Source organism: Lampris incognitus, chromosome 5, assembly GCF_029633865.1.
Source record: "Lampris incognitus isolate fLamInc1 chromosome 5, fLamInc1.hap2, whole genome shotgun sequence".
Classification (NCBI taxonomy): domain Eukaryota; kingdom Metazoa; phylum Chordata; class Actinopteri; order Lampriformes; family Lampridae; genus Lampris; species Lampris incognitus.
Window position 1 is genome coordinate 29,762,883 of NC_079215.1, and position 209,912 is coordinate 29,972,794.

The following is a 209,912-nucleotide window of genomic DNA, read 5'->3' on the forward strand; positions in this document are numbered from 1 at the left end:
GAAAAGAAACTCGTCTCCATAACGCACAGATTCTTGTTTTAGGTTTCACGTCATAGTATCAACATTTTGGGAAACTAACAGGCGGGAAAATAGACGTACCTCATTACGTCATTAATTATTAAACAATGAAAATATTCCATTGGCTGAGCTGTTGTGACGGGGGTTCCCCGACCCAGATGCAGGGGTAAAACAATAAATTGAATCTATCGCTTTAAATCTCCGATCTCTGATATAGCAGAGATCAGATAGGGAAACGAAAGAAATTCGAAATTTACCACTGGGATATAGTCGATTTCAGTGCACTCGGTTGTTGGTCACGTTCATATTCGTAGTTATTTCGTTCAAGAAAATCTGTCTACTAAGATAGGTCTTTCATAAGGTAAGTCACTATTTTATTAGCTAGTTCGCTGATGGATTACAAGCTAATTTAATGAAATGCTACCTGCTAAAGTTAGCAATTAGCTCAACAAGCACTAGCTGTTTTGTTTAATAAATATGTGTAGATGGACAGTTAAAACCTCTCTTGATTTTCAGACGTGAAGACATCTAACATCTTCCCTGAATCGTGCTGCATATCTATGAAAGACTTAATCATGAATATCGACTAAACCATGACATCCTAATGGATTTCTTTGTTTCATTTGAGATAGCCTAGCCTGCGAACATGATGTTTTCAGTGCTAGTTAACATGATTTCAGTGCTAGCTGTTAACAGTGGGTTTGAAGATGAATTCACCTCCAGATCGGTTTGATGGCTTTCGTGAATGTTAGTGGCTCTTTTGATATTTCAGGAACCATCGCTTGATTCAGTCTTGGTCTGTATGTCAGGGCCTTTCTAACGTAGGTTAACACAATGATGCGCCGCAATTAGCAGCGCTGAACTCGTGTCGGCCTGCTGTAATCTGAGTGAAAACGTGCCATGTTTGTCAAAAAACCCGCTTAAGTGAGGTCTCTTTAGGATCTTGCTAACGTAGCGAAAATGTCCATGGTGTGTGATACAGTCGATTTATGTTTAGGACATATTCGTTGTGAGTAATTTTAAATGTCAAACTGACCCATTGACTGAAAAACAACGACGCCACAAATCCGCTAAAGCTAACCAAATCGTCTGCGCTCAAACAAGCTACTCTGCCGGTGCTCCACTCGCTTTCAGTGTCGCTTGCCATCACGGCTCTGCCCCTCCAACAGTAATGCTAGCTTTAGCATTTTAATGTTAGTAAAAGGGCTGGCAAGCTAACATTCATCATGAAATACTCGCGGCTGAGTATTTCAGATATCGTGAGCTGCCAGTGTTGCACTTAAGCATTGGGTGTGAATTAGTGACATGTCCTGTCATAATGAACGTGTTCATTGCTAATCAGGCCCTGGGAGGCCTGGTAGATTTACATCACCAAACAGTAGGCCCAGTAATCCATTAATGCGTTGGGCAAACGCATGCAATATATGCAACGCTTTACATTGTTTATATATTACAGTTATAATCGTATTCAAGTCCGTTTCACTCCTGTTTATTGACGCTTCCTGTTTTTCTCGTTTCCCTTGCATCTTCCGCCAGTCCTTATCATATGTGGTTAAACGTGATGGCGCAGTTGAACCGTAGCTAGCGTTAGCTTTGCTAGCTGCTAGACTATCAGCTGTCGATTTTGTACTGACTGATGTGGAGCAGAGGAAGAGACAAAGCAGGGATCGGACATTTAAAAAGAGAACCACCTCACGTTGAATTGTAGCTTTATTTTTCCTTTACCTAAAAAACAACAACAACAAAAAACAGCTTAATAATCCACTAATGGGGCCTAATTTACGTTTATTTCAGTGTATCCTGTGACTACAACAGACCCAGAGATCAAATGCAATTTTAACTGCTTCCTTTTTGTTTGAACAAGTCCTAATATTGTGTATTTCATAGATATTATTGTTCACGCAGTCTAACTTGCCACCAGTCTGATATGATTGTTGTAACACTGGAACCAAGTCATATCTCATCAGAAAGGTGAAATCACCTCCTTTATTTTATGAGTACAAGCTTGTTCCCCTGACTGTTATTGCTGTTTATTTTGTTTCAGCACTCAATATTGTTAACCAAAGAAATGGTGATGGAGAAGCCAAGTCCCCTGCTTGTAGGGCGGGAGTTCGTGAGGCAGTATTACACACTCTTAAACAAGGCACCAGACTTTCTGCACAGGTTATAAACCAAATGCTTTTAGTAAAAAATATCACCTTACTCTCTAAAGCTATTTATTGGCTATATTTTTCACTGTTGCTGTGATGTATTTCATTAGGTTTTATGGCCGTAACTCTTCATATGTCCATGGAGGACTTGACCCCAATGGGAAACTGGCAGAAGCAGTGTATGGTCAAGCGGTAGGTGTTCTTTAGAATGTATTTAGACATACTTCTCATTGTATTTATGAATGTTTGAAAATAATGGCTGTTATTTATAAAGGGGCCTGAGCCAAATCATACCTTCTGTGTCAAAACAGTTGTTTCTTTTAGTGGCTACACTCCAAAAAAATAGATTTAATTTTGGGAAAAAAAATTTGTTCAAAAGTAAATCTTGATCTATAGTGTTAGAGCTTTTGAAAATTTGCCTGAAATGTGTACATTTACATCACACAGAAAAGGCCACTTTGTTGATTGTAACACACTAGTTTTCTCTACTTAAAATGCCCCTAATTGGACCGAGCCTCCAAGGTAGGCATTCAGTCCAAACCAGAACTACACTTTGGTCTTTGTTACTTGTTTTAAATTGATAATTGCTTTTGGTTCTCTGATTGAATAAACTGATTAGTTTGTCTCCTCTACCCCTCTGTATTTCTCCAATAGGAAATCCACAAGAAAGTCATGTCTTTGCAGTTCAGTGAATGTCACACGAAGATCAGGCATGTGGATGCCCACGCAACACTGAGTGACGGGGTGGTGGTTCAAGTCCTTGGAGAGTTGTCTAACAATGGCCAACCCATGAGAAAATTCATGCAGACATTTGTGCTTGCTCCAGAGGTGAGAACGACTACCTGTCTACCCCGTTGATTTGCAGTGGTTTTACTTGTCAATAAATTTTGGTTAATGCAACAATCTTAAGCTGTTCCCTGGAGCGAAGTGCCCCTAAGAAGTAATTTTAGACCCCATATGTCACAGGTAGAGGGGAAGTGCTGGAGGGAATCTTGCTTAGAAATTATAAATGTGTGTTCCATAGGGCTCTGTGGCAAACAAGTTCTACGTCCACAATGACATCTTTCGTTATGAGGATGAAGTTTTCGGTGACTCTGAAGCTGAGCTTGACGAGGGTAAGGGCATGTGCATACTGCATAAATGCTTTGCTATTGGTTCTTGTGTGTGAAAGCTCTTGTTTTAGGTTTTGTTTGATTTGATAATTCTTTTTCTCCCCAAGAATCTGAAGAGGAAGTTGAAGAAGAACCAGAGGAAAGGCAGCAGTCCCCTGAACCCCTACAAGAAAGCCCAAACAGCAGCACCTACTATGAGCAACATCCTGTCACGTATGTCAAAAATTATGTGAATTATAAGCGTAGTTAGTATTCCCCCCCCCCCACACACACACACACATTGCACTATAAGGATTTTGCATTGTGGACTTCGTTTGCTCAAATATTTGCTTTTTTTTGTTTGTTTGTTTGTTTTTCTTTAAGCTTATCAGTTGATCGTGTTGATTTCTTCTCTGCAGCAATGGTGTAGAGGAGCCCATGGAGGAGCCGGCTCCAGAGCCAGAACCAGAGCCTGAACCAGAAGCCAAGGTAGAGGAGATCAAGCCCGAGGTAGACGAGAAGGTTTTGGAGGAGCTGGAGGAAAAGGCCCCCTCTCCAGTCCCTGTGGAGTCCCCACCCAACACCCAGGAACCTCCCAAGGTGAGATCAGTGTCCAGTGTGGTCTGCCTCTCAATGGTTCTTACAAGTTCTATCGGGTCATATTACTCGGAACACTGTTCAATACTTTAAGTGCACTTGGTACCTTTTTGTGGACCTTTTCTTTCCCCAGTCATTCATTTCCACTTTGAGAAGTATATTTGTGGAAGTATATTTGTACTGATGGTACAATGCTTCTCTCACAGACTTTCTCCTGGGCCTCAGTGACCAGTAAAAATCTGCCTCCTAGCGGCACTGTCCCCTCCTCTGGAATCTCACCTCATGTTGTTAAAGCTCCAAACACGCAGGTAACTGTCCTTGGTCACTTTCTTTCAGTGGCATGAACAAGTGTCAAGTAAGGTTTACCATGGCCAGTAAACAAGCACTACTTAGGAAAATACTGACTGAATTTGACCAAGGCTGATCAGCATATTTAACCCTGAAGTGGAAACCAGAATGTTTATCCTTTTAAAAAAGGGTTTTCTAATCTGTTTTCACATTGTGCCTTGGCATGTTAGCTTGGAACAGAGCTGGTTTTTAAACCACTGATACTACTGATTCAAGGTGGCCCCTAACGGGAGCAGCAAACGGTAGTGGTGGATTGATTCAGATACTGAGATGAAAACAGCAATTCTTTTAAAGAGCGCCAGTATTTTGTCAGTGATATTACTGATTCTTTAATTTCTGTGAATCATTTTTTAGCCCTGTTAGTGAGAGCGCAGGGCTCTAAGGGTTGCAATGTCGTTTAGTCAAGTCTGTCTGTTGGCCAGTCTGTTCACCACTTTGGTCACATAGGGTGTAGAGAGCTGTACACCTTTTAACTGCCGCTAGCGGCCTGAGTTGGGCTTTGCACTCACTCCAGTGCAGACTGTCCACAAATGAGGATTGGGCCTTTCTGTAAAATACCAAAGTGAAACTCATGACAAGAGTTGTGGTTGGCGATCCATGCCTGTAAACAAGAAAAAAAAGATAAAGGGGCACCCCGGTGGCTCACCTGGTAGAGCGCGTACCACATAAAGCTGAGTCCTTACCGCAGCGGCCTGGGTTCAAATCTGGCTCAGGCCCTTTGCTGCATGTCATCCCCTCTCTCTCCCCTGCCTTTCCTCTCTACTATTGCTATCAAATAAAGGCGGAAAAAATGCAACAACAAAAAAATCTTAAAAAAAATAAATAAAAAGATATATCTGTGTGTGCGTGTGAGATATATGTACGTATCAAAAAAATGTATTTCCAGTTCAAATCCCCGTGTTACCGCCAGCTTGGTCGGCGTCGCTACAGACACAATTGGCCGTGTCTGTGGGTGGGAAGCCGGATGTGGGTATGTGTCCAGGTCACTGCACTAGCGCCTCTGATCGGTCGGGGAACCTGTTCCGGGGGAAGTGGGGGGAATAGTGTGCTCCTCACAAGCGCTACATCCCCCTGGCGAAACTCCTCATTGGTGAAAAGCAGGTGGTGACTCCACATGTATCGGAGGAGGCATGTGGTAGTCTGCAGCCCTCCCTGGATCAGCAGAGGGGGTGGAGCAGCAACCAGGACAGCTCAGAAGCCCGGGGTAATTGGCCAAGTACAATTGGGGAGAAAAGGAAAAAAAAAAAGCATTTATTTTTAAGTGAATCTCTTTTTGCCATTATTGTGCTGCCAACAAGGAGTCGTGCACACAGTTATTTGTGTTTCCATTGGTGTTGGAGCTGAAATGAGGAAAACCACAATAACTTCAACAAATGATGCCTTGTAATGGTGTACATTTATGTAATGCACATGCAACACTGGTGTTGATTGACCGCAGCATGATTCAGAGATCCGCCCCCACCTCCCGATCGAAAAAGTCATGCCTGCTTGTTGCGATTTCAGTACATGGTGGAGGACCAATACAGGATATGGTGTTTAAGGTTTTTAACACCATAATTAAGGATGCTAACACCATACCAGATATGGCGTGACTGGATGTGACATAAATGTAAAGCCAATCATTGAATACCAACGTCACTAAGCCCTCCCACTGGCAAAATCTGGCAGCGTGGCGCAGTTATCAAATGATGCTAAACATCCGGAAATGAGCACGGTTTAGAATGCAAACCATGTGCATTATAATGGTATGCCATTGGATGTTTTTGGTTTTGGTTTTTTACCTGCACAGAAACTTTTTCATGGAAAAGTGCCGTTAGTTACAGCAAAGTTGTTCTTGTAAAACAGTTTTGTACTTGGATGACATCGTTATACAGTTTGTCATTTCCAATTCACTGCCATCTTGTAGATTTCAAATGGCAATGGGTGTTAAATGTGTTGTGGTTGATAACTGATGCATGGGGGCAAAAGATATTTTTTGCTCCTAACAAATTCTATTGTTTATATGCTGGGACATTGCTGACGAAGTGGGGAGTAGGCAGACTGTGGGGCTGTTTGACTCATACTCTTGTTTAACCTAAATACAGAGAGATTTAGGTCAGTCTTATCTTTCAAGTAGAACTCCATAATAAAACCACGGTGGATGACATGTGGAATCATCTCTTTCCTTTCTGTGTGACAGCCCAGAGTGGAGACCAAGCCCGAGACTCAGACGACACCTCTCCGGCCACGGGATCAACGCACGCGTGACAGACCTGCCTTTACACCACGAGGACCCAGGCCTGGTAATTCTAGTCCTAAGTATGCAGTGTTTCATGGGCTCTGCGATTTCAGCAAGTCCCACTGATAAAATTCTGTTCAATAAAGAGCAAATCTCTCATATCTCAAAATGTTTAGTTCCTTTCTGTGACTGTTTATGAGCTGCATGTCTCTGTCGCTTTCAGATGGTGTTCCTCCTTCAGAATCACAAACGGGCAAGCCACACTTTGGTTTTGTCAACAAAGGTAATGTTCAATTGTGTATTTGAAGTTTTAGGTTTAGGTTGAAATATTCCATTTCTCCCAGTTTATTTTTCCTATTATGTAATAAGACTAACTTCATAGTACACTCTCCTGAGTTCTGATGCTGATGATGCGTTCAGCCTGATGCCATTTGTAATGCTTGCTCTGTTGTTTTTTCGGACCCACAGGAAGGGCAGATTCCGACACAAATGAAATGGACAATAGGCGAGTTATCCGGTATCCAGACAGCCACCAGCTTTTTGTTGGCAACCTCCCACATGACATCGATGAGAACGAGCTCAAGGATTTCTTTATGAGTATGTCCACTCAGAACGCAATGGTTACCCTACACATTTTGCACTTTAATTACTAATTGTAGCTTACTGGATTTTACAGTTGGTTATTTCCACATTGAATAACTTGTCTTGCAGCATATGGGAATGTTGTGGAGCTGAGGATCAACACCAAGGGCGTGGGGGGGAAGCTTCCCAACTTTGGATTTGTGGTGTTTGACGATGCCGACCCAGTGCAGAGAATCCTGGGAGCCAAGGTGGAAGGGGCATGTATTGACATTTCATTATCCATTCTCATTCACTCTGGTGATGGTTTGGTGGCAAACATTAAGGCATAGCCTGGTGCTTAAAGTTTCATTGGGATGAACTGCTTTGGGACATGATGCTTATAGCTGGTGACCTAGTTTCCTCGCTGTCCAGACTGGGTAGCTTAATGTGCAAAAGTTTCATTTGTTGTAGTTGGTACACAACAGCATTGAATAAGGTGTGATTCTTTAAGAATGGAACCGGGTGATTTTTGATACGTTATCTTTGCTAAAGATTGCCAAAGTTCATCAATTGCTATTCACTGAGACCAAAAACATTCTGCATAGAATGATGGGAAACGCGGCTTATTTATTCCATCAACTGTCCTGCTTATGCCATTATTCTATTTGTCCCTCTAATTTATGAGTGTACCAGGTAAATCGTGTGTGAAGGCTTATTTCAATTTAGTATCACCATTTTTATTTAAAATTTCCAACAACGGAATCCCTGTTCTCCACAGAATTCTAGCAGGAAAATAATTTCGTCTGAGACAAATGGCAGCCATAACGAAACTTTGTGCAGACCAGTGAATGTGGTGGATTATGAAAGTGGCTGGGCTGGGACAATGCATTGATTCTGGTTAACCTGTGAGCATGTACTGACCACGTCTTCCTCCCGACAGCCCATCATGTTCCGTGGCGAAGTGCGTTTGAATGTGGAGGAAAAGAAAACGAGGGCAGCACGCGAACGTGAGACTCGTGGCGGAGGGGATGACCGACGGGATGTGAGGCGCAGTGATCGAGGCCCTGGAGGTCCACGAGGCATTATGGGGAGTGGCATGATTCGTGATCGTGAAGGAAGGGGCCCACCGTCCCGGGGTGGCATGGCCCCCAAGCCTGGCATAGGTTCTGGGAGAGGAGCTGGTGGCCAGGGAGAAGGCCGTTTCACAGCCCAGCGTCGCTGAAGAGCACCACCTGAAGTTTGGAAGTAGTACCATGTTCTTCATCTTCAACCATTTTCGTTAATGAAAAAAAATCTACATGTATAAACGTATATATTTGTTTTTTTTTTGTTATGTTTTTTTTTTTTAATTTTATTTTGGCTTTGGAATGTGACACAGCCTGTCAGCCATTTCTTTGTGAAACAGACAAAAAAAATAAGCAAACACTTATTTTGCTTACTAGCTGTGAGCTGAGCATCCTTTTTCAGTATCTCAAGAATTCACAAACATTAATTTGTAAATGTGTGGAAAAAAGGCAAACCAACCAGGAGCGATCTGCCACATTAAGAGGGGCTGATAGACTTTTACCTTCGACAAAAGGGCCCATCATTTGGAAGAGATTATACGACTTGACTTGTTAGGGCACTGTGTCACGAAAATCCCTCTATTGCACATTTTCTATGGTAGATCTCTGCCCGTTACTGTCGGAAAAAGTTTTGAGGTGCAAATTTCGTGCAGTTTGAGGGGGGGGGGAAAGCTTGCCTTTTTTCCTCCCCTTTCTTCAAAGAACACCGCTTCAAAGTTGCATAATGCACTCATCAGTATGCACTAATGGGTACTTTTTGTCAGGTTACATTGACATCTATCTCGGAGTGCAGCTGGAAAGACATCCTGTTAGTCTCAAAGCGATACGACTCAACGGAACGGGTTTCGCTCGCTGCTGTGACCAATGTACTCACACCTTTTACCCAAAACTATGCTTCAATTACTGCTGGATGAACAAGCAAATCTACAGATTCTATTTTTCCTCATTTATAAGTCAAATTAAAGCTCAAATCCTGGACTTTTTCACCAAACAAGTGGGGGGGGGGGCATAAACACAAGTTGAACAATATAGTGGTGGTAATGTTGACGGTTCGCTTTGTTTTCATTTGATTCAGTTTTTTGTAAGTTTTTTTTTGTTGTTTCGTTTTTTGTTTTTTTTTCTCCTACCAGCTAGACAGTGAAGCTGGGATCGGCGACATCTGTTCCTCTCACTCCCTGTCCAAGTGTGGAGAAACAATAAATGTACAGCAAAATTCATAGTTTACTGTATCTCATTGTTTTGTGTATACTTTGTTTTTCTTCCACTAGATAAAAGCATGATGGTGCCTTCAATTTTTCATCTTTCTACATTCTTACTAGTAAGTTAACGTGTGGTGTTCGCTGCCTCCTAGTCTAGAGCTTCTCAATTTGAATTGTCTACTGGGAGCACAGAAACTTGCAGTATTTTTCATTATTTAAGTTTTTCAGGTGCACATTTCATCCTTCCATACTGTTCTACTACCTAAGATGATCTGCTGTGAGCTTTTTGTACATTTGTTTATACTATAGTATCTGCTCTGGGTTTTGCAGAAACAAAGGTGCCTCGAGTTCTGTTGGATGTTAAATTGCAAAGAGGTGCTTTTTGAGGAAACTACTCATGGAAAAAGGTACATTAAACATGGTGGTGGTCCGAAATGGCCTTGTCCTTGCTCTGTCAAAAGTAAGCTTTCCACAGAAACAGGTTTATTGTAAAGCCTAAAAGTTTTGCATTGTTTAATAAAATGGTTATGATCAACATCGAAATGGCACACACCTAATCGCACTTTGTTATGCGGACATGAACGACATATCTTAGTCATTTTACAGTGAGTCTGGCCATTGTCTGTGCAGCTCATGTTGATGCATTGATTAGTTTTCTGGGCTCACGTCAGACTCGATCAATTCTGGGAAGCAATTTGTAATGTTGTGTGTGGGTGAGTTGGCTATAGTCCCAATTACAAATGACAATTTTTCTATCCATGGTGCGCCCCCCCCCCCACACACACACACAATTTATACCAATTTATATTTTTCAGTTTGGGGCATGTCTAATTTGAGAAATTGGACTATCATTGTCCATTTGTTGGATTAGATTTTTTTTTAAACCCTTATTACAGGGGAGGGAAGCTTTGGTGTCGGTTGGAAAGGAAAAAAAATGTGAGAAGCGTTAAGATTTTGTCTTGAATGTGACATCTAATGTAGCAGCTTGATGAACACAGTAATGAGGTCTCCCTTGTCTGCTTGGTGTTGCACTATTTCTAAAGTCCATGGGGACAATCTGCCAGGTTTTGAACACTCGTCCAAAATTAATACCTGTCAGTGAATATTAAGCAAGGACTCATCTTGACAACAGCCTGTACACAATGTTCTATTCCTTTCTCTTGCAACTGAAGTTTACAGACATGGCCTAAGTGCCAGTTTACCATAATAATATTGGACGCCATTGTCCCTTGTAGTTATAAAATCATTCCAGATGGGCAGGATTTATATGAGAAAATGGGAAAAAAACTTTTTGTACCATCTGCCTTCGGTACCGTCTGCAGTCGATTTAATATGGTAACTGCAGAACTAAAGCCCTTGCAGTGGTGTTGACAGTTGTCACCGATGGCTGCGATCCCCAGTGTTGAATTTTATTTTATTTTATTTTTTGTTGGTGCTCTACAAGGGCACTTAACTGCCATCACCCCTGTGTAATGTTGGTCAAGAGAGGGGCAACTGGAGCAAAGGAGAGCTGTCGAGTTGTCTGGTTAGTAATTGCTTTAACTATTGAAGGCATTAAATGTTTATGAGCATATGAATTTTGTTTTCAGTGTTATTCCTCAGAGGTTTTCAGTGACCTGCGCCTACCCAAACTAAAAAGGATTGCTAAAGCAAAGGTTGTAAACGTCTTTTTCCTTTGGTTGAGAGTGCGGTAGAGTGGATCCTCATCGTGACTCGTCTCAGTTTTCATTAGAAATAAAAACTGCCCTCTTGGCTTTAGCAGTTCTGGGCTGCTGCCATCTTAATTTACTCTGTTTATCTTCTACTTGTTGCTAGCAGAAAACTTGCAGGTGGAGAATTTTTTTTCCCTTCATTTTGAATGTGTTGGACTTAACATACAATAAACTACTGATATCAGCACTGCTCTTTTGTCCTGTTTTCAGGGTCTCCATAAGTGGTTTCACAGACCATGTAAATAAAGCCTGCATAAATGAAGAAAAATAAGATAATTGACAAAATAAAGAAAAACTTGAGCTTCATCTGTTGATATCACTGGATTTTCCTGGGCTTGAGTTTTGTAGACAGACAAACGGTGTCTCTATTGTGTTTTTCTCACTCCAAAGAGTGAGAATAGACAAGTTGCCACTTTATTAGATATACCCCCACTGTCACACAAATAGTAAATTCTAACGTTATACGTCATATGACTGAGGTGTTTGGTATAAACTTGGTAGACCAGTGTTTCCAGCATCATTCAATGTTCAAAACGAGTGACTTGGTGACTGAACGTGGCATATTTGGCGCTGGTTCTAGCATCTAAATGGCTGTTATGCTGCACTTTTCGCAGCTGTTTCAAGGGTTTACTGAGAATGGTATGAAAAACAAAAACCTACCTGCAATCGGCAATCCTGTTGACAAACCTTTTTGCGGATCAGAAGAGTCAAAGAAGAAAAGCGAGAATCGTGCAAGTGACCAGATGGGCCACAAACGGGTAGTTCACATCTGAATTCAACATTGTTGTGCAGAATGTAATCTCAGAACATACCACTTATGGATTTGGACTTTGTCTCGAACACTTAAGACCACTTCAGGTGCTGATGTCAACTAATAATAAGAAGTGGTGTCTTCAGTGGGCACAGGAGCATCAAAAAAAAAAGTTGGCTGGTTGTATGAATCCAGGTTCCTTTTTGCGTCATTCTGATGGAAGGATCAGAATTTGGTGCAAGCAACATGAATCCATGGAGCCATACTCTTTGGTGTCGACAGTGCAGGCTGGTGGTGGCAGTATAATGGTGTGAGGAATGTTTTCCTGGCACATCCGCCTGCTGCCCAATGACTGCTGGGATAGGCTCTAGTATCCTGTGACCCCGATTGGGATAAGTGGCTTGGATAATGGATGGATGGACAGACAGAAGAAAGAAGAAGGGGACGCCCTGGTGGCTCACCTGGTAGAGTGGATACCACATAAGGCTGAGTCCTTACCACAGCGGCCTGGGTTTGAATCCAGCCCGGGCCCTTTGCTCCGTGTCCCTTCTCTCTCCTCTGCCTTTCCTGTCTCTCTCTCTTGAGTATCACTATCAAATAAAGGCAGAAAATGCCCCCCCCAAAAAACAACAACAACAACACAAAAAAAAACCTTTTAAGAAAGAAGAAGAAAGCCACTTTATTCTTTTATTGTACAGGTTACAATGAAATTTGTTCTCTGCATTTAACCCATCCTGTTATATAGGAGCAGTGGGCAACTGCAGCGCCCGGGGACCAATTCTACTTCTTCTAACATGCATGTCTTTTGATGGCGGGAGGAAACCAGAGCACCCGGAGGAAACCCACGCAGACACAGGGAGAACATGCAAACTCCACACAGAAAGGGACTTGGATGGCCTGGGGTTCGAACCCAGGACCTTCTTGCTGTGAAGCAACAGTACTAGCCACTGGGCCACCATGCCACCCCTAACACCCATTGAAGAATGTCTTAACACATCATGTCTGAACATCATTGTTAACCATGCATCCCTTCATGGCGACAGTTTATCCTCACTCAGATGGAGGCATCCAGCAAGATAATGCACTGTCACAAGGCACGTATTGTCTCTGAATGGTTCCAGGAACAAGACAATGAGTTTTCATTGCTCCAGAGACCTGCAAAGTCCCCAGATCTCAGCCCTCTCGACCATTTTTGGGATGAGGTGGAAGGAGCTGCTCACAGCAAGACTGTGTTACCATCCAATCTGAACAAACTGCGCAACAGAATCATAGCCACATGGTACAATATTCCTGCAAAACACACCCATTATTTGTAGAATCCAGGCCCAGATGAACTCGTACTATTCTGAAGGCCAAAGTAGGCACACTATGCTACTAGATACGTGTACCTAATAGACTGGCAACTCAGTACAAGTTAAGTGGCAACATAATGAATTACTGCAAATCAATCATTTGTCAGATCTCAATAAATATTTTCACTTCTCTGGAAAAATGTACCGTCCGCAGATCGATGATACATTTTGTGGTTATATCATCAGCTCTGCGGCCGTATGTTTTGGACACTCGGGTGAAGAGAGGAGCAGAGCTGTCAACTGATCACCACCTGGTGGTGAGTTGGATCAGATGGCGGGGAAGGCTGCCGCACAGACCTGGCAAACTCAAACATGTAGTGAGGGTGAACTGGGAATGTCTGGCGGAGGCCCCTGTCCATGAGGTCTTCAACTCCCACCTACAGAAGAAGTTCTCGTGTATCCCGAGGGAGGCTGGGGGCATGGAGTCTGAGAGGGCCATGTTCAAAGCCTCTATTGCAGATACGGCAGGCAGGAGCTGTGGTCATAAGGTCATTGGTGCCTGTTGAGGTGGCAACCTAAGAACCCGCTGCTGGACACCGGCGGTGAGGGAAGCCGTCAGGCTGAAGAAGGAGACCTTTTGAGATTGGTTGGCCCAGGGGTCTCCTGAAGCAGCAGACGGGTACCGGGAAGCCAGGAGGGCTGTGGCTTTGGTGATTGCAGAAGCAAAAACTCAGGTGTGGGAGGAGTTCAGCGAGGCTATGGAGGAGGACTTTCAGTTGGCCTCAAGGAAGTTCTGGCAAACCATCTGGCGACTCAGGAAGGGGAAGCAGGGCTTGACTCAGGCTGTGTTCCGCCGGGAAGGGGAACTGTTGACCCGGACTGGGGATGTTGTCGAGCGGTGGAAAGAACACTTTGAGGAGCTCCTGTACCCGGCTAACACATCCCCAGTGGAGGAGGTAGAGTCTGAAGACTCAGGGGAAGCCCCACCCGTATCCCTGGCAGAGGTCTCTGAGGCAGTTAAGAAGCTCCTCGGTGGCAAGGTGCTGGGTGTGGATGAGATTCGCCCTGAGCTGAAGGCTCTAGACATTGTTGGGCTGTTTTGGCTGACACGCCTCTTGACTGTCACGTTGAGGTCGGGGACAGTACCTGTGGAGTGGCAGACTGGGGTGGTGATTCTCATATTTAAAAAGGGGGACCGGTGTGCTCCGATTATTGGGGCATCACGTTGCTCAGCCTCCCTGGGAAAGTCTACACTAGGGGTGCTGGAAAGGAGGCGCCGACCGATTGTCGAACCTCGGATCCAGGAGTAACAATGTGGATTCTGCCTTCCCCTTGGAACAACGGACAAGTCTTTATCCTTGTGGAAGTGCTGAGGGGGGTATGGAAGTTTGACCAGCTAGTCTAAATGTGTTTCGTGGACATGGAGAAGGTTTACGACCTTGTACCTTGGGCACTCTGTGGGGGGTATTGCGGGAGTATGGTGTATCGGGGCAGTTGCTATAAGCCATCCGGTTCTTGTATAACCAAAGTGAGAGCTGTGTCCGCATTCTCCAGACCTTGTCTCCGATTCTGTTTGTGACATTCATGGACAGGATCTCAAGGCCCAGCCAAGGTGAGGAGTGTGTCCGTTTGGGAACCTCATATTTGCTCCTCTGCTCTTTGCAGATGGTGTGGTTTTGTTGGCTTCATCAGAACGCGACCTCCAGCGCGCACTGGGGTGGTTTGCAGCTGAGTGTGAAATGGCTGGGATGACAGTCAGCACCTCCAAGTCTGAGACCATGGCTCTCTACTGGAAAATGGTAGATTGCTCCCTCTGGGTTGGGGATGAGTTGTTGCCTCAAGTGAAGCAGTTCAAGTATCTCGGGGTCTTGTTCACGAGTGAGGGTAGGATGGAGCGGAAGATTGACAGGCGGACTGGTGCCGCACCAGCAGTAATGCAAACGCTGTACCAGACCGTTGTGGTGAAGAGGGAGCTGAGCCAGAAGGCAAAGCTCTCAATTTACCAGTCAATCTTCGTGCCAACCCTCACCTATTGTCATGAGCTTTGGGTAGTGACTGAAAGGGTGAGATCGCGGATACAAGTGGCTGAAAGGAGTTTCCTCCGTAGGGTGTCTGGGCTCAGCCTTAGAGATAGGGTGAGGAGCTCGGACATCCAGAGGGAGCTCGGAGTAGAGCCGCTGCGCCTTCATGTCGAAAGGAGCCAGTTGAGGTGGTTCGGGCATCTGATTAGGATGCCTCCTTGGCGCCTTCCTTTGGAGGTTTACCGGGCATGGCCAACTGGGAGGAGACCCCGGGGTGGACCCAGAACTCGCTGGAGGGACTACATGTCCAATCTGGCCTGGGAACGCCTTGGGATCCCCCAGGAGGAGCTGGAGGGCGTTGCTGGGGAGACGGACGTCTGGGGTGTCCTACTTAGCAGGCTGCCATTGCAACCTGACCCCGAAAAGCGGCTGAAAATGAATGAATGAACAGAAAAATGTTGCTTGCAGGCTATGATTGGTATTTTGCAAGCATTATTTTTGTCTTAATGAGGTTTGAAAGTCAGCCTCCAAACTGGAAATATATGTTTGGAACCATTTGATTGTAGAAGTGGGTTTTTGTTTGTATTTTACAATTTTATAATTCCTAAAATGAGATGGTATCCATGCATGTTCAACAGATACAAGTAAAGTATACGTAAATCTGGCACCAATGATGCTACGCCGAAACCACTCCTCCTTTGGGGGTGTTATCAGTATTATAGAAAACTTGTTTGCTAGGAGAAGATGTTGTGGACTTGGACTTCCATTTCCTCCCACGGGGTTGTGCAAAATACCAACAAAAAAAAAGGCCGCTCTGATGGCCGAGCGGAATAAACCGCCGTTCTTGCAATTCACTCGTCATGTGGCTTGGAGGTTCGTATCTCAGACTCGCCGTAACCGGTCACGGCCAGAGCGTCCACATTCATTGGGCCATCCTTACCTGAAGGATAGTGGGTGTAGATCGGTGTAGTATTCGGGGACTCGTTGTTTTCCAGCGACCCCTCTGGCCCATCCGGGCGCCTGCAGCCAAGCGACCGAGAGCATTCTCCCTACGTCTCCTTCGCGGCCTGAAGGTAATGCAATCCATGCGAGGTTTCAGCGTGTAAAATAGCGAGAGCAGCCGACACGAGATTGAAGGAAGCTGGTGTTATGACTATCTCCTTACTGTGGAAACGTGAGCCAGGGGAGTTATTCGACAAGAGTTCTGGCCATATGCCATTGGGTTAATCGGGGGGGGGGGGGATTGCACCAACAATAGCAATAGAAATTATCCGCACACTGGAAGTGAAGCTGCCTTGTTATCAGTAAGCAATGTTATAATCACAGTGGTGATTGTCGGATAAGTGTACAGATAATTTCACATTTTCTTATCTTCGTTGTGGGAACCTAGCTCCCATCCTTTGGTAGCACCATGAACGAAAGCATGGTAGAGCTAAAATCAGTTGCACCTAAACGAACCCCCCTTATGGCACAAACCCAGCTCTATCAACACTTCAGATATGGCCTTGCAGTTGGAGGATTACATGTGAAAACAACCCTGTTGTAAGACAGTCAAGGCATAAACAAACAGCCTGGTCTGTTGTGTGTCTGGTCATTGGCAGGTGGTTTTGTCTGAGGTCGTTTTTTATTCTTGGTATATGGTCAACAGTAGCAGAGACATTTTTCCTCTTTCCTTGAGGTCAGCAATATCCCTCCTTCTCCTGGACTGCCACCTTGCCGTGGTAGAGAATTTTGCATGTACCAGTGATCTCAAGAGCTATGCCAGCCGGAGCTTGGCTCCTGGGTCACCCAAGGCGGACAGCTCAAGGGGGAGGTTTCAGACAAAGCGAGATCCAACAAAAATTTAACAAAGATCTCAACGGCAGGACTGGTGGAAGATATCGCCAAGCCATGATGGCAGTGAAGGCGGATGAAGGCTGCAACAGAGGGCGGTCCTCAATCATCTTGGTTCTCCATGCCATTGAACTCTGGCCACCCCCTGCCAAGGACCATGTGGTAGCTGCAGGTGCATCAGCCACTCCACGTAAAAAGCTGTCATGTGCAGGGATCCTCCCATTAATGTGGCTATAGGGTCGGCCTCTACGCCCACCTGAGGACCCAGAGGGAGGCTGTCCTCCCTCTGGTTGATTCTACTTCCGGTGTGGGAGGATGGCTGCGCGAATTCGCATTTGCAGCAGCCTCACCCAGTGCCGGTGTCAGAAGATGGCGGGCTGAATTCACATTTGCGGCGGCCTCACCCAGCACCGTCCATGCAGTGTCTTTGTCCACGTATGTGTCTAAGTTTTGTCTTCGTTTGATGGGTGGGAGAGCTGGCGTTGGATCAGCTGGCAGAGCGGGGCAGGCTAAGTTAACTGCTAGCCCATGCAGATCGGCAGTTCCGATAACACTGAGGGCGGTCTGGTGACGGCCTCACCCAGTGTTGACTGTAGTGTTTTGATGTCGTCGTGAGGAGTGTGGGCAGGTGTGTCGAGGGTGTCTGGCTGGGAAATCTGGTGCTGGATCGGCTTGGAGAGCTTGATCTGCTTTTTCCAGTGGGCCCGGGGACCACGGCCCCTGCCTGGAGCTGCGCCTGAGGAGGAAAGGCCGAGGGTCATCTGATAGGACACAGAAGGAGGGCGGGCTAAGTTAACTGCTAGCCCATGCAGACCGGCGGTTCTGACATTCATCCTGGCTGGCATTTGTTCCCTTGGACAGTAATGTTTTGTTTAGTTTTGATATGTGTTAGTTTGGATATGTGTTCTTGTAGTTTTTGGATGTGTTTTTGTGTTGTACTGCTGTGGGCTGGGGGAAATGGCATTTCGTTTCATTTCATGTAGCCAAGTGCATGAAGTGAAATGACAAATAAAGTGTTCCTGATCCCTGACCCCGAGTAACCGCTGATGATGATGATGAATATCCCTCACATTGGCAAAGAAATCATGGAAAGATTTCACCCATACAAATGTGCATGAGACATAACATTTTGTGTCACTCACTGGAGTTTGATAATGTTTGCCATCCCTTGGAAGTCCTGTAGCGGACTCCAGCCAGACAATGGTGAAGCACCCTGGTAATGAGACTCAGAATTTATCCTAAGAATTTATCCTCTTGGATGAGAGGCGAAATGTCTTCACGGATATACTATACCAAGTCCAGTTGCACTTGATTCAACTCCTTTGGATAACCATGACCTGGATGAATGAGAACATTCACAGACATGTCGCAAGAAAGAGATTTTTTTTAAATGTGTGAATACACTTAAGTGCCAAGAACAAGTAACAGGGTAGTAGTTCTTGAAGAGGTAAGTTTTCAACCTGCGCCGAAAGATAAGCAGCGACTCCGCTGTCCTGACATCAGTGGGGAGTTCATTCCACCACTGTGGGGCCAGGATAGAAAAGAGCTGTGACCGGGTCAATTGGCAGCAGGGGCCTGTCAGTGACGGGGCAACCAGGCGTCCCGAGGCAGAAGAGCGAAGTGGTCGGGTGTGGGTGTAGGGCTTGACGATGGCCTGGAGATAGGAAGGAGCTGTTCCTTTGGAATCATTTACAAGTCCTTGTTAAGGTTTTCCGATGTCAGCCTTGATGGCAACTGTGGGATTATCATTTATGGTTGATGTATTGTGAAGGGCATAATTCCATTGTTGTACTTTGTTACGTCATTAGGCCTATTTATCAAGATTACTAAGTAATAGTAAATGTAAAAAATATCTTTCTTCTGTACATATGGTATTCTAAAGATATTGTGTTAGAAACTATAATTTGATATACATAGCCTGTATTGTGTATACATGTGGAAAAAGGAGACCAAGAAGAAGGGACGCAACCATTCGGTCGGTCCCTGACCTCTGGATCTCTGTTGATTTTTGCTCTGTCGTTGTCTCTATTGTTCCTTTAGCTGCTGACAATTTCAGAAACGTTTGCTTGTTTTTATTTTGTTTTTGTTTTTATCTGACAATCCTGTGTGTTTTGGGCTACCAATTGTTTTATACCTGGCTGCTGGTTTCCTCGCCTCCCGTTGTTCTACTCCGGAGCCTACGTTTGGTACAACACCGGCAATAATGTGGATCAATGGACTGTTTTTAAGTATTATGTTCGCCTGGATTACCTTATCTTTGGTACTCTATCCAGTAACACCGCTACTTCAATACACAACAGTGGAACTTTTTCGACTACGACCCCACCTTTCTGAGTAGGGTTGCCAACCGTTTCTTAAAATAAAGAATCGTTCCTTATTATATCTTTCCTTATTTTTTTCTTCTCCCTGCTCCTTTTCAATCATGGAATGTGTAAATTGATTTGTGTTTGATTATGAATTGCTTGTTTCTGTCTGGAGCTGTGCATTACCATGAGTGGAATAAATCATGAAAAAAAAAGATGTGTGTGTGTATATATATATATATATAGCGCCCCCCCCCCAAACCGTCAATGGTGTTGTGAGTGCTCAACTAATAAGGAGTGGAATGTCAACATGGATATAGGAAAAAAGATTTTAATAAATTGCGGTTCAGGCCTGTTTCATGCATCTCACCCTCATCAGCTGCTCATGTGTTTCTCGGGAACCGCCGCAGCCGGGACGCGAACGCAGTTCTCCCGCACCACGGGAGACTACGTTAACCAGTCGACTAAAGGCTCCGACCGGTTAACCAAGGGCTACCGAGCCTATCTATCCGTGATCGTTACAATACATTCCTTCCTTACCTCTGGCCTTGTTCCGTCATCTCTCAAAACAGCTGCAATATCTCCAATACTCGTGAAACCTGGTGCAGACCCCAACAATTTGAATAATTTTCGCCCAATCTCAAATTTACCATTTCTGTCTGAAACACTTAAAAGAACAGTCACATCTCAGGTATATGCTCACTTGATGCACAACAATCTGTTTGAACAATTTCAGTCTGGTTTTCGCTCCATGCACAGTACCGAGACAGTCTTGGTGAAAATCACTAATGATCTGTTGATGGCAGCCAACTCTGGGCTCTTAACCATACTTGTCCTTCTCAACCTGAGTGCAGCCTTTGATACCCTCTCACATAACATCCTCCTAGAGAGATTAGCTTCCACTGGAATAACTGGCACCCCCCTTGACTGGTTTAGATCATATCTCTCTGGCCACGCTCAGTTTGTCCAACTTAAAAATTTGAGATCACAGTACTTTCCTGTTACTACAGTTGTTTCCCAGGGCTCTGTATTGGGACTCCTCCTATTTATTATTTACTTACTACCTCTTGGCCACATTTTCAGGAAATTTGGCATTCAGTTTCACTGCTACGTGGATGACAACCAGCTTTATGTATCCAGCAAGCCTACCTCCACTCTTCCACCCACTTCCCTTTCTGACTTACTAGAAATTAAATCCTGGTTTTCATACCACTTCCTCAAACTTAGTGATAAAACCGAGGTCCTCCTAGTAGGTACTAAATCTACTTTGGCTAAACCTGATAGTTTTTCCTCTATTTACAATTCTATAGTTCCTCCATCGCCTCAGGTTAAGTGTCTGGGTGTCATCTTGGAAAGCACATTCTTGTTTGAAGCTCACATCAACAATGTTACTCGGTCTGCATACTTCCACCTAACAGCACCGCCATACTCATTCACACCCTGGTTACACCCCGTACTGACTACTGCAATTCTATCCTCTTTCGTCTTCCCCTCAAGTGTCTTCATAAACTTCAATTGACCTTTCGCAAAGTACCGCCCCAGACCGGTGCTTGTCCAATCCTACCTTAGCAACGGTCCATCAAGCTTTCAAACACACAACAAAATGCTGAAACGGTGTGCCTATGGGATCTGCAAATTGGATACTAGCTATCTGAAAGGTTTGGAGGGGGTGTCATTTTCTTTCCCTTCCCGAAACCCAGAATGCAAGAAGCGCAATGTCAGCAATAGATTTCGCAGTATAGCAGACCCATGGCCAGCTTAATCCATCCAAAATCAACACAAATACCTGTCTGCTCCAAGCTAAGCTTGCTACTAGCTATTATTGATAGCTAATACAGCTAACGTATTATTACTGTTACTTTTACCCACACAATGCGCTGATTTCTTCCTTCATGTTTTGGTGTTTTCCGGCTACTTCCTGGATAGTTCTAAAATGCTTGACGGGCAGTAACTAAGGGGGTGGGACTTTGTGAAGGGTCAGTTGGTCCAGAATTCCACTGCCCGTATCATTACCAGAACTCCTTCCATAGATCATAACACTCCTGTTCTTCAGCAACTCAATTGGCTCCCTGTTAAATACCGTATTGACTTCAAGATCCTGCTTCTCACCTTTGAGGACCTTAATAACCCAGTTCCTTCATATCTTTCTGAACTCCTTCATATCCACACACCCTCCCACACTCTCAGATCCTCCTCTGCTCCCCAACTCACTACACCATTGGCCCGCTTGACTACCATGGGGTCTAGAGCCTTCAGTATAACGCAGTGTATTTGGACCCAATTGCAGAGAAGAGGCAGAGGCCGTTGGTAAAGTACCAAGTCTCTTTACTGGACTTCAGCAAAACACAAAATAACAAAAAAGACTACTGCCAAATGGGGCAGGCAATAATGCAAACTTGAATACTAAACTAAACTAAACAAACACTCTCTCATGCAGAGGAGGCAGATGAGGGTTCAGGATCCAAGCGCTTCCACGGACAAACGTGAAGCCTCTCCAAGACTCGACAGAGAATATCTGCAGAACAACCCGTTAAATAGTCCCCAACACAGGTGCACATAATCACCAGCTATCAATACGCAGGCGTGTATACCTACCTATGTATCTATATAACTATCTATCTATCTAATCATTCTGCCGCCACCTATGGAACTCTCTCCCACAAGACATTCACAACATTGACTCTTTCAACCTTTAAATCCCATCTCAAAACATCCCTTTTCAAACTGGCATATTCTGTCTGATCCACGTTTCATTGAGTTTTGTGCTGATGATGATTTTATACTTATCTGTTGTATTGACTTTTTATTGTCTACCCTGCTTTGTTTTGATTTTATGCTGTCTGATACAGTAATGCTTGTATTTTTTAACTGTGTTCTGTAAGGTGTCCTTGAGTGCTCTGAAAGGTCACCCTCAAATAAAGTGTATTGTTATTATTATCATTATTATTATTATTATTATTATTATTAATTTGAAGGGCTATTGTTAAAAGAATGTGTTAGGCCTTTTAAAATGAGAAGTGGATCGATCTCAATAAGTCACCTATTGCAATGTTGCTGAAAATATTGAACAGTTCCTTGTTTTTCTGACTTATGGCTTGTTTCAGTAACCATAAATTAATCTATGTAATTGTCATTTAAAAGAAATAAGGAGGACTATCCCCCCACACTACATGGAACCATCAACTGGCGACCTAAATGGGTTTTACTGCAGGTTTGAAAAGCAAACTTTCATACCCCTCACCCTCTCCAGCCACAACACACAACCAACTGCACTCCCAGCCAACCAGCCACTCCCCCCTCCCCACCGAACTCCCACCTGCCCTAAGGATCTGTGTTGAGGACGTGCACCAGTTCTTCCAGAGACAGAAGATCAGGATGGCACCTGGCCCGGATGGCGTGTCACCCTCCTGTCTTAAAGTCTGTGCTGACCAGCTGTCCCCCATTTTCAGACTGATCTTCAACAGATCACTGGAGCTGTGTGAAGTCGACTTCACATCCCGGTCCACAAGAAACCCTGTATCGCAGGATTAAATTACTACAGGCCCATTGCCCTAATATTTGTGGTCATGAAATCCTTTGAGAGACTGGTGTTGGCCCTCCTGAAGGAAATCCCAGGCCCCCTGCTCGACACCCTGCAGTTTGCCTACCAAGCAAACAGGTCAGTGGAGGATGCAGTCAACATGGAATTGCACTATATCTTCCAACACCTCGACTCCCCAGGGACATACGCAAGGGTCCTGTTTGTGGACTTCAGCTCAGCATTCAACACCATTGCCCCAGATATTCTCCACTCCAAACTCACCTGGCTCACTGTACCAGCCCCCATTTGTCAGCGGATTAAAAACTTCCTGACAGACAGGAGGCAGCTGGTGAGGCTGGGCACAATCACATCCAGCACCCAGACAATCAGCACTGGCACCCCCCAGGGATGTGTGCTCTCCCCTCTACTCTTCTCCCTCTACACAAATGACTGCGCCTCAGGTGATCTGTCTGTTAAATACCTGAAATTTGAGGACGACACAACCATCATTGGCTTTATCCGGGATGGTGACAAGTCTGCACATAGACAGGAGGTTGATCAGCTGGCCCTCTGGTGTGGCCATAACAACCTGGAGCTGAACATGGTCAAAACAGTGGAGATGACAGTGGGCTTCAGGAAAATCCCCCAACACTGCCTCCTCCCCACCATATTCAACAGCACGGTGTCTACGGTGAAAACCTACAGATTTCTGGGTTCCATAATATCCCAGGAACTAAGGTGGGTATCCAGCATAGACACAATCATCAAAAAGGCCCAGTAGAGGATGTGCTTTCTCCACCCACTGAAGAAATTCAACCTGCCTCAGGACCTGCTTAGTCAGTTCTACACTGCAATAATCCAGTCTGTCCTCTGCACATCCATCACTTTGGTTTAGATCGGCCACCACACAGGACAGGGAGTCAGGGACAGACTACGACATTACATTACATTACAGTCATTTAGCCGATGCTTTTATCCAAAGTGAATTACAATAAGTGCATTTAACGTAGGAAATCAGGAGAACTACTAGTCATCAGAAGTCATAAGTGTATCTTCTCTCTAAACAAGCATCTAAGAGCAAAACCAGTGCTAAAGTAAAAGCACAAGAAAGAGATTTTTTTTAAATGATTGAATACAAAAAGTGCTAAGAGCAAGTAACAGGGTAGTAGTTCTTGAAGAGGTGATTTTTCAACCTGCGCCGAAAGATAAGCAGCGACTCCGCTGTCCTGACATCAGTGGGGAGTTCATTCCACCACTGTGGGGCCAGGATAGAAAAGAGCTGTGACCGGGTCAATTGGCAGCAGGGGCCTGTCAGTGACGGGGCAACCAGGCGTCCCGAGGCAGAAGAGCGAAGTGGTCGGGTGTGGGTGTAGGGCTTGACAATGGCCTGGAGATAGGAAGGAGCTGTTCCTTTCACTGCCCTGTAGGCTAGCACCAGAGTCTTAAACTGGATGCAAACAGCTACTGGGAGCCAGTGTAGGGACATGAGAAGGGGAATTGTGTGGGAGAACTTAGGGCGGTTGAACACCAGATGAGCTGCAGCTTTCTGAATGAACTCCAGAGGTCTGATGGCCAACGCTGGGGTGCCAGCAAGGTGGGAGTTGCCGTAGTCCAGCCGGGAGATGACCAGAGCCTGGATGAGCACCTGTGGCGTCTCGTCGGTGAAGAATGGGTGACTCCTCCTGATGTTATAGAGGAGAAATCTGCAGGAGCGAGCAACCGATGCAACGTTTGCAGCAAATGACAGTTGGTCGTCCAGGATCACACCCAGATTCCTCACAGTCCGAGTTGGCATCACCACGGTGTTGTTAATGGTGATGGCCAGGTCTCGGTTTGGACAACCTTTCCCCGGGAGAAACATCAGCTCTGTCTTGTCCAGATTGAGCTTCAGGTGGTGTGTTGCCATCCACTCCCAAGAAATCAGTCACGCACGCAGCAATGCGTGTCTCTACTTATGTGTCAGAGGGAGGAAAGGACAAGATCAGCTGGGTGTCATCAGCATAACAATGGTAAGAGAAGTCATGCAAGCGAATAATAGAACCCAGGGATGTCGTGTACAGGGAGAAAAGGAGAGGACCCAGAACCGAACCCTGTGGAACGCCTGTAGTTAGTCTAGAAGGGGGGTGACTCTAGCAGTCTTGAAGGCAGATGGAAAGCATCCTGCCTGGAGGGAGGTGTTGATGAGGTGGGTCAGAAAGGGAAGGGGTTCAGGTGCTATAGACTGAAGAAGAGGGGAGGAGACCGGGTCAAGGGAGCATGTAGTGGGGCGACTGGATGTGATGAGGTTGAGGACCTTGTCGGGGGAGAGGGGAGCGAGGTGGGATAGGGTGGGACGTGGAGAGGTGAGGGAGGGTGCAGAGGGTGGGCTAGTGCAAGGAGCACTAACCGGGTGGTGAGAAAAGGAGGATCTGATGTTGTTTACCTTCTTGTCAAAGAAGTTAATGAAGTCATCAGGGAGAAGGGAGGAAGTAGAAGGAGGAGGTGGGGGTGGGGGTTGAAGAATTGTAGCGAAGGTTTTAAAGAGTTTCTTAGGATTAGAGGCAGAGGATGGCATTTTAGAGTGATAGAAAGCAGCTTTAGCAGCAGAATGGGAAGTGAAGAAAGTGGAAAGAAGAGACTGGAAGTTGAGAAGGTCCTCTGGGAGTTTGCCTTTTCTCCATTTGCACTCTGCCACTCTTAGGCTCCGTCTGTCAGTACGTACTGAGTCGGACAGCCAAGGGGCAGGTGGAGTTGGGCGTGCAGGCCTGGAGGTGAGTAGACGGAGATTGTCCAGAGAAGAGGACAGGGTAGAGAGAAGAAGATCAGTAGCAGTTTCAGAGAGTAGGAGAGAGAACGATTCAGGTGTAGGGATGATAGAGGTAACAGAGGAAGAAAGATCAGTGGCGGACAGCTAAGTCTGCAGAGAAAATCCTTTGTGCCAATCTGCCCTCCATTCAGGACTTATACACCTCCAAAGTCAGGAAGCGGGCAGCCAACATCACTGCAGACCCACCACACCCTGATCACAACCTGTTCCAACTCCTCCCCTCTGGTAGGCGCTATAGAGTACTGTACCCCAAAACAACCAGATATAAAAACAGTTTCTTTCCGCGGGCTGTCATTCAAATGAATGCTTAACACTCAAATAAATCCAACCATTTTGTATATACCGTAGCGAATTGGGGGGGGGGGGGCAGCCCGGGAACCGCCGCAGCCGGGACGAGAACCCGTGTCTTCCGCACCGCGGGCGACAACGTTAACCAGTCGAACAGAATACACGAGTTCGCGTCCCGGCTGTGGTGGTTCCCGAGTGCCCCCCGAATTCGCTGCATTGGTGTCAGAAGTGGGATAGGGCATCCCCGGCCGGACCGTCACAGCCGGGGATCCCACTTCTGACACCAATGCAGCGAATTCGGGGGCTGCCTGGCCGGACCGTCACAGCTGGGACGCAAACTCGTGTATTCTGCACCGCGGACGACAACGTTAACCAGTCGACTAAAGGGTCCGACCCCTTAGCCAAGGGCTAACAAGCCTATTTATCCGTGATCGTTACATTGCCCCCTTCCTTCGAGAAGGGCGTCCCTGGCTGGACCATCACAGCCGGGGCGCGAACTCGGATTTCCCACACTGCGGGCGACAGCGTTAACCAGTCGACTAAAGGGTCCGACCCGTTAGCCAAGGGCTAACATGTCTACTTATTTGTGTACGTTACACTACCCCCCTCCTTCGGGATAGGGCGTCCCCAGCCCGACCGTCAGAGCTGGGGATCCCACTTCTGACACAAATGTAGCGAATTCGGGGGACAGCCCGGCCGGACCGTCACAGCTGTTTCCTTGACAGCAATGCACCTGATCCTTGCTGACGCAAGGATCAGGTGCTTTCCTGGCATGTGGATCAGCTCAGTCATATCTCTGCACTTTCATCATGAGCCGTTGAATTCTTGGTGACATCTCATTGAGGTTCTTTTTGATGATGGCAACTAGTGGACGGTGGTGTGTCCCTACAGTGAAGGTGGGTAGGCCATATATGTAGCCGTGGAACCTCTCTAGGACAAACACTAACCCCAGGCATTCTTTTTCTATCTGAACATATCGACACTCAGTCTCTGTCATGGACCCGGATGCATAGGCCACTGGTTTCCAATGCTCACCTTCAGCCTGTAAGAGTACTGCACCAATTCCATCCTTAGAGGCATCAGTCAATACTGTCACCCTCTTCGTCGGGTCAAAGAATGTCAGCACAGGTGCAGTTGTGAGTGTGTCTTTGAGCTTCTACCACTCATGCTCATGTTTGGCTGTCCATCTGAACTCAGTGCCTTTGTGCGGGAGCTCACGGATGCAGGATGTTTTTGCAGAGAGATTAGGAATGAATTTACCTATAAAGTTAACCATCCCCATGATGCGTAGCACACCTGTCTTGTCTATGGGGCTTGGCATATCCTGTATGGCATTGATTTTTCTTGGTCAGTTTGGACACCTCGTACAGAGAGCTTGTTTCAGGGGAAAACAATTTCTTGGCTCCAAATTTGCATTTGCTCTTGTTGAGTTTCAATCCATATTTTAGTACCCGCTCCAGCACTTTTTTCAGTCTTTCGTTGTGTTCATGAAGTGTGGAGCCCCAGACAATGATGTCGTCCACACAGACTCTGACACCTTCCAGCCCTTCAATGATGTGCTCCATTGCGCTGTGAAATATTTCTGATGCTGAAATTATTCCAAAAGGCAGCCTGAGGAAACAATATCTGCCAAAAGGTGTATTAGAAGTACACTATTTGGTGCTGCTTTCATTCAATTTCAACTGCCAGAAGCCTTATAACGTGTCGAGCTTTGAGAAGAATCTGGCACCTGCCATCTCATTGGTGATTTCTTCATGCTTGGGTATCTGGTAGTGTTCACGCTTGATGTTTTAATTTAGATCTTTCGGGTCCATACATATTCTGAGGTCACCATTCTTTTTCTTTGTGCACACCATGGAGTTGACCCAATCTGTCTGTTTCGCAACCTTCTTTTCACACCAAGCATTGTCATCCTGTCCAGCTCTTTTTTTAGGCAGTCTCTCAGTGGTGTTGGAACTCTTCAAGCAGTATGCACGACTGGCTGTGCATTTTCTTTCAGCTGGATTTTGTATGTGAATGGCAATACACCAAAACCTTTGAAAACATCTGCAAAGTTCTGTATAATGGAGTCAACAGAGTTACTTGGTGTGCTCACTCATGGCTGTGTTGATGCAGTACACTCTTTTCACCAGCCCCAAATCTTCACAGGCTTTATCACCCAGTAGTGACTCAAGTCCTTCAGCAACAACAGAGAAGAATAGGTGATGTGTTTTATTTTTCACCATTACTTTCAGCTTGCATGTGCCTAAACACTCGGTTCTCTGTCCATTGTAGTCTTTCAATTTATGTGTTTTTCTCTATTTTGGGCCTATCTTTTATGTCAGATATGCTGATCAGGTTTGCTTTTGCACCAGTGTCCAGTTTCATTGTGACTAAAGTCCCGTTTATTTGCAGATGTGCTATCCATTTATCCTCTCTCACAGGATTAATTTCTTTCTCTGGCTCATTTTCACAGTTCACTATGCCAACAAAAAATGCCTCACCTAGACCAGTGTCAGCCACAATGTTTACAGAGTTTTCTTTATTCCCCTCTTTTCTTTTTGAGAAGCACTGTTTAGCAAAATGATTATTTCCCTGGAAATAAGAGCATTGCTTACCAAAGGCTGGACACTGTCTTGGCTTGTGCTGTAAACCGCAGCGTTTGCCGCTGAACATCCCATCTGTGCAGGTCGGGTCTGTGTGCGTTTTCTTCCTTGGCTTGAGGCCGCACCAACAGCCGCGCAGTCACTCACGGTCACTGTGCCCGCCGCCATCTCGCTGAACTTCCTCACATGCATTTGGGACAGCTCACTCGCCTGGCAGATCTTAATAGCTCCTTCTAGCATTAGCTCCACTTCCCTCAGTAGCTTTTCTCTGACCTTTTTATCCTCCACTCCAAAAACTCTCTGGTCCTGGATCATGGAGTCTTTTAGTGTAGCAAAGTTGCACAACTGTGCCTTTAGCTTCAGGTCAGTCAGAAAGCTATCAAAAGGCTCACGTTGTTGCTCCGCACGTGAACGAAATACACACCTCTCGTATGTTTCTTTATTCTCTGGACAGCAATGAGCATCAAATTTATCAAACACTTTATCGAGTTTCTTTTTGTCATCTTCATTGTCATACACGAAAGTATTGTACACATCAATGGCGCGTGGGCCTGCTGTTGTTAGCAGTAACGCTACCTTCCTAGCATCTCGCTTTGTTTCCAGTCCCATGGCCGCGATGTACGGTTGAAACTGATGATTGAAGGTCCGCCAGTTGCTGTCGACATGCCCGGTAAGTTTCCAACTCTCCGATGGTTTTAAGGAATCCATGTCGCTCGTCACAATTTACACCTCACTGTAGTTTTACTCCTGGTACCATGGTTTGTTGGTTGTTTTAGAATGAATGGACCGAGACCTTTTCCAAATTCACACCGAAGCTTTTATCTCGCATGCCAGATTGCGTGTTCGCATCTCCCGACCTCTGACCCGAGCACGTCACTAGCCTGCAACATAACATCTAGGATTCTGGGTGACGCAGTTCCTAACAAAGGCATAAAACAACACAAGGGTGTCACCTGATGACCCCGGGTTCATTACTGACGATGTGCCCAGGTTGCACCACATGGTGTATCAAAGAACTTGCACAGTCCTAATGTTAAGCTGAAAGCTAATGCGAGTACAAGCACAGTACAGTTCAAATAGTTAATTTTCTAAATGCTGCACCTTATTGGATTTTTATTTGAGAGAATGTTTATTATGATTTACTTTTAAGTAAAGTTGTGGAGTTAGAAAACAACGAGACACGAGACGTGAGAGTAGACGTAGTCGAGGTAGTTTACTAGCTCCAACTTTGCATGTCATACGTTAGACGACACTGAACTGACTGTGAACCGGAAGCGGAAGTGCATTATCTGACCCCTCGCCTCTTCCCTTAAAGGTACACCGTCCTCTTAGGTGAATGTCTCTCGATATATAGATGTGGGTCACCACAAAGTTGACCTTTTTTACACGTTAGCCCCTAGCTAACGGGTCTGACCCTTTAGCCGAGCGGTTCGTGATGTCGCCTTGTGGTGCAGTACACCCCGTATCGAATCCCGCACCGGGCAAGAAAATAACCGGTTGCAGCAGTATTGGCAATTGTTTTATTTAAGAAAGACAGCGCTGGGGCGTCCGGGTAGCACAGCGGTCTGTTCCGTTGCTTATCAACACGGGGATCGCCAGTTCGAATACCCGCGTTACCTCCGGCTTGGTTGGACGTCCCTACAAACACAGCTGGCTGTGTCTGCTGGTGGGAAGCCGGATGTGGGTATGTGTCCTGGTCGCTGCACTAGCGCCTTCTCTGGTCGGTCGGGGCACCTGTTCGGGGGGAGGGGGAATAGCGTGATCCTCCCACGCGCTGCGTCCCCCTGGCGGGAGTCCTCGTCAGGTGAAAAGAAACGGTTGGTGACTCCACATGTATCGGACGAGGAACGTCTGCAGCCCTCCCCGGATCGGCAGAGGGGGTGGAGCAGTGACCGGGTCGCTCGGCTCGGAAGAATGGGGTGATTGGCCAAGTACAATTGGGGAGAGGGGGGAGACAGCGCTATACCATAGTTTGTTCAGTAAACCAATGGTTGATTAAAAAAATAGAAGAAGCCGTTTTATGTTTTGAACCGCGACTTCAAAACCGAGGTACGTACCGAACCGTGATTTTTGTGTATCGTTACACCCCTGGTAGAGACCATAAATCCTAGTCCGTAATAAATAGTACCACACTATAAGTAGCTTCAACGTTGAAAGCATTTGTTTGGGTTTGGAGCACGTGTTAGGTAAACCAATACTTAATAGGGTAGACTTACACGGTTGCAATAGGAGCCGCTCTTGTGTATAAGCATGAAAACGCAACTGCTTTTTGAAGAACAAATCTTTCATTATATTCGCGATTGTTCTATTTTTGACAAAATGACATTTCAAGCAATGAAAACACTCTTAAAATCCATTATCCATAATTCTGAAGCACAAATTAGATTTTGGTCCGGATTAATTGACCGGTCCCTTTAAAAAAGTGAGAAGGTTGTCTTTAATAGGCCACGTATCGCCACGTCTGCGCGCAGGCGCAGTGGCAGCGGCCCTATGTGTGTCAAGTTCCGGGGTCGGTGGAAGAGGTAGTGTGAAGTGGGAAAAGTCAATATTTCTTTATTATTGCGTTTACCAAAAGAATAAACAGAGGCGTACAGTTTCATTAGGACAAGAAAAGTTTCGACCCCAGCCCTAAACGGACGTCTGAAACAATGAACTTCTTCAGAGGAGTGATGGGTGGGCAACCAGCGGGGCCACAGCCCTCTGGGGCTGAAACGGTAAGACACTGAGTTAACGTCAAGCTAGCTCCCTCTCTGCCTGTGTCACACAAATGCCATAACCAACCACATATTCAGCACTGTTATGTTCACACCTTCATTTCTCACATCAAGAGTGTATATGTACAACATAACTATATTAACTAAAACCGACACAGTGTAATATGGGATATCGCTAGCTATCAACCTTAACCTAATGCGTGCAATGCTACCAGCTAAGTATAAACATGGCCAACGCAGCAAATCCTGTCAATAGACCGAGGTGATGTCTATCCATTGTGATAACTCACTGGCGCTGCGCCTCTGTCATTGTATTGACCGTTGCTTTACGTTATCCAATCAAAGTTTTGGAACAAACGGAATCAAAATCTTACGTCCTTACTGCCTGACGGTAAATTCAGGGACCACCAACAATAGATCAGCTAGGCAACTGTCAGTCCTTTTGACAATTCCTGCATATTTGGCCGATACGAATTTTAGGAATGCCGTATGATTAAAACACAGTGGGTAACTTTCCATGAGTTATAACATGGTAACAGTCATAATATTATATAATACGATCATATAATACCAGCTCCTTGTACATGAGTGTCACTTGCTCTGACAGATCTAAGTGGTGTTGATGTTTTTGTTTTTTCCCTGCTGGTTTGACCATGACAGGGTCATGCTCTTCTATCTGCCCTGTAGAGTACACAAATATAAACAGATGTAAGGATAAATCCTAATAGTTTGTGTCCCACAAAGTTCAGCTGCAAATTCTAGAGGGTGTTACAAACACTTGTATATCATTCTATTATGCTAAAGTAGTAGTAGATGTTAATATGAAAAACCAAACTGAGGTGACAAATCCTTTTGCTGCGCATGGAATACATTTCAGCAAGTGGCCTGTTGTTCATTTGTAGTCGTGAATTGTACAACGATTTTCATTAACCTGCCTTTGCTGTCATTCTGCATTGTGTTCTGCCTAAATAGATCTGTTTTAGGCAGAAATGCTCAATAACAAAGAAAATAATCAGTTAATCTCATCAACAGATCCAGAAATTATGTGACCGTGTAGCTTCCTCTACACTCCTAGAGGACCGCAGGGATGCTGTCCGTGCTCTGAAGTCCCTCTCTAAGGTAAGGTATTGTAAGGAAGAAGATGCATTTGGAATCAGTAAAGAGGAATCTGACTCGACCACTCTATTGATGCCTCCACAACTATTTTAATGATGTCAGCTATCAGTGGTTGTAGAGTTAGATTTGTAACGTCTTTAATACAGTCTTAAACACAGCATCAACAAAAGCTGTAAAGAATTGTTAGCAAAGCCTTACCATATTCGTTCCCATTACCTTAGTAAAGGGAACACGTGTGCTGATGGCATTGAAGCCATTGACATTGTTACTGTGATAACGTGTTACCTACTTACCCCATTGCAACAGACGTGGGATGCTGAGGGATAGAGTTTTGTCTCTGGCTGCTCCATCAACCATAAGTGATGAGTTTATCAGGCATGAATAAAGGGTTTAGGAGACATGGGCTTGAAAATTTAAACTCCAGTACAGTGGTGTCCAATCATGTGTTATGGAGAGCCATGTGTATGCAGATTTTCTTTCCAACCCAACACTAAACCACTTGATTTCACTGGTTAGTGCACCTTCAACCAGACATGGGAGGACTAATTGGGGAAATCAATTGGTGTACTGTTGGGTTGGAAAGAAAACCCACACACACATGGCCCTCCCTCCATTGCACATGATTGGGGACCACTGCATCATGGAGAGAGTGGTGACTTTTCTCTGAATGAGTATTGGACTGTTAAGAAACAACACCACACATATATGTATATATAATATGCATAATATGTACATTATTTAGCCTGAATAATGAAATTATTGAATTGAAAGTAAAACTGAAATCTATGTTGACATCTTTGCCTCAATGGGAGTTTAGTAGAAACCTATTAATAGTAGTTAGTAGAACCCTACTAATATAGTAAAGTAAGTAAATAAGGCCCATGGCCACTGATTCTTTTTCAGTTTAAGCCATAAGACAAGCATTGTTTTTACTGTAAGTATTTCTATTTAATATAGTTTCATTATAGCAACTCCAAAAACTTGTCAGCGTTTTTTTTCTTTTTCTTTTCTCATTTTGTATAGAAATATCGCATGGAAGTTGGCACCCAGGCAATGGATCATTTGGTTCACATCCTCCAGACCGACAGGTAAGGAGATCGGCTGTTTGACTTTGCTTTTGTGTATTTGTGTTTTGGCGATGCTGTTTGTTATTCAGTAAAGCACTCCCTGCTTATCACAATGCCCTATGCCCCTTGTGAAATTGACACGGAGCGTTTATGGTCAGTGTTAATGCTACAGCCATGAAGATTGGCGTGTATTGATACTTGTAACTATAGTGTCATTGGATCATTCTAAATTTCAGAAATCCATTTGAAATAAAACAGTCAACAGTGCTGTTGTCAGCACCTTCCCCACTGCTATACAAATAAAATATAGTTGACGCTTTAGTTGTTGAGATTTTAGCACTTGTTGGTAAAGGTCTTCCGACATTTTGTTGTGCCATATTTGCTTTGTTAACCACAACAAATGGACTTTTTCTTCAAACTCACTGCTACTTGCCTCCTTCTTCTTTATTTGGCTGCTATGATGAAGACACAAAATGTTGTGCATCATATAATTTTTTTCCTGGGAAAGTCCAATAATGTAGTAGCTATTAAAATGAGCAACGACAAATGCGTTCATGATTTGGATATTTGAGAATTAGCTATTGTCTTAAATTTGCCAGTGAAAGAAAGTATCAAAAAGTACATATATTTGCATTTAAATATCTAGGATTGTAACTTTAAAAAGTGGCCAATTTTTTTCAAAGATACATATATCTTGAACCCCAGCAAACAATGCAACTGATGTCTCCCATTTTAACAGGTCTGACTCAGAAATCCTAGGCTATGCTTTGGACACACTGTACAATATCATCTGCAATGATGATGAGGAAGAACAAGGTAATTGCCACCTTTGATAGACCATCGCAGAAAAATAAGAACTGGATAGCTTCTTCCCAGAGTACACATTATCAATCCTTTATTTTCTAATTCCCTGGAAAATGATTCTTGTGTGAGAGTTGCCCTGGGGGTTAAATCTTCTTTCTGAATAAACAAGTCAAAGTCAGAGTTTGTTTTGTGCAGCATGTATAATTGAGTTGAGCTAATGTTAATTGGTGAGGGATCAATTTGGACCACCCTACCTGTATACACTGATAATCACTGCTATATAAAGGTTTTCGTCTCTCTTCTCTTCCATGTTTTACCCCTACAGATGAATCAGAAGGTAAAACTCTTCTTGTGCATGCTGCCACCTCCCTAACCACTAGCAGCACTTACAAAATTTAGGGTTTTCCTGGGATAAGGGAATGGAGCACATTATTAAAACTTATATAGACATTATCACACATTATTCTTAAAATCCAGTCAGTGCCCAAATTTGAAATTGGTAAGGGTGGTGCAGCAGAGTATTTCATTAGCATCCCAGCACTGAGGTTCACAGTTCAAATACTGGTTGCCTCTGGCTTGGCACTTCTGAGTGGGGGGCCAGCAGGAGTAATGTGTCCTGGACATTGCAGCTGGTGACTCACTCCTACAGGTGTTGGGGCACCTGTTCTGCTGCTGGGGGATTCGAGGGAAATAGTGAGGACATCAACATATATTGCATCCCCCCTGGAGAAACCTGCAGCTGGCAGGTGAAAAGTAACTGTCTGCAAGTCCATGTGACAAAACTACACCCTCCCCTGTAAGAAGTCGTGCAATGGGGGGACCACAGGAGAACAAGGGAATTGTACATCTCAAATTCAGTTGAAGAGGGAAGAAATTAATTTTAAAAAAAGATCACAAATATGCTGGTTACAGCACTGAGGTTCTTGGTTGGAACATCAATGTTGCCTCCGACTTGACCGAGTGTCACAGGGAACACAGTTGTCAGTGTTCTTTGGTGGGGAGCTAGTTGAGGTAATATGTCCCAACAGCCCACCGACAGGAGTTGGGGCATGTAAAAGTGAGGCTGTAGGAGAACAGGAAATTGGACATGTCAAAATGGAATGAAAATGGAGAAAATCCAGTGAAAGTGTTCATTATTAAAAGTTTATAACTCAAGTTTATCACAAGGTCATGTTTACCATAAGGTCATGTTTAATATGTGTTGGCATGGCATGTGTTAGCTAGAGTCATTCTGCTGATTCTGCAAGATCTTCCTCTAAGGTTTCTGCAATAGTTGGAATGAATGCCAGCTTTGGGTGAAGCTTTACATTTTTTATTCCCCCACCCTTACAGACGCTGTTACACCTGTCCCTCTCTCATTGAAGCATAAGAATGTGTCCATGCCTGGTCAGTACTGAGGGCTAGCCATTTAGATTGCACCAATGGTAGCACTAGCAAACTAACTTCGCTAAAATGACTTGGTCTTGGAAAAGTGGTCTAAAGTGTTTGGGTGGTAACCAAGTATACTTTACTAATACCATCACATACCTCTGCATCTGTCCCTCCCCAAGTAATCTCTCTTCATTCATCTGGTCCTTCTACTCTGTTCTACCTTTTATGGTTGCATTGTTGTAGTGAAGTTATTGAGATAAAGGGTTTTTGCTTTTCATGTGATTTTGTAAGTGTGTTTTACTTTTTCCTTTATCGTCATTTGAGTTAGTGTGGGGGGGGGGGGGACCTAAAACCGTAATTCCAAAACAAAGAAAAATCTAGGACAAATGCAAGGATTAGTCATGTTGCCAAAAACTTGATTATAGACATGATTGAAACATTGCACCAGTTATCAGTTTTCTTCTATTCTGTGTTCCCTTACTAAAGTAGCTGAGTTCTGTTTCCCCCCTATCCAAGTACCTCCCCTCATCTCTCTTTTGCTTTCAGTTTCCTACAGTCCTGAGTGTCACAGTGAGCAAGAAAGAATTCATCGCACATATTAAAAAAAAATTTCCATTAAATAGTTGCATACACAGATTTTACACAAGATTTTGACAGTTTGTAGGCCTACTGAACTATGCTATTCGGGCTAATTCCTATGAACAAACCTACTGGTTCATTAATTAGCTTAAGGGTCATTGCTATATTAGCTTATGCAAGGGTTTCTGATCTCAGTTGTCCTTTACCCTTCCCAGATGAGAATGCCCAGAAGCAAGCAGATGACCTTGGAGTCCAGTTCACAGATAAATTCATCCAGGATTCTGAGAACGTGACTCTGCTGCTTAGTTTATTAGAGGTAGTCTACTGTTCCACATTAAGAGGCACACAATCAGTCGCACTGCATTGTCTAAAGAATTAGCTAGCGAAGGTGTGTGTGTGTGTGTGTGTGTGTGTGTGTGTGTGTGTGTGTGTGTGTGTGAAATTACAGGAGTTTGACTTCCATGTGCGCTGGCCTGGTGTAAAGTTGTTGACTGCACTTCTGAAGAACCAGTGTGCACAGGTCCAGGGGGTCATACTGGTCAGCCCTATGGGTGAGTGTTCTGCCTCAGCTACATTTTATCATTACAGTCCGCATTAAATTGAATCAATTTAATATCAGCAAGCTGTTATTCAGAACATAAGTACTCTCAGTTTTGTGTCGTCATTTAAACATCCATATTATTGGGCAATAGCCATTTCCCAGTTTTAAACTAAGCCTTTTTTTTACATGGTCTACCAGCCTAGTCAACATCTTCAGAACACCAAGTGCTTTCTCACTATTTCCTGGGAGCAGAATGGCCCACATTCTTAACTGGACTAGTAACGTTTTCTGTTTCTGTTTTGCCTCGACTCTGTTTACAATAGTCTGTTGTTGCAACAGCCAGGCTTGAGCAGTTTATAAAAAAGATATTGATGAAAACACTTAACAATCTCAGGTACAACATAACGTTGAACAGTTTGGTGCTCAGCCCTGTGCGACTTCCCATCAGATGGATCACACCATTTTCCCTCTTACCAAAAGCTCTTTGCAGCTCTTTTTAGTGAAATGTGCCCTTACAAGCCTATGGAGCAAATGTAGAAAATGAACTTGTGTTCTCTAGTGACTTTCCTCAAAGAAACATTTTTGTGTTAGGTGTTGCTGCCAGAGGTGAGCACTTGGATAGCACTGGTTGAAAAGCAGTTGCTGAGTGTAGGGTGGAGGTGCTGAGTAGTTGTTGTAATGCAACAGATGCAATTAAGATAATTTTCACAACAGAAAAAATATTGCTCCTTTCTCATTGTTCACATTGTGATAATAAGCATATAAAATGTATATTTAACTTGTTACCAACACTGTACGGATTCCTTTTCATTCGTTTGCGTTTCTCTTCCCTGCTTGGAAAGAGTAGAGCTAGCTTTTGTCTTCCTCTGGTCCTGCTCCTGTTTCATCTCTATTGTTTGGTGGAACTAGAGGTAGCACTGAGCTGTGTGCATCAGCAGAAATTAAAATTGATTCATCTTTAGGAAGAGGAGGCTCTAAAAAGTGATCAGGTTCTCACATTGAGTCTTGAGCACTCAAAGTGGGACCCTTCCATGGAAAACAACACAAAATTATTGGAATCACTTTTTGATATATGGCCTAAATCTACTGAACACAAATTCACCAAGTCCTTGCTTTCTTGGACTCAATAACAGTAATGCTTCACATCTCAGACACTTTGTTCCTCCTGCAGGTGTCTCAAGACTGATGGACCTATTAGCAGATTCGAGAGAGGTCATCCGCAATGATGTAAGCGTCATCTCTAATGTTTAGGTTTCTCTCTTATACTAAATCACCAAACTAGGATCAACAAAAGGGAGTCTCGCTTATTTGAAGGGATTCAGTAAAAGCTAAAGCTAATGATGATAGCCGGCCTTTATTTTCACTGTCCTGTGTCTCAAGATAAAGCTCTGTATCATCTCTTTGTCATTTCAGGGCTTGCTGTTGCTTCAGCAGCTAACCAAAGGCAATGGTGCCATTCAAAAGATTGTAGCATTTGAAAATGCTTTTGAGCGTCTTCTCGACATCATTACAGAGGAGGGAAGCAGTGATGGAGGTATAATTTATAATAAATTGTCCCAGCTTGGTCAGCTTGCCGAGTTTTATTGCAAGAAGTAATTTGTGATACCATTTCTGTGAATTGAAATGATGGTATTTTTTTCTTTAATATATGTGCTGTCATTCAATCTCTTTCTTGTGTGCAGGGATTGTGGTGGAGGATTGTCTACTGCTTCTGCTGAACCTTCTGAAGAACAACAGCTCCAACCAGAATTTCTTCAAGGAGGGCTCCTACATTCAGAGGATGAAGCCCTGGTTTGAGGTTGGTGACGATAACTCTGGCTGGTCTGCGCAGAAGGTCACCAATCTCCACCTCATGCTGCAGGTAATCAATTGGCTATCACTGTACTGATCCTCCATGGTGCAGTGACCTGTAATTCTTCAGATGCAAAGTAAATCTTTATTACTTCTATTATAGTTTATTTCTTGGCTGCCCTCTTTTCTGTTTACAGTTGGTGCGAGTCATGGTGTCTCCAGTGAACTCCCCAGGGGCCACTGCCAGCTGTCAGAAGTCTATGTACCAGTGTGGTCTGCTGCAACAGTTATGTACCATCCTCATGGCCACTGGTGTACCTGCTGATATCCTCACTGAGGTGATGATAGTAAAACCTCAATATGATTGCATGGCCTTTTCAGTGTATGGAAATGAATATAAAGTGCCTTCGGAAAATATTCAGCCCCCCTGAACCTGTTCACATTTTGTTCGTGTTACCCCTCCAGATTTTAATGAATTGAAATGTCTTTTCTCCCATCACTGACATGATAAACTCAACACATTTATGAATCTTTTTTTTTTAAATGAAAATTTATATTTCTCGTATACAGGAAGTATTCACCAAATCAATACTTTGTAGATAGGCCTTTTAGCAGCAATTAAATGTTGATTCTTTTTGAGTATGTCTACATGAACTTTGCATAGTTAGATTTTGGAATCTTTGCCCATTAATCCATGCATATTTGTTGCAACTCTTCCAGTTTAGGTAGAGAGCATCAGAGGATAGTAATTTTAATTCATACTACAGATTTTTAATGAGATTTAACTCTGGGCTTTGGCTGGGCCATTCCAGAATATCAATCATCATTTGTTAAATCAATTCTTAGTTTGTTTGTGTGTGTATTAGTAGTTTGTGTGTGTGTGTTTATTAGTACATTATGAAGAGACATTAGAGGACTTGGTTACATTTAGAAAGTCTTGTGTTTAAGTTTCTGATCTCACTTCCTCCTTTCAGACCATCAACACTGTATCAGAGGTTATTCGTGGTTCACAGATCAACCAAGACTATTTTGCCTCTGTCAATGCCCCTTCAAACCCCCCACGGTAAGACACACTCTGTAATAAGTGCATTATGGGGCATCCGGGTAGTGTAGCAGTCTATTCCGTTGCCTACCAACACAGGGATCTCCGGTTCAAATCTCCGTGTTACCTCTGGCTTGGTTGGGCGTCCCTACAGACACAATTGGCCATGTCTGTGGTGGCAAGCCGGATGGGGGTATGTGTCCTGGTTGCTGCGCTAGTGACCTAGTGCCTCCTCTGATTGGTTGGGGCACTTGTTCGGGGGGGAACTAGGGGGAATAGCTTGATCCTCCCACGAGCTACGTCCCCCTGGCAAAACTCCTCACAGTCAGGTGAAAAGAAGCGGCTGGTGACTCCACATGTATCAGAGGAAGTATGTGGTAGTCTGCAGCCTTCCCTGGATTGGCAGAGGGGGTGGAGCAGCGACCAGGACAGCTCAGAGAGTGAGGTGATTGGCCAGGTACAATTGGGGAGAAAAAGGGGCAAACATTTTTTTTAATAAAATAAACAAGTGCATTACCATGTATTACACCAAAAAAGACAAAAGTAATGATGTTCTGTCATCCCATATTCAACTGGTTTTAGTGGAATCTCAATCTGATCTAAGGCCCGTTGATGATGTGATTCCCTGTCTGATACGCCTCCTCATCTGTCCTCAGACCAGCGATCGTGGTACTGCTAATGTCCATGGTCAATGAGAGACAGCCATTTGTGCTGCGCTGTGCTGTTCTCTACTGTTTCCAGTGTTTCCTCTACAAGAATCAGAAAGGCCAGGGAGAGATAGTGGCCACACTGTTGCCCTCCACCATAGACGGTCAGTGACTCCAACTCCGAAAAGCACAGCTATAAGTTACTACTTGGCAAGGATCTCCAAGCATTTTTAAATTGTGTATCCCTAAAAAATTAATTAGTTTTCTCTTACAAACCATTATCCAGCATGTCGGGTCTATTGTCCATACACATCATCTAACAGTGAACCTAGGTTTCCTATGACAGAATGCCAAGGATGGCATATGAAATTAATGAAATTAACATGCACAGACCGCAGTTGCAATAACCTTAATTTCTCCTGTTTTATCCTGTTTTATATGTCCAGCCAATACCATCTCTGCGGGCCAACTGCTGTGTGGGGGCCTGTTCTCAGCTGACTCCCTGTCCAACTGGTGTGCTGCTGTGGCCTTGGCACATGCCTTGCAAGACAACCTCACCCAGAAGGAGCAGCTGCTTAGGGTGCAGCTGGCCACTAGCCTGGGCAAGCCCCCTGTATCCCTACTGCAACAGTGCACCAACATCCTCTCCCAGGTAGAGTCTGACTAAGCCACTTCAGTGATCCTAAAAGGGCTGTGTTTCCATGTGAGACTGCCACTAAAACATACAGGTGTAGTGATGACTCAAAGGGCTGCATAAGAGCATAACCAAGATTTTTGATTACCTAGTTTAAGTTATTGAATTTCAAATGAACAAAACTCAATATTAACAAAGTGTTAGAACAGTGGCACATGGCACCTGGGGCATTTTTTGGTGTTTTTTTTTTAAACTAAATGAAATCTGTAAGTGTAGGTTAAATTTTTCATTTAGGCTATGGTCACACATGCACAAATGCAGGCGAATGACCATCGCCTGCCAAGGCAAAATTCGTATTTTGTCTTGCTGAATGTGGGCAGTGCAGGATGTGACAACATGGAATTCAGTTTGCTGGTTTGTAGTCCATTTGAGTGGTTGTGGTTGTCGGTCACACATGAGCAGTTGTTGGTTTTGCGACAGGAAAATTAACACTGAAATCCAGAGAAAGATAAAGAAAAGCAACTTTGAGTATTAGAAAAGCGCTATATAAGTTTAATTTATTAATATTATTATTATTAAAAGTTTTCACTTAATTGTCTCAATTTTACATGTTATCATAGTTTTATGGACAAATACGGAGGAAGATCATTGGTGTACAAGTAGTGTTTGTATACCGCGAAATATGAACTGATGTTATTAATAAATGTTCAATTTTTTTTACGTTCAATGCCTGTCTCCCGACTCACTGCCAGACAGGCAGCATCTCTTTTGTGGGGCGGTTTGTAGTTTTCACGGGGAATGTCGTACAATACCGGCTGGTTAGACACAGCAACAATCAAAGTCTCCTCCATCCTGGCTCACTAATAAGAAAACTACAGCCAATTACAGCCAAGTGGGGTCAGCCACACACACTTCTTTGCTATTGGTTGAGGCTGCGGATTCGCTGGTCACCAAAGTTGAACTCCATGCGAAGTGAAGATGCAAATTTCTTTCGCCACCGGAAGTAAATGTTTTATTTGCCCCTTCGCTCGCATAGAATGGAAGTGAACAAGAGGTGAATATTCGCCAATGTTAATTTCGCATATGTGTGACCGTCGCCTTAGGCTTAAATTATTTTTAAGTCATACATTAGTAGTCTGGTCGGGCAGTGGCGGTCTTGTCTCCTTGTGTGTGAAAGTGGAATTGAACTGTTGTCACATTATTTTGGTTTTGCAGGGTGATAAGATCAACCGACGGGTGAGTATTGTGTGTGTGTGTGTGTGTGTCTGTTTGGGCAACACCTCTGGTTATTTTGGCTTGGCGTCAGTAGTTAGCGGGGTTTTATATTATGTGTTTGGAGATCTGGCTGTGTGGTTTTTGTACAGTCTGCCCTTTGCCTGTCCTAATGATCACCTCTGGCTATGACCCAGTCTTCTAGTTGTGGTCCTTGAGTACACTCATCCCCACACACACATCAGAAAGCTTTTAATTGGTGTTAGTCTCTTGCAGAAATCCATGACACAGCTTTCATTAGTCTGTAATGTTGGTAAGTACACATGTAGAGACATATACAGTGGAGGTATTCAGAGAAGGGAGCAGGCAACATTAGTCACAAGCAGACCTTTTGCAGCTCTCAACCCATGACCTCTCAGGGTGTCTTGTGAATCGTTACCTTACTGTTTTAGAGGGAACTTCAACAGTAAACTTGAGAAACTTCTGTCATCCCCAAAGAGACGTGTTCTCTCTTGTCATGTGTCCTCCGATTCCCTAAGTGGCAGCATAACTTGCACCAGAGTAACAACTGTTTGTATATTTGCATAGTTCTTTATGATCTTACTCTTGTTTTTTGTGGTTCTTATATGGATTTTTCTGATTTCATTTTGACTTTCAGTTTGTGTTTATACTTATTTATTTTTTGATTTGTTATTTTTGCCAGTTGCATTTTATTTTGTTTGGAGAGGTTTTGTTTGAGGTATTTAAATGTTCATTGTAGATATTGATATTATCTTTCAGTTTTATTCATAAATAACTTGTAGTCCGATTCATCTACCACTTTAACTATAAAGAATAATAATGACTTTTAATTTCAAAGGCATAAATCAGTTCTGTCTTTTGCATTTCAGTTTTTAAATGTCAGTGCCCAGCTTTAGCGTTCAGTCTCTAGTTTTAGTTGATTCAACAATAAAAATTCTTAATACTGTATACACACACACACACACACACACACACACACAAATTGACACAAAATTATTATTATTATTATTATTAAAATAATATTACACAACTTATTTGGGCCAAAATCTTCTAATTAATATTTGCGGTCATTATTCCTTCCATCTTTTCTCTCTTGAAATTTGTTTTTGTATTACATCAAAACTGGAGACAAAATCTGAAAAGGTGATTAACTGAGTTTCTGTAGAATGCCATACTGATCGATTTCGGCCCACCCTTTCACCCTCAAATAACTTTTTTTTTTTCTCCCGAAATTGTTTTCATCATCCTTCATTCACAACAGGAGAGAGGTCTGCCCTTCTAGCATGATATACATTAGCTTGTGGACATACCCTAGTAAATCCATGTGCTTTATACCTTTGTGCAGTATTTTATTTAACTTGTCTCTTCAGTATAACTTAATGAATATACATGCTCCTAATGGCTGAAAAAAGGCATCAATTAATTTGGACAAATTTTTAAAATTTCATCACTACTTGCTTCTATATTTGCCCTTCCATGATTGCATAGTCTCTCTATAGGAAGTAAAACCAAAGAAGAGTAATTTGGTCCCTACATCTCTTTCACTTGTCTCTAATACACCTTTCCCACTGGCCAAAAAACCCGCAAAAAAAACCGCTAATGTCCGCCTTTGGTCAATGTAAAAAGGCGGATGTTAGCGGGTTTTATGGCCAATGGGAAAAGGGTATAAAAGTTCTCCTCATTAAGGTGCATGGTCGCTTTTATGCCATTTTTTTCTTTTTCTTTTTTTCTTTTGTAAAATTAAGTCATAACCATCAATATCGTCATTATTATGACTAAGTTACCTTTTTAAAATTTTGAATGAAATGAAAAACAAAAATGGCACTTTCTTTTGCCTGTACCGTTGTCTGGAAGCAAAATTATGCCTTACATTGACATTTTCTGATCCTTTCAATAGAAAATCTTTTAATCCTCCCACTATTCATCAAGGCTGAAGAGTGTGAACCCCAAAAGAAAAGCAAACATTCGCACTATTCTTAAATTCGTTTTCATGCTTTGCCAGTGCTCTATCATTTCTTTTTTTGGGCCCCCTGGGGGCTATTGTATGGCCTTGGGGGTCCAGATTGGGCTTCAGGTTTTGTATGACTCATGTTCTAGGGGTGCATGTTCAGGTCATCCTCTTGGTTGTTTGTTTGTGATAACCTTATTACCTACTAACGGTGTGATGTTATCAAGGTGCTGCTTTTTAAATATGAGCATGGTTGGACTGACCATGTCAATGACCCAATACATTGGAGGAGGGAATGAGGCAATTTGAGATGTAATTTTTCTTTTTCCCCCTGCAGTACGTTTTCAAGGAGAAAAAAGTCCTACTTTATGAGTGTTGTGTCAACAAAATTGCTGCAAATCCATATATTGGCTGCCCTTGTTCCAGTGTCTGATCTGTGTCTTTGTTTGAATTGAATGCAAAGGCATTCATTTTGTTGACATTCTTTTTTATCTTGAACAGATTAAATCAAATGCATCTTGATATGTAATGGAAAGATGACAGACTTCATTGAACAAGTCACGAGAATTTTTGCTGAACAAAAAACAAAACATAACTGATGACTGAATAGTCTTTTGAAACCAAGGTAAATCATAGTAGAGATCCAAGATCGCAAAGTTGTTGGTAAGGATTTTATTTAATCTAAATATTGGTGTTCAAAACGTGCTCTACTATGGATCATCATCAGTTGGGATCTAGGACTGAACCTTCCATAGAGAAGATGACGTTCTCCATGGTCGCAGGTCCTGCATCTCAATTTGTTGTCATGCTCTCTGAAATGCTTCCTGTTTAGAGGATGGAAATTCCCGATCACTATTTTCAGTGCAATTCCCCACTCGGAGAATGTATGTTGATGTGTCCACTGGATGTCTTGTGTTCCACAGGGGAGTAAAGTACAGACCAGGGTGGGCCTCCTCATGCTGCTATGCACATGGATCAACAACTGTCCTATTGCAGTCACACATTTTCTACACAATCAGGAGAATGTCCCCTTTGTATCCTTCAACAAACAAAGATCACATTGTCCTGTTCTATCTGTTATAAGGTCTGTTTTTCAGTTGTGTGCCTTTATTGCCACACTGACGATGATATTGAGGGTTTATCGAATAATCATTTTGCTGCTGTCGAGGAAGAACCCCGTATTGCCAAAAAATCAATTTGTTGATATGGGGCTATGTTTTTTTTAGAAATACTAACGTGTATGCCTTTATGAATTTATACAGTAGTTTTCAAGCTCCCAGCATCCTCAATGTTAAATTCAGGGTAAGGGTGATTTGTCCCTGTGCCATTGATTTCGTGCCCTGAATTTTAGTTGGGACAGTGGTTATGCTCCCTGGAATAGTGTCGGTAATCCTTAACCCAGTAATATTTGAAGCTGACTGGTCAGATCTCAGAGAACCTGGGAGAGGACGAGAGGCTGGTGCAGGGCTTGTGTGCACTGCTTCTGGGAATCTGCATCTATTACAATGACAACTCACTGGAGAACTACACCAAGTAATATGACTGCACTCTCTACCCACACACCTTTCAAAGATGATCTGTACGATCTATAGGAAAATGTTAGGGGTGTTTTGTTTGTGTAACCACACAGATGCAGAATTCCTGTTCTACCTTAATGTGTAAATGTTTCATTCCTATTAGATTCTCTGTATAAAATGAGTGAAAGCCTGTTAAATCCCATGCCTGTCTTTCATTTTCAGAGAGAAGCTAAAGCAGCTCATTGAGAAGCGTATTGGCAAGGAGAACTTTGTAGAAAAGCTGTGTTTTATCACCAAGCATGAGCTGTACTCTCGTGCTGCCCAAAAACCACAGCCCGTCTTCTCCTCCCCAGAGCAAATGCTCTTTGATCATGAGTTCACCAAGCTGGTCAAGGAACTGGAGGGTCAGTCAACTACTGGTTTTCTTGACAGACAGTAATGGCTGACTTAACCCTTGTCGCATCATGGGATCTTCTCATAAGGATGACAACGTTGTTGCATCGTTTTAGATTGTTTGGTTTTGAAAAGAGCTCATCTTCACAGGTGTGATTACTAAGGCTGTACACAAGTCTAGTGAAGAGGAGAAGAAGGAGGAAGAGGTCAAGAAGACACTGGAACAGCACGACAGCATCGTGACTCAGTACAAAGAGCTGATCAGGGAGCAGGTAAAATAATCTACGCTACTGCTGAGTCAAATACTAGTTCCACACCTTACCCTGAAACCATTTCGATCAACTTACATTTGTAAAAAAGTGTATAATTATAGTACTATTCTTCTGCTCATTACTTGATTTCCTCTCATTTATACTCCACCAGGATGCTCAGATCCAGGAGCTTAAAGAGCAGGTAGCTTCCATGTCCTCACAGAATGAGCAGATGCAAAACACAGTTACACAGCAGTTGGCCCAGATCCAGCAGCATAAAGACCAGTACAATATCCTCAAGGTGAAACTAGGTGGGTTCATCTTACTAATGCTTTGTCTCTGCACTAACTCTCAGAAAACATTTGTCTGTTGTGTCTTCCACAAAGAACAGTAAGGATATCCCTTAAAAGAAGGAATATATTGCTTTTTTAATGGATGTTAAAATGTTTTTATTTTTTACTTTGAACAATGTAAACATTTAAAGCTGCTACAAGAAATTTTGGATTTTTGTTGACTTGGCACACTCCTGTGAATAATAGCAGTTTTATTTTGTGGGAAAATGACTTCATTTCACATGAGCATTGCCTCTTGTTGCAAAGATGTACATTCACCTGCTGGTAGTTCATGCATTTGCTTTGAAGTTAAAAGTGAACGATGTAGTGGTGTTCTGGAAAACAGGTGCTTGCAAGATGTACAGCAATGAGGTAATGTATCTCCTAATTATGGCTATATATCTCGTCAGTGTGCTGTAAATAGTTTCATCAGCTTTCATGAGGCATCCAAGCTGGAGACAAGCACTTGGAATCATTATATAGCAATATCTTGTCTTCTAGCTGATGGTCTCATATGCTTATCTCAGTCATATAGAAGCATCAAAATTAAATTGACACTGATAAAAGAAAAAACTCCTTGTGGCAACTTAAAATCCAGTTATCGCCTCTTCCTGATTGTTTGATTCATTCATTCATTCATTCACCATCAGCTGCTTCTCTGGGGTCGGGTTGCAGTGGCAGCAAGCTAAATAGGGCACTCCAGGCATCCCTCTCCCTAGCAACACCCTCCAGCTCCTCCTGGGGATCCCAAGGCATTCCCAGGCCAGATTGGACATGTAGTCCCTCCAGCGAGTTCTGGGTCTACCTCGGGGTCTCCTCCCAGTTGGCCGTGCCTGTTAAACCTCCAAAGGAAGGCACCCAGGAGGCATCCTAATCAGATGCCCGAACCACCTCAACTGGCTCCTTTCGACGCAAAGGAACAGCGGCTCCACTCCGAGCTCCTGCCGGATGCCTGAGCTCCTCACCCTATCTCTAAGGCTGAGCCCAGATACCCTACGAAGAAAACTCATCCGCGATCTCACCCTTTCGGTCACTACTCAAAGCTCATGACCATAGGTGAGGGTTAGAACGAAGATTGACTGGTAAGTTGAGAGCTTTGCCTTCTGGCTCGGCTCCCTCATTACCACAACGGTCTGGTACAACTGCTGATGCTGCACCAATCCGCCTGTCAATCTCTTACTCCATCCTATCCTCACTCGTGAACAAGACCCCGAGATACTTGAACTGCTTCACTTGAGGCAACAACTCATCTCCAACCCAGAGGGAGCAATCCACCATTTTCAGGTAGAGAACCATGGCCTCAGTCTTGGAGGTGCTGACTCTCATCCCAGCCATTTCACACTCAGCTGCAAACCACCCCAGTGCGCGCGCTGGACGTTTAGTTCTGATGAACCCAACAAAACCACATCAACTGCAAAGAGCAGAGATGCAATTCTGAGGTTCCCAAAACGGACACACTACTCACCTTGGCTGCGCCTTGAGATCCTGTCCATGAATGTCACAAACAGAATCAGAGACAAGGGACAACCTTGGCGGAGTCCGACACCCACCGAAAACGTGTTTGACTTTGTGCTGAGAATGCGGACACAGCTCTCACTTTGGTTATACAAGGACCAGATGGCTTGTAGCAACTGCCCCAGTACCTCATACTCCCACAGTACCCCCCACAGAGTGCCCCAGAGTATACGGTCGTACGCCTTCTCCAAGTCCACAAAACACATGTAGACTGGCTGGTCAAACTCCCATGTCCACCTCAGCACTTCCGCAAGGGTAAAGAGTTGGTCCATTGTTCCACGGCCAGGACGGAATCCGCATTGTTCCTCCTGGATCTGAGGTTCGACAATCGGTCGGAGCCTCCTTTCCAGCACCCCTAGACTAGACTTTCCCAGGGAGGCTGAGCAATGTGATACCCCTATAATTGGAGCATACCCTCCGGTACCCCCTTTTAAATGTGGGAACCACCACCCCAGTCTGCCACTCCACAGGTACTGTCCCCAACCTCCACGCGACACTGAAGACACATGTCAGCCAAGACAGCCCAACAATGTCCAGAGCCTTCAGCATCTCAGGGCGAATCTCATCCACACCTGGCGCCTTGCCACCGAGGACCTTTTTAACTACCTCAGAGACCTCTGCCAGGGATATGGGTGGGGCTTCCCCCAAGTCTTCAGACTCTCCCTCCTCCACTGAGGGCGTGTTAGCCAGGTTCAGGAGCTCCTCAAAGTGTTCTTTCCACCGCTCAACAACATCCCCAGTCCGGGTGAACAGTTCCCCTCCCCGGGTGAACACAGCCTGGTTCAAGCTCTGCTTCCCCTTCCTGAGTCGCCAGATGGTTTGCCAGAACTTCCTTGAGGCCAACCAAAAGTCCTTCTCCATAGCCTCACCGAACTCCTCCCACGCCCGAGTTTTTGCTTCCGCGACCGCTGAAGCGGCAGCCCTTCTGGCCTCCCAGTATCTCTCTGCTGCTTCAGGAGACCCCTGGGCCAACCAAGTCCGAAAGGCCTCCTTCTTCAGCCTGACGGCTTCCCTCACCACCGGTGTCCACGAGTGGGTTCTTAGGTTACCGCCTCGACAGGCACCGATGACCTTATGACCACAGCTCCTGCCTGCCGCATCTGCAATAGAGGCTTTGAACATGGCCCACTCAGACTCCATGTCCCCAGCCTCCCTCGGGATACATGAGAACTTCTTCCGGGGTGGGAGTTGAAGACCTCACAGACAGGGGCCTCCACCAGACATTCCCACTTCACCCTCACTACACGTTTGGGTTTGCCAGGTCTGTCCAGCTGCCTTCCCCGCCATCTCATCCAACTCACCACCAGGTGGTGATCAGTTGACAGCTCTGCTCCTCTCTTCACCCGAGTGTCCAAAACATACGGCCGCAAATCTGATGATACGATCACAAAGTTTGTCATCGATATTTGGCCTAACGTGTTCTGGTACCAAATACACTTATGAACTACCTTTTGTTCGAACATGATGTTTGTTATGGCCAATCCATGACTCGCACAGAAGTCCAATAACAAGGCACCGCTCGCGTTCAGATCGGGGAGGCTGTTACTCCCAGTCACTCCCCTCCAGGTTTCTCCAGCATTGCCCACGTGAGCATTGAAGTCCCCCAGCAGAACTATAGAGTCCCGAGGCAGAGCCCTATCCAGGACACCACCCAGACACTCCAAGAAGGCTGGATACTGCTATTCGGTGCATGAGCACACACAACAGTCAGGGCCTTCCCCCCCAGAGACTCGCAGTCTTATAGAGGCGACCCTCTTATTCCCCGGGGTGAACTCCAACACTGCGGTGCTCAACTGGGGACTTGTGAGTATCCCCACATCCGCCCGGCGCCTGTCACCTTGGCCAACTCCAGAAAAGTAATGAGTCCAGCCCCTCCCCTGGAGTTTGGTACCAGAGCCCATGCTATGTGTGGAGGTGAGCCCAACTGTTGGTACCGCTCCACCTCCCGCACCAGCTCAGGCTACTTCCCTGCCAGAGAGGTGACATTCCCCAATGCTCATCCCCGTGTGTGGTGGGTCCACGGGGTGGTGGCTCCATGTTATTTTTTCAGGCTTGACCCGACCAGTTCCCATGAGCCAAGGCCCAGCCAACAGATGCTCACCGGTGAGCTCCTTTCCCAGGTCTGGCTCCAGGAGGGGTTTCCCTTTTCCGGGCAAGGTGCTGTGACTCTGCTAGTGTAAATTCACTGGTTTTTTTGGGAATTGTGCTTAGTCTGGCCCCTCCCCTGGGACCAATTTGCCTTCGGAGACCCTACCACAGGCTATTGCCCCTGACAACACAGCTTCCAGGATCACCGGGACACACAAACCCCTCCACCACATGAAGGTGATGATTCTCGGAGGGGCTGATTGTTTCAGAAAAGCTAAAATGATATGTGTATGTAAACATAGATATGAAAGTGTCTGCCACTAGAGTGTGATGTTGCTATTCACGTCATAGTTCCCATTGAATTTGAGCTATTGAATAGTTCAGGTGTGTGTGTGTGTGTGTGTGTGTGCGTGTGTGCGTGTGTGCGTGTGTGCGTGCATGTGATGGTGGTTATTCCAGGCAAAGATAACCAGAGTCAGACCAACAGCCAAGAGGACAGCTCCCAAGTCAACGGGCTTCAGACAGAGGAACTCACACAGCTCCGAGAGGAGGTGGAGGAGCTCCGCAAGCAACAGGCACTTCTCCAGACACAGCTCAGAGACAAAGACACACTCATTAACACCCTGGTCAGTACACAAATTTGTATGTTTTTTTAGTATGATAACAGCTTTACTGTTATGATGTCATTTTTAAAAATGAGAGTTTAAATATGAGATAATACAGTAGATCCCTGTGATGAACTGGCAGCCTGTTCAGGATGTCTCTCCGCCTGCTGCCCAATGACTGCTGGGATAGGCTCCAGCATCCCCGCAACCCTGAGAGCGGGATAAGCGGTTTGGATAATGGATGGATGGATAATACAGTAGATTTTCACTTGTGCTGAGCAAATCTTTCTCTCTTTGTTGTTTTAACCTGTAGAAGTCAGAGGCAGCACAGACAGTAGAAGGCACAGCAGCTGCTTCAGATGAGGCAGAACTGCTGAAGGTAGGACCGAACATTAGAGTTGCATGGTGCTGGATTTTTGCTTCTCCTTTTCACATGATGCATGTGTGTGTTGTATGTATTTGGTAGCTAACCCTAACCCTTTACTGACTTTGTGGTTTCTGCCAGGAACTGGAGATGCTGAGGAGTCAGGTCCAGTCCCAGTCGACAGAAATCAACCAGCTACAGAAAGAGAGGCAAGAATTGCTCAAAAGACCTGAGGCAGGGGTAAGTGCAATCCAAATACCATAATAATGTGTCAGAATTAATCTTCAACACTAAATAGATGCATAGTTATATTTAAATTTAAAAAAAATACTGTTTCTTATGATTCTTTTCACCCTCTTCTCCAAGTCTTCAGAAACTGTCTCAAGCAGTGAGAGCTCAACAGACACAGCCAAGCAGGCAGAACTAGAAAACAGGCTTGCCGAACAGACATCTGAGGTTGAGAGACTCAAGGTGTGAACATTTAATAAAACTTTTTTTTCCAAACTCCTCTGTATGACCCAGCTCCAACTTATCTCGATAAGTTGAAAGTGAGAACTTGTTCTGATACCCTTCTGATGTTCATACAACAGTAGTGAGTTCTTTGATGTCAGTGAATTATTCATCTAGCATCAGGCCTTCCTTGCTTTCTTTGCCTTAAAGAGTTAGTTTGTAATTTCTCAAGTCAATTCCTATTTGATGCTCACCGCTCGTGTAGTACATTGGTAGGTTTTGTTTTCACTGTTGTCCATCCATTCCTTCATACTGGACATGCAGCTCCAGCTTGCTATCTACAATTCAATGCAATAAATGGAGGACAAATCCACAATTCATGTTCACTGCAAAAGAGCACTCAGTGGTTCTGCCAAAGTTAACAGGATGCTACATCAGTCTATCAAAGCAAATTTGAGAGTTGTTTTAATTGCTAAATTCCCTCTTACTACTTGCTTTGCTGTGCTATGGTCCAGTGATTCCTGCTGGTAATTGCTTCTTGGCTATGTTGCAGGAAGTAGCATGGAAGGAAATGACTGTAATCAACCATAAAAAAACTACTGTATATTTTAAAAATGATAATTCGACCCTGCTATGTTGGACTGCTGTACCATGAACTGTGGATGTTTTTTGTTTTTTTTTTGCAATGAACAAGGATTGGGGATTTGTCCTCCATTTTGCATTGAATTGTAGATGGCAAGCTGGAGCTGCACGTCCAGTATGAAGAAAAGGATGGATGACTGTGAAAATGAAACCTACCTATGTGCTACATGAGCACTGAGCATAAAATAGGGACTTGAAAATTTCAAGATAATTTCTGTAAGTTTTTTTAAGAGTGGTAGTGAAAGATGATCTCTGTTAATAAGATCAAATACAGCCTTCCTAACTGCTTTTTTCATCATGCCTGCCATCTGCTACATCCTTTTTCCGCTTCCTTGGCCTAGGAGGAGGTGAGGAACATGTCAGAGGGCCGGGTAGGGCTAGAACAGCAACTGGCGGCAGCTACCAGCACAGTAGCCGTCTTACAGACTGAGAAAGACAAGCTGCAGACAGAGGTGCAGGAGTCTAAGAAGGAGCAAGATGACCTGTTGATGCTGCTGGCTGACCAGGACCAGAAAATCCACAGCCTGAAGAAAAAGCTGAAAGACCTTGGAGAGATGGTAACAAACCTTTCATTTTTTGACTTTGCAGTCATACAAGAAAAGTGTTTTGGTCTAAAATATCTGAATAAAATTCCACTCTATTGTTGGAGCCTTACCTTGCATTTTGCCAGTATTGGTCCTTACTACTAAATCTCTAAAGACAGGCAGGTTTGTGAGATAACAAAGTTGACCTGATTGGAACCGAATGATGATGATGTTGATGGAACATCATAAAAAAGTGATTTCATTCATTGCACCTGTCACACATAAAAATTCAATTCTTGTAAGTTGAGACATGTTTTCTTTCATTCAGTGTATCTACTTAGCAGAAGTCTGAAATTCAGATGAAGAGCTACTCTTGTGGTCATAACTAGTATATATTTTAGTTTTCTACCTATTTAACTGTGATGATGGTGGAAGCGTGGGGATAAGTACCTTACTAGAGTGAGAGGAATCCAGAGGCTGGCTTTGGGACATAATGGCTTACTTAGCTGTGCTGTGTGCTCGCCTTAGTTGAACTGTGGCTCTTATTTTAAAGGTCGATGATGAAGATGACCTCGATACCAGAGACCAAACAGATGACGATGATGAGGAAGAGGACGACGAAGACAATTAATAGAGATGTTAAAGAGACAGGATGATATGGAAATATAGCTGACAAAAGGCAAAAAGACATTGCTGGATCGATGAATTTCTAACACACTAAGTGGAGAAACAGAAGGATAGGACTAATGCCGAACAGTTTCTCTTGCCAGCTGCCATGCTGTCTTCATTCTTTTTCACCCCTCTGTTCCCGTTTCTACATTTTATTTGAGGATGAGATTGATTCATTGGATTCAGTATTTAATAACAATAGAACCACATCCATCTCTGCCACTTTTAGTACCAGCACAGGAGATACTCTTGAAGTTAACCAGACGTTTGTTAACTGTAGTTGTGTCACATAATTATAACCCTTTCAATCTCAAAAGGCATCTCCATTTAAAGAGAGTGAATTGCAGTGTTGCAAATAAAACTGCAAACTGATTTGATATTCTACCTTTGCTACCATACCTGAACTGGAGGACCCATTGAACCAGACATCCCTAATGGCTGTGCTGCCCTGCCCTACACATGGCACACCTTGTTGCTCTCATGCACACCTACAGTAAAGGGATCACCTTCGTCACTGTGCTGTTACTTTCACAACTCCGTGTCCTCCGAATTCGCAAATACATTGTTTTGCTTAATACCTATTAAGTTCAAATTTCATGTTGCATTACAGAATCTTGACACACAGTCGCCCCATTTCACTCTCATGTTGCAACGTACTGCTCTGCAAAATGCTGCAATAGTAACAGAGGAGATGTAAAAACAAAAAATATTTTTGCAACTTTTTGTCCCATACTACCGTTCAGCTTCCGTATGATTTTGTGTAACTTATCAATTTATGGGCAACACAGAAATGAATAAAGAATCTATGAATCTGTAGTCATTGTTGAATATCTGAGCATTCACTGTTTATGTAAATGAGCTTTATTAAATCTCAATTTTGATAGGTTTATATATATATAAAACTTTGTTAAAAGAAACACTTAACAGTAGGAAAAGTGCTCAACAAATAAGGAGGGAAAAAATATAAGTTAAAATGTCCTAGCCATCATAGCTACAGTTTGAGGGAAACCTAGCCATTTTAAACAAAAAAAATGGAAAAAGCCTGTGGACAACATGCAATCAAAAGGTGCTGACAAATAGCAAAAGCAAAATCAAAATCGGAATACTTTTTTTCCATCCCTGAGGGGAAATTGGGTAAATAGAAAAAAATGCCAAATTCTGTGACAAAAATGCAGCATTTAAGACTCAGGACGAGAATACTTACTGACAAAAGTCATCTCATTTATTGAGCTACACATTTCACTTTCACAGCTTCTTTTTTTCAGAATCAGAATACTTAAGTCATCCTCGAGGGGAAATTGGATTTTAGTACATATTCTTGTCCAAAGTCTTCAGTGTGAACCAGCCATTTTAAATTGAAGGTTGGAAAAAACAATTTTACTTTTTTTTTTTGATTGACGCTACATTATAAGCAAGTACAAGTTTGATTATAAGCAAATTATAAGTTGGTTGCATGTTGGCACAGTGGTTAGTGCTGTCGACTCACAGCAAGAAGGTCCTGGGTTTGAACCCCGGGGTTGTCCAACCTTGGGGGTCATCCCAGGTCATCCTCTGTGTGGAGTTTGCATGTTCTCCCCGTGTCTGCGGTGGGTTTCCTCTGGGTGCTCCGGTTTCCCCCACCATAAAAAAAAGACATGCATGTTAGGGTTAATACTCCTTGTCTGTGCCCCTGACTGAGGCATGGCAAGATGAACTGGAGTTGGTCCCCGTGTGCTGCACGCCGGCTGCCCACTGCTCCTAGCTACACAGCTAGGATGGGTTAAATGCAGAGTGTAATTTCCCCACAGGGATCAACAAAATATATGAAAATTAAAAAAAATATATAAAATCAAAAAAGTACAACATTACCAATCTCTCTATTTTTAATTCCCTTGATTCTTCTAATAAAAAAAAATAAAAAAAATGCAACTTGAGTTCTAGTCGGGAAATTTTACGTGATCAACAATTCTTTTTACTGCCTTTCCCCAATTCGTAAAGGGATTCGGATCATCTCTGGCCTAATGTGATACTGAATTAGATTAAGCAGTGATGGACAATGAGTCATTGATGAATTTGATTGCAGTTCTATTAGTTGTTTGGTTGTAGACCCTCTCAGAAAGCTTGTTTTGAATTACATATTTGGAGTGCCCATAATAAACCCCACAAGTAGGTTAAAGATGCCTCCACCCAAGTGAGCACTAATGTGAGGGAACCTTAGAGCCAGCCAACCTGTACCAGCATCGGTCCACACCTGGTTTGGGTAAACCAGAGTCTGTAGTGCTGAAGGCAGTATGAGTATTCCTCATGCGGCAAACATCCTCCAATCCACCTTTCCAAAGAGCCCTGCCTGGCGCCAAGGCACACTCCTTCACTTTCCACTCGGATAGCCAGCAGAGAGCTGGAAGCAAACCTACACATATACCAACTCCCTGGCTCGTACACAATACAAAAACCTGTCTTGGACATGATGTTTGTTTGGGTATAGACCAACGAGTGAAGTCACCATCCAAACATTTCAAGTCTGATGGGATCTACATAAACCACGTTTAACGAGAAATTTTACAAGTGTAAGAACCAGCCACGATTACGTATGTACATGTGGATGTTAAGAAGTAAAGGAATAAGGTGGGGGTGAGTAAGTGTAAAAATACTTTTATTGAGTTCCGCGCTCCACAGTACAGGTAGCCTTCTGTGCGTGGTGGATTTAAAATGTCAAACGATACAGCAGGGGTCGATGCAAAGAGACTGATGCCATAGTTGTCAAAAACCCAAAGTACAGAACAATCCTAATGTACTGTCTGTTGGAGTGTATCTGAGCCACTCCCTTACCTATTCCTAACACTTTACAGGAAGGGTACACTAATTAACATGAGCTAATGCAGTGATAAGCATTAACCAAACCTAACCCTAATAAGCTGTTACAAATATGACTCCCACCAGTAAAACACTGCACACAACAGATGACGGTAATGTGGCAAATGACTTGAACAACTTCTACATTAGCTTTGATTCATGTGATTTCTCTTTAGAACGTGACGGTGTCATTAACACCATAACTGATGAGTGTGTTCCAAAGAAGTCACAAGACTATTTAAAAGGAGTTGTTCCTTATCCGATGAGAGGGTCTAAGGACAGGATGATGTGTTGCTGTTAAGCCCACTGAGGCAAATTTGTAATTTGTGATATTGGGCTATACAAATAAAATTGATTTGATTTGATTTGATTTAAAAGAACAAACACCAATCAGGCAACCGGCCCTGACGGTGTCCCAGCTTTCCATATGAAGATGTGCAGAGGAACTGACACCAGCCTGGGTCTCTGTCTGTCTAACGTCTGTTGATTCACAAATAGATCCATCTCTCTGGGAAAAGGCAATTATTATTCCTCTCCCAGAAAAAGCCTGTTCCACCAGCAAAATAGTGACTATAGACCAGTAGCCCTGACCTCTGTTGTAATAAAGTGTCTGGAAAAAGATGATGGTGTGGAAGCTGAAGTCAAACATAAGCGGACAGCTAGATTCTTCTCAGTTTGCCTGTAAAGACAGTCATGGCACTGATGATGCAATACTAACCACAGTACACTTTATTTTGCAGCACCTTGAAAACCCCAAGGCTTACGTCAGACTGCTGTTTGCAGACTTCAACTCTGCTGTTGACACCCTGCAGCCACACATCCTTCTCAGTAAGCTCAGACAGATGTCTGTTAACCCATATACCATCAGGTGGTATCACTCCTCTTTTGACCAACAGGACCCAGCAGGTCTGAGTGAACCAGACGTTATCTGAGTTTAAAGTCATTACCACAAGCGTTCCTCAAGGATGTGTGATTTCTCCTGTTCTGTTTACATTATATACAAATGATTGTACAAGCAGTCATCCCAGCACATTTGTTGTCAAGTTTTCTGATGACACTGCCATCTTGGGACTTATGGGTACAGACACTGGCATTTCTAGCTTTATTTTAGAGGTTGAAAAGTTTGTATTCTGCCGAAATACAGTACAGAGTGCCACAGGAGGTCATTCCTGCCTGTGGCCATCAAAATTTACAACTCCTCCCTCAGAGTCAGACACTCTCAGTCAAGTCATTAGACTGGCCCTTCGACTTCTTTTACCCTGTCGGGTGTTTGTTTGTGCTGTTTGTTTCATGCTGCAGTAATACAGTATAGATAGGGTGTTATATGCTGAAGCATGGTACACATATGTTTATATATTTTATCTTCTATTTCTATTTATTTCTATTTTCTTTTTATCTTGTTGGTTTTTAGTTTTTCTTTACTAGAGCGTGAGTGTCTGTAATAGGACCCTATTTCCCCTTGGGGATGAATAAAGTATTTCTGATTCTGATCCTGATAATGGTGCGATGACCATCATCTCATTGTAAACACTAAGAAAACAAAAGAAATGATTTTTGATCCAGGACATCTGCGGGATCCTTCTCCACTACTGATCCATAACGCTTGTATTATCCCGGTTCATTCTTCCAAGTACTTGGTTGTACATATTGACTGTAATCTGTCTTGGGACATCCATGTGAATTCTGTATGTACCAGGATCCAACAGACACTCCACTTTTTGGTGTTTGTGGTTGGACTGAGGGTAATGATGTTATTTTATCCTGCTGTGATAGAGAGTATATTACGTTACAGAGTCTCACCTTGGTTTGGTAACATATCAGTTAAGTTAAACTCACAAATAAACAGACTGGTCCACACAGCAATGAAAGTGATGGGGGGTGAGGGAGCATCCCTCCCTCCAAATGCTCTCTGAGAAGACAAACGGGCCAGGAAAATGATCGCTGACCCCTCTCATGTCCTGTATTCAGAATACAATCTGCTCTCATCAGGTAGACACTATAGGGTTCCAATTAAATACAGGATATGATACCTAAACAGGTATAAAAATTCTTTCATGCCTCTATCAGTGAATCTCCTAAACTCGGGACATAAGGACGGTGTGAAATGAGGGGCTGTGCTGCATGTATTTCAATGCACTTTGTCTGCTATGCACTTTATGTCTATTACTGCACTATAATTTATGTAGTTTTATGTGGCAGCCTTTATGTCCAAGACAAATTTCCTCAGGACAAAGTAATCTTGAATGCTGAATCTTGAAGACAGTGCTTATTTTTTGTACATCTGTGGATTATGTTGAAATATTTCCTTCAGGATTCATCGTGTTGCCATTCAGATAAGCATGAAGGAAACTGTTTCAACAACTTGTGTAGTGAATTGTTTGGGAGGTTGTGTTGGTACAGAAGACAGTCACATAGACGTTAAAACCAGCGACCCCTGGCTTTGTAGTTTCTATATTTCAACACTAGAGGGCAACAAACCCTGATAAACCTGCCGGCGCCCTGAGCCTCTTCACAACACGGCACAGGTTTTTATAAAGGAGGACGAATAAAATAATAGGTTATTAACTACGACTACAGAAGGATACTGTGGTTAAAGATATAGCTACACTTATAAATGGACATATAGGGTACAGTTGAATCTGATGTAAGTCTGTTTGAGAAAAATATATTATGTATTTGCCGGATACAGAAACTAATCCTCCTGCTTCTGCTGTACTGGCGCTGTGCTACTACCTCAAATAATGCATTACAACAACTATGTCATTATCACTATAGGTGGCGTGATGAGTACGACTGGATATCATTCACAAAATATTTCATCAGAGGAGGAGACTGTGGCCTAAATGCAAAGCTAGCAACTCAACACAGTATTTATTACGACCCCCCGGCCTACAGTAAATAACCCTGTTAACCTGAGTGGGATCACTGCCCGGGTTTGCATGTCGCCTGCCAATAAACTATGGAGGAGGCGACCGAAAGCATCAATGTCAGTCAAAAGATGGGTAAACTTGTGACCTTGTCATCTCCTCCGAGTCTCCCTTGAGGCTTGAGGTCACCGTCCAGCACTCCGTATCATAATCTTTGTTGAGGACATACTTCGCCCCACCCATCCCCTCTCATCCTACTCCCACCCTCCCTTCCAACGATCGGCGCATCTTCTTCATCCTCCTCCTCCCACCCAGCTCCTCTCATTCCCGACTGCGGTGCCGTGCACGGACACACTTCATATACATACGCACACAGCCGGTCAATGACTTCACATACAGTTTTGTCTGTCTTTGTGTCTGCCGGATTTGAAAATGGCCCTATGACCGGTGTGTTGACAAAACAACAACAGCAAAACAAAACAAAACAAAAAAACGACTTGCCATTAATATAGACCAAGAATTGGGGAAGCTGCTCGGTCGCCGCACGAGTCGAACACCGCTGCCGTTCGCCAAAGGTCCTCTTCAGGGATACTATTGCCACCTGCTGACACATCTTGCATGACTGTCCAAGTAGAAGAAGAAGACGACGAAGAAGAAGAATAAGAAAAGAGAAAGAAGAAGACGGGGAAGAAGAAGAAGAAGAAGAAGAAGGTAAGTTGACCGTCCTCCAACCGTCGTGTCCGACGTGCAGACCGATCTGCGGTCACGGTTGCGGTTGTAGGGGTCGTGTTATTTCGTGTCGGGACAGCTCCGTGTGGTGGGCTCGTCGGCACACTTGCAGCGTGCGTCCACCGCCGCTACCATGCGGCTGTGTCTTTATGCCATGGATTTTCATGGAAACGTGAAATCCGACTTTAGTTTATCACCACGAAAGAAATAATAATAATAATAATGATAATAATAATAAAAAGTCAACAACGACCCCTTACTCGGTGTTTTACGTGACACACCGCCTTAAAATTTGAGGGAGACCAAATTCTGTCTCGGTCGGTCGGCGTGCGCGTGCGTGCGTGCGTGTGTGTATGTGGGGGGGGGGTTATCGCGTTGTTTCTGTCTGTCGGGCCGCAGTTTCTCCACATCATATGTTATCTGTTCGCATCTAAGGACCCGAGCAAACCTGCGAAAACAAGCACACCCAGGGCGACAAGTAGTAGTGGTGGGGGTTTGTTCAGGCTCTGTCTCACGCACGCACACACACACACACATCCCAGTATAATGTCCTGGTGCATGCTCAATAATCCAGGTGAGGAAATCCCAGAAAGTTGTATCAGTTCATCTGGACAAGGTTTGCGTCCAGATGAACTGATTCAACTCTCTGGGAATCCAGTCTCATGTCCATCCTATGTTGAATTTGTGGGAAGACTCGTGGACTTTTACCAATACTTCTCTGGTTGTATTAAAGTGTTATTGGGACTCATTTGTTTAACACAACTGGCTGGTAAAACTGCTGGTGTCAAGACACGGCCGTCACCTGCTGCCCTGGTTTACAGTCATTTGCCCACAGTGTTGGGAAGGTTACTTGAAATGTAATAGGTTACAGATTACTAGTTACCCTGTAAAATAATGTAATGTAACCAAGGGTTTAACTTTAGTTTAAGAAGTGGCGGGGACACAATAAAGATAGGGGTCTGCCCCCCCGCCCCGCCCCTCAGAAAAAAAATTGCAACTTGAATTTCATATCCTGCATTTCTACATACATTTAGGGTCTACAGTAACCACTAAAAAAATCTGGGAAACAATTAAGTTGGTCATCATGCTGAATTCTGCCAGAATAGTGCTAAATAAAGCTGTCTTACTTTCTGTATTGTTTAACCCATAAGTTTACTGAACTTCACATGTTGAGTTATTCAATTATGGATATATATATATATATATATATATATATATACACACACACACACACACACAATGGCAGGGAAAGTGCTCAACAAATAAGGAGCAAAATAATCCAGTGAGTCAAGTAAACTCTTTATTAGACAGTACCAGGCTTGTAATAAAGAAATTACTTGACTCACTGGATTTTATATATATATATATAAAACATTTCATCACTCATCTAAGTGACCTCTGCAGTCTAAACCGACTGCAGGTATCCCCACCCTTATAAACAATACAGTGGCATTACGACCGAAACCAATGATCAGTATCCTATGTACATTACCATGACCATTAACTAGAATTACAATGGCCATGTGAACTATTCGCATTGTAAGATGGCAACAGATGTATTCTTAGGCCCCCTCCTCGGTTCAGGGACGGTCGGTCCCTCTTCACATAGATGGCCTCTTTGACTCCCCGTTCAAACCAGCATTCCACCCTATCAAGGATGTGCATATTCTCATACTTGAAAGGGTGGCCACTGGCCTTTAGATGGGTGTAGACTGTGAGGTCCTGGCCTGACGTGTTAGCTGTCCTGTGTCGTGCCATCCTCTTGGCCAGTCTGTTTGGTTTCCTCGATATACAAGTCATGGCAATCCTCCTGGTACTTAACAGTGTATACTATATTGCTCTATTTGTGCCGGGGGACCTGATCTTTGGGGTGGACCAATTTCTGGTGCATGTGTTTTGGGGTTTGAAAACAACTGAGACGTAGTGTTTGGAAAATACGTGTCTCAACTTTTCCGAAACCCTCGCCACATAAGCAATCACACTGGTTTTCACTTAGGCAGCTGTTGTCCTTCTCTTTTCGATTGGCTGGTGTACTGTTTGGGCATCTTCCTGGCTTTGACAAATGCCCAGTTAGGATAAACCACACTTAACCAAGGCCTGTTTAATGTGGGGGTTCTCCCCTTCTCTGGCCGCTGTGTCGGTGAGGACGTTGTCAGCTCAGTGGTTCAGTGTCCTGATGACTCCTAGTTTGTGCTCCAGTGGATGATGAGAGTCAAACCTTAAGTACTGATCAGTATGTGATGGTTTACAGTAAACATCAACAATCAAATGTCCCCCATCACCAATGGCGATTTCACAGTCTAGGAAGGCTAATCTGTCATTTTTCACATCCTCCCTGGTGAACTTGATGTGGTTGTCCATTGTGTTAATTTGGTCGGTAAAATGTGGTACATCCTGAGATTTGATTCCAACCCTGGTGTCATCCACAAATCTGAACCAATGGCTTGGTGGTGTCTCTGGATAGGTCATCCGAGCCTTGTGATTGCAACCATTCCCAAATCTGTGAATAATTCACATGGCTATTGAAACACTAGTTAGTGGTTGCGGCAATTTGCGTATGAAACCAATCGTTGTTTTCAGTCGTTATGTCACTATATTGTTTATAAGGGGCGGGGATACCTGCAGTCAGTTTAGACTGAAGAGGTCACTTAAATGAGTGATGAAACGTTTCTGTCAATAAACGTTGTATCCAGATGAACTGATTCAACTTTCTGTGATGTCCACCTCCACATTGCTTTGAACTAAGGTCAAAGAAAGAAAATACACATCAGCTCTTACTTGGTCTCAGTTTCAATACTGGGGGTCATGGGGAATTTTTTTGTGTGATTCAAAGGCCCCAAGGCTCATTGGAGTAAGAATTGTGTAAATTTCTTTTTTAATTTTCCCCTGGCCAACATCGTGTAAAATATACGTGTCTTAGATGACCAGAAATGCATTCGCTCATGATGACGTAAAGGCACTGTGAATTAAAGTGTCAGCCAAATGACAAATGTTAATGTCATGTTACAAACGCCTCCTTTTATATTCCCCCTCTGTCCGTTTGATATCTACACTGACTTCCATGTGAGGCCATAAAAACTCGCCCCATATCAGTGACGTTTTATGATACAGTGTGTGTAAGTGCATACCCGAGATTGTCCCAGTGTCTATGACTTACACGGCACGACCTCGCTGTCCAGAGTCTCACAATCTAAGGACAGCACACCCTTTTTAGTGAACTCGGTTTGATGCAGTTGCAAAGGAGCCTAGTTGTGCCATAATGTGTGTCGATAGCTGTAACATGGATGATGAGGCTCGTGTAACAGCACACAGGTCAATGAACCGTGAGCAACTCACTAGAAATGGTTGATTCTAAAATTAGATAAGCTTCTGTGAAGTTACTCTGCACCCAGCACTGGTATCAAAGTCCTCGCTGCAGTAAAAAGTGGTTTTTGATTGAAGGTGTGCCTTTAAAACAAATACGCCTTTGATCCTGCAGGGCTGATTGGCAGACAGTCTCATTACTAGAACCTCTCATTGATTGTATTGCACAGCAAAAGGTGGTCAGTTACCATTCTGGGGTTCACTGTGTTTTTTGGGGGGGTTTTTTACGTTGTACCCTGCTTACCTCAGGGATTGTTGACATTGCATACACAGTTTGTGATTCCCCACACGTCGTTGATGTTTTGGATAAGAAAGGGCACTAATGGCATCGCTGTGCATTTAGATTCACGCAGTCCACTTTGTTATCCAAAAGCATTTGTTAAAACCAATTGTACGATTTGACCTTTCTTGATCCTTTTTTTACCCCCTTTTGTTCTCCCCAATTGTATCCGGCCAATTACCCCTCTCTTCCGAGCCGTCCCGGTCGCCGCTCCGCCCGCTCTGCTGATCCGGGGAGGGCTGCAGACTACCACATGCCTCCTCCGATACACGTGGAGTCACCAGCTGCTTCTTTTCACCTGACAGAGAGGCGTTTTGCCAGGGGGACATAGCCCATGAGAGGATGACGCTATTCCCCCTAGTTCCCTCTCCCCCCCAAACAGGCGCCCTGACCGACCAGAGGAGACGCTAGTGCAGCGACCAGGACTTATACCCACATCTGGCTTCCCACCCGCAGACACGGCCAATTGTATCTGTAGGGACGCCCGACCAAGCCGGAGGTATCACGGGGATTCGAACCGACGATCACTGCGTTGGTAGGCAACGGAAGAGACTACCAGGATGCCCCTCATGATCCTTTAAAGTACATATTCCAGTTTGTTTCTTAGCAGTTTTCACACAACAGTGTGACGTTGGGAGTTTTCAGATGAATTTTTGCTATGTTTTACTCTGAGGACAAGAAACCGAGTCAAAGGTTATGTGTCATGATGTTATACAGACAGACTTTTAAACCATTCATTATGTTTTGCAGTAACCTACTGCAAAAAAAGGAAAACTTTCAGTGCCAAGTAGGATTCGTTTAAAGTGATTGATGACTTTGTGTGTGTGTGTGTGTGTGTGTGTGTGTGTGTGTGAGAGAGAGAGAGAGAGAGAGAGAGAGAGAGAGAGAGAGAGAGAGAGAGAGAGAGAGAGAGAGAGAGAGAGAGAGAGAGAGAGAGAGAGAGAGAGAGAGAGAGAGAGAGAGAGAGAGAGAACAGCCAAGCACCTAATGGGTGTTAGGTTCATAAACACACACACGCACACACACAAAATAGCCTCAGGGTTAATGCTATCGTCTTATACGTCCCTATGCTGCATCTTTGGTATCAGAGTGAAACCTGATTGACTGCCTTTCGGTGATGAGAGAAATTGACTTTGGCACTTAAGTGATGCTGCCTGTCCATCTAACCTCCAGAACAGCGCCAACTCACCTCCTCCTTTCACACCATTATAAGCGTGCCCTGCTACTTTGAACAATTTTCAAACTGTACTTTTCTTGTTAGAAACCTCATTGGTCTCTTGATATTAGCACATGCACTGTAGATTAGATTTTCTAGAAATTGGTTAAAAAGATCTTTAAAATGGAGTTGGTGTGATAAAAATATAGCCTTTAGTTAAGACTGATATCCTATCCCTGCATATGAAAACGAAAGTCAAGTCAAGTAGTTCTGGTTGATACCGTCTAGCCTGTTGTTCGCCCTAAGGCGTTATGTCTGGTACATTTCAAAACCAGGAAGTCCTTGAATGTTAATATGCTCTGTCAACACTATAATAATTAACTAATAGTTTGTTGTATTTGTTTTTTTTTTGTGTGGACTATCCATGGGTTGTAAAAAGCAACCTCATCCCCACTGACTGCCCTAATCCTCACATTTTATCTTGCCCCGTGGTTTGACAATTTAGCTTTTCTATGATGACTACTACAGTGACATTATTATTATTATTATTTTGCAATAATCAATCGCTGGTCGATCTCCCATGCTGAGTGCCAATGCATTCAATTAGTACCCAGTTTAAAAACAAACAAATTCAGCCATCTTCATGCAGAAAGGCTTTGCAGACCAATCTGCTGGTGGATGTTAAGAATGATTACTGTACTTGTCCTGACAATGGTCTGAAAATCCTAAAATGCTCTTACGCAACAATGTGGTCTGCACATGACGGAGACCACATGCCTTTGACTGACATTACCTCACAGCTTAATGTCCCCTGCCCCCATTCACCACCACCACCAAACTGTCTCCTGCGATTGTAATTACAATGACATTACAATGACATTCCTGCAAAATGTAACCACCGTGATATTTTTTTGATCTTTTTGAGATTTGTTTGTCACGTTATCTGCTCATGCAGGGGATGCGGTGCCAGTCTGCAGTCCCCCCCCCCCCATGTTAATGTTGCTGTCACTCATATCAGCCATGGAGGCTGTCATGCATGTTTGTGACATGACAGCTGTCCAACTCTCGCGGATTATCTGCTGCTGCGTCCACGCGGGGGGGACAGTGGGAAGGGATTAGTTGAAAAATAAAAAGTCTGTGGATTTCTGCCATGCGTGTCTCCTGTTTCCCATGGACAGGTTTTCCAGGCTGTCAGCCTGGAACACAACACAGGCCCAGGGCACTGAGTAAACCATGCCACTCCGTTATGACTGAGAGATGGGTGCTTGTTTAGTTAAGAGGGCTTCAAGTTAGTGAACCTGATCAGAGTCGTTCTTTCAAATTTGACTCCTGTTAAAGGATAACTCAATTTTTTTTTTACAACCTGGGTCTTATTTTAGGGATTTTTGCCATTGTGCATGTATACGATATGATGTCATTTTACTCATCGCCTTTCATCATTGTGATTTTGGATACGTAATCACAGCTAGACTCAGCTTTACAACGGCGTCTTGTGGGGCAATTGAACACGAGCATCAGACGTGTTTTAACAAGTCCAACTCAGCCCAATTATCTCAACTATGTATCTGAAAGTGAAAATGAAAGTGCATGTTAAAAGTTATTACCCGAAATGTCCAATATTATCAACAATGGTCCATCACATTGATGAGTTACTTCCTGGTTCAATGCTCAGGAATCTTTGTCTATAACCTGGGTCTCATTTCCATAGTTTTTGCCGTCGTACATATCAGTAATATCATTTTAATTATCAGCTTCGTGTTGGAAATTCTGGACACAGCAGCATTGCTAGAAAGAGCTTTACAACGGCATCTTACAGGACAACAGAACACGAGCTGGAAATTTGTCCTTTCAACAACAACAAAGGAAAACCCCTATTACCTAGTTAGTCTTAGAAACTTGGGTTCATGATGAATCACTACATGAGTTCCCATTTTTTATTACTTCTCAATTGCACTGGTACTTTGATAAGTACTATTAATTCCTGCAAGTTGAACCAGGAAGTGTATAGTAATATATAGTAATTTATAGTTATATTGGACATTTTGGGTAATTACTTTTAACTTGCACTTTTGTTGTGACTTCCAAGTATGTGGTGTAGGTAAGTGGGTTGAATTGGACTCGTTGAAACATTGTCTGATAAACAAACACAAACATCAATGTCCGATGTTTGTGTTCAGTTGCCCCGTAATACGCCATTGTAAAATCCAGCTGTGGCCACATGTCCAATATCTCCAAAATGAAGCCGGTGAATAAATTGATACCATAACAGTGGCAAAAACTGCCAAAATAAGACCCAGGTTTGGAAAAACCAGAATTGCCCTTTAAAATATCTGCCCTTAAAGGGACAGTTCACCCGGTTACTCCAGATAATCCACAGACCTTGTAGTGAGCAGTTTCATGTAGGTGTAGTTTGGTCTAAGAAAATAGTTCCTACATGAAACTGCTCACAACAAGGGCTGTAGATTATCTGGAGTAACCGGGTCATGATTTCTGGAATGAGACGCTGCTGTTGAGTCTTTGAGCAACACAAGCCGAGTCCCACCCAGTTCCATTGTATTTGAGCGAAGGCAGGCACCTCTACGGCCAATATCTCCAAAACTCGGCAACTCGCACCAAAACGATCTAGATGGATAAATAGCAGTACTGTTAAGAGGAAAAACGTGTATTTTTGATTTTGGGGTGAACTTTCCCTTTAAAGGCCTCTAGATTGTAGCATTGATTTGAATTCTCTCACATTTACTAGAATTTCAAAACCTCTGAGTTGATGTATATAAATCCTCACACGGGCGTTACTCTTCATTTGAGATGTATTAGCATACAAAATAGTATGTTTATCTTCACTGAAGAGGTGCTCTGCCAGACTGGTGCTGTTTCTGAAGTCAGTATCTTTGTGTCACACAACCATCAGGCAGTGATCGCTGCAGACTTTATTAATTATTCATGAAGAAGGAGCAGTGGGCGTTGGCCTCTGGTGTGTGCCTCCCTCATATCAACCCCAGAGACCCAAAGTGATCCAAATAGTCTGTCTCCAGAAAAAGGATGTCACAGTTAATACTGTCAGACAAAAAACAAAAAACTGCTTACGGCGTTTGTTACACTCGACACAGTGTTTGGCTCTGTTAAAGAAGGCAGTTTTATCGGTTGGTGCAGTATTACTATGCGTGTACTTGGCATTTGGCGGGAACGGCTGCCTTTGTTGTGCAGGAATGCAGCAGGTGAAGTAGCATGTGCAGGGTCAAACATTTTGGCCATAGAAACTCATGTGTCAGGGTGTCAGCTAGCACCGGTGTGAGCGGTGGCTGACTGCAGACACGTACTGTATGCGGGATATCATACGTTCAGCTAATGGAGGTGATCCGATTAGCAGTAGCATTACTCAGCAGGGTGTGCAGCATCATCATATGCTGTGTTGTTTATGGAGAGGCTGAGCCTATATAAAGGCAAGCTAATCCCCTTGTGGCTGAGAAAGTGAAACTCACCTTGACAACAGTTGCTGTGGTAAAAGGTTGGAGTGGAGTGGTAAATGCTCATGGACGTGGTTATATTTTGCTGTCCTGATAAGGATCCTCGAGATTTGCCGTGTCGGTCACTGAGAAGAGGCTTTTTTTTAATCCCCTTTACTGAATAATTAATCATCTTTGAGACATTTTGTCGTTGAATATTTATCACTGTACGATTTAGGACAAAGTCAATTCTACAGGGGCTTTGCTGTCCCATTTCCACACTTTATTATATCTCGAACCAATATTAAAACATCAGACCTTTATTTATTTATTTTTTTACACATTCTCTTTCTTCCTTTTGCTTTAACATGGTGTTGATTTTGATAGCTATAGCCCAGGTTTTAGTGTGAGTAGCAGCTGGTGGAGTGTTTCAGTGTGACAGGGGGTTTGCTACAGTGCATAGACCTTCTTCGTCTGTCTGAAGAGAAGCTTAGCTGTGTCATAATTAATACAGATAACAGAAATCCTCCCCCAGGCTTTGACCTTAATGTCGCTCTAACTTGTACGTCATGACTTGATATGATAACCAGACTTATCTTCAGCTTTGCCGCAGGTTATCAGATGCCCAGAAATATATTCAAGCCACAAGAGTCAAGTAATTTTAGGCTCTTCTCTGTCAACAAGTCACACAGATAATCCGCAGACACTCTCTACCTGAAACCCAGGTATTCAAGCCTGGCCTGTTGACTTACCCCCCCCCCCCCACACACACACACACACACTCTCTCAATGGGTCAGCCTTTCCCGGCCTCTTGGTTTCTCTCTCTGATGTGATGATTATTTGCTGAGTGCATTACACCCTATTGTAAATCTCACTTAATGAAGTGATTAGGATGCTCTTAAATTTGACAGGTTCGTCTGGTATTTTTTATTGTAACTTTGGGCTGTGTGTGTGTGTGTGTGTGTGTGTGCGCACGTGCGCACATGTGCGCGCATGAATATATATGGTGTTATCGTAACGATTGAAAGTTTATCATCGTCTCGTTGTTGTTGAACGTATCATGTATATTCATGTAGACATTCTTTTCTAGAATTGCACCCATTGTCTTTGTCCAACCCCACTTGAAACGGATAGAAAGATCAACAGCACTCGTTCATTTAAAGGCACGCACGAGACCACCAGGATTTGCAGTCACTATCAATTTCGTTTCAAATCGAGACAATGCATAGAAAAATAACATCTTATAGTAAACAATCTCAACGTTTGGAGTCCATTAAATCTTTTTGTCCTAATTTGGCCCTGTGAATGATTGGCTGTGAAAACAGTCAGGTATCGTAAGTGTAAGGCTGTGATCTCGCTGAAAGGGGAATGTGTCAAACGACCATGTCAGTACAGGCTTTTGGGTGAATCAGCCCTGTAGGTAAAGGGTAGGGCATGGGCATGCTAAGATGTGGCTTAATACCTTCAGGCTGTCAGAGGTGATATCATAATCACAATGTGTTCTTTATCCATGAGGTGTTACTGCAGAAACCATGCAACAATTGCTTGTTCACATCACCTTTCTTTCTTTCTTTTTTTTCTTCCTGTGAGCTACTGGAGTTACAGAAAGGATCACTAAAATGGAGAGTGATCACCAAACTGAAATGCATCACCCCTAAGATTCTATTTGCCCCCAAAATTCAAGTATGCAGTAACTCAATGAGTGGATCCAGACTATGTTCAAGGCCACCTCTCATCATCAGTTTCCCACTTAACTACAAAGATGGCTGTTTGACAGTGAAGTGGATGGTGACACTGAAAACCAGCTGTGTGTGTGTGTGTGTGTGTGTGTGTGTGTGTGTGTGTGTGTGTGTGTGTGTGTGTGTGTGTGTGTGTGTGTGTGTGTTTAAGTGTTCTGTGTCAGGTCGAGGCTTGTGCAAATATAAAAGCCCAACCCTGTGATTACATCAGTGCGTCGGCTCTCAGCTGTGGTTGTCATTTGATTCAGTGCATTTTTGTATTTTTGAATGAGGATCTCAACATAAACTTGTTAGTCATGTGGTTTAGCAATTGCGCTGTTGCTTTTAATATTTGCAATGTTATTGTCATCAGCAAAGTTGCATTCGGTTGATCATCACTGGAGAGGGGTTGATTCAGTTTCGAGACTCATCCCGTTCATTTACATTTGCTTGTACTTTGTCTCACTGTTAAGGCTGGAGGTGGATGGTCAGGGATGTGTCTCCAAAGCCTCCGAGTTCCCAACATTAAGATTGTGCAAGGTGTTTTGTCTACCGCCTCGCTGAGCTCTGGCATACTAAGTAGCAAAGTAGACCCAAGACAGAACATCTGTATTTGTCTGCATACTATGAAACGGTAACTACAAGCAGTGTCGGCAAAAGGTATTCCTACAGATTTGGTTTACAAAGAAAAAAAAAAGATAAAATTGTTGAAGTTCGGGGAGGAAATGACTGTCATGTTTTCAAATTGATGTTATTGTCTGGAGGTAATGCAACACACAGAGGTGTCCTCTCTGACATCCAATTCACCATCAACCGACATCTCCGGATTTTTTTTTTTTTTTCCCATACAGCCTCACCACAGAAAGGTGTTTTTATTCACTGGCTCAAATTTAACTGCAGCTTCATGCGTGGACTACACATCAACTCATTTGATGGATAAGAGCACTTTGTGTAACCCTGCTGCATGGGTGTGGTCCCCTGATTTGCACAGTCAACCATCCAAACCATCAAGGAAATTCACATGCAAACATTTCAACTCATTTGAAAACTTAAAACTTTTTTTTTACTATGTATGCCGCTTCTGCTCACTGCTTGTTTGTTTGTTTTTTATTTTACAATGCTCCACAACAAGAATGCAAAACGATTAACATTTCAGTTCTTCTATCGATGTGTACCCAAATTAATCTCATTCATTTTCCTTCACTAGAAATCACACAAACGAATCTGGTTTTAATTGAGGTTATGTGTACACTGTGGACTACAATAGCTTTCAACTCACGGATGACTTATGCAACTACTGACTGCACCTGTCCAGTAAGGCATGTACTTGAAAACGTGGACACCTTATTTGCTGATTTGGTGAATACTTAAACATTGACAGATGATCTGCCCAGTGGTGAATACACAGGCCGAGCTGCAGAACAACAGTTTAGGGCATCGAACTGAAGCGTGTGTGTGGGGGGGGGGGTGGCACTGAAACCAGGTGTCTTACTGTCAAAACAGAGTCAGCCTGCTAATCAGCAAAGACAAAGAGAAAGAGGGGAAGGCCCTCACAAGTCTGTAGTCTGGAAGGGACTCGCCTAGCCTTTTCACAGTAACACAGCAGCTAGCTGCTCTGTAATCACAAAGTCTGTGTCGATTTCTGATCTGTGATTATATAGTGCAAACCTTTGGCTTTGGATCTGTGGAAAGACTCCCAAGGTATTACGACACTTGCTGTGTCTTTTGAAGCGATTACGACACATGCCCCGGTGCACAATAATGTCCCAGAGATATGTACTTAACGCTCTGTTACTGTAAGTTTACTGTAAGTCTGCAAAGTGAGCTAATTTAACATTTGTATTAAGTGTAGCTTTGGTGCAAGCAGGACTGACAAATCAGTGCTCTTGTCAGACAGCAGACAAAGGGAATCATAAAAGGCATGGGTCCTTTACTCCTCTGTACATTCCTCTGATATCTTAGTTTGTACCTTGACACATAGTTTGGTCAAACTTGTACCATTAGCACAAAAAAACCCCTCCTCAGATGTGAAGGCTCTCTAAGAATTACCAAACCATGTTGGCATTAATTCAGTCAGAGGACATGGAAACATTCATTTGTCATGGTTGTTCGTGTGTGTTTAATGTACAAACCGATAAATGACGCGGCCTATGTTTTCAGACGGTAAACAGTAACCCAGATCCATACCCATTCAAATTTCCTGTTCTTTATCTGATTCACTTTTAAGTAGACACTCCATGATGAACTTTGTGTATGTGTGTATGGGTGTTTGCTTGCTCAGCCGCTATGTGTGCAAGTATGCATGTTTGTGCGATAAACATGATCGATATGGCCTTCCACCCCACCCCCTTGTTACATCATGTGAAGGCCAGCTTTCCTCTCCCCTGACTGACTCCGCTCTTATCGACCACTTACTCCAGCCTATCTGCCCCTCTCTCGGACCTTGCTGCTAATTGGTCCTTATGTAAGGCTGCTATCCAGCAGGAGCCATCCAGATGGGTTTTGTAGAAGTTGGGCATGTTGCCTGCCAATCCAAACAACCTAATTTTGCACGCATTGTGCACCGTGTACTTTTTTTTCTTCTTTTATACAGGCTTGAATTTTACACGCACATGCACACACACATACACACACCAATGTTTGATCAGAAGTGATAATGTTAACTTGGTTAACGAGGTCTGTCTGACTCGTGGGACTATTGTTATAAAAAAATGGATGAAAGCAACTGAAAAGAAAGCAAGCCCTCTGGTTTCTCTTCCTCTTCCTGGTCTGTCTATCTCCAAGATAGAGGGAGGAATCCTGATTGAGCAAATACTGTGGAGGAGGGAAGAGAGGGAGTGTAGCTCGGAGGGAGAGAGGGAGCGTGATTACCTGTCTCTCTCTCTGTCTCTCTCATAGGCACCACCCTTAAAGGGAGTGTACACACGCCAGTGCTCTCTCCCCTACTTGTTCACACACGCTCTCTCCTACATACAGTGCACATACACATTCTTCTCTGTCTACCTCTGTTTGGTTCTGGATTCCAAACAAGAAGATTTAGTCATTTAATTTGAGAGTCTGTGGTTGGGCTCTTTCTGGACCCTCTGGACGAGTATAATTTTGCTGAGGGTTGGTGGGCTGGGTTTGCACATACAGTGCACTCTCTCTCTCTCTGTGTCCATCTCTAGTTTTCTTTCTCGTGACCGTGAATGTGTGCGAGTTGGTTCCTGCATGTGTGAGACAGTCATTCCATGTGTTTGAGACAGTGAGAGAGAAGAGAGATTTGTGGCCAGCCTCTTGGGGAGCGGAAAAAAAAAAAAAGACAGGCAGACATTACCTTGCCTCGCTCAAGGACCCGCTGTTCTTTCATCTCAGTGTCTGCCTGGCACCTGACGACTTACTAGACAGGGTGAGTACTGGCACACTCTCTCTCGTTTGCAAGCTCTCTCTCTCCCAACCGCTTCATCTTGAAAGGTTTTCCCTCTGTGCCCTCTCCCTGACCTGCTCTCTGCTTTATCGAAAGTCTATTATTGCTCTTTGCTCTCGTTGTAAGGGGTTGGTGGGTGGGAATTATGTCCAAGATTGTGTGCGTGCTTGTGGGCAATTGACCTTTGACCTGGGGGTTGAAAGGCAGAAGAAGTGGGTGTATATACGTGTGCACGTTACATGCTCCTTTTTTTTTGTGTTTTGTGTGCATATCGTACCGAGACGGAAGATACTTTGTGTGAGTATACTTTGGGTGTGTATTTGAAATTCAGTGTCGTTTCATCAGAAGTGCTTCAACTTTAAGGTGTGCGCACATTTACCTTCATACGCTGTCTGGGAGTTCTTCTTATTCTGTTTTGAATAGAAAAAAAAAGGCATGTCAACTTGAAACTGAGGCTGTTCCAAAACAGTGAAAATGACATCATCCGCTGTCCTAGTCAAGTGTAAAATCACTTAGGCTTTTTTTTTTTTTGGTGGCATCCAACCCACTATTGCATGCTGAAATGCTTTCCATGTGCTTTGGTTTGCAGACTGCCGAAGTCTATACATCAAGCTCAGTATCTTATTTCCCCTGTCATCTATTGGTTGAGTTTGTCTCGACTTTGAGAGGTCTGTACAGTGTTGTGTTTGCAGTTTGTGCGCCCTAAGGCTGTTTGCGGTGGAGTTCTTTTGTGTATTGTTCATCCATGTGCATTGTGACTGTTTCGCACATTACGTATGCATGCTCCTCAACAGTCGATAGATTTTTACCGGAAGACTTGTGTATCTCCTTCAACAGGAGGAAATTCTGTGGATTTGTGTCATTCATATTACCACTCGCCGCCTGCTAGATTCCTACACTAGTTAGTTAGTGTGGGTTTCTAAATTCATACACCCTGTAAAAGCTACCAATAGGCTTTCTGAAGATCCTGAAGTCTCTTTAAAACATGATATGGTGTAATGTAACGCAAAGAGCAAAGAAGTCTGGCCACGTTTTGCTTTCAGACATAGCTGCTTACATTAACACACACACACACACACACACACACACACACACACACACACACACACACACACACACACACACACACACACACACACACAAGCACTGTAAGGACATAGCCTCTTATAGCTGAGTGCATGCACATCTACACATGCATTCTATAGAGTGGACCCGCTATTGTATTACCAGCGTAGCCATTATTCCATTACAAGACAAAGCTATAAGACTGTCATCAGTTAGGCTACACCAGACGTGTCTCACAGACATATGTTCTCATACACTTGTGCATATGTTCGCACCTGTGCATTCCCTGTCTGGAATTTCACTTTGAGTGCTTACAAAACAGTGCAGCCAACCAAAAATGAGATTAAAGGGTGTGTGTTTGTGTTTGTGCGTGTGTGTGTGTGTGTTTGTGTGTGTGGTGTGTGTGTGTGTGTGTGTGTGTGTGTGTAGTTTGAGTTGTGTGTATAATGGGTTTTGGGACGGGGATGTTACTATTGTTATGATAAGAGGGGGGTGAAGGGCATTGAATGGTGATATTGATGGGTGATTTGTAGGAATCTAGAGATCAGGAGAACTCATTTGTGAGCGTGAGTTGTCACAGGACTCATTGCCATACGTACCACACTTATACGGCATCAGTGTCTTTACACCGTGACTGAACTTCAAACTTTCTGTCTAGACAGCACTCATCCTTCGCCCCCTCCTACAATAGCGAGCTGAAGATGACAGTGGATGTACTTCTTAAGTGTTTGGAAGGCAGTAGGTCAGAAAAGGTGAAAATGGGGTGTCTGGGTAGTATAGTGGTCTATTCTGTTGCCTACCAACACAGGGCAGTTCGAATCCCCGTGTTACCGCTGGCTTGGTCAGACATCCCTACAGACACACAATTGGCCGTGTCTGCGGATGGGAAGCTGGATGTGGGTATGCGTCCTGGTTGCTGCACTAGCGCCTCATCTGGTCGGTTGGGGCTCCTGTTCAGGGGGAGGGGGGACTGGGAGGAATAGCGTGATCCTCCCACATGCTATGGCCCCCTGGTGAAACTCCTCACTGTCAGGTGAAAAGAAGCGGCTGGCAACTCCACATGTATCGGAGGAGGCGTGTGGTAGTCTGCAGCCCTCCCCGGATCGGCAGAGGGGGCGGAGCAGCAACTGGGACAGCTTGGAAGAGAGGGGTAATTAGCCAGGTACAATTGGGGAGAAAAATGGGAAAAATCCCCCCAAAAAAGAAAAAAGGTGACCACATATGCTCTGCTTATTTACATATGGGCCATACTAACATGCATACACAGGCCTTGTAAAGGACAGATGTAGCCATAATAACCTAAAATTCCCCTTTTTTTTGTGCTTTGAGTTTATGGTGATTTTTTTATGGCGCCCATATCATATTTACCATCGTGACTTGGCTATAGATTACTATGTAATCGTTATCATAAATCAGTTCTTTTCCCACTGAAATAAAACCTGTCAAAACAACAATGGATGTATCACACCAAAGAAAGCACTGTCAGAGAAAGTGTATTTTTTTCCCTGATCAGCGTGAAGGTGAGGTAAAAATAGCCGGAATAGTGTTTTCGTCATCAGTTCTGTGTGGAGTTGAAATCCGCCGCCCACCGTGCAGCACGCTGTGTACCTGCTGCTAAACCCAGCTGAAAGGGTTGTGTCATGCTCGGCCAACACGGCCGTCATTACCACAACCTTCTTTGGATCTGTCAAAGGGCTTCAGGGTTTTGCCTTAGGAAGTCTTCGCCTCCTGTCATGTCACAGGCTTAAACTGTCGCCGTACGCTGACTCCATCAACCCAAATGATCAAGAGTTCTTTTGAACCCCCCCCATCACCACCCTCTTGATTCGTAACTGCAGGTAGTTTATTAGTGCATCACATTCAGTCCTCAATTAAAGAATTTGTAATTTTACTTCCATGTTAAAATGAAGTGTAAAGTGGCTTACTCTTTTGGTTTCGTCAGCTTCTCCTCGTTGTTTTGAAGTTCCCAGAAGGCAGTGCTCTCAGGTAATGTTTTGTCATGGCAGAACAGGGTAGGCGGGTTTTAAAGAGGAACAGAGGGTTCGTAACGATAATGAAGGCTCATGAATGTGTTACTGATGTTGATGCACTGTAACACCCCCCCAGATATAGAAAGCATGGATAGTTTTGTGTGTGTGTGTGTGTGTGTGTGTGTGTGTGTGTGTGTGTGTGTGTGTGTGTGTGTGTGTGTGTGTGTGTGTGTGTGTGTGTGTGATGACCAATCTGAGTTTTTAACCATGGGAGTGAGGACATTTTGGCTGGTCCTCACTTCTTCAAGGGGTTATTTTTGGGTTAGGATTTGGGTTTAGTGTTAAAGTTAGAATCAGGATTAAGAGAAGGTTAGTGTAAGAGTTAACGTGAGGCATGTTGGTCTGATGGTTATGGTTAGTGTTAGGGACTAGGAATGAATGTAGTCAATGAGGGTCCTCACAGGTATAGATAGAGAAACGTGTGTGTGTGTGTACGCGCGGGGGGGGGGGGTCATGAATTTAGTGGTTGGTATTTGTAGGTGTTGGTTACCCAAATTCATCCCACAGTGTGCATGCAGTTATTTTTCTTTATGTTTGGTTTGGCTAGTCAATGTAAAACCACGTTTTTGCTGTTGCTCTTTGCTGTTTGTTTCAAGTAGTTGAGTATTTGGATAGATCAAGTGCAGCTGCTGGGATGTTTTGTATGTGTGTGAAAGGCAGTGTCTTGGGGGCAACTGGACCCACACACCTGAGAATGTTATCGAAGCCTTTCCTCAGGTGAGGAAAACATTCCAGCGTGACAGCACCTGGCTCTCTCCACCAGCCCGGGGGCTGGAAGAAGGTGATGTATGGAGAAGTAAACCGAGATGTAGTGTATCTAGAGCTCTGCCCCTCCATCTGTTTCTCTCTCTCTCTCTCTCTCTCTCTCTCTCTCTCTCTCTCTCTCTCTCTGAGTGCATGCTGGGAGCAGAAGTCAGTGAGAGTGTGTTTCAGCGTGTGTGTTTTCTATCTTTTCTATCTTTCGTTGTTTCTTCTTTTTTCTTATTTGTATTATCCCCCCCCCTTTTTTTTCTCCGCAATTGTACCCGGCCAATTACCCCACTCTTTCGAGCCGTCCCGGTTGTTGCTCCACCCCCTCTGCCGGTCCGGGGAGGGCTGCAGACTACTACATGACTCCTCCGTTACATGCGGAGTCGCCAGCCGCTTCTTTTCACCTGACAGTGAGGAGTTTCGCCAGGGGGACGTAGCGCGTTGGGAGGATCACGCTATTCTCCCCAGTTCCCCCTCCTCCCCCGAACAGGCGCCCCGCCCGACCAGAGGAGGTGCTAGTGCAGCGACCAGGGCACATACCTACATCAGGCCTCCCACCCGCAGACTCAGCCAATTGTGTCAGTAGGGATGTCCAACCAAGCTGGCGGTAACACGGGGATTCGAACCAGTGATCCCTGTGTTGGTAGGCAACAGAACAGACCACCACGCCACCCGGACACATTTTGTATTTGTATTTTGACAGATTTACTGTCGTAGTGGTGTTTGTGAGTCTGGCGTGGTTTCGGCTGTGAGTCATGCAGATTGGTGGAGTCAGAGGCGTGGGGCTGGAGGAGCTCACATGCCGACACGGGGTTAACTCTGTCCGACTTTCACTTGCTTGGTGGAAGATAGCGGTTTAGCGGTCGGTGAAATTGTTGGTTATGACAGTGTAAAGTTCGTATGTAGAATGAATACTTGAGTCGTTTTTTTTCTTTTCTTTTCTGGACAGTATTGATAAAGTTAACGTGCAGGTGGCTGGTGTAACAGAGGAAGATGCAGAGGACAGGAAGAAATGGAAACGGATGATCCGCTGTGGCGACCCCCTAACAGTAGTAGCCGAAAGTAGTAGTAATAGTAGTAGATTGATAAAATTAACGTGGTTGTGGAGCAAGGCGTGGTAACCCAAGACACCTTAGTTCAGCTGGTGCTGCTGGTTAATCCGGCCAAAAGGTCATTTTTTCCAAAGTCCCTCCGTTCATTAGCAACGAAATGTTGAGGAGAGAACTGGCGAGACACGGGCAATTAATGTCCCCTATAAAACTGATTCCTCTGAGCTGTAAATCTCCGCATTTAAAACATGTTTTCTTCAGAAGGCAGGTCTTTATGATTCTGAAGAACATCACAGAGTTAAATTTGATGTTGAAATTCAGAGTAGATGGTTGGAGTACAATGTTTATGTATCTTTGGAGATAATGAAATATTTTGGCTGTGGAATGGAGGGTCATCTCATCCATTACTGTCCAGAGAAACCAACTACTGAGTCAAGTGAAGGTGAGGCTGCAGCACAGAGCCCTGAGCAAACTGGTACTGCAGCACTGAGCTCAAAGCAGGGAAAAACACAGCAGGAAAAAAAACAACAGTGAAGCTGAGTTTCAGGCTGCTGGTTCAGGTGCTGCTGATCCTGGTTCAGCTAATCCAGGGGCTGCTGGTTCAGGTGCTGCTGGTCCAGTTTCTGCCAATCCAGGGGCTGCTGGTTCAGTTGCCGATTATCCGGGTTCGGCTAGTCAGGGGGCTGCTGGTTCACTTGCTGATGATCCGGGTTCGGCAAGTCAGGGGGCTGCGGGTTCAGATGCTACTGATCCAGGTCCTACACATAAAGATACTGTTGTAGAGGTTGTTGAAAAGTGTCCCACAGATAGTATTAACTGTGATGTAATGAACACAGACTGAAACAAAGGGAGCAGAATGTTCTCCGGAGGAGGAAAGTGAGATGTTGATTAAAAAAAAAAAAGACTCCTCCAATGTCAAAGAAAAGAAGAGGAAACCTGATGAGGTGTTTCAGCCTTCTAGTCGGAGGAGGCATGTGGTAGTCTACAGCCCTCCCCGGGTCGGCAGAGGGGGTGGAGCAGCAACCGGGATGGCTCAAAAGAGTGGGGTAATTGGCCACATACAATTGGGGAGAAAAAGGCAGGGGGGGAATGGACAGAAAATGTTCATTCACAGCTTAAAATCTGACTCTGGGCAGGTGCTGAATGACCGTACTGCAATTCGTAAATGTGCTGTCAGTTTTTACAGTAACCCATTTAAATGTGAGCATAGAGGGGAGCAGGCAGTGTCTCAGAGCTTTTATATCAATCTCCCTCAGGTTGAACAGCACAGTAATGTAGAGTTGGAAGCAGTGCTCTCTTTCGATGAATTCTATGCTGCTCTGAAGACTATGCAGAGTGTGAAAGCTTTTGGAATTGATGGTCTACCTGTTGATTTTTACAAATCTTTCTGGTCGGTGGTTGGGGGGATCTGCTGGCAGTACTAAATGATAGTCTCGCCAGAGGGGGTCTGCCATTAAGCTGCAGGAGGGCGGTTCTCATTTTACTGCCTAAGAAAGGTGATCTACAGTCCATTAAAAACTGTAAGCCTGTGTCACTTCTTTGCACAGATTATAAGATCCTCTCAAAAGTGTTAGCAACCAGGCTGAGTAAATTCAATTCAATTCAATTCAATTTATTGTCATTAAAAACAATGTGCAGGCACATGTTCAAAATGAAATAAGGGCTGCGGCTTCGCCAAACAGTGCAAGACAGACACAGATAAGCACAGCAAAAGTGATTGAATAAGTGATTCATTGTGACCAGACCTACTGTGTACCTGGCAGGTTGATTTCAGATAACATTCTGTTGCGAGACTTTTTAGAGATTAGTAAGCTTTTTGGCCTCAAAGCTGGTATCATATCACTTGATCAGGAAAAAGCTTTTGATCGTGTTGAGCATGAATATTTATGGCTCACGCTGAGTGCCTTTGGTTTTGGTCCTGGCTTTATTAACAAAATCAAGGTTCTGTATTGTGACATTCAGAGTGTGCTGAAAATTTATGGTGGTTCTAGTGCTCCTTTTCATATCTAAAGGGGGATTAGACAAGGCTGTGCCCTCTGGCATTTTGTATTTCCTAGCATTTGAGCGTCTGTTACACAAACATAGATCGTTGACCTTCAGGGTATAACTATCCCAGGTTGTAATGCACCCTTAAGACTGTCAGCCTGTGCAGATGATTTGGTAATTCTGGTGAACAGTCAGCAGGATACTGACATGTTGGTGAAGGACATCGTCCCGTTTGGCTTAATATCTTCAGCCAAAGTTAACTGGATCAAAGGCAAAGCTCTCAATGTTGGGGGTGTACTGGAGAAAAGGCTCCGTTTGCCCAGGGGCACAACGAGGGGGGGTGCAGAGGGTGCAGTGCACACAGGTGCCGCATCAGCGGGGGCCCCAAAAGATTGTACGCTAAAAAAAATACTATAATTAAAAAAATATAACATGTAACTATATATTCTAATCCAAAATTCTCATCTAAGTAATAATATTTATAAATATTAAACTTTTAAAAAACAAATAGGCCTATAACCAGATATTGTTTACTGTACATTGTACTTTTGGCACCCCCGCTGATTCGGCACCTGTGTGCATTGCACCCTCTGCACCCCCCCTCGTTGTGCCCCTGCGTTTGCCAGGGGGGTTGATTTGGAAGGTGGGGGGGGGGGCTGAAATATTTAGTAGTATTTCTAGGTGATCAATCTGTTCTTAAAAACTGTGAAAATGTTCTTGAAAAGGTCAAAGGTTGGTTAGCAAAGTGGAAGTCGGTTTTAATCAAGATGTCCTACAGAGGTAGAGTCCTGATCACTAATAACTTGGTATCATCAATTTTATGGCATCGCCTGTCAATTGTTGACCCCCCCACCAGACCTGCTGTCCAAGATCTAGGCTCTTCTTGTCAACTTCTTCTGGGACAGACTGCACTGGGTGCCTCAGAGTATGCTGTATCTGCCGAGGGCTTGGAGGAGGATAGGGCCTGATCCACCTGAGCAGCAGGGGGGCTACCTTCCACTTCCAGTTCCTACAAAGGCTTCTGTATGGTCCTTCTGAGTTAGTGTGGAGGTCGCTGGCTTGCACCATTCTGAGTCAGCTTGGTGGACTGGGACTGAACAGATCTTTGGTTTTGATGGACTTAAAGCAGCTTAACATCAAGGAACTACCTGGATTCTATTGTGGACTGTTCAAGGTGTGGAACTTGTTATAAAAAGAAAGACTGAGACAACACAGCTCTTTGTTTTGCCTGCTCCGGGAACCAATCATACATGGCACCCGTTTCACTGCAGTCAAATGGGGCTAACTCTGCTCAGGCAGTTATGTGTGTCTAACGTGGTGACTCTGGGATATATAGTTCAGCTTGCAGGTCCAAACATGGACAATGCAGCTCCTGTTGCCTCACGCTTAGAGCTGAGATCGACTCATATTATTACTCTGCTGCTTAACAAATGGAGGGAAGCTCTCACGAGTGGTGAGTGAACACTGTTAAATCAGTATTTTAATGGCTCTGTTAGACCTAATGAGAATGTTTTCCCTTCAATTAATGTTTCCCCAGATTTTAAGGATTGTACAGGACCTCTTTTTAAAGGGGAGAATTCCTCTGCCTTTTCTTTTATGGATCCAAATGGAAGGTCAATGTATAAAATGTGTATGTTAACGTTCTGCACAGGGACAAATTCAATGGTAAAACAGGCACCCCATGGAGAGCTCACTTAGGTCTGAGTGACAGTGTTGGACCTGAGTGGAGAGCACTGTACAAACCACCATTGATCAAAAGAGCTGCAGACCTGCAGTGGAGGGTTTTACATGGTATCGTGGCTGTTAATGCTTTTGTCTCTGTCATTAATTCTGATGTTAGCCATGATTGCCCATTTTGCACTAATTGTGAAACTGTTTTTCATTGTTTCATGGAATGTTGTCGACTGCTGCCACTGTTTTACAATGCTGGAAAATGTTTTTGGTTTGTTTGGGGAAGTCTTTTCTAAACCCATGTTCATTCTGGGCTACAGGTACTCCCAGAAAAACAAAGGCAAATGCCAGCTTTTTAATTTCATTCTGGGGAGGGCAAAGATGGCCGTGTATCTGAGCAGAAGAAACAGAATGGAGAAAGCTGGGGATGATAATCCTGGTTTTGTATTTATAAAAATGTTAAAAGCACATTTTAAAGTAGATTTTTACTCTGTGTGTGTGTGTGTGTGTGTGTGTGTGCGCGCGCGTGCGCGCACACACTTTTTCCAGACATTCTCCTTTAGATTTCATTCCTTTCCTCTTCTTATCCCCTGCTTTCCTCTGCCTCATTCACTTGAGGCCTGTGACCATTCCAGCCACACCCGCATCATCCTTATTTTTCTCCTCTGTCTCACCGTGAGGTCACTCTGTTTGTCTCCTGGGTACTGTCGTTTTAAATACCATCCATATGGCCGGGAGCCAGCTCCTCCCCTCGAAATTGAGAAAATGTTGTCGGTTCTGGCGATATTTGTTTTGAGTTGACACATGATGAGAAAGACAGCTAGACATGTGATGACTTTTCACACACCTGCAACCTCAGCATTTGTCCTCTCTCTCTCTCTCCCTCTCCTCTTCTCTTTGTTTGTGAAACCTTTGGACCATGTTTTTCTTAACCTCGTGCCCATCGACCTTCTCCACCTCTAATTCATAAATAATGACCGTGCAGCAGGCAGGCAGAGGGCCAGCTAGAGAGGCAGCGCAGACAGCCTGGCTGGCCAGGCTTGGTCCCAGCGAACCAGAGCCACTTATCATTCACGCTAATAACATATGCATCGACGGGCCTGAAGAAAGCGCCCTAAAACGAGGTTTCAGGATTTCGGCAAATCTCCAGCTAGAGCAATCCTTACATTTCTCCCAGTTTCTTCATTCTGTACATGGGTGTCTCTCACAGTATTAAGACAGGTTTTAGTGTGTAGGCAATTTGTATGAAAAGTTCCTGGCGTTTTTGTATGCCTATAGGTTATTAGAAAGGGGAATTTATACCTCTATTTATTTATTTGCTTTTTTTGTAAAGGACAAGTACAGCTAACATTGACAGTTGCGCTGACATTGTCCGTATATGTATATATGCATATATGCCATATATGCATGCCGTACATGCATATAGCTGAAGGTAATTTCCAATACTATTCCCTTAATGGGCATTGAAAACCCACAATATATAAAATGTACATTGTTCCAATTAAAAATCAGTGCATGAAACGACAAGGAATAAAAGAGATCATCACAATAATGGGGAAAATAAAGATTGATTTGATGGCACGAATATATTAGCCCAATTTCACCCTAGATTTGATTGCTCTATATTTTACTTTCAAATCTGGGATCTGATTCAATGTATAGCTGAAAAATCCCAGTGATTTCCATTTTAAATTGAAATTGCAGTTTGACTAAAACAAATCCTGCGATATATATATATAAAACTTTGTTAAAAGAAACAATGGTGGGGATAGTGCTCAACAAATAAGGAGCAAAATAATCCAGTTAAGTAAATTCTCTATAAGACAGTACAAGCCTGTTTCATGCTATAAGCAATCATCAGCTGTTTATATATATGTAAATATATATATACATTAAGCTTGATATTCCGCTCATCATTTGTTGAGCACTTCTATCTACATCAGTGATGGTTTCCAGTAAAAAAAAGGCTTTATTTATTTATTATGAGTTGATGCCTCAAGTGAAGGAGTTCAAGTATCTCGGGGTCTTGTTCACGAGTGAGGGTAGGATGGAATGGGAGATAGACAGGCGGATTGGTGCAGCATCAGCAGTAATGCGGACATTGTATCGGACCGTTGTGGTGAAGAGGTGGCTGAGCCGGAAGGCAAAGCTCTCAATTTACCAGTCAATCTTTGTTCCAACCCTCACCTATGGTCATGAGCTTTGGGTAGTGACCGACACGGTGAGATCACGGATACAAGTGGCTGAAATTAGTTTCCTCCGTAGGGTGTCTGGGCTCAGCCTTAGAGATAGGTTGAGGATTTCGGACATCTGGAGGGAGCTCGGAGTAGAGCCTCTGTTCCTTCACATCGAAAGGAGCCAGTTGAAGTGCTTCGGGCATCTGATTAGGATGCCTCCTGGGTGCCTTCCTTTGGAGGTTTACCGGGCACGGCCAATTGGGAGGAGACCCCGGGGTAGACCCAGAACTCGCTGGAGGGACTACATGTCAAATCTGGCCTGGGAACGCCTTGGGATCCCCCAGGAGGAGCTGGAGGGTGTTGCTGGGGAGAGGGACATCTGGAGTGCCCTACTTAGCTTGCTGCCACCGCGACCCCACCCCGGAGAAGCGGCTGAAGATAAATGAATAAATGACGAATATATACACTCACTGGCCACTTTATTAGGTACACCTTGCTAGTACCGGGTTGGACCCCCTTTTGCCTTCAGAACTGCCTTAATCCTTTGTGGCATACATTCAACAAGGTACTGGAAACATTCCTCAGAGAGTTTGGTCCATATTGACATGATAGCATCACCCAGTTGCTGCAGATTTGTCGGCTGCACATCCATGATGCGAATCTCCCGGGCCACCACATCCCAAAGGTGCTCTATTGGATTGAGATCTGGTGACTGTGGAGGCCATTTGAGTACAGTGGACTCATTGTCATGTTCAAGAAACCAGTCTGAGATGATTCGAGCTTTATGACATGGCGCGTTATCCTACTGGAAGTAGCCATCAGAAGATGGGAACACTGTGGTCATAAAGGGATGGACATGGTCAGCAACAATACTCAGGTAGGCTGTGGCGTTGACACGATGCTCAATTGGTACTAAGGGGCCCAAAGTGTGCCAAGAAAATATCCCCCACACCATTACACCACCACCACCAGCCTGAACCGTTGATACAAGGCAGGATGGATCCATGCTTTCATGTTGTTGACGCCAAATTCTGACCCTACCATCCGAATGTCGCAGCAGAAATCGAGACTCATCAGACCAGGCAACGTTTTTCCAATCTTCTATTGTCCAATTTTGGTGAGCCTGTGCGAATTGTAGCCTCAGTTTCCTGTTCTTAGCTGACAGGAGTAGCCCCTGGTGTGGTCTTCTGCTGCCAGAGTACTATTTCTCATAAAAATCAATCAACCCCATGAAATTCACTTCGAAAGGTGAACACTCCTCCTCAACTAACCTCCTCACTCTGTTTTCCTCCCACCTTTCAGATGACATGGCGTCCTCAGTACCGCAGCTCCAAGTTTCGCCACGTGTTTGGTAAGGCCGCCACCAAGGAGAACTGCTATGATGGCGTGCCGATCACACGCAGCGTACAGGACAACCACTTCTGTGCAGTCAACCCACGCTTCTTGGCAGTCATTACCGAGTGTGCCGGTGGAGGCTCTTTCCTGGTCCTGTCTCTCCATCACGTGAGTGCCTCATGAAGCTACCTGATGCAATCTACATCATGCTGGTACATTGCATCTCCATCACTATTCAATATTGGCCTGTTGTAAAGTTCTCATGAAACGGCTAGCAGAATGCTATTTGATTCTGCATATTTACGTGTTACCCGTAAAGACAGGAAGCTAGGGAGAGACTTGTCGCAGATATTGATTGGCATATACAGTGAATGATAAAATGGTAAATGGACTGCATTTATCCAAAGGAGTTGAATCAAGTGCAACTGGACTTGGTATATATCCATGATATATACCAAGTCCAGTTGCACTTGATTCAATTCCTTTGGATAACCGTGACCTGGATGAATGAGAACATTCACAGACATCTCGGACTGCATTTGTATAGCACTTTTCTAGTCTACCGACCACTCAAAGCACTTTACAATGCATGCCTCACATTCACCCATTCACACACATTCATACACTGATAGTGGAGGCTGCCATGCAAGGCACCAACCTGCTCATCAGGAGCACTTAGGGGTTCAGTGTCTTGCTTAAGGACACTTCGACATGCTCTCTGGAGGAGTCGGGGATCAAACCAGCAACCTTCCAAATATTAGACGATCCATTCTACCTCTTGAGCCATGCCACCCCTACAGTAACCCCCTTCTGTCTGTGGCGCTGAATGCGCCACAGATGGAAGGGGGCCCCGACGCCATGCTGGAAGGCAGGACAATGGAGGGGACTGGGTATGGTTGTGTGTGGCAGTGACTCTAAACACACACCAGGGCCTTCTCACAGATCCCCCCCAGCTGAAGAAACCCACCCGGGGGTTCCCCAAGAGGAAAGGGTAAATAAAAGATTATGGGAGTTAGCAAACTAAAAACACAGAGATGACCCATAACTGCTAGCTAGCTAGCTCGTAGGTCCTGTGCACCGATCGGTAACTAACTGGCAGAATTTATAGTCATGGGAGGGACATAAAAATTCGAGAAAGTGTTTCATTGGATGCAAAATTAGTATATGCCCCTGAGTGCATGATGAGTCAACATTTTTTATCGTTTTCCAGGAAATTAAAAACTAAAATACCATTAAGAATACCTACAAAATGACTTTTTTGTCATTGTTGGGCCAGATACTGGTATAGATGACGATCAATGCAAGACAGATGTGATAAAACAAAAAAAATTAAACCTCTATTTTGATTTCATGGGAACTTTAAAGGGCTTTCACACTTTGTCCATGCAGATCTTCTCTGATCTTTTACATTATAAATTGGTCACTAGAATTCCAGAATTCCAGCAGATGACTGGTTACTTTGTAATCATTTGTAATCATTTGAACTGATACAATGTAGCAACAACCAGAAGGAATGCCCACACCTGGCAACGATTATTCATCAGGTTTGTTGAGGTGGATGTGTCACGGTACTGATCCCAGGCTCTTTTTTCCAACAGGCAAGGCTGAGGGGGAGATTTTCTTGTTCAATGTTTTTCCATGAGTCGTTGGTAGCTAGAGCACTGTGGGGAAGGAGAAATCCTCTGTTTGGTGGGATTGCACGTTGAAAAATGTCTTTAGCAAGAGAGATTGAAAGATGAGTTTGTGGTGGACACGTATTGGGGACAGAATTCAACCCAGGAACTAAGGGTTAAGTCATGGTTGCCCTGGCAGGTTAACGCAGGGTTAAGTTATGGTTGTCCAGCCAGTTTTCTGGTTATTCTTGCCACCGCCGCTCAGTCGAGCTGGGTTTGGTTGTCTCTCTGATTTACCGTGGATTAAAGAAAGTTGCCTACACGGCTAAAGTGTGAACCTACGGTCTTCTCCGTTCCTTCGGCTCTACACTGGTGACCCCGACGTCGGTTTTCGGATAAGTTTTCTGAAACCACACACATTATGGCTACGAACGCCGTTGCAATTAAACTGCCGGAGTTTTGGGAGTCTTCCGCGGCTACATGGTTCGCGCAGGCTGAGGCACAGTTCGCGCTCAGAGACATAACAGCAGACGAGACCAGGTACTACTACGTAGTGGCAGCGCTGGGGGGCGCTACGGCTTCCAGGATAAGCGGTTTCATAACCAACCCACCGGCCGATGGTAAATACGCCGCACTTAAACATCTCCTCCTTGAAACTTTTGAACTGTCAACAACGGAGAGAGCACGTCGCCTCTTCGCAATTCAGGGCTTGGGAGATGGCAAACCATCGGAGCTAATGAGCAGGATGTTAAACCTACTGGGTCAAGAAAAGCCATGTTTCCTGTTTATGGAGCTGTTTCTGCGCAACATGCCGCCCCACGTCCAGACTGCGCTCGCTAACTCCACCATCACTGATCCCCGTGAGCTGGCAAAGGAGGCTGACCGATTCTTCGTCGCTACACAACGTTCCTCCCATGCCGGGGTGCTGGCTCCTACCTTCACTGGCCCCCCGCCGACATCGCGGGCGTGGCCCGACGGTGGCGCCACAGCATCAGACCGCTACAAGCCCTCTGGACTCTGTATGTACCACGCTCGATTTGGTACGAAAGCTAAACGGTGCCGTTCCCCCTGCAACTACAGGCCGACGGGAAACGAGAGGGCCAACACTCAGTAGTGGCCATGAGTGTTGGGGATACGAGCAGGCTACTCTTCATCCTCGACACCATCTCCGGTCGGCGATTTCTTTGTGACACGGGCGCACAGAGAAGCGTGCTCCCTGCTACTGACGTCGACATCATGGGCGGGGAGCGGGGCCCCCAGTTGGCGACGGCTGACGGCAGCCCTATCCACACCTACGGCGTGCGGTCTGTAGAACTGTGTTTTGGTGGACAACGTTTCACGTGGGAGTTCGTCATGGCCAATGTAACGCTTCCCCTCCTCGGAGCTGATTTTTTGTGCGCTTACGGTTTGCTAGTGGACATTCAGAACAGCCGTCTGGTCGATGCCTTAACCTTCTCCTCCTTCGCATGTACGCGGAGGGAAGCGGCCTATGCAGGTCTAGCCAACTCTCTCTCAGAGGCAGACAAGTTCAACCGCCTCCTCGCTGAGTTCCCTGACCTCACCCAGCCTACCTTCTCTGCACCCACCGCTAAGCATGGGGTGGAGCATCACATTGCTACGAAGGGGCCCCCGGTCTACGCCAGAGCCAGGCGTCTCGACCCCGCCAAACTCGCCATTGCCAAGTCTGAGTTCGAGCACCTGGAACGCATGGGGATCATCCGCCGCTCTGACACTCCGTGGGCGTCCCCACTCCACATCGTCGCTAAGCCTGATGGAGGTTGGCGCCCATGCGGGGACTACCGCCGACTAAATGACGCCACCACGCCCGACCGCTATCCTGTCCCGCATATCCAGGACTTTTCTGCAAACCTGTCTGGCAAATGCGTCTTCTCAAAAGTCGACCTGGTCCGTGGTTATCATCAAGTTCCCGTGCACCCCTCAGACATCCCCAAGACAGCGGTGACTACCCCATTCGGCCTATTTGAATTCCTACGAATGCCATTTGGACTCAAAAACGCGGCCCAGTCCTTTCAGCGGCTGATGGATTCAGTGCTCCGTGGCCTTCCTTTCATCTTCGTCTATTTGGACGACATACTCATCGCCAGCGCCTCCGAGGAAGAACACCTGTCCCATCTTCATGCCCTCTTCACACGCCTCAGCCAGCATGGGCTGATCCAACCCGGCGAAGTGCCGGTTCGGGCTGACAGCCATTGATTTCCTCGGGCACCGCATCACTGGGGACGGGGCAGTCCCCCTGCCCTCAAAGGTGGAAGCGGTGGCGGCCTTTCCGCGCCCCCAAACAGCTCGTGCGCTCAGGGAGTTCATCGGGATGGTGACATTCTACCACCGCTTCATTCCCCGAGCCGCCTTTATCATCCGGCCACTGTACGAGGCGCTGAAAGGCATGTCCCCCAACCAGGCGGTCGACTGGACAGCAGAGCGGGACCGTGCGTTCACCGAGACTAAAGCTGCGCTCTCCCAGGCTACCCTGCTAGCGCATCCTTCACCTACAGCGCCTATTTCCATAACCACGGATGCATCGGACTATGCTGTTGGTGCGGTTCACGAACAGTGGGTGGGGGGGGCTTGGCAGCCTTTGGCCTTTTTCAGTCGCCAGCTTACACCCCGAGAGCGCAAGTATAGTACTTTTGACAGGGAACTCCTCGGTCTCTGGCTCGCCGTCCGGCATTTCCGTTTCCTGCTAGAGGGCCGCGAGTTTACTGCGTACGTGGACCACAAGCCCCTCACGTTTGCCATGTCCAAGACGGCCAAGCCATGGTCCGCTCGCCAGCAGCGACAACTCTCCTACATTTCGGAATTCACTACCGACATCCAGCACGTCGCTGGTAAGTCTAACCAGGTAGCTGACTGCCTCTCTAGGGCAGTGATTGGAGCGGTCCACCTAGGCCTTGACTATGCACAGATGGCTGCTGACCAGGCCACGGACCCGAGCATCCTCCGTCTCCGGGCCTCCGACACGGGGCTCCGCCTGCAGGACGTTCCTTTCAGCGACACAGGTGTCACCCTCCTGTGTGACGTCTCCACAGGACAGCCCAGGCCCATCGTCCCGCACAGCTGGAGACGCCCCGTATTTGAAGCTGTGCACGGCCTCTCTCATCCAGGCGGTAAGCCATCCGTGCGCCTGACCTCTGCTAAGTTTGTGTGGGAGGGACTTAAGAGAGACGTGAAAGCGTGGGCCGACTCGTGTGTTGCCTGTCAGCGGGCTAAGATACACCGCCACATTAAGGCGCCCCTGGAACGCTTCGCAGTGCCGGAGAGACGATTTGACCATGTCCACGTCGACCTGGTTGGTCCCCTACCCCCCTCCCATGGGTTCACCTACCTCTTCACTGTGGTGGACAGGACTACGCGCTGGCCTGAAGCTGTTCCCCTGGCATCCACGACGTCTGCTGATGTGGCCCGGGCTTTTATTGGGTCGTGGGTCTCACGTTTCGGTACGCCTTCCGACCTTTCATCTGACCGCGGGCCACAGTTTACCTCAGAGCTATGGAATGCTGTGGGTGAGGCTCTGGGCGTCAAGCTTCATCGCACTACCGCCTACCACCCTCAGGCGAACGGCCTATGTGAGCGCTTCCACCGGTCCATGAAGGCTGCGCTTCGGGCTACTCTCAAGGACTGCAACTGGGTCGACAAGCTCCCATGGGTCATGCTGGGCCTGCGGACCGCCCCGAAGGAAGACCTACAAGCCTCCTCTGCGGAGCTGGTGTACGGCACGCCGCTGCGAGTCCCAGGCGATTTCATGCCCAATGCAACGCGTCCCTGGTCAGCTGTGGACCAACGAGCCTCCTTGCTGGACGGGGTCAGAGCTTTCACACCCGTCCCTACCGCCCAACACGGCGCTCCGGTGTCCCAGGTGCCCCCAGGTCTGCAGTCAGCGGACTACGTGTTCATCCGTCACGACGCACACCGCCCCCCTCTGCAACCCCCTTATGACGGCCCCTTCCGCGTCCTGGAACGGGGAACTAAGCACCTGGTGGTGGATTTTGGGGGCACGGCCGAGCATGTTTCAGTGGACCGAGTTAAACCCGCACACCTGGACTTGACGCAGCCGTTGGAGTTAGCCCAACCTCCTCGTCGCGGTCGTCCCCCGGCTCCGCCTCCTCCCCCCGTGGAGGCCCGAGCTGCCTCTTCTGCTCCTCAGGCCGACCTCCACAGGCCCGCGTCAATGCCTCCCAGAGACACTCCGGCCCCTGTTATCCGGAGCCGCCGCGGACGGCCTGTCGTCCCCCCGCGCCTGCCTGACTTCGATTACTAGGGCGAATTCTGGGGGGGCTTATGTGGTGGACACGTATTGGGGACAGAATTCAACCCAGGAACTAAGGGTTAAGTCATGGTTGCCCTGGCAGGTTAACGCAGGGTTAAGTTATGGTTGTCCAGCCAGTTTTCTGGTTATTCTTGCCACCTCCGCTCAGTCGAGCTGGGTTTGGTTGTCTCTCAGATTTACCGTGGATTAAAGAAAGTTGCCTACACGGCTAAAGTGTGAACCTACGGTCTTCTCCGTTCCTTCGGCTCTACAAGTTTAAATGTATGTGGCATACATTGGAATGGAAGACTGGACGGACTAACGCACGATTTCGCGGGAGAGAAAATTAAGTTATATTCATAGAGTCGCCAGACGAGTTTGGGCTGATAGTATTAAAATGAAAACATCAGACCGTTCACTGGTCCTGCATGCACTGCGGCGAGACTTGCGGCGATCTTGTAAATTTTTATTATTGAGCATGCACAAAGACATTGTAACCCCCTCAGTTTAAAAAAAAAAGTTTCCTCCCCCCAAATTTCAAGCAACATGCTTTTCTCCTCAAGGTCCGACACTCTGCAGCCAAACCCACCAAGCCTCTTTCATTATGAGCTAGTAATTAAAAAAAACCACTTTATTTCTTTATTGTTGCTAATGAAACAAGCATTCTACCGGATATGGTAGAGTGGAGGCATTCACTCGTATTTACACTTAAAAAAGCGGATGGTGGGGACTTCCGGTTTTGACATGACCGAGTGACTCTCTCCACTGAACGTTATATATTCAGGGGCGAAAATCTGATATCAACTTTGGAGGGGACAATTACATGAAATTTTCTCAACCGCAATTCCTGAGGGGGCACCAGAAGTAGTGCTGTAACACAGCCTACGTTGTAATATGTTAAATGTATATTGAGGAACCATACTTGCATTGCTAGTTTCTCTCAAATTCAAACAGCCACAAACACTGGTTGATGCTACTGTAACTTAGCTAAATTAGCTAGCAAACGTCCGTTAACCACTAGCTAACATAAAGAGTGACCTGTAATTCAATGTAGCGAAAATGAAGACTGGTCACGATTATAAACGTGTTTTATTGTATTGAGTGGTAGAAGTAAAGAAATGGCTAACATAGTGTAACGTGCATGCATAAGTAGACACGCTGGTCCTTGACAAACGGGTCGGACCCTTTAGTCGACTGGTTAACGCTGTCGCCCGTGGTGCGGGAGCCACGAGTTCGCATTCTGGCTGTGGCGGATTCCTCCGTCGGATGCGCTTCCCGAAGGAGGGGGGGGTGATCACGGATGAATAGGCTCGGTAGCCCTTGGCTAACAGGTCGGACCCTTTTTAAGCTCAATTTATGCTCCAAATGTCGGCTAGCAGACAAATGTCTCCCGGCAGACAAAAAAGTGTCTCTCGAGTTGTTGCATTTATGCTTGTCGCAATGTCGCTGACTGTCTCCTGGTATCTATGGAAACGTTTCGCGTCACGCGCTGTGTTGTAAACAGTAGCGAGTGTTCTTTTTATGAATGAGCGCGCGTAATGTAAACAACGCTCTCAAACAAAACCATGGCAACGCTCGAACGCCTCGTCCCTTCAATCCAACTATCCAATCACAGCTAAGCGACATAATGTGCGCGAGTCTGCGACATAAGAAAATGCGTCGTGTACACGACAGCCCTGGGCGACACAAAATGTGTCTCTCATGACGTCAAAATTGTCGAGAGACATCTGTCTGCTAGCCGACATTTGAGTATAAATTGGTCCTAGTCGACTGGTTAACGTTGTCGCTTGCAGAGCAGGAGCCCCAGGTTCGCGTACTGCCTGCGGCAGTTCCTGTGTTTGCAACCCCCCCCGACTTCACTACAATATTTTGCATACATGCACACACAGTGTTGTTTTTTTTCTTCCCTTTTTCATTTTCTGCAGGAACCCTACTTTAATGGCATGACTTTGTATGAAATTCTGTCTTCGTTATTATGATTTTCACCAGTACCAAATTTTTTTTTCCTGTTTATCTCTGCTCTGGGGATGGAAGGGAGGGAGGTAGAGGGAGGGCTTGATTGTTTGTTTGTATTGTTGGGGGAAAATTGCAAAACCCAATAAACAGATTAAAAAAAAAGAAAGGCGGATGGTACCAGACTGATGTGAGCAGGGCCATCACAGGGGGAAGTGCCAGGCTCTGCTCATTGACATGAATGCCCATGAATCACGGTCACATGCACACAGCTATTGTAGTTCTACTGCATGCGTAATCTCGGTGCAATACATTTTTAACAAGTAGAATAATACAGCGTCATCATGCACATAGTCTCAGCTATGACTTCAAAGGAAAAAAATCCGCTGTAAAACTATTGGCTTTACGTCAAGTCAGCTCAGCTGTCATTTTATTTTGGCATGTTGAAGTATGACAGTATGTGACAATTCAACATTTCAGGTGTATAGCCTACATTTCATTCAGATTTTAGAACATTTTTCAGACTGGTCATTACATGTAGTCAATGGTCACAGTCACATGAAACCACTAGCTTTGGACACCTGCTCAGCCATCTGTTGTTGACAGATTTATCCAGCAATCCTCGCAGTGACTTAAGGAAATTCTACCTTGTTTTTAATTTTTTTCCTTTTCTCAGCACCTGACTCATGTTTACAAAATTGGTCAAGCTCTCTTGCAGTCGACATTATTTCCAGTTTTCCTTCTTCCTCGCAGTGAGCAGCAAGATGAAGCATGCACTACGTAATGACGCAATATCGAAAATGAAAAAACCTGAATAATTTGTTAGATTTTTTTTCCGGATTTTTTTCTCCCTAATTGTATCCAGCCAATTACCCCGCTCTTTCGAGCCGTCCTGATCTCTGCTCCACCACCTCTGCTGATCCGGGGAGGGCTCCAGACTACCACATGTCTCCTCCAATACATGTGGAGTTGCCAGCCACTTCTTTTTACCTGACAATGAGGAGTTTCTCCAGGGGGATGTAGCATGTGGGAGGATCACACTATTCCCCCCCAGTTCCCCCTCACCCCTGAACAAGTGCCCCCATCGACCAGAAGTGCTAGTGCAGCGACCAGGACCCACATCCGGCTTCCCACCCACAGACACGGCCAATTTTGTCTACAGGGATGCCTGACAAAGCCGGAGGTAACACGGGGATTTGAACGAGTGAGCCCCGTGTTGGTAGGCAACGGAATAGATTGCCACGCCACCTGGATGCCCAATCTGTTAAGATTTTTTTATGTGACCTTGACCATGCATAATGGAATTGACACACAGGAATTTCATTTTAAAAGCATATTGGGTCAAGAACAGTCATCATTTTTTTGTATATATTTAAAAAAAAAACTGCAGGATTGCAGGCCAGTCATGAGGCCCTAGAGGTGCAAGGCCCTGTGCGGTCACACGCTTCACACAGCCCGTGCTACTGGATGCAAATGCATTTCATAGTATAAAAACCCTTACAGGTAAATCAGGACTGGCAAAGCTTTCACTCCTGCAGGTGATAATAGATTAAAATAACCAATCTAGTTATCTTGACATTATTGTTCATTGAATTTCCTCTGACAAGGGCCAATGTAGAATAAAGCCATCATGATAAGGAACTTAGAAGTCTTGGTTGAGCTGAGGCTAACCGAGACATTTTTATGGCGTGAATGATTTCACGCACATGATTTTGAATTGTATCATCCTGTGAGACTGGCCTGGCCATCTCTCACTATAACGAGGGAGAAACACTGGGAATTATAAAAGTTACCACAGAAAAAAACTCATTTTATCCCGTCTTCGACACTAGAGGACCAAACCTTTTAAAAACGTCCTCTAAAGAGTCAAATTCTAATTCTCAGAAGTCTCAGATTAAGCACCGGCAGTCAAAGTCAATGGTAACCAAGGAAAGGGCTCAGTTTTCCCTTTTTTTACAGAAATGGTTTGTATATTATTTTCTTCTGATATGCTTCAAATGTTTCTGGGGTGTTTTTTTTTTCTTTTACGTTTTCTTTTACTTGATCTATTTATTGTTTAGTAGGTCATGTAACGTTTCTTTGTTCTTGTGCACACCTGGAGTTGTCAGCTCTGCTCTGAGTGAGTGTACTGCTCTCTATAAATAGTACAAGGCCAGTCGAGCCAAAACTGTCTTGAAATGCCAGGAATCCCCTGGCAGCTAATCTGACACTATTTTCTACATTGTATGTGGTCCTTTTCCTCTCATTTCTCTGTCGTATCTCCCCTGACCCTCTGGTCTGCATGCAATTTATCCAACTGAGAGGTGCTGTTTATGCTTATTAACAGATAGACAGGCATTCCTCAGAGCCACGGTGATCTCTCAAATGCACTTGTCTCGTCACTCATTGTGTTGTGCAGGACCTTCTCAGTTGGCGCTGGTTAAATTAACAATCTTCCCCAGACCAAAGTGATTCATTCATATCTCTCTCTCTCTCCCTCCCTCTCTCTCTCCAGCTTTCCCTGTCTTTATTTCTTTAAAGGAGGTCAGTGAATTTATCACCGCCCTCCTGTTATGAGCAAAAATTGCATCAACGCTCAGGAATTACATATCTCATTTATTACCCGCGTTTCAGGAGGAGGTGAAACCTCACCACCTTTCCTTTCCCACCTATGAACATTTACACAGCGTTGTTCTGTGCTGAATGTATCACACGCAGGCACGCATACACATGCGCCATCCCTGTCATCAAACAGAATTATTACCAGTTGTTCTGAGTCACTGATATATTGATGTAGACCCCAGCATGCGTGTGTGTGTGTGTGTGTGTGTGTGTTATTGTGTTTGGGGCCATAATGGACAAACACACACACACACACACTCATCTCTGTGTGTGTGAAATACCCATTTCTGTCTAAATACCTTGAAGAAGTGTCCGTCCAGACAAAAGCATAGTAAAACCACAAGTAATATTCTGCGACTGTTCATTTAGCATGTAGCAGGATTATGAAATTCCACCGTTTGTGCTTCAAACAAAATCATCTGAGTGAGTGCAAATTCTCTCCTGTTCCCCCTGCATTTAAGGAAGCCCTGCTGTAAATCCTGTAGACACTGACAGCTTGCAGGATGGGGTCAACTGTCTTAATCTATGGAGAAGAAGCTGTCTTATTCCCATTCTTGAGAACCAGGGAGGTAGTCAGACAACTGCCAGATGAGGTCACCATTACCAGAAGGAACCGTTTGAAATCTGATAAGAACTATAAGAAAAGCCCTTTAACAATACATATAGATTTATATTTATTTGTTTGTTTCATGCTCTGTTGAATTTCAGACGGGGAAGGTCGACCCTCACCATCCCAGAATATCAGGCCACAGAGGCAATGTGTTGGACATCAAATGGAACCCATTCAATGATTACTGCATTGCCTCCTGCTCTGAAGACACAACAGTTAGTCAACACACACACACAGATGCACACATGCGCCCACACAAAAACAAAAATATGTAACATCTTCACAGTGATTCACTTGAGTGTTGTGGTTAGGACACTATGGTTAATCCTTCTCTCATACACAAACGAGCTCACACACACAGACATTCACACTGACACGCACACATATTTTCACAGTGATTCATTATGAGTGTAATGGCCCCTGTGCAATAGAAGCATGTAGAAGCAAGGTGATAATTTTATTGCATCGCAGGATGGCTTTGCAGAACTTGTTGAAGCCATTCCATGCATACCACCACTCTGAGCAAGCAGAGCAGGTCAAAACCAGACACTCTTCAAGAGAAATGAAAGAAAGACTCAACAGGTTTTCTCACCTCTATCATTTACTGTAAAAAGTATACCCAGGATTGTGTCATCCGCCTCATCTTCCTTATTAGAAAGACCATGTAACCCAGTTTATCTGCATTTCACACAGTTTAAATATTTGTAAGTGTTAACGCCTGCTTAAAATAAAATGAATCAGAGGGAATGCAAATCAATTTGATGGCATGTAAAAATTGCGTCACAAAAAATTATTATGGTTAAATATAAATACACCTAAAGAGATTTATAAGTGCTCTGTGTGGTTGGTTGATTGATTGATTTTTGATTCTGCATTTGTAATAGGTAAAGGTGTGGGAGATCCCTCCTCATGGTGTGCTGAAGAACCTCACTGTACCATGGAAGGAGCTGCAGGGTCACAGTCGCAGGGTGGGCCTCATTGAGTGGCACCCCACGGCTAACAATGTGCTCTTCAGCTCCGCCTACGACTACAAGGTTACACATTAATGTCTTGCTGTCACTCACACACACACACACACACACACACACACACACACACACACACACACACACACACACACACACACACACACACACATGTCCTGAGTCTAGCACTTAGGAACGCATAACATTTAACATATAGGCATTCTGTGGTGAAATGTAGTCAGACAGGTCTCAAGTATTTAACTGCCATTTAGTTCTTGTATGAAGATTATCATAATGATTATAAGACTTACCATCACTGACACACACTACCAGGCTCTTAGCATTCATTAAATTACCAATCAGCCACATCATCATGAAAAGGTGTTTATATAGCTGCTTTTTGCACAGTAGGTCAGATGGCTGATTGAGGTGAGGTGGAAAACATAACATAACAGCACTTTAACAGTGCACAGTTTCAGATACTCCTCACGTTACCTGTTTCACTCATGTGGTTTCACAGTGCAGCGTCCAATCTGTGCCGTCAGCAGCTCATCTGTGTGTATCCTCCACCAGGTGATGATCTGGAACCTGGACTGTCCAGAGCAGGTGATAAAGAACCCAGTACGGACCATCAGTCAACACACTGATGTTGTCTTGTCCATGTCCTTCAACACGGATGGCAGCCTCTTGGCTACTACATGCAAAGACAGGAAGATCAGACTCATAGAGCCACGCACAGGCAATTTATTGCGGGTAACTGCTCTATGGGTGCATATTATATGTATGTGTGTGTGCATTAGTTTGAGATTGTCTGACTTGCAAAATCCATGAAGTCGGATTCTGAAGAGGGGAAGAAAAACAAATGTACTTTTCAATGTGAGAGGCGAAACATGAAGTGAACCCATTGCATGACAACCACCATTGCATGGGTGGGATAGTCATGCCTCTTTACCCTTCCCATGTAATGGACTCCTCCAGCACCTTATAGCCAAAACTGACACCTCTACCTTGGCCTGGCTCACAGCATACTTCCCCGGACCCCTGGGTCAGCAACCCATGACTCATGCACTTAATATTTGTCTTTTCTCACCCTCTTGGGCCGTCAAACAAGCTTACGTGTCAGTAGAAAGTGCCACAACACAGTGCCATAGTTAAAGTTTAGCGCTGAATGCATATTTTTGACAGTAGAATTGAATTATATTTGGTTGAAAACCATCTTCAGAAGTTTATGGTTTTCTACAAATCACCCAACTGCTCATGTAGGTCAGAAGATGTGTGTTGCTGTACATACCTCATTTACTGTTTGTTGGGGTTTTTGGTTTGTAGGATGCCAACTGTAAGACACATAAAGCCAGCAAGGTGCTGATCCTTGGCAACATGAAGAGGCTTTTAACAACAGGTTCTTCACGCTGGAATGTACGACAGATAGCACTGTGGGATCAGGTGAGGACTAGAACATTATTTTACATTCATACATGCTAATTCGAACCAATGTCAGCCATACCACTCGTCGCCTGAGATCAGGCAAGACAAGTCGAAACACTACCTGAGAACTGAAATCAGAGCACAGCAGTGACTAAGAAAAAGATGAAAAGTAAAAAAAGAGTTGTTACAATCTTTTTTGTCAAGCTCTTTTTTCTGCAAATTAACGGGAAATTCTGTGATGTTTAAAATCCAGTCCCTCGTACTGCTTAGTGGTACCTGTACCACACAACTACACCATCTAGTGGACAAACTGGTGAACAGGCCAATGAGCCCATCAAGAAACCATCATCAATCCACAAGTACTCTGACACTAACTGTTGGAAGTTGCACCGGGCTGAATCTATTATCAGTGATTGATGCTTTGATGTGGATAATGGTATCATGTAGGCTAAGCATTTACGATGCAAAAAAAATGACGTGAAAGTCCCTTGTGCCATATTTGTGAGCAAGCATTTACGCAAAAGCCCAGTTCTGCCAACAAGCTTATACTCTATCCGATGTACCAAGACATTGACAAACCTGTCAGTGGATACCATAAAGGAAGTCTGGGTATGCTGTCATGAATCCACAAGACTGATTCACGGGCAGCGTGTCTTTGGAGTTATCAGTTGAGCACCCTTCTTGACTGTTTTTTTTATCAGTTTTTTTGTTTTGATTTTCGTTTTGTATCATCCCATCACAACTCAATTGATGGAGATGATAACCAGCAAATCTTACTGACTGGGGCATGGTCTATGTGTTCTAGCTACATGTCATTTGTGTCTGTGTACTGGATTTAGGTGTATATTCAAATCTGTGTGTGTGTGTGTGTGTGTGTGTGTGTGTCTGGGTGCATGCGTGCGTGCGTGCGTGCACACAGGATGATCTCTCTGTGCCTTTGTTACAAGAAGACTTGGATGGTTCATCAGGGGTCCTCTTTCCTTTCTACGACCCTGATACACACATGCTATATATTGTCGGGAAGGTGGGTCTTTCTATGGAAGCACTGGTTCATTAACCATCAGCTGCTGACCACAATATATCCCTGAATAACACACTGCTCAAATTTCCCCCTATTTTTCTCAGGGCGATGGAAATATCAGGTACTATGAGATCAGCTCAGAGAAGCCGCACATACACTACCTGACAGAGTACCGCTCGCTCCTACCTCAGAAAGGAATGGGTAAGGATCACATATGTTCAAATACACACACATGCACATCAGTACTAAAATACACACCGTTGGGGCATCCGGGTGGCATAGCAGTCTACCAACACGGGGGATCGTTGGTTCGAATCCCCGCGTTGCCTCCGGCTTGGTCGGGCGTCCCTACAGACACAACTGGCCGTGTCTGCAAGTGGGAAGCCGGGTGTAGGTATGTGTCCTGGTCGCCACACTAGCACCTCATCTGGTCAGTTGGGGCACCTGTTTAGGGGGGAGGGGGAACTGGGGGGAATAGCGTGATCCTCCTACTCGCTATGTCCCCCTGGTGAAACTCCCCACTATCAGGTGAAAAGAAGCGGCTGGCGACTCCACATGTACTGGACGAGGCATGTGGTAGTCTGCAGCCCTCCCCGGATTGGCAGAGGAGGTTGAGCAGCAACCGGGACAGCTCGGAAGAGTGAGATAATTGGCCGGGTACAATTAGGGAGGAAAAAAAAATCCTAAATAAATAATACACACCGCTGCAAATACACTGACGGCCATTATGTGTTTTGTCTGGAGAGATTTATAAATATATAACTCTATAAATATACAGATAACTCAGCATTATTTGAAAACTGAACCTGCTGATCATGTTATTTGAAGTGACACAAAGAAGACCACCTAAAGCCGTGGTTGCCATGAAGAAAGACATAGTTATAGTCAGAGGTGCACATAAGTGGTGCGCAGGTGCGCATGCGCACTTAAAATATTCAATGAGCACCAGATTCAAGTGTTTTACCGCGCATTTGCGTACCAAACATTTTGCAGTGCAGAGTATGAGCCACTAATTTCTCCAAAATGTCAAAGAAGCAAGCGACATTGAGTAATTTCTTTGGTGTTCCTCCACCTCCACCAAAGAAACGCCATACTGAACCAGAACCAAAGTCAAAGCGTAAGTTTTCAGAGAAATGGCTGCAGGACATCGGCTGGCTTCAAACAGATGACGCCCGCACTGAGATGTGGTGTAAACTATGTCGGGAAAATCCCACATTAGCGGATAGAAACTGCCACTTTTATATGGGGACGAAAAACTTCAGCCATCCAGCTTTTGATAAGCATGCAAACAGCAGAGAACACCAGAAAGTAGTGGAAGCTATTGCTAACAGGCGCAGCCAGGACCAGAGACCCAGCGGCCCGCTCGACAGGTGGCAAGACAGACTGACGGAAGAACAACATCAGGCACTGACAAACATGCTCTGGTTGGCCTTTCACAAAGCGAAACACGCACGTCCTATGCGTTCATATGAGGAGGATATTCCGCTTCTCAAGAGGTTAGGAGTTAACGTCGGGACTGCTTATCATTCGCGAGAAGGGGGATCCCGCATCACGGACAGCATCGCTCAGACAATAAGTTCAGAGTTAAGTGAAAAACTGAAAGCAGCTGAATTTTGGGGTGTGCTTTTCGATGGATCCGAAGATATAACAAAAACGGAGCAGGAAATTGTGTACATTGTTTCTGTGTCCCGCAACGGACAATACAGCTCAGACTTCCTTGGATTAATTAATCTGGGGGCCAACCGAACAGCACAGGACATAGTGGATGGACTTGTGCAACTGTTCAATGATTGTGGTTTAGCGGAGTGGAAGGCAAAGTTGGTGTCGGTACGCAGTGATGGAGCAGCTGTCAACGTTGGAGTTTACAACGGGGTCGTTCCCAAATTACGTCAGATGGTGGATATCGGGGATTCCCTTGTGCATATCCTGTGCACCACCCACACGCTGGAGAACTGTGCTAAATCAGCTGATCGTGCGGTCCCATACTGTGAGTCATTTAATAAATCTATCATCACTTTGCTAAGCTTTTACTTAAAGAAAGGGGGTGCAAAACGAATTGCATAACTACAAAAGATATGTGAGGAGAAAGACATTGATTTTGTCAAACTAGGTAAGTTCCACAACATCAGATGGTCTGCATGGAGACAAGAGACTCTGTTTAAAATATGGAGAATGTTACCAGCCATTCAGATCCAAGCGGCAACAAGTGATGACAGTAGCCTGAAACATATCAGCACAGAGCGTTTTCGTTGTTTCCTAGCCAACATGCTTGATGTTGGGAACATTGTACAGTTCACCTCCCTCAGGTTCCAGAAAGACAGTCTGACTATTGGTGAATGCAAAGATGAGCTCATGGTTGCTATTGGACAGTTGACGCTACTGATGGGCAGTGAGGGCAAGTACAGGGAGGAGACTGTGGCACATGCTGAAGCTGACAGGGATAAGATTGATGTGTTGAGAGCTTTAATTCATGAATTTGAAAGCAGATATGAATCCCTCAAGTCATGCGATCACTTTTTGATTTTTGATCTTACAACTTGGCCTAATGAAATGAAAAACCTCCACGGTTTTGGCAACACAACACTTAGTAACATCCTTGAGAAATATGACGCCAGCATGCATGTTGACAAAGATGAAACTTTAAGAGAGTGGATGCGTTTAAAGCAAGCTGGAAAACGTTTGGCAGCCTCCTCTGTGCATGATCTAGTCAATGTAGTGAACACCAGCAACCCAGGCAGTTACTCCATCATTCAAAAAGTCCTTCTGCTGTCTCTTACACTGCCCTTGAGCAGTGCTGCGTGTGAGAGGGGATTTTCACACCTGAATATAATAAAAAACAAGTACAGATCCTGCCTGTCAGCCTATCGCCTCTCATCTCTAATGCACATCCACTTATCTAAGTTCACAACAGAAACCTTTGACCCAAAGCCAGCAGTAGACTTGTGGATGCAAACAGCTAATCGTAGGGTGAAGCAGCGAGAAAGGAGCAGGCCTAGTACATCTGGTGTTTTTGAAATAGAGGAAGACAGTCTGGAGGGGAGTGATGAAGATGATGATGATGTCCTGTAGGACAACAGAACTTTCAGTGCTTTAAATAGCAGGATCTGTTGTGAGTTTGATTTGGTTTTCAGTGTTTGAAAAAGCAGTCATTTGTATATTTAGTTTTCAGTGCTTGAAGAGCAGTCATTTCATTTGAAAGTCACATGTATGGCACTTCAAAGAACAGACATTTTGTTGTAACCTACTGCTTTTGTTCATTTTCAATTGAAATTAAAGTACATGTAATGTTATCCACGTATCCCTCATATTTTGTTCATTTTGTGAGGTGGGTGGGTCATGAAAAATGCATTTAAAAAAAGGTGAGCACCAAGCAAGAACCTCAGGTGCTCCTTTGAGAACCAGACCAAAAAAATTATGTGCACCCCTGGTTATAGTATATGTTTTAGGGCATTATGAAATGTGCAAGATTTCAAGACATGTATCTATTGATTTGAAAGAACATTCCCGGAGTTTGCTTAGTTCTTTAGCATGGAAATACCCATTTTTTTAGATGGTAAAATGCACTATATTGAATCCAGTGTGTAGGTTTTGGATTCACATCTGGAACAACGTAACTGATGCTGCCTGTGTGCCGTCCTCTAGGTGTCATGCCAAAGAGAGGCTTGGATGTGAGCTCCTGTGAGGTTTTCAGGTTTTACAAGCTGGTGACAATCAAGAGTCTCATTGAGCCTATATCTCTGATCGTACCTCGCAGGGTAGGAGTGCACTAACTCACACATCCCACAGACACTCAAATCTAGAGAGAAAGAATTACCATTTTGCAACCCATCATCATTTTTTGCATAGTAAATGTTAGACAGAAAAGTAATTTTGTTTGTGTGTGTGTGTGTGTGTGTGTGTGTGTGTTAACAGTCAGAGTCATACCAAGAAGACATCTATCCCAAGACGGCAGGTAACCATCCTGCGCTGACCGCAGAGGAGTGGTTCAGTGGTATTAACAAAGGTTAGGACCATCATGTGTGTGTGTGTATCTGTGACCCCATGTATTTATTTATATATATATATATAAAGATCTTATTATTCCGCTTCTCATTTGTTTAGCACTTTTAGCAACACCATTGACGGTTTTTGAAAAAAAAAAACCCCGCTATCTATCTATCTATCTATCTATCTATCTATCTATCTATCTATCTATCTATCTATCTATCTATCTATCTATCTATCTATCTATCTATCTATCTATCTATATTACATTACAGTCATTTAGCCGACGCTTTTATCCAAAGCGACTTACAATAAGTGCATTTAACGTAGGAAATCAGGAGAACTGCTAGCCATCAGAGGACATAAGTGCATCTTCTGTCTAAACAAGCATCTAAGAGCAAAACTGGTGCTAAAGTAAAAGCGCAAGAAAGAGATTTTTTTTTAAATAAATGAGTGAATGCAATAAGTGCTAAGAGCAAGTGACAGGGTAGTAGTTCTTGAAGAGGTGAGTTTTCAACCTGCGCCGAAAGATGGGCAGCGACTCCACTGTCCATCTATCTGTCTATCTATCTATCTATCTATCTATTTATATGGGCAGCATGATGGTGCAGTTGTTAGTGCGGTTGCCTCACAGCAAGAAGGTCCTGGGTTTGAGCCCCGGGGTAGTCCAACCTTGATGGGTCATCCCAGGTCATCCTCTGTGTGGAGTTTGCATGTTCTCCCCGTGTCTGCGTGGGTTTCCTCCAGGGGGTCCGGTTTCCTCCCATAGTCCAAAGACATGTAAGTCAGGTGAATTGGCCGTACTAAATTGTCCCTAGGTGTGTGTGTGTGTGTGTGTGTGTGTGTGTGTGTGTGTGTGTGTGTGTGTGTGTGTGTGTGTGTCCTGTGATGGCCTGGCGGCCTGTCCAGGGTGTCTCCCCACCTGCCGCCCAATGATTACTGGAATAGGCTCAAGTATCCCCGCAACCCTGAGAGCAGGATAAGCAATTCAGATGGATATATATGATAAGCAGTTCAGATGGATATATATGTATATAAATATATATATAGCGTTTTTTTTTTCCGAAACTGTCAATGGTGTTATAAGTGCTCAACTAATGAGGAGTGGAATATCAACACAGATACAGGAAAAAAAGTTTTAGTACGTTGCAGTACTGGCCTGTTTCGTGTGACTGAGTGTGCGTCGCACGTCATGCGATGCGCGCTCTAATGAGTGCGCGTTGCATTTCTGATGAGTCATCAGAAATGCGATGTCATCAAATCATCATCATCAGAAATCATCAGATATCATCAGCAATTCTGATGAGTGCGTATTGCATGTCACAAGAGATGCGATGCACACTCATCGGAGTGCGCGTTGCATCATTAGCAGCTGATGAGTGCGTGTCGCACGAAACAGGCCTGTACTGCAATGTATTAAAACTTTGTTCCTGTATCTGTGTTGATATATATATATATATATACACTGCTCAAAAAAATAAAGGGAACACCTAAAAACACTATATAGACCTCGATGAATGAAATATTTCAGCTGAAAATCTTTATTTATTAGACAGAGGAATGTGTTTAGAGCAAAATAACCTAAGAATGATCAATGGAAATCAAAATCATTAGCCCATTAAGGTCTGGATTCAGAATCATACTCAAAATCAAAGTGGAAAATGAGAACATAGGCTGATCCAACTTCTGTGGAAATTCTTCAAGACGATTCAAAATGAGGCTCAGTAGTGTGTGTGGCCTCCATGTGCCTGTATGCACTCCCTACAACGTCTGGGCATGCTCCTGATGAGACGACGGATGGTCTCCTGAGGGATCTCCTCCCAGACCTGGATCAGGGCATCGGTCAACTCCTGGACAGTCTGTGGTGCGACATCGCGTTGGCGGATGGTACGAGACATGATGTCTCAGAGGTGCTCGATTGGATTCAGGTCTGGGGAATGTGCAGGCCAGTCCATAGCATCAATGCCCTCGACATACAGGAACTGCTGACACACTCTGGCCACATGAGGACGAGCATTGTCATGCATGAGCAGGAACCCAGGGCCCACTGCACCAGCATATGGTCTGACAATGGGTCTGACGATCTCATCCCAGTACCTAATGGCAGTCATGGTACCTCTGGCTAGCACGTAGAGGTCTGTGCGGCCCTCCAAGGATATGCCTCCCCAGACCATCACTGACCCACCGCCAAACCAGTCATGCTGGAGGATGTTGCAGGCAGCAGAACGTTCTCCACAGCGTCTCCAGACTCTCTCACGTCTGTCACACGTGTTCAGTGTGAACCTGCTCTCATCTGTGAAGAGCACAGGGCGCCAATGGCGAATCTGCCAACCAAGATGTTCTCTGGCAAAGGTCAATCGGGCTGCACGGTGTTGGGCTGTGAGCACAGGCCCCAATTGTGGACGTCGGGCCCTCATACCATCCTCATGCATTCTGTTTCTCACTGTTTGAGCAGAAACCTGCACATTAGTGGCCTGTTGAAGGTCGTTTTGTAGGGCTCCGGCAGTGCTCCTCCTGTTCCTCCTTGCACAAAGGACCAGATAGCGGTCCTGCTGCGGGGTTGTTGTCCTCCTGCGGCCCCCTCCACGTCTCCTGGTGTACTGGCCTGTCTCCTGGTACCTCCTCCATGCTCTGGACACTGTGCTGGGAGACACATCAAATCTTCTTGCCACAGCATGCATTGATGTGCCATCCTGGATGAGCTGCACTACCTGAGCAACTTCTGTAGGTTGCAGATACCGCCTCATGCCACCTCTAGTGGTGAGGGCACTAGCAAAATGAAAAACTAACCAAAGATCGGCCAGAAAAGATGAGGACAGGCAAATGGTCTGTGGCCACCACCTGCAAATCCATTCCTTTTATAGGGGTTGTCTTGCAAATTGTCTAATTTCCACCTGGTGGAAATTAGACAATTTACCAACAGGTGAAATTGATTCACAAATCAGTGTTGCTTCCTAACTGGACAGGTTGATATCTCAAAAGTGTGATTGACTTGGAGCTACATTGCATTGCTTATGTGTTCCCTTTATTTTTTTGAGCAGTGTATATATATATATATTACTATGGGGTACCATGGGATTTGTAACCAGATACGTTATTTAAGTATATTAATGCAAAGTGTAAATGCACACATCATGCATTGCAATTCGCAATGACATTATGATCAGATTACTGCCAGAATCATCCAGGTGAAATATAATCCACACAAAGTGCTTACATTGGTGAGACAGTACTGCCCAGGGACTAGTAGTAATAGCATCCTTGCAGCCAGCAGTTAAATGTAGTATATGGGTTCATTCTTTAGTTTGCCGTTTGGCACGAACCACTCCCATCATAGTAAAAGATTTGCTGTATATACATTCACAGCAATTATAAATACAGTTGTACCAAACAACTTGCCACTGTTGATGCCTCCAAGTCATTGAATTGACCCCTTCAAGGATTTTGGACTGTTTGATGGATGGTTCTGATGAAAACAGACAGACTTTCAGCCTCCCCACCCACTTCTTTTCTTTGCACAGTTTGCACAAAAAATGATTTCCGATCACAAGAAGACAACAAGAATGCATATAAATGTCAGGTGGGGATGCAAATGCATGAACAGATTGATCATCCCCCAGATAAAATATGGAGATATGGTTCACTTGATAATATCCAGGTGTAAATGTGCGGGAGGGTATTTGATATACCTCCTCTTGCTGCTCAGTATGAAGAGCTGGCGGTGAATGAGACGAAATCAGATTTTCAAATGAACCTGCAGGATTTTTTTTTCTTTTTAGTTTGTGCTCTTCTTCCATAGTTGTTTCCCCCTTAAGCTTACCATAATGCTCGTTTTTTTTTTGTTTCCCCCCCCCCCCTTTTTGTTCCATGTTGTATCTGGCCAATTACCCTACTCTTCCAAGCCCCCGGTCACTGCTCCACCCCCTCTGTCGACCTGGGGAGGGCTGCAGACTACCACATGTCTCCTCCGATACATGTGGAGTTGCCAGCTGCTTCTTTTCACCTGACAGTGAGGCATTTCGCCAGGGAGACAGCGCATTGGGAGGATCATGCTATTCCCCCTCCCCCTCGAACAGGCGCCCTGACTGACCAGAGGAGGCACTAGTGCAGCGACCTGGACACATACCCACATCCGGCTTCCCTCCCGCAGACACGGCCAATTGTGTCTGTAGGGACGCCCTACCAAATCGGAGGTAACGCGGGACTTCGAACCGATGATCCCCGTGATGGTAGGCAACGGAATAGACTGCTACGCTACCCGGACGCCCCCATAATGCTGTTTTGGCTCACTTGCCAATGGTCACATTATCATATTCGGTATGATAATTTTACAGTTTTACTGGTTTCTGCTTACTGTCCTGCCAGTTTGTTTGTTTAACTAACATTATTACCATGGCCCACAAAAATATATTCACATCCCCTGCTCTGCCTCCCTCAGCTTCTCATTGGCTGTGATGTGCTCACGTTTGTCAAAAATGCACTTTTCAGAAACAAGCAATAGCTTTACTTTTTTTTAATCCAGTGGCATAAATGTAAAATGATGGGGGGAAAAAAAGCTTTCTCTTATGCAAGCATACTTTTACTCTGTATGAATGAAGGGACTTGACCTTGCATGTTAATGTGGTACCTCCTCTCACCCCTGATTTCTCTACCAGTGATTGATGTGCGTAAGCATCCGGTTACTGTGGTGGTCTATTCCGTTGCGTACCAACACGGGGATTGCCCGTTCAAATCCCCTTGTTACCTCCAGCTTGGTCGGGCATCCCTACAGACACAATTGGCCATGTCTGAGCTGGGAAGCCGGATGTGGGTATGTATCCTGGTCACTGCACTAACGCCTCCTCTGGTCGGTCGGGGTGCCTGTTCAGGGGGAGAGGGGACTGGGAGGAATAGCATGATCCTCCCACGCGCTATGTCCCCCTGGTGAAACTCCTCACTGTCAGGTGAGAAAAAGCGGCTCGTGACTCCACATGTATCAGAGGAGGCATGTGGTAGTCTGCAGCCCTCCCTGGATTGGCAGAGGGGGTGGACTAATGACTGGGACAGCTTGGAAAATAGGGTAATTGGCCAAGTATAATTGGCAAATTTTCAATTTTCAAGAACAAGGGTGATGTGCAGAACTGTAGCAACTACAGAGGTATAAAATTGATCAGCCACAGCATGAAGATATGGGAAAGAGTAATAGAAGCTAGGTTAAGAGGAGAGGTGATGATTAGTGAGCAGCAGTATGGTTTCATGCCACGAAAGAGCACTACAGATGCAGTGTTTGCTTTGAGAATGTTGATTGAGAAGTATAGAGAAGGCCAGAAGGAGTTACATTGTGTCTTTGTGGATTTAGAGAAAGCATATGACAGGGTGCCGAGAGAGGAGGTGTGGTATTGTATGAGGAAGTCGGGAGTTGCAGAGAAGTATGTAGGAGTGGTGCAGGATATGTATGAGGGAAGTGTGACAATGGTGAGGTGTGCAGTTGGAATGATAGATGGGTTCAAGGTGGAGGTGGGATTACATCAAGGATTGGCTCTGAGCCCTTTCTTGTTTGCAATGGTGATGGACAGGTTAGCGGATGAGATCAGGCAGGAGTCTCCGTGGACTATGATGTTCATAGATGACATTGTGAATCTGTAGCAAGAGTATGGTGCAGGTTGAGGGGAGCCTGGAGAGTTGGAGGTATGCACTGGAGAGAAGAGGAATGAAAGTCAGTAGGGGCAAGATGGAATACCTATGCATGAATGAGAGGAAAGACAGTGGAATGGTGAGGATGCAAGGAGTGGAGGTGATGAAGGCATATGAGTTTAAATACTTGGGGTCAACTGTCCGAAGTAACGGGGAGTGCAGAAGAGAGGTGAAGAAGAGAGTGCAGGCAGGGTGGAGTGGGCGGAGAAAAGTGTCAGGAGTGATTTGGGACAGAAGGGTTCCAGCAAGAGTTAAAGGGAAGTTTTATAAGATGTTTGTTAGACCAGCTATGTTATATGGTTTGGAGACAGTGGCACTGATGAAAAGACAGGAGGCAGAGCTGGAGGTGGCAGAGTTGAAGATGCTAAGATTTTCACTGGGAGTGATGAAGATGAAGAAGGACAGCATTAGGAATGATTATATTAGAGGGACCGCTCAAGTTGGACAGTTTGGAGACAAAGCAAGAGAGGCAAGATTGAGATGGCTTGGACATGTGTGGAGGAGAGATGCTGGGTATATTGGGAGAAGGATGCTGAATGTGGAGCTGCCAGGGAAGTTGAAAAGAGGAAGGCCAAAGAGGAGGTTTATGGATGTGGTGAAGGAAGACATGCAGGTGGCTGGTGTGACAGAGGAAGATGCAGAAGACAGGAAGAAATGGAAACGGATGATCCGCTGTGGCGACTCCTAATGGGAGCAGCCGAAAGTAGTAGTAGGCCAAGTATAATTGGGAGAAAATGGGGGGGGAAAATTCTAAAAAAAAAGTTATTAATGTGCGCTTCTCTCTCCTCTAACCATGATCAGACCCAGTGCTAATCTCTCTGAAGCCCGGAAGTCAAGTTGAGATGTACCCTGAGCTGAGCATGAGCAAAGGACTGGGCAACTCGCTGGACATGCGTCGATCCCATAGCAGGCCGGGCCTGCTCCAGCTGACATACATTCAGGATCAGCTGGCCACTAAAGATGACAAAGCAGACAGCGATCCTTTTGCCGGAACAGAGGAGAGGAGACGGTCGTCGATCATCAGCGGTCACGACCTTGATCTTTGCTCTCCCCCCAAGACAGAGAACGAGGTACTGGCAAGATTTGGTACAATTAGGCTACCTTTTGGTTAATCAAGTACATACAGATGGGTGACAAATTAAAGGAAAAGCCAATATAAAGAATCTTAGTAAGGTGTTGGTCCGCCACGAGCCTCTGGAACAGCTTCAGTGCTCCTTGTCATAGATTCTACAAGTCTCTGAACTCTACTGGAGGGATGAACACCATTCTTCCAAAAGATATTCCCTCATTTGGTGTTTTGATGATGGTGGTGGAGAGCGCTGTCTAACATGTTGGTCCAACATCTCCTATAGGTGTTCAGTTGGGTTGAGATATGGTGACTGTGAAGGCCATAGCATATGATTTACATCATTTCATACTCATCAAACCATTCAGTGACCCCTTGTGCCCTGTGGATGGGGGCATTATCATCCTGGAAGAGACCACTCTCATCAGGATAGAGATGTTTCATCATAGGATAAAAGTGATCACTCAGAATAACTTTATATCGATTTGCAGTGACCCTTCCCTCTAAGAGGACAAGTGGACCCAAACCATGGCAGAAAAATGCCCCCCACAGCATAACAGAGCCACCGGACCCCCTCACTGTAGGGGTCAAGCATTCAGGATCTTCCTTTCATTTGACACCCGTCTGTGTGTATCCTATTGTGTCTTGATCATTTGGTTTTTCATTGTGTATGTTGATGGTGTTTTTCCTGCAAGTCACCATGGTCTGTATGCATGCGTGTGCGTGTGTGTGTGCGTGCGTGTGTGTGTGTTCTGAAGCTGCGCTTAAAGTTCCACAGGCAGCAGGAGGAGATCCGCCGGCTGAGGGAGCTCCTCAACCAGCGTGATGTTCATATCACACAGCTCGAACTGGAGATTAAGAACATCAAAAATTCCCATACTCACGGCTCTCTCTGAGACAGAACCCTTTTTTATTTGTTTTGTTTTTGTTTTGTACACACACAGCACACAACATTCCCGGTTCATGTACTTATACTCAAAACAAGGACTGCTGTTATTCTCCCACAATGTAACAAATTTCTAAGTCTTACCGACCTGTCCGCTCCTGCCGCCGTCGCCTGTTTGTATGCCTCACAGCTATGCAAGTTTGTCTACTTTTTTTTGCTCCTTTTTTTTTCTTTTTTAAAAAAAAATGCTCTTTTAGTTAATGAGGAAAATGGATGTATTTGCCTGTCTTAAATGAATGATGTTATTGTCTGCTTGTGGTTTGAAAGAGGTCACGGGGTGGGAGCTGACATTCTGTGTGATTGTATGATAACACTGAATTTCTTTACTTTTCCAATTTTTTTTTTTTTTTTTTTTTGCATATTCAAGCTACTGTGTGTGAAGACAGACGTCTATAGTTGTAATGTCTGGAAGGTCAGATGCTAGATCTGTGTGCATGGAAAAAGGTTGTGACCCTGGATATGAATGACTGTATCGTGCTCCAAAGGTTTTCACCTCCCACAAAGCTGCACATGTATTTCAATTACTGGAAGAAGAAAAAAAAACTTATCAAAGATCAAACTATTTTCAGGGCGGTTGATTTTCAGTTCTGTTTTTGTGAGGTCTCTGTATTTGATGCAGAGGAGACAGCAGGGATGTATTGGATATTTTCTATTTATTCTGCTTTAAAAGCTGGGGAAACACAACTTAGAAGCGACACTTAACAAATTTGACATTCAAATCGGACGGATAATGAAAGAGAAGCACGCCACCAGTCACAAAAATGGCAAATGGGTTTCTTCCTGAAGATGTCAACCACTGTGATGAGAAAAAATGAAAGCCATCATGTGTATATAGTAGCTATACACACTACATGCAGGGAACTCAGTGATTGTTAGTTTATCCGTTTACGAAGTCCTTGCTTAAGTTATGGTCTCTCAGAATAACCACAAAGGTTTTAAAAAGCCACAAAGTAAGTAAAGGTGCTCTGTACAGGTGCACAAAGAGAATCCTATAAGAATAAAACAGGATTATGCTCTCGTGGACACTTACGGATGCTCTTAATAATTTCTACCTTGGTTTAAGTGGATGCATTTCTCACATATGGTGCTTTAAATATTGGGTCTACCTATTTTGACCTGAAACAACACTGCTTTCAAATATGATGCGAGATCTCACGTTATGTACTCTCTCAATAGGCCTCACTCATCAATTGTTCGTATGTACAAATTTGTTCTAACACACCCATGGTATGTTTTATCCCTGAAGTTTGTCTCAGAGACCAGTGTAGAACCTGGGTAACCCCTGAATTTAAGCACCAGTTGGTTAACACTGATGTCTTTGCAAGCCTGGGTGATTGCTCATTGCAACAGGTAGATGGTAGATGTTAGGGGGAAGGAATTAAAAATTACCATCAGGCTTTGCTGCTGACTGTTAGACAATCTTGAGAGCTAAAAAAAAATTCCATGGGGGTGCAAAGAACAAATCTGTATGTACGAACAATTGGTAAAGCTTGTACCACATGATGCAAAAGACCCCATCATAATGCAAGCAAATCCACATTGTACTGGTTATGATTTGCTATTCACACCTCCCCCTCAAATGAACAAACCAACATATAGACAGACTCACATGCATACATACATACATGCATGGCTGTATGGAATTGTTTTGTCTGACACTGGCAACCGCTGCTCGGACAAATCTAGCGCAGTAGCTGGCTATACTCATTGACTTTGGTCCAAGAGCACACCAGGCCAAACCCGAACCGCTGCCCTTTATAGACATGTTGCAACGCATTCCCCTTTTGCATTGTTTGTGCTGCTAAAGCTGGCTAGCTGACTTTTTCGAGAGCTGATTTGGCCAATTGTTTATGCAATATTTACTGGCTGCACTGTGTGCAACAGTGTTGTATTCCCATTGTCCTTCATTTTCAACTGAGCTATTGCAACGGGCTTCTATATCATCAACTAAATGGCTAGTAAGTGCCAATGACAAAGCCTCTTGACCCCATTATTTCAGTAATATCTTGTTTACATTGGACAGTAGATGCCAGACCAACCTCATGAGTCGTTGCTCAATGTCATTCACACCCCTGGCTATAGACTGTTGAATGTGGCCATCCCAAAATGTAGCCGGTTTAACCCAACATATATTGTAAAAGATTCAGTGAGAAATAAAGTTGAACAAAAACTATTGTACCTGTCCATTTTTAATTTTGCATTCCTGCCAAGTCTCATGTGGCTCTTTAAAAAGTGACTACTTACTGAAAGTAACAGCTGAAATCCACAAATTATCTTTACAAGTTTTTTTTTCCTTTGAATTTTGCTGATTCATCATCTCAAGTCAAACCTGCAATTCATTTGGTGGGTGGATTATTCATTCATAACTAGTAACAAAACATACCCTTCTGTTTATTGGGCTGAAAAACTTCCAATTTGATTCCACATTTTTGGTAAAACACCGCCAACCAATGACACACAGGCAATACAATATTAAATATCACTGCCAACTACAAGTATTTAGTCATACCTATTGTTTTGTGCCCAGTTGTGTCTGTCAAGTCTTGTGTGCTTATTCTGTCACACTTTGGTATATTAGTGTAAAGAATTTCTCCCATCTTGTCCTCATACTTTACATCTTGCTTCTTTTTTTTCTATCAAGCAGCCAAGTTACCAGTAAGTTATCATTTGATTTCATCATCACAATTTTGTCAGGATAACTGTTAATGTTAGCAGACATCCTTTGAGAGCATGACAGGCAGGATGTAGACTCACTTGTTTATTCGGCCATCCTCCACCTACCCACTTTAGCTGAATGGGTTTTGACATCTTCCACGCTGTATATGATCCTATTAGTCGATATAGCATTCTCTACAAATGACGTGGTTGACACCACGACATCATCACAGTGTAAGCAAGCCAAACTGAAAATAATTACAAATCCGTTTCATTTCATCTTCTTGATATTCAGTGCATATATTCTGACAGTCTCTTGACCTTACATTGAAGGAGTGATGTAGCTGCAGGGTGAATTGTAGCTTATCATGGCAAACGCTCCTGAATAAATTCCCCTTTCAGCTATGAGCTGCTGCTGGGCAATACTCTGAGTGCGTTCAAATTAGCTGCAATTTAAAAAAAAAAGAAAAAAATCACAAAGTTGTGTCATTTTGGTATCTTTAAAATATGTCACTGTATACAGTACAATTATGATGAAATTGTACCACTCCTTTTAATATTGTTTCTAAAATGTGTTAAGACTTATCCATCATATAAATAAAATCAAATGAACATTTTATGTCCCAAATTGTGCAACATTGCTGTCAAGGCACAATATTGCCCCCACCAACCAAGCACAGGAACATATGTAGTATTTTGTCAATGTGTTGTGCAACGTCACATTACTTTGGCTGAGACTAATATTAATTCCAACGCCGCCGTTAACATGTCTATTTGATCAGCTGTCATAAAAAAGAAATAAGCCAGCCAAGCATTTTGCACAGACAGCAGTGCTCAGCCTGCTTGTCACTGCTACTTTCTCATGCTCAGTTGCCTGACTGTTGACTCAGATTAGTGAATTTTCCCCTCCCCCACCCAAGCTGCAACTTGTGGAGGGCTAACCACCATCTCTGCAAAGGCTTGTCTGACCCGTTTGGCTCAAAATTAAAAAGAAAAAGGGCCTTAAGAGGTAGATTTCAAGAGAACACAGCAGTTAACACTCTCCTTCATTAAACAGGTTGTTTCTTTGAGAACGCTGGGCTTGCTTTTCCTTATGGTAGATAAGCATGTAAGAGCATTGCTTTTCAACTTGGTGCCCACATTAATTCCCGTGCAACATTAAATCTTAATTCCACCAAGAAACTAGCTTGGTGAGGCAAGTGTTAAATCCAATGAGGTTACAAAAAAATTAAAAACAAAACTAAAGGCAATTCGAAGCCTAGGTTCTAGACTAACTTGTGCAGCTGCCATTACTGGACGTAAGATACAGTGCTAGATGAGGAAAAATGACTAATATGGCCTCTGCTTCATTCTTTCCACTGACAGCAACACCAGAAAAAGCACAGCAGGAAGAGAGAAAAGCGCAAAATGTTAACATTTTATTTACAAAGTTGTTTGTCATACAGAAAGTAAAAATGTAGCTACAACCTTGATTTGTGCAACAGGCGGCCACACTAAAAATCATGGCTCTCTTGTTGCACAGTTGCCATAGCAATAATTTTATCGGGAAAAATAAGGAACGGAAAAAAAAAAAGAAAAGACAAATAAGAGAAATAATAAACCCAACAACAACAAAAAATAATCCATCCAACAAAATATTAAAAGCACAGACCCAAAACTAGATACCAGTCCCAAAGTCCTCACGCAGGTACACATAGAGGGTTTGACGGTGAAATTGTGGAATGCTGAGTGGTGGGCTGCCTGAGAACCTTGGGGTGGTGGCATGGGCACGATAGGGAGGGAAGGAGGACAGGTGGCTCTTGGTTCAATGGGATAAAAGGGAGGTGGGGGGCAGCTCCACTCGGCCCACCCGTCCGGTACAGTCTTGCCCCAAAAAAGGAGCTCAGAGCTGGGGGGGGGGGCGTGGAGTAGAAAAGGCGGTGTGACTTGGAAGGTGGGTGGATGTTCAGGTGGAGATTTTGAGGGAGGGGAGGGGTTGGTAACTCGGTAGGCTCTCGTTTTCACTTCTGCTCTTAATCTTCATCTTCGTCATCATCATCATCATCATCATCCTCTGGATCTCGCTTTCTCTTCTCGCCTTTGCCAGCCTCTGCTTCTGGCAGAAAAAAGAGGGGGAGATGTCAAATGTTTTGAGGGGAAAACTGAATTTGGTGGAACAAAGCAGACTATAATCCTGAGTATCCTAAGGGTCCTGTCAAAGAGGACTACTTTATGCCTTCAGATGAGTGTGTTCCCTCAGGATGAAGAAAGAACTTAAGTTTATAAACTAACTAAATATGGTCAAGGGTTTCCGCTGTACCCCAGTTTCCTCTTTTTGGGGTTTCAGTTTGGCAAGGGGATTTAAGCTGGGCTTTTTTGATCTGAGTTTGTCTCTGAAAGACTGGGATGTACGATCTATTTAGACAGACACCATGTTTCCCGAGATTTTGGGAATACCCTAAGGGAACGTTTCTTAGAAACCACTCAGACATTATATTTAATGTATTAAACTGATATTTCAGTTATCCTTGAAGGCAACTTCTCCTTTCACTTGCCGTCTCTTCCAGATAGATGTCTCAGCAGCAGCTCAACTGCAGACCAGCACTATGTCATGTTTAAAGAATTTAAGCAAATTTGAGTCTTAATCAAATGTTTGAAGTAATTGGAGGGCCAAATCGGGTGTGCACCTTGATTTGTAATTACATGTAGTTATGAACTCAAGAGAATATTTGTAGGCACACAATTAAGACACAAAAATAATTTGTCCAACTCTTTCCATTTCAATATCGGCTGATCAGGCTTTTGATTCACACAAATGTTTAATATTAATGACAAGGGATTAGAATTTTGTGGAGGGGCAATCTTGCTTAGATTTAATCTGAAAGAGATGACACATACCATCCTCATCTTCATCGTCATCATCATCTTCATCATCAACTTCACCATCCTGACCAAAATCTTCCTCCTTGGAAAAAGGCACATACACACAGAGTATAAGTGACTCGTTGAAATCAGAAGAAACAGCACCTCAGAATGTTTGAACCAAACATTATTTTACCTCATCCTCTCCGCTAACCTCCTCATCATCTTCTTCTCCTTCTACCTCCTCTTCATCTTCATCATCCTCCTCCTCCTCATCAAAGTCCTCCTCCTCTCCATCCTCCTCCTCCTCACCCTCTGCGAAACAAAGTCAAAATGTGTTTGTTAGCCATGGGTCATCAATTCAGCAAACACACATTTTAAGTGCCGTGAAATATACAGTGCAACTGAGATAAGGTTCAAATTGGTTTCTATTATTTTCGCAGCACACCCCACTCAGACTTTAATTAACACAATAAATGAGCACACTGTATCTGATAAGATTACAGTTTAATTTATTATAAACTGATAAAAACAAAAAACAAAACACTAGCACCATCAAGCCTCCTCTCTGAGGCACCTTACCTTCATCATCTTCATCGTCAACACCATCTCCATCCACCTCTCCATCAGAGTCTGAGGCTTCCCTGTCCTCCATGTCGTAACCATCCAGGTAGGTAAGCTGTGGCAGCAGTCTGAACACACTCTCTCTGTAGTCATTCAGGTTTGTCACTTCACAGTTAAACAGGTCCAAACTCTTCAGGTTGTCCAGCTTTTTCTAAGGGTAGAACGAAACGAGGCATTCTGGTGAGTAACTGTTGCATCTTAGTCAATGTAGCAGTGGTACTATGTAAATGTATACACTCCATTTAGCTAAGCAGCGTTTCATGTAGAATTCACTTGAGACACAGGGGCTAAAGTTTGTAATATCTGTACAATCGATGATATATGGAGTACAGTTGAAATGAATTTGAATTGAATTGAAAATTGAATACAGTTAACGAATGCAAAGCCAACACTGTGGCCAAGTATTCCAAACATTCCTAATTCCAATACTCCTCCATATAGACACGAAATCTAAATGGGGTAAAATACTTTAAATATAATCCCTGAACCCACAGGGATTTACTTTATAAAAGAAATGGGGTATGGAGGCAGTCAAGTCTGGCAAATGATCCTATTAAATGCCATTTATGGCTACTACATCACACATACCAATGGCTCAAGCGTGCTGATGTCTTTGAGTTTGTTGCCACTCAGGTTTAGATGTGTGAGATTGGGAAGTTTCTCTGCTAAAACATCAAGGCCACCACTAATTCTGTTGTCACTCAGCTCCAGCTGAAAAAAAGAGAGGCAATATTACTCTCAAATGGCACATTCAAATACATTCACTAAAACTAATAATACTAATGACATCCATGTAATATTTTTAATTTACAGAAAACACTGAAATTCCGCTTGATTAAATAGTAAAGAAAAGCAATATTGAACAAATATGACCAAAAAGAACAGAAAACAGGTGCACATCACTTATGAGGGTGCAAAATCACTTTACCTTTTTGAGTTTTCCTAATTTCGGCAGATTGGAAACGGAGATTAAACCAACATTTATCAAACTGAGGAACTCCAGGTTGACAAACTCAGCTGTGAGGCCTTCAATTTTTCCATCATTCGACCGACAATTATCAAGAACGAGTTCTCGAACCTGAAGAATGGAAAAGTAACAATTGTAATAATCAATTTATATAGTTTCATATCTGCTTTGAGACAAGATGCATCTCCAACCCCGACTGTCTTATGTGTGAGCGAACATCAAAAAGTCAAATAAAAAACCCTTGATAATACAATGCAAATATGTATTTTTTTTTTACTTCTGGGTGAACCACCCCTAAGTGACTCCTGAAAATGAAAGCTCAAACTCAAGAGTTGGAAGACAAAAACATGAAATTCATCAGGAAGGCAGTTAATGCTTAGCTAATGGTCGCTACAGTTTCTCTTTAAAACGTGTGTTGTGTATGTGGGGGGGAGAACTAATTTCTACACGCACAAATACTAAAACATCCTACGTGAGGGCGGGGTTACTTTTATTTAAACACGTCAGTTACAAAGCTTGCGCAATTGAGGTTCCACAAAACAATGCAAAAAAAAGTTATTTTAACAGATGAGCTCATCATCCACCGTAAAGACCGCGTTTTTTAAGAAAAGACTTAAAAACGTCAGAATCTGCAACCAAAAAACAGTCGTGTCGTAATATTAACGTTTGGCCAAGCAGCGCAGTCGTTCTGCTCTTTAAAAACAGCTCTACCTTCCCCTTCGGGCCCAGCGATGCAGTCACTAATGACAAATGCAATGGGTTTTTTGTTAGCATGCTCGCTACAGGCTAGCCATTGCCCCTTTTAAACGCAGCCGTGCAGTGGAGGGGCTGCAAGAGAAGTCTGCCTAACCCGCCATTAGCCAACACAACGGCAGCGGAAAGGATTGCGAATGTTCCTAGTAGAGTCTTGTTTTCTTTCTTTTAAGCCCGAAAATCGACTTAACGGGGGAAACGGGACACCTTGTCGTCGAGCGGGCAGCACCATACGAAAGTCTGTTAGACCGCATCGTCAGCTTTTGAGTTCAAAAACGCGAAGAAAACGTGCAGAACGGAAATCTAGTAAAACAAAGATGGAGAGAGTTCCTTTCTCCAGAGCTTCAAAGACGACAGCGTGACAACATGGCGATTCCTGAGATACAGTATGCAGTTCTCTGAACGACACTTCCGAAAGGGAAGTTTCTTTTGTTTTTGAACAGATTACAAACACCATTAATTTACACATCCGTTTAGATAGTTTGAGTTTTTCCTTCTCTCGACGATAGTTTTTTAAACGAGTTTCTGCATGGCGACGCGACGAAACGCGGAACGTCGAGATTGGGTTTGTCCACGCATCGGGCGCTGTGCACCGGGGGTCTGGTGTCATTCAGAGCCGTCGGGCTACAAACTTGACCGTTTCTAGGGGGGGGGACGACGACGTGTAGTTCGTCTACGATTCGACATTTTTGTGGCTGACTCGAAATCCACCATCGGCGTTTTCGTGTTTACAGTGCCTCGTATGTTTTTTTTTAGACCCGTCGTATCGAAGCGGTAATATGGCGGGAACAAAATAATAGCTGGCTGGTTGCTGTCGGGACTTATTTCAACTTGAACTGTAAACCTAATCACACGTCTCAATGACAGACCCGCGACAACGGCGATAAGTTTATAAATGCCATATTCGTTACTACTGGATTAACCGAGCTCGGCGTACTGATCAAGGGTGTAGGCAACATATTTAACTGAATTACCCTGCTGTACACTCCCTCTATAACTTATGTTGACCGGAGTGAGCGGAATACAGAAACAATAACGACGCGAATCTGTAGCCGTCGTACGCGTTGAAATGCTGTGTTAATGTTAGTTACAGGGGCTCAGTTAATTGGCGAAGATATGGATGACTCGTGAAGTGACTATTATTTGTTGGCGTAGCTGAATGTTGGTGTTGGAAATGTCTCTGAAGACACAGACCTCGCCTGTGATCAGGGATGATCCGTTCACATGTTACAAAATTTCAATTTCATACGAATGCCTAAGAGTTTAAAGTGCATTTTAACAAAGGCGCCCCATTTAGCAGTTAACGCTAGCCACAAACATGGCTTCCAAGGACTATATAAAATAAGCCACTCCGTGAAGCCATAACGCAACGTAAAAGAAGCTATTAACCGAAAAGACCGCTGTAAATAGAAGTTTATAAATGGAGATGCCACAATAGGATTAGATTGTATCGTGTGTGCACCATCGACTAAGGTGGCTGCGAAACGGTTAAAACACTGCAATAATGCCAGCAAGCTAAAGAATCGGCTTTTGAAAGTAACGATTGAATTGAGCTTTTCTCGTCTTGTTGCCCCTTCACGCCCAGTCCTAAACGGCAAAATGGATTAAGCTTGTTCGGCGTACTTTCCACCCTTTTTAGAAATAAGAAACACAACCTAAAGCCCATGTGGTCACCATTACGTTAGCTACACAGGTCACTCAGAAAGCAAGAAAAAGTAGCAAGCTAGCTAGCAAGGGTAGCCAGAAAACTAAGGTTTGGTTTATAAAGCACGACTTACATCAGATGGTGTCCTGTTTCTTAGCTCCAAGTAAATCCTCTTTTTCATGTCCATCTTGCCCTGTGAAAGTTCAACTTTTCCCTCTTGGGTCTTGGTGGATTCTTCAGTCCAAAGGCAGAGAGATGCCTTAATGGAGGGAGAATATGGGACTGTATAATGAACTGAGCCAAACGCTAAGTTAGTCGGGGAGAGGAGAAACCATGGAGGGAAACGGGACTGAAACAATATGCTCAACAGCGCCTCCCCTGTCCAGAAACACTCATCGCTTTAAAAAAAAAAAAAGGCAATGCAGTCACCAAACCTGACGCTGCTTCGACACAGTTCTACGGTGCAATTTATTTTAGCAAGGAAAGTGCTGTATTACATAGAAATAAAAAAAATAAAAATAAATCAATTCCGAATTCGGCTCGGGTATGTTACTTATCAAACGTTGACTGGGTAATATGCTATAAAAATTTCCGTAAGCAGCTCAATTAAAGCAAAATGACAATTACCCGTTTTTTAACGACTAAAGTAAGTCATAGTTAAATGTGTTGTTTTGATCGAAAGTGTAATGATGGCTTAGAATAACATTGGTATGTGTGTAGTCTTGAGTGTTACTGAGATAATCGAGGCCGGTATCCCGACATAAACGAGCCTTTTTAAGCGTCACTAATACTACCTGTTGCTTGTGTAAACATGACGTTTTCATATCTCCAAAGTGTTTTTTTTAATGCACAGTTTTCATTGTAACCCGAAGAACACTGCATTTGTAATCGTTTATGCGAAGTATGATCAATAAACTGCACAACAACATTTGATGCTTTTTAGCCCATCATTTCATAAAAACCTATTCCCCCTTTTTTGACAGAGTCAAGAGTACAAGGAGTGTATTTGGTTTGCAGTGAAGAGAGCATTGTATATGCACATGGTGGGTCGCCCCCTACCCCCACCCCCACTACTTCCTGCTTTGAACCGAGGTCCCTCAAGCAGAGGTGGTTCTGTGTGCCAACCTCCAGAGCCATACACCACACCCCCCCCATCATTTACGAATAGATTTTTGCAAATATGCAATCATGAATAAGCGTCATATCAAAGTGATCAGGGAAAAAAATGTATACAAAATTGTAGTGCAGCCGGGGATTTTACTTTTTAACATGCATAAAGATGCATTATGGTGATGCTTGATTCAACAGTGAAATTGAACTGGTGTAACTGTCAGACAATTTTGGAAATGTGGACTTCTTGAATACTTACGTTATAACTATTTAACGCTGGCTATTTGGAGCGCCCTATCTCACCATTTGGATGTGTCAAAATTCATGCACATCAAACTGGGTTTTTTTTTAAGCTGTTGACAGAATGCACCAGGAGGGGGAGCTACAATATCTATTAGGACGTTCCTCAAATGTGGGAGTTTTGGTGTGCCACACATGGGTGACAAATGTTCTGCTTACGGCTCAACAGTCCATATTGATCGTAGTCAGTGGATGACACATGAAGGGGTACATTTTACGGCTGTCTTGTGTATTGCCAGCCGTGTTCAGTCATTTCAATAATTTGCCCACCTAGATCTCAGCACTTATTCTTAAAAAAAAGTTTAAATATATGCATCAGTTTTTATGTCTGCCTTTTCACTCTAAAAACTTCAAGTAATTACAGTGTGAAATGGATTTGATTAGCGTGCAAATTTCTACACAAGCATTTCTTCCTCTCCAGTAGTTCTTTTAGCCACTTTACAAAAATAAAACTTGACAAAACTTTGTACTTTTTGACATTGCAAAGCAAGACTTAGAAATATGCGAAACAGGTTATGAAGTAACTGTAATTTGCTTCCCTGGTAGAGTTGTTCAAAGTTTCCAAACGTCTCAGGATTAGACCTCTAATCTGCAAATCAGCAGAGTGCTGAGGAATTTGGTCCCATTTTACATAACTGACAAATACATACTACTCTCAAAAATATTATAATTAAAAAAAACTTTAGATTTGTTACAGAACTGTATTTCTTTGAAACTGTGTGCTTGTGCAAACGTGTTTGTCGGTGTGAACATGGAGGTGGATGGATGAGAGTCGACTCCTGATTGACGTGAATATCCACTACTGAAACCTGAAGTGTGCGAAGCGTCTGCAATACAGAGGTGAGCAAATAAGGGGCCTCAACATTACACAAGTATTGGAAGCAGTTTGTTCTTTACTCTTTCCAGGGAGTTATTCTCTGAGCGGCTCAAACAATATACATCCAACCTCAATGTGTTGTGAGAAGATTGAGAACGCGCCCCAAAATTAGACCACTCCCCATCCACAAGATAAGATATGCATGCAGCTCCTCTACTGTCACATTGCCTGCATGGTACTTGGCGGTTTTGCTACATGGTAATCTGCCAACCATAGTACTTGATGATGTGTATTTTAAAAAGGGAGCATCAGAATTTTAGAAGCCAAAAGATTAAGGTGTTATGTGACTGTTTCCTGTCCATAAAAAGACCTTGTAGGCCTTTCAGGTGACGTTCTGTATGCAAATTAAACTTGTATAATACCACATTTAAAGCTAAACTGGCTAATATGTTACACTTGGTGTACTTAATTTGCTCACTTCCAAACCATTAGACAGTGTGCATAATTGTCCAAAATTCAGTAAAAGCCAATTATTCCCTCTAAAAAGCTGCATTGGTACACCTATTTTTAATGTCTGCTTTTAGCTTTTCCAAGGCTCACTCTGTTATAGCTAACCCAATTTAGGCCGCTCACACACACACACACACACACACACACACACACACACACACACACACACACACACATACATACACACACACATTTAAATTTCTGAGTCAGTTTGTTCAGTCAATTGGGACAGCTTTTGCTCTACAGGCCTTCGGTATAGATTTTAGTAAAAGGTCATAACATAAATCCATTTGGGGTTCCCCTAATATCACGTTCACATACACACACCGTACAACCAAACCCACGGCAGTTCACCCAGTCTGTTTTTTTTTCTGCCAGTGCCATGCCAACTCCTCCACCTTTACAAATATGATAAGAGCAAAGCTACAAGAACTCTCCCAACAATATGGTAATGGTTAACCAGATAATTCTTCAAGGGGTGGGAACTGAAAACTGTCACAAGTTATTTTGTCTACTTTTGTGCTTTCCCGCTCTCGATGAGTTGAGTTCACTCATAGCAGGATTCAGAATGGAGGAGACGTTGCAAAAAGAGAAAGGGGAGTCGGAATTAAAAACTTCTGATGGTAACCAAGGTAACGTGGAGCCTTTCCTCTTATTTTATTCTCATGAAATCAAATACCTGAATAGTATTAACAAACACATCACTTGGAGTTGGGTCTAAATTTACCAAGGAATGTACAATAGGAGAAGCTATTTATCTGCAAGATGTTTTATCTAAGTCAATCTATTGGCATTATATGTATACTCAGGTGTGTTATGGCAAAAACAATGATATTTTAATCAACATTTAACTGTCATCAGTATTATTACAGATGAGAGATTAAACCATTAGTGTCGTAAAAAGTGGCCTGAATGTGTAACCCCCCCCCCCCATGTGTTCCTGACAGACACAAACTTTTTATGCTAAATCCCATCAGTGGGGTGAAAGTAAATGTAAAATTTCTGAAATCATGAGAGGATACAGCAAATACTCTCCTTAAGTGGTCATTAATATATTCTGTACTGAACACAGAAATGTAACAATTAGTAGTTGTATGCATCCTTGCTTGTTTGACTCGCCCTTTTTTTTTTACTTTAACAAAAACATTTTTTGAAAAAATATATAGGTGGGGTCCAACGTCGGCTGCGGGACAGAGAACTTCTCAGGAAGAGAAAAGCCGAGGCAGAAGAAAAGGAAACTATCCAGTGGGTTTTTGGGTAAATTTGTGAAACAGGACAGTTATCGTTAGGAAAGTGACCCACAGGTGTCAGTTAAGCATGTTTGGAAAAATCCAAGATGGTTTAGTTTTGTACTGCCCCCTCCCGGGCTCTTAAGAGTTTATTTAAAAGCTAAAGATGATCTGATATCCATGTAAGAGTGCAACATCACACTAACTCATCACTATTCTTTTACAACGGCAAGTAGAAACGGATGCAAGGATTTTTGTAAGGCACTGAACTAAGTAACAAAATGTTTGGCTTTTAAGGTGACCTTAGACATGCACATTATATTTTAAACTGAGTTATTGTCAGTCTGCATGCTTATCAATTCCCTGGTTTACACTGAATGTGGAGCAAGAGGAAACCAAAGGTTGCTCTGATATTTATAACTATTGACTCCCCAGATCCAGGTCAAGGACTTTGTACTATGAGGATTGAAAAAATATTGCAAACAACTGTATCAGTGTCCACTGTCTAGGTTGATTATATTTCATTGTGTTCTGTCAGGGTGGAGAGCAGAAGGAAAAGACCAAGAGGCGAGCAGAAGAGCAGTGCAGGTAAAAGAGGGAGACCAAGGAAGATGGCCACTGTGCCAGATATTCCTATCGCTCCAGAGGATCCAGCACTTGCACCAGGCGCCCCTGCAGAAGTGGTGGCGTCTGAACCTGCAGAGGTTATCCCAGCCCAAGCATTACCTACTCTTATCCCATTCCTTTCTGTGGGCAGTGAGCCATTGAAATCTCAGCCAGCATACGTCCCCACTGCTGCTACTCCAATAGCTGCCCTTGCCTCAATCGAAACCCCTGTTCTTACACCTACATTAGCCAGTTCCTTTGCTCTTGCTTCTGCTCCATCCCAAGCCTTTGCCGTGGCCCCATCTCCAGTTTCTGTCCCCACTCCTTCAGCTTCTGCTACACCTCCAGAAGATGAACCAGCCCCGGTCCCAGATCCAGCCCCATCCGAGGCCTTGTCCCAAGGCCCTGTTTTAGCTTCAGTTGGCACTCTTTCTGTGCCCTCACCTTCTTCCCTTTATACAGAGTCACAGGGTAGTGCAGACCTGGTTCTGATTGAAGACATAGGCTCGGATGAGGATGAAGATATCTCTCTGTTTCAAGAAAAAAGAGCTGCTGCAGGTATTAAAAGTGATGTGAAAAAGCATTAACAGACTTGCCATTGTGGCTTTTGCCTACAACCTGTATTGTGGGTGTCCCCAACAGTGTGCCATTGAGAAGCATATGCATGTCCGTCCATCTTTGTTCCACCCAGACACTATAGCATCTGATTTTACTGGATAATTCATTCTGTCTGGTTGAAGGTTTATTGATGAAAAAGGCCTCTGTAGTTCTTCAGCTAAAAAACTGCCCACACATGGCTTTCGATGACACATGGTTGGAGATCACTGCTGTAACTTGTGGGAATTGTAAAATTGTGCTTACGGCTTTGACTAGTTGAAGAATGTTGATCTTTTGTCTGAGCCCCACCCCACGATCTAATTGGTATTTTTCTGTCTTGTGTAGAGCTGAGTGAAGAACCAACTGTCAGCGTGCTTGAACAAAATAACATCTTCTCAAATCCAACTCTAAACTCTCCACCTCCTCCATCGGAATATCTCCCAGGAAATTAATGCTGACATGTACCTTCAGGATACAGCCTCAGTTCAGAAATTTATACAGGCCAAGCTACTCAGTAGTCAGATCTGCATGTGAGAGTTTACTAATGTGCAGCTCGTCAGTTGATGGTTGCTATCATGTTGAAAACATGCATTTCTGGATGCTTTAAACGAAGAAAAAGTGTCAATTAAAAAAAAAGTCTGTGCACTTATTTATCTTATATTCGTGTTTTTGCGCTGACTTTATTTTGCTCTTTCCTTCTTTTGTTAAGTTTACGTAGGTCTATTTTGTATTTAATATACAGCAGTTTGTGCCAGCTTCTGTTCAGTAGTAAATTGTAATTAAATTAGAGGCCACTACTTTTTTGTGACCTTTTTTAATGTTTTTCTGAACATTGTAAAAAAAAAAGTTGTTCTACGTCGTAATAAAAGAGCACTTCTCGTGGACACGTTTGAGTCTCATCGTTGTCATTATTTACCTACACATGGAAAACGGCAATAAGACCAACGATGTAATTTGTTGTCCAAACGTAATTGCAGCAGAATCAAATGCCGGCGATTTTTACAACTTGCATGCACGTTTCATAATGTTAATTCTAACTCTGACTGCTCTTCAAAATCTAAGACAACAAATCCGTTATTTAACGAGTAGCCGGACCGTACGCTGTCACGTGACAAGCCGCTGATTGGCCAACACAACATCCGCGAACGCTTCCGCATTGAGGATCACGCACGTGTATAGCCTTTGAAGAGCTGGCAGGGCATCGGGCATCGATTAAAAAGACTGGTGGCAAGATGTCCCCCCGGTGTGGCTGTTGTGTCGAACGTGTAAATAAACTGAACCAGCAAGTGTCTGTGATGCGAAAAGAGATCAAGAACCTCAGGTTTGTTTTACAGACGATGTGTAACCAGAGGTAGTGCATATATCGAGAGAATGACTTTACAGATTTTGTCTTGCCTTTTTTTTTTTAGGCAGATGTTGGACAATGGCGTTAGATCACATCGCAAACACGTGGCTGCCCTCCAGTCTGTTGTGATGAAGATGGGACGGAGTGAAATCGAAAGCAAGCCGCAACCGCCAACACGGCCTCCACCGCTACAGACTGAACGATCGGTACAGATCGCCATGGAACAAGGTGACGATCTTAAGTAAACTCAACAGATATACATACATAAGTAAATAAATACATTTCGTCCGAGTTGGAGTGTCATCATCTAGAAAAAAACAAAAATAATCTAGATTTCAGTGGCGGAATTCCTCAAGCCTTATTTCCTTGCCTGAATAGAAAATGACTTTTTGACAAGAGACCACAGAAATGTTAAGTGATCTTCTCTAAATAGGAAAGCAACATTTACCTGAACGGAAGTTAATGGGTATGTGATACAAATTGCCAACAGTATAACACTTTTCTCCATGTCAGCCTCAAACAAAAATGTAGCCTATTCTATGATTATGGGCCGGAACTACTACAATTGACTAATGCCACACAAACTATGATGATGTTTATCTTTGATACTGAAGTGATTATTAATTAATTATTTCCTAAGAACTAGCAGGGAAAACAGCTTTTGAGCTGTGAGAGGGTGGCGAACGGTCGAATATTCACTTACTTTAATCCTGCAGATTGACAGTGGCGGTCTCCGACCCACCACCACATTGAAGCAGTGATCTTTTGCACCATCTTCCCACAGACTGGTTCGTCCTATATGTGACTTATTAACACTAGTTTAAAATTATTTGTTCAAAAAATAAACAATAATGACTTAAGATGAGATGAAATGTAAGATATGCATTTTTATTCTCGTGAAATTCCTCATAAATTCTTTTCGATTCAAAATGGACGAGGTTCCAAACACTCTCTTTATGCGAGCTTAATATCCAAGCTGACAATGTTCCCACCGACACAGCGGCCGGGGAAGGGGAGGAATCCTATATCAAACAGGCCCTGGTTAAGTGTGGTTATCTTAACTGGGCATTTCTCAAAGCCAGGAAGATGCCCAAACAGTGCACCGGCTGATCGAAGAGAGAAGGAAAACAGCTGCCTAAGCGTAAACCAGTGGTGATTCTGTATGTGGTGGGAGTATCGGAACAGTTGAGACGCTTATTTTCCAAAGACTGCATCTCCGTTGCTTTCAAACCCCAAAACATGCTGCACCAAAAATGGATCCACCCCAAGGATCGGATCCCCAGCACAAAAAGAGCAATAAAGTGTACGCTGTGAAGTGATGGGAGGATTTCCGTGACTAGTACATCTGGGAAACCAAATAGACGCTGGCCAAGAGGATGGCACAACACAGAAGAGCTCATTTGAATCAGGTTTATTGGCCATGTGTGTTTGCACATACATGGAATTTGACTCTGGTTTTGTGGCTCTCTCAGTGTACGTAACATAGAATAACAACACTACAACACAACAATCTTCAGATATATACACAAGGATTGACTTATACAGGCGAAATAAGAGGTGATAAAGTGCAATGGTGCAGAGACTGTATCAGAGATGCTGAAATAGATGTTAGCAGGTTGCTTGCATACATGCCTGATGACATGACAGAATGTACCAGTATATGTACAATGTACCGTACAGTATATACATAATGGTTGGCTTTATTTGACAGTGTTAAGCATTCATTTGAATGACAGCTCACAGAAAGAAACTTTTTTTTATGTCTGGTTGTTTTGTTAACAGAGATTCTGTTAACAAGTCAGGCCAGGACTCTGCAGTCTACACCCATCTACAGGCCAGTGGCCACTCTTTCAAGGATGAGGATGTGCACATCATTGATAGGGAGGAACGCTGGTTTGAACGGGGAGTCAAAGAGGCCTATGTGAAGGGGGAACGACCATCCCTGAACTGGGGGGGGGGCTAAGAGTACATCTGCCGCCATCTTAAAATGCCGTAATTGCAAACATTCCCCAATCCTCTGTGAATGGTACACATGGCCATTGAAACTCTAGTTAATGGTCACGCCTATTTGCATATGAAACTGATTGTTGGTTTCGGTCATTATGCAACTGTATTGTTTATAAGGGTGCAGTCAGTTTATCATTGTGAAGTTATCTGTGTTTCCTGTTTTATTTTGAAGGCTCACCGGTCTTGCCATTTCTGTTCCTGCCTCTGCCTTGCGCACCTGTTCCCCATTCCCTGACTGGCTCCCCAGCAGTTATATGCGCACCTGTTCCCCATTCCCTAACTGGTTCCCTAGCCGTTATATGTGCAGCTGTTCCTCATTCCCTGATTTGCTCCCGAGGAGTTGTATTCCCCCTGGTTACACCGTTTCTTTGGTGGATTGTTGTATGTTAGCCAGGTACTTCATGCCTTGTCCTTGAGTCTTCCTTGCTGTTTGTATCTTGTCTGTTGTTTTGGACTTTTGACCCCCTGCCTGCCTCTTTATTTGTTGTAAGTTTGATTCCTTCAGTTCTACCATTAACTCATTGTTCTAACCCTACTGTCTGCATCTAACTGCTGTCTGCGTTTGAGTCCTCAGTTCCTGCTCCCGGTGTGACACAGTTGAGACTGAAAAGGTCACTTGGATGAGTGATGAAACATTTCTCTCAATAAATATTATGTCCCGATGAACTGATTCAAATTTATTTGATTCCAAATATTGGTGTAACTCAAAATTTAAATCCATGTGCTCCTTAACTGCCCTCTTGAATGCGGGCAGATGTTGATTGGTGGAGATAGGTTCTTGTCTGGTTTTAGATTACCTACTTTCCTTTGCTGGCAGGGAGGTGAAAGTTCTGCATAAATCATCTTGTGAATTGTCTGACATTACAGGAAGCATCCAGACCGTTCCCATTGGTTACATAGATTCCTGTTTCTCAGCGAAGAATGGGACGCCCAGACAGCCAACCATATGTCGCCCCTCAAGAGCAATGCTGCGCATCAGGCAGAGTGTGTTCAGTAACCCAGAGCATGCTCTGGTGGGCCTTGAACACTACTCTCATATCTGGTAGGTAACGTATGTCTGTTATGTGTTCACTGGGGGCGGGGTTGTCCCTAGGTGTGTGTGTGTGTGTGTGTGTGTGTATGAGCCCTGTGATGGACTGGTGGGCTGTCCAGGGTGTCTCCCCTGCCTGCTGCCCAGTGACTACTGGGATAGGCTCCAGCATCCCTGAGCAGGAGAAGCGGTTTGGATAGTTGATGGATAGTATACTTTACTCAGCCAGGGAATGAGGAGCGTGTTTATCAAATTAACTGAAATGGCAGTTTTCTAAGGAGTTTGTTTGCAACCTCTGCTATTCACTATTTGTTTTAGGAATGTAAGGATTTACAAAGGACAACATGGGGACAATTTGCTTTAGACAGATGTGTAATGCTTTGTGAAAGTTTTTTTTTTTCCTGTTTATTTTTCAAGGTTTTTCTGGTGACTCCATGCTGCCTAAGTTTAGACCGTAATTGGATGAATGTCAGCGATCGGTTGAGTCCACTCAGCGATTGGTTGTTGGAAAAAAAAATTATTTTGCTAATTTTATGGTCTGCCGCCTCTAGAATTCAACTCGGTAAATAATTAACCTGTAAATCTTAATTCAAAGCGTGCATCAGTGTGAACTGGCAAGTGGCGTTGAACCATATGCATGTTCCTGTTGCACTGATTTACGATGAGTCTTTCACAAAACAAGGCTGTGACTAAATGACAATTAAACCGACTTAATAGGTTGCTGTCCGAGCGATTGGTGCTGAAAAGCAACGTCGGCTCATAAATCATATTTACGAACTAGACCAAGAACTGTATGTGCAGTTGTGCACCCTTATCTGATAGCATAATTATGTTATCCCCACCTGTTTGTTCATTTGGAGGTGTCCTTTTCTGACACTTTTTTTTTCTTTTTTCCAAATCGTGTTAACCGTTCAGCCTGTCTTTACAGTTTATTGCTTGGCAAAGATCTCAAGGGGATTTATTTTGTTTAATTGAAGAGGAGTAGCCTATAGGCTGTAATGTTCGTTAGATTTTCACATTAATGTTCGTGCAAATTGGTAGTGTTGGAATCTTTTGCCAGCACTACTCGTTTGCAAAGACGGCAAACTAGTTCATCTAGGTTGCACCAGGTTTAAAGCCAAAATAATCCCAAATAGGGGATTTTGTATTTTTCGCAACAAGCTCTTCTGTGATTGCATTTATTGAAAATGGCAAGGGGGTATTGGCAATCACCGATTGTTGGGATGATGGTGGCCGATGCAAAAATGTTGACATATTTCCCAACCCTATTTTTGACGTTGGTCAAAATAGCCAAAAAAAATGTTGTATTGGCAGTAAATTTATTTTGTAAAACTGGTTATTTCACCACCTTCCCTTCTCAAAAATAGATGTTTCAATTGTGAATAAGCAAACTAGTGGCAGTAGCTCCTATTACTTTTTCAACCTTCAGGAGTCGCACATTGTACATCATTAGTTAAATTTTTGTTGTTACAGGGTGATCTTTCTTTTTCATAAAAATGGACACCTGAGTTACAAAGCCAAGGTGAAACCTCCTCGTCTGAATGGTCAAAGAGTTGGTGTGTACTCTACACGCAGCCCCCACAGACCTAATGCTTTGGGTCTTACTCTCGCTAAACTGGATAAAATTGAAGGTAAGTGTCAAAAGAGTGGCTACGATGTGCTACTTTTGTTTGTATCATGCTTGATAGTTGTATGCAGAGTTCTAGAAATTGCTTTAAGCTCAGACTTCTCAGTTTATAAACTTGCCAAACTGCCTTTGGTACACTCTTGGTCTTCCTTGTAATTAAATGTACAGTATGTCAAATTTGGAGCTGGCTTCTGCTCTTGGTATTTCGCTCTGTGGAAAAATCACATTTTATGGTTTTTGTTTTTAAACAGGTGATACAATACATTTGTCAGACATTGACATGATAACTGGCACACCAGTCATGGACATCAAACCCTACATCCCTGAGTATGACTCCCCCCAAAGTAGAGTGGGCATGCATTTAGGGCCTTATGAATCTGACCAGTGTGAGGTAGCTGCTGCATCACTTGATGAGGTCTCAAATGTGCTTCAGCTTCCTAAAGACTCAGAAAGTCCAGCCCATGCTCAGTTGAACTTAGATTTTCAAAGAATGGACAGCGGTAGCAATGATGACCCAACAAATCTCTTCTGTAGAGATGAATCCAAAACTGATCTGTCAAGCACAGATGCGGCATTGTGTTCAACACTTCCCAGTGTAGATACTCCTCCTTTGCTGCAAGATCTCCATACTGTGCTGGAGGAAGCTAAGACCTTTGTGACACAAAGTGACCTTTTCCAGCTGAGCCCAGAGGAGGAAGGCGAGACGTCAAGCGCATCTGATCCCAAGTTACCAGAGTCAATGGAGGACAGTCCTGGGCCTTGCTATGGGGAGGAAGCCTACAGCATAATTGCTAAATGGGTCAGGGAGCCCCCTGTTGCCAATCTGGAGGTGCGCTTCACCCCCCATGCTAAAATGGAATTGGAGAGGTTCTTGCCCCAACACACCTCAGGTAAGGTAAATGGCCTACCCAGTGGTCTTGGTGAAGCACCTCCTCTGTATTCAAATAATACATCAGTTGTGTTTTCTGAGTGCTTACATCAGAGGGTATATTTGGTAATGTTCACTGTACATCTATGATGAACATAAGAGAATCTAAGCCCCCTTCGTGAAGGAATGTATATTTTTATTCACTGCTCAGTAGCCAAACACTACACAATGCTGAGACACTGGTTTTTGACCAGACAGTCCAGTTTTCAAATGATTTCTCCAGGTCCAGTCAGAGGTCAACCAGATGTCTAAATGTCCAGTATTTATTTATTTTTTTATCCAAAACCAACCACAATGCATATGCTACTCAAAGCAAAGAATTGTTTATTTTCACAGAAGCAAGGAGTGAATTATAGGTTGATTAACGCACAGATTACTATACGTAATTTCTCTGATCAAGGATGGTAATCGGAAGAAACGCCATCACATTATGAAATGCGTATATGTGTTCAAGCATATTATGGCAGAAATTTGATGCATTGTTTACTCTGGAATTATTTCATTTTCTAAAAGTGGTGGTTGTTAGTAATTGGCTTTGGTTCTAGTTTTTAGATGTCTCTAGAAATTCTTAGTAAATGAAATTGCTGTAATTGTGAGCTGAGAAATTGACGCATGGATAACGCGTGCATAAACAGGCGCTCCATCCAACCTCCCCTCCCGACTTGAGTGCACGCACACCTTCAAAGTAAAAGTACACTCTCCAGGGCATCTGTCATAAGTCTCACATTATAAGGAACAGTTATGTTCCATGATTCCCACATGGCTGGATAAAATATAGTCGACATTAGGCTAACCCTGTGATGGACTGGCAGCCTGTCCAGGGTGTCTTCCCTGCCTGCCCCCCAATGACTGCTGGGATAGACTTCAGCATACCTGCGACCCTGAGAGCAGGCTAAGCGGTTTGAATAATGGATGGATGTTCCATGACCGGTGTGTCAAAAACACAGCAGATATGCAGTTTTGGACTAAAATCATTATTCAGTGTTGTTGTAGGTCTAAGAAAACAGATTTTGTAGTATTGGAGAAATATTTAAAGTGGGCCTTTAAGCATTATAATTTTGTCTTTTGGAATCCATTAGAATCTTACTGTAATTTTTGGAATGTTTGCACATTTTTTCCACAAGGGAGTGCTATTGTACCAGAGGCTCATGAGAAAAAACTCCCAGGATGGAAAAGGGCAATGTTACTAATAGATGAGCTTTTTTGTTTTATAGGACCTCCAGGAAGTGACGAACCCAGGTTCAAGTTTCTGCGTAGCCTAGAGGAGGCTGTGGCAGCAATCAGAGGGGTGCTGTCTGCAGATCCTCGATCAGTGTACAGAAGAACACGCTGCAGAGAGAGGCTCCTCTTCTTTACTCTGGACACCGCTGACATCACCTGCTGGTTTGGACAAGGCTTTGCTGAAGTACTGCAGGTCCAACCCATAGGACACAACTTGAGAACCCCAAGAACTGAAAACGATTAGGGAGATTCTCACTCGCCTTCTGGTTGAAAAAAGAAATGGAGCCTCTCAGGTGGTAATAATGGATTACATTTATATAGCGCTTAATCTCAATACCCAAAGCGCTTCACAGTGAAGGGGGGAACTCGCCGCAACCACCACCCTAATGTGTAGCACTGCATGGCAGTCATTTTGCACCACAACGCTCAACACGCATCAGATTGAGGTGGAGAGAGAGGAATCATTGAGCGAGTTATATGGGGGGGGGGGGGGTGACGATGAGGTAGCCAGATGGGGAAAGCCAGGTTGGAAATTTTGTCAGGACACCGGGGAACCCCCTACTCTTTGCAATAAGTGCCATGAGATCTTTAATGGTGCTGCACAATCAAGCGTGATGTTGGCGTGTGCAATTGTATAACTGCAAAAAGCTGTGATTTAATAATGTGCGTGTGTGAACGTCTGCATATCTACACCCATAATTAAGAGATGACCAGTCTGTTTAGGCAGTGAAGCGTGTGCAGTCTACGGTCACATGGCTATCGAGTGTGCTGTGTGCAGACCAGAAAGAAGAAATAATGGATACCAATGACAATGAGCAGAATAACGAACTGTTGGCAAAAAAACACCTGTTATATGGTGATATTTTGGATTCAAGCTCAGCAATACTGAGCAGAGGTACTGTGTAAGACATGTAAAATGACAAATGTATAAATTTATGTTGCAACATTGTCCACAATAATTGCAATATGACTTTCACCAAATCGTGCAGCACTAATCTTTGATGACCTAACGTCTCATCTGAAGGACAGATGACTGCTCCTAACTTACACATTTGTCTTGTTTGCAACTGTATATTTGACTAGTGATCTGTTTTTTTTTTAAAGTCATCTAGACACATGGAAGATGATTAAGTTTTATGACAAGATTGTGTAGCATGCCTTTTTCTTTAGGTTTTTGGTTGAGTATGCAAAAAAAAAACCCATCAGGTTCGTTTTCTAAAGCATGTTTACTTATCAAGAAGGTCAAAACCTATGGAAATGTGTTCCAAGTCAGACATGCATGTAAGGGTTAATACTCTGGTCTGCCCCTGACCAAGGCAATGGAAAGAACTGGAGTTGGTCCCTGGGTGCTGCAGCTGCCTACTGCTCCTATACAATAGGATGGGTTAAATAGAGAGAACATATTTGTCGTAAGAATACAGTGACAAAATAAAGTGGCTTTCACAAATATACAATGACCTGTCTTGTACATGCTTGTTTTGTTAAAGGTATGCTCTACAGTTTCTATGCTAGTAGCTGCCATGTTCATATCACACTAAAGTCTTTGTTACCTCAAGTCTCTGTGCTTTGTCTTTAAAAAAAAATCTTTGTAATTGTCTTGACCCTGTATCCAGAGTGACAAACTAATGATCAGTCCTACTTGCACCAACTGCAAGTGGGAATTCTCTAGACTAGAGCCTCAAGGTGGTTTGTGTGTGTGTGACAGGGGACAGAGGTGGCATTCACAAACTGATTTGAAGCAAATACTGGCAAACAAAAGGGAAGACCTGAACAACCGGGTTCATTCCATGTGAACCAATTAATTTTCATCAAACTATATTTAATGCTGATCCTAGTTTGGGCTGTTAACTTCCAGGTCTGAGGAGCTGACAAGATCCTGACGCTTTGGTAAGCCTTGTGGAGCAAGATCGGCCCCTCATGCAGGTCCTCTACTCAGAAAACGTGTTGCAGATTGCCAGCAATAACTTCTCACCTGGTGTGGGCACTAAATGGAACAGCACCGCATGGATCAAGGCCATGGGTGGAAGAAGGATGGGGAAAGGTTACTTTGGCACTATAAAAGTTACTTTAGAATTCAGAAAATTTAAAAGGAAATGTTGGATTATTTCAAACGGCAATTCAAAATGCTTGCAATTTTTAATAGACATTTCTGAACTCGCTATGAGTCGAGGTAATTTTTGGTAATTTGCAATAAGTCATTGCAAATCGGGAATATGGTGGAAATGGTTAGAAAATAAGATGGGCAGCATGATCCAGAAAGGGCCGGTGTGGGTGCAGGTGTTTGTTCCAACCAAGCAGTTACACACCTGATTCTATTAAAGTAGCAGGTCCTTAGCAATAGTCCTTGCTAAGGACCTTGATTTGTAGATTCGGGTGTCCAGCCGCTTCGTTGGAACCAAGACCTGCACCCACACCGACCCTTTCTGGGTCAAGTTGCCCATCCCTGAGAAAAGGAAGACTACATAAAATTGCTCAAGCGATCCCAGTCAGCCAGAACAGAGATGTATCTTGCCGTGACAAGAACTGACGGGATTTTCAAGGACCCGCATGAGGTAAAGTTTGTAGGGAGAAAACTCGGGAGATGTACGATCGATCATGATAACTACAAGTGGGATGGTCATCATTGATTGTATCTCAAAGCGTCAGAGATGGAGCCCTTAAGATTAGTGAATTTGAAGGTTATAGCTGTGCAGGGGCGTAACGAATCAGCACTGGGCCCTAATGCAAGATGGTCAAAGCGGGCCCTATAGTAATAGGTTGGATCACCACAACGCGCACCTCTAAACACAGATGAAAACAATGGTGACAGCGCACCAACACGTATATAAAACACTGCTCATTGACAAGTCAAATAAATAATAAGTTCTACTTACATCATAGGCGAACTCTCCTGGCTTTTTGCTGTGTGTAGTCCTCAATTAAACCACGAAGATCCAGCTGGCGGCTACGAACATTCTCAATTGAGAGGGTGGCGAGTCCAGACAAACGGGCCTGTCCCCTTGAACTCCTCAGATAAGACTTGATGAGTTTCAGTTAGGAAAATGATTGTTCTGCAGTTGCAACAGTCACTGGACGTGTTAAGAAAAGTAGCAAAACTGTACAGACTTCCCCGAAGCTTGCAGCGATACAGTTGTTGTCCACGATCAACATATTGGCTAGTTGTTGGATCGTTTCGACGTTTGAGACATTTTCTCTTAAACAAGCACGGAATGACACGAGTTACGTTGGAAATGCTGAAATGATGTCATTTTTGTAAATATCACACAACTTACTTGCTTGCTCAAAAAGTTAATCTGTTGCAGTGCACAGTGTTTTAGACTGTACAACTTTGAACGTATCTGCTGTTGTCCTCAAACCCGTGAATCGCTGTCTCAGCTGAGAGATCACAATGTCGAGAGGCACTGAACACAGCCACGTGAAACTAGGACTCTGCGTCTGCTAAACGTTTGTCTTGACAAAAGTTAATCAAAACGACCTTTCACTGTCCTCCGTCGAGTATCGAGTATTTAATCTAAAAAAAATAGGGGGGGGGGGTATTCTAAACTTTTAATGAAGGCGATTTCTCAATCCCTTACACTCTCCCCTGCTTTTAGAGATGTCTCCGGACATCTAGAACTAAACAAGTCAACTGTCCAGCTGTAATGTCACGGTCAGTGTTTGTCAATGTCAGAGTCTCTCATGTCCTTTGTTCATTCAAGTCTTCCGCTTTGCGTCTAGTATGTCCACAGGTCAACGTTACATTTGCTCCTAGTCTCCATGGGTGGTAGGTGGGCTGCCCTAACTGTTCGTATGTAAACATCCCTCTGGGTCTTACTTCCCGGGCAGACCTTCTCAAGGGTTTCTTTTGTCCATGACAGTCTTGTTCCTGCTCGACTGGCAAATCATTTACTGGCAGGAGGAGGTTACGGTGAAGCACACGGGGGGTCCCGTCCCCGGTCTCTGCTTGAACTCTATACACAGGACCATCTCCCAGCCTTTCAACCACGCGTTGGACCTTTTCCTCCCAATACGCACGAAGTTTGTGTAACCAGGTTAAAATTAATGTTTTTATTTTATTTTGTTTGAGTATGAAATATCACCAAATCCTGTCTGTGTGCTGTTATTTGTGTTTACTACATTTTATTTTATGTCATTATTTACTTTTATGTGTTTTACAACGACCGTCATATACGTGTACTGTCGCTTTAAGAGAGAGGTCTTATGGGTACACGGAAGACGGAACGCGGGAGAGGCCATTTTTGTTTTGTGGGAGGAGTCTCAAGCAGCAATCGAGCCGAGCCACACGTGTTTCTTACGGTGGGGCAGTTTTGCTGGTTGAGGAGAACGTAACCTTGAGTATCCCTGTAAGAAGATACTGCAAGCTGTGGGATAAAATACTTGTTTATCCTTTCTTACATCGGAGTCCCGTGGACGGTTTCTCCTTCCAACGCACACGAGTGGAGTCCGGGCAGTGGTTGAACTTCGACCCCCACGTCCGTAAGAAACACCGCTCCCGCTGGAGGACTGGACGGTTGTCGAAGGGTTTGAATCCAAAATAAATGGCAAGGTGGGCCAAATAGAGTCCTGTGTGTCCCCGCTCCTTCCTTGATCATGATGATGATGATGAGAGACTGAGCCCCCCCCCCCCCACAACACCTGGGGCCCCACACAACTAGAACACAACGCAGAGATACTGATGAGAGTGACGGGCATGCAGCAGGCTGACCAGCATAGAACAGCATAGGACTGCCCCCGTTACATTGGTGCCGTGACCCTCCTGGATCCTGAGAGTGACATCAGTTGCTCGCCGCGGGAGGCTGCTGTCGTCATCAAGCCCCAGACGTCCTCAGGTATTTCTACAGACTGTACACTCATGTTACAGTGGACTGGAGTTGAGCTGTGTGGACACTGGACAGTCATAGCTGTGGTTACCATGGACTGGGCTTGTGAACAGGACATTTGTATATACTGAAGGAAGAAAAACACACGAAAAAAAAAGGAAAAAAAGGTTAATGTTGATGTGATTGAAGGACTCTATTGATCTAAACTACTGGATATGTGCATATGTGAATAATCTATTGGTGAATTTGTTGATTGTGTGTGATGGTTTCAATCTCTTAGTGATTTCTAGATTCAATTATTTAAATGAATTGAGCTTTTCACTTTTTTATTTTATTTTTTATTTTATCTGAGTGTTAGAGGTAGGAACATGGCAGAGGGTGGTTCGTACGTAGGTGGGGGTAACATTGCTGATCAGGATCTTTTGGATCGCCAGTGTGCTATGGAGAGGGGGTACCAGTTAGATGTGGGTGGGGGTTTACAGCTAGGTGTAGGTAGGAGTTTCGGGCAGCTCTTAGAGGGCGGGGAACCAGACACCAGAGCACCAGGACCTAGAGACCCGACCACATTTGGCACTCCTCAGTTCACCTCCACACGCTACGTAGAACGGGCCAGGCCAGGTATCAGCGAAGGGGCTGTGCTAGGTAACAGCGAGCAGCCAGTGGGTGAGTTAGCCATGCTCATTACTCGGTTAGCAGAGAAGATAGGAGAGTCAATCACTGCTAAGCTGCAGGAAACACAAGTGCTTAGAAACACACGCACAGACAGTGCTAGGTCTGCTGAACAGCGTTTGGAGACAGCTCCTAGTGTTAGAGTAGTAATGCAAACAGACGCTAGGGAGCCTCCTATTTTCAGGGGCGATAGCTCTGATAAGTTTACAGTTCATGAGTGGGAGAGCCTTATGACTTTGTATTTGAGGAAGCGAGCCATTCCAGTTAGTGAGCAGTCACATGAGATTCTAGCTAAGCTTATGGGGAAAGCAAGGGACGTGGTGAGGATAAAGCTGCGCAACACATCTGTCGACCACATAGCGAACCCCCACATTATTTTTGATGTACTGAAGCAACACTTTAGTGACTTCACATACTCGAGCATGCCCCTGGTGGACTTTTACAGTACGCTGCCCAAGCCAGGTGAGGACGCTATGGAGTATTGGATTAGGCTTAATAAGACAGTGGAGGTGGCTGACGAATGCTTGAAGTGGCAGGCATGATGTTTATCAAACACTGTCCAGATCAGTCTCTTGCCAATGTTTTTAAGTTCAAGTCCGCAGGGAAATGGTCTGCTAGCGAGATCCAGGAGAGGCTTGATGAGCACATGCTGGAGAGGAAGTCCCGTGTTGCTGCAGGTGGACAACGTGAAGCAGGCGCGGTAGAGCGTAGGTTCCATTCACAGGTTCATGTCCCTGTAGTCGACGTGGCTCCCGACTTGAACACGACCGTGCCGGTGGTGCCATCTCCCGTCCCGGCTCATGCGTCATCTACACCATTTTGTGCAAGGTGTCCTACACCGTCTCCCGCACCTGTCTTTGGCGGTGATGACTATATGAGGAGTTTGGTGAGCTTGCTAGACCGTTTGGTCACAATGCAGACTCAGGTTCCAGTTAGCGCTGCGGTCCAGACACCGACGCGGACTCAACCGCCAGCTAGCGCCGCAGGGCGGGTGCCAGACGCACCGCAGCGGTTGTGCAGGGTTTGTAAGTCTCCGGATCACTCCACATTTTCCCACTGCAGCCGGGAGAACCGATGTATAAACTGTTTGTCTCCTGGTCATTGGAAGAGGGACTGTCCTCACCCTCAGCCGCCCAACCAGCTCCGTTCTCAGCCTGGTGGAAGAGCTGGTCGTCAGTCTCGTCCGTTAAACTACTAAACCCACACCTAGAGAGGGATGGTGTGGGTAATGTAGATGTATCCCTCACTGATGTCTCCGACCTGGCTCACTTGTATGAAGACAAGTGTGCCAAAGCACCTCAGGGTTCGCGTATGGTCATTCAGGCGACACAGAGGATTCAGGCTTTCAGTGACTTGTTCTATGCTCCTGTTCTTATCAACCAGAGTGTGCAGCTTAATGGCATGTTGGATACTGGCTCTATGTCATGCAGTATCAGTGAAAATGCAGTAGAGAAGCTCCGCTCTGGGGGTGTTTTACCTGAGAAGCAGCAGCCTGAAGAGAACATTGTCTTGATTGGCTGCGGTGGTCTGGAGACTAGGCCTGATGGTTTTTATGACCTCAACATGCAGCTTTATGGTGTTTCCTTTGTCATACCCACTCTGGTCGTGCCCGGTCAGCATGATGATCTGATAGTCGGCACAAACGTCATTAAACATGTGGCCCATGTACTCAAGAGTGGTACTGAGTACTGGGACATCGCGTCCAGACAGGAACATCCGTCTAGTCCTGACGTTGAACAGTTCTTGTCCATGTTCACGAATGTAGAGCGCTGGAGGGGTGGTGCAGTTCCTGAGAAGATAGGTACTGTTAAGCTCACCCAGGCCGTGACACTCTTACCGAGGCACGAGCACTTAGTCTGGGGCAGACTTCCTGCTAAGGTGCCTATGTCAGCTGGAAGCACTGTTGTTGTGGAGCCGACAGACTCCAAGGCCATGCCACGCAGTGTCCTCGTAGGTCGACTTGTCACACCGCTCTGGGGTGATAGGTGGGTACCCATGACTGTTGTCAATCCATCTGACAAAGCCATCACACTGAAAAGGAACTGCAAGTTGGCTGATGTGTTTCCATGCTTGGCGATTGAGGACTTTAATGTTTTCCAGGGACTGCAATCAGTTGCAGGGAGGCATGAGTCCAACGCCACAGATAGTGCCTGTCCCCCTGTCCAGCCGGCTAGGAGTTTGTCAGAGCTCGGACTCAGTGACATTGACCTCAGCTCCTGTCAGGTTAGTGAGGCATGCAAGTCCCAGCTCACTCAGCTGCTCACCGAGTACCATGACATCTTCTCCAGGGACTCTCTGGACTGTGGCGAGGTCACAGGATACACACATCGCATCCATCTGGTGGATGAGCGCCCCTTTCGCTTGCCCTACAGGAGGGTTCCCCCAGCCCACTATCAGAAGTTGAGACAAGTTCTCACTGATATGGAGGAGAAAGGGATTATCCGGAAGTCCTCGAGCGCATACGCTTCACCGCTGGTTATGGTATGGAAGAAGGATGGCGGGCTTCGGATCTGCACTGATTTCAGATGGCTGAATGCTCGGACCTTGAAAGACGCTCATCCCTTGCCACACCAGTCGGACTGTCTTGCCGCGCTTGGTGGTAACTGCCTCTTTAGTACGATGGACCTCACCTCTGGCTTCTTCAACATCCCAATGCATGAAGATGACAAGAAGTACACTGCTTTCACGACTCCCCTTGGGTTGCATGAATACAATCGCATGCCACAGGGCCTTTGTAATAGCCCTGCAGCCTTCATGAGAATGATGATTGGGATCTTTGGGGATCTGAACTTCACGAAGCTTTTGTGCTATCTTGATGATCTTCTTGTCTTCGCGCCGTCAGAGGTTGAGGCTCTGTCGAGGCTCCGCACTGTGTTTCAGAGGTTGAGGGAGAACAACTTGAAACTGGCTCCGAAGAAGTGTCATCTGCTGCAGAAGCGGGTGCGGTTTTTGGGCCACGTGGTTGATGGCGGAGGTGTGTCTGTCGATCCCTCCAAAGTAGAGGTCATCTCCAACATGACAGTGCAGGATCTCATGGAAGGTGATGGGTGCACGCCTTCTGTTCGTAGGATCAAATCTTTCCTTGGTATGGTATTTTACTACCAGCATTTCCTCCCGAACTGCTCCTCCGTGGCTAAGCCCCTGTTCGCCCTTACAGCTGGACAAAAGAGGAGGGGGAGGTCAGCTAAGGATAAGAAGCCCCATGGCAGCTTCCGTAAGCTTACCTCCGCAGACTGGACGGTGGAATGTGGGGAAGCATTTGATCTGTTGAAGACGATGTTACTGGAGTGTGTGGTGCTTGCTCATCCAGACTTTGAGGTGCCTTTCATTTTGTCGGTCGATGCGTCTTTGGACGGACTCGGCGCGGTGCTGTCTCAAGTGCCCCGAGGAGAGTCCAAGGCCAGACCTGTTGGTTTTGCAAGCAAGTCCCTCAGTGCCTCACAGCGTAAGTATCCAGCTCATAGACTGGAGTTCATGGCGCTGAAGTGGAGTGTTTGTGAAAAGTTCAGCCACTGGCTGAAGGGTCAAAGCTTCACCGTTTGGACAGATAATAATCCGCTGACTTATCTCCTAACGAAGCCGAAGCTTGACGCGTGTGAGATCCGCTGGGTGTCTAAGTTGGCGTCTTACACTTTCGATCTCAAACACCTGCCAGGGAAGAAAAACGTGGTGGCGGATGCCTTGAGTCGCGACCCTTTTTCCAAGCCCGTCAGTCAGAGGCTACTTAGGGAGCCCTACCCGGCCCTTGTTCAGGAAGCCGACGGGGTTGAGGGGGACTCTGTGCAGGATGTTTTCAGACTCAGTTGCCAGTCCCAAACAGTGAGTAGTGCGCGATCTGGGTTTGCTTGTGATGCAGCTGAGGTCAGGGCTTTTTGTCAAGCCAAATGTGACTGGCCTGATGCATCAGTATTCACAGCACTCAGTTTGGTCCAGCACGTTCAGCATCTGTCGGGTGGTCAGGATACACTGCCAATGTTATCCACCGAGGAGCTCAGGTTGAGTCAGGAGCAGGACCCCTGCATCTCCAAGGTGTTGCCCTTTGTCACTGTTCGGAAGCGGCCATCGAGACGTGAGAGGCATGGTGCTGACCAGAAGGTCCTCAGGCTGCTGAAACAGTGGGAGAAGTTGGAAGTCAATGATGGTGTCTTGTACAGGGTGACAAAGGACCCAGTGTCCAAGCAGAGGAGGTCTCAGTATGTTTTACCTCTGAGTCTGAAAGACAAGGCACTGTCTGGCATCCACGATCACGCTGGTCATCAGGGCCAGGACCGTACTCTCTCTCTTGCAAGGCAGCGTTTTTATTGGCCTGACATGGAGAGGGATATCAGAGCATATGTCAGATGCTGTCGGAGATGTGTGTTTGGGAAGACCCCAGAGCCAGCTGCTTGCGCGCCCCTGGAGAGCATTAAAACCTCCGCACCGATGCAGCTTGTGTGTATGGATTTCTGGTCCGCTGAGGACAGTAAGCAGCGGTCGGTCGATGTCCTAGTGGTTACTGACCACTTCACTAAGCTTGCTCACGCGTTCCCCTGCGCCAATCAGACAGCGAAGCAGGTCGCCAAGAAACTCTGGGATCATGTATTCTGTGTTTACGGGTTTCCGGAGAGAATACATTCTGACCAGGGCACAAACTTTGAGAGCAACCTGATTGCAGAGCTTCTCAGGTTGGCGGGTGTAGCGAAGTCCCACACGACGGCCTACCATCCTATGGGTAATGGCGGGACAGAGCGGTTTAATCGCACGATGGGGAATATGCTCCGTTCCCTTCCGTTTCAGAAGAAGCAACAGTGGCCTCAGCAGATCCATTCTCTCACGCTCGCGTACAATGCCACTGTTCACGAGACCACGGGTTACGCGCCTTTCTTCCTGATGTATGGGCGTGTCCCAAGACTGCCGGTGGATGTTATGTTCAGGCAGGTTTTGCATGACCCTCACGTTGTTGATTATGACTCTTATGCTCAGTCTCTGCTTTCCTGTCTAAGGAGTGCAATGGAGATCGCTCAGAAGCACTCCACGGCTGAGCAGCAGCATCAGGCGCGACAGTACAACAGACATGCCAAGGGCACTGTCCTGTCTGTCGGGGATCGTGTTTTGGTTGCGAACCAGAGTGAGCGAGGGAAGAGAAAGTTGGCTGACAAATGGGAGAACGGAGTGTACACGGTTGTCGGTGTCAACCCCAATATCCACGTCTACAAGATTCAGGATGCAGAGGGGCACACCAGGGTGGTGCACAGGAACCGTTTGTTGGAGGTCAACTTCTTGCCCCTTCCTGAGTTAGATCAGGGTGAGGAGTCCAGTACAACCAGTCAGTTGCTTGACTGCGCAGGGTCCAATGAGGAGGACAGTGCAGATGGCCTGACGGTCTCAGGGGATGCAGTGGAGCTAGCAGTCTCATCACTCGGAGACTCACCTAGATCTGAGTGGGCAGAAGCGGAAGAGTTCATTCCGTCTAGTCTGGTAGTCAGTCCTGTGGGGGCCACTGCTCAGACTCCACCCAACACACACGCACCACACAACACACATGCACCACACATAGAGGCATCACACTCACTCGATGTAGGTGTTATATCTCACACTGATTCGCACACAGGGGCACCACCCTCACTCGATACAGATGTTGCAGCTCGCACTGTCTCACGCACACAAGTAGAGAGCGATGGTCGGGTTAGGACACGCACAGGGAGGGTGGTGAGGTCAGTGAACAGGTTAATAGAATCTATGGCTCAGATGCCATTTCTACGGAGTGTGAGGGTTTGAACTTTGATGGAGGTTGGAGTCATTCAAACTAGTTTAATGTGAGTTATTAGGTGTCTATCAGACAGGGTTGTTTTGGGCCAAGTGCATGGTGTGGCGTATCAGGCGTCACATTGATCTAAGGGAATTCTGAGACTTGATCAACCTCATTATTTTCTGGACCTCGTAACCGAGGTAGCTCCTAAGTTGACTGGAGGACTAGGTCCTTCTTTTCACTTGTGCCAGTAGTCAGTGATGGGCTTTTCCTTTCCTCTTTCTCTTTTTATCCTGCTGTCAGGATGTTGGTGAATTTCAGGAGGGGTGAATGTAACCAGGTTAAAATTAATGTTTTTATTTTATTTTGTTTGAGTATGAAATATCACCAAATCCTGTCTGTGTGCTGTTATTTGTGTTTACTACATTTTATTTTATGTCATTATTTACTTTTATGTGTTTTACAACGACCGTCATATACGTGTACTGTCGCTTTAAGAGAGAGGTCTTATGGGTACACGGAAGACGGAACGCGGGAGAGGCCATTTTTGTTTTGTGGGAGGAGTCTCAAGCAGCAATCGAGCCGAGCCACACGTGTTTCTTACGGTGGGGCAGTTTTGCTGGTTGAGGAGAACGTAACCTTGAGTATCCCTGTAAGAAGATACTGCAAGCTGTGGGATAAAATACTTGTTTATCCTTTCTTACATCGGAGTCCCGTGGACGGTTTCTCCTTCCAACGCACACGAGTGGAGTCCGGGCAGTGGTTGAACTTCGACCCCCACGTCCGTAAGAAACACCGCTCCCGCTGGAGGACTGGACGGTTGTCGAAGGGTTTGAATCCAAAATAAATGGCAAGGTGGGCCAAATAGAGTCCTGTGTGTCCCCGCTCCTTCCTTGATCATGATGATGATGATGAGAGACTGAGGCCCCCCCACAACACCTGGGGCCCCACAAAACTAGAACACAACGCAGAGCTACTGATGAGAGTGACGGGCATGCAGCAGGCTGACCAGCATAGAACAGCATAGGACTGCCCCCGTTACATTTGCCTGGACCGCCTCTCTCAGACATGTTTCTGATGAGTACATGATCACCGGGTTGAAGCATGATTCCCTTGACACCTCGATCATAGTAGTTGTTTCCTTTCGCTGAGCACCTTTTGCTGCAATCTTATATACCTCCTGCATCCGAGAAGCCCATTTCTGTGCATATTCCCGTCGGTTCTGTGCCTGCTGCTCAGGTGCGTGATCAAAGAGCAAATCGATGGGCAACCGCGGCGTTCTTCCAAACAGGAGGAAGAAGGGTGAGTAGCCTGTCGCTTCGTGACGTGTACAATTAAGCGTGCACCATGTTTGGCAGGTGATCTTTCCACTCAACTTTTTTTTGTCTCCTGCAGGGTGTGCAGCATCTGAAGAAGCGTTCTATTTAGGCGTTAAACAGGGTTCCCCTGCGGGTGATAGGGGGTGGTTCGAGAATGGGCAATTCCCGCCAGCTGCTGAAGTCGTTGGAATAGTCTGTTGTCAAACTCTCGGCCTTGATCGTGATGTAGTTTTTGAGGGTACCCGAAGCGTGGAATAAAGTCATAGAAAATCTTCTCCGCTGCGGTTTTGCCTGACTTGTTCTTAGTCGGCTAGGCTTGTGCAAATCGTGTGAAGTGATCTACCAGGACTAAGATGTACTCGTAACCTCCTCGGCTTGGTTCAAGATGGAGGTAATCAACAGAAATTAGCTCAATGGGACTGTTGGTTGTAATCGAGCCCATCGGTGCTTTCTCTGGGATGGTGGGTCGCTTCTGTTTGATACATTGGCACTGGTGAATGACATAATCTTTGATTTCTCGCTGCATGAATGGCCAATAAAACCTCTGCCTCGCCAGGTGGATGACTTTGTCAGCCCCGACGTGTCCCATGTCATCGTGCACGTGTTTTAGTACAGTGGACTTGAGCGTCTTGGGAAGAACGAGTTATTTATGTTCTGTCTGCCTGTACAGAATTCCCTTGTCAAGTCTGAGTTTGTTCCACTCATGTATCAGTCTTCGTGTTTCCAGTCCCATCTGTCGCTTGTCTTTATCGTTAGGATTCCATCTTCTTTGATTTAAGGTTATCAGTTCCCAGATAGACACATGATCTTTCTGTGCAGCTCTGATGTCCTCTGGGTGTACATGGGCGTGCTCGTAGGAGGTGAGTCATCATCAGTGGAACCCAGCTGTAATGCTGCCATCCATGGCATATCCTCGTCTCTTTTGGCCTTGTCCCCTTGCCAGATGGCGGAGGTGACATCGGTGGGCATGGTCTCTGTGTATTCTCTCATGTGGTCTTGGAGTTTCAATGGATACCAAGAGAGGGTATCAGCATCAATATTTGCCTTGCCTGGCCTGTATTTGATCGTAAAATGGAAGTCGGCCAACTCACCCACCCAGTGGTGTCTGACAGCATTTAACTTGGCCGTGCTTAAAACGTAAGTTAGGGGATTATTATCTGTGTATACCGTGGATGTGGGTGCGTAATACAGGTAGTCCCTAAACTTATTGCAGCTCACCCACTTTAAGGCAAGGAACTCGAGCTTGCTAGAATGGAGGTGGTAATCCTTCTCAGTAGGTGTGAGTGTCCTGGATCCATAAGCAATGACACGGAGTTTATTTCCCTGTTCCTGATACAGCACTGCCCCCAGGCCTTCGTTGGATGCGTCGGTGTGTAAGACGAATGGTAAATTGAAGTCTGGGTATACCAAGATGGGGGGGGGGGGGTTGGTCAACATGTTGACCAGGCGAGACACGATAGCACTGTGTTCGGGAGTCCATTGTATGGGTGTCTTGGATGGCAATTGGCCACTCTTTGTGCCCTTCAGTGTAGCCTTGGCAGACATAGATGTAACAGGGTGCTTACTAGACTCCCCGGGGCCTCTTGAAGCTTAAACAGTGGCCGTGCTATCCAGGAAAAATCTTGAATGAAGGATCAATAGTAGCCTAAGAACCCTAGCAGAGCGCTGACTTCGCCCATGTTCGTCGGTTCCTTCTCCTTCAACTAAAGTACTGCTTCCATGTCGTTAGGGTCTACCTGAACACCTTCAGGTGACACCAGGCGTCCAACATACCTCACTTGGCACTTGAACAACTCACATTTCTTTGGGCGTAACTTCACACCATGCTCCCGTAAGCGACACAGCACTCGTCTCAGATCCTCCACGCGGTCATGAAAGGTTTTGGAAAAGCAGAGCACATCATCCAGGTATGGGGAGCAGCACTTGTCCCTCAGACCGTCAAGAACACCTTCCATACATCTCTGGAAGGCTGCTGAAGCGTTGGTCGGGCCGAAGGGGAAGCAGAGCCACTCATACAGCCCCCAAGGCGTACTAAAAGCCGTCAGATGCCTGGAGCCTTCATCGACAAAGCCCTGGTGGTATGCCCTGCCTTAGTCGAGTATTGAAAACCATGAGTAGCCTCCAAGGTTATCCAGCAGATCTTGGATGCGTGGAAGTGGGTGGCGGTCAGGAACTGTTTTGCTGTTCAGCCCACGGAAATCAACGCATAGACGTAGGCTCATGTCTTTGTTCCTAACACAGACCATGGGAGAGGAATACGGTGAGGTGGATTTTCTGATCCATCCATGGTTGAGCAGGTTCTGCACATATTCCTTTACCTCTCTGTGCAGTGGCTTTGGAATCACATTGTAGGACTTTTGAACTGGTGTGTCGTCTTTTAGGTGGATTTTGAGTTGCAGGTTTGGGATGCAACCTATATCTGCATCATCCTTGGCGAACACATCTGACTCATTGAATAACATGTGGCTAACTATCTTCTGTTCATCTTCTCCGAGATGTGACAAGTCAACAGGTGGATGCCACTTATCTTTTGTTGTTTGCGCATTTGAGTGTCTGTCTTTCCCTTTCCTCATATTAGTCTGTTTGTCTGTACTCAACTGAGCAGTGGGTTGGGGTGTGGGCTCAGAACTCAAAGTGGGACACTTGACTGGTTTCACATCAATGACTTCTTCAAGAGTTCCAAGGATTGTTCTCTGTGTTAGATATATATCATGCCTAGTTGAGTTCTGAATGGTGACTAAAGTGCATTTTGCTGACCCACAAGGAGCATCTACTAGAGCTGGAATCAGCTCTAAACCTTCAGGGTAGTTATTCTCTGGACTAGGCTGAAACGACCTTGTGCCACCCTCTGGTCACCCCCTAACCTTGCATCTCACTTCTCTGATTGTTTTCTTGAGCCATTCTCTCCCCACCACGGTCACTTGAGCCCCAGAATCAAACAGCATTTGGAGAGGGATGCCATTGGTTGAACAAGAGACCATACATCACTTTCCAATAAGTTGGGCTACACGTTTTCTTGAGGTTTGCTGACATTGTGTGTTTCGATTACTTGTTTTGACCTTTACTGGTTCTCTTGCTGCTGAAGATCGCTGGCTGCCCCTTTCCAACGACCTCCCCCCATTTCCTGACATCCTCTTCTGCAGACAGCCAATGGCCCTATGTCCTGCCTGGCCACAGATAAAACAGTGGGGACAACTCACATTGCCATTTTGGACACAGTCATTGCACCTACCCTTGGACTCAGTTACTGGTGACTGGGGAAATTTCATAGTTAAGCCTGGGCCTCCGGAAGTAACATTTTCAGTGGGTTTCGCCATCTGGGCCATGTGCTTGGTTAAAGCGGACACTTGTGCTGTCAGCTGCTGAATAGCAGCACGGTTAGCCTGTAACTCAGAGTCGACTTTAGTCTGTTTAGTCTGGTCAGTCTGTTCATTACTGTCATGTTGAGTGGCACTAACAGTCACTGGTCTGGTTTTGGCTGTTGCACCTAGGCGTTTTACCCTCCCTTCTTCTTCACTGGTAGATTTGGTGACCTGCTCTAAGAGAAAGTCATCACTGACCTGCATGTCTGAAACGAAGGGCTTTACGTCACGCCTGACATGGCTATTTCTCTCATTTAACCCCTGGTAAGAGTGTGTGAAGGAAAGTGCCCTGCACAAGCTTTTCATCGTAGCTGAAACATGCACCAGGCTGTTGTGATTCAAAACAAACTCGCTGCTTTAACCCCATAACTCTGTACAAAAACTGTTGTGGGCTCTCTTTGTCTTGCTGTCTGGTATTACTTAACTCTTGGAACAGCTCAGTAACATTTTTATCTCTTATATGGGAGTGGAGAAACCGCTTCAAACCATCCACTGTGAGGTCATCTTTGTTGGTTAACATCTCCCTGAATACACCAGGTTTAGTTATCTTAAGTATGGTTCTTATGACCTCTGTCTCACTAAACTCTTCTCGCAACCCCTCATCAATCTGTTTACCCAGACTACTATATATGAGATGTCAGAACCTGCATCAGAGATCTGACCACCATGCACCTTAAACTTTCTGCGTGGAAACAGGGTAGTTATATCAGCCAACTTTACCACCTGATCTGTGATAGTGGAGGATGAGTTCACACAACCCAGGGGAGCACTCCCAGCACCGTTGAGGCTGGGCTTGGCTGGCATCAGAATGGCAGGACCTCTGTCTGGTGTGAATGGATTGGTGGGAATGTCTCTGTCCGTGGTGGTTGGGTATGTGAAAATGTCTTGGTCCATGGAGGTTGAATGTGTGTGGATGTCTCTGTCCATGGAGGATAGGTGTCTGTGAATGTCTCTGTCTGTCGAGGATGGGTCTGTGTATGGTTCCGTTTTCATCTGGAGGGGTGTGGCCTGGCTAGCTTCAGCCACTCCGGTGTCTTGGGCTAGTATCGCCCCACTGATCATGTCATCAAGGAGGAGGAGGTTAGCCATACCTTCATCTTCCATAGCTTCCAGCTTCTCACTTCTGACATAATTAACAATCAAGTCATGGCGTTCTGGTTCACATAGGTCTTTAACATCACAAGTCCCTTTGCCATCATCAATCGCACTTGCAATGGCCTGTAGCTGACTGGTTCTCAAATCTGGGAGTTTCTCCTGGATCTGGAATATCAGCATCCGCCAGGGGGTTACAGTTGACATCATGACTTCACATCTGTGGCTATGGCTCTCTGGATCACGCGTGTTGTAGCAGTCTTCCCTGAAGCTTTGGGCACAGGATCTCGTCGTCACAGTTACTGCTTCCTCAGCTGGGTGGTGCTAAATCCCGGACGGGCCCCCAATTGTTACCGGCTCCAGACCTAGTGGATAGCCGGAGCGGCAGCAAATGATACACAGGCTAAATAGCACTGTGGATCTGTGAATCAAAAAGAGAGGCACGATGAAAATACGTTGTCACTCAAGCTCGCGCCAGTTTATTTCCGGTCTGGCTACTGATCCCCAAAAGCGCTGCAGCGCCACCTACTGACTTGGTGGTGTAAACCCACATTGTATTTAGTCTAAAAAATAGGGGGGGGGGGTGTATTCTAAACTTTTAATGAAGGCGATTTCTCAATCCTTTACACAAACACTTTCCTTCTTTTAACAGGGTGATTTAAACCCTTGACGTTCCAGCTCAAGAAATTTAGAACACTATCCATTTTCCTTAGCTGAGGGCATAGGTTGGTAAGTACAAATGACATTAACACTCCAGGTCTTAGAAGGAGGATGTAAAGCAGATAATAGGACAGTGACAAACCATACATGACCAGGGCTATAGGCTCCTAAAACAACACCGGCATTGAAAGATCCATCCCCCACCCTCCCATCCCACAACAACAAATACCCAGAGAACCCTAAACCCCATTGCCAGCCTCTCCCCAAACGATAGGCTGCACCCACCCTCAGCCACTCTCCCATCGAAATCTCGAGCTGGTCTCTCCCCATTTGAGAGACTACATCCCACCCCCAAAAATACTTGCACCGCAAAGTGAACAGATTATAAACCATAAGGAGAGAATAATCACCTTCTTCCTAAACTTACTAAAAAATAAAATAAAAAAGGACTTCCCTGATGAAAAAAGCAAATCACTAAAAAAAATAACCCGTCTCGCCCCACTCTCGCCTGCTAGAACTGAAAAGGTATAAGTTAAATGTTCTAATCCCCCCAACCAGAATAAGAAAAGGGGGAAAATTAATAATATTATGATATTAATAATGTTTTACTTCAAAAACAAAACTAAAAAAAAGAGAAAAAACTAAAACGAAACAGGAATTATATGCAAAGATGACAAGAAAGTAGGATGAATTTGAAACTAATATGGTGTGACACAATTAAAAACATACAGTTATGATCCAAGAATGAACTGAAAGACTACATAAACAAAAGTATGATAAGTAAATAACCAACCAAAAAGAAGAGAACTTTCCGACCTAGACGAAATTAGAAGAGGGGACAAAGCATGTGTACGTTAGTGGTACTGACTCACCAACTGCCCAGCGTCAGGGTGTACAGCAGTGAAATAGTACAAATCAAACTCTCCCCTCCAAAAATGCCTTGGCATCTTTCGGGTTTGTAAAAGACTTCTGGGCGCCGTTAAGCTTGAAAGATATCACTGCAGGGAAGTTCGTCTGGAAACGAATGCCCTTCTTGATAAGTTCAGCGCAGACTGGGTTGAAAGCTCTCCGTGCGGACCAGACCATCGGGGGGATGTCAGGAGCGATACGGAGGGTCTGGCCCTCATACTGGAGATTCCCTTTACGTCTGGCCGCGGACAATATCATGGCGACATCTCTGGGGCGATGGATCTTGATGATAACAGGCCGGGGGTGACCATCCGCAGGGGCACCGGGTCCTCTGTGTGCGCGACCCGTTATGACGCTTGTGACTGGAAACTCAAGCACTTTAAGGATAAACTCTTCAAAGAAATTAAGGGGCTCGCTTCCCTCAACTGATTCCTTGAGGTTTAAGATCCTAATATTGTCCCGCCTGGAGCGTCCCTCCAAGTCTGTAACCTTTGCCGATAGCCCTGCGTTCATTTTCTCCAACGCGGCACACTTCCCGAGCAGCGGGGTTATTCCCTCTTTACAAGGCGGAGATCCGTGCCTCCGATTCAGTCTGACGTGTAGTGAGAGTCAGTAGCCGCCGCCACATCGTCAACACGTTTGACCACGCTGTCGATTTTTGCATCCAGTCTGGTCTCAAATTTGGTGAAAACCTCATTTAGTCCATGGGCCAGACGATATTTCGGTACACTCAAGGTGGCAAAACTTACTTATAATTTTTGAAAGGATCCATGTCTGTAGATGATATTTTGGTATGATAACCATTCCTGAGTGGCAGCTGTATCACAGTTATCAGCTCATGAAGTTAACCACCCGCTAAACTAAATTGCATTTTAGACGCTGGTGCATATCCTGGTTTAGCCTCATGGTCAGGACATTTTTCAATGTTCTATAATATTGTCTTTGGTATCATTTTAAAGGGGACCTTCTTAGCGTTCATTCAAGCCCTGTTGTGGATATTTCTCACAAATATAGAGGTCACTTGAGCTCTTCAACCCGTCAATAATGTAATATTTGCTAGTAATATTTGATTTGCTAATGTCCCTTACGGCTTTCCGTAGCGCCACAACAAAGTCACGTGATGTACGTAACAACGTCAGTCGGAATCCGGTCGGTGAATAAACACCCAGCACGAGAGAAGTCGTCCTTGCTTCATTAATGTTATAAGTTAACATAGCCAGAGGGCACAGATCATTACATGGTGTCAGAGTAGCGGAGTTTAAATACCCAATATGGATTCGTACGGCGTTCCAGCTCCACGGATGGACTGGGAATCGGCGAACTTACCTGAAGCATGGAGACGATTTCGACAAACAACGGAGCTAATGTTCAAGGGCCCCCTGCGCGGGAAGAACGAAGAGGAGAAATGCAGCTACCTCCTGCTCTGGATAGGGGAAAAAGGGCGCGATGTGCACAACACTTGGACACTCAGCGGAGAACAGGCCAAGAAGCTAGAAACGTACTACGATAAGTACACTGAGTACATCACCCCCAAAGCAAACCCGATTTATGCCAGATATAAATTTCATGAAAAGATGCAGGGAGAGAGTGAATCCTTCGAACGATTTGTAACTGAGCTAAAGCTACTAGTCAAAGACTGTGGCTACCCAAATGCCGACGAGATGGTCAGGGACCGCATCGTGTTTGCCACTAACTCACCCAGAGTGAGAGAAAAGCTACTTAGCCAGGGAGCTGAGCTAACGCTAGAGAAAGCCATAGATGTAGCCCGCTCACACGAGCTAGCAAAGCAACAGCTAAAGTTTATGGGCCAGGGCAGCACACATGAAACGGTGCACGCAATAGGCAGAAAGACTTACAAACCGAACGCACCCAAAGCAGCTAACGCTAACTTCAGACAAAGGGAGGGTAACGTTAGCACCGCCGCCAGGGCGTGTAGCTATTGTGGAGGGCTACATGGCGCTAAAGCCACTTGCCCAGCTAAGGGTAAACAATGCATTAAATGCAAGAAGCTCAATCATTTTGCTAAAGTATGCAAGTCTAGCTCCCAGGGACAGACAAAGTACTACCGCGGCACAGTACATGCCGTCGGAGAGAACCCAGAAGAGTACACCACTGACAGAGAGCAGGAAGAACTGTACTTCGACAACATTACAGTGGAGAGCACCGCTGTGGGAGAACAGACAGAGCTGTACATAGACTGCATCTCAATAGAGAACAACGGAAAAAGCAACGAGCAGGCTTACGTAGAGGTTGGAATTGGCACACCTCCACAGAAGGTAAAGTTTAAACTAGACACTGGGGCACAGGCCAATACTATTCCCACCAACCTGTTCCAGGCGCTGTTCAAAAATGTGACACTGAAACCAGCAATACACAGACTCACTGAATATGGAGGAGGCGCGCTGAGCGTGAAAGGCACATGCAAACTCAAATGTAAGTACAGAGACAATGCAATGATGCTGGACTTTTACGTCATTGACACAAACGCCCCACCAGTCATGGCAATGAAAACATGCCGTGACCTAAACTTGGTAAAAATAGCGATGGCTATGAGCGAGGAAAACAATGTCACATCACAGAGCATAATGGATGAGTATGCAGATGTTTTCCAGGGAATAGGAGAGTTCCCAGGCGAGTGCACCTTCCGCGTCACACCAGATGCAACGCCGGTCGTCTGCCCGCCATGCAGAACCCCCATCGCCCTACGCAGCAAACTGAGGGACGAGCTTGACAGCATGGAGAAAGGCGGCATAATCTGTAAGGTAACAGAACCCACAGAATGGGTGAACGCACTCGTCATTGTTGAGAAGCCAAAGACAGGCAAACTTAGAGTGTGTTTAGACCCCAGAGCTCTTAACAAAGTGATACAACGACCTCACTACCCCCTCCCCACGCTGGAGGACGCCACCACAAAGCTCGCTGGAGCTGAGTACTTTAGCGTGTTAGACGCGCGGTCAGGCTATTGGGCCATCAAACTGAGCACTGAATCCTCAATGTTGACGACATTTAACAGTGTTTGGCCGGTATCGTTTCCTCAGACTGCCATTCGGAATCGTGTCCGCTCAAGACGAGTTCCAGAGACGCGTGGAAGAAACATATGAAGGATTGGACGGTGTGACGGCCATAGTGGACGACATACTGGTGTTCGGCAAGACTAAAGAGGAACATGACCAGCGTCTCAGAGCGATGCTGAAGCGCACAAGGGAGCGAGGGGTGAGGCTCAACCCCGACAAGTGTCACATATGCGTGTCCGAGGTAAGCTACTTCGGCCACACGCTCTCACACGAAGGCATCAAACCAGACCCACACAAGGTGAAGGCGGTCAAGGACATGCAACCCCCACAGAACAAAGCAGAGCTGGAGACAGTCCTCGGCATGATCAACTACCTCGCCAGATTCGCTCCACACCTCTCACAGATAAACTCACCCCTCAGACAGCTTCTGAAACAGGACAGTGAGTTTGTGTGGGATGCAGTCCACGACAAGGCGTTCCAAGAGATGAAGAATCTCATTACACAGCACCCAGGTCCAGTACTCTCATATTTCGACCCGCAGAAAGAGCTGTGACTCCAAGTGGATGCATCCAAAAGTGGCCTTGGGGCTGTCATGCTCCAAGATGGCAAACCAATTGCCTATGCGTCCAAGTCACTCAACAGCACTGAAGAAAACTACGCACAGATAGAGAAGGAGCTCTACGCTGTGGTCTTCGGCTGCAAGAGGTTCCACGAGTACATGTATGGACGAAAAGTGATTGTGGAGTCAGACCACAAGCCTCTGGAGGCAATACTAAAAAAGCCACTGGCAGCAGCACCACCCCGGCTGCAACGGATGATCCTGGCGCTCCAAAAATACGACATCCAAATCATCCACCGCCCCGGTAGGGACATACCGGTGGCCGACACACTGTCACGCAAGTCAATAGAACACCACGACAGTGACCTACAGGAAGGGATGGAGGCCCAAGTGCACACAGTCCTCAGCAACATCCCTGTGAGCGACACAAGACTCACAGAAATCAAGCAGGAAACAGCGCAAGATCCACAGCTCACCGCACTCAGACGAGCCACACTCACTGGCTGGCCAGACACAAAGAAAAAGTGCCCGCCCAGCATCCAGGAATACTGGAACCACAGAGCACAAATCTCAGAAATGGACGGTATCCTGTTCAAAGGTGAGAGAATCATTGTCCCCCAAAAGCTTTGCAAGGACATGATACAGCGCATCCATGCCAGCCACCTTGGCGTGGAAAAGAGCAAATGCCGAGCAAGAGACTTACTGTTCTGGCCTGGCATGGGGAAACAGATCGAGGATGCGGTAGCAGACTGCAGCATATGCCAAGAACGGCGCAGCGCAAATGCAAAGGAACCAATGATGTCACACGCCATACCCGAGCGGCCGTGGCAAGTGATAGGCACAGACCTATTCACATGGAACTCACAGGACTTCATAGTCACTGTGGACTACTACTCCAGATTCTTCGAGCTAGAGAGACTTTACAGCTGCACCTCATCTGCCGTCATCATGAAGCTGAAAGCAGCAATGGCTCGACACGGAATCCCCGAGACTATCATCAGCGACAACGGTCCGTGCTACAGCTCTGGTGAGTTCCGCAACTTCTCACAGACATGGGGTTTCTCACACACCACCACAAGCCCCCACTACCCACAGAGCAACGGCCTCTCCGAGAAGACTGTCCAGACGGCCAAACGCATCCTGGACAAAGCCAAAGCTGAGAACAAAGACCCCTACATGAGCTTACTGGAGTATCGCAACACACCGGTGGACAACCTGAAATCACCGGCACAGCTACTGATGAGTCGGAGGCTGCGGTCCATTCTCCCATCAACAGCAAAACACCTGCAGCCACAGATCGCCAGTCAGGAGGATGTTCACAAAAGGAGAGAGGTATGTCAACAGCGCCAGCAGGCATACTACAACCGAACAGCCAAACCTCTGCCCCACCTGCCCGCAGGCACACCAATCCGCTTCCGGCAGGAGGATGGATCCTGGAGACCTGCAACTGTGGAAAGACCAGCAAACACAGACAGGAGCTACCACATCCAAACCAAAGAAGGTCAGATCTACCAACGCAACCGTCAACACCTGCGACAAAGCAGAGTGAACACTCACACTACACACACACACACTTCACAGCAGACTATTACCAGCGCTAACAACAACACACAAGCCCATCAGCAAGAGCATGCTGAACCTCCAGACACGAACAATCAGCGACAACCAGACACACAGCCTGGTTACACCACGAGGTCAGGTCGCACGATCAAACCAAGACAAATCCTTGACTTATGAATGATAAAAAAAGAGAGAATTTTACACCAACCTGTACTATACCTGCTATGTTTTGAAAAGAAATATTTACAGCGTTCACTTACCTTGTGTACCTACCTGCTGTTTGCAGTTACCAGTAATGAAATGAAAAAAAAAAAAAGATGAAATGTTATTACGGTGTCACATTTAGACAGTGAAGGAAATGTTTTACACTACTTTGTTGCAGTCCAGTTATATAAGAGTTCCACTTTCATATTCTTTCTTATTAAGATTTTATTCGCTTATAAACGTGCTCAACGTGGTCTGTATCTCTGCAGAGAAAGCAGCACTTTTCAGAAAAAGGGAGATGTAATATTTGCTAGTAATATTTGATTTGCTAATGTCCCTTACGGCTTTCCGTAGCGCCACAACAAAGTCACGTGATGTACGTAACAACGTCAGTCGGAATCCGGTCGGTGAATAAACACCCAGCACGAGAGAAGTCGTCCTTGCTTCATTAATGTTATAAGTTAACATAGCCAGAGGGCACAGATCATTACAAATAACACACATCTTTCTGCAATGTTCGCCTAAACTATATACTTTCTTTTAGCCCTGTGGCATCTAGGAATATCAGGGACACAAAACACAAAAACTGGAATACTCACAGGACTGTAAAGATTCAGGAAATGTATAATATACCCATACTATTTCATTGTGTGAGGTGATTGTGAACCATAAATTAGAAGGGCATTATTACTAAGAAACTAACTAGACCAAAGCCAGTTAGTCCATGGGTCAGACCAGATATCGATATCACCCAAGGTGACACAACTTCACTGGTGCCATTTTATTTGGTACACTAACAGAAGTAAAATAATACATGATAACCTTTCCAAATAAGCAGCTATTTCATTTTTCTTTCAGGAAACCTGTTTCTGTGCCTCTCACGATTGTGTATTTGCCCAGATTTTTACAAATATAGCATTTCAACACCCCTGGTACTGATTAGCCTAGCTTAAACTCTGGGACAGTTCTTAGTTGGCCAACAACCAAGGATAACCAGTACTGTGTACTTCCATTCATTGTGCTAAGCTAGGCTAACGTGCAGCCAGATAGCTTTCTACTAAACACATATAGAGGAAACTGGTATCTATCTTCTTGTCTCACTCTGGAGAAGATTGTAAGCTAATTTCCCATAATGTTAGCATGTTCTTTTAATGTATATGTTAATATGATTAGTTAAAGTGGCTACGAGGAACTTTCATCTTGTGTTGATTTTAGCGGCCTCATGTGGACAAAATACAGCTGTTGCATAGCAACTAGGTAATGTATCTATTTGTGGCTATGTTAGATAAATAATGGTAATATGACGCTGGTGAAGCAAAGTAAACTTTGTTTTAGTAGTGTTCATACACCTAAGTTACATGTATTTGTTTGTATGTGGCAGGTGAAAACTGACTGAATATGGCCACTGGTGAACAAGCAAGTTTTTACCCAATACCAAAGCGCCCACGGGTGGAGTGCATTATCCACTGTTCTGATGATACAGATAAGCTGGTTTCACTACAAAGTGTCGACTCATGGAGAACTCTGCTCAGGGCAGCTCAGATACGAAATCATGCACCAGTTTTGAAACTGGCAAAAGACATTCCTGAGGGACAGATTCCAGCAATCTACTATCACAGAAAGTGTCGCAGTATCTTCACTATGAAGCAAATTCTTGATGGCCTCCTTGCAAAAGAAAAGAAAAGTTGTGTCTCTGCTGAAGAGAAACAATATAAGAGAGTAGCTCGACATGCTCCAAGTACATCTAGGACTTATGATGCAGAGTGCATATTTTGTCAGAAAAACAGCAAATATTCCAAGAGACAGAATACGAGAGAAGTACTGGTGCAGTGTCGAGAACTGCGAGCTGATGCAAAGATCAGGAGTGCAGCCACAAAGAAAAGGGACAGCAGAATCCTTGCCATTGTGAGTAGAGACCTTGTAGCAGCTGAAGGGCACTACCACAGGTCATGCTATAGACTTTACACCAAAGAAGAGGTTTCCAAAGGAGAGGTTGCCAGCAATGAAGATGATGATGCTGCAGCCCAGTATGAAGCTGCTGTGAATAAGGCATACAATGAGCTGTTCCTCTTCATCAGGATGGAGCTTTTTGGCAATCCTCAAGTGATGACAATGACTGATCTCTCTTCTAGACTGGTAGCTTCAATGAACTCCCAAGGCATTGCCCAAGTCAAGGAATCAACCAAGAAGCACATAAGGCGAAACCTGGAGAGTGAGTTTGCTGGAGCCTTGCAGATATTCCCTGATGAGAAAGGAAAATTCCTCCTCTATCCCGATAACTTGTCCATGAGGGAACTTGCCAAAGAAAATCAGTCTCTCAAAAGGGAGCTGCAGACCCTGAAAAGTGTCAGTGCACAAGATGTTATAGCCAAAGCAGCCATCAAATTGAGAGCAGACATTAAAAGTCAAGATGTTCCTCAAACCTGGCCGCCTGAAGTCAAACCAGAAGCAGAATGTCCTACCATTCCAGAGTCGCTCATTATCTTCCTGTACTCTCTACTCACAGGCTCAAATGATCCTGATCATGCATCCCAGAGAGTGCAGTGCCTTCTGCAGTCATTTGGCCATGACATAGTATATGCAGTGACATGTGGAAATACCAAGCCTTCCAAGCACATTGTTCTATTATTCAGTGTCAAATCGTTGACAGGAAATGTAGAGTTGATAAACATCCTCAACCGACTTGGTCACAGTGTGTCCTATTCACAGATGGAAGAGATCAACACTGCCCTGTGTCTCCAGAAACTCTCATCATCAGGGAGTGGCATTGCCCTTCCAGCTAACACCCATCCTGGCATATTCACAACTTTAGCCTGGGACAATATCGACCGTCTTGAAGAAACTGTCAGTGGTGAGGGAACATCTCACAGAGTCAATGGGATTGCTGTGCAAGCAAAGCCAGTCAACCCACTTCCTGTCCAACCCATGCCCACTGTTCCCAAAACAAAGAAGAGAAGCATTGATGGACCCCCACCAATGTTACCAACTTACAATGCTGGACATCGGGTAGGGCCACCACAAAGCAAAAAGTCAGATGCCGATACTGCAGCCAATACTAAGCTTGCCAGAGAGAAAAACCTTCTTTGGGTCCTAGCACGCATGTCACAACAAGAAGAACAGTCAGTCAGCAGCTGGACAGGCTTCAACATCCTGACTCGAGGAGAGATGACGGTCATCCCCGACAATATAGGCTATCTGCCTACCATCAATGCTCCAGCGACACAAATGTCTACTGTCAACGAGGTGCTTAACCAGTCACTGAGCATCATGCAGTGCTTAGGCCTGAGGAAGATTGTCTGTGTCTTTGACCAAGCCCTGTATGCGAAGGCTGTCGAGATCACATGGAAACACCATGACAAGTTCCATGATATCATCGTTAGGCTTGGGGTATTCCACACCATCTGCACACTGCTGGCAATAATAGGAAAGCGTTTCCAAGATGCTGGACTCAAAGACCTCTGCATTGAGTCTGGCATGATTGCAGAAGGCTCAATTGCTGGTGTTATGGATGGCCGCAAGTACAACAGGGCAGTGCGACTACACAAGCTCCTGTATGAGGCTCTCATGCGACTGACCTTGAATGGTTTCCTGTCCTGGTTGGAAGAAACTCACAGGAATGACATGGTTCACCTGAATGAGACACTGAAGACCATTGACAGCCTTGGGAAAGAAGTCTCACAACATGCTTTGAAGGAGGTCCTCGAGAACAGCTCTTGTACACGCATCATGGATCTATTTGAAGTCTACCGTGAGTTCCTTAGAGGTGGAAACGGCAGCCTCTCGAACTTCTGGATGTCCTATTTGGACATGGTTGAAATCTTGTTGGGGCTCATCCGAGCATCCAGAGAGGGAGACTGGATGCTACACTTGGCTAGCATTCGAGCAATGATCCCATGGTGCTTTGCTTATGACAGGATGAATTATGCACGCTACCTCCCCTACTACTACGCCCAGATGTCTGAGCTGCCCATCACACACCCAGATGTGTACACAGAATTCATGGAAGGAGGCTTCTCAGTCCAACTGGGCTCCACCAATCCCTTTGGCCGAATCCCTGTTGACCAAGCTATAGAAGAAACGGTGAACAAAGACACCCAAACAGCTGGAGGGACAAAGGGATTCAGCTTGAAGCCAGGAGCTGTGACCAAATATTATCTCACAGCTGAGTATAGAAGCATGTACCTCAGACAGCTGAGAGACCTGACAGGTCAAGGCAGGTGCAAATGGTCTCATCCAGATCTACAGAGTCCAAGGATCAAGAGAGATGAAGCAGATGTCCAGTCTCTCATGGACCTTATGGAGAATAACTGGCTCAATCCTATGTCCCCTGATGAGATTGATTTGGTTAGCCTCTCCACTGGCAACATGGCTCCACCTGATGTGACCATAGATCTCTTGAGAGCTCTTGAGAAAGGAGAAGAGGCCTACCAAGCATTCCAGCAAACAAGGTTAGATGCAGACCCACCACCTGTGAAATTCCACGACAAGATGACCAAGCAAAGTCTGAAAACATTCTCCAATGTCAGCACAAAACAAGCTCATGGAAAGAAAGCACAGGATATGGTTCTGAAGGCAGATAGAAACCTTTTCAGTCACATGATCCTGGTGGCTGAAAGCAGGAAGGTGAATCTGAAGGATGTCCTTGCCTACCCATTGGGCCCACTACCATGGGCACTGGCAAATGCTGATGGGTCCTTACGAAAAACAAACAAGGCTGCACTTGCCAGAGAGCTTGAAAAGAATGTATCTCCTGCAGAAGACATCCCAATCCCATCTACTTCCATCATTGATGGGATGAGCCTGGTCCAAAAAATGAATGGCAACAACAAAACCTTTGCACAGGTGGCAGAGTCAGCCTTGACCCAGGTCCTCCATGAGGGAGCACAGAGTGGGAGGATTGATGTTGTTTTTGATGTCTATCACCAGACTTCGATCAAAGATGCTGAACGACTGAACCGGGGTGGAGACATCACTCTCCAGTACAAGAATCTTGCAGGTGGACACCACGTCCAGCAGTGGAGAAAATTTCTGTGCAGTTCCTCCAACAAGACCAGTCTCATCAAGTTTCTGGTGGAAGAGTGGAAACTCCCACGATACAGAGCTATGCTGCATGGCAAGGTGTTGTACATGACCTGTGAGGAAACCTGCTACAAGTTGACAGAAGATGGGTGTGAGGAAGCAGCAGAACTGCACTCCACACATGAAGAAGCTGACACCCGTCTGCTCCTGCATGCATTGCATGCAGCAAATGCGGGCTCAAAGTCAGTTATTATCACAGCTGAGGACACTGATGTCATGGTGCTTTGTCTTGGCTTCCAGAAGGACATCACCTGTCCCATCTACCAGAAGTGTGGGACTCAGAACCGCACACGGTTTGTCGACATCACCAAACTGGCAAGTTCACTTGGAGACAGCATCTGTGACAGCCTAATTGGCTTACATGCCTTCACAGGCTGCGACACTGTCAGTGCATTCACTGGTCGAGGGAAGCTGAATGCCCTGAAGATATTGAGAAAGCACACTTCCTGCCAAGAGACTTTTAGTCAACTGGGACAGACATTGAATGTGAGTGATGAGCTGTTCCAGAAAATTGAGCAGTTCACCTGTCGGATGTATGTTGCTAATAGCAGCACTGCTGAGGTGAACAAACTGCGTTACCAGCTCTTCTGCACCAAAAGGGGAGAGGTTGAGTCCAGCCAGCTGCCACCATGTAGAGACTGTCTCTTTATGCATGTTCAACGAGCCAACTATCAGGCAGCAATATGGAAGTGCTGTCTGCAGGCTAACCCTGTGGTGCCAAGCCCTACTGAGTATGGATGGACAGACGATGAAGGCAAGCTGGCCATTTACTGGATGCGCTCCCCACCTGCACCAGATGTGGTCTTGGAAATGCTAACATGCAAGTGTGTGCATTCATGCAAAATGCCAAGCTGCATGTGCCTGTCAAATGGACTTCCATGCACAGACATGTGCAGGTTACAGACCTGCAGTAACCAAAAACAGCAGGATGGTCCAGAACTGGACTTTGAACTTGGGGAGTCAGATGATGAGAGAAACGAGCAGTTTGATGAATGACAGTGTGATGATTCTGATGGTATTACTGTGGTAGTAGTCTATTGATGCACAGGATGTTGATTCTGGACTTGGTTACCCAGAGCTTGATAACAATAATGTAACCATATTCACATATACCCATTACCCTACCCATTACCATTACATATACCCACTAATGATATGGGATTACATGTATCATTGACTAAGTATATGTAAATGTCAATGTTGTTTAAAATATTAAAATAGTTCATTACCTCACTATGGTATTCCTTTTTATCATGTATTTTGATTGTGTATTTAAACAAATGTATAGAGACCAGTTTGTGACCTAACTGGCTTTGGTCTAGTTCTCATTTAAGGCTCACAATCACCTCACACAATGAAATAGTATGGGTATATTATACATTTTCTGAATCTTTACAGTCCTGTGAGTATTCCAGTTTTTGTGTTTTGTGTCCCTGATATTTCTAGATGCCACAGGGCTAAAAGAAAGTATATAGTTTAGGCGAAAATTGCAGAAAGATGTGTGTTATTGACGGGTTGAAGAGCTCAAGTGACCTCTATATTTGTGAGAAATATCCACAACAGGGCTTGAATGAAAGCTAAGAAGGTCCCCTTTAAAATGATACCAAAGACAATATTATAGAACATTGAAAAATGTCCTGACCATGAGGCTAAACCAGGATATGCACCAGCGTCTAAAATGCAATTTAGTTTAGCGGGTGGTTAACTTCATGAGCTGATAATTGTGATACAGCTGCCACTCAGGAATGGTTATCATACCAAAATATCATCTACAGACATGGATCCTTTCAAAAATTATAAGTAAGTTTTGCCACCTTGATTGTACCGAAATAGGAAATTTTGGGCTCTGGCCCATGGACTAATTGAACATCTTTTGATTTCGCTGGTCCTCTTCTGCGACAACATGGGCGATGCGTTTAAGCAGAGCCTCCGGCGAGATTTCAGGTAGCATAGCGCTAACGGCACTTGACTTTGAAGAATCCACTGTTGTTTCACGGGCTTGGTCCGTTTTACTTTGTTTTTGGGGTTTTGGCATTTTTGCGTGTTAATAGAGAGCGTTTCAGATAGTTTTCTAAAAGCTAGGAGTGGTGCGGTAGTTAATAGAAATGTCAGGCGGAGAGAGACGAAGAAAACACGGCTGATCACAGCGACGCCATTACCCGGAAGTCCACCAAGGCACTTTTGAGGACTAGTTCGGAGCTGGTGCCTGATCTTGAACCAGGTCTTCATGTTTCGACAGCTAAGAACCGGCTCTCGGCCAGGAAAACCAGTTCCAGAGCGGCACCGACTCTGCTGTCTGTGAGCATGACTGGACGGCTGGTTGCCAGTTTTGTGGAGCTTCTCAACTCCGAAAATGTTGGAGCAACATATCGATTGGCCACAAATTGTAAAAAAATGCCAATATTTGCAATCTACACAGTTAATTTCTCAGTCGTGAATTTCATGATGAAATAGCATACGAAACTTGTAAAAAATTCGAAACCCACAGCTTGATTGCTCTGTTTTTCCAAACTTTATTTAAATCCGATTCAGGAGAACATTGCAAAGAGAACACAAACATATAAAGTAAAAAACTAAATTATAGAACGCTGATATCTCGCTCATCTTGCTGGGAAAGCGGAGACGTACACAGACGTATACAGTGACGTCATGACGTGGCTCTCCAGCCAGCTCTAGTGCGTGGAAAAGCAAACTGCTGCTTAACCAGCACCAGCCCAGAGCTGGAGCTTGGTTCGCGTTGGTGGAAAAGGGGGTATGTGTGAGGCAAGAAGAATGACTAGATTTAGAGAACGGGATAAGGAGGACAGTAATTGTGTGTTTGACTTTTGAAGGGGAATTGCCAGAAAGAGTGTACCATGGGAGCGCAGGACTTAACTGTACTGTGCTGGCTTGAGGCGGTCCACCGAGACGCGCTCCGACTTCCCCCAATGTCCACTATGAAGTATTTGGTCCCCACCTCCAGGACGCGGAACGGCCCGTCATAGGGGGGCTGCATGGACGGCTGGTGTGCATCATGTCGAATAAATACGTATCCAGCTGACAGTAGGTCCTTAGGAACATGGGCATAAGGCAGGTCGTGTCTTGACATGGGAACAGGAGCAAAGGCGCTGGCATCCTTCAGAAGCGCAATCCGCTGGCAGGCGGCGGACCAGGGAGTTGTGGTGATGGGAATGAAGTCTCCCAGGACCCATAGTGGCTGGCCATGGACCAGCTCAACCAAAGAAGACCGGAGATCCTCCTTGGGGCCGGTCTGCAGGCCTAGCATGACCCAAGGAAGCTGGTCGACCCAGCTGGTGTCGGTGAGTCTGGCCCACAAAGTGTTTTTTATGGAGTGATGGAATCGCTCACACAACCCGTTGCGCTGTGGGTGGTATGCCGTGGTGCGATGGAGTTGTATTCCCAGGCCTTCTGCCACGGCTGTCCAGAGCTCAGATGTGAACCGAGAGCCCTGGTCTGAGGTCGAACGGAGTGCCAAACCGGGCTACCCAGGAGCCGATGAATGCCTGGGCCACCTCCGCTTATGAGATTGATGACAGTGGGACTGCCTCAGTCCACCTGGTGTTTCTGTCCACTATAGTGAGGAGGTGTGTGAATCCTTGGGAGGGGGGAAGGGGCCCCACCAGGTCCACGTTGACATGGTCAAAGCGTCTCTCCAGAACCAGGAAAGGGGCCAATGGGGCTCTGGTGTGACGTGGACTTTGGCACACTGGGCTGCCACGCTGGACCTCACCCAGTCCGTCAGTCTAGGCCAGACGAACTTGGAAGCCACAAACTTCGTAGAAGGCTTCAATCCCGGGTACGAGAGACCGTGGACCGCATCGAAGTTGTGCTGGCGCCACCCGATTGGAACCATGGGTCTAGCCTGACCCATGGAGACATCGCAGAGGAGCGTGGCACCAGGCAGTGTCACCGAACACTACATCCTGCAGCTGTAGTCCAGTGTCTGCTAACCGGTAAGCTGGCAGGTCAGCGTCGCCAGCCTGATCCGCAGCCATATCAGCGTAGTTGAGACCCAGGTGTATGGTGCCTGCCACAGCCTGGGAGAGACAGTCAGCAATGAAGTTGTGTTTCCCGGCTACATGTTGGTCATCTGTGGTGAACTCAGAGATCTGCGGGAGCTGGCGCTGCTGGCGCCCAGTCTTCGGCGGTTCAGCCTTGGCCATGGCTGATGCTAGCGGCTTGTGGTCCACATATGCAGTGAAACGGCAGCCCTCCAGCACGAACCTTAAGTGCCTGATGGCAAGGAACAGCCAGAGGAGCTCCTGGTCGAAATTACTGTACTTCCTTTCATTGTCACGTAGCTTGCGACTGAAGAAGGCAAGTGGCTGCCAGGCCCCACCCACTCACTGCTCGTACACTGTTCGTACACTGCTCGTACACTGCTCCTACAGCATAGTCAGATGCATCAGTCGTGAGGGCGACTGGTACAGTGGGCGATGGGTGTGCCAACAAGGCGGCGTTAGCCAGTGCAGCTTTAGCATCCTCGAAGGCCTTGTCCGTCTCTGGGGACCAGTCTACCGCACCTTTGGTATTCCTACCCTGCTGGGTCTCATATAGCGGCCGCATAATGTGAGCTGCCTGGGGAATGAACCTGTTATAAGGAATTCCTGCAGGGACTTCACGGTCCTGGGGAGCGGAAAGTGGGCCACGGCGTCCACCTTGGTGGGGAGTGGGACCGCTTCTTCCTTGGCGATTCGGTGTCTGAGGAAGTCTATGGCTGACCGGCTGAATTGGCACTTGGGTGGGTTGATGATGAGCCCGTGTTCACTGAGCCACTTGAACAGCTGCCGGAGGTGGGCCAGGTGCTGCTCCGCGGATGTGCTGGCTACGAGAATGTCATCCAAGTACACGAACAAGAACGGCATGTCCCGCAGCACAGAGTCCATCAGCCGCTGGAATGTCTGCGCTGCTCCCTTGAGGGTGAATGGCATCCACAGGAACTCGACAAGTCCAAACGGCGCGATGACTGCTGTCTTCAGCACATCGTGAGGTTGGACAGGCACCTGGTGGTAGCCCCGCACCAAGTCCACCTTGGAGAGAATGGTAGTCTTGAAATCTTGAATATGCGGGACAGGGTAGCGGTCGGGGGTCGTGGCGCTGTTTAGGCAGCGTAATCGCAGGGCTGAACTGGGACAAAAAAATCGGCCCTGGCATTTTTGGCCCAGACCAGCCCACCACAATCGGTCGGACACCACGCACCAGTACACTGTCCATGCGGTCCCTTTAAATATGCGTACCTGCTGCACTGTTCCCACAAACCACTACAAAGCTGAGTAGTAAGTGCTGTGGACAAGTGTACCAGGGCAAGTGGACCAGTGTAATCACTCGCTCTTGACTGGCTCCCTCGTGATTAGAGGTGGCCGTGGAGTACACAATCTCCATACTCAATTAGAAGTACAAATAATTGTCAAAGAAAAAGCTCTGCTAGAAGTCAAAGTATCATTTCAAATTATTTAATAAAATTTAAATATACAAGTATGTATAAAGTATACAAGTAAGTCAAAATGTTGCCTGTGAACTCCACACCAATGGACAGCAAAGATCTCTTCAAACAAGGCGACCTTTAAAAGAGCAAGAGGGGGAGACAGAGAGAGAAGGGTGAGAATGATAATTCATTGAGTTAAATGATCACAGTACCGACATCTTTACTCTAGAATAATGTAGAAAGATAGTTGCATGTATTGTATACTTGCTTAGTGGAAAAGGCTGCATGGCCATCTGAACACCCTCACAGCAATGACATCCTGAGAGAGAGAGAAAGACGGGGGGAGAGAGGGGAAGAGAGAGAAGGGGAAGAGAGGAAAAGAGAGAGGGGGGAGAGTAGACATGATCAATGATAGATTATATATGATTAAATGACAGAGTCAGATGATCAGAGTATCTTCTAGAAAATAAAAAACAGAGTTGTATGGATTGTATACTCACTAAGTCAAAATGTTGCCGGTGAATGCCACATCAATGGACAGCAAAGATCTCCTCAAACAATGCAACCTTTAAAAGAGCAAGAGGGGGAGACAGAGAGAGAAGGGTGAGAATGACAATTCATTTAGTTAAATTATCACAGTACCAGCATCTTTAATCTAAAATAATGTCGAAAGATAGTTACATGTATTGTATACTTACTTAGTGGAAAAGGCTGCATGGCCCTCTGAACACCCTCAACATCAATGGACCTGTGTACATCCTGAGAGAGAGAGAGAGAGAGGGTGGGATAATGAGTCACATGATGACATTATCTTCAGTCTAAAAAGCTGCTACATTATTATGAATAATTTTATAATATTAATAATTTCATCTCATCTAACTATAACAGCAGTTTCCTCAGTAGCTCACTCTTCCCTGCAACTCTGTCAATTACAGCGTCTGTGTCCAAAGCCACGAGGACGCCCTTTTCAGTGGCCATCAACACGAAGGCCTCCAATTTGCTGGCAGACAGTCTGCTCCTCAGCCTGCTTTTTTATGTATTTTAGAGTTGAAAATGATTTTTTGCAGGCCACTTGGGTTATTGAAAGTGTCAGCAAGAACTTGTACGCAAGTCCAAGCAGGTGATATGCATCTGTGAGCATATTGAATCTCTGAAGAACTTGATAGCAGTACAGTGGGCACTCTTTGCAGAAGGCACAGCTTTTGTTGACATTTCCATGTCCTCTTCCTTTCCATCGGGTCTATCCTCCACTGTCCTGGTCATTTATTGATCCGATGATGGTTCTTTCCGGTTGTCCCGCTGGCCTGCTAAGCTTTTCAGCTCCGATTGCAGGTTTTCAACCGTTGCCCTGCTGTCAAATTTCTGCAAGCGCAGATTTAGGGAGAGCACTGGTTTGGATCAGGGAGAAGTTTTTGGGATCCAGAAATGAAGAATCTGCATAAAGAGTGCCGTGTGTCTGAAATCTTTGGTGGATGGCCTCAATAGCTGTGTCAAGAATTTGGTTATGGACCTTTACCTCGTAGGCTCTCTCTGCATCAACCGAGGTCTCATCCTGAGCCATCTCTGCCCGCATGGCTTTCTTCTTCTTTAATCTGTCCTGTGGTAGTGCAGCCTCCACTTCCATGTCTGTCTCCTCATCCTGCTCCTCGATTTTTTCATTTGCCCATTTAACAAAGTCATCAGCAGCATCCTTGACACCCTGGAAATCTCTCGCCATCTGTTTGAGGGCATCTTCTGTTGAGATGACCATCCTATGGACAGAGAGGATGTCTATCCCTCCCGTCTGCAGGTATTTTGACAGTGGAGATGTATGCTCAAATATCCTTAGGAATTACTGTGCTGTCAGTATGGTCTCATACTTGAGTAAGCCCTCTTTGTATCCTCTGGCTTTGGTGCGTACATTTCCTTTCACTGTCTTCTGTTCCTGTATGGCTGTGAGCGTGGACAGCACATCAATGTACAGACTGTCTTGAGACTGTCCAAATGATCCAAATATTTTCTTCAGGGCATTGTGCTTGGCCCACCAATGTGTCTCTCCAATTGGAGAGATGCGCCTGTGCCTCTTGTCATGGCTCTCGTTCTCCCACAGGTTCACTCTCTGATATGACTCCCTGATGAACACTGCTGTGTCATTGAGGAGATCAAACACCGATCCACTCTCAATCACTATTTGAGTGGTATCAGACAGCACCAAATTGAGGACATGTGCATAGCACCATACATGCACATGGTTGGGGGATTGCAATTCCAGCAGTGCAGAGAAGGCTTTGTACTGCCCCTGCATGTTTGAAGCCCCATCTGTGGCATTCCCAATGCACAGGCTTTTGTCCAGTTTCAAATGCTCAAAGACCCCTGTTAGCAACTGGACAAAGGACTGTCCAGTGGATGCGTTGCACTGGACCACTGCAACAAGCCTCTCATTGACAACGTCAGTCACATACCTCAAAACGACTGAGCATTGGTCTTGCGCAGTTATGTCCTGAGTAGTATCCAGCTGGACAGAAAACATTCCAGCTTTCTGGATGTCAGAGGAGATGTGTTCCTGAATTAAGTTCCGGATTGTATCAATCACAGAGTGGACAGTCATTTTAGACAGTAGAGTGATGAGGGAACTTCTGCTTCTTGATCCTGTTGACTCATGCAAATTTTTGCTCTTCTCAATCACATTACTGAGATGCTCTTTCAAGCACACATCATATTTTCCCAATAAAATGATCAGCTCCAAAAATTTTTCATGGTTGATGCAATTGTCAGCCAGGGTATATGCAGCCCCATTCTCCTCCTGTCTGTAGCTTAGGCCCCTCTTCCCCATAACTTTTACGACCTCCACTACCCATTCCAAGACCTGACGCCTCTTCTTGACCTGATCTCTGTGCGCTGTCAGCTGTCTGCCCCCCAGCAGGTTGTTGATGTCAGCTTTTGAGCAGTTTAAGAAATAAGCTTCAGCACAATTTCTGTGTGCCATGCTTTTTTCATGCTCTTCCGTTCTCTGGTGCGCATGTCTCCTGTCTGACATCCCAGTCACGAAAATGCTGGAGTCAGTTGCCTTGCTGAAGGCCAGGCATACAAAGCAAAACAAAATGTGACGTTCATTACAATACATCAGCCACTTCCTGCTTGTGCCATCTCTACTGGTGAACACCTTCTTCACCACAGGGTTTTTAACATCTTGTTTGGGGTGATGATTTAAAAACACCTACATCATAGCAGGCTCAGGACGGGCAAAGTAGTCTACAGCCTGTTGCTCCCTGTCTCTCTCCTCCACTGCTAACTCAACAACATGGCTTGACTAGACATGGAGAGAGAGAGAGATGACACAATTAATTGGTTGCGGTATTAAAAAGTACACTTAGTAACTTTTTTGAGTATTGATTTTGGTTATATAGTTCTATATTCTTGAAGAGTAGGACGTCTAGATGGACAATGTGCTCTTTTAATTGTTATTATTGCACCATAACTCAAAATACAAGCATGTTTTGCTCTAATGTTTACAAACAATACAAATGTAAACAAACATTTTATAGCTTTAAAGTGCATCTAAAACTAATTTTAGCTCTTACAAACTGTATTCCTTTGTATCAAGAGCTCTGTCAGGGTGAAAAGATACTTTAAGATGTAAAAAAATAGTTTGTTTTATGTTTGAAGGGCCATAAAAAGTTACTCAGTGTACCTTTAACATGATTATACATTCAGGTCCAGAATTGTTGGAATTCCTCAGCAAAGATGCTAAAAGCTGTACAATTTAAACAATACCATACTGGTAATGAGCAACTAGTTGTTTATTCAAATAATACATGGAACTCTTCCAGCTAATTTATTTTGATACTAACTATTCAGTTAATGCAGATTTCAAGTATGCAAATATTTATGATGAATATTGCATAAGTTTTACACAGTTAATAGACCATCTTTTTGTTTTTGTTTTTTTATTACTGTTCAGAGAGGAGTAATTGTTAGATATTTGTATGTGATAGGGCAATTAAATCAATGGTGGGCTTGTTTGTTTGGGGAGTTTGACCTACACTTCATGTGCCTACCACGTGAAGGTGCAAGCTCAAGGGACAGCCGCACCAAACAATTTGAACTGTAGGAGGAGAGATACCCCACAATAGGCTAGTAATAGCAGTAATCCATACCATATATATTACCACCATACCTGGCTGAAAATAAACAGGACAACTTTGTTGCCTGTTGTTGGAAATGAACGTTGTTTTTTTCCCCCCAGTATGCTAATAAGCAGGCATACATTTGCACAGTAGAGCTGCATGTGTTGTACATTATAGCCTTTTTGTGCATCTTTATCAAGGGAACTCTTACCCTAATAATTTTAATAATATTATGATGATACAATATGGGCCTAAGTCACTCACAGCAACGTGGGCTTAGCCAACGTGATGCTGACAAAATAGCATTAGCTAGCCTGGTTAATGTTAGAATAGTAGTCAGTCGAAGTTGCGACTGCATGCGGGAACTATGCTAATGTTAGCTAAAAAAAAAACGCCAAATAGCTTATGTTGCGCTATTTGATAGTGACTGATTGACTTCCGTTTATGATTATCTTAACTCATTATAATTAATTGAATTAATATTCATCATGGAACCCAGCCACTGAGGATGCACAAGCCAGTGCATTCTTAGTGCCCGTCCCAAGCCCAGACAAATGGGGAGGGTTGCGCCTGGGTCTCCTCTGGCGATGGCGAGCTTGGCCGGGTCGAGGTGCTGTGCGCGTGCGTAGGCTGGGGAGCCAGTGGTGGTGATGTAGCGCTCTACCCTGTGCTTGGCCACTGCTGATGAGAAAACAGGTGCGGTGAGGTCTGGAAACTCAGCGAGGAGGCGTTGATATTCATCCCCGGCAGCAAGCATGTCGGTTTGCCTCCTCCTGTGTCGTCCCGTCACTTGTGATCAACACATCATCTGCTATGATGCATGCTCCAGGTAAGCCCTCAAGCGCCTGCATGAGCTTCCTTTGGAAGACTTCTGTTGCTGGACTTATACCAATCGGCATTCTCAGCCAACGGTACTGGCCAAATGGGGTGGAGAATATGGTGAGGTAGCTTGACTCTTCCTCTAAGTTGACGTGCCAGAAGCCGTGCTTTAAATCACAAACTGTAAACACTTTAGCCTTTGATATCTCTGGGAGGATGTCATCAATAGTGGGGAGGGGAAAATGTCTCCTTTTCAGTGCCTGATTTAGTGGTTTCGGGTCTATGCAGATCCTCTGCTTCCCGTTCGACTTTGTCACTAAGACCATTATCCACTTGGTTCCACTGGTGCTATGATCCCTCTTTTCTCCAGATCCTTGAGTTCCTCTTTAAGGTTTGCCCTCAACGTATAGTTAATGCTCCGGACATGTTAGCGTGTTTGTGGTAGAGAGGCATTCAGCAGAAGGCAGAGGAGATGGGGGGGGGGGTGCAGTGAGGGAGGAAGAAAATGCTCAGGAATATTAACAATGAGTTCCATTATTTTAATGAGTGTTTTTTTTCTTAACTTTATTTGTAGGATGTTTATGAGGAAGGAGGGTCCAGGAGTCAGGAGGACAAAGGGGAGCAGGGAGAAGGAGAAGAAGAAGAGGGAGAGAACACAAGAGAAGGAGAGGGAGAGGTCTTCAGCATAGGAGAAGAAGAGGGAGATGGTGAGGGTGAGGAAAGTATGGTGCAGGTCACAGAGGTGTTGAACACGTCTGCTTTGGCAGTCTCCAACCAACCATTCTCAGCAACTAAACCAAATCAACCAGATCCCAAATTCATTGTTAAGCAGTCAGTGGGAAAATCTATCCTTACATTCCAAGCACAGTGGTACAAGAGATTCCCATGGCTCCATTTCAGTCCTGGTGTGGAAGGTGTGATGTGCTTTTACTATTGCAAAGCATTTCACACAGATCCATCACCATTGGCAAAGAATGCAGAACCTGCATTTATTTCAGCAGGCTTCAAGAGCTGGAGAAAGGCCATTGAGCGATTCAGTTTACATGAAAACTCTGTCACAAGACAGCAATAACTACCTATCTGTATGAAGACAGATCAGTGCAGTGTCAGTATCTCCACATGTCCGTAAGCCACCTCAACGTTTTACCGGCTGTGCCCCTGCACACTTACATCCATCCCACTCTGAGTACTACAGAGCAGACTTCTATAAAAGTCCTTGATGTTTTGGATATGCTATGCAGATTAGAGAACAATTTGAGCAGGAAGGAATGAGAATGATCAGAAATCTGGAGCAAGTCCTCTTAACTGGAGATGTACATGATGTTGTGCAGAAGTACCCAGAGCTCAATCCAGAATGCCTGAAGACACAACTGGCAATTTGCAGAACCAAATATAATTTCCAGTCCAGCAGTGACGTTGTTGGTATTCTCCAGGGGATGTGTCCGGAGGTCCGTGGCCTCTTTGATCAAGTTGAAACACTTGTGAGATTGCTTATATATGTTGTCCCAGTGTCATCAGCTGAAGTGGTGAGAGGGTTCAGTGGGCTCCGGAGGCTTAAGACATGGCTCTGGAGCACTATGACACAAGCCCACCTGAACAGTGTGGCTGTGTGCCATATTCACAAGGAAAGGCTTGACATGTTGGACAGGAAGACAATTGCCAAAGAATTTGTTTTTCGTAGAGAAAAAAGAAGGAGCACCTTTGGATGTTTTGAGCAGATGTAGGCAATTTCGACAATTTTTGCCTTTGCTTACTAAAAAATTCAGGGGCATGTTCATACTCAGACATTTTCTGCCGTAATTGTGTTTTAAGGGGTAACAATACAAGGCAAAAAGGACAAATTTGCCTTTGTTATTTCTGACACTGGTTTTGGGTGTTTTTGTAATGTGAAAGGTGCTGTGTTCTTGTCAATTTCATCCACTGACACTGGTTTTGAGTAGTGGGTATGGTCAAGTTAGACAATGTAGCTCAGTTTTCATCTTGTGTATCATGGATGAAATGAGAAAAAAGGGAATTAAAGTCATTGTATTTTTGTGAAAATCATGTTTTTTAACAGACACTAAAAAAATCTAAAGTCATTTCTTAATACTATGGTATGTGAATGCTGGTGAATATAGTATCTTGGGGGGAAGGGGGTGGTGCTACAATGTACATTTTGAATTCAAAGTTATTTGCATATGGAGGTGAAGAAAATGTAGAAATGCATAACGTTCATTTTGATTTGGCATATTGTGGAGACTGGAACAGGGGCCTAAGGCGGGGGTTGCGGTGCTCATATCCCACCCCTAGAACACCCACACTTTTAACATCGCTGCGCGGCCGGGACGACTGGGGGGAGTGGGGTAATTGGCCAAGTACAATTGGGGAGAAAAATAGGTGGTGGTGGTGGGGGGGGGGGGGTTATGACTGGAGAGCACAGAATGTAAATACGTAGTTATACAACATCAAACGTAATCGCCTGACGCTGGCAGTTTCATAATCAATCATTAGGATGGTTAGGAATTTGAAAATGCCAGCTCAGTTAAAATGCATTAACGTTACATCAATAACGCTAGCAGCACCGTTTGTCCAGGAACTTATCAATATTTTGGTACTGATCAGTCAGGAACCGGTACCAGTTTAGTGCCGGTTCTCGATACCCATCCCAAGAGAGGCGCATTACAGATATGGCCGAAAACGTAAGGGACCAGCATACTCTTGCAATGAAAATTGCGTCGGTATTCGGCGTAGCTCTCGAGGAGAGTGTGGACGTCAATGGCATTCTACCTACGTCAGCGGTTACCAGATATTGCGCAGATCTTTAGACACGCGGAATCTAGATGGGGAGACAAGCAGCAGCAGTAAAAAAATAAATAGATATATGCTCATTATGAAAATGAACTGGCATTCGCGTCTGTGATTTTTTTTTGTTGCTGTAACTTTGTAAAGTGGTACGGGACATCCGAATGGTTTCCCCACCCTGATCTGCCATGAATCTATACTTCCGATATCCAAAGGAGTTGAATCAAGTGCAACTGGACTTGGTTGCACTTGATTCAACTCCTTTGGGTAACCATGACCTGGATGAATGAGAACATTCACAGACATATACTTCTGATACAGTAGATGGCAGTATGTACATTTAAAGTTGGTTTGCAACCCTCTAATAAAGACAAAGAAGTGACTGGATGTGACGCACACTTTGTTGAGCCAATGACGGTGCTGCTGTGGTGTTTTGAATGAAGAACGGTTGAGGTTGACGGAACGGGCGAACAGGTTTTTACTACTTTTCTTTTAGATCTTGTTCTGTCATTTTTTGAGGATTTGATTGTCCTTTGGAAGTCACACTTCAGCTGACCTATATTGTTTTACGGTTTGTCTCATTTAGTTCGTTATTTAGATTTAGTGTGTCAACGCTACCGGTGTAAAACGTATAGACTCACCGTAGCGGAGCTAGTGTTTTCCAAAATGCAAAACTTTAGCCTCTAAATGCTAAACTAAGACGTAAACTCGAACCGTGAAGCTGACGAGTGCAGTTTTATACGGGAGACAGGTGAATTCAGCTAACGGTAAAAAGAATTAAGCTAAAAGAATTAACACTCGCAAGGCGTACGTTATCCTAAGTTTAACTACTAACGTCAGGTTAAAAATCCGTCACCAGTCTATGAACTTGTATTTTGTGGTTATAGCTAACTTCTTTCCAAAGGATTTAGTTTTCATTTAGGAGCACAGTGAAAAATGTTCAAGTAACACGGAGTTTATTCACAAACCAAACAATTAATTACATACATACAACAAAAGGTGGCCGCGCCTTTGTAGTTTTACCTCTGGAATAATCTTCCACAATCCATTAGATTTGCCGAATCTTCTGACTGTTTTAAGCGGCCTCTAAAAACCCATCTTTTCAGATAAGCCTTTATATAGATCCCCACCCCTGCCTTCTGTTTTGGTTCGTTTTTAGCCGGGTCTGTTACTCCTTATGCCATGTTTTATATTCATTCAATTTATTTTATGTATTTACTCGTATTTTCTGTATTGATTGCAACACTTTTTGTAACCGTGTTTTTTTAGAAGTGCTATATAAATTTTTACTTACTTGCTTATTTATTTACTTACTTACGTAGTGTAGCGACCCTGTCTAGTTGGGAGTTCTGGATTAGTTGAGTCAGTCTATCATCTGCGCGCGCGCGCGCCTGCGTGTGTGTGTGTGTGTGTGTGTGTTCTCTTCCTTGTGAGCAGTTATGAACCAGTGGAGGGCTATGAAAGTGGAAGACACGCTAGGCATGGGCCGTAAAATATTGAAAACAGAAACATAGCTTTTTCAAATTCGGAAATGTTGAAACAGCTTTTTAAAAAAAAAAATTGTACGTTTTTTTTTAACACTGAAGCACTGAAACAAATTATTGAAACATTTAAACAGTTTTTAAAAAAAATCTTGACACTGGATTTTAACACGTATTGTTTCTGCAATATTTTTTTCCGTGTGTGTGTGTGTGTGTGTGCGTGCGTGCGCGCGCGCGTGTGCGTGTCTGCATGTATTGAGGGCCATACATCTATGCAATAGCACCTACCACCAAAATCACACATTGGCCCATGCCTAATAGACTGTCCAGCTGCTTTTGTATGTTGGCCGTTTGGCATGCTAAGCCAGCGGTCCACGACAGGGGTGGGATCGAACTCCACCGTGTTACCGTTAACATTAGCCGCCTCAGTTAAACCTTGCAAATAGTGATGGGCAAAGCAGTGCTTTTCATTGTACTGAATTTAAAATCAGTTCATTAAAAAGGTTCGTTCAAAAGATTTCACAGAAAGTTGAATCCGTTCATCTGGACACAACGTTTATTGAGAGAACCATTTCATCACTCATCTAAAAGTGATCTCTTCAGGCCCAACTGACTGCCGGTATCCTCAGCCTTATAAACAATAAAGTGGCGTAAGGACCGAAAACAATGATCGGTTTCATATGCAAATTAGTCGTGACCATTAACTAGAGTTACAACGACTTTCTGTACTATTCACAGAGGACTGGGGGATGGTTGCAATCACAACATTGTAAGATGGCAACAGATGTACTCTTAGCTCCCACCCTCTGTTCAGGGATGTCGTTCCCTCTTCACATAGATGGCCTCTTTGACTCCCTGTTCAAACTAGCGGTCCTCCCTATCAAGGATGTGCACATCCTCCTTGAAAGAGTGGCCACCGGCCTGTAGATGTGTGTAGACTGCGGAGTTCTGGCCCGACACGTTAGCTCTTCTGTGTTGTGCCATCCTCTTAGCCAGCATCTGTTTGGATTCCTCAATGTGCAAGGCATGACAATCCTCCTGGCACTTAACAGCTTGATTTAACAAATTCCGTTCCCTCCTTGGTCCAAGAGGTGAGCTAATTAGTTAAATCAGGTGGTGTAGTGCATGGTTGGAACAAATACCTGCAGACACAGTGGCCCTCGAGGCCTGGAGTTGGGCACCCCTGGCGTACATTATATTGCTCTGTTTGTACTGGGGGACCTGATACTTGGGGTGACCAATTTCTGGTGCAGTGTGTTTGGGGTTTGAAAGCAACTGAGATGCAGTGTTTGGAAAATACACATCTCAGCTGTTAATGAAATATGACAGTTTACCCCTCTTGGACTGTGAAATTGCAATTGGTGATGGGGGACATTTGATTGCTGATGTTTAACGTAAACCAACACATACTGATCAGTACTTAAGGTATGACTCTCATCATCCACTGGAGCACAAACTAGGGAGTCATCAGGATGCTGAACCATCAAGCTGACAACGTCCCCACCAACACCGCAGCTGGGGAAGGGGAGAAATCCCATATTAAACAGGCCCTGGTTAAGTGTGGTTATCCTAACTGGACATTTATCAAAGCCAGGGAGACGCCCAAACAGTGCACCAGCCAATCAAAGAGTACATCTGTCGCCATCCTACAATGTTGTGATTGCAACTATCCCCCAATCCTCTTTGAATAGCACACATAACCATTGTAACTATAGTAAATGGTCATGGTAATTTGCATATGAAATTCTGAGTCTCATCACCAGCCAGTCAGACTAGCTTGGTCTAGTCAGAAAGGCACGAACTGAGGAAGCCTCTTGGATGAGAGGCGAAACGTCTTCACGGATATATACCGAGTCCAGTTGCACTTGATTCAACTCCTTTGGATAACCATGACCTGGATGAATGAGAACATTCACAGACATATGAAACTGATTGTTGGTTTTCGTCGTTATGCAACCGTGCTTTTTATAAGGGTGGGGATACCTGAAGTCAGTTGAGACTGAAGAAGTCACTTAGATGAGTGATGAAGTGTTTCTCAATAAACGTGTCCAGATGAACTGATGCAACTTTCTGTGATTTCCTTACCCGGATTATTGAGCATGCATAAAAGCCGTTCAAAAGATTTGTTCATCGAATCATTAAGTTCTTGAGCGCTAACTATGCAGTCCCACTCACTGAACTGAGACACGGCCGAACATTCAGTTCAGCTTGCTAACCAGTGAACTGAGAATGGTTGTTCATGAAGGATATGCCAGTGACCTGAGAATTTAGTTGGACAAAGATACCGTTTGCACACTGAAAGCTTCGATAGCAAAGTCCTGTGTGTGTGTGTGTGTGCGTGCGCGTGCGTGTATGTGTGTGTGTGGGGGGGGTGCGTGCACACTGCGTGCAGTAATGTTTAAATTTAGCCTATACATATATCAATCTAAATAATGTCATATCTGACATTGAGTCCAAGACCAATATTGTTGAATCATTGCAGCCAAATGTTACCAGCCCGAATCAGCTGTGTATTTGCTGTCTTGAACACACTCCATTCTTCCTGCAAACGAATGACTTGAATCACTCAATTCTGTAAATTGTGTAAACACAACATCCATTGCACGTTGTCCGTCTTGGGAGAGAGATCCCTCCTCGGTTGCTCTCCCTGAGGTTTCTTCCTATTTTTTTCTCCCTGTTAAAAGTTTTTTTTTTTTTTAGGAGGTTGTTCCTTATCCGATGCGAGGGTCTAAGGACAGGATGTTGTGTTGCTGTAAAGCCCCTTGAGGCAAATTTGTAATTTGTGATATTGGGCTATACAAATAAAATTGACTTGATTTGACTCACTCAGTGAGTGAGTTTATCCCTGCATGTTCACTTGCAACTGATTGAGAGCTGAACTGAACTCACAGAATGAACGGAGCGTTTCAGGAAGTGGTTCAGTTCATTTACCCAAAAGATTCGAGTCATTTGCGTATGACAAAACACTGCTTACAAAGCCTCGTTAGTTAAACCTTGCGAACCTCCCTTACCGGATTTCTCTTTTTCCTCATCTCTTTTTACTCAAAATAAAAAAGTAATCGGCTTCATTTTAGCGATGTCTTTGCAATACTTTTAAAATGCGTCTGTCCCTGACTGACTACCGTAGGTTGTAGTCTTTACTCGCACACTGGTCGTAAATTTTTTTCTTTCCGGTTCATAAGTATCTATTTTAGGGGCAAATGTGAATGACATACTCACACTGTAGAGCCCTGGATATAGCCCGCCTGTTCTGAGATGTATCATTTGTCAGTTAAAACAAAAAAGATCTTTTTTGTCCCCTTTTTGCAGGTACACAGCTGTATTGCTTAGAACTAATGTCATCAAAAAAGTCAAGTATAAACGGGGAAGGCCTGGTAAGGCTGCCAGTTTCTGACACTCTTGTGCATAATGTAAAGTTATGATTTTTTTATGCCGATAACATTTTGTTCGCATTTTGCTCTAACTAGCTCTCCACACCCGGAGTGCGCACCCCTTTAAGAGGTTTGGAGAATGATATGTATCGTCTCACCACTTCATCCTCCAAGCTCAAATCAAGATCATTGCCCCATAGAGAGGACATCAAAATGACAAATGTAAGTTAAGGCCAGTACATCAAAAAAAAAAAACTGTTTTGCAGCTGTCTTCCTCTTTTGAATACTTTTTAAACCTCTCATTTGTTCTAACCCGCAGAGTGATGTTCTTTTCTGTGACCCAGACAAAAACGTGCACTATTTTTCATCAAGCAAAGAGATTGGCACTACTTATCTCAAGCCAAATGACAATCTTCCCGCCCCCGACACCATCCCAAAGGAGAGAGCTTGTGAACTTGGAGATATAACATTTAAATCCTTCATCTGCACTGGTGGTGAGGTCAAGATCTCAAGCCCTTTGGAGGTTGCAGAAGATAGCATCATCTTACCAAAGGGTCAGGCTACAGAAAACACTGCGAAAATAGAAGATACTACCATCTCTGACAGCATGGTAGTCCATTTATGTAGTGACCATGTGGAACATCCTTACTATGATGCTGCCTCAGTGAGCATTGACACGGCTTCTTTCTGTGAATTTTCAAACATGAAATCAGTGTCTGAGAATTTGGATGATGACAATGTCTTGCAAAACTCCAGAGCTTCCCAGAGTGCCCTCTGTCGAGAGAAGGATATTACATTGAAATCCCTGATCTGTGATGGAGATCAGCTAGAATTTGCAGATATCACTACACTGTCAGATGAGATTGTCCCTCTGCCCAAAGAAGAGTTTGATGACTGCTTGCCATATCACATTGTGAATCTAAGTACTGGGGAAGATGCCTGTGTTGAGCAATGTGGAGAAGAGCGTGTGGATCATCCCTACTGTAATAGAAAAAGTGACATGGCGTCTTCATTTACTGAAAGCCCTAAATCTGTTAATGGACTGAGTGATGTAACTTTCAAATCATTTGTCTGCACTGGGGGTGAAATTGAAATCTCAGGTGGCACTAGAAATCCAGATGGGACTGTTCTTTCACTGATCAGCCAGTTTGTGAACAGCAGTGGTTTGTATGACAATAGCATGAACCTGAGCATTTTAGGTTTTGAATCTCACTTGCAATCAGGTAATGACCATGCAGATCACCCCTATTGTAATATGAAAAATTATTTATCACCTTCAAGCGGCGACCTTTCCTTTGTCCAAGAGCCATTGCCATGTAACCTTTGTTCTTCAGATGAAGTAGAAAAAAATTTTCAGGTGGATGTTGAGGCTGAAAGACAAGATATTACATCTTTTGTCTGCCCTGGAGGTAAAGTTGAACTTTCAGGTGACAGCAGCCTGTCAGAGACTGTCCAATTACCTATGGACGACGCTGTGGTCTGTGAAATTTCACATGACAACAGTGTACCTCCAAGCATCATGGAGAGTTTCATCCAAAATAATTTTGAACGCCCCTACTGCCATGTGGAAAGTAATGAAGTTGTCAGTACAGCCCTATTGTCCAATGTTTCAATTAAGGTGGAGAATGATGTAGATGTCAACTGTCAAAGCCAACAAACATTAAACTCTTCTGATTGTAAAAAGTCGGAGGCCTTACCTATGGACGTGCAGGGGCAACCAGAGTGTAACACCAGTGTACATTCAAGGAACAGAGACCTTGTGTCAAGTAGAGCAAAAGACAGCAACCTGGGCTTGTCTGGAGATGGCACAATTCTGTCTGACTCTGTCAAAAAGCCGCATTCCAGGGACTTCTCAGATGTTCTGACAGAGCTTCCGGAGTTCCAAGCAGGAACAAATGCCTTAAAGCTTAAACTCCAGAGTGCAATTGCTAGGCAAACTCCCTTAGCCAGAATACGGGCTCATAGGGATTCGTCTTTAGTCCAGTTTTTGGCTGAAGATTCTGCTCTGGATGAGGAAAGGTGCTTGACTCATGTAAACCCAGTCTTTTCTGGGCATTTGATGGAGCTGTTGGAGAGCCCTATGTCTCAACCACTGTTTAACTCCACAGCACTAGATAGCCTATATTCTTCTAAGCCCCAGACAGCCTCAGTCAGAGAGCCTGCTGAAGATGTAGATAAGAAGCCCTGTGACCTGCCTCCATCTGAAGCTGAGAAGGAAGTTTTGGATGTTCCATTGCTTTCTAATGGTCCACTGCAGCAACAGCTCCGGCAGATGGCAGAAGTCCTTATTTTGGCATCAGAAAAGATGGGTAATGGTGTTCATTCTGTTGCTGCTACACGAGCTGATGCGGAAGCTGGCACCTCTGCAGAATCCCACAGTGTATGTGTGGGCACCACCCTTGCCAAGCTAATTGACCACAGCGTAAATACATCAGGCGAGTTTGAGAGGAAACGGGATGTCTCTGTGATGGACTCCTGCACCGTTACTGATCCTATCCTATGGAAGTAAGTGTTGACACTATATTTTATTCTGATTTTATACTGTGTTTGTTAATCAGTCAGACTATTTGTGACGAGGAAAACTTTCTCTCCCTTGTTCTCTTGTAATGTGGTCCCAGCTTACCTCCAGGTAGCCTAGAGTGCCTTTCCAGACAAGAGCTGGAGCAGAGGCTGAGGTCCAGCATGATTATGGTTGAGGCCCTGGTGCAGCAGTTGGCAGCAGCCCGGTCACAGAGCTGTCTTTCTGCAGGTCCTGCGCTGTCAGATCTGAGGGAAAAGCTAGTGCAGACAGACCACACAGAACTTAACCAGGTAATTTTGGCAATTTTGGACAATTTGAGGTTATCAAAGCCAACTTTGATGTGAGAGCAGTGACATGAATTTGTGTTAATACTTTATGAAAACATTTTTGACTGCGATGTACTCAGATTTGCTGTCATCTTTTCATTCATCTTTCTCAGGGGCAGTCATAGACATAATGTTGTCTTCCTTTTTATAACAGAGTACAACATACAGAGACCTTTATGTGACGGCTCTAGACAGGATTCATGAGCTGGAGCTGGACAACGATTCTCTACAGAACCTCACCCAGTGTATGCAGGACACAAAGACCACTATGGTGAGACACAGAACCTAGACACAATGCCTACTCAATGCAGGGTTAAATTGTGAATTGCATTAGGTGAAACTCTCTAAATATAATTCTTAGGCATGTCACTTTCGAAAGAACTTTCATTCAGATGGATTTCACCACTACTTTTTCAGTAATCAGATTTGATTGATAAAGTATAAGAAAGGGGTAGGACTTTATCAATCAAATTTTTCAGATTTGATTGATAAAGTATAAGAAAGGGGTAGGACCAGAAAAGTTCTTTACTTAATCCTACGCCCTTTTCGAACATGGTCTAGTTATTACTAGTGTTTTTACAGAGAGTTTGCAAAATATGTTCACTATTATTTCCATTTGTTCTTGTTTTCCTGCCTGTGTATTTTATTTTGTTATTTTAGCATGTTTGAAAAATAAACGAAACAAAGAAACAAGTAATCCACTGAGCAATGACTTGAGTTGTTTTTTCACGTTGCACTTTTGACGTACGGAAAAACGTTATTGTTTTGAGAAAACTGTTGGATAGTGATTACCCTTTTAGTCATGTTGAGCTGGGTTACCTTGTGTGTGTGTGTGTGTGTGTGTGCGCGTGCGTGCGTGCGTGCGCCAACAGAGTGCTTTGAGCTGTGACACAGATGCTGCTCTCTTAAACATGAAGAAGATAGAAGACATTGTCAGAGAGGATCAGTGTAGCCTTGTGTCACAGGTAAGCATGAACCCCACATCTTCGTTGTCAAGTCATTACACTATCGTGTTTGTGTCACTACTTGTGTATACCGTAACTGTTGTGTATATTCAGGCATTATAAACCATATTCCCTTCTGTTTTCTAGTATGGTCAAATGAAAACCATGTGTGAGACATTCAAAGAGACACAAACGAGGATGGTGCAGAAAGTCAGAGACACCATCGGAGAGAGAGAATATATGAAGCGACAAATGGAGGAGGCCATCACAGCCAAGGAGGCAGTAAGCACAGTGTTCAATCTCAAATGATTTTGACATTGCTGTAGGGAGGGGATTTTTAGCTTTGGTTCCTTGTCTTCCTTGTCTTAGTTTTGGCTCCACTGTGAGTTGCAATACAAGATTGATTTTTTTTTGGACATTCTGTACTATTAAGGAGCTATTACACATCACTTCATATACCTGTTTGTCCCTCTGAAAGAAATTGAAATAAATTGCGACGTTTGTTAATTTTTTTGTTCTCTAGCAGAGGTGGCAGGTTTTCTCCTTCAGTGGTGAACTGAATTAATGTAGAGAAATAGATAAAACACACCCTTACATTTGAGCTGCCTTTGGAGAAGACCGAATAAAATACCAATATTCCAATCTAGTTTTATGATGATTGCTTACTGTGGATGGACTGTGAGCTTTTCAATGTAATCTGTATTTCAGGAAGACTGATCCTTAAATGTGCCTTTGATGATCTATTTCCAGGCTTTCAGTGTGATGGAACAGCAGAGGGTGCACAGTGCGATGCAAATCTCACATCTGGAGGAGAATGTGGGGTCTCACCAAGAACTTATGGCTGCTCTTACCAAGGCCTACCCACAGCAGGTATAACGTGTACACACACACACACACACACACACACACACACACACAAAGCATTGAAAGCCTTATTATGTTTTTTTCTTTAATATATTTCATCATGGCACATAAGAAAAGAAAACAATGTCACTTTAAAAAACTGAGAATCACATTGAAAACATTGCTAAATAATAATAATAATAATGATAGTATAATCAAAGTACTGTGGATCTCAATGGATCAAAAGAAAAACAAGCCATATTTTCTGCCTTTTTAAGAGTTCTATTAAAAAGTTCAAACACACAGAACAAAACAAAATAAACTAGAGATGGGTAAATAAGTGAATAAATTAACTAGTTAATTGAAACAAACGAACCAGGGAATTAGAATGAGCTCTCACTGATTATTTAGTCTTTTCTAGCTTTAGAATGGACATGATATCACTGAGCCACTGAGTGCTGGAGAGAGCAGTTGACTTCCAGTGAAGAATATGGTGTCTTAGGCCGCTCTGATGGTCGAATGGAATAAACCGCCGTTCTTGCAATCCGCTCGTCATGTGGCTGGGAGGTTCGTATCCCAGACTCGCCGTAACCGGTCACAGCCAGAGTGTCCACGGGGTAAGGCATTCATTAGGCCACCCTTACCCGAAGGATAGTGGGTGTAGATCGGCATAGTGTTCAGGTACTCGTCGTTCTCCAGCGACCCCTCTGGCCCATCCGGGTGCCTGCAGCCAAGCAACTGAAAGCATTCTCCCTATGTCTCCTTCACGGCCTGAAGGTAATGCAATCCATACGAGGCTTCAGCGTGTAAAATAGCGAGAGCTGCCGACACGAGTTTGAAGGAAGCTGGTGTTACGACTATCTCCTTCCTGTGGAAACGTGAGCCAGGGGACTTATTCGACAAGAGTTCTGGCCATATGCCATTGGGTTAATTGGGTGGGATAAGGGGGAAAGAAACTAGAAATAAATGTATTAAAACAAAAAAAAGAATATGGCGTCTTGCCCATTAAGAAGTGAAAGCTTAGAATATGTAATTGCTTGGGGGTACATCGATTATAGTCTTCTGGAAACCCAAATATGGCAATATGGGACAGTTGTAGTTATTGAAAATATTTTTGACATAGTACTGAAGTAGTTCTGCCAAATGCAAGATTATAATGGGCAAGAATGGAACATATGGGTCAGATTGCAGGATGAAGCATGACATTTGTCACAGCTGTCGGTAATATTTGGCTAAATTTGTGACAATCTAGCTTTGGAAAAGTGAATCCATACAATACCTTGAACTGTATGATTTTGAGACGAGCACAAGTTGAGCTTGTGTGAATTTTGTTAAGAGCAACATCACCACCAGTTATCCTCCAGGTTATTATCTAGCTTGTTGGGTTCAGACTGACTTAAAGGGAAATTTCACCGGTTTTTATGTGGATGTTCAATCAGTGTTGAGCGCAAATGTTGTCAATTGAAGCAATAAATTCCTCAGTGCATGCTATATTGACCAAAAAATCTGAATTTTCCTGGTTGTGGAGCTGTGTCAGCAGTGCGTACATGTACCAGGATGCATTGAGCACAAACCTCTGATACCTAAATCCCTCCTTCCAAAGCCTGTCCAGCTCATGGTGGTGGACATTTCTTGCGGCTGTGTGTACAAAGAATGGTGTCTTAAAATCTTCACTCTTTGATCAGAAAACCGACAAATGACATAAATTGAGTTAGATTAGTTTAATTGACCACAAACATGCCTTTCTCATTGTATTGTGCTTGGATGCGACAGCTACAGAAAGAAGAGAGGATGGCATAAGCGTCAGCTGCCACTGATTACCAACAGATGTTGAACAGTGCAAAGAATGGCTTTGACCGTGTGATTAAAAAACAAAAACAAAAAACAAAACAAATATGACGAGAACGCACTGACATCAATACTGGGAAATCTTGGGGTATGCACTTTGCGTTTTGCAGCAGATGACTACAACAGGGACTTATTGTTGGTAGCCATACCAACATGTACGTACCCCGGCTCTGCTGAATGACGGAAGCTAAACAGGTATGGGCTTGGCTATTACTTGGATGGGAGACCTTCAGTATACTGTAACGTTAGCAGCTATCCCCAGAAAGGTGAATCAGTTCATCTGGAAACAAAGTTTAGTGGGAAAAACGTTTCATCACTCATCTAAGTGACTTCATCAGTCAAAGCCGACTGCAGGTATCCCCAACCTTATAAACAGCAGTAGCATAACGACCAAAACCAGTGACCTAACACAAGTTTCATGTGCATATAGCTGTGCATATTAAACTCATCGCTGGTTTCGGTTATGCAACTGTGCTGGTTTTGGTCATTAATAAAGTGGTCATTGTAATTGCAAATTACCCAAGTGAAAAGAAAAAATAATGCCAGGGTGACAATACACTGGGCAACTTTTTGGCCAATATGATAGGGCAACAGGAAACTGAGTGAGACGTGGGGGAATATACTATAGACTTTATCTGGGAAACAAGAGGTTGCCATGCAATCAATACAAACATGTTGAAAAAAACCGCTTGCCTAATGTTGCCATGTATTACCACGCTAGCCTATAGCTATTACTTCAATGCATTGTAACGCACACACAGGCTGTCCCAGGGTTTGTGTCGGCGACAGCATCCAACAAAAACTGCCTAGCTGATATTTATTGCAGCAGAATGATTCAGTTTCTGTTGGCATCGGAGGGCAATTTGAACAAAGTCACCACCAGTCACTGTTTACTGTCAGCAGCTGAGGTTCTGGATGGTCACCGCTAGCCATATCGTCTTGCTTGGCTAATGCAGCAGCAGCAGCAGCCTTAGCCTCTCCACTGCATTTCTTATACTCTAGCTCAAATAAATATGGTTGAATGCCCGAGTCAGCCAAAACATTGTCTCTGCAGTCATCTTTTGGGATGCCATTTTTGCTGTTGCATATGTAGCTCGTGTCCAATACAAGGCAAAGAGAACAAGGAAGTTTTGTTTTTGGGTGACATCTACACCACGCTTCCTGAGATGGAGACTAGAAATCCAAGCTGAACTTGCCCATAGTTCGTCCTTGTCACCAACTATGCCATTGATACGTCAGATGACGACATTGATGCTGGAAGAACAGATTTTGCAACTGTCCCAGAGACACAGATCATTGGCAACAACTGCAAACGTTTTTCACACTATATTCCAGAATGGATAGATAGAGATAAGGTTGAAAACTGGCGAAGTGATCCTTTAATGATTCCTCTCTCTCTCTCTCTCTCTCTCTCTCTCTCTCTCTCTCTCTCTCTCTCTCTCTCTCTCTCTCTCTCTCTCTCTCTCTCTCTCTCTCTCTCTCTCTACCTCTCTCTCTCTCTCTACCTCTACCTTTTTTGGGTAATATATACATAGGTTGCAATAAACAAGGTCTATGTGGAATCTCTCAGCTCAGCATCTGAGCTTTTGACCAGGGCCTCAAGTGATCAGGCCAGTTTGGCAGAAGAAGTAGGTCCAAGTTGTTGTTTTTTCTTTTACGAAATGATTTCATCGGTGTCGGATGCTTGTTAACTGTTTTGTAACACTATACATGTCAGTCAGATTTCGACCCAATTTTGCTTAAAATTATACTACTTTTGGTGATTACATCATTATATTCTTCATGTGGAAGATAAGTGGCAGCAGCAGTTACCATTTTGTTTTAAATGGAGTGATGCTCACACTATCACTTGGCCATGTCTTGACAGCTGCAGACAGTCTGGTGCCTTCTGCAGAAAACCGCTCCTATACTGTTGAAGCTTAACGAGAAGACAGCTGCTGCTCTGAGAGAGAGGGACCAACATCTAACTGAAAGAGAACAAGCTGCAGAGGAGAATGAGCAGGTCAGATTTGGAATACTTGTTTCCCTGCACTTAATAGTCTTGTGTTTTTTTTTGTTTTGTTTGTTTTTTTTTTTCCTTGTCATTTAAGAATTTTTTTCTTTTTTTGGATTTTTTCCCCCTCCCTTTTCCTTCCCAATTGTATCCGCCCAATTACCCTACTCTTCCGAGCTGTCCCGGTCACTGCTCTACCCGCTCCACCGATCCGGGGAGGGCCGCAGACCACCACATGCCTCCTCTGATACATGTGGAGTCGCCAGCCGCTTCTTTTCACCTTACTGAGGAGTTTCGCCAGGGGGACGTAGCACGTGGGAGGATCACGCTATTCCCCCCCAGTTCCCCCTCCCCTCCAAACAGGTGCCCCGACCGACCAGAGGAGGTGCTATTGCAGCAACCAGGACACATACCCACCGCCGGTTTCCCACCCGCAGACACGGCCACTTTGTCTGTAGGGATGCCCGACCAAGCCGAAGGTAACACGGGGATTCAAACTGGTGATCCCCATGTTGGTAGGCAACAGAATAGACCACCATGCTACACAGATGCCCTGTCATTTAAATTTTTTATTTTTTTTGTCTCAAACACCTTGAAACATTACAGTACAAAACATACTTTTCATATAGTAGTCTACAGGTAAAGTACACAAACAGAAAAAAAAAACGGAAAATGAAAGGAAACACAACAGCACAGCATGATAGATCACGGCTTCTCCCCCTCCCCACAACACTCCACCTGACATACATTAAGGCTTCTGTTACATACTACTATCTAATGATCCCCACCATTAATAAATCTCAGGAAGCTACCCAAAATTTCAGTGAATTTAGACACGGAATCCTCCAGTTTGGTTAACATTAACTCGTATGAGGCTGTAACCGTCATGAGTTAGACCCAGTCCTTGTAACAAGGTGTGCTTGTATTTTTCCATTTCTTTAGTATAATCCTGGCTGCATTATGAAAGCCTGCAAGGGCTAACCAAAACTGTGCCTTTGTAAGTTCAGCTGGTAGAGCAGATTTGTCTCCTAGAAGGCAAAACGTGGCGAGCTTGGCAAGGGCTGATCCAGCCATTCCTCAATTGCTCCAACCACTCGGGTCCAGAATGGGGAAACCAGAGGACAGTCCCACATGAGGTGTAGAAAAGTACCCATAGAACTGTTATATTTTCAGCACTCATTGCTTTGAATTAGACCAAGCTTTTTAAGTCTGACTGGGGTTCAATGATATCTATGAATTATTTTATAATGTATACATTTGCTCTTATTATCCCTTACTGGCCAACCTATGTATGGACAATATTCTCCCAGACCTCTTGTTCAAGCTCAATGTCCTGGTCCCTTTGCCATATTATCTTCAGACTCTCACTTTTACCATACAAAACATTTGCTGACATTTTGTAAAATACAGAGGATGATTGTACAATATTTGGAAGCTATAAGAACCTTTGCAATACACTTTCATCCTGTCCTGTATTGTAACCCATAGACTGTACACAACTCTGTAAATGGAGGTATTTCCAGAAGTCCCCTTTATCAGTTAAATTATATCGATCCTTTAGCCCCTGATAGGAGTAGAATACTCCTCCTCCAAATAGATCAGCAATTGTGGCTAAAGCTTTTAATGTGCCATGCCCTCCAACATACTGTTTTCTTCCCTATCTTAAATGCTGGATTCTCCCATAAGGATGAATAACCTTGTTTATATTGGGACAGGCCAAACATTTTATGGACTTTGTCCCAAACCTCCTGTGAGTGCTTAAGTATGGATTAATATCCCCTTCAGGAGGAGACTGATGGTTTTTGAGACAGAGCATCTATGAATCTAAAAGGGAGGTAAATGACTTTATATCTATTCAACCCAGATGTGAACCACTCCTTGACCAGTGTTTGCATAGCTTAACCAATTCAAAGGCAATACAGGTAGTACCCGGGTTATGAACGCCCGATTTACGAACGCCCGTACTTACAAACCAACCTCTGTTAAGCCCATTTAAAAAAAAAATAGAGTTACACACAATGGCTCATACTAACGAACAGATGGACTACTTTGAGTGATGCTCAAAACACTGCACGTTTTAGGCAGATCATCGGTCCGAGGGAGAACAACGCCATGCCGTCATCACCATTTTAAGTCGGATCGCGTAAACATTGTGTGCATTGTGTTTTGACTTAAAATGTTCATGTTTGCCCACATAATCATGGCTTCAAAGCGTAAATCTGATGCAAGTGATGGTGATGCATCGAAGAAAAGTAAAACTATCACAATTGAAATGAAAGTGGAAATAATAAAGTGTTCAGAGAGAGGTGAAATGCTCTTATAGTTTTTTCACTTACTTGGGAAGGCTAGACCCGAGCGGGCTCTCGTTTCCGGCGTCAAATGGCCGGCCTCTGCCAGTTGCAACTCAATCCCAGGACAGTGGCAGGTGGGGAGTTTGAAATATAAGAAATGTTTCTTTAAAGTTTTTATACCTACACACATTCTTTCTCTCAATTATAAATAATGTACTGTAGTTAGATTTATTATTATTACTGTATTATTATATTTATGATGTTTTAGGTAAAATATATACTATATACTAAGACAAACATTTGACTAATTGACGCTGGATGTGAACTGTACGTAACTGTTCCGACTTGCATACAAATTCAGCGTAAGAACAGACTCAAAAATGGAATTTGTTTGTAACCTGGGGGCTACCAGTACTGTAAAATTCTATATTTGGCATTGCAAGTCCTCTCATTCTAGTAGTAAAAAACCTAGTCTGACTAATTCAGGGTTTCTTCCCATTCCACAGCTAACTACCTTGTTATAAATTATACCTCATTATACTGCTTAAGCACTGACAGAAAATTTTAAAGGAAGCATCATAGAAATATAGTTAATCTTTGAAAATACTATAATTTCAACTGTATTTATTTTCCCCCGCAGAGATAAATTCAACATTTTCTACTTGCCAAAGCTAGTCTTAATATTTTGGAGCACTGGATTTATATTAATTTGAACAATCTCCGAAAGTCTGTAGTCAGTATTATGTCCAAATATTTCATCCCCGATGATAGCCATTTTAATGGAAATACTCCTGGCGTGCGGGTAGCGTAGCAGTCTATTCTGTTGCCTACCACCATGGGGATCACTGGTTAGAATCCCCATGTTACCTCTGGCTTGGTCTAGTGTCCCTACAGATACAATTGGTGATATCTGCGGGTGGGAAGCCGGATGTGGGTATGTGTCCTGGTAGCTGCACTAGCGCCTCTTCTGGTCGGTCGGGGCACCTGTTCGGGGGGGAGGGGGAACTGGGGGGAATAGCGTGATCCTCCCACGTGCTACGTCCCCCTGGCAAACAACTCACTGTCAGGTGAAAAGAAGCGGCTGGCTACTCCACATGTATCAGAGGAGGCATGTGGTAGTCTGCAGCCCTCCCCGGATCGGCAGAGGGGGTGGAACATCGACTGGGACGGTTTGGAAGAGTGGGGTAATTGGACAGGTACAATCGGGGAGAAAAAGGGGGTAAAAAAAAATACTCCAATATCAGCAGGGGAGCAACCCAAGGAGACTGGCATTACCTCTGATTTTTTTTTTCCCTCCCCAATTGTATCTGGCCAATTACCCCACTCTTCTATTTTGGTCAAAGATCAGTGTACCATCTACAGCTCCGAATCAGCTCGACCCACTCTGAGAGCCTAGGCGAAATATTGCTTCACGCGCTTCTGAAGCTTGACCTTATTTTCAAAATGTTCTTTCAGTTGAAAGAGCCGTACATTGAGGCGTCTCTCTCTGTTAGCCATATCCCTCACAGATTCTCGAAGCTCTGAACACTCTTTAGCATTTATCTTGGCCAACTGCTTCAGGTGTCCGTTCTCATCTTCCAATTCAGAGATCTGAGCCTCAGTCTCGTCGAGTCCTTGAAAAATGGCTGCCACATCAGTTTTCATTTTACCCTGAGTAGTCTTGACACTGGTCACATCTGATTGCAGGGTTGATAATGTGCCACTGAATCGAGCCATTTCCTCCATCATCCTCTGCAATGCGGCCTGCAATTGGCAAAGCCAGGTGGTGCCATAGCTAGTGCTGGCCGCGGCTCCTTTTCAGTTGGCTTGGGTGGACTTCCACTCGCCATGCTAGCATAGCTTTGCTTAGCCACTCTTGTTTTTGAGTTAGTACTTGCTGTTGTCATGCCGAAAGTCAGCTAAACTAATATGTATTCGCTCACGGTAGTATTCGTGCGTATATTAGTGACACTTTCTTAATATTGCGGAATCGATTAAAGCATATCATCATCATATATCTATCGTCATCAGCCGCTTTTCCGGGGTCGGTTCGTGATGGCAGCAAGCTGAGAAGGGCACTCCAAGTGTCCTTTTCTCCAGCAACACCCTCCAGCTCCTCCTGTGGGATCCCAAGGCGTTCCCAGGCCAGACTGGACATATAGTCCCTCCTGCGAGTTCTGGATCTACCCCAGGGTCTCCTCCCAGTTGGTTCTCCTGGACCAGTCTGCGATGCCGGAAGTCGGCACGTCCCAGTCCCCACCTTTGCCTGCCGCCCAGCCTGCATTGCACCCTACCCCATATATATATATTTGGCTGACTATTGTTGGACACTGACACGAGAAGCATCAAATGCTGAGTACAAACAAAAATCAACTGCAAACATTTTAAGCTCAGTTGAACTAACACAATGTGTCAGCATCATTATGGGATTGAAGCATAATTATGAATAAATTCTGGGGTTAATGTGGAGCGATGTTGCTAGACGTCCATCTTGTTCAGCAATCCCACGTGACTCCACTATGTCTTGTGGTTTTTAAGCCAAGGTTGGTTCGGCATGATCATGATAACAATAAGGATGAAGCGTCTGGGTGGCGTGGCGGTCTATTCTGTTGTCTACAACACGTGGCTTTCCACTTCGAATCTCTGTGTTACTTCCGGCTTGGTCGGCGTCCCTACAGACACAATTGGCTGTGTTTGTGGGTGGTAAGCCAGATGTGGGTATGTGTCCTGGTCGCTGCACTAGCGCCTCTTCTGGTCGGTTGGGGTGCCTGCTCGGTGGGGAGGGGGAACTGGGGGAAATAGCGTGATCCTCCCACGTGTTGCATACCCCTGGCGAAACTCCTCACTGCCAAGTGAAAAGAAGCGGCTGGCGACTCCACATGTATCTCAGGAGGCATGTCTGCAGCCCTCCCCGGATCGGCAGAGGGTGTGGAGCAGCAACCGGGACGGCTCGGAAGAGTGGGGTAATAATTGGCCAAGTACAACTGGGGAGAAAAAGGGGGAGAAATTCTAAAAGAACAATAATAAAAAATGATGATGAGTAAAAGTAACCTGTACACAACAGCTTCAGGAGGAGTTGAACCAAGCTAATTTGAGTCTACAAGAAGCCAGACAACAGATTGCAGACTTGAATTTACAGTTGACCATCATGAACTCAGGTAAAGTATTCTTTAAAAAAACATGCATTCTTTCATTTCATTCAACCTTCTTGTTTTCATGCTGTTAAATTGTAGCCTAATGTGGACATAAAAATTGCAAACTCATGTCTTCTCATTGTGCTTTACTTCAGAGATGGGTGTGTTGCGTCAGAAGTTTATGGAGGGAGAGGAAGAACGGACTCTGCTGGAGAAGAAGGTGGTTGAGCTGTCTGCCACAGTGTCTTCCACCCTAGCCTCCTACAACTTCCTGGAGCAGGCGCTCGGTGCTGAGACTACCAAGTAAGATCACCAAAACAAAAACATTAGGCAGCTATAGGCAGAAACCCTGTGTACTATGTTTAGTAATGTAACATTTGTACTAACATAAAATTTGAAGAAACTTATTTTTGATCAGTCAGGTTGACAGTATGTAGCAATTACTGATTTATTTTGTTAATTTGAATGTGATCTGAGTTCTTTTGCCCCTCTGCCAGCTGCTTGTAGCACCCATGGAGAAGTCAGTAATGTTGAGCTCCTTGATTTTTCATTAATTGTTGTACTAAGCATAGCTCAACACAAAACATTCTTGATGACAATGTTGCTATGATTAACGCACTGTGTTAAAACGATAACAATAAAAACCCAATATTGTACTGAAATGCCGAATCCCAGTGTTCTGTCTTTAGTTATATTCCTTGTTGGGTAATTTAGGTTGCAGCAGTCCTGGAAAGAAGTCCAGCAAGCCAATGAAAAGGCAGAAGAGTAAGTTGTGATACTGATTTAATATGCTTATCTCTGAAATAACTGTAAAGGCTTCCCAGCAGAGATGACTATTTTGTGCTTGAGTTATCGCCAATATTTATTACTCTCGCTTATGCTAGCAGCTAAGGTAGTTCACTTCTATCTTTGTGTTTCCAGGTTGGAAGCATCACTGGACCAGTCACAGCAGCATGTATGTGATTTGAGCCAGGCCCTGGCCCACAGTAAGGAGCAGCTCAGACAGCGGTGGGACCGTGATCACACACAAAGCCTGCAGATCCAGCAGCTCCAGGATGTCTGTACACAGCTCAGAAGCCAACAGGAAATGAGTGAGGTTAGCTTGTTGTTTCTTCAGAGTTTTTTTTTATGTTGTTTACTGTCATCATGCAACACTTCAATCTGATCAGTATCTGTACAAACCCTCCAGTAACCCTATGCTATTAACGGGAGAATATGCTAAAATTGAACTGGCTTGACGTATTCCTGTATTCTCGGAAATCCAAGCTAAAATGTGTAAATATGGATACGTTGTTTGACTAGTTGAATTAGACTCTAGTCTTTAAAAAATAACTGTGAGGTCAGGATCCCATCAAATTAAACTGAAGGGCCAATTTTGGAACTGAAATGTGAGTTTATACAACCACATTTACATAAGGAGAGGACAGTTCATAATGAATCTTACATCAACCGGTAAAGCTCAAACATGTCAGGAACACCGAAAAATCACTGGAAAATGGTAAATAATAACTAATTTGCATAGAATGATTTTTAACAGTAATCTGCTGTTGGATCTGTAAGTTCTTGCAGATGGAGAATAAGCTGGCAAGGGAGCAGGTGGTAGAGAGTGAGCACACTCTTAGGGCCAACTTGGAAGGGCTCCGGGAGAGGAATATTCAGTGCGAGGACTTAAAAGAAGCCCTAACTCAACTTCAGTAAGCACCGCAAAAAAACAATCCCTCTACAATTGTTATAACATTATGCTGATTTCAGTCTACAGATAAAGTTCCAGTTGAACTCTGTATATGAACATTGTATTAGTTTTTCTTAAGTTAAGCATCTTGTGCAAACCATTTTGGAAGAGTTTTGTGAATGTCAGTCGGAAACATTCTTTTTCCATGTTGCAGGATCGAAAAGGGGGCATTGCAGGAAGAGCTGGAAGCCACACGTGCCCAAGCCAATGCCACCCAGCTGAACCTGGGAGAACAGCTGGCTCAGGTGGTCACAGATATTACCTTGTTGCACCACACACTGCGAGGACTAACCAATGAACTCCATGCAACTCTCATTGACAAGGTAACACATAAAGTGTAAACACAACTCATAATGTTACCTTTCTAAACTTGGCCAGTTAGATCTCATTTCCATTTACACACATACATTTACTCTGCATGTTCATAATCTATTTCTGTTATGGTGCTTGACACTGATATTTCCTTTGCTGTTGTTTTTTTGTATTTGATTACCTGGGTCCAGACCTTTTGAATCTGCCCGCTCCATTGAGTTGATTGATTCTGGTGGTCTGGCATCATGACATGAAACAGCAGTTTCTTGGTTGAAAAAGCGATTATCCAATGAGTGCTGTAGGCGGCTGATGATTATTCAATTTGCACCACGGGCAGGACTAACGCCGTTATCAAGCTGTTGTCAATATGGGAGAATTACCCCGACATCTCGAAAACGTTCACTTAATGGCCTCTCTTTTGCGTTTGGGCTCCTGAATAATATTCTTGAATCTAATATGACCCCCTCGATTAACACATTTATTTTACATAGACGGCATGTCTTCTCAATTTCGCCTGACATCGTAGTTTTGGTTGCTCCGTACTTTGCTCCGCTCCACTCTTAAAACCCCAGCAAGGCGAATATGTTTCTAGTGATTGATTAGGGAAAATTGAACCCCCCCCTCCCCCATGAAACTTGGTTAGAGTGGAGGCAGTGACTGATTGAAGATGGAAATGGAGTGTAATGAGTTGACAATTCTGTCTGATATCAGGCAATGTTTGACACATCTTTTCAGAAACCAGAATCCTCTTCGAAAACAGGGTCACAGCCACCCCTGAGCTTTGAACGTCGTCACCCGTCCAGTTCTTTTGTCGACAGTGTTATAGTCGCATTGACGGCTGAGAAGAGTGAAGTTGCCGAAACAGAAACGCCAAACAACCAAGGTACTGTACCAGCACACCAGATGTCTGATTGAGGTTCACATATGAATATCCCTTCTCTCCTTTCTTCACAAGCTTACTTATAAACTAATTCTGACAGTCGCACATCACCATGGACTATTACATTTTTTCCACTGTTTTGTGATCTCCCCAGTTTCCTCTGATATGCCTGAGCCCCAGTGTGAAGGGTTGTTCAGTGAGACAAGTGCCTTCAATCGCATTACACCAGTGACCCCTAAAAAGAGAGACAATGTGGAAGATACACCACCAGTGACCCCTAAAAAGAGAGGCAATGTGGAAGAGGCTGATCTGGGAGAGCAGAGCAATATGGCAGAACTGCTGGAGGACCTGGGCAACACTGTCTCAGAGCTTGTCTCCACCCTTAAAATGGTTCAACAGAACAAAGACACTGAGGTGGAGGAGTTGCGCAGAGCTATGTATGTTTGGGAAGAAGTATTTGTAACTGAAAAATGTGTATCGATTTAATGTGGGGTTCATTTAAGGATTTTGATAAGAACACATCTGATAAATGAGCCATACCAAGAAATACCTGTCTGCAAATGTATTGTTTTATTTTACACAAGCTTATTGAAAATCACAATGCAATGCATGTCCTCCTTAAAACCACCAATTTGTGATACTAACTCGCATGCATATGTTTTTCTAGATGTAGTCTGCAGGGGGAGCAGCAGGCCATGACAAGCAAGCACATGGCTGAGGTGTGGGAGCTTAAGGATCAGCTTGGCCATATGAACAGCCAGGCCGAGAAGGGTAACATGGCGTTGCAACAAAAAAATCAGGTAAGCAATACATTTCCAACCATACCTCAAAACTAGTAGTTACAAACAAGCTTTGATTGACAGCCATGATTTAGCTAAGCACAGACAAAGGTTCCTTAAACATTTTTCCACTTTACACAGGATGAGAAGATGCTGACTAAGTTGTTCACAGAAGTAAATGAGGCAGGGGAGCTTCTCAATAATTATAAGACTGACAATAATGTAAGTGACAAATGAAAATAATATGCAAGTACTTTTAAAATAAAAATAGTTTTTGCAATTTTTGTTATGGGCTCTATGAAGACAGGCCATTCATACTGGTGTCTTTTTTCACTCTCCATATTATGTAGGAGTTGCGCAAAGAGGTGGTAGCACTTCGTACCTCTCTCCAACAGTCCATGGTGGAATCTCAGGTCCTGAGGGACGAACTAAGGAAAGTTAGTAGCCTATCAGCCAACTCAGAGCAGTTCATGGACGAAAAGATCTTTCTACTCAAAGAGGTTTGATTTGGTCACTGTGGATGTGACAGATTTGGATGTGGTTTTGGATTTGGATGTGATGGATAATATACACACACATACACATACACACACACCCTATCATATACAACCACTCGTCACCATCTTTAACACTTTTCAGATTTATTCAAATACTTATCCATCTCCAACAGTGTTGTTAGGTGTGCTCTTCACCTTGACATGCTAAGCTACCTTTCATGCATATCATTCTCATTCTGTCACTAGATGGAGAGACTTAAGGGGAGCCTGAAGAACATGGAACAGGCCAGGGCTAAGCTCCTGGACAGAGCAAAGAGACACGTAAGAACTGTTTTTCTTCAACAAAAAAAATAAAGGAAAAGGAAAAAATATTTCCTTCAAGCGTGGTGCCAGCGAAGTAGTTCAGAATTGTCTTTGATGTGAGCAAATGTGTTTGAATTTCTGGACTCTACAGCAAATGATCCACCAAAGCAACCAGCAGAAAATGGAAGATGAGCTCCGTACGCTGGACAACATGATTGACACAGTCAGAAAGGTAAGAGATGGATCACCTTTTTAAGCTGCCTCGTAATTGGTACATTGTCAAGAGTTAACTGAATTAGTACTTAATGTAATGTGTTTTACCCCCCCCCCCAACATAGACCCTGTCATCCGTACCACAAGTGGTGAAGAACTGTGATCAGCTCAAATGGCTTGTTGAATACATTGGCTGATGTGCTTGGTATTGATGTCTATTTTGTTATATTTGTAAGTTTGTGCTTTTCTTGGCTTGAAGTTTTTCTTTTATAAATTTTACTATGACGAAAATAAAACTAGATTATCAATGATGTCCCATTTTTTGTAATCTTTATAGTAGTAGCAGGACAGGTAATTGCATCCACAATGTTGCACCCTCAGCACATCATGTCTCTCAACAGATAAGTTTCTGAAATCAGAAATGGGACAAGGTTGTTTCTTTTCAACACAATGCACCTAAACTGACACTATGATTCAGTGGCATGTTATGTTCAAAAGAACAATGGATGTGCATATCTTGAACTACATGCTAGGATTTGTTAAGAGTAAGAGTTTGTTTCTGGAGCGTTGCTGGAGCTCCTCCACCAGGTGGGAGTAAAGTGACGTCTAAAGAATAGGTAAAAAATGAGATGAGGGTTGAGATTTTTTTGTTGTAATGATCCATGGCTATCTGTTATTATGAGCTAGTCTGTACTTTAATACTGTAATAATTTGGCTTTCGACTTTTAGCCCATGCTAAAAGATTTCACTTTGATTCAGTACTCGGCTACTTGGTGATGTATCTAATTTAATTAGTAACACAGTTGGTAATTAGTAGCATCTATATACAGTTTTTTCTTTACCTATAGAATGGAGGCATTAGACTAAGAATATACAATCTCAGCTTTAAAATTCATATATATCTGTGAATAATAGGAACTGCGGGCTTCAACAACAAAGGGCAATTGTTTAAGCCTTCAGAAACCATGATACATCTTTTTTTCAAAAACGGTAACGTTATGCTGTTGTAACGTTATATATCTTTAAATTATGGCAAAAAATTGTGATGATGTTAGTAGCCATTATTACAGGTATGTTTTCCAGATGTTGGTCTAACACTGCAATGTATTTAGGAGTTACTGTGTGTTAAATAGTGGATCGGTCACCAATACAAATACGACAAGGAAACTTGGGATTACTGCAGGTCGCCCAAGTTTTTAAATGTTAATTTGCTGCAGCTTTTGCCTTCATACATTTACGTTGGATAATTGTGTAAGAATATGTACCGATAGCATTTCTGCGATGGACTACAAGCATTCAATTTACTGATCACAGCCACTGTCAACAATCAAATCAACTTCAACTATAAATTTGGTAAGAAATGTCAGTATTAACACCCAACATTGATGTTTTTCATCAACGTACACTCATCTTTTAGTTAACAGCGCAAAAAAACCCAAAAGTTTTGAAGTACCTCTAAAAAAAATCAACTGCACTTAGAATAAACAAGGCTCAGTCAGGTGTTTACTGTAGTTCACAAGGACCGTTGAAACTTTCTCAAGTCATTTCTTTGTTTTTCGCTGAACCACCTTTTGCATTCTAAGAGCAAGTCCATTTGCTAATGAACGTTTTCCTTCTGTGCCTCTTCTTTTTTTTCTTCGTGTGTAATCTTATCTCGCGGCCAAAGTAAGGCGTGTTTGTGCATGTGCGCGAGCGCGCACACATGCGCGCCTCACTACTTAATAGCTTTGTAGGTTTAAAATATCAGGTTTCCGGTCAATTCATTTTCTTTATTGGTGGATCGGCATGGTAGATTAGTTGTGGCTCTCCGTCTGAGTGCCATGTTGATGTCTGGACATGATAATTGAGGTGGGTCATACAGACTGATAATGCTTTGGCTCCAGACAACACTTGAAACCCATCTGAGCCGAAACAAGAGGAAGAAAAAGACGAGCTAACACAAAGCAAGGAACGGGGAAGAAATATCTGAACGTGTCTTTTTTATCTGAGAGTCCAAGATCTACCGTTGATTGGTTGTGCTGATCCCCCCCCCTTTGGAAAGTTGACAAATTGTAATTACTGACAGTTCTTAAGATGCTGGGTTTTTGAAAAAAAAACCACTTAATATTTTTACTTGTTTCTGTTCTTAGACAGCAAATATATTGTATAGTTGTGCATCATTTAGAGTTAGTATACAGATTAAATTTTGGCCAACACCCCCCCCCCAAAAAAGCAAAAATACAAGTTGATACTTAAACAAATCATCTATCAAAAAAAAACCTATGACCATAATGGTAGAGCAATATTTAATAAAATATGAACCACAATAATTTATGGTAGCATTTTCCAGTTTGTGAAAATAAAGCTTATAACCACACGTGATGCTGAATTACAAAGTTTACAACTCCCACTTATGCATTCACTTAACTGTGAAGTGGCTTTGGCCCCTTCAAGTTCAAATATGGCTGTATACATTTAAAGGGAAATCATTAATATAGAAAACTATGTCAATTTTTTTTGTGCTTCAATTCAAACTGAAGTGCACTGCAATACATGGTGTAAAGTACAGAGAAAGTGAGGTCATTTATTCTCAGTCCATTCATGTTTTTTGAGTGTTCTTGATCACATACTAAAAAGAAAAATCACTGCACTCCAACAGTTGTGTCCAGATCATCTGTCTAGATCATTTGCTTTCATCAAGTCTTGGACATTTTGCTAACGCACTACGTAAAACCGAAAAACAAAGCCCTCTTCTACATTGTCCTGCATGCTCCGTAGTTCAAATAGCAGACACAAACCTGTCCATATTCCCTGGGTATGTGGGGTGTCTTAAGTAACTGCCTGTATTGGAAACAGGACCCGCTACTCCGTTATACTGGGAGAGGGAGCCTAAATGGGCTGGGGAAACTCTGCCGTAATGGTCCACCGTCTCCACGGATCCTGACGGTAAGGAATGGAGACGATTTGCCATGCCGTATGCTTGGCTGTGGCCTTGTCCATAAGAGCCCTGGGTGGCATGGGGGTGATGGTAGCCATTTGGCCCAGAATAGGTGAACCCAACGTGGGTAGAGGAACGGGGTGGCATGGCCACTCCACATGCTTGGCTCTGGAAGCCTGCAGCCCCCAGACTGCAAGGGCTAGAGGCATTTGGCCCACCTTCCGTGCTGAAGCTGCGGTTGGACTGCTGCATCACCTCCAGTCCCTGTCCTCCTAAAGTGTTGGATGGAGCGGGATGACCTATGAGGGTATTGATCCGGAACATGTGAGCCTGACCTGGCCCAAACCCAGGAGGTGATGGGGAGGATAGGTACGCAGAAGGCAACTGCTGCCCATATGATGGACTGACGGCCATGTTGGGATAGGCTGAGTTGGTGTATACCGCCGATCGGCCGATCTGGACAGGGGAGAAACCTGGCGAGTCGTGAACATACGAGGCATAAGTGGTGAAGTCACAGCGTTTGAATCTCTTCCTGCGGCGGAGGAAACTGCCGCTTTCAAACATATCCTCAGCATTGGGGTCCAAGGCCCAGTAGTTGCCCTTCCCTGGCCGCCCTGGTTCTCGAGGGATCTTGATGAAACAGTCATTGAGGGTTAAATTATGGCGGATGGAGTTCTGCCACTTCTTTGAATTGTCTCTGTAGAAAGGGAAGCGCTCTGTGATGAACTTGTAGATGCCACCCAAGGTCAGCCTGCGGTCGGGAGAGTTTGCTATGGCCATGGAGATAAGAGCAATGTAACTGTAGGGGGGTTTCCCCCGCTGGAGGGGTCTCTTCCTTCTGCGACCTCTGGGTAGCTCCTCTGTCTGGTCGGGAGGGTTGGAGGAAGGCAACGAGCTATCTGATGCAGTGTCTTTCTCTACTTTGACCACTGGCATTGTCATGGATGCTTTGAAATGTCCACCAGAGAGACAGATAATTAGTAACTCACAGTAAATGCTGCTTAATACTACCACTGCCACAGTCTGTCCAAATTATACTTTGAAGAGAGGAAAGCAATATAACAGATCTGTCTGATGGGCAGTCATGCTAGATTTTAAAGATTACAACACTGACAAAAAAAAAGAAAAAAAAAAGAACTCACTGTTTTTGATTCCAAAATGAGCACTCTCACAAAAGCTTTAAATGTAATTGTTCAAGAGATGCCGTTTTTTGCAGTGCGCTGCCCTCTGGGTCCTTCCAAGAGCCGAGGCGAGTGGTTAAGATGAGATAACACCATGTGAGATCTTCAAGGTGTGTGAGGGAATGACTCACTGTGAGAAACCTGAAGCCTGTTTAACCCTCAGCAAGCACCTCAGGAGCCACACCTCCCCAAAACATCACATGCTCTTACCTACACTTGTAAAGGACATACCCGTGATGTGTGAAGCTCTGTTGTTTATGCTCTGCAAAGTGCATGTGCTTTGTGGTGGATTTCTGCTTTAACAAGACTATTTCACCTGTTTTTGACGAACGAACTTCTTTGCTCTTCGGCTTCCACATTTCAAAATGAATTCATGAGACGATTTAAACGGCTTAAAGTAGCCCGTACTTTGAATCAGAGTGAGCTCTAAAGGTCTTACTAGTAGTTAATTTGACATTAACGCAGGTTTTTGAATTCTAACTCACTTTCATAGCTTATCTACACTAATCTATATTCATCAGCCCAAATCTGGTTCATTTCCACAGCCTTTTCTCATTTTCTCCGACCATGTCTTTTCCTCTCACTATTCAAATCCTCGTCTAAATTAGACCTCAATCCAAAATGAGCTGTGATGTTTGGCCGTTTAACACCACTAAAAGACCTCGTTAGTGGTAAGCTGATTTACGCATTGTTTTTCTATTTGGCTTCCTTGTTTGTTTTGTGCCAGTGGTTGGACAAGCCAGCTGTGTTGGTAGATGTAAATGTTGCCCAGATAAAGGCTGTGCTGTGACTTCAGCATGCAAAATACAAGACTTCATCGTAATCCCTGCATACAGTCAGAGGAACAGGAGTAGCCAATGTAAAATATAAGAGCAGGAAAGTCATTGTACATTGTTTTCTTTTTAAAGCACAATATTTACTTCAAATGAGAGTTGATGTACTAAACTGTATGAAGAATTGTATGTCATTCATGTGCAAAAAAACAACAACAAAAAAAACATTTACAGGTATCTCTTACAATGATTGAATAAAAAACAACAAACAAGGACACAGGTTCAAAGCAAGACTGTTGCACAACTTTGCTATGAGCAGAACCATACAGGATCATTGTTTTACGTTTGTAATTGGAAGTATACCTAGTACTGACTACCCATTTTCAGTTGACTAGCTAACGATGCATACGGCTAATATCCTGATCGACAGCTAACCAATATTCCAGAAAAGCAAGCGGATACTGATTGATTTGTTAAAACACCGTAAAAATAACAGCACATCTTACCTGCGTTCCTGTCTATGGTGTTTCTGTGAAATCTTATCTTGAATGAAACTGCATGGGCCATACCACTTGGTATGGCCCATGTAGAGCGTATAGAGAGCGGTACGTAGAGCGGTAGAGCGTATCATAAAAATATATTTCCTTATCAGTGAGGGCTATTAAAAAAAAAAAAACATAAAATCTTTAACATCTTACAACAGCATATGTTTTTGATGCACTCACAGACATTTTTGGAGAGGTTGCAACACCCCCCCCCCCCGAATCTATACAGATGGTACATCTGAAAGTGAGACAGAAGCTGTGTCCAAATTGTTTATACTACATACTAAAAGTATGCAAATTTTAGTATGTGTGATATTAGTATGCAAATTTAGTATGTGAAAAAAAATGTTCAATGGCAAGCAAAAGTATGTGAACCCTTTGGAATTACCTGGTTGTCTACATTCATTGGTCATAAAATGTGATCGGATCCTCATCTACTAAGTCGCAAGTATAGACAAACTCAATGTGCTTAAACTAATAATACACAAATGATTATAATCTTTCATTTCTTTATTGACCACACCTCTTAAACATTTACAGTGCTGGTGGAAAAGGAAATGAACCCTTGGATTCAATAACTGGTCGAACCTCATTTAGCAGCAAAAACCTCAAACAAGTGTTTCCGTTAATTACAGATCAGACCTGCACAACTTTCAGGGGGAATTTTGGACCATTCTTCGTTACAGAACTGCTCCAGCTCAGCCATATTCTTAAGATGTCTGGTATGAACGGCTCTCTTGAGGTCATTCCACAGCATCTCAATTGGTTTTTGGTCTGGGCCACTCCAAAAGGTGAATTTTCTTTTTTGAAGCCTGTCTGAAGTAGATTTCTTTCAATGTTTAGGGTCACTATCCTGCTGCATCACCCAACTGGTGATGCTGGTGGACAGCCACCCTGACATTATCCTTTAGGATACCTTGATAAACTTGGGAATTAATTTTCACTTCGATGATGGCAAGCTCTCTAGGCCTCAAGGCAGCAAAAAAACCCCAAATCATGATGCTCCTTCCACCGTGCTTCACTGTTGGGATGAAGTTTCCATGTTGGTATGCGATGCCCTTTTTACGCCATGCATAGTGCTATGTGTTCATCCTGTACAATACAACCTTAGTTTCACCAGTCGACAAAACATTTTCCTAGTAGTGTTGTGGAGCGTCAAGGTGGTCTTTGGCAAACTTCTTGCTTCTTGTGAAGAGCAAACTCAAAAGGTTTGGCTGTGTTTTTTGTTTTATAAGTCAAAGTAGCTCTAACCCACACTGTCAATCTCGTTTCATTGATTGGATACCAAGGTTGCTCACTCCTCACTCCAATTAGCTTTTGTTGAAGTCATTAGCCTTGGGGTTCACATACCTTTTCCAACCTACACTGTGAATGTTTGAATGATGTATTCGGTATGGGCAAGAACAATACAACAATTTGTGTGTTATTAGTTATAACAGATTGTGTTTGCTCGTTATGGTAACTTAGATGAAGATCTGACCATATTTTAAGACAAAATTCCAAAGGGTTCACTTACTTTTTCTTGCCACTGTATATTTGTGCTGCATAGAGGAAAATATGGAGCCCATATATGTATACCATAGCTATGGTCACTAAATGATCAAAAGCATCCCATAATTCTTTTCACCTTGCAAAACAAGCTCAGGAACAACAAGAGGAGCAGCAGCTGGCACCTGCAAATTCAAATGTATTTTTTGGCAGTTTCATGATAAAATATGTTTTCATAGCATATGCAACCCTTGGTGTTATATTCCTTGTACGTATGAAGTTCTAAACCACGATACACACAAATATTTAGTTATTATGTTTGTTAATAATTAGGCGACGAAGTTCTTCTGATGCACAATGGGTAATTTTGCTTGTACTTAGTAGTCAGTGCATACTGCATTATGCATACTAAGCAGTATACCCCAATAGTATGTAATGTACATGACGTACTTTAAGTCTGTAGGATGTATTTACAATTACTTAATTTTGCTTGTACTTAGTAGTCAGTGCATACTGCATTATGCATACTAAGCAGTATACCCCAATAGTATGTAATGTACATGACGTACTTTAAGTCTGTAGGATGTATTTACAATTTGGACACTGCTAAACAGTCAGTTTGTGAGTGAGTGAGCAAGTTAGAAACCAGGTTGATGAGGTCTTTTGCATCTAAAAACCGCAAAAAAAAAAAATCCAAGTCATTCTTGGTTTTCCAAATGAATGTAATCGATCTTCTGATGTGGAGTTTATACACAGATGAATTTGATGGGAACCTGTGACTGAGGCTGAGGTAAAAGCAGCAGCACCGACTGCGTGAGCGGTATGAAGAAAGCAGGGGTTCATCATGCTAAGCTCTTAAACAAGCACAGAAGGAAAACGGCTGCACACTCCCAGGACTCAACACGGCGCTGAGTTGACACAGCAGGCTGCTGTCAGGGAGGGAGCGTGGTGAGGGAGGTTTCTCTCAGACAACAAACCGATGAAAGGTTGACTTGTGTGGGTGGGGCTGGGGTTGTGGATCCCCCCCCACTGGGACCTGCCAGTGCCCTCAGAACACAGGTGGAGCGACTCTGGGTTCCCATGTGATTTGTCATACCTTTGGTATTTCTCGGCCAAGGTAAATCCCAGGGTTCTGTGAAGCTGCCCTAAACATCTCAGCGACTACCTGGCCCATGTTAACGTTCAGATAAAGCCCAGGCCAAAGTCGATGGGTTCAGTGTTTTTTTTTTTTTTGTGATCGGTTGTTCCCACTGTAAACAGCCTACTACTACTGATATGTATTTCAGTTAATATAGGAATGTGTATTTCTTCTAATAGTGCATCACACAATGGCAAAAATTGTGAGGTGGTTCAAGTGAACTGGACTTGATTCAGCTTAACCTCAGTCATATTAAGTTACAGCTGTTTCTCTTTTTAACCATCCATTGTTTTTGGGTCTAGTTATCGATGCATTTTGTAAAATGAATGTGTGTGTGTGTCTGTCTCTGTCTCTGTGTCTGTGTGCGTGCACATGTGCATGTGCTTGTCTGTGTGTGTGTGCATGCATGTGCGTGTGTGCGTGTGCATGCATGTGTGTGCATGTGTGTATGTGTGTGTACCATCCGAAATTAGTTGACACTCCAGTAATCCCTAGACAAGCCACCAAATCACAAGAAGATAGTTGTTTTGTTTTGTTTGTTTATTTGTAGATGAACCAAACACTAATCCTCTCTATTGCATTGCTTCATTATTAAACAACACCGAATGATTTTTTTCCCCTTTTAGGACCATCGAAAGTGAAATGCTTATGTTGAAATGAGAATGAAAATAGAAATTAGAATGTACAGTTTTATGATTTTATGATTTTTTTTGAGTATGCAGGGTTTTTTTTTTTTAAGCTTCAGTTTGTTTGTAGTCTGACCTAGATAGTTTTAAAAGAGCAAATGACAAATGACAGCAAACTTTAAGATGCCGGAGGAATAAGGTTTATTTAGTGCATCCATGAACAAATTTCTTTACTAATGTTAGGTGTTGATTTTGAGGTTGATGGACTCTTGCTGATGACAGATGTGATAGGCTTATAGTTTGCACGGGACCTCACCCTGTGCATTAGACAGCTTCTTATGCTCCATGACAGTGAACAATTAGTGGTGACTAATATCTGAGATACTCGTCGTTGGAGCTCGTACTCATAGCTTCCATAGTTTACTCGTGCATCATCCCCTGGCACTCGTGGTACATTTGCTTTTAATATTTGCTCATGATCCTTTTCTCTCACTGTCTGTGCTTGTGGGTCGACAGACTCCGTTGCACTGTACATACAGAAATGCAGAAATGTATTCCGGTCTTGATTGTGCCGATCAGATTATGAGGGCTGATACGCACCGCAGGGAAAAAGGTTTTTCATTCATGCCAAAATGCACTGGCTCTTTTGCAATATATATATATATATATATATATATATATATATATATATATATAATTTGTTGGTGGTTTAACGCTTGAACACCTGAAAGAAAAAAGAAAATGTTGCATTTCCTTTTTAAGGGAAAGTGTTGAAGTGCATTTTGAACAAACCGTTTTTTTTTCATCGTTTTCTCGCTTTATGCTTCCTCCATGCAGCTGCTAAGTGTTTATTTGCAGGCCTTGAATTTCTTGCAGGAATGTGCGACCTTGTTGTTAAGCCCTAAGTGCAGAGTGCTTTGGTTCAGCATCACCGGACATCACTTTGCGCTCCCAAATAAGCTTTAAGGGCCCTGGATTCATGCATTGGTGCCACTGTAAGGGGCCTCCTCTAAACACGGCTGCCTGTCACAGTGCCTTCCAGAGAGGCAAATGATGGCGGGAACATGGGACAGCTGCACATGAGAGCAGGGCAGCAGCCAAGGCAAATGAAGGGCGCTTCATTTTGTATGTCATGTACACTTCTGGCTGTGCCAAAGAGAAACGGCTCTCTTCAAACAAAGACAAACAAATCAGCCATTTGAATTTGAACACTTGACTTTAGCCAGTCGATGGTTATACCAAGACAGGTGGGCTATGACTTAAAAAAAAAAAAAAAGAAAAAAAAGCTAATGCAGCTTGAAGACAATGCAGAATGCACATACCACCTCCAGAAATGGTGGTGGTGTAGCCTGGGAACCAGACAAATTTGTGAGCTCGTGTTTTATTTGCTCTGGCAGATACCTTCACATACCAGCCACAATTCACATTTGCGAATTGGTCTGGTGATGTCAGGCCGGTGGTGGTTCGGATAAATGGAAACAGTAGACAGAACTGGATGCTGTCAGGGAGGGGATAGGCAGTCTATTGGTAAGGGAGATGGACAGAGAAGGAACGCTATATGAGTGCGCCCATGCATGTGTGTGTGTGCGCGTGCACATGACTGCTTGTGTGCATGCATGTGCGTGTGTGTACATGCATGTGTGTGTGCACATATGTGTGTGTGTGTGTGTGTGTGTGTGTGTGTGTGCTCTTGATACTCAGTGGGA

General features: G+C 44.3%; 8 protein-coding genes across 15 annotated transcripts; 6 read left to right on the plus strand and 2 right to left on the minus strand.

Moving 5' to 3' along the window:
* Window positions 1-216: 216 nt before the first annotated feature.
* Window positions 217-11,257, plus strand: g3bp2a (G3BP stress granule assembly factor 2a). 3 transcript variants are annotated; one of them, XM_056279510.1, is made up of 14 exons: window positions 217-379; window positions 2,063-2,181; window positions 2,279-2,360; window positions 2,823-2,996; window positions 3,193-3,283; window positions 3,388-3,493; window positions 3,679-3,859; window positions 4,063-4,164; window positions 6,384-6,486; window positions 6,646-6,705; window positions 6,891-7,019; window positions 7,134-7,261; window positions 7,924-8,228; window positions 9,316-11,257. In XM_056279510.1, the coding sequence occupies exons 2-13, from the start codon at window positions 2,087-2,089 to the stop codon at window positions 8,203-8,205; spliced, it is 1,533 nt and encodes a 510-aa protein (XP_056135485.1). In that variant the 5' UTR covers window positions 217-379; window positions 2,063-2,086; the 3' UTR covers window positions 8,206-8,228; window positions 9,316-11,257. The 3 variants fall into 3 exon arrangements, with proteins under 3 accessions (XP_056135485.1, XP_056135484.1, XP_056135486.1); XM_056279509.1 differs by having other exon boundaries at window positions 7,924-11,257; XM_056279511.1 differs by having other exon boundaries at window positions 7,134-7,252; window positions 7,924-11,257.
* Window positions 11,258-30,852: 19,595 nt separating this feature from the next.
* On the plus strand, window positions 30,853-54,003 carry uso1 (USO1 vesicle transport factor). 2 transcript variants are annotated; one of them, XM_056279968.1, is made up of 26 exons: window positions 30,853-31,071; window positions 32,104-32,190; window positions 33,211-33,275; window positions 33,994-34,070; window positions 35,391-35,444; window positions 36,224-36,324; window positions 36,457-36,559; window positions 37,721-37,776; window positions 37,963-38,083; window positions 38,232-38,410; window positions 38,538-38,678; window positions 39,315-39,403; window positions 40,039-40,193; window positions 40,476-40,681; window positions 41,879-41,899; window positions 44,768-44,878; window positions 45,259-45,377; window positions 45,584-45,765; window positions 45,905-46,026; window positions 46,178-46,316; window positions 50,400-50,566; window positions 50,859-50,924; window positions 51,051-51,149; window positions 51,276-51,380; window positions 52,343-52,558; window positions 53,079-54,003. In XM_056279968.1, exons 1-26 carry the CDS (start codon window positions 31,006-31,008, stop codon window positions 53,154-53,156), a joined length of 2,925 nt encoding a protein of 974 aa, XP_056135943.1. In that variant the 5' UTR covers window positions 30,853-31,005; the 3' UTR covers window positions 53,157-54,003. The 2 variants fall into 2 exon arrangements, with proteins under 2 accessions (XP_056135943.1, XP_056135944.1); XM_056279969.1 differs by lacking the exon at window positions 41,879-41,899.
* Window positions 54,004-72,905: 18,902 nt separating this feature from the next.
* Window positions 72,906-113,294, plus strand: coro2aa (coronin 2Aa). The gene is made up of 12 exons (XM_056279923.1): window positions 72,906-72,971; window positions 85,020-85,220; window positions 96,192-96,308; window positions 96,978-97,127; window positions 97,632-97,811; window positions 98,385-98,501; window positions 99,403-99,507; window positions 99,609-99,705; window positions 103,147-103,259; window positions 103,417-103,507; window positions 109,963-110,231; window positions 110,986-113,294. The coding sequence occupies exons 2-12, from the start codon at window positions 85,020-85,022 to the stop codon at window positions 111,121-111,123; spliced, it is 1,578 nt and encodes a 525-aa protein (XP_056135898.1). The 5' UTR covers window positions 72,906-72,971; the 3' UTR covers window positions 111,124-113,294.
* A 1,920-nt stretch (window positions 113,295-115,214) lies between these two features.
* On the minus strand, window positions 115,215-120,980 carry anp32b (acidic (leucine-rich) nuclear phosphoprotein 32 family, member B). Of its 2 annotated transcripts, none has more exons than XM_056279645.1 (7): window positions 120,792-120,980; window positions 118,222-118,371; window positions 117,882-118,004; window positions 117,252-117,444; window positions 116,866-116,984; window positions 116,706-116,772; window positions 115,215-115,920 (listed from the first exon to the last, which is right to left on the minus strand). In XM_056279645.1, exons 1-7 carry the CDS (start codon window positions 120,843-120,845, stop codon window positions 115,841-115,843), a joined length of 786 nt encoding a protein of 261 aa, XP_056135620.1. In that variant the 5' UTR covers window positions 120,846-120,980; the 3' UTR covers window positions 115,215-115,840. The 2 variants fall into 2 exon arrangements, with proteins under 2 accessions (XP_056135620.1, XP_056135619.1); XM_056279644.1 differs by having other exon boundaries at window positions 115,216-115,923; window positions 120,792-120,978.
* Window positions 120,981-123,877: 2,897 nt separating this feature from the next.
* Window positions 123,878-126,706, plus strand: hemgn (hemogen). Of its 4 annotated transcripts, none has more exons than XM_056280858.1 (5): window positions 123,878-124,027; window positions 124,562-124,652; window positions 125,163-125,212; window positions 125,561-125,788; window positions 126,173-126,706. In XM_056280858.1, exons 1-5 carry the CDS (start codon window positions 123,964-123,966, stop codon window positions 126,277-126,279), a joined length of 540 nt encoding a protein of 179 aa, XP_056136833.1. In that variant the 5' UTR covers window positions 123,878-123,963; the 3' UTR covers window positions 126,280-126,706. The 4 variants fall into 4 exon arrangements, with proteins under 4 accessions (XP_056136833.1, XP_056136834.1, XP_056136830.1 ...); XM_056280859.1 differs by having other exon boundaries at window positions 124,562-124,640; XM_056280855.1 differs by having other exon boundaries at window positions 123,879-124,027; window positions 125,163-125,788.
* Window positions 126,707-127,035: 329 nt separating this feature from the next.
* Window positions 127,036-135,508, plus strand: trmo (tRNA methyltransferase O). Its single transcript, XM_056280757.1, has 6 exons — window positions 127,036-127,148; window positions 127,237-127,400; window positions 130,047-130,221; window positions 131,683-131,840; window positions 132,088-132,726; window positions 133,979-135,508. The coding sequence occupies exons 1-6, from the start codon at window positions 127,060-127,062 to the stop codon at window positions 134,227-134,229; spliced, it is 1,476 nt and encodes a 491-aa protein (XP_056136732.1). The 5' UTR covers window positions 127,036-127,059; the 3' UTR covers window positions 134,230-135,508.
* Window positions 135,509-197,911: 62,403 nt separating this feature from the next.
* spag5 (sperm associated antigen 5) lies at window positions 197,912-199,829 on the plus strand. The gene is made up of 7 exons (XM_056280464.1): window positions 197,912-198,183; window positions 198,414-198,546; window positions 198,667-198,747; window positions 198,876-199,025; window positions 199,269-199,343; window positions 199,477-199,557; window positions 199,664-199,829. Exons 1-7 carry the CDS (start codon window positions 197,912-197,914, stop codon window positions 199,733-199,735), a joined length of 864 nt encoding a protein of 287 aa, XP_056136439.1. The 3' UTR covers window positions 199,736-199,829.
* Window positions 199,830-202,296: 2,467 nt separating this feature from the next.
* Window positions 202,297-203,397, minus strand: foxe1 (forkhead box E1). The gene has a single exon (XM_056281025.1). It carries the CDS (start codon window positions 203,395-203,397, stop codon window positions 202,297-202,299), a length of 1,101 nt encoding a protein of 366 aa, XP_056137000.1.
* Between the last annotated feature and the right edge of the window lie 6,515 nt (window positions 203,398-209,912).

Excerpts from the sequence above, each read along its gene's own strand:
- g3bp2a (XM_056279509.1), top strand. The coding sequence starts at position 2,087 with ATGGTGATGGAGAAGCCAAGTCCCCTGCTTGTAGGGCGGGAGTTCGTG. Across the intron at positions 6,706-6,890 it reads CTTTGGTTTTGTCAACAAAG|GAAGGGCAGATTCCGACACA; the intron begins GTAATGTTCAAT and ends TCGGACCCACAG. Across the intron at positions 7,020-7,133 it reads GCTCAAGGATTTCTTTATGA|CATATGGGAATGTTGTGGAG; the intron begins GTATGTCCACTC and ends CTTGTCTTGCAG.
- uso1 (XM_056279968.1), top strand. The coding sequence starts at position 31,006 with ATGAACTTCTTCAGAGGAGTGATGGGTGGGCAACCAGCGGGGCCACAG. Across the intron at positions 34,071-35,390 it reads TGATGATGAGGAAGAACAAG|ACGCTGTTACACCTGTCCCT; the intron begins GTAATTGCCACC and ends CCACCCTTACAG. Across the intron at positions 38,411-38,537 it reads ATCTCCACCTCATGCTGCAG|TTGGTGCGAGTCATGGTGTC; the intron begins GTAATCAATTGG and ends TTCTGTTTACAG.
- coro2aa (XM_056279923.1), top strand. The coding sequence starts at position 85,020 with ATGACATGGCGTCCTCAGTACCGCAGCTCCAAGTTTCGCCACGTGTTT. Across the intron at positions 96,309-96,977 it reads CCTGCTCTGAAGACACAACA|GTAAAGGTGTGGGAGATCCC; the intron begins GTTAGTCAACAC and ends CATTTGTAATAG. Across the intron at positions 99,706-103,146 it reads CCTACCTCAGAAAGGAATGG|GTGTCATGCCAAAGAGAGGC; the intron begins GTAAGGATCACA and ends GCCGTCCTCTAG.
- anp32b (XM_056279644.1), bottom strand. The coding sequence starts at position 120,845 with ATGGACATGAAAAAGAGGATTTACTTGGAGCTAAGAAACAGGACACCA. Across the intron at positions 118,372-120,791 it reads GAAACAGGACACCATCTGAT|GTTCGAGAACTCGTTCTTGA; the intron begins GTAAGTCGTGCT and ends TCCATTCTTCAG. Across the intron at positions 115,924-116,705 it reads TGACGATGAAGATGAGGATG|AAGCAGAGGCTGGCAAAGGC; the intron begins GTATGTGTCATC and ends TTTTTCTGCCAG.
- hemgn (XM_056280855.1), top strand. The coding sequence starts at position 123,964 with ATGGAGGAGACGTTGCAAAAAGAGAAAGGGGAGTCGGAATTAAAAACT. Across the intron at positions 124,028-124,561 it reads AACTTCTGATGGTAACCAAG|GTGGGGTCCAACGTCGGCTG; the intron begins GTAACGTGGAGC and ends AAAAATATATAG. Across the intron at positions 125,789-126,172 it reads AGAAAAAAGAGCTGCTGCAG|AGCTGAGTGAAGAACCAACT; the intron begins GTATTAAAAGTG and ends TGTCTTGTGTAG.
- trmo (XM_056280757.1), top strand. The coding sequence starts at position 127,060 with ATGTCCCCCCGGTGTGGCTGTTGTGTCGAACGTGTAAATAAACTGAAC. Across the intron at positions 127,149-127,236 it reads AAAGAGATCAAGAACCTCAG|GCAGATGTTGGACAATGGCG; the intron begins GTTTGTTTTACA and ends TTTTTTTTTTAG. Across the intron at positions 132,727-133,978 it reads CTTGCCCCAACACACCTCAG|GACCTCCAGGAAGTGACGAA; the intron begins GTAAGGTAAATG and ends TTTGTTTTATAG.
- spag5 (XM_056280464.1), top strand. The coding sequence starts at position 197,912 with ATGCCTGAGCCCCAGTGTGAAGGGTTGTTCAGTGAGACAAGTGCCTTC. Across the intron at positions 198,547-198,666 it reads CGTTGCAACAAAAAAATCAG|GATGAGAAGATGCTGACTAA; the intron begins GTAAGCAATACA and ends CACTTTACACAG. Across the intron at positions 199,558-199,663 it reads TGATTGACACAGTCAGAAAG|ACCCTGTCATCCGTACCACA; the intron begins GTAAGAGATGGA and ends CCCCCAACATAG.
- foxe1 (XM_056281025.1), bottom strand. The coding sequence starts at position 203,397 with ATGACAATGCCAGTGGTCAAAGTAGAGAAAGACACTGCATCAGATAGC.